The 229606-nt window shown below is 54.9% G+C and overlaps 15 protein-coding genes across 27 annotated transcripts in view; 10 read left to right on the top strand and 5 right to left on the bottom strand.

The window, feature by feature from the left end:
• RHBDD2 (rhomboid domain containing 2) overlaps positions 1-3780 on the top strand; it is a 6634-nt gene extending 2854 nt beyond the window's left edge. Inside the window, exon 4 of the mRNA XM_039720933.1 lies at positions 1468-3780. Within this exon, the coding sequence (XP_039576867.1) occupies positions 1468-1882 (415 nt within the window). The 3' untranslated portion in view covers positions 1883-3780. The remainder of the gene's footprint in view (positions 1-1467) is intronic.
• A 4153-nt stretch (positions 3781-7933) lies between these two features.
• LOC120507834 (NADPH--cytochrome P450 reductase) lies at positions 7934-36857 on the top strand. Of its 2 annotated transcripts, none has more exons than XM_039720953.1 (17): positions 7934-8068; positions 10605-10740; positions 20488-20680; positions 26717-26765; positions 27578-27706; positions 28111-28260; positions 29103-29227; positions 30086-30175; positions 30708-30806; positions 31511-31627; positions 32450-32568; positions 33640-33821; positions 33929-34078; positions 34535-34802; positions 35259-35404; positions 35581-35666; positions 35870-36857. In XM_039720953.1, exons 3-17 carry the CDS (start codon positions 20502-20504, stop codon positions 36012-36014), a joined length of 2034 nt encoding a protein of 677 aa, XP_039576887.1. In that variant the 5' UTR covers positions 7934-8068; positions 10605-10740; positions 20488-20501; the 3' UTR covers positions 36015-36857. The 2 variants fall into 2 exon arrangements, with proteins under 2 accessions (XP_039576887.1, XP_039576888.1); XM_039720954.1 differs by having other exon boundaries at positions 7953-8068; positions 10600-10740.
• Positions 36801-45308, bottom strand: TMEM120A (transmembrane protein 120A). Its single transcript, XM_039720955.1, has 12 exons — positions 45152-45308; positions 43352-43470; positions 42798-42914; positions 42309-42368; positions 41531-41626; positions 40609-40698; positions 40255-40320; positions 40083-40144; positions 39810-39902; positions 39164-39228; positions 38382-38450; positions 36801-38293 (listed from the first exon to the last, which is right to left on the bottom strand). The coding sequence occupies exons 1-12, from the start codon at positions 45224-45226 to the stop codon at positions 38180-38182; spliced, it is 1026 nt and encodes a 341-aa protein (XP_039576889.1). The 5' UTR covers positions 45227-45308; the 3' UTR covers positions 36801-38179.
• Positions 45309-45391: 83 nt separating this feature from the next.
• Positions 45392-56643, bottom strand: STYXL1 (serine/threonine/tyrosine interacting like 1). 3 transcript variants are annotated; one of them, XM_039720951.1, is made up of 9 exons: positions 56448-56643; positions 55009-55070; positions 54433-54574; positions 54005-54061; positions 52916-53061; positions 51520-51665; positions 50387-50481; positions 48668-48777; positions 46037-46634 (listed from the first exon to the last, which is right to left on the bottom strand). In XM_039720951.1, exons 1-9 carry the CDS (start codon positions 56548-56550, stop codon positions 46503-46505), a joined length of 993 nt encoding a protein of 330 aa, XP_039576885.1. In that variant the 5' UTR covers positions 56551-56643; the 3' UTR covers positions 46037-46502. The 3 variants fall into 3 exon arrangements, 2 of the variants coding, with proteins under 2 accessions (XP_039576886.1, XP_039576885.1); XR_005628856.1 differs by lacking the exon at positions 48668-48777 and adding an exon at positions 48475-48667 and having other exon boundaries at positions 46518-46634; XM_039720952.1 differs by lacking the exon at positions 48668-48777 and having other exon boundaries at positions 45392-46634.
• A 27-nt stretch (positions 56644-56670) lies between these two features.
• On the top strand, positions 56671-65740 carry MDH2 (malate dehydrogenase 2). Its single transcript, XM_039720950.1, has 9 exons — positions 56671-56829; positions 59393-59561; positions 60280-60363; positions 61269-61378; positions 61903-62028; positions 62655-62732; positions 63827-63926; positions 64333-64484; positions 65433-65740. Exons 1-9 carry the CDS (start codon positions 56770-56772, stop codon positions 65562-65564), a joined length of 1011 nt encoding a protein of 336 aa, XP_039576884.1. The 5' UTR covers positions 56671-56769; the 3' UTR covers positions 65565-65740.
• A 7350-nt stretch (positions 65741-73090) lies between these two features.
• SRRM3 (serine/arginine repetitive matrix 3) lies at positions 73091-101863 on the top strand. 2 transcript variants are annotated; one of them, XM_039720960.1, is made up of 15 exons: positions 73091-73146; positions 80876-81105; positions 84145-84246; positions 87773-87907; positions 88017-88097; positions 88472-88501; positions 88898-88966; positions 89256-89291; positions 89907-89957; positions 90057-90161; positions 90925-91096; positions 96553-96878; positions 97427-97654; positions 97900-98037; positions 99743-99959. In XM_039720960.1, the coding sequence occupies exons 2-15, from the start codon at positions 80882-80884 to the stop codon at positions 99957-99959; spliced, it is 1914 nt and encodes a 637-aa protein (XP_039576894.1). In that variant the 5' UTR covers positions 73091-73146; positions 80876-80881. The 2 variants fall into 2 exon arrangements, with proteins under 2 accessions (XP_039576894.1, XP_039576896.1); XM_039720962.1 differs by lacking the exon at positions 88898-88966 and having other exon boundaries at positions 99743-101863.
• A 1546-nt stretch (positions 101864-103409) lies between these two features.
• Positions 103410-105155, top strand: HSPB1 (heat shock protein family B (small) member 1). Its single transcript, XM_039720967.1, has 3 exons — positions 103410-103857; positions 104530-104593; positions 104813-105155. The coding sequence occupies exons 1-3, from the start codon at positions 103506-103508 to the stop codon at positions 104970-104972; spliced, it is 576 nt and encodes a 191-aa protein (XP_039576901.1). The 5' UTR covers positions 103410-103505; the 3' UTR covers positions 104973-105155.
• Positions 105156-106907: 1752 nt separating this feature from the next.
• YWHAG (tyrosine 3-monooxygenase/tryptophan 5-monooxygenase activation protein gamma) lies at positions 106908-127708 on the bottom strand. The gene is made up of 2 exons (XM_039720603.1): positions 127458-127708; positions 106908-110305 (listed from the first exon to the last, which is right to left on the bottom strand). Exons 1-2 carry the CDS (start codon positions 127542-127544, stop codon positions 109649-109651), a joined length of 744 nt encoding a protein of 247 aa, XP_039576537.1. The 5' UTR covers positions 127545-127708; the 3' UTR covers positions 106908-109648.
• Positions 127709-137615: 9907 nt separating this feature from the next.
• On the bottom strand, positions 137616-148824 carry SSC4D (scavenger receptor cysteine rich family member with 4 domains). Its single transcript, XM_039720870.1, has 11 exons — positions 148665-148824; positions 145275-145310; positions 144100-144405; positions 142935-143006; positions 142316-142630; positions 141516-141596; positions 141196-141273; positions 140047-140358; positions 139626-139703; positions 138868-139195; positions 137616-137804 (listed from the first exon to the last, which is right to left on the bottom strand). The coding sequence occupies exons 1-10, from the start codon at positions 148822-148824 to the stop codon at positions 138879-138881; spliced, it is 1755 nt and encodes a 584-aa protein (XP_039576804.1). The 3' UTR covers positions 137616-137804; positions 138868-138878.
• A 10167-nt stretch (positions 148825-158991) lies between these two features.
• On the top strand, positions 158992-193545 carry DTX2 (deltex E3 ubiquitin ligase 2). 3 transcript variants are annotated; one of them, XM_039720714.1, is made up of 11 exons: positions 159039-159065; positions 161634-161713; positions 163699-164082; positions 168750-169332; positions 177313-177371; positions 183950-184081; positions 191021-191091; positions 191670-191828; positions 191914-192075; positions 192692-192781; positions 192903-193545. In XM_039720714.1, exons 3-11 carry the CDS (start codon positions 163776-163778, stop codon positions 193125-193127), a joined length of 1788 nt encoding a protein of 595 aa, XP_039576648.1. In that variant the 5' UTR covers positions 159039-159065; positions 161634-161713; positions 163699-163775; the 3' UTR covers positions 193128-193545. The 3 variants fall into 3 exon arrangements, with proteins under 3 accessions (XP_039576647.1, XP_039576649.1, XP_039576648.1); XM_039720713.1 differs by lacking the exon at positions 161634-161713 and having other exon boundaries at positions 158992-159065; XM_039720715.1 differs by lacking the exons at positions 161634-161713; positions 183950-184081 and having other exon boundaries at positions 158992-159065.
• A 1898-nt stretch (positions 193546-195443) lies between these two features.
• UPK3B (uroplakin 3B) lies at positions 195444-197940 on the top strand. Its single transcript, XM_039720985.1, has 6 exons — positions 195444-196366; positions 196573-196722; positions 196809-197028; positions 197116-197192; positions 197333-197447; positions 197668-197940. Exons 1-6 carry the CDS (start codon positions 196309-196311, stop codon positions 197903-197905), a joined length of 858 nt encoding a protein of 285 aa, XP_039576919.1. The 5' UTR covers positions 195444-196308; the 3' UTR covers positions 197906-197940.
• Positions 197941-198049: 109 nt separating this feature from the next.
• Positions 198050-200370, top strand: LOC120507854 (uroplakin-3b-like protein 1). The gene is made up of 6 exons (XM_039720987.1): positions 198050-198392; positions 199032-199175; positions 199276-199501; positions 199582-199658; positions 199921-200050; positions 200134-200370. Exons 1-6 carry the CDS (start codon positions 198239-198241, stop codon positions 200237-200239), a joined length of 837 nt encoding a protein of 278 aa, XP_039576921.1. The 5' UTR covers positions 198050-198238; the 3' UTR covers positions 200240-200370.
• A 2243-nt stretch (positions 200371-202613) lies between these two features.
• On the top strand, positions 202614-212867 carry LOC120507689 (ras GTPase-activating protein 4-like). Of its 5 annotated transcripts, none has more exons than XR_005628824.1 (20): positions 202615-202767; positions 207122-207178; positions 207625-207738; positions 208032-208093; positions 208210-208339; positions 208612-208693; positions 208841-208972; positions 209050-209141; positions 209370-209493; positions 209600-209753; positions 210031-210095; positions 210289-210396; positions 210471-210657; positions 210845-210982; positions 211086-211409; positions 211485-211622; positions 211701-211836; positions 211902-212022; positions 212100-212149; positions 212237-212328. XR_005628824.1 is itself a non-coding variant. In XM_039720642.1 (20 exons), exons 1-20 carry the CDS (start codon positions 202616-202618, stop codon positions 212356-212358), a joined length of 2493 nt encoding a protein of 830 aa, XP_039576576.1. In that variant the 5' UTR covers position 202615; the 3' UTR covers positions 212359-212867. The 5 variants fall into 5 exon arrangements, 4 of the variants coding, with proteins under 4 accessions (XP_039576579.1, XP_039576578.1, XP_039576576.1 ...); XM_039720642.1 differs by having other exon boundaries at positions 210289-210401; positions 212237-212867; XM_039720645.1 differs by lacking the exons at positions 209370-209493; positions 209600-209753 and having other exon boundaries at positions 202614-202767; positions 208841-208927; positions 209003-209141; positions 210289-210401; positions 212237-212867.
• A 36-nt stretch (positions 212868-212903) lies between these two features.
• LOC120507692 (DNA-directed RNA polymerase II subunit RPB11-a) lies at positions 212904-214554 on the top strand. Its single transcript, XM_039720651.1, has 4 exons — positions 212904-213064; positions 213220-213309; positions 213398-213572; positions 214030-214554. The coding sequence occupies exons 1-4, from the start codon at positions 213012-213014 to the stop codon at positions 214063-214065; spliced, it is 354 nt and encodes a 117-aa protein (XP_039576585.1). The 5' UTR covers positions 212904-213011; the 3' UTR covers positions 214066-214554.
• The window catches only part of LRWD1 (leucine rich repeats and WD repeat domain containing 1), a 15536-nt gene continuing 371 nt past the window's right edge, over positions 214442-229606 (bottom strand). The window contains exons 1-16 of one of the 3 annotated variants that reach the window (XM_039720649.1): positions 229491-229604; positions 228051-228193; positions 225935-226169; positions 224611-224730; positions 223239-223391; positions 222398-222559; positions 221410-221751; positions 220667-220793; positions 220310-220419; positions 219628-219835; positions 218095-218167; positions 217861-218001; positions 217113-217207; positions 216384-216545; positions 215622-215746; positions 214442-214822 (exon numbers count right to left, since the gene is read on the bottom strand). In XM_039720649.1, the coding sequence (XP_039576583.1) occupies positions 214682-214822; positions 215622-215746; positions 216384-216545; positions 217113-217207; positions 217861-218001; positions 218095-218167; positions 219628-219835; positions 220310-220419; positions 220667-220793; positions 221410-221751; positions 222398-222559; positions 223239-223391; positions 224611-224730; positions 225935-226169; positions 228051-228130 (2274 nt within the window). In that variant the 5' untranslated portion in view covers positions 228131-228193; positions 229491-229604 and the 3' untranslated portion in view covers positions 214442-214681. Of the gene's footprint in view, positions 214823-215621; positions 215747-216383; positions 216546-217112; positions 217208-217860; positions 218002-218094; positions 218168-219627; positions 219836-220309; positions 220420-220666; positions 220794-221409; positions 221752-222397; positions 222560-223238; positions 223392-224610; positions 224731-225934; positions 226170-228050; positions 228194-228301; positions 229452-229490; positions 229605-229606 lie in introns of those variants that run through there. The other 2 variants (XM_039720648.1, XM_039720647.1) reach the window with 2 other exon arrangements.

Raw genomic sequence — 229606 nt, 5'->3', positions numbered from 1 at the left:
AAAAAATAGTTTTCTATTCAGGGTTACATTCTGTGTATTGTTTAAGCCATCAGCTTGCTGTAAAGTTTTATTTGAAGTGGAAGCATTCCCAGGTGTTTGCACTGCCCTCACCCATGGGAAGCCATAAAAGCAACTCTTGTCTCAGCAGGAGTGTCCATCAGGACACTCAAAACGTGTGAGTGCTTGCAGGGGAGGCCAGGCCGACCCAGAATTTGTGTTTTCCCTCCCTCCCTCCTGTGCAAGAGCAGCTTTTGGGAGCAGAGGGAGCCTGGCTCCGTGCTGAGCCTGTGTCAGCAGCAGTCCCATCCTGCTGTGCACAGCACCTCAGTGCCTCAGCCTGCCTCCTTGGGTGAGGTGACACACACGGTTGTGACACAAAGCTATTTACATGAACATTTGACTATCAAGCAGGGCGTGGGAAGGTGTTTCTAGGATGCTTCCACTGCTGCAGCTGAATTTGCATGTCTGTGTCTTAGATACAACTTCTGTAAGTGCTTCTGGAGTTTAATTTTTTATTATTTTGATGCTTATTTCCAAGCAAGAGCTCTTAATAGTTTGGGATTTGTTTTAATTTTAAATTTTCATAAGGTTCAGGCATTAAAAGGCTGCAAATCAGGAGATATTTCTTTGAAGTCCAGGCCTTGGCATCATGTTTATGTCCACAAATTTAAAAAAAAAATCCAAACTCAAACCCACACCTCAAATAATTAAGAAGAAATCTCCAAGCCTGAAAATCCCAGCATGAGCCAGTCTCTTCTCCTTGCTGGGAACTTGGCACTCATGGCTTCATGAATATTGCCTGGATTCTCAGCTCCCATCCTCGTGTGCGTGGGCTGAGCAGCACTCCTGAAGTGCCAGAGGCTGAGGCTTCCAGGCAGATTGCCTCTCTCCTGATAGGTTTTGGCAGGATGAGTCATGCCTTCTGCTGGCAAAACTTCCTAGCCCTTGCTTCTGAATGATTAATTTTATTTCTAACTCTCTCTTTTATTTCTAACTCTTTCCTCCTTCCTTTTTTTTCCCCTTTGCTCTGTACTCTGGGCTCTTCCTCGCACCAAAGGCTTTTGTGTTTTCTTGATAAATAACAAGGCAGTTGTAACATCTCCTGATTAATGACTGTGCAGATGTGTCACTCTCAGGGCAGGGAGGATGTGCACAGGGATCTCAAAGCATGTTGAAATTTGGCTTTGTGTACTCCTTGCACAAAGAGTCTGGGGCCAAAAGCCACGCTCGTTCAGTGGGTGTGGAGTGAGAGTGGGAACAGCTGTCCTGGGAGGCCACTAAAGCCATTTTTTACTCAAGTGCTACTTATAATAAGAGCTTCTGTGGTAGTGAATCCCTCTGATGGATTGCAGTGATGACCTCTCTGAGCCCTGGTCAGGAGGAAATCTGCCCCCAGGGCATTTCCAGCGCTAATTAGGCAATGTCAGTTGTGAGCACAGTGTAACCCTCTGTTTTCTCCCTGCCCAGGATTAAGGCTGTGCCTGGCACTTACCCCACCCAGAGCCACCACTGCCCTTCGCCTCCGGCTCTTCCTGCTGGCCCCAGGGCTCAGAGCCAGGGCTTTCATCACAGCCACGCTCTGGGACACCACCAGGGACACCTGGCACCTCAGCAGGGCCCTGCTGCAGGACACAGCCTCAGCTCTTCCCTCTGCCAGGCCAGAGGTGCCTTTGGAGAGTGCCCTGGGCAGGCCCAGGCTGGAGCCTCACCAGGACAGTGCTGCCAGCTGGGCAGATTGTCTGTGCCACAGCGTGTGTGCCCGCCTCAGGCACAGCCACCCACAGCCACGGGCCTTCTGGCTGCTGCTCAGCAAGCTCCAGGGTGTCCAGCAGCCCCAGTGACCCCTGCTGCAGCTGAATTTACCAGAGTCCAGGTGTACTGATCCTCCAGAGAGCAGCAGGGCTCAGCAGGGGCAGGGCTGCTGTGTGAGCTTGCAGTGCATTGCTGGATCTGTGCTGTGCCTGGGTGAGTGTTGGTACCTCCAGTGAAGGCCAGTCCCCTGCTTCCTGGCACAGTCTACTTGAATTATATTTCCTGGAGGATGGGAACTGTATCACCTCTGAACTTCTCATCCTTTTTCTTCTTTGCTGCATTTGGCAGCTGCCTTTTTCCACAAGTCCACTGGAGTTCCAGTGCAGCAGCCCCCCAGGCCAAGGCAGGAACCTTAGTGGCAAAACACTGAGCAGATCTGGGGTTTAGCTAAGCTGCAGCAATAAGCACTTCCCATTTACATTCCTGTCTTTTTTTACAGGTGTGATGTAGCTAGAGCCCAAAAGAGTGGGAATCATATGAGCCTTAGTTTGTAACCTAAAATTAAATGGAGGAGGACAATGTCTGTTTGTACTGGTGACTTGTCCACTTGAGAGAGTGCTTTGAAGGGGGCTTGTTACACCAGCCTGGGGCAAGAGGATAGAATACAGAGTGCCTTCTGCTCCAAAACACAGCTCTAGATGCTGAAGGTCCTATGCCTGCATCCATGGATTGCCTTAATTTTTTGAGAGCATTGCACCAGCTCAGCCTGTAGCACCAGCACCTGGCAACCTCAGATGCCTGTGAAGTAGTGAGGGACTTTTCAGTGAGGGATTTTGGCCCTTTGTGGAGCAAGTATTTATAAATCCAAGGAGCTGGGAGGGACCTTAACAATGGGTTAGAAGAATTAAGTGGAATGTAGCAGTGCTGCTGGGGGTGTTCACACTGCTCAGCTTTAGAAATCTCACCCACCAATATTAGCACAATCTCTCTTTTTTCAGAGTTGTGGGCAGGTGTGTGGGAGAGGGGAGTTTTCAGCCAGGGATTTACAATAGGATTCACTGTTTGGTGCCTGAGGCTGTAATGAAGGAGTTTGTCCAGTTGCTGGGATTTGAGCTTTATTCCCAGTTATGTAGCCCACTGTACAGTGCCCAGGAGGAATCTGCTGTCTCAGTGTCTGTAAATCAGCCAGGATCTCAACAATTGCCCTTGACTCTACTGGGAGTCTTGCTGTGCTCCATGAAAAAGTGCTCCATGAAGCACAAAGTGCCATTCCTGCTCCTGGAGGTGTCCTTGCAGTGCCTCACCCATCCCCAGAAGCTCAACAGCCTCGGGGCTCCTCCCTGCTCTCCGTGAGCCTGGCCAGAGGCAGCTCTGGCACATCCCAAACCACATCCCTGCCTCTTTCAATTTTCCATATCAGGGTGTGAACAAACCCTGTGTTGTCATCCAGCTGCTTTACTTCTCCAGCAGCCCCTCTGGAATGACTGCCACGGTCCCATGTGGGATGCAGGGGCTTCCTTCTGGAGGAGACCAAAGGCAGTGCTGAGGACTGCACCTCACAGTAAGACATGAGTAAGATGCTCTTCTTGTGAGGGTGAGCACCCCAGGCAGGGCTTTCAGCAGGAGGATGCAGCAGCTTGGGAACCAACTTGGATTTGGGGGACAGCTCTGTTTCATACCCGATCATTTCCTCTGTGGGATCACAAAAATATTTAATTTCATGATCCTGTTTTTCCTGCTGACAGCAATTGCATTTTTATACTTTTAGTGTGGATTAAGAGCAGGATAAGGAGCTTGTTTGGAATTCAAAAGCATGTTTTTAATACCAGGAAAGAAATGCTAGAGATAACATTGAAATGTTGACACTCCACTCCTGTTAGTGCCTTGATTTTCCCTCCTTATGAAATCCTTGCCTGTAAACTTGGGAATTTTACCACTGATTTTTTCCAGAAGGGTGATGAGGATCAACAGCAATCACAAATGTTGTGTGTCTCCAAACTGTAAACTTGAAATAGAATCTGAAAGACAGACTGGTTTTCTCTGGGTTTGTTTATGAGTGGGGAGCTGGAGCGTGCCCCTCCGGGGGATGGGTGGGGTGGGATCTGTGGGGTGGGATCAGTGGGATTGGTTCTGTGGATGGGATCAGTGGGATAGGATCGGTGGGGTGGGATTGGTGGGGTGGATTCTGTGGGGTGGGATCCCTGGGGTGGGATCAGTGGGATGGGATCAGTGGGATAGGATCGGTGGGGTGGATTCTGTGGGGTGGGATCAGTGGTATGGGATCAGTGGGGCAGGATTAGTGGGGTGGGATCAGTGGGATCAGTGGGGCAGGAGCAGTGGGATGGGATCAGTGGGATCCCTGGGGTGGGATCAGTGGGGCAGGATCCCTGGGGTGGGATCAGGGGGATCAGTGGGGCAGGAGCAGTGGGATGGGATCAGTGGGATGGGATCAGTGGGATCCCTGGGGCAGGATCAGTGGGATCAGTGGGATGGGATCAGTGGATCCCTGGGGCGGGATCAGTGGGATGGGATCAGTGGGATCAGTGGGGCAGGAGCAGTGGGATGGGATCAGTGGGATCCCTGGGGCAGGATCAGTGGGATCAGTGGGATGGGATCAGTGGATCCCTGGGGTGGGATCACTGGGGCGGGATCCGTGGGATCCCTGGGATGGGATCAGTGGGGTGGGATCAGTGGATCCCTGGGGCAGGATGGGCACAGCTGTGTCAGGCCGGTGGCTTTGGCCGCGCGCTGAGGACGAGCGCTGGGGACACGCGGTACTGCAGGCTGGGAAACGCTGGCATCCACTTCTTGTTCCTTGTCCATGGGTCGCTCTCCCGCAGAGCTGTCAGAGGGATGGGTGTTTCCAGGAGCACTTTCCTGGCTTTACTTCCAGGAAGGCACCGCGGGAACAGCCCCAGTCCCAGCTGGTGCAGACCTCCCTCCAGGAGGGGAGGAGCAGGTCCAGCCACGACCCTTTCTGTGCTGGGACAAGACAACTGCCACAGCCTTCCAGGTGAGCCCTGAGGACCAGACTGAGCACAAAAACCTGGGCTGGATTTTTTTTCTTTCTGCTGCCAGATCTTTTGGGAGCTTCTCGGTGGCCATGGCAGATCACTTGGTCTCTGATTCTACAGCTTCCACCGTGTCCCCAGCAGTGTTCCGAGTCCAGCTGCACCTCCTGGTCTTGTGCAATATGTCAGACCTCTCTTCAGTGTCCTTCAGATGCATGTTTGTGGAGATTTCTTTTCTGTTCCCTGCTTTTCTGAGGGCATCCATTCCGCAGTGAGAGGCTCTTGGAGAGTGGCGTCCAACAAGTGCCAGTTCCTCAGGGCTGGGGGGGAATTCAGAACTCATCACCCAGAGAAGTGAAGTTGCCGAGAGGGAGGAAACAGGTTGGGATGAGAATTTACAAACGTGTCTAAGGCTGAGAAGGGATTTACATTTGGAAGAGAGGGAGGTAAAAGTCATCAGCTCACTGGGCTTTGGCATCTGTCTAAGCTCAAGTAATGTTACTCATCACACATTGCAGTACCCACTCATTTCCTTGGTGGGGCAGTGGAGAATTGAAGTTCCTAAAGCAGGGGGAAAAAAAAAAAAGAAGAAAATAAAAAAAAAAAATCAATAACCTCCCAGTTCAGGCTGGGATGGCTGCCCCTGGGGTGACTGCCCTGGGAACGTGCTGTCCCTGGGGGTTTGTTATTCTGTGCCTCTGGCTCATTCCTAGTAAAACTGCCACTTCATTCCCTGCCAGGATTGTGTTTGTCCACAGGGTGTGCAGAGAGTCCAGAAAGCCCCTTGGGCTGCCCCCGTGTCCTCAGAGGGTCACTGCAGGGTGACAGTCTGGGGACAGTGCTGGGAGCAGAGCCAGCTGCTCCCTGTCCTTGGAGTAGCTGTCCTGCCATGGGAAGGATGCTCTGGAAGTCCAAGTCCATCCCCTCTGCATGGTGCAAGGGAAGAGGAGTCAGGGACACACGAGGAAAGCAGCACTGGCTTGGCCTCCATTGCTGCCCCATGCAGGAGTGAGAGGGGACCCGCCAAGTGGGGAGGCTGGCAGGGACACTGATGCTGGAAGAGAAGAGGTTTGTGTTTCTTTGCTTGCCTGGCATTAACTTTTGGCCAAGCACACCCTTGCAGACATCCTGACCGAGGGCCAGGCTCCCTGTGCCAGGGCCAGGACACTGCCAAACACCACCTCCATGGCTGCTCCGTGGTGTCCCCTGTTGTTTGCTGGCACTGTGAGGGCTCTGTGGCCAAAAGTTCAGCCTCCAACTGTGCTGGGGACAGAGGAGAGCTGGAGAGGTGGGAGAAATAAAGAGACAAAGCCCTGACCAAAGAGGTGTCTGTGGGCTGCAGGACTCTGCTGCCTGCCCCGGGGGGGTTTGGGCTGGGTGTGATGAGCCCCCAGCCCCTTCCCTGTGGGGACAGGATGGGACAGGCTGTGCCGTAATGCAGGTCCAGGCACCTGATGGGATGAGCCCAGCCGTGGACCTGCTCAGTCCTGCCATCCCCTCAGGGCCACTGGGATCTTTAAGGTGTCCATTCACCCCACGGGGCATGGTCACAGACCAGGGAGCTCCCACGGGCTCAGTCCCAAAGCTGATGTCAGTGGCACCAGTGCTCGGGTGACCTGCCAGCCCTCGACCCTCTGCTCAGCTGCTGTCAGGAAACAGGCTGTCCCTGCAGTTCCTGGGGTCCGTGCCCCCTCCTCACACCTCTTCAGTGCCTGCCAGGCCCAGCTCGAACTTTGCACCTTCCCCAGGTCTTTTATTGACTCTGGAGCGAGCGTCAACACAGCGCTGGCGTCAGGATGGTGACTTTGGATGTGCCAGTGCCAGCAGGCAAAGGGAGGGGACCCAGCCCGGGGTGACCCCCACAGCTGTGGGGCTGCTCATGGGGTCAGGGCAAGCTGTGCCTCTGGCTTTGGCCAGGCTGGAAACAGCAGGGCTGTAACCCAGCTTCCCTCCCCAAAAAAAGCCAGCAGGGAGGAGAGCAGCAGCCCCTGCAGGAGCCAAGGTCTGGGTTGTGAAATGTTCCACTGGGACTGCTGGGGATGTTCCAGAGCTGCTTGAGCAACTTCCTGGTGTGGCAGCGAGCAAAAGACCACCCCAAAACACCCGAATCAGCTGGGCTGTGGTTAAATCAGGAGCACGTGCTCGCCCCGGGTGAAGCAACCCCTGGCTGCCACGGAGGATGGCAGAGACTGGGTGCCAGCCTCCACTGCAGGGTCCCCTTGTCCCCCACGGGGCAATGACCGGGGGGAACTGGGGGTCCCACACCATGGGGGAACTGGGGGTCCCACACCATGGGCACCCAGGAGCGCCCACAGACAGGGTCCTGGCTCAGCCCAGAGTTAGTGTCCAACACTGACCTCAGCACGCTGGCCCCAGTTCATGGCCCCAGTTCATGGCCCCAGACACGACTCCACAGTGCCCCAAGCCCTGCTCCCACTGTCACCCCAACTCTGACCCTGCCGTGACCCCAACGCTCACCCCCGAACTACAATGTTCATCCCATTGAACATGGGTGAACATTGAGCCTCCTCTCTCGAGCCTGCACCCAGACCGAGCCCTGCCTGCACCCACTGTGGCTCTGGGCCCTGTTCTGCACCCTGACCCCACCCGTGACCCCACAACCCTGACCGACCCCTGAACCCACCCGTGACCACCCCATGCCCCAATCCTCACCGACCCCTGACACACCCGTGACCACCCCAATCCTCACCGACCCCTGACACACCCGTGGCCACCCCAATTCTGACCGACCCTGACCCCCCACCCCGTGACCATGCAACCCTGGCCGACCCTGAACCCACCTGGGACCATCCCATGACCCAACCCTGAACCCACTTGTGACCCCCCCAACCCTGCCCAAGCCTGAACCCACCCGTGACCACCCCATGCCCCAGCCCTGACCGACCCCTGACCCACCCATGACCACCCCATGACCCAACCCTGACCCCACCCGTGACCACCCCAACCCTGACCAACCCTGAACCCACCTGGGACCATCCCATGACCCAACCCTGAACCCACTTGTGACCACCCCAATCCTCACTGACCCTGACCCCACCCGTGACCACCCCAATTCTGACCGCCCCTCACGCCGCTCCTGTCCCTTTAAGACCCCCGTCCTGGGGCTGTACCATGCGCCGCCGCAGAGGGGTGATCTCCACAAACAGGCGCGCTCGCCGCCTATTGGCGGGCGGCGAGGGTGGAGCGTGTTCCCCCGCGCGTGTGCGCGGGTGGTGCGGTCCGCTGTACGTGCCGGCCGCGCCGGGGCCGCGGGCGCCGCCAGCGCCAGACGGGCCGGAGCGGCGGTGGGTGCGGGGAGCCGCGGGAGCGCGGGCTTGCGGCTGAGGGGGGCGCGGCACCGGGGGCTTCTGGGGCTGAGCGCCGCCGCCGAGGCCCTCTGTGCTGGGGAGGGGCGGTCCGGTATCCCCCGGTGGGGTTGGCGTGGGGGCTCTTTCTGTGTCGGGGGGGCTGGCTGCGTGCCTGGGGTGCCCTGCGCGGGGAGCGAGCGGCACCGCTGTGTGGCGGGAGATGGATGTGAATGGATCTCTTCTGGGGGACTGGGGTGAGCAGAGCCCCCTGTTCCCTGAGGTGTGGTGTGAGTGGGCATCCTGTTAGTGGGGTTACTGAGGCGTTTAAAGATCCTTCTTGCTGGGGGGTCGGGGAGGGCTGGGTGACCCCTCTAATCTGGGCAGTGTGCTGTGGCTGTCCCTCTCTTATTTTGGGGGACCGGGATGGCCAGAGCTCCTGTTACCTGGGGAGTCTGATTGACTGCTCCCCTGTTCCCTGCTGGAATTGAATGACCAGAGCCCCTCTTATTTGGGAATACCTGGTGATGCTGAGCTCCTGTTATTGAGGAGACTGGTGTGACTGGCGTGCCCTGTGTGGAGGGCTGGCATGTGCAAACCCCCTGTTCTTGGGGGGGACCGGGATGGGCAGAGCTCCTGTTACCTGGGGAGTCTGATGTGACTGGTTACCTGTTGGAATTGGGATGACCAGAGCCCCTCTTATTTGGGACCATCTGGTGGTGCTGAGCCCCTGTTACTGGGGAGACTGGTGTGACCCGTGTGCCCTGTTGGAGGGCTGGCATGTGCAAACCCCCTGTTTTTTGGGGGGGACCGGGATGGCCAGAGCTCCTGTTATCTGGGGAGTCTGACTGACTGGTCCTCTGTTACCTGTTGGAATTGGGATGACCTTATTTGGGACCATCTGGTGGTGCTGAGCCCCTGTTATTGAGGAGACTGGCGGGACTGGCGTGCCCTGTGTGGAGGGCTGGCATGTGCAGACCCCTGTTCCTGGGGGTGCCCCATCACGCCTGTCACCCCGGGACACCCCAGCCCCCCTGGCAAGTGCTGCCTTGCTTCCACAGCACTGCAGGGTTGCTCAGCCTCGCCCCATCCCAGGCTGTTGTTGGTTAAAAGCCTTTAACGAGCTTAATTTTCAGGCACTTCCCTGGAGAACGTTATTCCCAGCGTTTAATTGATACCTTTGCTGCAGGCTGGGCTGTTCCGCTGTTGCTCCATCTATTTCACTTTATAAACTGCTGGGGTGTGGGAAGCCTGTTTGATCCTGGCTTTTCCTGGTGCAGTTTGTTAGAAGAGTGAAATTACTCACCGTGGGAGTGTGTTTGTCAAAGGAAATAATGGGAATCCCCTGGTTTTGGGAATATTGAGGCTGGAGGGGGTGAAGGTACCTGGATGATGGTGTTGGGAGTTAGTCATCAGCGTGGAATTGGTTCTTGGGGAGTTGTCTTAGATGCAGGAGTAAGCAGTGCTGGTGCAGCTTGGAGTGTGCTTTGTTCCTTAGGGTTAGCTTTTGGAGTGTGAAAAGAAATGGGAATGCTTAGTGGAGTGTGTACAGAGAAGAGGGAGCACTGAGGCTCTCTCATGTCAGTCTGGAAAAGTGAAATGGGTTTTTAAAAAGTAGAAACATATATCTGGCTGAGAAGCTGGCATGCTTAGTGGAGTGTGTACAGAGAAGAGGGAGCACTGAGGCTCTCTGATGTCAGTCTGGAAAAGTGAAATGGGTTTGTGTTTTTACAGCTCTTTTTAAAAAGTGGAAACATATATCTGGCTGAGAAGCTGGAAAAGTGCAAGGAAGGAGTTGAGTCTGTGTTTCTGAGTTGTGGAAGTGAATCAGTGATAGCGTTGGTGGGGACATCCCCTCCACAACAGAGCTCTACACTTTGTGTGGGCTGTCAGGAGGAGCTCTGGAGTTTCATAATTTTTTTTTTTTTTTGCTTAGTGGGGTGCAGTGGTGTACACATCCCTTTTGCTAGATGGAAGGGAATGGGCTTTCTTCCAATATTTCTGTAATTCTCTGAGAAATCCCGAGGAGCTGTTGCACACACTGAGCATCTCGCTGATTAATCTGCTGCAAATGAGGAAATCAGTGTTTTGTCTGGGAGGGCTGCTGAGCCAGACCCTTCCTGGAAAACCCAGCATTGTCTCAGTACAAGTTTTTCTCGGGCTGGTTGACAGCACTGAGGCAGGGTGTGCATGGCATGGAGTGTGTTTTGGTTTTGCACATGGGTGTGATGGTGCACAAGGTATTTGCAGAACACTGAGCAGGGAGGATGCAGAGCTGCAGGAAGAAACACCAGTTAAGTGTTTTCTTTTAATCTTTGAGTGTGAAAGGCTTGAACAGTGGGCAGGAAGGAGGGTGTAGTGTCATAAATCTGGCTTAATCCCCTCTTAATTAGTCCTGCTCTAATTGTGACAGAGAAGAACCTCTCGCTTGTCATCACTTTGCAGTTGCCTCCTGTTCAGTCAGTGATTTCTGGGTTTGTGCCTCCTGGAAAGCCAAGTGCCTTCTGCAACTTTCCTTTTGTTTCTTGCAGAGCAGCTGGAGGAGCTCAGCAGGGCCATACAACCAAAACTCTTTGAACTGTCTCAAGGGAGGCTTTCCCTGGTGCTCACCGCCCTCCGTGCTGGAGCTCACAGGCCCCACCAGCTCTTGTTTGCAGACCCATAGGTGCAAGGTAACCCCTCTCTGTTGAGTGTCACAGGTTGTGGAGCCTCTCTGGGTGCAGTTGGTTTGGGGAGGGTGGCTGGCAGTGGGTGCTGGGAGTGGTGGTTTCTTTACCTGCAGCAAAAGCAAAGTGTGGAACTGACTGACTGAAATCCCGTTTGGTCTTTGCTCTCTCCTTTGCCTGTTGGGATACAGCAAAGTTTGTGTTTGCTCACTTCTGAAGGACTGGGGAAAAGGCTTCCCTGCTCAGGTTTGTGCTCCTGGTATAAAAGAAAAGCACCTGCAGTTACCTCTGTGGCCACTGAACTTTGTTCTGTTTCCTGACGTCCACTCTGCTGCCTCAAAAAACACAGTTCTTAGAACTTGCATAATAAATAATGATCACATTCTTTCCCAATGTGATCGTTTGATCCCAGTGATGAGATTACTTTGTGCACGCTGCTGTGGAGAGTGAATCACCAGGCCTGCAGTGACAGGTGCACCTCTGCCAAGATTGCTTTTTTATAGGCTTGAAAATTTCATAGGTCAGAACAAATAATAATTGCAGGCTGCTCATAATCTCTTGTTGTTTGTCCCCAAGTAAACATTTCAAGTTAATTGCATGTTGCTATCACCCATGGAATCCAGACAGAGAGATCAGAAGCCATGTCTGGTGGCTTCTGGAGGGCCACAAGTCCAAAGAGTGGCTGAGTTTGACCCAGGGTGGCAGATTATTGTAGTATTTCTGCTTAGTAATCAGCCACGTCCGTGCCTCCAGTCACTGCTTTGCAAGGAACAGAGGTATTGATTTATTTACCTTCCTTTCTTGCTGAGTGGAGCAGGACATGGTGAGGTTTGGAGTTTGAGATGGGGTTGGATTTTTCTCCTTGGTAAAACCTGGCTCTGGCAGTGCAAGGGAAGTCTGCTGGGAAGGTTTAACAACCAGCCTGGGGAGTTGGTAGTTTTGTGGTGCTGGATCTTGCTGTGTGCTTGTGAAACACATCAATTGACTCTCTTTCACGGGTCATTGCTGCATCTCCTCTCTAACTCCAAGCTTTGGAGGAGCAAGTTGATAAAATGCCTGCAAGGATTGTGCAAGTCCTGGTTGTGTAACAGGACTCAATGCATAACTGCTGGAGGTAAGAGGAGCAGCTCCTGTTACAGAGGAACAAAAACCCCCGTGTCAAGTATCTTCTCTTTGTGTTTATTCTGCTGGGGCTTTGGAGAGCTGTGGTTTTTGCAGCTTGGCACCAGTCTTTCAGCCTGTGACCCCCGAGTTCTCTGATGCCTTGTGGCCTGTGCCATGTTTTGGGTATGGAATTGATGTTCTGGGGTCTGCTGTGGCTGTGTGTGATAGCAAGGGGCTGGGCTGGGAAGTGGTCTGTGTTTCCCAAATCATTTCAGAAAGGTGAAGTCCAGGTCAGATTGCTGACCCGTGGCAGGCAGGGAGGTTCTGTAGGGTGGTAGCACCCTCTCCTGACAGGGCAGCCAGAGCAGGGCAGCTCTAGGGCTGAGTTTCCAAGAGGTGCAAGGATCATGCAGTAACACATCCAAACCCTATAGCAATGCAGGAGATGGGCTGTGGTGTCTGAAAGCTCTTCCATTCTCAAAGAAAACTGGGCTTATAAATACAAAATATCCTGACTCCTTAATGCTTGGTTTTCTTTAAATAAATAAATCCCCAAAACACACTGTTCTGATCAAAAGTCTTGATAATTGTGAAAACTTTGGAAGATCTGTTTAACCCTGTCCCTCTGGTGCTCTTTCAGATGTTGGTTTCAAAGGAAACCTCTCAAAAGAGACCAGCACTGGAGGGTTTTGCTGTTCAGACCTTTCCTGGTGGAGGAGGTCAAAGTCTCTGGCTACTGACCCCCTCCACAGGGCTCCTTTCCCAGTGGTGGCATAAGGCAAAGGCACAGCCTGTCACAGCAGCCCTCCACAAACTCAGGCAGAGGGTGAGCAAACAGCCTGTGGGGAGGGGAGGAACTTCCAGCTGTGGCTGTGGCAGCACAGGGTACAGCACTCACAGAAGAGCTGCTGAAAAAACGTCATTTTCCCTCTTGATCTTAGAAAAAACATCTTCAGCTGGGCCTGAACCATGCAAAGTCCATGCCTGGATGGGTTGCTGCTGAGGTTTAGCAGCCCTCTGAGCAGTTGTTGGCCTGTGGAGTTGGCAACAGGGTGGTTTTAAACTCCTGCAGGCTTGTCCCTGCTCCTGAATATTGGTGCTGGCAAGACCCCTGTTCTTCTTCCAAGCAATTCCTGAGGTGTGGTGCTCTGGATTTGTCCCTCCCTGGGAGGGGAGGCTGGGGAGCTGTTGGTTCACAGGGGGTCAGTTACCTGCCATTCTCAGGTTGTGTTTATCCTGTAACCCTGAACTCCTGCTTTTCTGTGCTGGCTCACATTAGTCTGGGAAGGAAGGTGTCCAAGTGCCTAAGCTGGGGAGATCCCCCATGTTTAAAGGTTCAGAGTCAGGCTTTTATCACATAAAAGGAAATGGGCAAGTTCAGTAATTCTAGCTAGCTTTAAGGCAGTTTGGCAAGTTTGATTTCATTTTTGTTTGGATAATGCCTTAAATCCTCTGGTTCAGTGCACTGGGCTCACTGCACAGCCCCACCTGAGCATACCCATAGCATGGATTTCCTTTCTGCCTCAGTAAAACAGTTCTTGTTCTCTTCCTTGCTTTTGCAGCTGCTCTGCTGTCCTTGAATAAGACCCAGGGGCCAGAAAACATGCAAGTGTGACACAGTGGAAGCTCAAATATGCAGTATTTCAGGCTCCAGACTGACTGATGCACACTCTGTATCTGTCCTGTGTCTAAAATAGTAGTTTTGCTGTGTCTGATCTGGTGTGTCAGGGTCTGGGTAGAAGACACCTTTCACAGTGAGAGTAACTTTTGTTTCACAAAAAAACCCAACAGTTTTTGTGTTCCCTTCCCTGCTTGAGCTGCTGCTGCAGCCAGCTCCTCAGATTGGATTGGGATTTCTGAGCTGGTGGAAGTGTGCAGAAGCACTTTTCTGGTTTTGTGTGAGGCTTTGCTACTTTCTACCCTTCTTTTTTGAGCTGGTTAATGGGAAGCTGTGGGGATTATGTGGGAAGAGAGTGATAGAGAAGCTGTAGGTGTAGAATCCTTCACACCAGGACGTGTGGTCCAACGGAGGCTGAAGGGGTAAGGAAAGCTGTGAGGTTTCTCACTGTGCCTGCCTTCCCCACGAGCCCAGGGACTCACTGTGTGATGATTCCCACCCCAAGCAAGGAGCCTGTGCAGACCAGGCCAAACAGATCTGGCCAGATCAGCATCTTCTTGTTGATGGGAAATGCAGGCTCTGTGTGGCAGAGCTGTGGAGAAAAGGCTGACCCAAGGCAGTTGTTGAATAACCTGGATCTGAGCACCTGCTTCCATGAACTGCTTTTGTTTTGAAAGGCCAACTTTTCCTGCCAGCTCTCCTTTTACTAAAAGAGAAAGTAAAAAGAACTCATTTGAGGCTGGCACAGGGTGATGTAAACAGAATTTCTTAGTCTAATTGATTGCATTTCTAAGAGGAATAAGAGAAGATCTGGTTTTGTCCTGAGGGTGTCCTGGCTCAATATCACAAGTCTTGGCTGCAGTGGGGCTCAGAGGAGACCAGGCACAGGAGCCTGGGCAGGAGTGCCACCTCCACCACAGCCCTGCTCCCTCTGCTGCTGCTGCCTCTCCTTCCTCCTGGATTGTGTCTGTGGGGCTCTTCTTCCTGACAGCCTGATGTCATTAGTGGGTGAAAGAAGAAAGCCCTTGGCTGGTCACAAGACTGCATTCCTGTTTGTGGGCAAGTCTCTTCCTTCTGCTGCTGGGAGCAGTGATGGGGTCTCAGTGCAGCTTCCTTTTGGTGCTGCAGTCTCTGTGAGCTCTCCACAAACTTTGCAAACCTGTGAGAGACCTGTCCAGTGGTTTTCTTTTTTCTTCCCAGATGTTTCAGTTGTTTAATCTCTATTTACAGCCTTCCTGTTTTGCCATTGTACCTAAATCTCAGTCTGCAGGTCGGTGCTGTACAAAGAATTGGAGTTTTCATGTGGTTTGGTTCTTACAGTTTATGTGTCTGTTCTGAGGTTGAATTTTGGGGCTGTGCCATGATGCTGGTGGAAAAAATTGGTCTCTGATTTAAAAGTGGGCTTTTTTAAGGCTTCTTCTCAAGGCTGAGTGTGCCCTTAATCTGTGTTGTGCCATGGTCAGCACAAGAGGAAGGGCAGTCCCTGGGGTGGGAAGGGAGGTCACACACACCTGCCTCTGCCCTGGGAATTCAGGATGGCCCTTCCTGGTCAGAAAGAGGGGTCTGGCAGATCTGGTGGCAATGGTGACATCCCCAGGCACGCAGAGCTCCCAGCTGGAAATCCTGACAGCTGCACTTCCTCTCTGCTCCCTAACGTGGTGCCTGTGCTGAGTCAGGGACAGGAGGGTCATTGTCCCGCGGCTGCAGGAGCAGAGTGCCCTCCCTCCCTCCAGCAGTGCCCCCTTGTCCCCTGCCCTGGGTGGCCGTGCAGGGCTCTCAGGGGGAGTCTGAACTGGAGAAGGTCAGTCTGGAGGAGCTTTCTGAGTGTGTGTTGCTGTTATATCTGCAGTTAGAGTTGCACAGACTCCTGTTTATGAGACTCTGCAAAGCAGTGCTTTGGTGAGTGTTGCTGCAGGGTTGGGTGGGCTGGTGGCAGGGGATGGGTGCTCCAGAGCTCCAGCTGGGACTGTGACGTGAGAAACCAGGGGATCTCATTGCTGCAGGGGTGGTTTGGCTCCAAACCCTGCTGCTGCTCAGCTGAGACAGCCTGGACCTTGCTGTGGGCTGGGCAGGCTCCTGTGCCTGCACCCTGCTGAGCTCCCTTTGGATGGAGCCTGGCGCCGGTGCCAGCCTCGGGCAGAGGGTGGCTGGTGGCATTGCACGCTTGTCACACAGTTCCTCTGACTCCATCACCACTGATTCTGCACATGTTGCAGAACTCTGGTTCCACCTGCAGCTCCTGTGCTTATCTGCAGGTGTCCAAAGGGTGCTGGTGCTTGGGAAAACCCTGGGTGTTTGGATAGCTCTGGGGGTGGGTGCAGCCCCTGTGCCAGCCGTGTCTGCAGGGCGTGTGGGCATTGTGGGGATCCCTCTGGAGTGCTGGGCTGCAATCAGGGGCTCCTTGGTGCTCCAGCTGCTGCTGGGGGTCGATTATCAGAGGTGGGGGCAGTGAGCAGCCCGGGCTGTGCTTGCTCAGCAGTTTTCCTTCTCCTTCCCCTCTCGGCGAGGCTGACGCTGCACATCAGGGTGTGCTGATGGTGGCACGGGGCACAGTCAAGCACAGAACTTGGTCACTCATTTTTTGGGGCAAGAGTCACAGGATGCAGTCCTGGTCTGGGACTGGGAACTCCAGCTGAGGTACTTGAAACTGATCACAGATACTATGTTAGGAAAAAGGCTACTTCAATCTCAAGAGATACAACTTCCTGCCCACACTGCAGTTCAGCTTCAGAGCCAAGGCTGTTGGTCACCAGGAGATACCACGGGGTGACTTCCCAAGGGGAAACCTCCCAGCCACGTTTTGTGTTTCTGGTTCTGTGTCCCAGGGTGCTTTTGGTCACCAGGAGATACCACAGGGTGACTTCCCAAGGGGAAACCTCCCAGCCACGTTTTGTGATTGTGGTGCTGTGTCCCAGGGAGCATCTGATGTACCATCTCCTGATGCAAGGAAGGAGAATAAATCTCTTCAGGTTGCTGACCACTTGGCTTTCATCACTCCTGTCTTGTCTGTTGTAATACTGTTTCTATATGTATTTAAGTATTTTTAACCCTGTGACCTTGTAGACCCTTTAATCTGCATGGAAATTATGGGGAATTTGAGGATGCCTGGCACTGAGAGTGCTTCCAGTCCTTTTTTTTCCCAAGGTGTGCATGAGAATGAGGAATACATTTAATTTAATGTGAAGATGAGGTACATCTGTTTGCTAGCACAGAGATGTGCAGAGGAGATCCCTGATGATTTGAATTATTGTGAGCTGCCATGTATCAAGAAAATTCTCACATTCAGGGTCTGAAAAGCTGTGCTAAAACACAGCATTGCTTGATAGCAATCTTTCAAAATGTTGTGACTTTTCTGTGTGATGTAAATGCTCACATCTTGCTGAGACTGATGGCTTTGCTGTGTGCACAAGCAGGGATCCAGGAACTGGAGCCACCACTAGAAAAAGCTCCAGGGGTATGGACATCTTGTCTTACTTTGATTGAAGATATAATAAACACTCTGGATAAAATGACCACCCTTGAAACTGCTGTCAGGGAAAGTTTTACTTCTGCATCATAAATTTCCTTTTCCTTTTAAAAACCTGTTTTGATTCTACCAAGGCCCTTCCAGAGACTGCAGGATTCCCAAGATAGCTAAATTTCAAGTAAGAGTCAGGTTTATTTTCACTGGAAGTTAGTAAAGGACATGTATTTAAAAATGACAAATTTGCTGTGAACTTCTGGAAAATAATTGTTACAGCCAGCTAGGTGAGACTGAGATAAACTGAGCAATAATCTTCCTGTGCTGGGTGAAGTGAGTTCAATAGTTCCTGAGTTAAGACAACCCTTTAAAAAAGAGAAATGAGACCTAATTTGACATTCTTTGCTTTTCCTGAAGGTAGGGGTGGTGAAGGGAAAGCAAGAAGAAGAATGTGTAGCTGGGATATAAGCCTTGAATAACCAAATGTCCAGGACCAGAGGGAGCCCAGCATCAAAATTCAAGCAGCTTTTGTCACTAGGCCATGACCATGTTTCCTCCCAGGGTTAGAGGTTGGTGTGGAAACTTTGTGGTGTGGAGATTGTGGATGAAGAGAGGAGAGCAAGGAGGCTCTGCTCCACGCACCAGAGCCATGAGCCTCCTGGAATGCTCCCTTCCCTGGCTGTGGGCACTGAGTGGGTGGCCTGGCTGCAGCTGCAGGGCTCCCCTTTGAAGCCCTGGAGAGCTGCAGTGTGGTCAAGGCAAGCAGATAGCCCAGCTTCCACCCCCACATCCCCCCAGGCTGCATTCCTGGGAGCTGCCTCCCCGAGGATGCCTCTCTCCAGGGCAGCACTGCCTGGGAGAGCAGACCACCTCTGGAGGCTTGGGAAAGCCAAACCCCTCTGGTCTGGGAGCTGCTTTGAGCACAGAGTTGAATTTTGGCTGGAGACAAAGCCCTCACCTGGCTTTGAGGAGAGCACAGGCTCGTTCTTGCCCTCATTCTTTGCCCACACAGGGCAGCTCATGAATATCCATGTCTGAGCTGTCTGGAGCTGGGAATTGCTGTGGGCCAGGTGCTGCTCACCACAAACATGTCTGGTTTGGTGACAAGGGAGGCTGCTGTGTCCTGAGCAAGGAGCCTTTGCCAGGCCTCAGCTGCTGCTGGGTTTGGTGCTCAGAAGGGGCAGAGCTGCAGCTGCTGCCCCAAACCAGCTCAGTGTGGTCTCCATCAGCCTTGTGTTTATTCATGGCTTCCTCTGAGCAAAGGTTTGTCATTGCCTTATGTGCCTTGGGATCTTCAGGGAGAGTGAGTGAAAGACAGGCTGTTCTGAGGGTATTTTACTGACATGGCCATCACTGCCCTGTGTGAGGGGAGTTGTCCACCCTTGTGTAATTTGGGCGATGAAACTGCTGCTGAAAAAACCAAGCTACCTTGCAGGGTTGGAGATATTTGCTCCTGCCTCTGTCTGGGCACTGATTCCTCCTTCTCTTTGCAGAGTTGGGCTGTGCTGTGCACAGGCAGCAGGTGAGGCTCCCTAGGAATCATGGACCACTCAGGGCTTCTTTGCCCTGAGATGTAATGAGAGTTCAAGTGAGGAGTGAGATGGCAAGAACCAAACCCCCAAAACTCTGTGAGTTGAAGACTGGCAGGTTTTGGCTGAAATTGGCTGAAATTCCTACAGGTTGGGTGGCAGAGGGGAAGAGGAGAAGAGCTTGTAATTACAATTTCTGAGCTTTCATCAGGAATAAAAGCAATAAATCAGCAGCATTTTTCCCCCACCAGCATATTCCCTTGGTGCTAGTTGCCAGACCAGCTCCTTGGTGATTTACTGGAACCAGATAAGGAGGAGGGGAGGGATCCTCCTGGGAGCTGTGCCTTTTTGGCAACTAAGCCCCAGTTGTGGAGGCTTTAACTAACAGTTTAGTCTACAGTTGTACAGAAGTAACATCCAGCTCTTGCTTGGCTCCAGGATCCAGCCATGGAAAGTCTTTTGCAGGGAGGGAGGACAGGGTGACCTGTCTGGTGGAGAGGAATGTGCAATTTGCTTGTCTGCAGTCACATCACTTATTTTTCCTCCAGCACCCTGCCTTGGTGTCTTCTGTGGGAACCTAACGGGGAGCTTTGCAGTGGTGTTTTACTGCTTTTTGTAACAGTTACTTGCCAAGTTCTCCACCAAATGAAGCTTCTTGTGGGGCTGAGCACTGATTGGGTTGCCAGAGTACCTGCCCAGGGTCACTGCCAGGTGGCTGTGGACTTCTCCCTGTGCTCCACAGGGTGCTTTTTATGGCTGCTGCCCTGTGGCACAGGGCTGTGTGTTGTCTGGAGCTGGACTGCCCTTGTGGGGGTAACAACAAGGGGTTGATCTCTGCTGAAGGTTGTACCCAGTCTCCCTCATTAGTGCTCCCTAAGCATCACCTTCCCTTCTCTTCCCAGCTCCTGAATTATTAGCATAACCTTCAACTTCAGTCACTTTTGTTTGTCAGCCATGGCTGAGAAATCCTCTCCCTCCTGTGACACACTACAGCTCTGAGTCACTTTTCTGAGTGCAAGTTCAAATGTCCATGGTCTCCTGGGCTGGCAGGGTGCCCAAGTACAAAGAGAGTCACTTTGCCCTTCCAAATCAAGTTTAGAGTTAATTATCTGTTTATTTGGACAGAGTGTGTCCTTGCATGTACGGAAGATAATCTTGCCATGTGGATTAGGGTCAGAGGAGTTCAGAGCTTTGGCACTGCAGTGGGAGGGAGGGAGGGATGGGTGGCTCCCAGGGGAAGGACAGGGGCCATGGGGCTGCCTGGCTATTTGAGGGCTGGGTGTTCATCCTCCTGCCACCACAGACCCTGGGTATGGCTGTGGGCAGGTCCCAAATTGCTTAAACTCTGCCTTGGTAAGTGTAAAGGAGCAGTTCAAGGAGATGGAAGTTAAACTGGGGGAGATCATGGAGGGGACTGGGAAGCCAAAGGGAAGCCAGGGAGAGATGGATAGTAAATCCAATCTGCAATGGAGTAAATCAGAAATACTCATCATTTGTGTTGTAACAACCTGTTGGGAGGATGCTCAGGGGGGTTGGTGCCACAGTCCTGCTCTGTGGTTTATCAGCACAGCAGTGGGGCCAGGGCATCCTGTCCCCTTGTGGGAAGGAGGGGGGAAGCCCCAGATCTGTGGGGTGACTGAAGAGTGGGGTCATCCCTCAGTAACACCCCAGGGGATGTGTGGTGAGTCAGGGCTTTAGTGAGGGCCATGAGTCCCTGGTGGGTGTTGCTGGGGTGTCAGCAGGAGCCTGGTTTGGCTCCTTGGCTGGAGTCAGGGGCTGCTCTGATGCTGCTGGCAGAGGGAAGGCACAAACAGCTTTCCCTCAGCTGGATCAGCATGGATACAACAGGAAGGAGAAGCTTGGTGGGATACCTTGGGGCACAGAAGAACCTTGAAGAGCTGTGATGCAAGGCCTCTATCCAAAGAGTTGTTGGGCAGCCTTGTGCTCCTAAGCCTAAGTGTAAAGCAAAACTCATTTTCTGTGTGTGCTTTGATGCTGTCCCATGTGGCTGCCTGGTGCTCACTGTTTTTCCTTGCTCACAGTGCCTCTGACTGCCATGGGGGAGCCCAGCATGGACCCAACCATGGCTGCTGCTGACAGCACTGCACAGCAGGACTCTCTCTTCAGCATGACAGACGTGTTCCTCATCTCCCTCGTCACTGGACTTTTTACCTACTGGTTCTTCTTCCGCAAGAAAAAGGAGGAAGTGCCTGAGCTCCCCAAAATGCAGTCAGTGTAAGTAACAGCTCTCAGGCTCTGTGGCTCTAGTGGAGCTTTTCTCTCTTGCTTGTGGTGGGTTCTGGGAGGCTCAGCTGGATTGTGGGAGGTCGGTGAGGGGGCGTTTCTGTGCCCTCGCTGCTGTGGGTTCTGCTCACAGCGCAGAAATCCCGGTGGAAGAGCCAGGCTGCAGTTCTGCCTTGCCCCACCGTGTGGCCCAAATTAGGAACTGGCCTTTCCTAAGCAAGGCAGGAAAGCCTCTGGTTGTACTTCAAAACTCTTGAAGGATTTTATTATCGGTGTTTTCTGATAAAAGTCACGTTTAGGTAAATCTGGAGAAAGGTTGCTTGCTCTTAAACAGGTTTCCTACTGGAGATTTTATCTGCCCTTGGCTATGAAGGAAAGGAATAGTCTTGGGGAGCTGGGAGATAGTTCCTGGGATGAGCTGCTTGGCAGCTCCTGTAAAACATGTTTGGCTTTTGATACCAGGTTACCCCTGGAGTGGGAGACTCGATTTGGAGAGAGAGCTTTGTTCCACCCTGTCTTCTGCAAAGGGCTTGGGGCCAGGAACGAGCCACACAGGTGGAGATCTGGGTGCATTTTGTTCCTTGCCCCAGTCACATTCCAAACTTAACTTCAGTTTTCTGCTGGATTTTTTAGCTCATTCTTTGTTTCTGCTGTTGCAGGAGGTTGGAAAGTACATTTTCTGGCTGGGAGGGTTTTAAAGGGCAGCAGTGTCCCTGGCTGTGCCTTGTGCAGATGGGTGCACACATGCCCAGCTGCCTGTGCCAGCCAGCCTTACCTTGGGAATGTGCTCTGTTGGATTGCTGGGGTGCTTTCCCTGCCGTGCCTGCCAGCCAGGGCTGTGTGTCAGTGCACGTGGTTGCCTCTGGGGATTGTAAGAATGGCTGTGCTGCAGTAGAGCTGAGCTGGCTGGGGAAAGGGCACTGTGCATCTGAAATTGGATCCTGCCATGGCACAGCCTGGGCTCCCGTGCTCCCCATCCTTGTGACTGATTCCACCTACAGCCCATCATGTGCAGCCCTTCCAGAGGCTGTGGTGACCTTGCAGGGAAGTTTTGACTTCTGGTTGTGTGTTACCACCTTGTTCTGCTGCAGGGCCTCAGCACATGGGCTTCCATCCCAGCCTGGCTGCAGGTCCTGGCTCTGAGCTGCCTCACGGGCACTTTCTTTCCCCTCTGGGGTCTGTGCTGCCTTCTCTGTCCCTGTGAGCAGAGAGGGAACAACTGTTCCTAGTGGGAGATGTGGAATAGCAGCATCTCCTGTTGCTGATAATTAGAGAGGTGAGGTTGTTCAGCAAGTTGTCTGACACAGCTGCACTTTGGAAAAGGGTCAGCCAGGCAGGTGCAGAGTGAGAGGAGGCTCTAGAGTGTTTTTTCCTTGTACCCTGCTGCAGCCTTGCTGTGGTCATCAAGCTGGTCTGAGGGCAGTGTGACCCTAAAGCCAAGGCTGTGGCTGGTGGCACATCCATCCTTCAGGACAGAGACAGTGACTTCCTGCAGCTTTTGCACTGGGATTTATGGGATGCCTGGAAGTGGGAGGAAAATGAGTGGGAAAACAAACTTGGTCAGCCTTGGGTTTCCTTCCCTCCTGTAATCCTTCAGTCTGGGGTGGAGTTTCCTTTCTGATGAACAAGCAAATCAGGGTCCCACTGTCAGCCTGTGCCTGTGGCTGGCTGGATGTGGGGGTGCAGGGAAGCTGTCCCAGACCCGTGAAGGCAGAGAGGCCTCAGTGGGGCTGTCTCTGGCTGGAGTGGAGAGCCTTGACCTTTAGAGGGGTTGCATTTCTTCAGCTCATTCTCTGCAGCTCTGCCAAAGTGCCCTGAACTGCTTTATCTGATGGCATTGGATGATGGTTTCAGTTGTGTCACTTTGGTCCCCCAGTGTCAGCCTCAGAACACTGGAGGATGAAGGTGCTAAATAACAATTCAGACACATCACAGTGGCTGCTGCTTTAGCAATGTGTTTGCAATGCTGAAGAGTGCAAGCAGAGTCTCTGACCTAAAGACAGCATCCAGCACCTCAGTGCCCTTCTGGGTGTTTGGGAGCAGCACACCTTCATCAAACCATGTCAGCTCAGCAGGGTCTGCAAAGGAAGTGCCACTGTTGTTACTGCCCTTGACTGTGGGAGAGCAGATGTGAGGTTGAGGTGCCCTGGTCTGGATGGCAGCTGAGCTGGGTTCTCTCTGCGTGGCCCGGGAATCATCATGATCGTGCCCCAGCAATGCATCTCCAGGTTCAGCCACAGCTCAGAGAGGGAGCAGGCTGCTGATCTTTACCCTTAAGCCAAGTGGAGCTGTTTTCCTCCCCTGAAGTTCCACAGAACCCAGCACATGCAGTGTTTCCTGCATGCGCCGTGTCCTGTACCTGTGACATGTGACACGTGTGTGTGGGCCAGGCTGGGATCCCACTGACTGAGCATTGCTTGTGTTTTGACCATTTTCAGACTTAATTAAAACCACCAGAGCAGCCCTCCCTGCAGCCTGCTCTGCAGATGTCGTTAGGGAGAGCAGCTCTGGATCAGCAGCAGCCACGGCACTTCCTCGCAGGGCCATTGCTGGGGAATGCAGGAATTTATTTTTGCTCTTTGGCTGCTCCTCCTCTGCAAGTTTCTCAATCACAGATTTCTTTCCCTTCTCCTGTCCCCACTCTGCAGACAGTGATCCTGGGGAGATGCAGGTGGGACAGGCATTGGTATGCTGAGTGTCACCCTCTCCCTTCTCTCCCCCTCGTTAACATTGTTTGGGACAGAAACTGGCTTATCTCTATTCTGCAGCTATGCAGAAATCCATTCCCTGGTACTTGTAGGGCTTCCTGTGGCAGGAATTGCTCCAAGTCCTCAGCCTGATTAGCTCTCTGCTGCCTGTGTGTGTGAGAGAGACCATCTCTAATTTAATTTAATAGGATCCTGAGGAAAACAAACTCCTTTGAGCTGCCTCCGTAATGGCACTGCCATAGTTACCCGAAGCATTGCTCACGCAGTGTCTGGAATCGTTTCATTCAGCTACAGCATCAAGCTTTTTTTTTTTTTTTTCTTTTTCATAAAAGAGTATATAAAAGCAGCTGTGATATAAACAGTTTCCAGGGGAACGAGGCTGGGGGAGGGTTTTGTGTCCCGTGCCCTGCTCCGTGCGGATGGGAGAGGGACGTGTGCTGCAGAGGATCCTGGGAGGTTTCATTCTCCACTCCTAATTCCTTTCTGCCACTGCTGCCAGATGTTGCAGTTTCTCAGGGCTGCGCAGATCCACTCAGTAACTTCCAAAGCCCCAGCACGAGGATCGGGGTGGACGGCACCACTCCTGCTATGACCCGTGCCGGGACCTTTTGTGCCGGCTCTCTTCTCCTCAACAAAAGGCTGATGCTTGGGAGGAGCAGAATGGAAAGGCCTGTGTGCCTGTGGCTCCAGAGCTAAGTTAGATCCGTCCCCCCAGAGCTCCCTTTGCAGACACAGCTGCCCTGGACTCTTTGTCTGCCTGCTCCCTGCCCTGCCATGGGCTGTGTGTACTCGGCCCCGCGGGAAGAGCCGGCCGTGGCCAGGTGAGTTGCTCTGCCTGATGGGCTGGTGGGGTCCTTCCAGCTCCCAGGCTGGGTGGAGTGGGTGCCTCCTCCCTCTGCAGCAGGAGGGGAAGGAAGGGGAGAGGCTCTGCTTGGAAGCAGGCTGCTCCAGCAGAGACGCTGCTGCCGGTGCTCAGTTTCTGTGCAGCATCCAGGCTGCTTCCTCACTTCTGGATGCATCTGTGCTTTGGGCAGGAAAGCCATGGGGGCAGGAGCTTTCTGAAGGAGAGGTGTTCAGCTGAGACAGACTTTTGTATTCTTGCTGAGCTGTTGGAAGCTTCCTCCCCTGTCCTTTCTTTCTCCTGAAACCAAAGTGACAGAGAGCCCTGGGAGTCATTTGTGCTGTGGGCTCTCACCAAGGTGGGAGAGCTGTACAAGTTACAGGCTCGCTCTGACAATGGGCTTAATTCCCTTCCCTGCACCCAGTGCTGCTTCTAGTGCTTGTAGCTGCTACCTTGAGCTGTAAGAGCAGTCCTTGCTGAGGACAAACTTTCTCTTCCAAGTTTCCCTGGCAGAGCAGTGAAAATGTGTGTAGTTTCTGCCTTTGGTGCCTGTGTGTTTTCATTGCTCAGATTTTCAGGCCACCCTGATGAAGCAATTTCAGGGAGTTGTGTAGCCTTTTTTCCAAAGCCAGGCTCATTATTTCTTCTGTATCTGAGCCACAGCCTGTTCTCCAGCACTCACTTCAGTGCAGGGTTGCCTCCTTTGAAAACGGACGAGCTCCATGTGCTGCTCCCTTTTCTCTCCCAAAGGGAGCTCGTTGAAAGGATCTAAAAACTTTTCTTGTTCTCCTCCTTTAAAAGCATTTTGTTTAGTAGTTAAACCAACAGTTGTTTTAATTTGATCTCATTTGCAGAGGGCAGGAATTAAAGAAGTTCACCAAGGAGACAAAAACTAAGTGAGAGCTGTGTCTTGAGAGCTCTCCTGAGCCCCTGTCCTGGCTGCAGACTGGGCAGGGCTGAGGCTGCTCCCTTAAGTTATTTGTGATATCCCAGTTCCCAACAGGGGACAAATGACAACCTGGGGAGGCTGTTAACTGCTGAGAGAGCCAAGCAGGGGTGTGAAGCAGCTCTCCTGGGAGCACGGCTGCCTTGGGGAGCTTTTTGGGGTCAGCTTTGCTTGTCCTTTGTGTGTGCTTTGTCTTTTGTATGAGCCTGTTGGTGCTCAGAGCTGTCAGGCCCAGTTGTGGAGCTCCTTGATCCCTTTGGGTAGCAAGGGGTGCTGGAAGGGATGTTTTGTGAACGTCCCCCACCCTGCTGCTCTGCGTGTGTGTGCTCTCCGCAAATGCCTCGGCACATCCTCAGGATCCCTCCCTCTGGGCTACAGAGCTGAGGAAACTGTTAGCAAACTCTTCATATTCTCTCATGGGCTGGAGCCAAAACCATTTGTTTTTTGCCTGGAGGCTTCTCTCTTCCCACAGGAGACCCGGCCTTGCATTTTTCCATTGTGGAACGGGAACGGGTCCCACGTTCATCCCTGCTGCTACCAAAGCTGGGGGGAGGACAGCAGGGGAGCTTCTGGCCTGGCCTGCTCTGAAAAGCTCCCAGCACCTAACCTGACTGTAGTTATGGTCACCTCTGCTTGTGAGGTTCCCAGGGTCCCCAGGGCTGGGCTGTTTTCACTCCATGACACTGAAAATCCAAAGATGTGCTAAGGACAGCAAAGCTCTTCTGGCTTTCTCCCTAACAGGGCAGCCACAGCTGTGTGAATCCCCACCTCCACGTTTCTGGCTCTGCTGGGGTTTCACCCCCTTCCAAGCTAGGGAAGGCCACATCTCTACAATAATGCAAGTGTTTTGTGCAGCAGATCCATCCTGGAACAGGAACCCAGCATGGCAGGAGCTCCACCAGACCTTGGCTGGCAGTGGGGCCATGCTGGGAGCTCTGTGGCTCTGATCAGCTGTGTGTGCCTGCTCCACAGGGCTCTGGGGCTCATGGCTGGCATGCTGTTTGGAGGTAGAAACAGCTGATTTTTAGCCCTGTTTGACTTCAGGTTTGGGGGATGTGCCCTGGGGAGCATGGCTCAGGACTGATCCTGCCTGCCCATGGTGGTGTGGGAAGGGAGGGAGTTTTCCATTCCCTTCTTTGAAACCATGGCTTGGCCTCTGAGACTTATCTGCAGACCTGCTCCTGTGAGCCTTTAGCCTGCTCAGTGTGAAACCTCTCAGAGCAGTTGATAAAGGTTTCCTGGTGGGCAGGGCTGTGTGCCTGGGCTTTTCCCATGGGAGGATTCACTGATGGGGGCCAGGGAGGAGCTCAGCTTTTCCCCTCTGCTCCAAGTCCCTGCTCCATGGCTGTGTGCAGAAGCCCTGTGGCTGAGCAATAGGCATCTGGGACAAGGTGAGTAACAGTGGTCAGTGGAGATTCACACCCTTTTGGGCAACTTCCCTGAGGTCGGGAGGCCACTTTTCTCCCACTTGCTTATTCCTGACCTCAAAAATGAATGTTCTCATCTGAAAAGAGGTTCCTCCTGTCTTTCAGAGCAGCTCCAGTGAGAGACAGCAGCTTCATTGAGAAGATGAAGAAGACGGTAAGCTGCTGGTTCTGCCTCCACGGCGTGCTGGGAAGGTGGGGGAGCTCATGTCCATCCCAGTTTCCTCTGGAAACTGTCAGCAGGAGGATTGGATACAGACACATGGCTGCTGCAGAGAGGAAGGCTGTGTGAGCAGCCAGGAATAGCTCTCTTGGTCTGTGCCTGAGAGTTGTTCTTAGAGAAGAAATTAAAGTGAAAATTCAGTGGTGGAAAAAAATCATGTAATATGAGATCAAAGTCAGAAGGGAAATGGCAGACACTTTGAAGTCATTGGCTGGCAGTTATTTATCTGTGTGGTTGATTCCCAAACTGGCTGTGCAATGGGAATTGTGCACAGAACTGTCAGCTTTTGACTCTCCTGTTGTGGACACAAGAGGAAGCAAGGGCTGGATGAGTTTCCATTCTACTTCAAAGTCAAAGTAGCTGGCTTGCAGCAGAGCAGGAGCTCTGGTGCTTAGGCACTTGCCCAGAGCCTTTGGCAAGTTCTGCATTCTCATCCAGGGTGTTCCCTGTTTCCAGGAGTCACGCTGCAGCCTCGAAGTTGAGAATAAATCTGGAAAGTTTATTCTTTGCTTTGGGTTTTAGTCTGACCTGAATCTCCCCTCTGAGAGTGGCAAGAGTCATGTTCTCATTAACAGCTCAGCCCTGAGTTTTCTGCCAAGCTCTTGGAGTCCTGCTCAAGTGCAGACTCCTGCTTGCCTTCAGGTTGCAATCCAGGATTCCTGATCTCAGGCATTTCCTTTGTGCTTCATCCATGCATTTGCCAAATGACTAATCACCATTTAAAAGGGATTTTTCTTTCTCTGCAGGGCCGAAATATAGTGGTTTTCTATGGCTCCCAGACGGGCACAGCAGAGGAGTTTGCCAATCGCCTCGCCAAAGATGCCCATCGCTACGGCCTGCGGGGCATGGCAGCAGATCCAGAGGAGTATGACCTGGTAATTTAGCCCTGAGCAGCCTTGGGATAGTCACAACCTTTCAGTGCCCCCTAAAAAACCCCAATGACCCTGGCCAAGGCACAGTTGTGTCACTTAGGGGGGAAAAGATCAGCCTGAGAGATTCAGGTGTGGGTTTGGTACTTGCCATTCTACATTCTCCTGGTCCTTTAAAGCCTTGCATGGAAAATCCCATTGCTTTTCTTTCTGATGGAGCAGAAATATTGACTTGCAGTCCAGTGAGGGTGGTTTCCTTTATTTTCCCAGCCATTTGGGGTGGGTTTGGCCTTTCCCAACCCCTTCTGTAAACACGTGGTGCTGTTTGCACACCTACGCTGTGGGAATAGGAGCTGCCCAGCAGCCACAGTGTGGGATCCTTGAAGATTCCTCCTTTCCTCTGCTTGCAGTCAGACCTGAGTCGCCTCTCTGAGATTGACAAGTCCTTGGCAGTGTTCTGCATGGCCACCTATGGAGAGGGGGATCCCACAGATAATGCCCAGGATTTCTACGACTGGCTGCAGGAGGCTGATGCCGACCTGTCGGGTCTCCGGTTTGCAGTAAGTGTCCCCATTCCAGTTCTTGGGTTGCATTTGGGCAGGAAGGCCAAGAGCCCTCCAGAGTGGCTTGGGGAAAGGCCCAGCACGATGTCTGTGCCTTGTACACCTTGTCTGGGATGAGGTCCCTGCTGTCCTCCTGCCCAGGCTTTGTGGACACCAGCAAATGTACTTCTGGAGGCCTTGAATGCAAATGTCAAAGTTTGCTCTCCACTCCCTAAATCATCAGGGTTTCCTGGTATAAACAGCCCCAAACAGCCCTGCAGGCACTGAGTACAGGTTTGTAAATGAGCTACAGGCTGCTGCTGTTCTTCAGAAGCTAATTGAGCAGCCTGGGGCCAGATCTTCTCCCACAAATTAAATCACTTGGATTTAGTGTAGCTCTCTTCCAGTGCTGAGCTGAATAACTGGCTGAGAAACAACCACCTCACCTAAACCCTGGCCAAATTCCTTAGGCAGCATAATATTGCAAATGAGAGTAAAATCCTCTGGTGGAGATGTGAGGCTACTTTGTGTGAAGTGGTGAGCAAGGATTTCTTTACTGTGTGGTTTGTGGGAGGCCAAGGCCAGCAATGGGCCTCCAGGCAGTCCAGGTTCTTACTGGTCCCACAAGGAGATGTGCAGGAGTTCTTGGAAGTGTATCCAGGCTCAGGGGAGGTGCTGATGCCTCCTGACCACACACTCTCCAGGGATAGATTCTTACTGGAGAGCTGATGGGGGAGCTGGGAGAGGTCTCACTGTCTTTGTTCTTCATCCTTTGTGGGGTGATACCTGGCCAGAGGGTGTCAAATGGATGGGGAAAGTCCACCTCCTGCTTCTCAGTGCTCATGAGTGTTCCCTTCCAGGTGTTTGGGCTGGGGAACAAAACCTATGAGCACTTCAATGCCATGGGGAAGTACGTGGACAAGAGGCTGGAGGAGCTCGGAGCGCAGCGCATCTTCGAGCTGGGGCTGGGAGATGACGATGGCAAGTGAGTGCCTTGGGCTGAGGGGCTGCTCAGAGCTGGCTGAAAGCATCTTGGAAGGGACCTTGGCAGGGAATTGGCTCCACTACCAAGGCAGAAATAAGCTCCACAGGGCTTGTTGTGGGGTTGACATGTTTGTGAGTGTGTATGTCTGCTGTGTCTCCCACAATCAGCTCCCTGTGCACAGGGAGTGTCCTGAGGGATCCTGTGTCTGGGAAATCCCACCTCAACTTTAAATGTCCATGGGTGCAACTGGAGCAGGCTTTGCAGCCTCCTCTGCCTTTGCCCTGCTGCAGCCTTTGTGGATAAATTCATCCATCCCAGTTAGGGAGGCAGGTTAATCTCCTTGGGAGGTGTTTTATGGTGGGAGGCAGCAATTTTCCATCTTGGACAATGATATTTTCTTTTTTTTTTACCTCTCTGTGTTCATCTGAGCACCTTGGAACATTCCATCAACCTGTGGCTCTACCTCTAAGGTCTGCAGGGCCTTGTGGGAGGGGTATGACCTGTGTGGAAGGCTCTGAGCCTGGAAAAATAAGCAGTGCCATGGTGGAATACTGACCTTTTAGGAAGGTCCCCTCATGCCAGGGATGTACAACGGGGAGCTGAGTTTAAGTCTGAGCCTAAATAACAAAGCCTTCCTTGGCAGAGCTGGGGGAGGGAGGGGTGTCTGGTGTAGCAGCAGTTCCCCCTCAGTGCTCTGCAGGTGCTTTCCTGGTCATCTGTGGGCATGTGAGGTACCAGAGGTGCCTGGCTCTAAGGCAAATACCTCTTCCTACAGTGATGGGAGGAGGGCACAGGGATCTCAGGTGGCTTCTCTGGGAATGGGGCTGTGTTATTGACTCTCTTTTCTGCCCTGGTTAGCCTGGAAGAAGACTTCATCACCTGGAGAGAGCAGTTCTGGCCAGCAGTGTGTGAGCACTTCGGGGTGGAGGCTACAGGAGAAGAGTCCAGGTGGGTTTGGGAGCAGCTCCTCCTAGGTGTTAGTCTGGCCACCTTGACTGGTGGCTGTGCCATCAGCCCTGGGCGTGGGTTTGGGAGCAGCTCCTCCTAGGTGTTAGAGTCTGGCCACCTTGACTGGAGGCTGTGCCATCAGCCCTGGGTTGCTGTTCCTTTCCTCTGCACTGCCTTCCCTTCCAGACTCAAGTATAGCAGTGAGTGAAGTATAGCAGTGGGTGGGGCTGTTTGGCCTGAGCCTGTCCTGGTGTGAGTCTGAGCCCCGCTCTGGATTCCTGTTCTGAGTGGGGAGATGATGGCTTTGGTTCCTTTGGGACTGGCTTTGCTGGATTTGGGGCTCCAGGGAGGCTGAGGGTTGTCCTTGCTTTGGGCTTTCTGCAGAGTCTGCCTGCTCCCTCATGTCTCCAGAGGGGCAAAGGGGTGGAATTTGCATTTGTTTTTGAGCTGCAGCAAATCCAGCAGAGGAGATGATGGTTCCAGCTGTACCCTGTGGGATCAGTTTAACTTTTTTCTCTTTTCTCTCCCCCAGCATCCGGCAGTACGAGCTGGTGGTGCACACAGATGTGAACATGAACAAAGTCTACACAGGGGAGATGGGCAGACTCAAGAGCTACGAGAACCAGAAGCCGTGAGTGCCAAGCCCCCTGGGCAGGCTGTACCTGGGGCAGCCCTTGGCTGGTGGCTCCTTGCTGTTTGTAACAGCACCTGCTGTGCAGGCAGTGCCACTCCTGCAGCACAGCAGGTCTCTGCCCGAGAGAAATGGGCTCAGAGCTGCACTGGGACTCTGAGATTCCCCAATTAATGAATCATTCGTGGTGAGGAGATGGCTGTGCTCACGTGTGCTGTTTGGCTGGTACATCCACAGCATCTCTCCTGAGCCTTTCCTTGCCTGCAGTGGCCAATGCATGATGCCTGCTGGCAGTGTTGCTGGGGGGAAATGAGCTTTAAACATTAATTCCAGCCTGAAATATTTCTTTGAAATGTGACAGTGCCTCCAATCCAGTTCTGTCATGTGTCCTTAATGGGACAGAAGCTGTTGACTGCTAGGCTGTGCAGAGAAGGAAAAGGATCTGTTTTCTGTGCCAGCGTGGGGAGCAGCAGGGTCATGATGTGTTTCTGTTCCAGTGTGGGGAGCAGCAGGATCATGATCTGTTTCTGTGCCAGTGTGGGGAACAGCAGATTGTAAATTGGTCTGTGCTGTGGTGCAGTGTGCTTTGGAACAGGAACCCAATCATGGGAGCTGCTCTGGAGTCAGAGGGAGCATGCCTGGGTACAGGGAGCTCCATGAGCCTGCAGGAGGGAATCCCTGGACACCTTTGTGTTTCCCTGCAGCCCGTTTGATGCCAAGAACCCCTTCCTGGCTCAGGTCACGGAGAACCGCAAGCTGAACGAGGGTGGGGAGAGACACTTGATGCACCTGGAGCTGGATATCTCCAATTCCAAAATCAGGTACTTCCCTGGGGGAGACTGCTCCTCTGTTTTGTCAGCAGCAAAGAACAAGGGTGTGGCACCAGCCTCATGCAGCACCTAGGAGGGGACCTTGCTCCTTAACACTGCCCCTTTGGACTTCTGTACCAGGTACCCCCTGTCAGGACTTGCTCCCAGCTCTTGCACTGCTTTGGGTCCATCCCATCCCACATCCCTGTCCTACCTGAGCATTCCCAGTTGCAGGAATTCTCTAGAAGTCACTCAGTAAATGAGAGGGCAGCTGAGCTGTGGGAGAAGTATTGCTCTTGCCTGTATTTGCTTGGTTTAGATGCAGGAATTCTCTAGAAGTCACTCAGTAAATGAGAGGGCAGCTGAGCTGTGAGAGAAGGGAGAGCTGAGGATTGCTCTTGCCTGTATTTGCCTGGTTTAGGTCTATGAGCATAGGGGGAATAAAGCCCTGTTCTTAGAACCCTCTCAGTGGCTTGAATTAATTAAATTGTTAGGAAGTCATGAATCCAGGTGGCTTAACATAGCCACTGCAGAGGTTTTGAGGAGCTTTGCTCTGTTCTATTGGGAAATTGACCTGTCCCTGCTGGAATTCTGGCAAAACTGCTGTTAACCTGGGAGATGCCTTGTAAAAACCCTGGGAAACCATTGTCCCACAATGTCACTGCTGCTGTCACTGCTGGCTCTGTGGATCCTGATGGTGCAGGTCCTGTGCATCAGACCTCAGTGCTGTCCTGCTGCCTCTTGCACCAGCCCCCTTGTCTTCTGGCTGAGCTGCTGGGGGTGGTTGAGGAGTGGTGCAGGTGTTCCATGTGCTCTCCTGCTGCTCTGTGCCAGGTATGAGTCTGGGGACCACGTGGCTGTGTACCCAGCCAACGACTCCTCCCTGGTGAACCAGATTGGTGAGATCCTGGCCACGGACCTGGACACTGTCATGTCCCTAAACAACTTGGATGGTGAGTAGGGATGACCCCTGAGGGTCTCCAGTTCTCCAGCTGTGGCCTCTGTCCTTCACCCTCAGATCCCATGGGGCACCTCCAGATGTGCCACACCCCTCTCAGTGTTGTGCTGTTTTAGCAGGGGCTCAGAGCCTGTGTGCTGAGATCAGCTGAAGTGGGTCACTTGTGAAATGTGCTTGGTGAGCCCATTCAACAACAAATTATGTAACAGCACACTCCTGATTACAGAGCATCAGCCCACCAGAGCATCCTTCAGCAGCCCTGGAGCCCCTCAGGGCCCTGAGTGTATGAGATGCTCTTATTCAGTCCTGGGAGGAGGCACAGGCTTGGGGACTGAACTGCCAGCAGGGAGCACTTGTGCTGATCCAAAGAGCTCCTCCTGGGTAGCATTCCCAGCAGAGCCAGCCTCTGGCAGGGGGAGATGGCAGCTGCTGCCCATCACAGTCCTGGAGCAGCACAGCCAGACCTGGGCAGCAGCTGTGCTGGCCCAGAAGCCTGAGAGAGCTCCTGGTTCCTAGAGACAAAGTGGATTTAAGGCACTGCTGGAGCCTGTGGCTTCCCGTGCAGTGTCCTGTGCTGTCATTCCTGTCCCTTATGGACCTCTCAAGGCTGAACGGAATGGCTCCAGCCTTGACTGCTGGCACAGCTGTACGTGGCTGACAGAGCCTAAGGACACTCTTGAGGCCAGATCTGATGGAGGTGTAAGTGCCTGAGGCCAAATTAGCTGTGGAGGGCAGCCCCCTGCTTAGCTTGGGGGTTTGCTGGACTGTGCGTGCACATTTCAGGGCAGGGAGCCCTTGGGGAGCACAGGGTGTTGTTTTTGCTGCTAAACTTTCAGGCAGCATCTATGAAACACAAAATGGGCTACTGGCAGATGGAGCTGCCTGGGGAGGGTGGTGATTCAGTGTAGAGCTGGGGCTCTCTCCACAGGCTGCTCTCTCCTCCCTGAAACCCACTGTGCTCTTGTCTCCAGCCCTCACCGTGTGTGTAGCAGCCGGCACAAAACCTCTGAACACAACAGCCTGAGGTGGATGATTTTAAATTTTCCTTTCTCTCCCTCTTCTCCAGAGGAATCCAACAAGAAGCATCCCTTCCCCTGCCCCACGTCGTACCGCACAGCCCTGACCTACTACCTGGACATCACCAACCCTCCCCGCACCAACGTCCTCTACGAGCTGGCCCAGTACGCCTCGGACGCCGGCGAGCAGGAGCGCCTCCGCAAAATGGCCTCGTCTGCTGCTGAGGGCAAGGTGGGAGCCTGCCCTTCCCCCTGGGCTGGGGGATGCCCAAAAAGCACCCAGAGAGCCGAGGGGGTGTTGGCCCGCCCTTGTGATGCCTGTGCTCTCCTTGCCCGCAGGCGCTGTACCTCAGCTGGGTGGTGGAGGCCCGCAGGAACATCCTGGCCATCCTGCAGGACATGCCCTCCCTGCGCCCCCCCATCGACCACCTCTGCGAGCTCCTGCCCCGCCTGCAGGCCCGCTACTACTCCATTGCCTCCTCCTCCAAGGTGGGTGTGCTTCCAGCAGGGAACGTGGCTGTGGAGGGACCTCTTCAGCTGCAGCTCCCCTCAGCTGGGAGCTGGGCATGGGGGGCTTCTCCTGGTGCCATTTGCTGTGAGAGGGGCAGATTTAGTGATCTCCATGCATGGAGTTAGCCCAGGTTCCCACAGGGTCTGTGGACAGTGCTGTGCTGATACCACCACACTCTCTGGAGCCCTGCTCCTCTTTGCCTGGCAAGGTGGCATTTTAGGGGCTGGTCAAAAGTCCCTCTTGGCAACCTCCAGGGAAGCTCAGCGGTCCCATGATGAGTTGAGGACAGAAGCCCCGTGAGGAGCACACAGGGAGGAATAGCTGTCCCAAGGTTAACATGAGGCTAAACTTCTCCCACATTCCTGAGCACAAGGAAGCAGCGTGGGGTTGCTGGGGCTCCTCCTCTGCCTGGTTCCAGCATCTCTTCCCTGCAGGTCCATCCCAACTCCATCCACATCTGTGCCGTGGCGGTGGAGTACGAGACCAAGACGGGCCGCCTGAACAAAGGGGTGGCCACCAACTGGCTGAGGGGCAAGGCGCCTGCCCGGGAGGGGAGCGGCTCCCTGGTGCCCATGTACGTGCGCAAGTCGCAGTTCCGGCTGCCCTTCAAGCCCAGCACGCCCGTGATCATGATCGGGCCGGGCACCGGCATCGCCCCCTTCATCGGCTTCATCCAGGAGCGCGCCTGGCTCAAGCAGCAGGGTGAGGGCCAGGGGCTGGGGCTGCTGCAGGGCTCTGTGGGGGCACTTGGTGCCTCCTTTGCTGCTCCTGTTGCTGGTGGGCCCAGCCAAAAGCAGAGTGCTGGGGCGGGGTGAACGGGGCTGAGCGGTTTTGTTCACACAAGGGTTCTTTGTCCTTTGTCCTTCTCTTGGCCACAGAGGGTGTTTGGGGGTGGACAGACCTGGGGCACTTCTCTGACCTCTGCCACCACCACACCTCCAAATAATCAGTCTGGCCACTCAGACTTGATTCTAAAGCTTGTGGGCACTACTGAGAATCAGTCCTGAGCTTCCCCTTGTAACCAGCAACCATCGTGCTGCTCTGCAAGCCCAGGGTGGGGGAGAGCACAGGCTGGGGGTGTCAGGACAAGGGGAGGTTGTGAAGGGGCAGGGCAGGGGCTGGCAGGGCCCAGCTGATGGGGGCTGTGTGACCCTGCAGGCAAGGAGGTGGGTGAGACAGTGCTTTACTACGGCTGCCGCCGCGAGCACGAGGACTACCTGTACCGGGAGGAGCTGGCCCGCTTCCAGAAGGAGGGAGCCCTCACCCAGCTCAACGTGGCCTTCTCCAGGGACCAGGCTGAGAAGGTACCACACTGTTCCTGCTGCCAGCTGCCCACCATCACTCTCGTGGCAGGCGGGAGCACCCAGCACTTGCCCTGTCTCCCAGAGCCATGAGCACAGCCTTGCTTTCCCTCCCTCTCCAAGTCTGTGGTGTGGGGGCTCTGCTCCTCTCTCCTCACTCCCACCTTGTTTCCTGCCAGGTTTATGTCCAGCACTTACTGAAGAAGAACAAGGAGAACGTCTGGAAGCTGGTTAATGAGGGGATGGCTCACATCTATGTGTGTGGGTAAGCTGGGGGCAGGATGGGGATTTGGGGGCAATTCTCAGGAAAAGGAGCGTGACTCAGTTTCCCCAGCTGTGCATTACAAGCCCTGGGAGGGTCATGCTGTCCTGGTTCAGAGGAGGGCAGGGGCTGGGCTGTGTGTGTCCAGTGGGAGGTGGCAGGGCTCTGAGGCTGTGCTCTGGTGTCTCACTCACCCCTGTTTGCAGCGACGCCCGGAACATGGCCCGGGACGTGCAGAACACCTTCTACGAGATCGTGTCCGAGTTTGGGAACATGAGCCAGCCCCAGGCCGTGGACTATGTAAAGAAACTGATGACAAAGGGCCGCTACTCCCTGGATGTGTGGAGCTAAGAGCGGGGCTGGCGGGGCCGGGGGGAGATCAGGTCCCCAGGCGTGGGCCAGGGGAGCTGGCAGGTGCCTGCTCGCCCACTGCTCTGGGTGACGGTGTCGTCCCCAGCCCACGGCTACCCCGGTGTCACTCCCAACCCTTCCTGGGCCTCTGCAGCCCCAGCGGGTGGAAAGGGTTGAGAGGGGCAGGGGGGTAGCTCAGGCTGCTGTCCAGGACCTGCGGTGTCACCGGCACCTCAGGGTGCACCCCGTGGCACCAGCATTTGCCTTGAGGCCAGGGACATCAGGGACACAGCCACTGTGGGGCACGAGGGACAGACACTGCCAGGGAGGCCTTCCCTGGACACCAGGTGTTGCCTTATCCCCGGGGTGGAGCCCACCCTGGCCTGCAGGGGCAGCAGAGGGGTGCAGGGGCTGTGCTGGGGCTGGGATTGCAGCTTTGCCTCCCTCCTGCCACCCCTGTTTGCCCAGCTCTGGGATGTGGGGCTGGCAGCTGGCTCTGGGCACAGAGCTGTGCCGTGGCCCCAGCAGCAGATCCTGCTCCATTCCTGCTGCCTGCCCTCGCTCCAGCACCAGCAGGAAGCTCCTCTCCCTGTGGATGAATCAGGATTGGGAGGTGGGGTCTCAGCCGTGGGGGCCCTGCTTGCTCCCCTGAGCCCAGCCCCTCCCTCACACCATGTATGGTCATTTTTTAAATACGGTTTTTATTTTGAACATTGTGATTTAAGCATGGAAAAAAAAAAACAAAACAAAAAAACCCCCAAAAAAACAACAACAGAAACCCGAGACTTCCAGGCTGTCCAATGATTGTAAATTATTTAAATACATTTGCCCTTGGAATAAAAATCCTGTGTCTGGAGTTTGCTTCCTCCATTCTCTCTGCTCAGCCAGAGGGAAGAAGGAGGCAGGAGGAGCAATGGATGATAACCAGGAGGAAATTTGGGGATGTGGTGGCAGCTCTGGGTAGCCCTTACCCTGAGTGCTGGGTTGTGGGGGGAGGGAGGATGGCAGTGGGGGGCTCTGGACTGGGGTGCAGCTGTGCCCAACCTGCTCTTTGGTTCTTCCAGAGCTCCCGGTGCTGGTACAGCTGGTGCAGGGTGTCTGTTCCCCACCTCCAGGGACACTGAGGTTCTGCTGGTGGCCACAGCCTGGGATGCCATGGGAGGGAGCACCCCCCGCAGCTCAGGCTGGTGGAAGGGCACAGGGAGATGACTTTTCCTAAAATCATGGGCTCATTTAGGCTGGGAAGCCCCTCCAAACCATCGAGTCCAACCCTTGACCCAGCAGTACCAAACCCACCACTCAACCATGTCCCCAGCTGCCACATCTACATGGCTTTTAAATCCCTGTAGGGCTGGTGACTCCACAGCTGCTCTGGGCAGCCTCTGTCAGGGCTAGACAACCCTTTTTTGTGAAGACATCTATCTAAAGCTCCCCTGGTGAAACCTGAGGCTGTTTCCTCTTGTCCTGTTGTAACAAATGTCCTACTGCCCCCCACCTCCACCCTCCTTTCAGGGAGGCTGTGTCAGGACCCCCCTTCCTGCTGACCCAAAGCCACAGAGCAGAGTGTGGGAGCAGATCCCAGAGTGTCCCGGTGCCCCAGGGCAGCTCCTTCCCTTTATTTTCACACCTGCAGCCTCAGGAGCTGCACAGCCCCAGCTCCTGCTCCCACCCTCCCGTGCCCCAGCCCCCCCTTCCCTGTGGATTGAAGGCGAGGGAGGAGCTGGGCTGGGATCAGGGCTGTGCACAGCCCCAGCTCCTCAACACCAGGGGCTGCAGGGCTGGGGGGAAGGGGGAGCCCCAGCACCCCAGGAGCTGTGGGAGGCAGTCCCTGGATGCTGCCCTGTCCCAGTGAGGAGCACCAGCAGCCAGGGAACATCCCAGTGAGAGGGAGGGGAGCGGCTGGCCCAAGCACCCTGCTGGCTGGGTGTGGAAGGCAGCCAGGACAGGAGGTGCAGGCTGCTCCTGCCTCCAGGTGGGTGACTCCAGCACGGACCCAGCCCTGTGCTGAGCACGTGGACTGTCCAGGAGCAGGCCCCAGGCTCTGTCCCACACCCAGGCCTCCAAGGAATGGCAAGAGACACCAGAGTCCGGACGGAATTGAGGAGATGGGGATTGGGGATGGAGCCAGAGGGCAGAAACAGTCCAGGCCCCCACAGTGCCCCACTTCAGTTCTCCTTCGTGTCCTGGTTCTTGTTCTGAATCTTCTGGTGCACGACACGGAGGGTGGTGAAGAAGTTGCCCAGGAAGAGGATGGAGAAGGGGAGGCCGCACATGAGGACCTGTGGGGGGAGAGGATGGAGTGAGGGAGAGGATGGAGTGAGAGGCCCTGCCTGGGCCCCCCGCCAGGGCCCCCCGGGAGCTCCTTACCTGCCACTCCTTGCACTCGGGGTGCTGCAGCATGCGGAACAGGGTGATGGCGTTGTAGAGCTGCCAGAACTGCAGGAGAGGAGACTGAGGGCAGCTGCTGCTGCTTCCAGAGGCTCAGCCCCAGGCTGGAGCCTGTCCCTCTGGGTATGAACCCCACACCGAGGGAACAGGGTGATGGCGTTGTAGAGCTGCCAGAACTGCAGGAGAGGAGACTGAGGGCAGCTGCTGCTGCTTCCAGAGGCTCAGCCCCAGGCTGGAGCCTGTCCAGCTGCTCCCTCTGGGTATGAACCCCACACCGACCCCGTGTGGGGCAGTGAAACCCATCCAGGCTCAGGGACAGAGGGCTCGTTCCCAGAGGAGCCCAGCTGGGACATCCCCCCTGTTTGAGGCCAGCTGGAGCCCAGGGGCCTCAGGGAGCCTCAGAGCAGCCTTTGTCCACCAGCCTCAATGACCCAACTGAGGAAGGCTCGATCCTTGCAGCAGCAGCTCAAAGCTGGAGCTCAGGAGGGCTTTGGAAAGGCTTTGGAAGGGTTCTCAGCACAGCACCCAGCAGAACCACCCCAGCCCCTCCCCACCTCCCTTCCCCAGTCGTGCTGGGTGCTTTGGAGGGAGAGGCTCAGCACTTGTTGGAAGCACTTCCCTGCCCCAAGCATCCACATCACATGGCTGTGGCAGCCTGTGGGCTCTGTGCCATCTCCAGGCCACCGAGCACAGCTGGGAATGTGGCACATCCCACTCCCACCCGAGGCTCTGGCATCTTGCAAGGAACAGGGCAGCCTCACCTGCCCAAAGAAGAGGAAGGGAAGCAGGAACGTGAGGCCTCTCCACATCCAGGACTGGAAGCCCTCTGCAAAGGATGAAGGTTTCTGTGAGAACCTGGAATGGGCTGGGGAGGGGATGGAGCCCAGGGGAGGCTCAGTGCCCACAGTGCCTGGCTGAGCAGCTCCTGCCATTCCAGCCTCACTGTGGGCACTGGCAGGGGACAGTGGCAGGGACCCCTGATCCAACACAGGGCTCTGGGCTCCAGTGCAGCTGGCCCTCAGCCCCTGCCCTCGGTGTCACAGGGGCTGGGGAGGTGACAGCCCACAGTGCCTGGGGTTTGGAGGGATGTGTCATGTCTGAAGGAGCTTCTGGGCAAACCTGGGATGCCCAGAGCCACATCCACTGCCACCTCATATCCTGAAGGAGCCAGCTGTGGGCTGGTGGTCCCAGCAGAGCAGGACAATCATCCTGTGGGTCCTGTGGGGTGGTGCTGCCCACAGGAGATGCTGCTCTGGGAGCTTTGGTTTCACTTAGAGCTTTCACTGTTGCTGCCACTGCTGAAAGTGACCTCAAATCAAAGTGTCACCATTTCCTTCAGTAGAACCCACAGCTCCCAGTGAGCTGAGCACCAGCCTGAGGTCACCAGCAGGGGGAAATCCCACTCACCCACAGTCAGGTCCATGTTGTGCCTCTCTCCCAGCGCTCGCAGCCGGTACAGGCACCCACTCTGGTAGTAATACTGCAGGAACTGCACAAAGCCTGCAGGGAGAGCAGGGCTGCTTCAGGAGCTGCCCAGGGATCACCTTCCAGCCTCAGCACCATCCTCCCAGGCCAAGGGAACTGCCAGGTGAGCTGAGAGCTGCAGCCAGGTCTCCATGTGCTGCAGAGCTCTGCAGGCACTCTCAGCACCCGGGGGTCAGTCCCTGTCCCAGCACTTACTCTGGTACATGGAGAAGGAGAGAAACTGGTTCCTGAACATCTGGTACATGAGCCCATCTGGCCTGTGGAGAGACAGTGCTGGCTGGGGCACGTGGGGCTGGGAGGGGACAGCCAGCCCTGCCTGTCCCACAGCCCAGGCAGCCCCACCATGGGACAGGGGACACAGACTCACCACGTCAGCATGACACCTGAGAGGAAGGTGGAGATGTAGTGATGGAAAACCCACCAGCCTTTGATCCTGGAGGGCAGACACAGAGAAGCACTGTCACATCAGCAGCCTGCAGAGTGGAGCAGCCCAGCCCCAGCCAGCCCAGAGCTCCCAGGGCTGTTGGGAAATGCCTCAGAGCAGGACGCAGGGCCTCGGGGCAGGGCAGCACCGGGGCCCTTCCAGCTCCACCTTCCCACCGCCCCCGCTCGGGAGGATCCTGCTGCACTCCCAGCAGGGTTTGCCACAGCCTGAGTGGGAGGGAGCTGCTGCCCCAGCCCTGCAGAGGAGCCAGCCCCTGCCCGGGCCCGGGGCACTCACTTGGAGCCGTTGTTGATGAGGATGCTCTCGCGGATGGTGAGGGTGCAGTAGTACCACACCAGGAGGAAGTTGAAGACGGCGTCTGTCACCCTGGGTCACACAGAGCAGGTGTCAAGGCACGGTGACAGCCCGAGGGACACCCCCAAGGGAAGGGAGCTGCTCCCTCTCGGGTTTCCTGCTGCCAGGATGACTGAGAGTCCCTTTTTCCAGCCCGACAGCCAAAGAAAGAGTTGGGATTCTTCGGCTCTGGTTCACAAGGTTGTTTAGTATCTATTATCTAAAATATGTTCTCTCAGACCCGCAGAGGTCTGATCTGCAGGTCTGTCAAGGGCACGCTGGCTGCCCCATGGCTGGTGTCTACATTTTATACTATGAGTTACATATACTTTATTTGTCATTATTTCCCAATACCTATCACTTATGTTAGACTGTCTCCTTCTACTTAAGGCCAATCTAAATGTGCCATCATCACCCAGAAGATGGAGGCTAGGAAGAAGAAGGAAGAAGCATGGGACAACGCCCATGTCCCTCCATCTTGCCTCCTACACCCCCTATAACATCCCCAAAACTCCATTTTTCACCCGGTGATTAATTCAGTATTACTCAAACTTCTGTGAGTTGTGATTCTTCATACAAGGTTGGTAATTTGCTCCATGGGTTAAGATCAAAATCCCAAGTGTCTTTGGTGTCCTGCCAGAACTCCCCGGCCCCCTGCCCAGGTCTGGAGCCATCCAGGGCAGCCAGAGGGATGTCCTGGGTTCCAACTGCTCCCCCTGCCCACCACGGCCATGCAGCCACAAAGGCCACCCCACCTCCAGGGGCTTCAGCAGGATCTCCTGTTCAGCTCTGGATATTCCAGGATGGGAGAGAAGGGCAGGGGGGCTCTGGGAGGAATCTCTGCCCTGCACCAAGCCAGACTCACCTGGAGTTGAGGAGGAACCGACAGGAGAAGGAGACAATGAGGAGGATGATGGTGAGGTAGAGCTTGAACTTCTCGTACTCATCTTTATATGCAAACCTGCAGGGAAGCACAAGGACAGGCTTGGAGCGAGGGGCTGCTGGAAATCTGTGTCCTCCCATCCCATCTGGCTGGGAAAAGTGATGTTCTGTTGGGAACCTCTGGAGACACTCAGGAAGAACCTTGCCTTGGGGGTATTTCTGAGAACAGGGCACACCAGTCTGCTTCCACACAGCTGGGACACATCTGGGCACCCCAAACCACCCCAGCCTGGGGGGTGACCCTGGTGGGGGAAATGGGCAGACTGGAATGTGCACACATCTCCAGGGGGAGGACTGGGGAACAGAGGGAGAGGGGAGTGGCCCCTGGCTGGGCATCTCTGGCAAGGCAAAGGCTCTGAGGGGCCAAAACCAACTTCTGGTGCTCCCCAAGGGAAGAGGAGGGGACCAGCCACTGTCTGTCTTTCCTGCAAGTTCCTAATACAGTGGAAACAGAGACATGGCTTCTGTAGAGGATCCCATTAACTTTTCAGAACTAATGGTCCAGCCCAGCCCAGCAGCAGGAATGTGAGGGGGAGCCAAGGATTTGATTCTTAGGAAATGATGCAGAAAACAGCTCAGGAAGGGAATCTACACCAGGTGAGCCAAGCCAGCCCCGTGTCTGCCTGGGAGCAGCTGTTGCTTCTGGTGCCAAGGGGATGCCAAGCCAGGAAAATGAGAGGAGCAGCGAGGAGGGGCCGTACTTGGCCTGTTTGCTGAGCAGTGTCACGTTCACATTGCCGAGCACCAGACTCAGGTACAACCTGGGGAGAGAGCAGAGCGTTAGGACAAGGGCCTGCCTGTGGAGCTGTCCCCTCCTGTGCCACCAGGGATGAGCCCCCAGGTGCTTCCACTCGGAGCTGGCAGGCACAGACCCTCTGGATCCCCTCCCACGGGCAGGGGGACGGGTGGGGGAGCACACCCCACCTCCCACAGGCACTGGGGTGTTCACCAGGGCTTCCCTCGGGCACAACCACTGTACAGGGGTGGGTGATGGCCATGAGCAGGCCATGAGTGAGGGGCAGCACTGCTGGCTCCTGCCCAGGTGTCCTTGGGGAGCCCAAGTGGAGCAGGACAGCTGTGACACCGCTGGGTGCAGGGTGACAGCTCTGGGGTGTGTGCTGCAGCCTTCCAGCCACAGGGATGTGGAGGCTGGCCCTGGTGACCCTCCCAGAGCCGAGGTGCCTTCTCACCCGTTCTTCTTTGGCAGATAGGCCTCCATCTCAAAGAACACGTTCTGCCTCTCTTTAATCAGGCTCTGGGTCTCTTGGATGGATGCTTCCTGCTCGGGAGTCGCCTGGCCTTTGCATCTGGGGAGCAAACACAGGCACTGGCACCAGGAGAGCCTCTGTGACATGACCAGCACGTGCTGGCACTCCACAAGTGACTGACTGGGGCAAGGACACCCCAAGGACAGGGAAGATGGATGGGAGGCAAGTCCACAACTCCATCTGCAGGGCGAGCTCCTCTGTCAGTGATGTTGCTCGAGAAGGGAGCAAGGTGAGGCCAGATGGGTCTCTCACCCTTAGGAGGGATGGGGAGAGCTGTGTGCAGGAGGGGAGCAGTTCATGGTACCCACAAAACCCCTGAACTGCAAACAAGGCACAGGAGAGGGGGGCTGGGGAAGAGCAGCCTCCCCACAGCCCCTGGCTGCAGAGAGGTTTGCATCTGAGGCGTGAGGGGGCCTCAGCAGCCCTGTCCGTGCTGCTCTCCCCCCCTGCTGTCACAGAGCACAAGTGTCACTCACTTTTTGAGGGAGAGTGACAGCTCCTTCAGCCGCTTCTTCTGCCTGGCGATGGAGCTGGAGATGCCATCCTGCAGCTTGGTCAGCTCCTCGAGTTTCTGCTTGTACAGCCTGTGGTTGTCCTGGGAAGGAGAGACCAGCATGTGTTAGAGCTGCCTGCCCAGACACCCCTGTCCTTGGGCCCTCTGTGATGCTTTTGTTAAAAAATGTCCTTAATTTCACCCGCGCTGCTGCTGGGTGAGAGATGGGGTGGCTGCAGAAGGCCACATGTGTTTGGGGACAGCCTGCAGCCAGCCCTGCTTCCACGGGGATGCCCAGCCCCAGTCCCAAGCAGGCTATCCACAGGATATTCCTGTGCTCAGGACACCCACGGCAGACAGGAAAGCCTTGGGAATGAACACGGGGTGGGCCAGGGTACAGCTGTGGTACCAGTGGACAGGATGAGCAGCTCTTTGTGCCCCCAGGTCTCCCAGCTCGGGGCTCTGGGGCTCCACCTGAGCATCCCTGGGGAGCTGCAAGGAGCCTGGCCGTGAGCTGGACAAAGGGGAAGGGCTCCCAGCAGGGCTGCAGCCAAGTGCCCGTAACCCAGCCACACCTGGACGAGCCTGGGTGCATTTCTCCACTATTTTTAGTAGGGAAAGGAGGGAGCTGCTGGATCAATGCTGCTGCTGCTTGTCCAGCAGGAGAACAGCCTGACCTCGGCCACAGCAGCCTGAGTGCCACCTCCACACGCTGTTTCACACAACCCTTGGACTAGACCTTGGCACAAACAAGTTCTAACCTCTGCAGCTCTTATCAACCACTTGATCGCCAGATCTTAAAAGTTGTTCCCAAAGGAGAAAGGTGAAACCAAGAGCACAGGAGAGAAACCTTCTCCCTCTGGTGACAAACAGTGGCAAGGAGGGAACAGATCCCAGATAGTCCCGGTTCCACAGCAGTGATTTATGCCCCTGATTTATCCCAGGACATTCCCTGCTTGACCATCCAGCTTTCCTGCTGCCACCTAGAGTCACCTCCTCCTGGCTCTGGAGTGAAGTGTGAGCTTTTGTGACAAGTCCTTAGCCGTGCCAGCACGGGAGAGCCTGGGCGAGGAGCGAGGGCGGGAGGAGTGTCCGGAGGGAAGCGCCGGCGCTGAGCGGCCGCACTCAGGGCTCCAAGTGGGCGACCCGGGACATGCACGCAACCCCTATGGAGCAAGAGGAGGTTTCTCAAAGCCTCCCTTGCCCCAGATCTGGGCACAGCAGCGACGTGCCCGCAGCGACATCCGCTTCACCCCGCTCGGGGGGGAAGGACGGGCAGAGGGAGCGGGCGCAGCGCTCCGAGTGACCCGAGCGGCGGCGGGGGGCGGCGGCCAGCCTTCCCCGGGGCGGCCCAGGGCGAGCTGCACCGTGCCCGCTCCTCCGGGGGGATTACGGAGCGCTGGGAGCAGCTCCGGCAGCGGTCACCTTCCCGGCGGTGGCGGGGCTGAGGCGCTCCGGAGCGCGGCTCTGCTGTCCCCGCGGGGCCGGCCGCGCTCGCAGGAGCGATCGGAGCCCGGCAGCATCCGCGCACCTCGGTGGCCGTGCCACGCCGGGCACCGCCGCTGCCTGCCACGGGAACCGGCACAGCCGAGTGTCCGCCACGGCCGCGGCGGGCCGGGCACCGCACCGGGCACCGCACCGGGCACCCCGCTCCGCCCGCTGCTCTGCCCCGAGCACCCGGCTCGGACCCCACGGGGGAAGCGCCCGGAGCGCGGAGCCCGCGCCCGCCGGGGATGCTGCCGGGGTGCCGGCGGCCGCGGCGCTGCCCCGGGCCCGGGGGTACCTGGATGCGCTGGTAGCCGTCCTGCAGCTCCTCCCACTCGCGCAGGCACTCGGCGAGCGAGGCGCCCCAGGCCATGGCGGCGATGGCGGCCCCGGCCCGGCCCGGCCCGCGGCGACGGGCGGCGCTGGCCACGCCCCCTTCCGGACACGCCCCGGGGCGGGGCCGGGGGCGGGGCCTCCTTCAGCCCGGGTGTTCCTGTGAAGGGAGCCGGGAAAAGGAGAAGAGCCATCCAGGTGAGAAATTCCCTGGAAATGAGGGATTCCCTGGAAAATGAGAGATTCCCTGGAAAATGAGAAATGCCCTGGAAATGAGAAACGCCCTACAAAATGAGAAATTCCCTGGAAAATGAGAGATTCCTTGGAAAATGAGAGATTCCCTGGAAAATGAGAAATTCCCTGGGAAATGAGAAATGCCCTACAAAATGAGAAATGCCCTGCAAAATGAGAAATTCCCTGGAAAATGAGAAATGCCCTGGAAATGAGAAACGCCCTAGAAAATGAGAAATTCCCTGGAAAATGAGAAATTCCCTGAAAATGAGAAATGCCCTGGAAATGAGAGATTCCCTGCGAAATGAGAAATGCCCTGTAAAACGGGAGACTCCCCGGGATCGCAGTGGTCGCTGCAGCAGGGCTGTGTGCGCGGCTCCCGGCCCTGCCCCCGTGTCACAGTGAGAAACGCAATCCCAACAACCCCAAACACAGAGTGCTGCAGAGCCGGGGGGGGTTTCTGCCGGGTTTTATTCTGTAATAAACTGGGAGTGCTGTAAGGGAGAGCCCGGTGCTGATCCAGGTGCTGGTCGAGGTTTCGTGTGCCAGCACTGAGGGTTTACAGTCACCACCTCTGCCCAGAGGTTGGGTTGTAGGATTGGAAGGCAGCAAAGCAGCAAATGGGAAGGGTGGAATTGTCAACAATCCAGCCAGCGAGTCTGTGAGAGACTGTGGTGGCTGGGAAGGCACTCACAGGGCACAGGGACTTCTGAAACAGGGAAATTCTGTCCTCACCTCTCCGGGCTGGAAGTGGGCACTGTCAGACTCTCAATTTACTATTCCAGCCCACGGGTAACAAACCTTTCCAGAGATAACCCTCCTGACTGCCCCACAGCTGTGGCTACAATCCCCTTTGCTCACCAAAGAGCCAGCTGTGTCTGATGGGCCAATCCTGCAGGACCTGCATTCCCAAACTTCCACCTCCTCCAGCACAGCTGAGCTCCCCGGGAAGCTCCAGAGCTGGACCCAAAATGACATGGAGCTAGAGGAAAGCTTTTCCACCACATTTGGGTCTTTTTTCACGCAGCGTTCAGGTTTCTTTCTCCCCGGATGGGGAAGTGGCTTTTCCCAGGGGATGTTCTCTCTCAGTAATTTGGCTCAGACACGTCTGTGACTGGGAACCCAGAGATCTGGGTCTCCCAGGCTGAGAGCTGTTCCACAAAGCCCCGGTGTGGTCTCATGTTCATTTTGCATTTCAGAAGGTATTTCCAAGCTCTCTGTAAACAGAAGGAAAGTGAAGAAGCGTTAGAATTGAACAGAAAGTGACTTTTGGGCATTGTCACAAAGCAGCTACACTTCAGTCAGCACAGCTTTGTATTTACTGGACAGCAAGAACCTGCAGAGAGGAGTTTGGCACCCAGGTGGGGACAGGCTGGATCCAGGTGTGACCCTGAGAGAAACCTGTCCCCTTCATGCTCTGCTCTCCTGGACAGCCTGTTTTCTCTGCTGAGTGTCATTCCACTCTGCTGGGCCGATGCAATCCTGGATTTTCCACCCTAAAATGCTGTTCCTTCCACAGATGATGAGCAAGCAGTGAAGTATCAGCCATAAAGGTCATAAAGCAATGAAGGTTATCACGTTTTTGATTGGTGTGACCTGATGTGGCAGAGCAGTTATCCCACTGTATTAATTACAGCCATCTTAATTGTTAGCTCCAAGTAATCACCTAGAAACTCTGACACACACAGGGCAGATCCACCAGCATTACTGCAGCTCCATCCCTGGGTTTTCCTGTCAGTGCTCATCTTCCTGCTCATAAAAGAGCCTGACCCCTGCACTGCAGGGTTGCTTAAGGGAAATGAGACCAAAGGTCAGCAGATAGTGCTCCATTGGTTTGTTTTTCTAATCTTGCTGATTCTGCAGGCTCTGAGGCTGATATTCCAATATTTACTCCTCTGGGGTCACTGTGGGTGTCTCTGGTTCCCCTGCACTCTATGATCTGCTCACATATTGCTCACTAAGAGAATCAGGGGCTGCACACCCCAACTCTGCCTTGCTTTTGCCTTTTTGAAAGCTTTCAAAGATCTTTGTCTGGATTGGCAGGAGGATCACACAGAAATCTGTTGCACTGCTTTTGTCTGCAAGAAACAAACTTGGCTGCCAGGGTAGTCCCTCAGGAAAGCTTTGCCCAGCCAACAGTGGGCAAGCACCATCCTGTCAATATTTTCTTTCTTTTTTTTCTTTTTTTTTTGGCATTTAGTAAAATGCTGAGAGCAACCTGTTGATGCCAACTGAGGGGAATGGCAAGGCTCAGGCTTTGACTTTTGCACTGCCATTGGAAGCACACTCTGTGATTATCAGCCTGCAGGAGCAATCACATCCCTGTCAGTGCAGGGACTGGACCCTGTCTGAGCCCTGCTGGCACCCTCAGCCTCTAATTACCCACTGGCACACAGCCATGGCAAGAGCTCTCCTCTTACATTGACATGTTTGCACAAAATCAATCACCTTATCAGATACAGACCCAGCTTTAGTGAGGTTTGGATCAATCCCTTCAAGCTCCTGAACTTTCTGAACAAGGGTGAGGTTTTTAAGGAGAGGCTGGTCAGTTGCCATGGGAACTCTCCTGGAGTGAATTCAGGAATTCCAGGAGATGCTGCCTGGGTGTTGCATGCAAAGGGAGAAAGGCCTGGCACCAGGGGAGAGGCCACCAGGCTCTGGCACAGCCAGGCCATCCCCAGCCACCCTTCATTAATTTATTTCATTATTCAGAGCTATGGAACAGCCTGTGCTGGCCATCTGACCTGTACATCCCCTCTGGGCAGGTGTCATCCCATTGCAGATTTCTGTACAGGAGTGTCTGTGGGAGGGGATTGCTTCTGGAGGAACAAAAAAGGATTTTGGAAGGAGTCAGTGCTGAAGTCAAAGGGAAATGGGAGCCCTGCAAACACAGGGTTCTGAACTTCTCTAACACCATGGAATTAAGAGATAGGATTAGCTGCACTAGCTTCCACTGTTTCCCTCAAATCCAGGAGATAAATACCATGTTCTGTATCCACAGCTTTGCTTTTCTAGCCCTTTAGCTAAGTAGGGAAAACAAAAAGAGTAAGGACTCACAGATCCAAAATCACACCTAATCCACCTCCCTAATGGTCTAAAGAAGATGCAATCTCAAATCACAGAATCAGTTCCATCACCAGGTGGATCTTGTGCATGAAATGACAGAGGATGTCTCACAGTGCTGCAGTGCAGTGTTTCAGCAGGAGAGCTGAGGAGCAGAGGCCCTGGGTGGCCTGTGACAGTGACATACCTGCAGGGAGAAGTGGCACGAGTGCATCAGGTAGGCCATGGTGGCTGTGCTGCTCCGGCTGATCCCCAGGCTGGAGAACACCAGCACTGCTCCCACCTCCAGCTGGGCATCTGAGCCAAGAAATGCCAGTCACAGTCAGCGAGCTGGGAAATGCAGGCAGGCACCAGTTTGGTGACAGCTGACAGGGGCTGCAGCCTGAGAGACAGGAGCCCTCAGGAGCCCTGACAGCAGCAGATGGGCACTGCCAGCTCCCATTTCTGTAAGCATCTGCCTTGCTTAGAAATCCACAGTGAAAACGTGGCCTTGAAGAGCAGCACCAATGGCAAGGACCAGTCAGTGCTTCATTGCACATCATGTCACCCCCACAGCAGGGATCTGAGCAGAAATGGTCTTTCATCCCCTACCTGCTGTGGTCAGCATCACAGACTCTCCCCAGACAGCTCTAAAGTATTGAAATTTTATTTTGCTTGGAAGGTTGCATATTTAATTGATAAATTTTAATTATTTCTCTCCCTCTCTAGACAGAATAATGTTTTTAAAATATTAGCAACTGAACTCCAGAATTCATAGAGCAAAACCTTTTCTTTTAGTGCTGTCAAGATCTTTTGTTTGTTTGTTTTTCCCCAAGCACTAAGCCCGCATTTTAAAACTCATTTCTGTTGTGAGATACTACTTCTATCCTAAGATCTGGGCAGAACTGGCCTCACTCCAACATACACCTGGCATGAGGACATTCACACTCCTCTTGGAGTATGTGGAGAGCTTTAGTCTCGTGTTCTGGTTTGAGTAATCTGCTCTCCACTGCCAAACAAACAGTTCCACTATCAGGTAAACAGTGGAACACTTCCACAAGTGCAGCTAATAGGCTCTTGTAGTCTGGTTTGGAAACAGCCACAAATCATGTGTAATGTCAGAAGGAAACTTCTGAAACACCACTGGCAAAAAGTATGAGGCACAAGGAAAGGCAAGTGAGTGAATATCAATATTCAGGTGCACTAAACAATGAAATTCAATTCAGGACTACAGATTTATATCCTCAAGTGTTGTTTCTTTGTGTGCAGTTGTCATGTCTGATATTGTACTTGGATGAAGCTCTGTGGGGACAGGGTGGTCTTTTGCTTCTGGCTCTGTCCAGCACAGCTCAGTGGTCTGTGGCAAGTGTAATTTGATAAGCACAATAAAAGATAACAACATTGTTGGACAGCATCAGGATGGAGCTGCAGGAGCCTCAGCTGCAGGCACTGAGCTGCAGAGTGTGTTTTCTCTTGTCCTAGCTGATGTAATCAGCTGAAGGCAGGTTCCTGCTGTCCAACCTGAAAGTCTTCCTGGGCCCTACAGTGGGTCTGCACTGCAAATCACAAAATGATCAATGCCTCGTGCTGAGCTCTCTAATGTGTGTCACACTGCTTCAAATCAAGCTCTGGTGGCTGAAGATTTGGGCTGCTGAGAGTCAAAGGAGTGAGAGGGAATCCTATGAAGCCCTGCAAAGATTTGGGTGGAAAGCTCCCTGTTATCAGGGTGAGGCATCCTTTGAAGTGAGCAGGGGCACCAGAGTCAGATGTAAAATCTCCTCTCTGTCCATCAGGCTGGTTAGTGAGGCAGCTCTGGTATCCATCAGGGTGTGGGCTTGCTTATCCTCCTGCCTGGGCTTCCTGTCACTCCCATCTAATATCCTACAGTGAGCAAGGGCTCAGGAATTCCAGATCAGGATCCACTCACCTATGAAATGAGAAATGGTGGGGAAGGAAGAAAAAAGATCTGCCTCGAGTGAATCAGGAACAGACACATGGAGGGATTTACCTTCTTCTGCAAACCTGGAAAAGAGCACACAGACCACGTGGAGCAGAGGAGCAGCCTTGGCAAGATGGGTTTGTGGGAGGCAAGGTGATCATTTTGTTTGCTGTTACATTTGTGAGTTTTTAATCATTGTCATCTTTAACATGACAAGGGATTTATTATGGTGAGGCACAGAGGTGTTTGTAACACAGAACCAGTTTAATCACTGATTTTCCATTTTGATGGTATCAGTATTGATGCCTTAACCTACAGATAGATAACCTACAGAGAGATAAATGAAAACAGATGGACTGAAAGCAGATGTGCTTTCACAGAGTGTGTGCTGGCTGCTTTGTGGGGCCCTCAGTTCCCTTCACGTGGTTTTCTGTGGCAGCATCTCCTCCTTCCACAGGCTCAGAGAACTCATGGGGCAAAAAATTGGTGAGGAATTTCCAAAATGTGGAAGCACATCATGCAGGGGACACAGGAGTACTCCCCACAGTGCAGAGACATTCCTCTGCAGAGAGCCAAAGGCATGAGAAATGTCTGCTGGTGCACATGTCCTGGGGTGGGTAACTGCATTAGTTACTTTGTGTGGGTCAGCACCTTGAGAAATGCCACTGGGTTTTTCACTGTGTGAAATTGCATTTGCAGCAAGGCCTGCAGTCTGGGCTGTCTGGTCATGGACAGAGCAGGTAAGGAAGGAAGACAAAAAATGGGACATATTGCTGACTTAGCTTATACACAGATGTGTTGGTAAGATTTTGCTCTGAAAGCTATTTAGAGATACAGGTTTTTCTTGAAGAGTGGTGGTATGTGATAGACTTGAAATAGCAAGGGCTTCCCAGGGCTCCTCTTACCCAATTCACCCGTGGCATGGTCAAGGGCTGCAGGGCTGTGTTGCTGTTGTGCTAACTCTAGAGCAGAAATTAGAAAACAGCATGAAATGGCACTGGAATCTGCAGAGGTTTCTTTGGAAGGCCACAGGCACTGACTCCTCTGCCAATAAACTCTGTCACCTCATTTTTTCACATCACAGACACTGGTGAGGGGAAGCCTTGAACTGTTTAACTTACAGAGTTACAGGCTGTTCAGAGACGTTGACCAGTGCTTTGATCCTCAGATCTTTCTGAATTTGTTTGTCACTGGCTTGCTTGAAATTGCCCATATATAGCTTTGCAGGCAGTATTTCTACAGGGTATGGCTGGAAGGTGTCTAGTTCCTGCCAGAAAGAAACCACAGGCTCAGGTTAGAGTTCCTCTGCTCCCATCAGCTCAATAAGTTCTTAAACAGAAGTCATGTGAAGAGTTGAACAGGCACTTAGTCAGCAGCCCATGACATATTTTAGTGTAATGATTCATTCAATCGCCTGGATTTGCTGTTTTGAAGTCTTTCTGCTAGTTTTACTGAGAATAATTAGCAGCCTCACAGTCGTTGTGGCATTACTTGAAGCAAATCCCAACTAAACAGGAGGTGGAATACATTCTTTGCATTGTCTGGAGGGACAGATTGGTTTGATGTTCTCCCTGGTTACTGTTTGCAAGGATAAATGAAAACATCTGCCACTGCAGAGCCGCAGGTGCCCTGGAGTGGCACAGCACAAATCCACAGCTGCAGCCCAGCTGGAGGCTCGGGAGGAAAACTCACCAGCAGCCAGGAGCACAAAGGAGGAGCCTAACAATTTAAAGCTTCAGCTGAGAGGCAAGGAGGTGCCTGTGTCCAGCTGAGTCTGAGCAGGAGGCTCAGCAGGGAATTGCCCTTCACAGGGCAGCACAAAGGGAATCGATTTTCTCTCCTGTGCTGTAGCATCCACAGGTTAGCACCGTGTCATGGGAACCAGAAGGGAACAATGGGAACAAAATACACCTTGGGATGAAATGCTCTGTTGTCCAGCACCTTCTTAAGCTGCCCTGCCTGTCCTAAATGTGCATTGAAGGGTAATTGTTTCTCATAAGGTAAATAGCTTGATGCTTATAGGTGAAGCCAAGCAATCAGGACACAGTGTTTGAGTGGATGGCTGTTTTCTTCCTGGGCCTATTGAAAGAAGGCACTTGTGACCCTTCCTGATGAAAAGACGTGGATCACAGTGCTTGGTAGGAATTGTACTTGTGTTTGGAAACATTTGCTGTGTACTATGCCAGATAACCACGTGTGAGAGAGCAGCCTGCTTGCTGTCATCACTTGCTACTGTTTGTTCAGTTATCTGTACTCTCCATAGGCCAGTTTTGGGGTTATCAGGGGAACATTCCCAGCCTGTTTCCACGAACTTCCTTTCATGCAATAGAAGAGGAAGAAGTGAGGCTGTAAAAGAATCAGTGGTGAGACTCAGAGCAAGCACAGTAACTCAAATTACATCCAATTCCTTTGTCTGAAATTTCTGTGATACCAGGTATGCAACACCACCTAACCTGAACTCACCAGCCATCATATTGAATATTAATGTCATCTGCTTGGAAATCAGTCTCATCTCACCTGAGGCATCCACAGTGTCTTGTGGCTCTTCAGGAAGTGGTAACAAGCTGAGAAACGCTTGTACCCTCCCTTCAGCAGGAGCACGGGGTGGCGGGTGAAGTGCTCCAGGTTTTTGGCATGGAGGAAGGCATCTCCTCCCTCTGCACCTAAAGACACCAAAGAGCTGTTTGCCTGGGCAGGTTCAGTGTGTCCCTCTCCTGGCATCCACAGCAAACCCCTTTGCATTCCATCTAATGCTCTGGAGAAAACTTTGTTAAAATCTCAATTTATTCTTTACTTGTTAAGAGCTGTTTGCCTGGGCAGGTTCAGTGTCTCCCTCTCCTGGCATCCACAGCTGCAGGACAGTTACAGGGGGTGTTGCTTTTCCCCTCTCATCCTGATCTTTTATTCCTCTCCTGGCTTCTTTTCTAGGACCAGATTTCTTTTCCTCTCCCCGTTTTTCTTTGGGAAATGCTTGTAATAAGTTTCCATAATAGGGAAGTTTTATTAATTTAAATTTAATAATCTTAGTTTTTTGGAGGCCCTTTTCTTCAGTCTGCTTTAGGCAAACAGGAAAAAAGGAAATGTGTTAATTAAATTCTTCACAAATGTTTTAAACACCCCCCTCAGTGAAGTGGATTATGTGAGGTGGCTGCTTCTCCTCCTCCTCCTCCCAAGGAATCCATCCTGCTTCCCTCTAGCTATGTCTGCTTTAGAAATAGATCAGCACAACAGAAACCCAGCTCTGATTCTCCACACCTTCCCTGCACTGCCTCAGCACTTAGGAACCTGCTTGTTTTATTCATTCCCCTTACACCTCCACTATGTTTTTTCTTTAAAAAGTGATGTAAATCTTTGCTAAAACTCTGTAGCCTTTGTGAAGCTCAAACAAACAGAAGTGGTTCTGCTCACAGCAGAATCTTGCCAAAGGATGTGTGAAAGCCAAACACTTCCATGGTTCAAGGAAAACTGAACAATGCCATGGAGAAGTTTCCAGCACTTCACATTTCTTGGTGAACCTCATCAAATCACCTCCCCCATTAAAGGTAAAGCTTTTTAAATATCATGAAGTGAAAGCCTTTTGTGACCCTCAAAGAAGGAAGTACTCACTCTGGGAACACGTGGAATCTGAGCTGCTGGTTTCAGTCTCTGAAGCAGTGCTGCTCCCTGAAAGGCAATGAGGCAATGGTTGGACAAGCCAAATCTCAGGGAAATGTGGCAAAAAAAAAAAAAGAACCCATTCCTCACATGCAACAAGGAGCTTCAGAGGATCACCCACAGAGGGGAAACCAGGGCTGCCAGGATGCTTTGAAATAAAAGCTGGGTTTTTGAAGCCTGAGAGCATACACAGCACAGTGCAAAGCACAGGCAGAGCACAGTTTTTCCCATACAGAACCACAGAATAATGAGGTTGGAAGAGACCTCTAAGATAAACTGGGAACATTTACATCTCTTCCAACAAGCTCATAAAATTAAATGAAGAATGGGAAGAATCTCTATCCAGCAGTGAGGACTGGACTGGCACGGGTCACACGTACCTGTTTCTTCCTCCTCCTCCTCCTCCTCCTCCTCCTGATAGTCCATGGAACCCAAAAAGCCAGTGTCGTGGTCATACACCACACAGAACCTGACATAGCCCAGCTCCTCGGGATTTGGGATCACATACTCCCCCGCGGGACTCTGCCAAAATCACAGAGCAATTCCGTCAGGAGCACGGCCCCTCTTCTCGGGTGCCATGCACACCCCTGGCATCGTGCACGCTCTCCGGCTGCCTGCTGGGTTTGTAGGGGTGGGACGGCACTGGCAGCCCGGTGGGGAGTCGGGAGCGATGGAATGATGCAAACCCCGCTGACTGCCCCAGCAGCAGCAGCAGCGGGAGCATGCCAGGCTGTCCTTGTGGGGCAGGGCTGCGCTCTGACAGCTCTTGTGCAATGTTTCCCTGGTTCAGTGCGGTGTGGCAACCCTCGGGCAGCAGGAGGATTGCTTTGTGACAGAATGCATCCCCCCAGTGGCACGGCCGAGGCAGGGCAGGGGCTGCCACAATCCCCGTGAAGGGTTTCAAATTCTGCTAGCTGTAAACCCAGGGGTGGCTCACACAAACAGCAATCCCTCACCTGCTCAATCTTCTGGGCTGTAATGATGTGGCTGTCATCGAATTCAAACTGAGAACGGGCATCTGAAAAAAAAACCATAAAACAAAAACCAAGCAAGACAGAGGAGTTGGTTTTTAAAGCTCAAACAAACAGAGGTGGGTCTGCTCTGGTGGAGGGTGGAATCCTCTTTGTATTTTGTCAGTGGGAATGCAGGCATCACCCAGAGAAAGAGGTTGGAAATGTGGCACTTGGGGATATGGTTTAGGGGTGGTTTTAGTGTTGCAGGGTCAGCTGTTGGACTGGATGAACTTGAAGGTCTTTCCCAACTTTGATGATTCTGTGATTTTTTATTTTTTTTTTTAGAAACTGAGGCCTTCTGGTGTGGGTGTAACAAACTGCAGGGCTGATGTGAGTCTGTGTGCAACACCAAGTGACACCAGCAGTGTTAGTGCTGGCCCAGGAGTGCTCCTGCAGCAATCCCAGCCTCAGTCCTGTGCCCTGTGCCTGCTCTGCCTCTGCTGCTCCAGAGCTGGGGCACTGCAGAGACCCAGCCCCCCTCCCAAAGTGCTAACTCCCTCACCAAAACATTCAATGACATTGCAACATCACTGTCACCCTTCTGGGGGCATTGGCACGATGCAGAATGGAATGGTTATCAGGAATCTTTGTGCAATGGTTGAGCAATCCAGTGCAGTGCCAAAACCTCTGGGAGCAGCAGGGAGAGTGTGTGTCCGTGGGAGTGATGAGAGCAGGCAGAGCTGAGCACGGGGAGAGCCCCAGCAGCACCAGCCCACAGCTCCTGCAGCGGGGTGGGAGCAAGGTCCCGAGTGCCAGGCCCAGACATGGTGAGGGTGATGTGTGTGCTTTTCCTCACACGCCCTGCTGGCTCGGGACATCTGCCTGGGCTGAGCACAGGGCCTGGCTGCTGGCAGGGACAGGGACAGGGACAGGCAGGGGCAGGGACAGGGACAGGCAGAGGCAGGGACAGGGACAGGGACGGACAGGGACAGGGACAGGCAGGGGCAGGGACAGGGACAGGCAGAGGCAGGCAGAGGGACAGGGACAGGAACAGGAACTGGGGCAGAAGAAGCAGGCGGGCAAGGAGCAGAGAGGGCAGAGACAGGTAGGGACAGGGAGAGGAATGCACAGGGAGGAGGGAGGGGGATAGGCAGAGGAAGGGGCAGCAGCAGCAGGGACAGGCAGGGGGAGAGGCAAGCAGGAGGAGGGACAAGGCAAGGCAGGGACAGGGACAGTGACAGAGGCAGGGACAGGGGCAGGGACAGGGACAGAGGCAAGCAGGGACAGGCAGGGAGAGGCAGGGACAGTATCAGAGGCAGGGAGAGGCAGGGGCAGTGACAGAGGCAGGGACACGCAGGGGCAGTGACAGAGGCAGGCAGGCACAGCCATGGACAGGGACAGGGACAGAGGCAGGCAGTGTCAGGCCTGTGCCGCGGCCTCACCCAGCAGGCACAGGTAGTTGGGCTCCGTCAGCCGCGATCTCCACCGGTACTGGTTGATGATGTTGTAGAGGTGCCGGGGCTCGCAGAACACCACCCCGGCCATGCCCCCGGCCCGGCTGTCGCCGACTGTCGCCACCCCGCCCTGCCCGGGCCCGGCCGCGCCGCCCGCCGGTCTCCATGGTTACCGCAGGCGCCATCTCGCGAGACTTCCCCCCCTCCCTTCCCTGCGCGGGCGGCAGTCTCGCGAGAGCGGCGGGCGGGGCCGCGCAGGCGCCGCGCGGGCCCTGGAGGTCGTTGGAGTCACGGCTCGCTCGCTCCCGCCATGCTGTCCCGCCTGAGCGCCGCCGCCGCCCTGCGCCGCGGCATCGCCACCTCCGCGCAGGTACGGCCCTGCTGCGGCTGCTGCCGGGCTCGGGGGAGGCCGGGGAGCAGCCCCGCTGCCGCTCGGCGAGGGGGCTGCGGAGCGCAGGCGCTGCCCGGCGCAGGGCGGGGATGCACGCCTGGTTGTTCTCCGCTCTGCGCCTGCAGGGACACAGCTCCTCCTGCGGGGCTGCGGGGCTCGGCTGGAACGCGGGCCCTCGGTGCGGGCTGCGGGGCAGGGAGGGCAGCCCCGGTGCTGCTCCGCTGTGGAGCCCTGAGGCTCCTCGGAGCGGGGCTCGGTGGAGCCCGGGCCCCTCCTTGGTGAGGGGCTCGAGTGGAGCCCAGAGCCCTCACCGGAGCGGGGCTGCGGGGGTCGAGGGAGCCCAGAGCCCTCATGGGAGTGAAGGGGCTCGGGTGGAGCCCGGACCCCTCCTCGGAGCGGGGATCAAGGGAGCCCAGAGCCCTCATCGGAGCGGGACTGCGGGGCTCAGGTGGAGCCCGGACCCCTCCTTGGTGAGGGGCTGTGGGGATCGAGAGAGCTCAGAGCCCTCACCGGAGTGAAGGGGCTCGGGTGGGGCCCAGAGCCCTCCTCGGAGCCGGGCTGCGGGAATCCAGGGAGCCCAGAGCCTTCATCGGAGCGGGGCTGCGGGTTTTAGGTGGAGCCCGGACCCCTCCTCAGTGAGGGGCTGCGGGGATCGAGGGAGCCCAGAGCCCTCATCGCAGCGGGGATCGAGGGAGCCCGGACCCTCATGGAAGCGGGGCTCAGGTGGATCCCGGACCCCTCCTCAGTGAGGGGCTGCGAGGCTCGGGTGAAACCCAGAGCCCTCCTCGGAGCGGGGCTCGGGAGGAGCCCGGACCCCTCCTCAGTGAGGGGTTGCGGGGATCCAGGGAGCCCGAGGAGGGCCCCATACCCTCGCTGAGATGCTGCGGGGCCGGGAAGGAACCCAGGGCCTCAGTGAGGGGACTGTGGAGCTGCGGGGCTCGGGTGCAGCCTGGAACTCCTGGAGAGGGGCTGGGAGCGTGTGCCGGTGCCGGCCGTGCCCGGTGCCCGGTGCCAGCACCGCGGGTCTCGGCCCGGCAGCTGCACCCTGCTCCAGGCAGGCTGCGGGTGTGACGGTGCTGTATGAGCTCCTCGCTCTGACGGTGTGCAGAGGGTGATGGGTGCGCTGCTTCCTCCCTTTAATGCAAAAATGCCCCTGCGTTCCGGAGGTGTTAAGAACTAAAGCTGGTGGTTGGTTTAGCAGTAATCCCTCGTGTGCCAAAATCCACTCTGCTGGCTCCAGACCACTCTGCTGTGGCTGCAGGGGTAGACACCGACCTCTGTGCAGTGTTAATAGGGCTGGTGGGGTGTAAAACACTAATTATTGCAGCTGTAAATAAGTGCTGTATAGGAGAGCCTTGTCTAAGTCTTTTCATGGAAACTGTATTTATTAGCAGTGAGATTTTGACCCCACGGTGTCAGCTCGGTCACAAATGGGGCTCAGCAGTGACTCATGCCAGATTTTGCTTCCTCTTAAAGAGTTTCTTGCAAAATTCTCTTTGCTACAGTAGCAAGAAAACCAGGCTTATCAGAAAACTCAGAAAACTGGGGTTCACCTGGTCCAGTTCTTGGGGAGATTATTTCCTGTCATAGCACAGTAATTAAGCTGTTCACGAAGGGACGTGGAGCTATTACTGCTTTTATCTGGAAAGATTGTGATAAAGAATGGCTTTCTCAGCAGTAATTGCTCATTACATCTCCACAGGAGTTTTCCATCACAGTGTTGCACTTTAAGGTTGTTGAGGTCTGGAAGGAGCTTTCCTCTTGTGGAACAACACTTTGCAAACAGGCATTTGTGAGAGAAATTACACCCTGCCAGTCAGTAGCTGAGTGAGGATAAAACTGGTCCATGAGGCAACCAAGCAGAGTTAATTTGACTTGATTCTCAGCTGATCAAAGCTGGAAATTGTAGTCACTTAATGTTCTCAGTCCTGAATGTGCAGGTGCTATTTTGGATTTATATCAGGTCTAAACATGTTCTTCATGTGTATGCAGTGGCTATTACATTTCTTGTAGTCCATTAAGTGTATTGATTTGCCAGATGGAAAGCATATTTTTTTTAATACGGGCAACATAAACTAGAAAAATGGAAAGCATATATTTTTTTTTTAATATACTGGCAACATAAACTAGAAAAATGGAAAGCATTTTTTTTTATACTGGTAACATAAACTAGAAGAATTACAAACCAGATTTGCCCTAAATCAGGCCTAGCCCCACAGGGTGGCAGGCATTAGTCTCAGACAGGCATTTCTCTTGGGAGAAGGGTGATCCCTTGGCTTCCTTTGCCCTAGCCTTGCTTCCCTTTTGAGTTTCAGATCACAGGTAACCATTTTTTCCAACTTACTGTCCAACCAATAAACCTGTGGGAGGCTGCAGTGAGGGTCATTTTCTGTAGGCTTAAACTCTCAAGTTTACACAGTGCTTGGTAAAAAAAAGAGAAACAGGACTAAAAGCAAAGAAAGAATGGTGAAAGGTCGCTGTTGGGAGCGGGGGGTGACTGCCAGAACAGCTCTCAGACGTGTTTGCTGTCTCTTTTGCCCAGAACAATGCCAAGGTGGCAGTGCTGGGCGCCTCGGGGGGCATCGGGCAGCCCCTGTCGCTGCTGCTCAAGAACAGCCCCCTGGTGAGCAAGCTCAGCCTCTACGACATCGCCCACACTCCCGGCGTGGCCGCCGACCTCAGCCACATCGAGACCAAAGCCAACGTCAAAGGTACCTTTGGATCCTCCCACGGGAGCCTCTGAGCCTCCCTGCACCTTGCTTGGGAGGGGAGCTCTTCACCCACTGATCCTGGAGCCCAGTATCAGTTTAAGTAGCTTTTTCCTCAAGCAGTGAATGATTAATTAAGGTTTAGCTGGTTAGATTGAGGTGTATGGAGATAAATATGGGCTGTGGTTGCAGTGTTGGAGGGAAGTTTGTGACATCTGGCAGGAAACATTCAGTGAAGTTATCTCAGAGTGTTGAATTTAGAAGTTTGACCTATTTTTATAGGTTTACCATTCCCTGGGTGAATTCCATGTGCTTCTTTTCTCTTAGATTCTGATGAAATCAAAACTTAATCTGCTAATCTTTCTGAAGATCGCCAAAAGGTGACATTTTACATGAATGTGCCAGTCTGCAGTTCTCTGGGGGCACTGACTCTAGTGCCAAGGCTTTTGGAGAGTAAATACACATAGCAGGGGGAACTGAGAGTTTGGAAACAGGTGAATGTGAGATTCTCACCACTCTCATTCTCTAAGTTTTAAAACAAGGATAAAACATCAAATGGGATCCATCCATAATTGCTTCTTTGCTTTTCAGCATCAAGTCTAAATTGAAGGTTAAATTTAAAGAAAAATACTCAGATGCCTCTGGGCATGATTTTATACTTCAAAGTGTGAACTGTTTAGTAACTGTCAGAAACATAATGCCTGAATGTCTTCCATTTCAGGCTTCATGGGACCTGAGCAGTTGCCAGAATGTCTGAAGGGCTGTGATGTTGTTGTTATTCCAGCAGGAGTCCCAAGAAAACCAGGTAGGTTCTCTTTGTTGGGAAGCCCCAGGGCTGCTTGGAAGTGGATCTCTGCAGTTGTGCTGCTCAGAGCTGTGTCCTTTGGGGTGTAAGGGCTCTGTTCATGCTCCTGCCCAGAGCTCCCTGGGGTATCAGGCAGCTCATTCAGCCTCTCCCTTCTGAAATGGGCTAAATAGATTTCTGGAGTTCTTGCCTGGCCTCAGCTGAAAGGCTTTTCATGCAAGTGATCCTAAATCTCCTTTAGTGTTTCTTGTCCCAGAGCAATGCTCAAGGAATAAAAACTGGTTCTTTGTTTAATTTCTCAAAAGAGAAATAATCCATTTTGTTTTGTGTCAATTGTCCAGCAACTTCTTGGGGCATCTCTGAATAAATGCTGTTAAACCTTCCTAGAATGTTTCTGACCTTCTCCATTTCTATTTTCCAGTATCCTATTAGCAACATAACAAAATTCTAGACTTTAATGCCTAGCTCTTCCTAAATCTTCATTTTTCATGGTTAAAGTGGTTGCTGCAATAGAAATGGGGGGTGGCACTCACCCAACCAGCAACATTTTGCACGCAGCAGTTGTCATTTAAACTGTAGTTGTGGAAGTGACTTCAGAGAGGGAGGAGGATTCATCCTGGGAGCAGTGTGCTGCTCTGAGCAGCACTGGTTGGGTTGTGTGGCCACAGTGTTCTCCAGGCAGCCTCACTGAGCTGGGTTCTGACACTGGTTGCTCCTGGAAAAGGCTGATCTTTATTAGTGAGAGGAGTCACCTGTGCTGCCAATTCCTTACTGCAACTGGAGAATTTGTTCTTGATCTGTGAAGCTGATGTGTGTCTGTCCAGAGCAGAATATTGGATTTTTGCATTTCCTGCCTGTGGTGGTAACTGTGGGTAACTTAGAATCCTGCCCTGGCTGTGTTTTAGGTATGACCCGTGACGACCTGTTCAACACCAATGCCAGCATTGTTGCCTCTTTGACAACTGCCTGTGCAAAGCACTGTCCAGAAGCCATGATCTGTATTATTTCTAACCCAGTAAGTGTTTTCTGGAGACCTTGGAATGTGGAGGAGAAACTTCACCAAATTCCAGATACTAGAGTATACCAAATAATAGAGTAATCCAAATTTCTACTAATTTTGAACAGTATCTTTAAAGTCTGCAGTGTATTTGCAGAAAAGCCTGGTTCTACTAACCCATTTTTCTTGGCTATTTTTAATTCAGAGAAAACTTAGATGTAAAAGTGCTTAATATCTCCAAGTCTGTGTGACTGGTTATAATGCAAGCTGGTGTATTAGCTGGGATAAAAGCCTTAGCTCACTAAGGGAGGAGCCTTTGTAATGGGAATGAACAAATTTATTGTCTTAATGGTTATTTAAAATTAATGATTTTTATTCCAGTCTGACTGTAAATTGCTCTTCAATTTAGGCATTAAAGTAATTGGCTGCAGTTGATTCCAAATTGGGAGTATAGTTCGGGTTGTTAATTGGCTTGTTAAGTTCATGCATTGGCTTCTTTATTAAACTGCTTTTAATCAGTGCTTGCCTCTTCTGGCTTGTAGGTAAATTCAACCATCCCAATAACTTCAGAAGTCTTCAAGAAGCACGGTGTGTATAATCCCAACAAAATCTTTGGTGTCACGACGCTGGACATCGTCAGAGCAAATACTTTTGTGGCTGAACTAAAGGCAGGTCATGGTTAACGTGCAGGGGGAGGGATCCTGCCTGCTTTGATCATCAGAGCTATAAAGAAGTGTTTCCAAAATCACTGCAGAGAGCCAAAGGAGCTCAGATTTCTGTGCAGCTAGAGGCAAAGGCAACGATTCCCTATCTCCCTAATTTAGAGGAGCCTGAAGATAAGGTTTCTTGCAAAATGTGGTTCAAGAGACTTTGACCTTTCCTTTTCATAGCTGTGCCCTGCAAGTGAGCTACGTGTTGGCCTTAATTCCCTTGGCGTTCCCACCCCTGCCATGCAACCAGAGGAGAGGGTTGAGTTGTGGTGTGTGTTTGCAAGTCAAACTCCGTGCTGTGTCACAGGATACTCTGCAAAGTATCAGGAGCTGTAACAGGTTACTGCTCCTAATAGCCCTGGTGGTGTTTATGTTGTGCTGCTCTTCATCCAACCCTGCAGTAATAATATCCTGTAACTGTATGAAGTGATCAGAGTAGCCCAGAGTTCTGCTCTGTAGATGTGGCTTTGTCCCATTTTCTGGAACTCCTGCATGTGTGTCCTGATATCCAGGGCAGAGAGTGAAGTCACTTGTTTTTCTTGCCCGTGTGCTTCAGCAGCTGGAAGGTTTTGTGTTTCCTTCAGGGCCTGGATCCAGCTCGAGTAACTGTTCCGGTTATTGGTGGCCATGCTGGGAAGACCATCATCCCTCTGATCTCTCAGGTGGGTCAGGGTGACAGCTGTGTGTGGCAGCACACTCAGCAGCATGGCAGGGTGGATATAAAGTGCCTCTGTGATGGCAGGAAATGTGCTGGGATAGAGCACAGAGAGTCTTCCCTGCTCTCATGGCTGCTTTCCTTCTGGGATGGGGTGGAAGGCAACAGCCTAAATCTGAACCCATCTGGGCAGTGTAAACAGTTCCAGCTTTCCTCCAAAGGAGTTTGGGATAAGAACTGAGGGGTAGTGTGGGTATTTAGGTTTCCTGGCACTGTTTGTGACAAGTATCTCATGACAGGAGAAAAATTGAGTTGATTTTGCTGTCATGGACTGGGAATCCCACTTGAAGCTGCAGCACTGAAAGGCACAGCTCAGGCTGTGCAGGGAGGCCTGTTCCAGCCATGGCTGGTAGCCTGGCCCTTCAGCCAGGCTGAAATGCAGTTCTGAAGCAGGTGCAGTCTCATGGGGAGATGCTGGGATGTGGCCAAGGAGCAATCTATAACAAAGGCAGAAAAGCTGTGCTCTAAGTGGGGAATAAAGTATCCTCTACAGAAGGATTTTCTTGGGAATAAGAGCAAGGGCTTTGGAGCAGCTGAATGCTGAGAGGTGCTTTAGTTAAACAGTCCTTTGGGACAGACACAACTGTACTTAAGCTGCTGGTGTAGCTGTAACTGAAGGTTCAGTGAATTCCTAAATACTGCTGGGAAACTGGATCTTCCATAAGGCTTGACTTCCATAATGCTGGGGTGACCCAAATATTTACAAGAAGACTTTCTGAAATTCCTAGTGCTTGGAGGGTGTGTGTGATGCACAGAACTACACAGTAGTGAGGAGCCATGGCAAGCCCTGGTTTGGCTGTGAAGCTGTGGTTTGTCCCTGAGGAAGCTGGGCATGGCTGGGTTCCTGTTCCAGGCCATGCAGTAACCCCAGCTCTGACTTGTACAGCTGGTCAGTGCCACACAAGCTGTGAGCTGGGAAAACCCATTTTGCCCAGTTGAGAACTATTGATAACAACTGCAGTGGTACAAAAGATACTGTGTGTTTTATGCTGAATCTGGAGGGGTTCTGCTATTGGTAGTGACTTCTTTTTTCCCACCCAGTGCACACCAAAAGTGGAGTTTCCTCAGGATCAGCTGGAGAAGCTTACAGCAAGAATTCAAGAAGCTGGGACTGAAGTGGTCCAAGCTAAAGCAGGAGCAGGTGGGTTCTTGAGTAAAGCTCCCAAGTAAGTCTTCTTGACTGTCTGTAGGGCTGCAGTCCTCTGCAGTGTGATCTTATTAACAGGTTATGAGCTGCTGGTTGTCAGTCTCACTGCTGTGCTCTGTCAGCTGCTGCCTGGGCTGTGCTGCTAGAAACAGCTCAGTATGTAAGACTAAATAGTAACTGATCCCACACCACCTGTGGCTTTAAAAGAATCTTCTCTGTCAAATTAAGCTGTTTCTTTTATAAATCTGATCAGTTAGATACATGTAGGTGGCCAAAAGCTGCTGGTCGTGAGCTTGAAGTCAGTGACGCTGCATTATTACTGTGGTATGGAAATCTTTGATGCTAAAGGAGGTATGAAGTTCCAGTGTGATCTATTCTGAAAGTGGTTTAACTCTTCCAGGATCTGCCACCTTGTCCATGGCCTATGCTGGTGCTCGGTTTGTGTTCTCCCTGCTGGATGCCATGAGTGGAAAGCAGGGGGTTGTTGAATGTGCCTTTGTTCGATCAGACGTGACAGAGGTCCCGTACTTCTCTACACCTCTGCAGCTGGGGGTATGTACTTACATCACAAGCCTTATAAACAGCAGCTATGGTTGTGTCTCGTGGGTTTTGCTCAGTGGTTTCAGTTCAGCTGAGTGCCTGCTGTTGCTGGAGTTAACAGCTGAGTGTGCCTTTAAGAGCCTGCAGTATTTGGGTGTGTACTTAGGCACAAAGCTCAGCTTGACAAGGATGCTGCTGCTTTTATCTGCTCTTAGACTGCAGGTCACTGAGTAGCCAGAGGTTCAGACTTGGCTTAAGAGGTCACACTAGCCTCAAGTCAGGCCTGTTTACTCTGGGCTTTCATATGATTAACCAGAGTCAGCAATCCTGTCTCCTCAGTTTGATCTGCTACAAGCAAGTCCTCAGAAACGGAGGCACGTGGGGAGCTACAGCATGGATTAGGATTAACAGCTTGCTTTCAGGGCCTCTGCTGAACTCTGAAAGCAGTGTTCCTTTTGTCACCCATACCCTGGGGGAGTGGAAAACAGTGATGCTGCAGGCCTGTCATGGCTGCTGGGATGCAAAGGGTGGTGTTTGCTGTCTTGGGGGCAGGCTGGTGATGGAGTGGAAGCAGAGGGGTATTAAGAGGAAATCTTGAAAACGTGGGAGTGCCACTCTGAGACAGTTTGGGATGGCAAGCAAAGGACATATACCAGAGGAGATCCTCTTGCCAGATGGTGGCTGTGGAGTTAGGAAGGGTCAGTTGGTGTCAGTCTCTTCTTGAAGGAGCTGCTGGGTTGGCTTCTGGTTTCACACATGTGAATGAAGTTTGTGAGGGCTCTAGAAGTTGCCACAGATAGTAAGAGACTTCTTTCCAGGAAGCATAGAGTTGGCAGACTAGAGATGACACAGGTGCCAGGCTGGGTCTCTGTCTCAGCTGGATAATACTTAGTCAGAACTGTTAAGCTACTCTTCAGGTCATTCAATGAATGGTTAATCCTTAAATCCTCTTTCCCTCAGAAAAAAGGAATTGAGAAGAACCTAGGCCTTGGCAAGCTCTCCCCCTTTGAAGAGAAGATGGTTGCTGCGGCCATGTCTGAGCTGAAGGGTTCTATTAAGAAAGGAGAGGAATTTGCAAAGAACTTCAAGTGAAGACTTGACAACGGAGAGGAATTAACTTCCTTAATTTATTAAGGCATCATGTCACTTTTCGACTTCTGATTCAAAGCTCATGCTTTGGTTGAAGTCTGTCTGTATTAGCTTGATGCTTGTTGCCAGTGCAGAGTCTAATCATCAATAAAACAGCCTCATTTTTTCAGTGTACCATGTGGAATTGTCCTGACGTGCTTGTCCTTTGCAAGGTGGAGGCTGTAGGTCTCTGAGAGGGGATTGGTTTCAGGAGGGATGAAATAGCCTTGGGAAGAGGGTGAACTGATTATCCCAAGTCTGCTGCTGCCTGGGTTTGGGCTCCTTGTTCAGCACTGCCACCAGGTGTGACCAGATCAGGATGGGTGTAGGGGCTGCACAAGGGATAACTGAGTGAAATTATGTAAAAGATGTTTTTTCAGGAGGTGGCATTGCCTCTATTACCTTGTGTTACCTTAATCTCTTATGTAATTTGATTTTAAAGGAGTTAGTGAAAGAGCACAGCATTTGAAACGTCAGTCCTGCACTAAGACAATAATTAAACTGCTGAGAGAGACTTCTTTCTAGTTAGGAACAAAAGCCTTGATTTAGCATCTCCATAAATTTCTCTTACATTCATCCTCTTGTGAATATAAAAATAAATGTCTGCAAGAAGATGGTGATGACGAGCTCTGTTGCTGACTTCTTTGAAGGTAAGCTTTAATGAAGGAAGCTATTAATTCACCCTTCCTCCGTGCTCTGCGCTGCTTACGCTGTTGCTTTGAATTGCTCTCATCCGTGTAGGTTGAATTCTAAGATGAGCAGACTTTTTGATGAGTGAAGGAAAAGCCAAAGCCCAGCACCTCTGGAGGAGCTGAGGTGAATGTTGGTTTGAGCCAGAGAACATGGGGTAGTTGCTTACAAGAAAGGTACCTGAAAGTCACAGATACTCTTTGGTCACTGCCTTTTATCTTCCTCCCACATGTGGTTTTTTTCTGAGCTCTCTTAACTGTTTTTTTTTTTATTTATTTTAATTAGTTCTTCATTCTGAACCAGATCACACAGTTGTGACTGTTGTAGATGCATGGAGAATAAACTATCTGGTTCTTTTCCTGCCCCGTGGAAGATGTGGGCAAGAGGACAGCAAGCACAGTCCTTGTCACTCCTCTGCAGAAATCCAGCGTATTAAAAGCTTGGTTTCTTTACAGGAATAGTAATGAAATAGAAGCGTTGGCAGTCGTTACTCAGCAGGCTGGGAACAAAGTAATTATTAGGTGGTATTAATAGAATTAAAGATCGTGTTGGAGGGGGCAGGGGAGGATGTCGGAACTGGAGGACACTGAGGAGGAGTGGCAGGCCACACCTGGTAAATGTGGCAAAGACTGTTCCAAACAATGTGGCAGACTGTTCTAACTGGATGTAGGGGTCTTGTCAGCAATTTCAAACCTGAAATAGGCAGCACAGAGTGTTACAAACAGTGTGTGTGCACCTGCAGAGGTGTGTGTCCAGTCTGGGTGCCCAGGTGGTCCAGGGGAAAGCCTTGCCTTGCATCCTGCAGGACAGGAGCGCACGTTTGTTCCAGTCCTGTTTTTAATACAGCAGATAGAGCAGATTTCTGAGCACTGGAGACTTTTCAGAACCCGAGGTTCATCGTGTGGCTTAGGTTATTCAATCTTTTCTTGTGTCAGCAGTCCAAACCCAGCAGAGTCTGGGGAATTGCATGGACAAGCAGAAAGCTTTGCTTGTACCAAGGGGGACTCAGGGGCAGCATGGCAAGTGGAGCTGAGGTGGAAGAGGATTATGTCTCAGCACCTGCTGACTTTTAGGTTCTCCAAGGTCTCCTTCAAATCTCCTGAATGTTAACAAAGTCCCTGCACTGATTGGATTTTGGGGTTGTTTCTTGTTCTCCCCAATCCCATGCTGCATTTTTGGAGTTGCAGCTATTCCCTGTGCTGGAAATGTGCACCCATTTGGGAAAGGAGAGGAGACACCTTTTGTGGCTTTCTGCAGTGAAGTCAGAGGCCAGAAGGACACTGGCTAAAGGTGAGAAATGGACTTGTGTCAGTCACTGTGCTCTCCCTGTGGCTGAGCAGTGCTGTGGTGAGTGACAATCCCTCTGGGGGCTGGAGATGGTTTGTAAAGGTGTGGGTCATCCCACCCCTTCTCTCTGAGCAGATTCCCTGGAGGAGGAAGGGATCTGGGGTGTATCCCTCCCTGGGAGGAGTAGGAATCAGCTGGGTGTACCCAGATAAGCCAACCCTCTGTCCTGGAGGTTGTTTCCTGGTGCTGTGGCTGTGACACAAGACCTTCATCCTCTCTCAGAGTTCTGTTGGGGCTGCCCTGCTGAGTCACAGCACTCACTCCAGTGCTGGCAGCTTTGTGTTAACCTCCTGTGGAGAGGGGTGACCAGGTCTGGAGGAGGTGAAAAACCTGCCCTGTGCAGATCTCTTGGGTTCCATCCTTTTTACTGAGCAGACTTTTGCCTTGCTGGTCTCTAAGCACCTCTTCCCCTGCAGCATCATTTCTGCACACAGAGCTGCCACCTCCCTGGGCAGCCCAGCCCTGCACCGGGGCACAGATGTCAAGATACAGAGGAGATGTGTGTGGAGAGTAATAAATAAAGATTCTCCAGATGGCCATATGTCAGGTCACTGGAGCCCACCTGCTGCTCCTGTGCTGCTGCAGCAGCATGTTAAATGCAGGAAAGGATAGAAGAAGGAGAAAAGCAAATGCTGAGTGGTGTAACTCAGGCTTCATCCTGTTCATTCTCCTGGGGGGCTTCAGGTGGGATGACCACAGCAGCAGGCTGCTATTCCTGGGAAATCTGTTTTCCCTTCCTGGCTCTGTGCAAGGGCTGGTGCTTTGGTGTGGGGGTACAGACCTCCCAGCCCGAGCCCCAGCTGCCCCTGGGGGCCTCTGGGTGCTGGGAGCTGCCAGCAGCCACGTTCTGGGGTAAGGCTGGTACAGCTGCAGCAGGCGTGGCTGGGCCTGAGGACCATCCATGGCATTTTGGTGATATTTAGGAGAAGCAGAAGAAAGAACAAGAGTTTAGTGCAGCCTCTGCCTTGCTAAAGCTGGCTGCCTTCCCAGGTCCAGCAAAGAGCAGGACTGGAGGGGCTGCAGGTACTTCAGCAAGGTGCTGGGTAGCTATTGCCCTCTCTCAGGAGCCCACATCCAAAATTCACAATCTCCAGTGATTTCTCCCCACAGAATCTGCCAGGACAGAGAGATGCTGCTGCCCTTTCCCTTCCCTGGGCAGCCCAGCTTGTGCACCACCAGCCTGGGGTACCCTGTGCTCAGCCTCACGTTACTGGGGCTGCCAGTTCAGAGCAGGCAGCGCATCCTCTGCCCAGGAATGGGGAAAGGAGAGGTGGAAACACACCCCGAGGCTGGCTGGGTGCAGCTGGGGGCACAGGCAGATCTCCCCCACAGCCAGCTCAGCTTCCCCCTTTCCTTACAGGCCAAGGGCAAAGGGTTTTAACATGAGCAGGAGCGCCACAAACCATCTGAGCTGCGGATTTGGCTTTGCACTGAGCTCTCCCCTCCCCTGGCTCTCCCGCCTGGCCACAGGCAGTGTGAAATCACCACCTTTGCATCCCCTGCTCTTGGTTTGCTGCAGTGCCCGAGAGCTGGCACCTCCCTCCTGGTGCCTCAGAGCCGAGCTGAGAGCGGCGCCGAGGCAGGAGGGTTTGTTTGCGTTTACAGGGAAACCTGTTAATAAAGGAGACCAAAGGGACTGCTCTTTTCCTGGCTGTGGGAACAGATGGCTGGATAACGCAGCGCAATTAATATGCAGGGAGCCCTGCCGGGGCAGGGATTTGATTGCCTGTTAGGAGAGGTTAGCACGCTCAGGCTGAGCCCTGCCACCACACCGCCCCTCCCTGGCACCTGCTGCCTGCAGGGACTCTGTGGGGACACTGGGACAGCCTGGATGGGGGCACAGATGAGAGCGTGGGCACCGGATGCAGCTGGGGACTCTGGGGCAGGTCTCTGCTCCTCCCGTGCTGGGTGATGCTCTGGGAGCCCTTGGGGTTTGTAAGAGCAAAGGATGGCTCTGCTGATGAATGACTGCTCAGAGGTGTTTCCAGGCTGGAAGGGCAACTCTGGATTGTGTTCTTTCTTCCTGGACTTGTTACCTCTGGGTGAGGAGGTGCCAAGGAGGGCAGCAGGCAGGAGCTCCTGGATGAGCTGAGGGAGGTGGGCACAGGAGGTGGGCATCTCCTTGCTGCAGCACAGCGCGGCTACAGAACATTTCCCAGGGCTTCAAAGAGTGACCCAATAAATCCACAGGGAAGAAAAAGCCTTGCCAAGGCCTAGGAGGGTTAGGGAACCCTGAGGAAGCAGGAAACCCACAAACCCACCCCAGCACTGAGCTGGGCCACGTGGGTCAAGCCCAAATCGATGGGAGCCTCCAGGCCAAGGTCACCCTGGGCACGTGCAGGGCTGTTCCCATGCCCCGTCCCCATCCCATCCTGGGCTCTCAGGGGATCACAGTGTCCCAGCCCCTTCCCCATCATACCTTTGCTTTCCCCCTCCATTTTCTGGTGTTTTCTTCCGCCCCTGCCTCGTGGAGGTTGTTGAGCACCGTGGAAGGCAGCGGGCTTTGATCAGGGCTGTGCCTGTGCCGTGCCAGCAGCCCGCTCTGTCCACCCTTTCTTCTGCATCAGGAGGAGCCTGCTGGAGATGTCGAAGCTCAGCGCAAATCCTCACAATTAGGCCTGTTCTGCTGCCTGCCTCGTTTGATCTCCTTTAATTATTTATCGCCTTTTCTGTCTCCTCTTTCCTAAATCCTCGGTTTCTTTCAAGTGATGATTTCCCTGCTCTCCCCCCAGCCGCGGCTGGCTCTGCCTGTTTGCCTGCAATTACCGACCCTTCTGCTCCTTCCATCTCTCCCCTTTTGTTCTCCACCAGATCACTCCTTCTCGCTGCTCTCGTGGCTTCACCCTGCCCGCCTGCCTGGCAGATTTTTCTCCCTGCTTTTTTTGAATTTTTCCCCACCTGGCTGGCCATTTCCTCTCTCCATCCTGTTCCAGGTGTGGTTCTGGCTGTGTTTGCTGCCCATGCCAGGGCTCCTGCACCCTGGGCTGGGCTGTGCTCCACCTCCCACTGCTGTTCTCCTGGGCCACTGGTCAAATCCTGCAGTGGCCCTGCTACAAAGCCCTGGCTCCTGGCCAAAACCAGGGATCCCCATGGGGCTCCTGTCCTTGCCATGCCAGCTCTCCCCGTGCTGCTTTTCCATCCCTCATTTCTTTGTTTCCCAGCCCCTGATGCATTATTCAGAGCTGGGGAGATAATGGTGCTGCAAAGGCCATGGGCTCACACTGGCCATGCTGGGTTTTCTGTCATGGGCTGATTTTCCCCTCCAGCATTAAGCCAGGAATAGTCCTGGCCACGCAGGAGGTTCCTCCTGGGAGGTGACATCTGCTGTCAGCCCTGGGGGGACATGGCAGGGACAAAGGTAGGAGCAGGGGGAGGCAGCAGTGTCCCTGGCAGTGCTCCAGGGGCTGCACCTCCCAAATTTTTTAATAGAGTTTGATAGAGACACAGGTCCAGCACATGGCCCCTCTTTCTGTAGCCCTGACATGGATAATGGATGCAGATGCAGGTTTTGCTCAGCAGATGTAGCAAAGCACCCCAAACTGTTGTTTAACCCTTGTGGAAGAGGGTGCTCGTGCCCTCCAACCCTGTTTGTGTCTGGGCACTGTGAAGCCCCAGCTGGACCTGTCCCCAAGGCTTGCTGCCACCTCAGCCAGGGATGAGGTGCACAGGGATGGGGAAGAAGGTGAGGGGTGGAGGGCTGGTGTTGCTGGCAGCATTTTGGCTCCTGGGTCTGTTCTCCCTCAGGAAACAGCATCACCCAGCTGCCACCTGGGAGCTGTGGAGACATCCCCACCAGGACAGGCCTCTCCAGCCTGGCTGCCCCCACGAAAGCTCCCTTTAGACCCCATCTCTGGCTTCCCATCCCTGTCCCTGCAGAAACCCCCTGCCCAAATCCTGCTCTGGGGCCAAATCCTCCATGGAGGGACGGCCAGGTGCTCTTGTTGGGCTCTGCTTGGGAGGCTGCAGCCACATTCAGGAGGGAGCTGTGGCCCCAGGGGATGCAGAGCCCAGGCAGTGCAGGGAAACTGAGCCAGGGGTGGGACCAGTGTCCCCAGCCAGGTGTGCTTGGTGTCCCTGCCAGAGCAGCCGGGGTGAAATCAGAGTGTTTTGGGAATATAAACCCTGGCCATGACCACACTGGGCAGTTTTGAGGTGGTTTAGGGGAGGTTTGGGAGCTTTTCCCCTTCTTTGGTTTCACCGTTTCCTGTCTGCTGAGGAGGGCGAGTGCTCGGCACCACTGAAGGACATGAAAATTAATTATGGGCTCATTAACACGGACTCATCACCTGAGCTGCAGCACCGGGGATCCCACTGGGGACCCAACACCCCCCAAATCACCACGGCCCCCAAAAGCCCCCGCACTGCCAGGGTGGGGGTGTTCCAGGTGCTCCCAGACAGTGCTGGAGAATCAGCTGGGACTGGGCAGGGCTGGGGACACTGGGCTGGAACTGGGGAACCCTGGGGGCATCGTGGTGGGGAGGTAAAGGGTGGGATGGAAGTCAGGGTGGAATATGGGGTGGGATTCAGAAGAGGATATGACATGGGATACAGGGTGGAATGAAATGCAGGGTGGGGTATAGGATGGGGTTTAGGATGGGAGATGGGATGGGATGGGATGGGATGGGATGGGATGGGATGGGATACTGCGGGGACCTCTGTGGAAGAACTGGGGGCTCTGTGCAAGAATGAGGGGGGTCTGTGTAATGATGGGGGGCTCTGTGTAAGTTTGAGGCTCTGTGTAAGGATGACAGGGTTCTGTGTAAGTTCGGGGATCTATATACGTACAGGATTCTTTGTAATTTCGGGGCTCTCTGTAAGTTCAGGGCTCTGTAAATTCGGGGTGTGTAATTTCGGGGCTCTGTGTAAGTACAATTCTCTCTGTGATTTCGGGGCTCTGTAAATTCAGGGTGTGTAAATTCAGGGCTCTCTGTAATTTCGGGGCTCTGTGTGAGTACAATGCTCTGTGTGATTTCAGGGCTCTGTGTAAATACAATGCTCTGTGTGATTTCGGGGCTCTGTAAATTCTGGGGTTGTGATTTTGGGACTCTGTGATTTTGGGGCACTGTGAATTCGGGGTGTGTGATTTTGGGCTCTGTGTGATTTCGGGGCTCAGTGTGATTTTGGGGCTCTCTGTAAGTACAATGCTCTGTGTTAGTACAATGCTCTGTGTGATTTCGGGGCTCTGTCAGTACAATTCTCTCTGTGATTTCGGGGCTCTGTGTGATTTCGGGGCTCTGTGTGAGTACAATTCTCTCTGTAATTTCGGGGCTCTCTGTGATTTCGGGGCTCTGTGTCAGTACAATTCTCTCTGTAATTTCGGGGCTCTCTGTGATTTCGGGGCTCTGTGTCAGTACAATGCTCTCTGTAAGTACAATGCTCTCTCTAATTTCGGGGCTCTCTGTGATTTTGGGGCTCTGTGTAAGTACAATGCTCTCTGTGTGACACCCCCGGCACCCCCCGGGCCGACAGCGACCCAGCGGGGCCGGGCCCAGCGGGACGGCGGGGCGAGGTGAGGCGCGGCCGGGCCCGGGGCTGTGGGGCCGGGCAGGGAGCGGAGCGGGCGGTGGGACCGTGCTGGGCCCTGAGGGGGACGCTGGGAGGGGCAGGGCGTGCGGGAGGACCGAGCCCCCCCCTCCCATCGGGTGGTGCTGGGGACAGGCGGGTGACGACCCCCGGTGTGGGGATTTGGGGGTGCGGGGCTCCTGGGGGGGCTGGGAATGGGGGTCTGCAAAGGGACGCGCATGGGAAAGGCGTGCGTGGTGTTGTGGGTGCCGGGACAGCTGGGGACCCCACCGGGAGGGGTGTGCCAGGGTGTCCCCCCCTGAGGTTGGATGCTCCTGGGGGTGTGGGATGGGGTGAGGAGTCTGGAGGTGAGGCGCTTTTTGGGGTACAGGGGGTCCCTCCAGGGATGCGGGTGTGCTGGGGAGTGGCTGGGGGGGCACCCACATCCCTCCAGACAGGCTGGGACTGGGACAGTGGGTGACCCCCAGCAGCAGGATTTTGGCTGGGAAGGACGGGACGGGGATGGTCCCTCAGCAGACGCTGGTGCCTTGTGCAGTGCAGGTGGGAGACGAAGCAGGGACAAGGTTCCCAAAGCCCCTTTTTGTGCTGCAGGGACCCCCAGGCTGTGCTGGGGAGGGTTTGGCTGAGGAGATTTCAAACCCTGCGGGTGTTGCACGAGGGAAGGAGAGGGGGCAAGGCTTGGCAGCAAGGAACCACAGCAGCAACTCAACCGCTCGTCTTTTGGGAGTGTTTTGTGCTTCTCCTTCCCAGATCAGGAGGTTTGTCCCCAGGGATGTCCGGGCTGTGCCGTGCAGGGGGCTGGTGGTGGGTCAGGCCGTGGCTCAGGGGGAGCAGGTGGCTTTCAGAGAACACAGGTTCATTCATTTCCTCCAGAGCAAGATTTCAGACTGGATGTGTCTCGGTTTGCCTGTGCTCCCACTGCTGTAGGGGGGTCACCTGGGAGCTGGCAGCATTTGGGGGTGTCTCAGGTTGGTGACAAATGTCAAGGACCTTTTCCGAGGGTGCAGATGCTCACTGGTTTCCTTGTCCTGGCATGTGGATTCTTCTCTGGCAGGAGCACAGGGACACCCCCGCTGGGGGGGATTGTGGGGACAGTGTTTGTGTCCCCACACACGTCGTCATCTCTGTCCCACTCTGCCAGCGTGGCCTCACGCAGTGCCACCCTCTGTGTCTCACCTGCTTTCCCCAGAATCCCCCTGGCATCCCACCTGCCTCCCCCTGCCCCAGGACCCATCCTGACAGTGTGTGCAGGGAATGTCGGGGGCTTCCAGAGCCACAGGCTGGGCAGGTTTGAAGGGAACCTTTGGTCCTTGGTCACTGCTGGCAATGCAAGCAAGGGTTTTTCCAGGCAGAGGGGTGCAGGGGTCTTGGTTGGCTTTGTCTCTGGCGCCAAGAAAATGATGCTTTTCCCCTGGACAAAGAGTCTCGTGCCCCAGATCCTGTTGTGAGTGGGTGTGTGGCAGCAGGTCCTGGGGGCTGCTGGCAGAGGGAGCACAGGGTGCTCACCCTGTTTCTCTGGGCAGGGGCTGCCTGCGGGGTGCAGGTCACCCTGTGGGGTTAGTGCTCATGCTGAGGGTCTGCCGGATGTGGGGGTCCCCCATCCCCAGAGCCCGTTCTCCTCCTCCTCCTCCTTCCTGTCTCCCAGCTCCCGTTTTCCCCGGCCAGGTGGCCCGTGGCTTATATAATGTGCTCAAACCCCGGAATAGCTCCTCCCGTTACACAACCACCCAGCCAGGCACGGGAGGGGGGTGCTGGGGGGGATTCCCGGCTGGATGCTCCCCCTGCACTGGCCGTGACCCCCCTCCACCTGCAGTGCTCAGCTCCGGGGGTTGTTCACCGGGATTGTGTCCCCATTGGGGAAGGTGACCTCATTGTGACAGTCATCCCCCTGCTGCTCCATGTGCTCAATAATTGCTTTTATTTGTAGTAGTGTAATTACTCCCCTTCCTCACAGGGGCCTCAGGCTGACTGTTCCTCCTCCTGACTCCTTGCCCAGCAAAGCAAATGGCCCCAAAGGTGCAAAAGCTGGGGTGGCTGTTCCCCTTCTCCATCCCCTTTCCTTGTTTAAGCACCTCCTGTTGGGGAAGGTCGGGCAGGGCATTCCCAAGGGGATGAGGGAAGAGTGGCCAAAGGGGTACAGAGCTGGGGATCCCACAGGAAAAGCCATCACCTGGATCTGCTGCCTCTCCACTCAGCATGGGGGAATTGCTGTTGCCACATGGATGTGCTACTCCTTTCCCTCATCCCTGATTCAGGAATGGGGTCACTGCCTGGGTCCTGGGGCTGCTCCCTATCATGGGGTGACCCCTTTCCCACCAGCTCTTCTCCAGCCAGAGCTGAGAATGGAGCTCCTCAATAGCCCAAGGGGTTCAGGCTGGGGGGCTTCAGCCGTGGCATTTTGGGGACAAGAGTAAATCCTGGCTCCCCACCGTGCATCTGCCCTTTTCCCTGGATCATCTCCAGGGGATCTCTGTGCCCACACCCCCGTGTGATGCTTGTCCGGTGTGGGACCAGTCCCCAACCCTGGCTCCCCCATCCCTACATCCCCAAGCCAGGAAGGAGCCCAGTTGCTTAGCAACTGTTTAGCTTCTCCACCAGCCTCCTCATCTATTTTAAAATATATATGTATTTTTATATATATATATATATATATCTGCACAGACGTAGGTATGCACACGCATCTGCAGCTCCTGACCCCCCAGCCACCATCCATATATTCTTTACTAATTGCTTTAAAGTCTGTGAGGTGTCAAATTCTCTTCAGGCAGCTATAGGAAAAGATGCCCTGGGCTTGGGGAAATAGGGATGGAAGCACTGGGAGGGCTGTCACCAATCCATTCCCACTGCCCCTTCCCGCGGGCATCCTCCCCATGCCTTGGGGCTGGAGGGCAGCGCTAACGAGCCCAGAATGGCTGCACTTTTAAAGCTACATTTGCCTTTTTTCCTCGCTCTTGAAGGTCTGACTCACAGTTTTTGGCACTGGAAGGCAGCTCCGGAGAAGGTCAGCCCAATTAATGGCAGCAGCCCCGGACTTTTCCTCCTTGTAACTCCAGCTGGGTGTTAGGGGAGGCTGGCTGCCTGGCCATGATGTTCTGGCATATTTTGTGTCCTGAAAAAAAAAAGATCTTCTCCCAGCTGTCGCCACAGCACAGACGGGGAGCAGCCTGGGATGGGGCTGTGCCTGCTGGGGGACAGGGTTCTGCTTTCAGTCAGTGGTGGGGTGTCCTGATGAGATCCCAACAGGCAGGAGAACCATGGGGACCACCCCGCTCAGCCTCTCTGGAGTGACTGGAGCATCCTCACCTCATCCGGGCTGTCTCTGGCGTGCTGGGGCCGAGCTCTGGCACGCTCAGTGCACGAGTGGTCCGGGGAGCCGCCGTCCTGGGCGCTGTGCCCACATCCCGTGCCCGCATCCCGGCACGCGGGTGCTCCCGGCTGGTGCAGCTGGATGTGGCGAGAATTAATGGAGCACCGGCCGGAGGCGGCTTTAATTAGCACCGAGGCACGGCGAGGGGGCAGGAGGACCGCTGCCGCCTTTCCCCGGCGAGGGAGAGACGCCGGGAGAGCATGCAGGCACCCGGGAGAGCATGCAGGCACCCGGGAGAGCATCCGGGCCCCGCTGCCGTCCCCGCTCCCCCGGGAGCCGCTCCAGCCGCAGTACGGCGGCCGGGCCCTGCGGCGGCTGCTCAGCGCCGGGGCTGCGGGCACGGCCCGGGGCTCAGCGCGGCCCAAGGGGCATCTCAGCAGAGCCGGGTGGGAAGGGGTTTGTTCTGGGATGGGAAATAAAAAAAGGCCAAAGCGGTTTGGTGAAATAATGCTCTTCCCCGCATCATTTTGCTTTTTTCTTTTCGGGCTGGAGTTCTGAGCCTGTGAGCTGGACAAAGCCAGGTGGGACAGCCCCAGGGCTGGGACATGGGGACGGTCACATCCTGGGGCCACCCCAGTCCACAGGGAGCGAGCTCCATTCAGAGCTTGGCTGGAAACCAGCAGCCCCAAAGCCTGGCAGGATTGTGAGGCTGGGCCTTGCACCCCGAGCTGGCAGGGCCTGTCCTGGCTGTGTGACAGGGGCACAGTGCAGTGTGTCCGTGCTTCTGTCTGTCCTGGCAGTCTCTGAGCTGGTACTGAGGGTGCCCAGCCCTCCACACTCTGGGTGTGATTCAGCATGGCTGGGGAGGGAGGGAGAGACCCAGGCATGGGATGGAGGGTGAGGAGCAAGAGAAAGGAGAAGAGGGATGAAGTTGGTATATGGGGATGAGGAGGAAAATGGACAATAGGGATGGGGATCGAGAATGGGGATGAGGATGAGGATGGTGGATGGGAAGGATGATGAGGAAGGGGATGAGGAGGAGGATGAGGTTGGAATTTGGGGATGAGATCGAAGATAGGGATGGAGGAGGGGGCATCTCTGAGCACTTCCAAAAGCTCTAATCCAGGTATCAGAAGGCACCTGCAAGCTGAAAAGCTGGATTGACCTCCCCAGGGCCCAAGGTGGCACGTAGGAGGAGGATCAGGATCCCAAAATACGTGGGCGAATGCCTGGTTAATATGGGAAAAGGAGGATTTGCTCAGGAGTCTCCCCAGCAGCTCCAGCCCATGGTGCCAGGGGGTTTGGGCCCTCCTGGGTGGCAGTAAGGGAATTTGGGAGCTGGGAATGGATGTCAGCAATTGTCCCCAGCTACATCCTGCAGCCTTTGGGAGTGTGTGGAGACACAGAGCTCACCCCAGGATCCCTCCTCTCCCTCTGGGCAAGGCAGCCAGGCAGTGGCTGCCAGTGATTGATGTTTTGTGGGTAATTACTGCAGATAATGAAATATTTAACCATCATCTTTATTATCGGGGTAGCGCCGAGCCGGGCGGGAAACCACTGCTGTTTGGCCAGGGCTGTGCTCATGGGTTTGGTGCTGATTTTGGTGCTGGCACAGCCAGGTGGTGGCCAGTGGATTTGGGTCGTGGTGGTGGCAGCCACTCTGTGTCCCTGAGCTCCCCTGTGAGTGCAGGCATTGCTGGGGCTCTCCTTGTGGGGCAAGGAGAGCACAGACCCAGCTGGGGGACATGGGCTCCCTCTGCCCTGATGCCTTGTCCCCATTGTCCCCAGCAGTGTAGGGCTGGCTCTGTTTGGCACCCAGGGATTTGCCTGGGCACCTTTGGAGAGCTGGGGGAGGCTTGTAGGTGGATTTTCCCCATTCCTTTGTTTCCCTGGCCATGCTGGGGCTGGTGGCAGCTCCCAGGCTGAGGGGACATTGGGGTCAGCACCATGTCTGTCCCCAGGCCAGCTCCACCTGCCTGGCCCCAGCTGCAGGGGGATTTCTCCAGCTCCATCCTTTTCATGGGAGCAGGGAACATTTCCTGGTGGATCTGCATGCCTCCCCCACCATGCAGCCTTCTCTCACAGGTGCCCATCCAGCTGCCAGCTTGCCTCCATCTACCTGCCCAGCTCTCTATCCCACACACTCTCAAGGTTTTTCAGCAATGAATTTATCCACTGCTGGGCTCAGGATAAAATGAATTCCCACTGGGGATAAGCGAGCAGAGGCTGCTGCAGAAAGAATCCTCTCTCCTTCCCTGAGCCCCTCTGTGGGGAAAGGTTTCCAAGCAGGGAGTTTCCCCCTTTCCCCAACTTCCTTCCAGGTTTTTGGCTTCATGTCCTGATGACAGAAAGAGGGAGAGGAGCCCTCAAGGCAGGTTTTTCTGCAGCATCTCTCTGTTCTCCAGCCTGGAGCCATGCTGGGATATGGAGGGGGCTGGGTTCAGGGTAGGAAGGGAGGGCTGAGCAGGGCTATGGGGTGTCATGGGGTTTGAAATGGGGGTGCTGCAGGCAAGGGGGGACCAGGGGACCCTCCAGGTGCAGGGATGAGCATCCAGGAGTGCAGACTCCTGGCTGGCTCCTGCTGCACTAGCAGGATCTCCCCTGTGCCGCTGTGGAAATAAAGGCTGCTGACTCCTCTCTGCATGGTAGTAATGGGGGGTGGCGGGGGGAGGAAGGAAAAAAAGAGCCTTGTAATTAAGCACTCAGCTGCTGTTCTCCCTGGGCAGGCTTGTCAGGAGATAAATGACTGTGTGGGGCAGCCAGTGGCAGCAGGAGGGTCAGGGATGTCCTGTGGAGATGCTGTGGGGTGGGAGACACCTTCTGGCCAGGCTGGGATCCCCACCACACCAGGGGGGGCTCCGGGGTATTTTCTCCTCTCAAACAGCAAAGAAACCTCATCAAAGCCTCTCGTGGGTGGTCTGCATTCCCACCCTGACTCTGTCCCAGCTGGCCTGGCCACAGAAAGCTCTGAACTGCTCTGAACTGGTGGGATGGCACACTGGGAATGACAAACCTTTCCTGGGCTTGAAACAGTGTGGATCAGTCCATGGTCCATCTGCTCTTCCTGCTTCTGCTGGGCTTAGGGATTGCCTCCTTCCCTGGGCCAGGTGAGGATGGAGCAAACGCCATCCATGAGTCCATGGTCCATCTGCTCTTCCTGCTTCTGCTGGGCTTAGGGATGCCTCCTTCCCTGGGCCAGTGTTTGCCCCATCCTCCATGGGCAGCATGTGCCAGCCATCCAAGGATTGGCTGTTTCCTGCTTAGGAGATGGCATGCAGGCATCACCCATCCTTGGAAAAGCTTCTCCAGCACGATCCCTGGGATAGAAACACCTCAGAGAAGTGTCTTTTTGTCAAAAGCTGCCTCTCCAAGCCCAAATCCAGCTTGGAGAGTGAGGCAGGATGCTCTGCCTTTGCTCCTGATCGTTTCCCTTTGTGCAGGGCCCCTGTAAAGGCAAGGTGGTGCCTCTGCAGCCTGGTGGAGCTGGTGGTTAAGGCAGCAGATCTCCAGGGGAGCATCCCATGCTCGGGAGAGGGCTGGAGTGCTGGGGCAGGGCAGGACAGTGAGGAATGGGTGCTCAGCCATGCGCCGATGGCCCGAGGGCGCTGACACAGGGCTGTGTCTGTCTGGCTGATCCAGGAGATTTGGGAGCATCTCCTCCCTCCGGCTCGGGGAGCATCAGCCAGAGCCTCAGCACGCCAGTGCTGCTTGGGAACAGTTGTCCTCTTCCAGGGGTTATTTCTGGAGCCAAGTGAGGACACATTGACTGTGTGGTGGAAAGAGGAGCAGAGACACGTGAAGGTGAAGGAGCAGGGAGAAGGCAGGGGGGCAGCAGCTGGTGGGGACCCTCATCTCCCCTTGCAGCCCACACTGGGCCGTGCCAGAGGATGCCAGGCCATAGTCAAAGAGTGCCAGGCCATGGCCCAGCAGCATCAGCAAGTGTTTGCTGCCTGAGCCAGACCACAGGATGTCCCACCACTGCAACCAATCCAGCCAGTGCAGCTGGGAAATGCAAGGGGATATCTGAGGTCTTTGGGTGCCTAGAGGGCTGTGAGGGTGGATCCCTGTCCCTGCTCCAAACCCACACTGACCCCCACAATGGGGTTCATGGGGTCCATGTCCTGCTGCTGTCTTGGGCCACACAAACCACCCCTGGCCAGGTTTTTCCAATACAAGGCTGGAGCAGAGCATCCTCCTCTCTTTCCCGGGAGCCAGCCCTCTTGTCTTGGTGACAGAAGTAGCCCCAGCCTTGCTTCTGAAGCAAGGTGCAGGGACATCTAGTCACTGTCCCCATCATCCTGCTTTCAAGACTGATTTTACCCTCAGGTCCTACAGGGCCCCCTCACTGTCACGGGGTGGGAGGGGAAGCAGGGCAGGGTCTGACCCTGACTCCTTCTCTCCCTCCCAGGCAATCATGGCTCTCTACAACAATGGGGCTGACGTGCCTTCGCCCCAGGAAGCCTCCAACGGCTTCCCCCAGCCCGGTGCCTCAGGAACGTGGCACAAGGGTGAGGAGGAGGTGAGGCTGGTGGAGCCCAGCGTGGTGAAGAAGGCTCACCGGGAAATCCTGGACCACGAGCGCAAGCGGCGCGTGGAGCTCAAGTGCATGGAGCTGCAGGAGATGATGGAGGAGCAGGGGTGAGTGGTGGGGACGTCGGGGATGGGATCCTTTTGACCTGTTTGCACCTTGTTCTCCCCCTTTAAGAAATATCTTGATGTGGCAAGTGTCACCATTTGGAAGTAAATCCACTTTTGGGTGAACCAAACAGCTTTGGTGGGTTGGTCTGTGGTGGGAAATGCCTAGGAGTTCATCCACTTGCCCTGCTTGGAAGTTTGGGCTCCCAGCTTGTCCTGCAGGGAAAGCTGAAGCAGGAAGGAGGAGTGAAGCTGTTCATGGATGTGCAACTCATCAGTGCCACCTACCCTGTGCCCCACATGCCTGGGATGTGAGATCCCAGAGGAAAGCTGGGGTTTGGTCACAGGAGAGGCTGGTTTGGGGCTTCAGTTTGCCCTGTTTTCCTTCCCCTCTCCAGTTTTGGGGTGATGGCACCCCCGGCCCCCATCCTGCCAGTGCCATGGCCAGGCACTGCAAGCTGCTCCCCAGCCTTTGCTCTCCCCTTGGGAAACAAAGGGATAGGGAAAAACACAAGGGGCTGAGGAACATCCCTTCCTGGGTGGGCAGAAGGGACTGGGGGGCCAGAAAGGAGACCCCCATCCCTGCTGGGCAGGGCTGTGCTGTCTCTGAGCAGCCAAACATCCTGATCCCTCTGACAGCTCTCTAAAACCTGATGGATGGAGCAAATTCTTCAGCACACTTGGGTAGATGGGAACTGGTATCAGCTGGGGAGAAGGAAAATGGATTGAGGGAAGGCTTCGCCAAGGCTTTCATTAAGAGTGCAAGCGTGACCTAGAATTAAATTGTCTCACACAGACTGGAATAATGATTGTGCCTAATTTGTCATTATGGAAATAAATAAGGCTGACCTGGCGCTTTGGGGAGCCCAGAGCCTCCTGTCGGGTTCCCGAGCCCTAGTAGGGATCTTACTACTGGTAGTAGCATTACTGCAATGGGTAATAGCAACACTGCAACCAGGATTGTTGTTATTGCTGTAATTGCTTTGCTGTTATTAAGGCTATTAATAACACTGATGATGGTGATACGCCAAAATGATAATATAATTACAGTAATAATCTTGGTCAACCTGCTTAATCCTCTGCCTGCTCTTCCCCTCCACACAGGGGCTTTCCAGGGGGGTTCCATGAGCAGGGATTTGCACCCCTGAGGTTTCTGCCTGCACCAGGGGCAGCCTCCTGGCCATGGCCTTGGGGAAGTTGCTGATGAGGGCAGAGCTCCAGGATGGATGTGAGTGTCAGCAGAGTGGGTTCTGCAGGGATTTAAGCTCTCCCTTGTTTCCTTAAAGGCACATGGCTCCTCCTGCCTGTGCTGGAGCTGGCTCCAGGCTGCCTGCACTGTTATTCCCTGCCTGCAGGCTGGATTCCTTGTCCAGAAAAGAAGTGTCAGCAAATTTTCTTTCTTTCCCAAATCGGTTCTGTATGTTAAATGCAAAAGCAGACCCCCTCCAAGAGGGTTATAAGCAGCACCAGGGGAATGCAGGAGGGAAAGGGCTGGTGATGCTCCTGCCTCCATCCCTGGAGGTGGTGGGGAGATCCTCGCCTTGGCCTCCCCCCACAGATTTGCTAATGGCCCAGCCACTGTGGCCCATCTGTCACCTCCTGTTCGGCCTCATGTCCCCTCTCCAAGAGCACCGGCCGTGTTCTTAATATGCTGCAGCAAATGCTGATCTCGGGCAGACATCTTCCTGCTGCTGTGGGCTGGCTGCTGTCCATGGGATGGCCGGGGCTCTCAGCTCTGTCCTTCTGGGGTGGCCACTCTGCCCAGCTGGGTGCACTGCCATCGAGGGAATGGAGCAGAGCAGCATTTGGGGGTGCTACCCTGGTTTTGGGGCTCCCCACACCCAGGTGCAAGGTGAGGGGAAGCAGGCTGCCTCCATACCTTGTTATGAACCTTCCTTCTGCGTGGAGTGTGGCTGCAGAGTTAATGAGAGCCTTTCAGTGCAAATGAGTTTGTTAATATTAATTCCCCTCTCCTTGCTGTTCCCCTTCATGGACACTGCAGGAGGGGTGGGTGGTGCTGTGTGCCCTTCTTCACCCAGGGCACCCAGAGCACTGCAAGGGGCATCACTGTCCCCAGCACGGGCTGTGTGACGTGCCAGCCTTGGGGACTGCAGGGCTAGGCCTGGCTCTGGCATCCAGTTTTCTGGGCTCATGGCAGTGATGCTGATGGGGTGTGATGGAAAGGGTGAGCCACGAGCAGCCCCTCTAGATGCTGTGTCTGAGGACAGGGACACACACAGAGCCTGACCCCTTGCCTCCCAGGGTGGCAGTGTGGTGGTGACATGAGGTCCCTCTCCCTTCACCCTGTCCCCTGGGATGATGCCAAGAGCATCGTGGCTCTCTCCAGTACATCCTTCTGTTGGAATGTTTTCAGTTGAGGAGGATGCTCAGGTGCCCTTGTGCAGCCACGGGATGTGGCACAGGACCACCCCTACCCAGGGCTGTCACCTGTCCCTTCCCAGGGACACCTCGGGGACGGCAGGAGTGCCGTGGTTTGCAGTGGCTGCTCTCAGATGCCAGGACACAGTGATTAGTGTCTCTCGTTAATGACCCTGCGGTGCCTGAGTCAGCTCAGCAGTAGCACAGAGCTGGCACAGCTCTCAGGGCCCCAGAGCATCAGGGGACGAGCTGGGGGAGCTCATGATGGGACAGAGATGCTGAGAGGGAACCCCAAAATCACTGGCTGCAGTGGTGGCACTGCCAAGAGGGTTTGGTGGGCACTTTTCCCAAAGCCTGGGGCGGTCACAGGGAATGGCAACCTCACAGTCATCCTTTTCTTCTCCCCCTTCTTGGTGTCCCTCCCTCTGCCAAGCACTGCAGGGAGAAGCAGGCAAGGGAGAGGAGGACACAGATAGTGGTGGCAGGGGACCGAGCAGAGGTCCTGCTGTCCTCCAGGCCCTGATGACTATCACCATGCCTCCTCCCCTTTTGATTGGCCCCTCGGGCCATGTGTCCCTTCCAAAGGTACAGAGTTCCTCAGAAGGTCCATGGGGAGCCCATGCTCCAACCACAGCAGCCCTGACCACGTCTTTGCCCATCCAGGTACTCCGAAGAGGAGATCCGACAGAAAGTGGGGACCTTTCGGCAAATGCTGATGGAAAAGGAGGGTGTGCTCACCAGGGAGGACCAGCACGGGCGCCACATGTAAGTCAGGCAGCTTCCAGCTGGTCCATCTGTGTGTCTCACCCCAGAGAGGCACGTCCTGGATTGCCTCTGAGCATCAGTGGGCAGGTGGGTGGGTGGATGAGGGTTTATCTAGGCATGGCTAGATAGATGGATGGACATGGAGAGGGTACAAAGGGATGGATGGATGGATGGATGGATGGATGGATGGATGGACGGATAGATGGGTGTTGGCTTTGAGTCAATGTTTGTTTTGATTTGATGGTTGGTTGGTTGGTTAGTTGGTTGGTTAGTTGGTTGGTTGGTTGGTTAATTTGGTGGTTTGATGTCTGATAGATGGGTGTTGGCTTTGAGTCAATGTTTGTTTTGATTTGATGGTTGGTTGGTTGGTTAGTTGGTTGGTTATTTGTTTGGTTAATTTGGTGGTTTGATGTCCGGTGGTTGATTGGTTGATTTGATAGTTTGTTGGTTGATTGGCTGGTTGGTTGGCTGTTCAGTCAGCTAGAGGCAGGAATTGCCCCTCTAAGGCAGTATCCTACCTTGGGAGAGGTTAAAGGTTATCCTGCACTGGTCATTTGGGTGCTGTGCAGAGGCCAGTGTTGCAATGCTCCAGTCCCAGAGGATGAAACCCAAGTGCAGAAGGTCTCAATGCTTGGCTCACCCCACCGGCCAGGGCCAGGGACCCCATGGAAGAAGCTCCTCCAAGGAGATCCTGTACTGTTCCTCTGCTTCCAATCACTCCTCACAGTGCCTGGTCCTGGGGGGCTGCATCTGCCCTGGAAGGGAGCTTAGGGCTCAAGTTTGGTGTCCAGAGCAGCCCAGCTCCTGCTGGGGACATGCCAGTTGCTGCTCCTGCCCTGCACAGGACTATTCCCTGCCTCACCAGGGTCTACCCAGCTCGATGATGATTTATCAGTGCAATGCTTAATGGCCCAGGCAGCATGGCTGGCCTGGCGTGCACCATCCATCAGCCTGGAAACCAGGTCACTTGGGACAGGAATAGATGCTTCAGGTTCACTGAATATTAATGCTTCATTAGGGTCAGGAAATCAGGGCGAGGGGGGAGGCAGGGAAGCCATGGCAGCAGGGAGAGCCTCCCTCACACCACTCTGCTGGCACGCCAGGCAGGATGGGACACAGGGACATGGCTGTGCCCTGCCTGGATGTGGCTCATGGGCTTGGGATGGCATGAAACATTCAGGATCCTCCTCTAGGCAGGAAAAAACAAAGCATGGGGGAAGCCAACCTGCCCAGGTCACTGAGCATCATGCCTGAGGTGTTAACAAGTGGCCTTTGCTGGTGGGGGCAGGAGTCATCTCCAGGGCATCTTCCTGGCAGGCTCGTTAGGGCCAGCGCTGTAACGAGCACGCGGGGAAGCCAAAGGTGCCTGAAAGTTACCCAGGCAGCCCGGGCTGTCACCTTTACAGGCTTGGTTTTGCAAAACGAAGGGTAATCATTAAAGATTAGCCCCAGGGCTATAAATAATAGTGCTGAGCTGGAAGGAGCAGTCTCACAGCAAAGGATTGCTCAGAGGAGAGCAAAGCCAGAGGCACCTGAGGAGGCTGGTGGAAGCTGGGTCCAAAGGAGGTGGCTCCTCATGCTGCAGGGAGCATATCCTATGTGCCAAAGGTCTCTGCTGCATGAAGAGGCTGGACAAGGGGCTTAAATAAGCTTTAAATAAAGAGCCTCAGCCCTTGTGGTGGCTGGGAGAGTGCTCAGCAGAACATCTCGTGGGCTGGTCCCGCTCCAGCACCGCTCCGGGCTTTTACTGCTTGGTCCTTGGCTGCTGGGACTGTGAGTCTGAACCAGCTGGTCCTGTTTCAGAGCCAGTGTGAGGGCTCAGCATCATCTGCATAACTCCCCAGGGAAAACTGAGGCACCGAGCAGAGCTGTGACCACCTGAGTCCCTGGCTTTGCTCTTTGTGCTCTCCCAGCTCCCGTCTCCGTGTGCACAGCTCGGTACAGCCCGGTCCCCAAGGAGAAGGGTTTGATGGACAGGCTGGTGGGATTGCAGACAAAGGCAAGCGTGTGCTGGGCAGGGAGGGATAATTGGAACAGCACAAGGCTGGTCTTGAGCTGCTGAGCACAGCTAATGGGTGAGATGCTGGCAGCAGGCTCCGGCGTGGAGCTCTGCCTGCTCACAGAGCAAAGACACACACAGAGAATTAACCCGGCTCCCTTCTCTCTTTGCCTCTTTTGTCCCCCTTCCCACGGTTGGGTGGGTGGTTGAAAGGCTGATTCTACCTCTGGGACATGGCCAAAGCAGGAGTCATGTGGAGAGGACCCAGCCAGCCATGGCTGTGGCACAGAAGGGAGCCCGAGTCCTGCTTGAGTGATCACCCATGGTTAGGGGGAGGGTGCCTCGTGCGTAGTTTCGGTCCAAGACATTTCTAATTAGGTTAAACAGTCCATGGCCTGCCTGTGGCCAAGGATGCCAACACGTGCCACTGTCAGATCTGCAGTCTGGGACTGGCAGCTTCCCTCTTCTCAGGCAATGGCCAGGCTGCCAAGGGACTGATGCTGTGGGGCTGCGCTTCTCCACCAGCATCACTGACTGCTCACCTCCAGGCTGGGAAGGGCAGAGGAGCCCACATGAGGTTTCTGAGGGCAAATCTCCCTTGGGAAGCAAACACCTGGGCTGCTGTGGTGTTGGGCACCCTCCACGCCTGTCCCCCTCTCTTAAGTTTCCTTCCAGAGCACCTGGATGTCCTCGTCCCTCTATGGGTGAGACGTCCTACATCCCTCAAGAGCAAATGAGAAGCTCCCTGTGGGTTTTGCTCCAGGGGATGATGGCAGAGCCAGCCCAGGGAGCTGGGGGCATCAGGGAGAGGTTGGGCAGGGACTCCTGAGACTGTCCTAGTCCAGCTGCCAGGCCTCTACCAAGCCCTGCCCACAGCCCCGGTAGTCAATGGCAACCTCATGCCGGTTTCCATGGCAGTGGGAAAAATTAATGCTGATGAAGTCACTCAGGGGAGAGAGAGAGACCCTGATGGCTCTAGGCATGATGTCCCCCCACCCCTTCTTCACCTGGTCCTAGGAGGGACATTGACCTGCCTGAAGCTGCAGTGCTGAGCTGGTGGCACTATGGGGTGCTGGCCTCAAAGCCCAGATCATCCTGGGCAGTTCCCACCTAAATTTCCACTGCTGGTCTTCTGCCAGCTCCTCTCACCTTATCCAGCCCCACAACCACCTGGGCTGATCCAGCCACCTGCTCAGCCCCAGCACTTGACCAAAGCCAAAAGGGGCTCAAACGAGCCTGAGACTGGGCCCTGTGGGGAGATGGTGGCCTGAGTCTCACAGTGTCCCTGTGCCAGCCTGGTGGGGATCTCTGCAGGGACTGGAGCCACAGGAATACCCTCAGCAGACCTTCACCCTGGGACTTTGCTGTGTGTGGACATCAAGGGACATGACCAAGATCCCCTGGGGATGCTGTGGCAGAGGCAATGTCCCCCAACCCCTGTAGCTGCTTTGGGGCTGCCCCAGCTGCTCCGCTGGGAAACAGGGAATGGGGATCCCCGAATTAATCCTGCTCTTCCTCCTTTGGCAGTGTGATAGAAAACCACCACGGGGCAGATGGGGAGGAGTACGAGGTGGAGTACCCTGGCTATGGAGAGGGCTGCCTGCTGCAGTGTGACTGCTCGGCCGAGTGCTACCGCGAGGACAGCGGCCACCGCGAGTACAGGTGTGTGTGGATTTTGGGACCTGCTCTGCACAGGGTCCCCATCCAGGCACACAGAGGCCAGGGGCCTGTCCCTTCTTCTTTTCCCAGCCTTGTCTGCTGTCTCCTACAGGTTGAAAAGACGCTCGAGCAGCTCCACCTCTCCTCCACCCAAGAAGAAAAAGAAGAAGAAATCAGGTCACCGCCGGAGCCGGTGAGTCCCCGGCTGTCCCTGCACTGTCCCTCTGGAGGGCAGCTCACCTCCCTGCTCAGCACTTTGCCAGGCTCTGGAGGGGCAAGTCACCCCACTCTGGGGGGCAGTATATCCCTGAATATGTACCCTTAAAAGGTGCAACATGTCTGCATGTATTGATACTGCAACACACGTGTGTACACACACCAACTGCATGCACTGGTGGGACCTTGTCTGGTCCATGTGGGGAAGAAGGTGGTGCCACAGGGCACAGCACCAGGCAGGATATGGCTCTGTGAAGGGTCCATCTGCTCAAAACCTCACCACTTAGCACTGGCTGCCTGGGCAGGATGCTGTCCCTAATGTGCCTTTCTTCTCTGCCTTTCCCATGGCAGCAAAAAGAGGAAACCCGGCTCAGAGCGCAGGTGAGTGAACACTGGGCTGGGTGGGCTGTGGGTCCCCTCTGGGCTTGCAAGGCCACTGGGCACAGGCTGGCCTCTGTCACCCACTGTCCCCCTCTGAAATCCCCCTGGGAATTGGCCACTTTGTCTCCTGCTGGAGGCTGTAGAGCCCACGAGGTGGCAATGAGACACAGCAGGATTTGGGCATTCCAGAATTGAAGGCAGCCAGAGCCCTTCTGCCAAAAGTCCCTTTCTGTCCCCCAGCCCAAATCCCCCAGGAAATAACTGTTCATGCATCCCATGGGGTGGTCCAGGGGAAGCAATGTGGCTGGGGGTGGTGGGACCAGGCTCCCCTGGGCCAGGGGGAAGAGGCAGGGGAGTCCCTTGCTCCCTGCTCAAGGGCACCCACTTCCCCTCTAGCTGTGACAGCTCTTCACCCATCCGCAAGGAAAAGAAAAAGAAGACTGGAAAGAAACACAGACGTGACAGGTAGGATGGACATGACAGCAGGCTGGGGACAGCAGGGGTGGTTGGGGACAGAGGGGCTGGTTGGGGCTGCTCAATCCCTTGGGCTAGGATTTAGAAGTGGGTAGGGATGGACACTGATGACTTTTCATGGGGCCATCATCTCCTCACAGCCACTGTCACCTGCCCCATCCAGCAGCCCACCTCGGGGCCATCCCCCTGTCCTTCTCCTGCCTGGAAACTGCCCAGCCTTTGCTCCCCCCTGGCCAGATCAGTGTATCTCCTTCATCTCTGCCTCCTCTTCATCCCTTAGGTCTGAGTCGGGGTCACGAAAAAAGAGAAGACACAGGTAAGAGTGACAGCTACCAGGAGCTACCCCACTGCCACCAGCTGCCAGCTTCCCCAGCACCTGTGTGCTGCCCTCCTGCTGTCCCCTCCCCTCTGCCCATCGTGATGGGCCTCCTCACCCCACAGCTGGACACTGCTCTGTGTCCTCTGCCCTTGATGTGGCACAAGGCCACTCTGGATGACTGTGGGGCCCCAAATGTCCCCCAGTGGAGGAGAGAGGATCCCAGGCAGCCATGGCCAGGGCAAACCTTGACTATTGCCCTCTGTCAACACTGCTATTTTAGAGTGAAAGGAGTGAAAAACACACAAAGGGTGCCAAAGAGAGCACAGGGCAAAACAAGTGGGGGCACGTCAATGGTCCCCCCTGAGGATGCTGAGCAGAGCCATTCCACCCTGTCTCTCCTGCCTGGTGTCACCAACCTGACCTGACCCCACAGTCCCCCCAAATCCATCTGGGATCCCCGCCACGCTTTGAACCTCAGTGGAGCCCGGCTCCAGAGCAGGCAGGTCCTTCCCCTCGCTCCTCCCGCAGCCTCGGTGTCTCTGGGGGGCTGGGAAAGCCACCCCCAGGTGCTGCCCCCGCTCCCACGTCTGCAGCTCTCGGCTCTTCCCGCAGGTCCCGAAGCCCCAAGAACAAACGGAAAGAGAAAAACAAAGAGCGCAAGAGGTGAGGGGCCGGGCTGGCGGGGGCAGCGGGCTCTCTGTGTCCCCGCGTGTCCCCCGCGGCCGCTCAGCCGTCCCTCGGCCCCGGCCGCCCTCTCCGCAGGTCCCGCAGCGAGTCCCCGGCCTGGCGCTCGCACCGCCGCAGCTCCTGCAGCTCCCACAGCGCCTCGCTCTCCTCCGACGACAGCGGCTCGAAATCCCCGGGCAGGTAGGGACAGTCCGGGACCCGCCTCCCCACCACCACACCCGGCCACAGCCTCCGCCATGGGACCCTGTGGGGTAGAGGGCAGGGACAGAGATGTCCTTGTGAGGGACACCCTTATGTGTGGGAGGGAGGAGGGAGGCAGAAGTGTCCCAGGGATGGGGACCCCGGGGGATGGAGGGCAGAGGCAGGGGGCAGAGGTGTCCCAGGGATGGGGACACTGGGGGATGGAGGGATTTGTCATCCTTCAGCGATTCTTACTTGGTTTTGGAAAGCAGAGAGGAGGAGGAGAGGGCCTAAGAAAGGAACAATCCTTCTGCACCCCCTGACAGGAGGGGACAGCTGGGTGGGGACTGGGCTCTGCTCCCAGGGAACAGGGACAGAACAAGGGGAAACGGCCTCAAGCTGTGCCAGGAGAGGCTTAGGTTGGACACCAGGAGCAATTTCCTCATGGCAAGGGTGCTCAGGGGGATTTGGAGTGCCCATCCCTGCAGGTGTCCAAGCAAGGCCTGGAGGTGGCACTGAGTGCTCTGGGCTGGTGACGAGGTGGGCATAGGGCACAGCTGGGACTCCATGGGCTGCTTTGGGAACATGGTCCCCAGACGGGGTTTCAATTTTTAGCTAAAGACAGCACAAAGCACCAATTCTCACCCCATTTCTGGCTTCGGCAAAGCCTGGGCTGCAGCCGGCGGCTCTGCTGGAGCGCGGGGCGGGCTCGGGGCCGGCTCGGGGCCGGGGTACCTTCAGCTGACGGTGCGGTTCTCCTCAGGCTGAGCCCCAAGCGCCGGCAGGATGGCCCCAAGGGCAGCAGCGCCCGCTCCAGCCGCAGCCCGTCCTCGCCCTCGCCGCAGCGCTCGGCCTCGCCGCACCAGAACGGGCACAAGGGCAGCGCCCAGAACGGCCGCCACAGCCACGGCGCCGCGCTCCCGGAGCCCTCGGATGTACGTAGGCTTTTCTTGGATCACTCTTCGCTTCCCTCCCCTCCTCCCTCCACAGGACTGCCCCCCTGCTCTCCTCTCCCCTCCTTCCCCACTCGCTCGGCTCCCCGCCCTGCCCAACCGGAGCACACGGGGGAGATGGGGGGTGCGGGTCGCACCCTCCCAGCACTCACCGACCCCGCGCTGGGTGCACGATCTTCCTGGGGGAGCCAGCCCACCACCCGGAGGCAGGGATCAGGGCAGCCAACAGGTCATCCCCCTCCCAAAGCCACACCTGCGGATGTCACCCCCGCCCCGGGATGACGGCTTGGCAGGCCAGCATCACCTGCCAGGGCCAGCACCGGGCTCGGCACCTCCCTGAGACTGATCCCAGGCAGCCAAGAAATGGCCAAAGCAGGAAAATTCTTGTTTGCCCACCAGCCCCAACTCTCCCTAGTGCCAAGGGGCCTACACCAGTGCTCAGGACTCCAACACCCAGTCTGGCCAAGTTAGGGTTTGGAGGGAATTTGATGCTGGATGCTCAGATTTTAGGACCTTGAGGTCCCCATGGCAGGTGACATCGGAGCTGAGCATCCCCAGCTCTGCCTCAGCATCCCGAGGTGAAAATCTTGGTGAAACCTTGAGGAGTGGGGCAAAGCCCAGGGGTCCAGCCCCAGTTTAACCAGTGCTGGGCTGGTGAGGAGCCTGCTTTGGCGGAGGGGGGCTGGAGGCAGGGCTGAGCCAAGGCAGGGCGCTGCAGGACTCCACCAATGGAGCCCACGCAGGTCCCCACCTGCCCCAGGGAACTTTATTCCCACAGCTGAGCTCCTGGGCTGGCAGCACCCACCGCTGACACCCCAACACCTGCAGGGCCAGGGGCACCCCGGGAAACGGGGCCGGGAGCCCCTGACCCCACATCCCCTTGGCCCTCCCCAGCCCAGCACCCCCAGCAGCACCCAGCACCCTGCCCGCCTCTCGGGGCACCTCTCTGCTTTCTTCTTTGCTGTGGTTCGGCGGGGGCGCGGGGGGGTTCGGGGGCCCCGGCCGGCCCCGCTCCCGCCCCGCCCAGCCCAGCATCGCCCAGGCCGCCGAGCTCCCCTGGCTCCCCGGCACCAGCGGGACTTTTCTCCAACAACTTTCTCTCTTTCTCTCTCTCTCTCTCTTTCTTTCTCTCTCTGGTTTCTATTTTTTATTTTTTTTTCTTTTTAATCCCATCTGTGTTTTTCTTTAGCCTCCCATTTGAAAAAAACCCAAACGGTAATATACACTTCCATTTCTTGCTCAGCAGAAGCAGGGACGAGGGGGAGGGAAGGGCAATGAAACGTGCTTTTTTCCCCGCCCCCTTGTTTTAGTTTCCTTTCTCATTATTTATTTTCTTTTCCCTTGTGATGTACAGAAATGCAAACGATATATATTTCTCTTATTTTTATTTTCCCCCCACCCCGTCGTCGTCGTGTTGTTCTAGAATTTTTTGCTTTTGTGTGTGTTAATGTGGAGAAGAAAAAAAAACAACAAAACAAAACCAAAAACCCGATGTGTTTTCTAAATATTTACGGCCGCTGAACATTGTATTTCCATTTTCTATATTTTGAACAAGGAATTTAAAAGGGAAGAGAACCCAGCAGCTCTACACTACAAAGGAGCGAATTGCCCTTTTCCTCCTCAAATTGGCATCTGCCCGGTGTCCTGGGCTGGATCCTGCTGCCGTGGCGAGCTTTTCCTCCCCGCTGCAGGATGAGGCCGCTGGGTGCGGGGCTGTCCCGCATTCTGCATCCCAGAGGATGAGCACCCAGCCCCTCCCCGCCTCCCGCAGACCCCCCAAAAGCTCCGGGCTCGGCCGGGTGAGCCGTGCCCACCCCGCACCCCCAGAGCCGCCGGACCACGGGGCACTGCGCGTTGCCTTCCCTTTTAAATACCCAGTCCTGTCTCCATCCATCCCTGCTGCCTTCCCCGCCTTCCTCCTGGGTCTCTCCTCCTCCTCCTCGCCCACACGCACCCTCCAGCCCCTCTCTTTCTCCGGTTTTCTTTGGGCCAGCACCACCCGCCGTCCCTCGCCGTGTCCCACCTCCATCCATCGCCTTCCCTGCATGTTGTCCGGGACTTTGCCATGTTACAGTGACTTTTGAAGAGTGAACCGCAGCCTGATCGGGTTACAGCCACCAGCCAGCCACCCCCCCGCGGCCCCCGCTCGGCGGCCGGCCGCAGCCTTCCAATTAAAACAATAAACAAACAAAACATTTTTAAAAAGAGAATAAAAATTAGAAGCTAAAGAGACCAATTTTAAAAATAATTTAAAATATTCTAAGCAAAGCAAACGGGATTAGCCGAGGGGTCTGGATCGCCATACTAAAGAGTCCTTGTCTTTTTCCCATTCTGCCCTCCAAATGTGGAGATTATTGTTTTCTTTTTTTATTATTGCATTCCTGTCACTGCCAATTCCGAAGGTAGGTATTTTGTCCACCTCTGCACGTTCACTTCTGCAGATGAGCCTGTTGAAAAGCACCGTAGCTTGATTTAATGTTATTTTCTCTTTCTTTCTGACTTTCTTTCTCTTTCTTTCTCACTCCCCTTCTCTGTCTCTCATTTTGTCTCTTTTTGGTGGCTATATATATATTTTTTTATTTGTATGGTTTTCCCCAGTTAGGTGCAAAGCCATGCTCTTCTCTTACGTTCTTTTTTTTTTTTAATATTTTTTTGCCCTGTCCACGTAATATTTTTTTCTTTCTTCCCCCCTTTTCTCTTCCCCGTCTCCTCGTGCTGTCGGTAGAATGCATTTCTGTGTCTTTCAGCCCTCTGAATTTGTGTTGGTTTCCATTCAGGGGCCGAGCACGGCTGTTCCCTTTCAGTCCCCCATTAGTGGCTGGGTAACGAAGGTGAATATATTTAGGGACAAACAGGGGCAGTGGCCAAGGGTAGAAGTGGGCACAGGGGGTTTTGGGGTGGCTGGACTGGGCAAGAAATGAAAAATCTGGGGAGATGTGTGGGTTCAGCCCCTCTTCAGGGGGACAAAAACACAGCTCAGGGAAAATACTGAGGGAGGCTTAAGGAAAGGAAAGGTTTAAATCTTCCTGCGTGGAGAGGGGCAGGTCCAGGACATCCCAGCCTGGAGGGGCAGGTGGCAGCTCCCTGCCCTGGCTGTCCCATCCCCACAAGTGCCCAGTGTGTGTTTTCCCTCTTAGGCTGAGTCTTTGGCAATTTGGGTTTGTTCGGGATGCTTTTACCTTTGCTGCCTTCCTGCATGCCAGGGCAGGAGACTCCAGGGTCTGGGTGGGAACCCTGCATCCCACAGCCCGAGCCCACGGCAGGGCCAGCCAGGGCCAAAATGCCACCCTGGCAGAGAGGAACCCCTCTCTTTATCTCTACATCATCCTCTTCTTCTTCTTCATCATCTTCTCTGCTTTGATGTTCCTCTCCTGGGATGCGGGGCTGGGCATGGACCCCCTGATCCCCCTTTCTGGGGCAGCTTGGCAGGGCTGATCATCACTGCCAGCCTCCCCCTCGCTGCAGCCATTGCAACAGCAACTGGTTTCTAATAAAACCCCCAAATCCCCCCATTTTGGCTGCAGCTTGCTGCTCTGTGGCTGGGGGGATTGGCTTTTCCATGGGGACGAGGAGGTGGTGGGGTGTGGAGCAGTCTGGGATGCTCAGGAGCATGGAAGCTTTGTGTCCCTTTTGCAGCATCTTTGTGGTGGTCCCCAGAATCCCAGCCCTTCACCCTGCCCCCTTCTTGTCTGGGGGGAGAAAAGTGGTGCTGAGAACACAGTGGGATGGGTGGAGAGAACCTCAGTCTCAAGGATCCACTGACCATTCCCTGGTGTATTTGGGGCAAGGGGATGGTGAGGAACTGGGGTCAGCAGCCCTGGGCGTGGTGGCACAATCCTGGCACCAGCCCAATATCCCTGAACCCCTCTGATCCCCTCGGCTGGACTCAGCGATGCCCCAGCAGGATTCCCCCTTCCAGGGACTCTCAGGGACCTGGCCCTGGGCTGTGCCTGGGGCAAGGAGACCCCAAAGCCCCCCGAGCTGGGCTTTGCCAGCTTGGGCAGGCCTGGTGTTGCAGGAGCTGTTTCCTCCCATCTTTTTGGTGTTTGTAAAGAGGGGGGGAACACGAGGCAGCGTTTGTGGCTCAGAGGAGCTGAGATATTTGGGAGCCTCAGGGCTGGGCAAAATCCTTTGAGGTCTCAGTGCTCAGAGCTTGGCCACGGTGGTGGCCCAAGGTTTCCCCTCCCCGTAGGAGAAGCGAGTTGGTTTGTTTTATTTCTCCTCTCTCTGGCTCTGTCTCTGTCTCTCCTCCTTCTCTCGCTCTTTCTTTCTCTCTTGCATTTTTGTGAATCTAATGATGCACTTATATTGCCCCGCTTTTCCCTTCTCTTCATACCTTACCTACTAAAGGAGGAAATGCCACTTTTTTGGTAAGTGGATGTTAACCAAGAGGGACTTAAAAAAAAAAAAAGCATATAATGGAAAAAATAAAAAAAAGGAAGCAGAAAGCAAAGTCTGTGTTGAGTGCTGATGAGGACTTAGCAGTTCCCTGCAGAGTCACAGCTAACAGCTCAATGCGTGTCCCAGGAAGAGCTCAGAGACATTCGTTTATCTCAGTAACGAGGACATTTGTGAAGTTTTGCTTTGTTTTTTATTTATTTATTTTTATTATTTTAAAAAAAAATTTGATTTGATTTGGATGGTTTTTCTTCTTTCTTTTTTGTTGGTTTCTTTTACGCCTTCTCGCCCCCCTCCCCCCCCGCCTTGCCCTCCATTGTCGCTCTGTGCCGTTTTTTCCTCGTTTCTGGATTTGTTTTAAGCCAAAAGCCGTACTATTGATAAAAACTACACGTATCAGAACATATATCTCTATATATGTGCATGCCTCTGTGTGAGCAGACCCCATCACCTCCAGCCCTCTTTGGTTCGACCCTTTCCCCTCGGCTCAGTCTGATTTAGTCTCCCCCACCGCCCCACCTTCCCTTATCTCATCTTTTCTTTATTATTATTATTATTTTCCCCCCATTTTCCTTCCTTCGTTTGGGTTTTATCCCCCTTTTCCCTTCCCCTTTCTTGGTCGGGGCGGGCGGGCACCAGGGTTTGCTTTATCCCCTCTCCAGGTGTTTTTTGGGGTGGGGGGGGAGGTGTGTTTGTTTCTTTCCCTTCAAGCTCTCCCTCCCCGACGACTTGGGGCTTTCTTGGATTTATTTCCTTTCCTCCCATCCCACCCCTTCCTTTGGGTTTTTATTACGATTTAAGTTGAGTTCTATTTTTTTGGCGTTTTGCATGCGGAGGTTTGCATGACCCACGTTGTTGAGGGCGAGAGGAAGGTGCAGAGTAGCGTCTGTGTAGCCTGCCTTATGCGATGTGCATTGACGTTGTGATCTGCGCCCCCGGCCCGGCGCCCCCCGCTAAAATCCCCTTTCTCCTTCTTTCTTGTCTTCTTCCTCCCCTTCCTCCTCTCCCTCCTTTTCTCTCTCTCTCTCCCCCCCTGCCAGAGGCCGGCCTCGGCGTCGCCCTCTCCGCGGGCTCACGGCAGGACGGAGCCGCCGTCCCCCCGCTGCCGGGGGGCTCGACACGGCGCCCGCAGCCCCCGCTCGCCCACGCCCGAGCGGGCCAAGCACGGCCACCGGCACCGCTCCCGCAGCGCCTCGCCGCCCTCCCGGCACCGCGGCCCCAGCAAGGGGCGGCCCGCGGCGCCCCGGGAGCCGCCGCCGCCGCTCAGCCCCGCCGGCTACAGCAGCGACTCGGAGGGCTCGGCCGGCTCCCAGCCCTACCACCCGCCCGCCGGCCCCGACAGGAACCACGGCGCGCACGGCAAGAAGTAAGGGAGTCCCGGGGATGGGGGTCTGGGGGAGCTGGGCTCGGCTCTTTGGGGTGCGGCTCCCTTAAATGCGTCCAGGCAAAGCCCTGGGGGCTGAGCTGGGCAGCGGGGCTGGGTTGGGATGCTCAAGGTGTGGGAGTGGGAATAGGGGTGGAAAGGGACGGGAATGGGAGTGGCAGTGAGGGCGAGGTGGAGATGGGAACGGGGATGGGGACAGACCCAGGGATGGTGATAGGGAAGGGATGGGCTTGGGGATAGGGAAGAGCCACAGTGGGTCAATGGTAGCACACCGTGGGAAGGGCCGTCCCTGAGAGGGATTATCCCACTGCGAACGGCAGGGCCGGGATGGCAGCAGGGATCACAGCCCCCCGCAGGATGCGGGATGCCAAGCAAATGAAAACCCCGTGCTTCACAGTCAGGGATGCAGCCCAGTCAAAAACTGGTGTCATGGAGGTGTTCCTTATGGGAACCTGGGGTCCCTGGCTGCTGTGGGGACACCCTGCCAGCCAGGACGGGGTGCGAGGCGGCGCTGGCATCTGCCTTCGCAGGGTGAAGGAGCGGCACCACCGGGGCCGGCCCAACAGCAGCTCGGAGTCGTCGGCCAAGCACTCCCGGCACGCCTCGGAGCGCAGGAAGAGCCCGTCGCCCAGCCCGGGCCAGCGCAGCAGCTCCTGGAGCTCCAGCGGCTCCCTCTCCAAGTCCCGCTCCCGCTCCCGGGAGAAGAGAACAGGACGCAGCCGCTCCCGCTCGCCCTCGCCGAAAAAGCCAGCCAGCAGGTCAGGCCCGAGGGGACAGGGACACGGGGACACCGCGGGTGGGCTCGGAGGAGAGGGCATCGCGGCTCAGGGTGGCCCCGGCCGCCCCGGGACTCGGGGAGGGGCCGCACGTCATTGCTGGTCACACTGGAAACCAGTGTGGGAGTGTCATCCGTGCAGGGAACTGCGGCCACTGGGTGTCCCTGCGTCCCACACGGGACCCCAGCCCGCTCCCTGACCGTCCTCCTCCTCCTCCCGGGCTGTAGAGAGAAGGACAACGAGCCCCGAACACGTCACGGTGATCCCGATCCCGCCCGCCCCCGGCGCCGCTCCAGGAGCTACTCCCCCATCAGGAAGAGGAGACGCGACTCCCCGAGCTTCATGGAGCCCAGGAGGATCACCAGGTGCGTCCTGGCAGGTGGCAAAGGCTCTGCCACGGCCACTGGCACGGCCCGGGGCTGGGCTCTGCCAGCTGACCACAAAGGGCACCTGGGTGATGGATGGATGGATGGACAGACGGATGGACAACAGCAGCTCTGTGGATGCACAGATACTGTGAGGATGACTGGGTGGATCAGCTGGCCCAGACAGATGGGTACCCAGCCTGCCTCCAATGCTGTGACCTTCTGATCTCTTCCTATTTCGAGGCATGAAAACAGGAATTAATTTTAATCCGCTGTGCATATCCCGGCAATGCGCACGTCCGCAATCACGTCTCTCCTGCCCTCCAAAAGCTGGTTTCTCCTCCTCGGGATCCTATTGCCTGAGGATCCTGAGCTGTAAGACAGGCAATATTTCGTGCCAGACAAAACACTGTGTGCATATGTAGCACCTCGTTAAGATGCAGCAGTGGCGGCGGGGCCGTGCCGAGCCGAGATTACCTCCTTCCTGACCTATTTGTCTCTCCCACTATCAGCTGGGTGATCGGGGGGGGGCTGGATTTTCAGAAATCTGCCTCCCTGGGGGAGGGATTTTGTTTTGCCTGGGCAGGACTGGAGCTGTCAGGAGGGAGGACAGGAGGGAGGACAGGAGGAACACTGCAGAACCCACGGGTTAGAGCCACAGTTCTCCTTGGATGCCCTGGAAAGAGAATGGGCTGGGAAAGCTGCTCCCAGCCCAGCCCAGGTGCCACTGTCTGGTTTGCCATCCCTCCTGCTCCATCCAGGTTTTCCCAGGATGTCCCCAGAGAGGTGGCAGGGCACGGCTGGAGAACACAGACCAAGGTCCCTGTGGGGACTGTTCACCTCAGCCCCATCACCATCCTTGGGGGGGATGGGGGTGGCAGACCCTGCTCTGCTCGGGGTTCAGGAGGAGCAGAGCCATTTCTGTGAGGTGTACAGGATGCTGTGGGGAGGGGGCAGCCAGGGAAACCCCCAGCCCTCCCTGCCTGCCCCACAGCCCAGCCAGAAGCCCCAGGGCTCTTCTCTGCCCGCCTGCCCTGTCCCCAGCTCCCATCACGCCCCTCCACCATGTGGTCCTACCTCAGTGATGCCAACTTCTCCTTTTCCATTTCATCCCAAGGTCCCTCCCGGAGAGCATCGCCGCCAGCCTGGCTCCCAGGGTAACCTTCCCCCTTCCTCCTCCTCCTCTTCCTCCTCCTCCTCTTCCTCCTGGACCCCTCTGTGCCTCCTCACACCTCAGGATGCCCTCAGCACCCAGCTGCTCTCTGGTCCCACTAACACCAGGCTGGGAGAAGGGACAAGGGGCCGACTCCCCGTGTCGCTGCCCCCTGTGTCCCCCACCCCTCTGTCCCTCCTCATCCTCAGGCGCCAGCGGGCTGCAGCTCGCCTCCCGCTAATCCCAAACGTCTCTTTTTCAGCAGCTTTCAATCTTTGGTGTCTGGGAAACACAAAAGCCACATTAACCCGCTCACTTTCTGCCCTCGACGCTGCCTAATCCAGGACTAACACCCCGGGGGAGGGGGCAGGGGAGGAGGAGAGGGATGGAAGGATGGAAGGATGGAAGGGGAGGTGATGCCGCACCCTGGCACCCCGCAGCGGGTCTGAGCCCTGAGGCCGCTGGGCCGCTCGGCTGCCCTGGCCGAACGCTTGGCCACGCTTCCCCAGCGGCCGCGGGGGGCCTGACTCAGTTTCCCTTTTCCATTTGCAGCGCCCGCAAGCGCCCCATCCCCTACTACCGGCCCAGCCCCTCGTCCTCCAGCTCGCTGAGCACCTACTCGTACAGCCGGAGCCGCAGCCGCAGCTACGCCAGCTCCAGCTCCAGCCGCTCCCGCAGCCGGACTCGCAGCCCCCCCAGCCGCTCCCGCAGCCCCAGCCGCAGCCCCAGCTACAACAGCCGCAGCAGCTCGGAGAGCGCCGGCTTCTGAGCGCCGAGAGCCCCGAGAGCCCAGCTCTGCCCCCTCCGTGCCACCTGCGCCCCTCGAGGGACGCGACCAGCGGTGGGAAGGAGCCGGGGGATGCTAAGGACGGAGCCGGCAGCGGGGGAAAGCACGGACGGGAACTCAAATGGGTCCTTGGAACGGCCGGGAGGGGGTGGTTCCCCCGCTCCGGGGTGTTTTGGGGTCGGGATGGGGAAGGGGAGGATCTCTTGTTTCTGCGAGTGCCGGGGTGGGGCGGGGCGGGGCGGGCGAGCACAGAGCGAGGGAACAAATGCTCTGCAGAGACCTTGGGCCGGTGGATGGGGGTGGCTGGGGACACCCCTGGGGTCCCCCTGTGCTTTTTTTTGGTTTTGTTTGACTGTTTTTTAGCACAAGAGCATCCCGGGGAGGTGGGCAGGGGGGCAGGCTCAGCTGGAGGGTGTGATGCCAGCCAGAGGTGAGCAAGGCCCTGTTTGCCCAGGGAAGTTGTCCCCAGGGTGTCATGGGGCACAGGGGCTCTGCAAAACATTTTGGGGTCCCCCCAGACCTGAGCACACGCCGAGCCATGGATGAACAAAGCCGGCAGCACCTGTAATTCTCTTCCCAAGTGAGGAGATCCAGGGAAAAACGCTGCTTGTGCCAGCTCAGGGCCCTGGCACCCTCCCACCCAGCCAGTCTGGGGGGCACCCCGGGAGGAGGGAGCTGCAGGGCCCGGGCTGGGCAGGGGGTGCACCCAGCCATCCCCTGGCCTGTCCCACCTCTGGGCTCGCAGCCCCCCGTCCCCTCCTGCTCTGGGGAAAAGTGGCTGCTTTTTAAACTGAATTATGGGAAGAGAGAGGCAGGAGGGTCCCGGGCTTGGCCCGCCGCCCGGCCTTTGCAGGGTTTTGCTGATTTCCCAAAAAAAAAAAGCCCCCCAGGCGCTGAGGACAGTGTGGCCCCCGGGGGGGTTGGTGGCCCCGCGGTTTCCGGGTGGCTGGAGCAGGACAATGGGATGAGCCTCCCTGGGTGGGAGAGCAGCTGCCCGGATTAACCCGCTGGCCCTGCATGGAGAGCCGGGCTTTGGCTCTGCTTTCCAGCCAGCCGGGATCGGGAGGCTCCTCCGGAGCTCAGCCTCCTTAGGCGTGGCCTGGTGAACCAAAGCACCCGGGAGGACAGAGAGGGGAGCGAAGGGGCACTCCAGGGTCAGCCTCCCAAAGCTGGCATGTCCCGGCTCAGCCAGAGGCTGAGGAGGCACCAGCCCGTGGAGCAAAATCCCAGGAGCTGGGCAGTGATGGGTGCCAGCCCCCGGGTGTCCCAGCACCCGCTGGACAGACACCTGAACAAGCAGAGGGGTTAGAAATGGGGTAAGGAGGGGACACACTCGTGGCACTCCATGGTGCAGCTTGTCCCCACGTGCCAGCCCCGGGCAGGGTGGCAGCTCTGGATGGAGGAGGAGGAGACAAAGGGTTCTGCTCTCCCGGAGCCTGGGGAGGTGGAGGACGCCAGTTCCCCCAGCATCCCACAAACCCTGAGCCACGCGCTCCAAAAACCATCCCAGCAATTCCAGCTGCTGCCCCACAGCCCCCGTCCCCCCCGGCCCCACGGGAAGCTCAGAGCGGCCGCTGGAGCCCCCACCCTGCTGGGACACGGGGGAACCCCCTGCCAGCACCCCAAGCCGAGCCAGCAGCGGGGGTTTCCCTGCAGCCCCAGCCCTGCAGCCCCCGCGGCTCCCAAAATCCCGAGCCCCGACTGCAGCGGCGCCGCGGACCAGCCAGCACATCAGGGAAAAATTCCAGTCTTCCTCTTTTACAGCCTCTGTCTCCTGCCGCGGAGGGAGCCAACTGGAACAAATACTCTGTAGAAATACTTCAGTATTTTCCTGTCGCGCGTGCGCTCTCTCTCTGGGTTGTGAGTACAGCTGTAGATGCCGTGAGCTGGTGCAATTATAATAAATATACAGTATATATTGTAAATTACTCTGCTGGGCACCGAGAGCTTTCTTCCTGCCAGGAGCACGGCAGGGTTATCCCGCTCCTTCCATCCGGCTCCCTGCGGCTCCATCCTGCTCTTCCCTCTGGCTCCATGTGGAGCAGCACCGGGAGTTTTGTGTCTGATCCCACCCAGGGTCCTGCTGTGTCTGTGGGAACCCTCTGCATCCTCCCTGGCTCCCTGCATCCTTCCCTGCGGCTCTCCCCTTTGCCTGCCAGCTCCCATCCGCCTGCCTGCACCCCTCCCTGCATCCCCGCATCCCCGCATCCCTCCCTGCATCCCTGCATCCCTCCCCTCTCCCCCCCATCCCGGCATCCCTCCCATCTGCCTGCAACTCTCCCAACCATTCCATACCTCCTCCATCCCTCTCCTGCTCCCTCCCATCCTTCCCTGCTCCTTCCTGCGTTCCTGCCTGTATCGCTCCCATTTCCCCGCAGCCCTTCCTGCATTCCCACCTGCCACCCTTCCATTCCTCCCCGCATCCCTCCCCTGACCCCTCCCTCCCTCCCAGCATCCCTTCCTGCATCCCCTCCATTTCCTGCATCCCTCCTTGCATCCCTGCCTGCATCTCTCCCGTCCCTCCCCCCCCTAGAGCCCCCCAGCCCCATTATCACCCCCACATTTCCTGCTGCAGCATCCCCCCACACTCCTGGAGGTCACTAATGCGTGCACTGAGTGTGTCAGGGCTCAGCTCCACCCGCCTCCCTCCTTCTCCAGGGCACATCTGGGGCTGAGGGGATGGGCTGAGAGCTGCTGGGCTGGCACAGCCCTTCCCCAGCGTGCGAGCTGGGCTCTGGCCCCGCATGGGAATCCCTTCCCGCGTGCCAGGGGTGTGGAGAGACTTGGATGGGAGGATCCCCTTCCAGCCCTGCAGTCCCTCTGCCCCACCGGAGCCCCCCCAACCCCACTATCACAGCCAGCCCCCACTGGCCCCCATCAGCTCCTGCAAGCCCCCACCAACCCCCACGAGTTCCATTGGCCCCCAGACCCTCACCAACCCCCAGGGCCTCAGGGACCCCACTCCTGGGGACAGGAACAGCCCAGCTGGGTGCTGGGGCTTCCTACCACGGTGCTGAGTGAGCCCTGGAGCCACTGCAGTGCCAGAGGGTGGGGGGCCATGGAAACTTCTGGCTGTTGGGTGAGCAGGACCCAGGGGCTCTGGAGCCTTCTGGCTGTTGGGTGAGCAGGAGCTGGGGAAACCCCGGGCCTCCTGCACTGACTCACGGGGCCGCTCCCGGGGCGCTGGCCCGGCCCCAGCCCCTTCTCAGCCGCGTCCCGGGGATTGTTTTCCGGGCAGGCGGGCGGGAGAGGCCGGGAGCCGCTCCAAGGGCCATCCATCACTCCCAAGCAGGCCGAGCCTCCCCCGATGAAAGGAGGACGGACAATTCCTTGGCAGGGGGGCCCGGAGCTGCACTCCCACCCCCCCACTGCGGCTGCGTGCGGCCGCCCCAAGCCCGGCCGAGCTTCTCGTCCCTTCCCCGGGGCTGCCGCAATTTCCATTAATAGCCAGCTGAGCAGCCCGGCTAAAAATAACCCCGGGCCCTCTTCAAAAGGCGGCGGCGGCCGCCCCCCGCAGCCCCGCACGCCATGGCCGAGCGCCGCGTCCCCTTCACCTTCCTGCGCAGCCCCAGCTGGGACCCCTTCCGCGACTGGTACCATGGCAGCCGCCTGTTCGACCAGTCCTTCGGGATGCCGCACATCCCCGAGGACTGGTACAAGTGGCCCAGCGGCAGCGCCTGGCCCGGCTATTTCCGCCTGCTGCCCCGGGAGAGCGCGCTGATGCCCGCGCCGCTCGGGCAGGCGCTGAGCCGGCAGCTGAGCAGCGGCGTCTCCGAGATCCGCCACACCGCCGACAGCTGGAAGGTCACCCTGGACGTCAACCACTTCGCCCCCGAGGAGCTGGTGGTGAAGACCAAGGATAACATCGTGGAGATAACCGGTGGGTGATGGGGTGGGGCTCTGCGGCGGGAAAAGGGTGGAATGAGGGGTGGGAATAAGGGGAAGGAAAAGCAGGAGATGGAGGAGAGGACAGGAAAAAGGGAAAGGGAAAATCGAGGCACAGAGGAAGGCCCAGCATTACAGCTCAGTCTCGGGGTGCACTCAGGTGCAGAGACCCTCCACCCCATACCTTGACCCCTTGCTGCTGTTCTGGAGGGACACAGGGAGCCACAGAGGGACCCCGGGGGTGACGTGGGGTGTCATGGGCCCTGCAGCCCCCACAGCAGCCTGGATGCTGTGACAAAACCCAGATCTGTGGCACGAGGCCAGGATGTGCTTCCTGCTGGGTGAGGGGGGGCCTGCAAGGAATGGGGGCAATTCCCAGATGAATTCAGGGAGAAGGGATTGCTCAATCTCCAGCCCTGCCAAGCTGTGGGGCCAGCTGGACACTGTGGGGCCCCTTTGGCACCCCCAGCTCCTGGCACTGCACTTTCCTCTGCTTAAATCTGGGGGATGCACCCGGAGTGGCCCTGCACAGAGTCCCTCCAGGCTGATATTGTGGCAGAAGCCCCAGGACGGGCAGAACCAGCCCCTCACCAGCGTTGGGGTGGGGCAGGAAGGTCCCACCCAGCCAGTCCCTTCCAACCATTGAGAGGTTTTTGTTTCCTTCCAGGCAAACACGAGGAGAAGCAGGATGAACACGGCTTCATCTCCAGGTGCTTCACCCGAAAATACACGTAAGTGCCAGGGAGGAGGGGACACACCTGATGCACCCCTCGATGTCTTTGGGGGGCGTTTTCCCACCCACCCACGCCCTGCAAAGTGCACTGGCCAAACCGGGAATGCTGCTCAGCCAAACTGGGAGTGGGGGAGGCAGCAATTTGGGGCTGGGCATTGCATCCCCTGGGGTGGTGCTGCAGCCCTCACCTCCCCTCCCCTTTCCTCTCCCCTCCCAGCCTTCCCCCTGGTGTGGAGGCCACGGCCGTGCGCTCCTCGCTGTCTCCCGATGGAATGCTGACGGTGGAGGCCCCCCTGCCCAAACCCGCCATCCAGTCTGCCGAAATCACCATCCCCGTCACCGTGGAGAGCCAGGCCAAGGAGCCGGCCAAGAAGTAGGCGGCACCGAGGAGGAGGAGGAGGAGACGGAGGAGGAGGAAGAGGAGAAGCCGCCGCTGCCCCCCGCCCCCAGCTGCCCCCTCACACCCACCCCCTTTTTACTGTTGATTTTGTACTCGCCCTGCCACTGAGTGCCTTGAATAAATGTGAAGAATCAGCCGGAATAAAAGCTGGTGAAAGAAACCTGTGCTTGTGGCGTGTCTGCCCCGGCGCCTCGGCTGTGCCGATCCTGCTGGGAGCACCGGGACGGGGCCAGAGGGGCCAGGGGGGCCAGCAGGGTCCCCGAGCCCTGCCCAGCACCGGGGTCTGTCACCCAGGGCTGCACATCCCGGGTGTTCTCACCCCAAGTCTCACAGCCTGGCTCAGCATCCTGGGCTCGATGTCCCAGACCTGGACCCCCTGGGTGTCCCCGCCTGGGATATCCCACACCTGGATATCCCACACCTGGATATCCCACACCTGGCTCTCCCACATCTCAGCTCTCCAAATCCACCTCCAGCAGTCTGGGGGCTTTACATCCCGGGTCTCCAACATCTCTGGTGTTCACATGCCACGTCTCCAGCATCCCTGTCTCAGCATCCCAGTTTTCCAGTCTGGGTCTCCTCCATCCCAGATGTCTCCAGTCCCAGATCTCAGCACAGTGAGTCTCCTCAGCCCTGCTCTCCCCCACTCAGGGTCTCCACATGCCCTATCAGAGAATATTTGGGATTTCCACACCCCGGTGTCACCATCCTGGGATGCTGCATCCCTGAAAAACAACTACACAAACACCCGCTTTGGGTCAGAGGGCAAATAGGGGCTTCATGGGTTTGCCCACCCCAGCAGAGCCCCAGCCCCGTGGTGCCCCCTTCCCTCCACCCCATGGTCTGAGGGACTGGCTTGGGGCTGAGCAGGGTCTGGGTCGTGGTCCCGGTGCCATTTGGCCCCGGCTGGCCCCGTGTCCCCTGTGCCCTCCCTGCCCCGGGGCTCTGGGCAGGACTGGCCCTACATGGCCGAGGTCGGGCCCACGGCTGCCATGTCCCCCGATGTTCCTGCTCCGCCAAATCCCACTAATCCCCCCTGAGTCATCCCGCTGGCAGACGGTGACCTGGGAGGAATCCCGCAGCTGCGAGGCCCCTCTGCGAGCCCGGGGGGCTCCTCGTGTCCCCGAGCCCCTGCCCCTGAGCCCCCGAGCCCTGTCCCCAACCCCTGCCAGCAGCCCGGGCTGTGATGAGCTGGGCAGCTCTCAGCAGGCACTGGGGATCATTCCCGATCCCGGCCATCCATCCCCGCTGCCGGGGGTCCCTCCTGTGCCTGGGGGGTTCCCGTGTGTGGGTGAGCCGGGCTGTGAGGCTCTTCCAGCCCCAGCGTCACTCGGGGCAGAAGCCCCCGAGGAGCATCCCCGGCCCCCTCCCCTCTCCCGTGGCCAGTCCAAGGTGACTTTTCCTTCCCCAAAAAAGCGTCCCCGAGCGGGGGTGGGGTCGGGGTGTCCCTCCCGGTGTGGGGGTGCCCGGTGAGCCCCAGTCCCTTGCCGGGGTGTCGGCGCTGCAGCCCCGGATCCCTCGCAGGGCGCGTGAGTCAAGGCGCATTTTCTGTTTATAGGTTCGCGGGGAATATTTTTACAGCGTGAGTCACCGCGCGTGTGGCTGCGAGCGGAAAGCCATCGGCAAGGGACGGAGGTGGGGAGGACGGAGGTGGGGAAGGACGGAGGTGGGGAAGCGCCCACCCAGCCCCTCCTGAACCCACGGGACCCTCCTGCGGCTCCCACCGCCCCGGGGAGGAGCCGCTGCAGCCGCAGGGATGCGGATCCTCCGCAGCAGCAGAGGGGAGGCGGCCCAGGGCAATGCCCAGGAGCAGAGCCCAGGAGCAGAGCCCAGGCCGTTCCCGAGCCCCCCGGTCCCACGGAGCCCCCCGGTCCCACGGAGCCCCCCAGAAAGTCGAGACAGGCGATAACAATTAAGCAGCGCTGACGTCAGATCTGTAAGTTTATTTGCTCAATGTACGACGGCTACATAATGACTCACATTCATGATATTCCATCACTGAGGAAAAACTGCTAAGAATGGTCCGTGTGTGAAATAATTCCTTACAGAAACACGGAGTTGGAAAAATAATCACTGATTAGACCTTAAAAATAGTTCACTGCATAACATGACAAAAAGCACAAACAAAGGCTCATTCAAAGAACACAGTCATTGTTCTCCTACACTGTAATAGTTATAATTTCACCATGACGAACACCAGACATTAAGATTAAGCTAACACTGGTGTTTTCTTTTGCTTTTTTTTTTTCCTTTTTAAAAACAAAATCATATATAATTGCATGTCACTATAGCAACATCCATAACAGATCAGTTTGTTACGATCACTATTTGGTAGAGCAAACTTTACCCCCGAAAAAAAAAAAGGAAAGAAAAATAAATTAAAAAACTTTAAAAAATTTTTGAAGACTATTTTGTCATAGGAATACATAACATCTACAGTATAAGTTAATAAATTTCAAGCTACTGTATAGAAATACGACACTAGCATGCACAATATTGTATCAATAGAGTAATGGAGCAGTAATCATTTCACTGGAGAGACAGTATCATAGGCAAGTGCATCTCTTAGAAAATGAAAGAAACCATTCAAGCTGCTTAAAAATCAAGTCCCTGACCCCCACTCCGTTTTTAGCCCTCTTGTGCCATCTCTCCTGCATAAGTTTCCTAAAGCAGCCAGAGCGAAAAAGCCAAAAAGAGTAGCAATTATTTGGAGGACAAAAAGAAAAGGGAAAAAAAAAAAAAAGATAGGTTTTGTAATTCCAGTAAATCACTTCCAATTATACAGCTGGGACAACACTGCTCACGGGACACGGGGGTCGACAGAGGGAGCTCAGAAGCCTAAAGCATCTCCCGGTGCCGGCACGCACCGGCAGCACAGCCCTCGCTGTGCCCGCATCCCCTGCGGGACGCTCGGAGCGGGGAACCCGGGCTGGGCAAAGCCGAGCGGGCCGGAGCCGTGTCCGTGCCCCGGGCCGGCAGCGGCGGTGCCGTGTGTGCCTCACCACAGCCGGGTCGGGCTGGCTCTCGCAAGGGCCAGGGACAGCCGGGCTCCAAAATCTGCGGCAGAATCTCGACAGGGAGCTAAAGCACGAGCGCGGGTTCTCCTCACTGCACAGCACTCCGCGAGCCAGAGAACAGCACTGAACCTCCAACGACCATGGGAAAAATCCAACTGAAAGCTAAAGTTACTCAAAATGGGGTAAGTAGTACCTGCTAAGCAATTCAGATGCCCCAACTCCCACCCCCGGCCGGATCAGACAGACTGAGAAAAGATTTTGCTAAGAAGAGAACTAAGTTCCTGGGCTCCTGATGGTGGACAGAAATGTCTATGATTGTAGCTCTTCCCTTGAGGAATTCCTCTACCAAATTAGTGTCTAAGCTCCTGAAGTTCACTCATTACACCACAAGCTTCCCCAGGAGAAAGGAAAACACACCCGGCTTCCCTGGTGACAAACAAGGGAGCCCTGGGTGCTGGAGATCTGCTGACAAACCTCATGGTACAGTGGGAGAAAGTCAGGCAGAGTGAAATGGCAGTGCAATCCCTGAGGAAGCAGCTGTGGCACCTTAAATCAGGATGGTCTTTTGAAATACCAAACACAGTACATGACATACAGACCTGAATGCTCTTTTTTTTAATATTTTTTTATTGTTTTTTATTTAAGTGGCATTTTTAAGTTTAAACACTTCCCCCTTTGTCTAATTAAGTTCTTAAACCTTTTGCTGTGGACTTAAAATAGTTGAAACAGCCGCTAGCCAAGCACCTGTTAAGCTGTTGACCAAAAAACTAGAGCAGCTTTGATGTTCCTCGGGCGGGCGGTCTTCTTGCCTTGGGCGACACAGAATAGCTAAAGCCAGTCCACAGGCGAGGACTGCTCAGGAAGGCAAGCCAAAAGAACTAGCAAAAGAAAGAAAAACAGACAATCAAAGGCTTGATGTCATATGGCTGTAATGTAGAAATACTGTAAACTGCAATTTAGTGTTAATACTGTAAGCTACCCTAATAAATATCTCAACCAAAAATTAAAAGAAAGGAAAAAAAAAAAAAGAAAAAAAAAGATTGGATGGCCTAAATCCCAGGGCTTTGAGAGCCCCAAATTCTTTAGTTTTGTTGGTTTTGTTTTTAATTCCTTCTCAATTTGGGGATTTGCAGCTGTGCCCTGGCAGGCAGAGCGCTGCAGAGAGAGGCCCCGCGGCGTGGTGCGGGCACACGGCACCCGGGCTGCGGAAACAAACGCTCGAAGCCTTACTGGAACCACAGAACTCCCTTTTTTTTTTTTTTCAAATGTTTTTGCGTTGCTTTCCTTAAAAATGAGGGCCATTCCATCCACGCAAATTCGTCTTAAAACCCTTTTTTTTTTTATTTCTAGCAATAAAGTTAAATTAAAGACAGCTCCACTTGTATTAATAATCTACAGAACAGTCCATATGCCAGTGAGGCTGCTATTCCATACCAGCACAGCCAGCCTGACTTCCACTAGTGGTGTTTTGGCAAAAATGTCAACGAGGCAATCAAAGACAGGTTGTGGGGGGCCTCCCTGGGAAGGTGTCCCCTCCCTTTCCCTCCCCCACCCCGGACCCCCCCCCACTCGTGGGAAAAAAATAAAGACTGCAGTAGTTAGCATCAGCGTGCGGCTGCCAGTCCATCGGGGGGGTCTAGTTGTTGCCTTCTCCGCCGTCGTCGTCTTGCTGATCGCTCGTCCAGAGCGTTAGGTTGTCGCGGAGGAGCTGCATGATGAGCGTTGAGTCCTTGTAGGAGTCCTCGTTGAGGGTGTCCAGCTCGGCGATGGCGTCGTCGAAGGCTGTCTTGGCCAGGTGGCAGGCCTGCTCCGGCGCGTTCTGGATCTCGTAGTAGAAAACCGAGTAGTTAAGCGCCAGCCCGAGCCGGATGGGGTGGGTGGGCTGCATGTGCTCCTTGCTGATCTCATGGGCTTCGCTATAGGCCTTCTCCGAAGACTCCACCACGGTCGCCCTCTTCTCCCCGGTGGCCACCTCGGCCAGGTAGCGGTAATAGTCCCCTTTCATCTTCAGGTAGAAGACTTTGCTCTCGTACTGCGTCTCGCTGCAGTTCTTGATCAGGTAGTTGTCCAGCAGGCTCAGCACATCCTGGCACACCGCTTCCAGCTCCTTCTCGATCTTCTCGCGGTAGGCACGGACCATCTCGATCTTCTTCTCGTTGCCATCCGCAGAGGTCTTCTGCTCGATGCTGCTGATGACTCGCCAGGACGAGCGCCGAGCCCCCACCACGTTCTTGTAGGCGACGGACAACAGGTTCCTCTCTTCATTGGACAGGGGCTCGTTCAGCTCCGTCACCTGTGCCGAGAGAGGGGGAGAGAAGAGAGACATTTGGGTTAAGCCCCAGCCTTGTGACGCTCCCATCACACCTCTGGGTGTGCCTGTGCCTCTCTAGAGAGAGGCAGGAGGAGGCAGGCAGCTCGCAAAGTCCCGCTCTGTCATCCAGCTCTGCCGCTGCTCCCATCCCAGCAGGAGCCAGCTGGGAAACCATGCTGTGGTTCAGACCCACAACAAAAGGAGCAGGCGTTGGGCTTTGTTTGAGAGATCAGCATCTTCCAGAGCGAGAAAAGTCTTCTAGGAAAGAGATGCCTTTCACCTGTAGGATGAGAGTTGGGCGTGGTGATGCAGGTGAGAGGGACAGTGAAAGCAAGAGGGAGGAGATGGTGCAGGGTCATGAGCTCCCTGCACGGATTAACACCAGCAGAGCTACAGGGTGTTCATCTCTTCCACTTCCCACAAGCATGGGGCACGCTTCCCAGACACCCAAAGAATCTCTGAGATGGCACAAATACAACTGCCTCAGGCTCCTGCACAGATGAGGACTTAAAAGCTCACATGGTGAAGGGGAAATCCCCCACTCTGAGTTTTCCTCACTGAGGTTAACAGTGTTACCTGCCTCATACACCACAAAAATCACAAAGGGATTACAGAGATGACGAGCACAGAGCTCCCTCAGTAACTGGGGAAGCAGCACCTGGTATCACAATAATCCCATTCCAGCTCCCACAAGCCCATCACTGGCTGGAGCCACCCGAGCAGCACCTCTGGCCAAGGCTGCAGCAGCTTCCCAGCCCCAGGAGCAGGAGGAGCCCTTGCAGCAGGCAGGACACCACACAGCAGCTGCACAGGGCCGCTCCCCTGAGCTGCTTACAGCTGCCAAGTGCCACTTTGAGCCTGGGCATGGCCACTGTCCCCTTTCCCCCAGAACACGCCCCCACCCCACATCCACACCCTGGGCACAGCCACCTGGGAATCAGGCCACCAGAGCAGGGACCCGTGAGCCACCTCACGGCAGTAAAGGATTAGGTAATGCTTTGGATGTGAAAGGCTTCTGCAAACACTGAGTCACTTTCACAAGGATCTGTAAGGACAAGGTTTGCTCTGGGCCCAGATAACCACATTTATGGTGGGGATCAGGAGGCCAAAGGCCCAGCCCAGGACCTCATTTGAATGGCCTTGAATGACTCACAGTTGCTCACACCATATTGACCTGCACATTCCAGAACATCCACTCCTCCTGCAGCTCTTCAGCCATGCTCTGCCTAATGCCTCCTCCCAAAACCAGCCACAGCCAAGCCTGTTTCCCCCACAGCAAGCAGAGTCTCTGATCAGACCCCCTCAAGGCAGAGGCACAAGCAGACCCTCCACTGCCATCCCCACTGCTGTGTGGATCTGTGCTGCTCCACAGGATGCTCTAGAGCCTGGCACAGGAACAGCAGACGCTCCTTTTCCATATGGAAGAGGGTCTTGCTGTGCAAACCAGCAGAACTGCTTCTGCTGCAGGGTAAGGACAGCGGGGAGCAGGGAAATGGGTGTCACTTTATGAGGGCAGGATCTGGGACTATCAGCAGCTGCCAGCAGCACAGGGCAAAGAGCACAGAGCAGGATGCCAGGGCAGCTGCCAGCGCTCCCGCCCAAGGTAAGCAGGGCAGCGATGCCCGGGCCATCCCTAGCTCCCAGTGCCAACCCTCACACCCCATCCTAGCCAGTGACTGTTTAACCACAGGGCCCTGGGATCCCTGTGATATCCTGCTTCCTGCAGCAGGGCCAACCACAATGTGCCCAAATCCCCGTGGTGAGGCACTCACACGCTGCCTGCTGTGCTGAGGTCTCACTATGCAGTTTTACAGAATGTCCCCCTTCGTTCTTCCCTCTCAGTGACACCTCCACAAACACACAGTAATGATTGTGTGGGTTAAAGACCTCTTTGGGAGCACAACCAAGGTGTCCCCCTGACCCAGAGCTTATGGGTTGTCTGTCCTCAGAGATACCAAAGACTCCATCAGGTTACCTGAAGGCTTATCCCACCCAAGCTGCCCTGTTTTGAGTGAGGGATTTGGAAATAGAAACATCCAGAAATCCCAACCTGAGTTATTCTCTTCCATCTCTAAATGGAGTGTCCAACACCAACAACCATACAAGAGACTCACTGATTCCAAGGGTTTTCTGTCCTGACAGGGGTTGTGGAGATTGATCACCAGAGGAAATTTTGCTTTTAGCAAGGTGCTCCCTGAGAAGAGACACCAGTTTTGAAGTGAAGAACAAGCAGGTGCCCCACAGCCACGTCTGCAGATAGTTATCACTGCAGGAAGAAGTAGATTTACCTCCTCTCACCAGAAGAGTCTTGCTGGAGGACAGATTTATTAAAACTACAGGGAGTTTCGTGGGATTAGCTTTGCCATAAACATTTTAAATTCGAAGCTATTAAGGATTACGGAGGAAAGTTGCCTGTCAAAATCCTTTCAACAAACTGGCTGACAGATGGAAGGTACACCTGTGGAGACAGCAGATTCCCCTAGGGAGCTCACAGGGAACTTGTAAAAGCAGGAAGGGAGCCTTGTTAACCATGTCACTGCTTTCCAGCAGCACCCAGACTCCCAGGAAGGAGCACTGCAGAGACATGGCCAAGATGTGCCATGGGTGGGGACAAGGACCACGGCCCTCAGCACCAGGAGAGGGAAGAGGCTGTAGTCCCACACATTTAACTTCACAGTTGGGCTGAGGGAGGAAAAACAGAAAACCATCTGGCTCTTGCATTCCCAGCAGGAAGAAAATGCAAGATGCCCAGGACACAAGGTATCAGACAGTAGGGTACATGGAGCTGCCTAACCAGAGTCAGAAAAAGGCAGAAAAGATGTATCCAGGGTCAGCTGTCTTTGAGGACATCTCTGCCCTCAGTCTGCCCAGAGCTGCCTGGTGCTCGCCTGCCTGTGCTGGCATTTCCTGCCACAGCCCCCTCCCTGTCACTCTGCCCTTCCACAGCACTGCACCAGTGCCCATCTCCAGCAGAAACCACTCCAACACCTCAGCACCAGCCTGTCACATGCACGCGGGGCTGTGCCTTCTCTGCAGCCTGTGCTGGCCAAACAAATGGTGGGGTTTTTTTCTTACACTGCAGGATACCAAAACGAAGTGAGTTCAGCCAAGCCACTGGCTAAACAGCAGGTTCTGATACACTGAGTCTGTAGCACTGCACTGAATGCCTCTGCTATAGCATCAAATAAGGCAATATCCTGCATCAGGCCTGGATCACACTGCAGCAGTCACATTATGGAAGGGCAGAACCATCCCCCTTCTTAATTCAGACCCTGAAGGGGTTTCACCTCCCCAAAGAAGGGCAGTACCCAGATCAGGTCCCCTGATGCCATTTCCAGCACTGTTACATGGAGTCAGAGACTTCAAATAGCCAAAGGAAAATCTTAGTTTGGCATTAGGAGGGCTTGGCAGGAGCACAAAGCCAGCAGCCCCTGGCTGCAGTCTACCTGCTCTTTGGGAAGCTCAGGCAGTTTAGTTTTACTTCCCTGGCTGCCAGCAGAGAACAGCAGAATTTTTTGCTCTGCAAATCTCAGATACTGTCCAGCCTCATCTCACTCCTGTGCTCGTGGAGACCAGGGAGAGGGGCAGGAGGTGCATGAGCCACTGTCAAGTCCTGGATGTGGCATAAACAGCCAAGGACAAGGAGCTCATCCACAGGGTGGAAACTTGATAAAGGAAAGTCTTCTAGCTATCCTGGAAAAAAAAAAAAAAAAGAAAAAAGGAGAAGACAGCTGCCAGGAGCAGACTGCACAAGGACAGCCAGGCAGGGAGTGCAGGGAGCCTGGCATGGAGCAGTCCATGCTGCCAGGCTCTGCCTGGGAGGCACGTCCATCACCAAGCTGCAGGACACTGCCAGTTCCAGTCTCACCAGTTCTCTGATGGCACAGTGTCTGATGGCACTGAGACTCAAGGGCCCTTAAGCCACAGGGAAACTCCGTGAGTTCCCGTTGGATAAAAATTACTGGAAGTTTAGGGTTTATACTGCTTGGGAGACCAGAGGCTTGTACAAATTCAAGCCCTCTGATCTGCAACAAAGCACTGCAGAGGCGGCACCATCTCTGAGAAGGTTTTCCTGATTTCCCCACTACAGCTGGAGCTCTGACTCAGCACTCTGCCCAAAACCTGGCATGCAATGCCCGAGGATCACATTGCAGCCAGGCAAGCTTCAGCCTCTTGATGAGAAGCCAGGGAACAAGCAAAAATTACCTGTCCCTAATGTCAAGGTATGTAAACTCCAAAAGCCCAAGGGCTGGTTCTACAGCACCTGCTTTCTGGAAGTATCCTGACTAACAGGCTTTGGTGAGACCCACGGGGAAGGTTTGCTCCCAGAGAACAGCAAGTCAGGTTGGTTAGGGGCTTATTCCAGAACTCCCATCCTCCACTTCTCACCCTGCATGAGTAGGTCTGAGTACACATCAGGAAATGACTGGTTTTGAGGTCCCTTCAGTGACTGCAGTGAGGATCCATCACAGGACTTAGCTCTACCTGTTTATTCTTGCACAGTTTTCACTTAGTTTGATAATTAAGTGCCCACCCATTTACAGCTCCTGCCTGGCTTTGATGTCTTATCTTAAAGCAGACAGCACTGGCAAGCTGACAGGACCCAGAGATCCTTCCCTGGGGAATACCATCACCATCTGACAGTTTAACCCATGTTATAAACCTCAACACTTGCTCTTCTTATTGCCTAAAGAGAATCTGAGTCCTTCAGGACATCAGACAGCTACAACAGACTGAAGCTTTCCTGGAGAGACAGAGACAGCCATGAGAACTTCAAACTGTTCACTGAGAAAAGCTTTTAAAGATCATCAGAGCTCCTCTCCCACCAGGATACACAACATCCATCTCCCCTTCAGCACTCATGCTTCCTGTTCTATCTACAGCTCCTGCACCATGTAATTAAATTTGTTATCTCTCCACACAAACCCTAGCAAGTGCCTTGTTTTCCTTTACATGCAGCGCGTTAGTCTGAGCTCTGGCCTGAAGGTCCCCTTCTCTGTTTCAGTTTTTGAAAAGCAAATGTGCTTTTGAAATTATGTTCTGATCAAGTCCAGCCACTGAGATTCCTTCTCTGTGGTTCTGTAGTCACTGGCAAGGGGAGCAACAAGCACACAACCTCTCCAGGCTCAAGCAGCTGAGAAAGGTCACAACACCTGCAGACGTCACCTCCCCCATCTCCAGTTGCTGTCTCACAGCTGGGACCCCACCACCCATGTGCAGGGACAAGAGGACACAGCCTCAGGCTGTGCCAGGGCAGGTTCAGGCTGGACATCAGGAAGAAATTCTTCACAGAAAGGGTTGCCAGGCATTGGAAGGGGCTGCCCAGGGAGCTGGTAGAGCCCCCATCCCTGAAATATTCAAGAAATGACTGGACATGGCACTAAGTGCCCTGGTCTGGTTGACAAGGTGGTGGCTGGGTAAAGGTTGGACTCTAACCTTGGAGGTCTTTTCCAGCCTTAATGCTTCTGTGACAAGACCACCTTCAGCAGCCCAAGTGCTGTCATTTGGGAAGGCATGACTGACAGACTGCCTGTTTTTCCTGTCCCCAGCTCGCCCTAGCCTGAAGAAATGGCTGCCCTCAAGCACATGAGTGTCACCATTAGCCAGCAGCCTGGTGAGAGTCACGACTCGATGTCACACAGCCTCACCCAGAGCAGCTTCTCCCCAAGCACCAGAGCGAGCTGTCCTACAACCCCATCACAGCAGTCAGAAGATGCTTTTCTTAAGCACTGTCCTACTTTGGTGAAGTAGGCGTGTGTTAAACCAGACCTAAATCTAAAATGTTTCCAGATTGGTTTGGATTCTTTTCCCTGTTGCCTTGCCTTCGCCCCCATGTCACACTTCCAAAGTGGAAGTCACACTGTAACTGCTTCTCTCCTTGCTGACCCCTTCTGCTGTCCTCTGCTCATGTTTTAACTCAGTGTGGCCAGGGGGGTTTTGGGCTGTAGGACAAACCCTTCCTCTCATCCCAGACAAGACCAAAAAAAAAGCACGTGCAGGCTGTGGGCAGACACAAGTTCCCCACTGCCTTCTCCTCTGCCTGTTTCACTATGAATAATCCCCTACGAGTTCCCGTTTTCTAAGCTGGCAGGACCAGTTCACATCACAGGCCAGCAGCTGAGGGCAAAGGGATGGCTCTGGCATTACATTCCAAATTGCTCCCAGTGCCTCAAGGACCAGTGTCTGCAGAGAACTGTTTATTGCTTGTAGCCCAGCTGTATCTCAGAGGCTACTCAGGCACTCCAGACACCAATTAGGATTTCTGCATGTTCCTACACTTAACAGCAGCTTTCATCTCACTCTGCAGCCTTTATTACTTAAGGCAACTTTGAACCACCCAAGACAAAGTCTTCAAACTGAGATGTGGAAACCAAGAGCTCATTTATTTTACTGGCCTTTGTAGCGTAATAACTACATGTGATTACACAGCGTTCAGGTTTGATCAGTCCTTGCAGCCTGCAGACCTCCTGCTCCAGTTTCAGTGCGGCCATCATGGATTTCAGTTGGAGGAAAAGCAAATTTCAGCTACTTGGGTCATTCTTGCACATGAAAGGTTGAAGGGAGCCAAGGTGAGAACACCAGAAGGAGCAGCAGAGCTCGGAGCTGCTCCATTCAGTGTCTGGCAGCAGCATTTTGTGTACCAGCCCTTATCTGCAGCACTGCAGTCCCAGCACTTGGTCTAACGACTCCGGGTTTCTTTCCACTACAGAACACCTGGGTGCCATTGATTTGTGCTCCTGACTTCTTCTGCAGCTTGAGATAAGGCAAACAGAGGGAGCATCTGCCTGCCGTGGCTATTGTGGACAGAGAGCAGCCCAGACACATCCCAGTAACCAACTGGAAGGAAAAACCCTGGCCTCCCAGTTTTGTGTACGTTCAAGTGTTCCACACACAAATGCTCAAGGAGCTACAAACCATTTCTGAGTTAGCTTTGCACAGCCCTGTTGCAGGGAGCTGCTCCTCTAGCCAGCATGTGCTTTTTGAGCCAGGAAGGAATTATGCTCAAATTTTGTTTTCCTTTTTAACACCATGATTCCCATTAGCCCTACTGACAGGCTATTAAACAAGATGAAAGCTGGCTCTAGGACAACTTGCTTCAGCATCTTGCTGCCACTACCTGCCTCGTACTTATTAAAAACTCTCGGGGAAGATGATTGACCTCTGTTGGCCTAGTGCCTTCCAGCCACCAGATGGAGAGAGCAGCAAGTCCAGCCACATCAGTCCCACATTTCAGGGGATTGTCACTCAGGGCTCATCACACCGTCCCTGGCAGATGGGATACCAGCACCTTTGCCTGCTAACTACAAAGCAACAGAAGGGATGCCAAGCAATTCCTTCTCCGGGATATGGCAGGCTGGCAGCATCATCTGCCCACTGCTGTGCTCTGTGAGTGCCTCAGCAGCAGCACAGCATCACCACCACCCTTCTCCATCACCAACAGCTTGGGGAGCTCTCCTGCCTTGGATTATCTGCTCTGTTCCCTGCTGTTCTCCAAGCTCTCTGCTAAGCACGTGGAAGACCAGTGCCACAGTGTGCCACTGCTGTGAGGGCTCAGATGTGCCCCTGGAGCTCACAGCAAGCTTCAGGAGCTCAGAGATGATCCGTTGATCCTTTTGGAAGGAGAATGATAATTCATGGCTGCTATAGGCTCTTCTGGGCTGCATTAAGCTTTTCCAGGTGAGAGCTGAAGAGCTCTTCAAGACTAACTGCAGCTCTTTCCTCAGAAGCATTTCTGTACAAGTTTAAAGACTTGAGGCTTTTACATTTCTCTTTAAGCATTGTTCCTCAGAACATTCCATCTACTCACAGGCTTTTGAGCTGAAGCAGCCATTCACAGGATGGCTACTGGACATTGGCTATTAAGACTTGGTCCACACAGAGGAAGATGTTTTTTTTCTTTCCAATTCATGGTAAAGCAAACCCAAGCTAGAGAGATTTCAGGGACTCTAGATAAATGCACCAAGTTTCATGTGGGGAGGGTGTTTAGTGCTGCTGGGAGCATTAGCTGCTTAAAGATTTACCTCACAGCTTCCAAGGGTACTAATCTGGCTCAGATCTTAGTGCTTTCCTGCTCACCTCCAGCCCCACTGCCAGGCTGTAAGAATCCTGCCACCAGATCATCAAATCCTCCCCAGAGCACCAAGTGCCAGGCCTTGTCCTTAATCAGGGGCTCACAAACTGCCTGTGCCCATGACCTCTACCTAGCTGAGCCAAGTGGAGAGAGAAGACATGATGTGCCATGGGCAGGCCACCCCAAGGCTGAGAGCAGGCTCTGGTTGCTGGGAGAGCCTGTTCCCTGCTGGAGCAGGGATGAACTGGGCAATTCCTGTCTGCTGGCATGGCTCCCTTTGGCACGGCAGAGCCACTGCTGCCATGGCAGCTGCAGGCTGCTGCTCCAAAGGGTGAAATGGGAGAAGCTGCAGCCATGCAGAACTCCCTGCAGCGAGCATGCACCTTTTGAGCTGCTCCATGTCACTCCCACAAACACTTTGGGAACACCTGGTTGTTGCACATCAAGGTAAGATTCTGGAAATATTAAAAACAAGCACCTCACAAGATTTTTGCTCTAGGTCTCTTGGTCTGCAGATCCAGCAGTTCCTTGGTGTCTCAAACATGTTTTACCAGATTAAGCAAGAGACTTCCCAGAACACCCAGGTGGATTTCTGCATGCCAGCTCCACGATGGGTTTAATTTCTACATCAGTGAGTAAGGTGATTATCCCTCCAGATGTACTTTACCCTCCCACTGCTTCGGGGATTTCAGGCTTGATCTTATACACCTTTAATAAAGACAATTTTATTTAATTTCTTAAATGAACTTACAGAAAAGAAGGAAGTTTTTGCTCTGGCAGCTTTCTGGAGCACTGTAATCGATTTTAAATTACAAGGACGGTCACTTTACTACCCTAGATCCAACAGTTTAACTCCTCTCACTTGGCTCCAGCCATCCCCTCCCAGCCTCTTCTGAAGCCCAAGGGACTCCCACCACAGATGTGACCTCAGTTCACCACAGGTGACAGAACCCCTCAGGTGCCAACATCATCTTGACACCACCAAACACAAGGAGCCAAGCTCCCAAATTCTAGGTAATGAAATATTCACCCCATGTAACAAAGCCCAACAGCATAAACAGGCAAAGCTCCACCGCCTGCCCCAGCTGGGTGTAAATCAAAGGCTGTTAATCTCCCCAAGTTCTCATTCACTGCTGCATTAGCCTTTTACAAGCAGAGATCTCCTACAGCAATTGTGGAGCGTGTCTGTTAGCACATGGCACAGCAACAGCTTCTCCACCTACTATTAATAAACTTGATGCTGCTGAGCACCACAACTGTCCAAACAACGTGTCCATCAGCAGCCTCGTTAGCACTGAGGCTGAGACTCCTCACTGGTGTTTTCCTGGAGCCTTGCTGAAACCATCTTAGAGAGGAGTCAGAAGCACACTGACACGCCAAGCAGCTTTGCTTGGTACGTAAACAAAGACACATCCCAAGCAAGCCAACCCATCTAGCGAGATCAGAGGGAATTTGCAAACAATTAAGGAATGGTTTGGACTTGGAATCCCTGCAGACTTGAGCTTGTCCAAGCACAGCTGCCTCAAACACCCATACACGGACTCAATTCCAGCATCTCCTTCACAGAAGAAAAACATTAAGTACTCTAATCCCTAATCTGGGGATCACTTTAAGGGAATCTCACGCCATCACTGGTGACATGTTCTCTAGTTACACTCCCACTGCAATTAACTAATGCACTGCCCCTGGTCACTAGATCACTAGCTAGAGGCCAAAAATCAGGTTTGTTTAATATCTAATTGAGCATGTACTGGGTCATGTCCGAGATGTCACTAAATCTGGGTTAGCACAGAAAAACCTCAAACTGGGGGAAGTTTGCCCTTAAACAGGCAGACAAAGGCTTTTGTTTCATCAGCTACACGAAGGCTTTGCTTTTGAGACAGTCTTGTCAGTGTTTCCTGAGCAGCCCCAGAATTGCTGCCTCATCACTTCAGCTCAATTTTCCAGAATTTACCATTTCTGAGCTTTTCCAGACTATACCAAGATAATCAGCATGAGACTCCAGGGTGAAGACCAACCCTTATGATTTACCAGCCCCAGCAGCTCCCAGGGCTCCAGCCCACAGAAGGGACCAGAAAGATGCAGCAGCTCAGCCTCGCTGTCATTGTGCACTCAGAAAAGATGGACAAAGCCATCCCACTGCTGAGCTCCTCCCCCAGAGCCATGGGTGGGAATCCTACATCTTGACATCTGGATTCTCAAGCACAGTCAGACCTCTTACTTAAGAAAATAAATAAGTTTAAACAGCAGAATAAAAGTCATTTTGTCCCCATTTTCCTTCATTTTAGGTTGGGAGGAAGGACTTTGCTCATTAGATCAAGCAGCCAGGGGGAAAAACATTCCCACAAAGCCATTTCATTTGCATGAAGAAAGAAGAGTTCCCCCACCAGACCAAAAACTGCACTGGCAGAAGCACAGGCACAGCCTGGCAGCCAACAGCCACGGCAGAATGTTTTATCTCAATGCCACCATCATAAAACCAGCCACCACCATTTCTCTGGACTGCTTCCTCAAGTCAAGCCAAAGGTTTCAGAGGCTGAAAGACCAAGCCACCCAAAATCCAGCACAGTGACCAATCCACTGCTACTTCCCCTTGTTTTAGCTGGTTTCCAGGCTATTGCTGCCCAGCAGTGACCATCACTAGTCAAATCAAGTCAATACTTATGCTTTCACTCCATTTTTGCTTCCCAGACAAGGTAGTTGCCATTTTTCAGAAAGGGCAGTTGCCATTTCTCTGCAGACATGTGAATCTAACACTGGGGAACAAGATTCAGCTAAGGACCAGTTAGGTTAGTTACCTTTCCAGTAAAGAGCAGAAGTTGTTGAAGGCTTTCAGGTTTCCAGAAGGAAAAGACAAAGACTTGACCAGTGAAGGAAAGAAGGTCTAAGCTAGCTCCAAGCCAGTCAGCACAAAAATACTCCTCCTTTGGAGAAATCTGTCATGAGCTGCAGAGCACTGAAGTGTAGAAGAATGCCTGGAAGCATCGAGGGGGCAGCAGCCACCCATGGCCAACCTCAGCCCTGCTCAGAGCTTTGCCACAGCGAGGTGGAAGATGATGCCTGGATCCTATCAAGGCTGTCAATGGAGAAACGCTTGGGAAGCCAGGCAAATCCTGTTCCACTGTGCTTTGTACTGCAGCCATTTTAATATGCACCCACATTTTTCTGGCGGCTCAGGAGGCTGAACAGGGCAGAAAAGCACAAGGCAGAGTCCTAAATGCCTCAGGCATTGACCCATCTGAGGAAAAGCTCCCTCAGGTAGACTGGAGGCATTTTCCAATGCCTCCTTCCCTGTACCTGCCTCTGAAGAGCCTGGTGTTGGCTGGGACACCGAGCAGCCAGCTCTGGTCTGAACTAGTCTGACAGTCCTCATGGCTCTTCCCTGCCAGACTGGAATTGAGCTCCCAACACACCACTCACCTCTGCCAAGGAAAAAGCAGCACCAACAAGTTCAGCAGTGCTCCACATCCAAGGACACGTCTGAGCTCAGACAAAGCCACCTCCCAAAAAGCAGCTGGTTACTCAAGCACTTGCAGTTGGGACACACAAAAGCTTGGATTCTTTTTTTCCTAATATGTACCCTTGCACACAACTGGTTGTGCATGGTTTACTGGGCATGAAGCTGCTGCAAATACAAGCTCAAGAGTTCAGTCACAGAGTTGGTGCATTAGCCCCTGCCAGATGTGTCACCATCCATGGAGTTTTCTCCAGATGTCAGTTCATGGCTACCACTCTTCTCCCCAGCCCGTGCTCCATCACCTGCACCCAGAGCCACGTTTCTCCTTCTTCCTCAAGAGCAACAGCTAGTAGATCCAAGTCTCAGCTACAAGCCTGCTGAGGTGGTAGAAATATCAGGCTTTGAAAAATCCTTGTCCTTAGGATTGTAACCTTGGGGTCACTCACCAGCCTGGGAACAAAACCCAGGCTTCCCCACAGGCTCATGGGGTCCATCAGGTCACTTTTACTCCACCTCCCTGATCCTAAGCTTAGCAAGGCTGAGGCTGCTTATTCCCACTTGGAAAGCCAAGCTGAGCATGCTCCTGAGCAGCACTGATGCTACTGGCCCAGGCACAAGAAAAGTGGCTCAGTAATACGTATGAAGAAGGAGAAAAAGTATGGTGGGGATCCTCAAATTAAGGAAAATCTTAATTCTACCAGCTGTGGAAGCTGAGGTAGAACCATGTTTTTCATCTCCCTGATCAGAAACCAAACCTCAGCTGCAGGAGGCAGAGGGATACACCAGTTATGTGGATAACCCTCTCAAAAGCACCATCCAGAACATCCATGAGAATCACTAAGAGGATGCCAAAGACATCATCCTGTTGCCAAGCACAGTGTACATGTCCCTAGGTGCTGCAGTTTTCAACCAGTAAACATTTCTGGAGCTGAAGTTCCATGGTTGTCCCTAAATTGCTGTTCCTGAGTATTCCAGCAAGCCCAAGCACACATCATCAGTGTCCAAGGAGCTTATTCCAGTGAGCAACTTTGGAATCAGCTGGTGAACACAGCTGGGGCAGAAAGGGTTTATCCACTGACATTATGGAACTTATTTGGTGTACTGAAACAATTGAATCTCCTGTGAACCAGCCATCTTTTTATATAAGAAGCAGCAAATAAAGCTGGTTGAAAAAAAATTAATAAATCAAGACAACTCCCACCACTCTTTTTGTACTTTCATGGTTAGACATCATCAACAGATCTGCTGGATAAGCCCAAATAATCCAGGGGTTCATGGGGAGCCCTTTCCCAAGTTTTACTGTTTCTATGCCCCCAGGTACAATTCAACTGCTATATTCTCCCTCATAGTCTCAATATCACTTTTGTTTAGTTCAAGAAGAGCTGTTTCAAGTCCAATCCACTCTGGCTGCTAACTAAGAAACCCAGCATGGTCTTGTAAGTCAGTGACTCTTCCTTAAGGGACTAAATAAGGAGCCATAGGAGCTCAAAGAGGAATTTTTAAGAGCCTGATGTGCTGAAGACTGGCCAGTTACTGAGCAGTGTCCACTGCAGTCACATACAGGGCACACTGCTGCCTATCTGTGGCTTGGGAGCAGATGTGACTCAGGCTACTGCTACAAGGTGCCAGGGCTGAGTCACACAGACACAGCCCCACACTGTGACCCTCGACAAGGTCAGGACAGGAGCTCCTGACAGCCACCATCCTGTCCTGACCCCACAGGCCTCCAGGATGAAGCCCTGCTTGTGAGCCAGGCTGTCTCCAATCCCCAGCACCACTGCAGTCCACCAGTGCTCTGCAGGCAGCACGAGGCTGGGCTGCATTCAATCTGCCTGCACAAGAGCATCAGTGCTGCCATTAGATGCCAACAGCTAATGACTGCACCATCCACCTCGGCACTGGGAATGCTTTCTCCAAAGCCTTCCCCAGCCCCCTGGGAAGTGCTACTACAGCAGCTCGCACTCCTTGGTCCCCTCCCACCATCACAGATGGCCTGCCCAGCACTCCTCCTGGAGAAGCCTTTCCACCTTCACCACCCTTTTGTCTGTGTACACTGCGAGCAGAAAGCAGCTAATCATCCCTGCTCTGCTTCCTGGGGACTCCCCAGATAGGCTGGATTTGTGTTACCACTTCTTTTTCCAAGGGTGAGCCTGCTGTCTGTGTGAAGCCTTGCTATCACACTGGATGTGGAGGATGGTAACCTGCCCAGCTGGTGACCATCACGGGAGAAGCCCACATACCTCGTGCCAGGGAAGGCCTGCAATTCCCCATCCTCACGCTCCTCCTCCACCCACAATGGCCATTTACTGCACCAAGCTGTGCTGTCTAAAGCTTGGAGCAACCATCTGCTTTCCAGCATCTCCAACAGTCCCCCCTTCACACCCACACTTGGTGGTCCTTGCATACAGCACAGCCAGGGCCTTGCTGCAGAGGTTGGGCCCCCCAAATTGAGCAGTCAGGTGTTCCCCTCACAGGGGACAGCCCCACACCTACACCACCCATAGGTGCAGTGCAATAATTCTCCCCACACACTTTTAAAAGCTTCCTTATTTCCTGGTGAAGTTGTTGCAATCACCTTGTTCATTCACCTGCACATCCCCCAGCGCTGTGGTCCGTGGGGAGGCACGTGCTCTGCCCCTGGGCAGTGCTGGCCAGGGCCTTGGCAGGGCTCCCACCTGGGGCAGCGCCGCTCTGCCAGCTAATGGATATCGATCCCCAGCCCTGGCGTGGGCCCGGACAGCAAAGCTCTTCCTGCAGCTGGACCAGACAAAAATACATCCTGCTCCAACCACCAGCACCGTGGGAAGTGAAACTCCAGCAAGCAAGCCCAAGGCCAGTGTCTGACCACACTGGGGACCAGCAGAGAGCTTTCCTGTCCCCCAGCACCTGACAGGGCTGATGGCACCCCCAGGCAGCACTGAGGTGACAAGGGACATGACCAAGGTCATGTAGACATACCCTGGATCGATGGGCCCAGCCCTGCACCCTTCCTGGGTGTGGCATCACACATGTGGTATCACACATTCTGCTCCCTCTGTTAGGTGAGGGGACCATCTGCTGTTTTCAGAGACCCCCCATTAAACCTGCCCTTTTTGGGGGCTGAAGGAGCAATCCTGCTCCTGCAGCAGCAACATCACTGCAGGCAGCAATCAGGGGCACTGGCAGCTAGCACTTGCAAGAAGGAAGGAGATAGAAGTTATTATATATAAATACTATTTTTGAGAAACTATTGCAATCCCAGACATAACTAGATGAATCAGCAGACAGCAAGAACCCCAGCACACCATTTCCATTTTAAACCATTAACACAGCCATTCAGCACAGGCTCCCAAGCACACAGGGCTGAGGCTGAACCCAGCTGCCCCATGTGAGGGAGCCACCAAAATGCAAGGGTGAGATGAAGCTGCTGGAAAACGAGCCTCTTGAATGCCCATCATTGCCAGGACAGGCTGGAAAGGAGAAGCATGCAGCATTTCCCAGCAGGGTGCTAGGCAGGGCCAGGTTTGGAGGGCAGGATGGCTCTGCATCACCTTCGCTAGGCGCAGCCCGCATGCTCTCTGCTACCGCCTGGGTGCATTGCAGCTTGGACCATGGCATATGACATCACTAGGCGTTGCTACGGAAATGAGTGCGAGGTCATCAGCCTCCCGCACAAGCGGGGCTGGGGGCTGGGCAGCGCCCGGGACGGGGATAACCGGCTGTGACACGGCTGTGACACGGCCGTGGCCGCCGCACCGGCCGTGCCCGGGCTGGGGCAGCGCGGTGCAGAAAGGAAGAACAAAGCTCTGCCTTTTGTTTGCTGCTGAAGGGAGGCGTCAGCGCTCCCGCTGGGCATCGTTTCCTTACGGCCAAACCACCCGGCAGCTGATAAGAGGCGTTAGCCCGGGTTACTGTTTCACCAGGGCCCGTAAGGAAAAATCACACATAGGAGCTCTTAAGAACACCTGGGCTCGAGCAGCCAGCCTGGGGAGGCAGGCTGAGAGAAATTCACAGTGCAGCACGGCTGCGAGTCCCAGGCACATCCCTGCTGGCTTTGTCACGGCGCCTGTATTATCCGTAGGAAATGAGCTGTAGGATCTGCTCACACAGCAGGCTTTGCGTTAAAATGAATAGATGCTGCTATCAGAAAATGGTATAAAAGCCATGGTGCAGCAGAGGGACAGCCCGGCTGGTTTAATGTGATAATATCTCGTTCCGATTATCCGTATTTCATTCCTTGATAAGACATCTCCTCCCTCCCCAGGCTCGGGCTGTGACAGTTTTGTCTGTTTGATAAATGCAAGGTTATTGACAAAATGGTGCAATATGGGCAAACAGAGCTGCACCCACGGCAGACTGCGACATTCCCACATCGGCATTCACTTTTCATCAGCCAGGGAGGACACCCCAGCTCCCAGCAAAGGTTCAGACCTGACTAAGAAGACAAACATAAAGAACAGTTTTCCCCTTTAAAGCACCCCCTCCCTCCCTCCACCCAGTCTAGCCTCTCTGCAATATGACAAATGCAGAATCTTCTGGAATGACTTGATCCTGCCTCCCACGATTGCTTTGTTTGCAAGATCAGATCAGAGATATGTTTTTTTTTCCCTTCTTATATTGTCAAAATGTCAGTATTGAAGGGGAGCGTTCAGTGTCACAAATCAGATCAGCCTGCTATATGCAGAGTCTTTATTTTAAGAGCGTGAAATGAATACAACATGACTCAATTCATAAATCTCCAACCAAGAGCAGTAAAACCAAGAGCTTTGACAGTGAAAGGGCTCCCAATCTTTGGGGTCAGGGGCACACACCAGCCCCGGCGACCACGCGTGGGAAGGGATGCACGGGGAGACGATTTGGGCAGCCGGGAGAGACGCGCACGGAACCCCCCCAGCCCGGGCCCCCCCAGCCCGGGTCCCCCCTTCCTCGCCCCCCGGGGCCCCGAGCCGGTGTGACCCCCCCGGGCAGCGCCGCAGCCCCGGGGCACGGCGGGCAGGGGGCACCGGGGGGGCCTGGGGCAGAAGAAACGCGGCTGGAAGGGGATGTGGGGGGCTGCAGGAATGCGGAGGGAAGGTGCTCCAGGGCAGGGCAGGGGATGTGGGGGTGCTCCAGGGGATGCGCGGGGCTGGGTGGGGGCAGCAGGGCAAAGAGCAGGGTTTAGAGCAGAGCATGAGGGGCGGCTCTAGGGCACAGAGTGGGGGTGTGTGCGGCTGGGTGGGGGCTCCGGAATAAGGGAGAAGATGCGGGGGGGGTTTGGGGCAGGAGAGAGCGATGTGTGGGGCTGGATGCGAGCCCCAGAGCAGGCGAAAGATGTGGCAAGGGGGCTCCAGGGAGAGGAGCAGGAGGCGTGGGGCTGGCTGGGGGCCCCACTGCAGGGCAGAGGATGCGTGGGGGGCTCTAGGGCAGGGATGCGGCTCGGGAGGAAGCAAAGTAACGCTGGATCGGGAAAAGCGGCGGGAACGGGACCCGGCTGGGGGTGTCGGGGGGCGAGGGACCGGGGCCCTCAGCGCCCCGCGGGCCCCCGGCCGAGCCCACCGCGGGGAACACGCGGGAAGGGCGAGGGGAGCGGGAGGAGGAGGGGGGGTGTGTGTGTGTGGGGAGCGCGACGGCCGCGGGACGGGACTCACGTTCTTCATGGCGGCCGCCATGTCGTCGTACCGCTCGGCTTGCTCGGCCAGCCGGGCCTTCTGCACCAGCTGCTCGCGGTCCACCATCTTCGCGGGGTCCGGGGGGGAGAGGGGCGAGGAGGCTGCGGGCTCCACGAGGAGGAGGAAGAGGAGGAGGAGGAAGGAGGAGGAGGAGGAGGAAGAGGAGGACAGGAGGGCGCGGCGGTGTCGGCGCTGCTGCGGCTGAGGCGGCGGCGGCGGCTGCGCCCGGTGCTGGGTTGGTGGGGCGGGGAGCGGGGGGCGCCGGGGACGGGCGGCCCTCGGCACGGAGCCGCGGGACGGCGCCGGGCACGGCCCCACGCGGGGCAGGGACGCGGCCGCAGGCCACAGGCACAGTCCCAGCCCGGTCCCGGAGCCGTTCGCAGCGTGGACGTGCTCAGGGCGGGGACGCTGCCGCGGCCCAGGCACACCCGCAGGCCGGGCGGACTCGGTCACGGCCCAGGCCCGCTCAGAGCCCGCGCACGGCCCGTCCTCACCGTGCCCACCCGGAGCCCAGCCCCACTGAGAGCCCACACGGCCCGTGCCCACCCAGAGCCCACCCAGAGCCCACACACGCCACACACGGCCCGTGCCCACCCAGAGCCCACCCAGAGCCCACACACGCCACACACGGCCCGTGCCCACCCAGAGCCCACACACCACACACGGCCCGTGCCCAGCCAGAGACCACCCAGAGCCCACACACGCCACACACGCCCCCTGCCCACCCAGAGCCCACACACGGCCCGTGCCCACCCAGAGCCCACCCAGAGCCCACACACGCCACACACGCCCCCTGCCCACCCAGAGCCCACACACGGCCCGTGCCCACCCAGAGCCCACGGGCCCTCAGCTCGGAGCCACCCGCAGGCTGCTCTCAGAGCCTGGACCCGCTCACAGCCCGGTCCCACTCATGGCCAGACCCACTCGTGGCCCTGTTCCACTCCCAGCCTGATCATACAGCCTGAACCCACTCAATCCAAAGCCACTCACAGCCAGATCCCCCTGAAGCCCTGCTCCGCTCCAAGCCCAGGCCTGCTCCCATGCTGGTCCCACTCACAGCCCGTCACCTTTCCCCCATGGAGACCCTGCCAGCGCTGCTGTGCCTGGGGTCTCTGACGCTGTGGCACTGCTGGGCCAGGTCATGGAACACATCTTGGGGTGAACGCCTGTCCCCTGCTTTCCCTGTCTCCTTTTTCCCACCACAGCCAGGGTCCTGGTCCACAGAGGAGAGCATTCCCACTGGAGATCAACGCTGGATCATGGACAACGCCATGGACATGCCCAGCCACCCTGGGCACACAGTGCACCCGCTCATGGGTAACCCGTGGGATGAAAACGTGTCTGCTCCAGCCATGTGGGGCTCTGCTACATGGGGAGAGCCACTGGGAGTCGTAAGACATCCCACTTTCCTAAAAAAAATCTGTGGATAAAGTGATGCTGAGAGGAGGCTGCAGCACTGGGAGGAATGAAAGGGTTTAATGGATCCTGTTTTCCTAAAAAACCTCTGGATAAAGCGGCGCTGAGAGGATGCTGTGGCACTGGGAGAAAGGAAGGGGCTCTAACAAACAGAGTGATCCCAATGGAAGAGCTTTATCCTGCTTGGAGAGAGCCAGGCAGTGCTAATAAACACTGTCCTTCACGTGCCACGTGTCCCTGGCCCTTCCCAAGGCACTGTCCCTGCACAGGTGCTTTGGGATGTGTGGGGATGAGCTCGGAGGACTCAGCCACCCCCTGTGCCCTGAGGGTTCCTTCTGAAACCTCACAGGAAGCCTGGGTGGCACTGGGACGTGCCAGTGTCCTCGGGGCAATGCTGTGGCTGTCCAGAACCCATGGCCACGGTCTCACCCTCGTGGGTGGGGACAAACTGCTTTGGGAATGCTGGTGGTGGTGAGCAGCACCCTTTTGGGGCAAGACCTCTGTCTTTATTATGGATTTAGCACTGCTCTGCAAAAAACAGAGAATGGCATCGCCTGGATTTGTGCAGCACAGAATCCTCCTTTGTTCACAGCTTCCGAGAGCAGAAGAGATCCCCCCCGTGACAAACAGGGGCAGAAACACGCCCGGATCCTCTCCATTTCCTCCACAAAACTCGGGCTCCTCGCTGGCACCCCGGCCTCACACCCCGCAGCACACGTGGCTCCCGAGTGAGAACAGCCTTTGTTCGTGCCCAGCCTTTGTTTACTGCCCGGCCATCCCGAGGAGACGGCCCACAGACAAGGGCAGTTTATTCCTCTCCCCTGATAAAGGCTCTTTCATCCTCCCAGGGGCTCGCTCTCGTCTCTGCAGAGCTCCCACAGCAGGGCTCTGGGTTGTTTTCAGCCTGGCGCCAGTTTTGGGAGAGGGTTTGAGTAAAAAAAGTGCAGAATGAAAGAATTTTACAGGAGTTTGGTTCACAAATTAATTTTTCAGTTGTTGCTGCTATTTCTTATCGATTATCTGGAGGTATCTGTGGGGCATCACCCGAGCCAAGCACGCTCAGGTCTGTGAATGAATGAGAGCAGATTCCCTGCTCATCCCCTTTTGGGTGATCCTGCTGCTGGATATATGCACCCTCTAACTTGGAAAATAAATAATATCATCCCTTGGGTACAATTCCTGCGTTCTCGTGGACAATATTGAACACAAGCCCAGACCTGAAGAAGTACTTTGCACCTGGAAGATGCTCTGATTTCTCCAAATATATCAACAGTCCCAATAAAAACTGTTGCCTCTCCATACAAACCTTTGGAATCTTATCTAGTATTTTCCATAAACCTGGCACATTGTCAGCCAGCCCGACTCTGCTGATTTACAGTGACCCTGTTTTTGCCCCAAAACGAGCAAATACTGATTTATTTCTGTCAGAGCACCAGAGCCATAAATACATTTCCCAACGCAGATGATTTCCTTCCCCATCACAGGTCAGAACAGGATATTCATGATGCTGTAAATTCTTCAGAGTAGCAATCTGGCTGTAATATTTATCTGCAGTGAATCCAGCCCCCTTTTTGAGCTCTGATGCATAAATCAACACCCCTCACAACACCTAACTCCCCTTCTGCACAGCCTGGGCAGCAGTGGGGTGAAGGTTTGGTGGTGGATGGTCCAAGTTAGAAGGTTCTGGTGGGCAGCTGGAGGTGTTACCTGGCTGGACATCACTAAATCCCCTTTTCCCAGCTCTGGTGCCTGCAGACACCCCTCAGTGAGAGGCTGGGGCAGCTTCTGTGCTGGGAAATCACAATGACCCAAAGGATGTGGGTCTGTTCTGCAGATGTCCCAGAAAAACCTAATAACCTCGATTCTGCCTGCGGGATTAAAAATACTTCTCTGCCTTCAAATGTGCCACTTTGTTAATTCCTGTGGCCTGGAAGAAGAGTCTTTCTCTTTGCATTTTCTTGCCTTCCCTGCTACGTCTTGTCAATGCCTTGTGACACCGTGAGGGAAGGCAGGAAATTCTCTGTGACTTGGAGGTTTGCTTGGGTGAGCTGCTGACTGCTCTGAAAATGGATCCAGAAATCCTCACCCCTCACTTCCAGCAGGAGAGCAACGTCATGTGCCCCTAGCCTTGTGCCTTTTCCCTCCATGTCTGCCTGCTTGGAGCCAGGGAAATGCCCAGGGAAGGGGATGCCCAGGGAAGGGGATGCTCGGGGAAGGGGATGCCTGGGGAAGGGGATGCCCAGGGAAGGGGATGCCCAGGGAAGGGGATGCTCAGGGAAGGGGATGCCCGGGGAAGGGGATGCCCGGGGAACGGGATGCTCAGGGAAGGGGATGCCCAGCAGGGGGGATGCGTGGTGCAGGTGTCCCAGCCTGTCCCCCACACCAGGGGTTGTCCCCACAGGTACACCTGCCACACCTCACACCAGCAGTGACCTGACTGCTTGGTGTCTTCAGCTGGTGGGTGGCAAAGCTGTGAAGGCCAAGGGACACGGTGGCATTTCCCAGGGCTGGTGTGTGGGCTGGGATGGGTCCCATCCCTGGGATGCTGCCCAGCCTCACCCCAAGTCCCACTGCCCAGGCAGCTGCTGCTTGGATTGCCCTGAGGAAGGGGATTGCCCTGCCCAGGGGAGCACTTTTGTGCCTCTTGCAGTTATGCTGGTGGAAAAACAAGCTGAGGACACCTCTAGCTTCAGGGTCCCCTTCCCTGAGGTTGCAGGACAGTGGTGCCCTCGTGGCCTCCCTTCCTGACCCAATACTGGGCCAGACTGCCTGTCCCCACCACCCCAGTGCTGTGACACCTTTCCCACCGTGCTGCCCCAGCCTGGCTGTGTGACACAGCGAGGGACACAACCCAGGAGCAGGACAAGGCTGTCCCCTCTTCCCCTGACCTCCCCAGCCCCCACGGTGCAGCCTTGGCCCCTCCACCCTGACACAAACCAGAGCTGGGGGGTCACACCCAACCAAGGACCCCACAACCAACAACGGGGTGAGCTCAGGGGTCACCAACCCTCCCCAAAATGTCCCAGAGCCAGAGGCTGCCTCACCTGGGGCAGGAGGCACTGGAGGGGCCGTGGCTGCTGGGCCGATGACAGACCCAGGGTGCTTTGCTGGGAGTTTCCTTCCCCCTGTCTGTGGAGCTGCAGTGCTTTGTACCCAGCCCTGGCCTTTCATCTCAGCCTTTCAAAGCACTTTGCAAGCTCAAATGAATTCTGCTGCAGCAGCTGCCCTCCCGTGCTGTTTAGCATAAGCTCTGTCTCCAAGCAGGGCTGCCCCTGCCCCTCGGGGCTTCCAGGAATGATTTTCCCTGGAACCACCTCAAGCTATGGGATGGCAGAGCATCACCCCGTGCCTCCCACTCTCCCCTTGTTCCCAACACCAAGAACTGCAGCAATGCCCATGCCATGGCCCCCTCCTCTTGGAAAATCCCCTCTCAGCTCCTTCCCTGCCCTCGGGAAGATGCTCCCACGTAAGACATGTCCCGTGGGAAGCCGGGGAGCTCTGGGATGTCCAGGCTGTCACAACCCGCCCTGGGTGGTGGTGGGGAGCCGGGGGGACCTGGGATGCAGGATCCCAGCGGGGAGGTGGGCCCGGAGCAGGCGGGAGTGCTGCTTCCCTGCGGGGCATTAATAATTAAGCAGGCTCGTCAGGCTCAGATGGCAGCTCTTATTTAAGGAGCCGATATAAATACCGCCCAGACGGCACTTACGGAGCACCTAAAAAAAGCCCTGCCTGTCTCGGTCCCTCCAGAAGCTGCTCTGAGCTCTGTGGGGCTGGGAGGCAGCACCAGGCAGGGTGGGCACCAGCGTCCTGTGGGGACAGGGCTGTCCCGGACTCTGAGCCTGAGGAGTGGCAGCATCTGGGGCCAATACTCGGGGCACAGCCCGTGCCTCAGTTTCCCTCTGCAGCAGGGACCTGCCTCAACCTTTCTCCTGTGCGGTAGCAGGCTGGATGTTCAGCTCTGTGTCCTGGGTTGGTGGTGTTGGGTAGGAGCTGGGGGCATCTCTGCCCACCCACCTCCCCACACCAGCCATGCCAGGGGAAATCTGCCCCGTGTTCCTGTGGCTGCTAAGTGTCCTTTTGTGTTTGTGCTGGCAGCGAGTGACCCCCCGGCCCTGCTGTCCCCCGTGTCACAGCTACCCAGGGACAGCCCTCCTGCCCTGGTCAGGGACACTCATCCCCCAAGGGCAGCTCAGTCCTCTCCCTGCCCAGCAACTCCAGGACCCCAATCCCGGAGCAGCCCCATCCCTATAGAAGGGCAGGGGGTTGGGGAGGGGCAAGCAGGGTTGGGAACTTCGACACGCCCATGACCAGGGGAGCAGCGGGACCCCCAGCCTGGACACCAAGCCCCATCAGCATCCCGGCCCCAGGAGGAGGCGAGAGCCGGAGGCGGAGGGACAGGGCTGTCACAGCGAGCCGCTTGCTGCAGTCCTGCTCGCAGGCTCTGCAGCGTGACTCAGCACAGCCTCCCCGCTCCCAGCCCCACCGCCGCGCCCCTTCCCCCAGCCCGGGGGGAGCACACGCTGCCCACCTCCCCCCTGCCCTCCCGCAGCCCCTGTCACCCCAGAGCCGCCCCCGGTCCCACTCATGGCTGTGTGTCCCCAGTCAGGAGCACCAGCGGCTCCTCCAGCCCCAGCTCAGGCAGGGACCCCTCCTCCGGGGGCCAGTCCGGGCTCCGAGCATGGAGAGCAGGGTGGGGTCGGTCTGCAGGCACCCATCACCTCTGCTGTGCCCAGGGAGCCGTCTGCATCCGGCCCTTCCCACCCAGGGGGGATCCCCACATGGGATCAGGGAGCTGAGCATCAGCTCCTGCTGTGGCACCTCTCCAGGCGCTGGGAGAAAGGATTTGGGTTTGTTTTTCCTGGGGGATGGGACTGAAAGAGATGTCAGGTCACATAGAACAGTCTGGAGATTTTTTTTAAAGGATTTTTTGAGCCTCACTTTTGGGGTGGTTGGAGCCTGCCAGGATCAGCTTGTCCCAGCCTTTCTGTACACATCCTCCCTGGCCATGACCTGGGGGTTACCGGGAGGTGAGGAGGGTGGGCAGAGAAACCAAACAGAGCTGGGCAGGAGGACTGGGACCCCCAGCTGTCCCCTGTGACTGTCCCCACATCCCCGCGCTCAAGGACACTGCGTGGCAGAACGCCACCTCTCTTTGTGCTGTGCCCCGGGGTCAGGTGTCCCTCCACTGTCACAGCAGCCCATCCACGCCCCATCTCTGCCGTGGGACCAGCAGGGTGGCACTTGCGGCTGGGGCACCGCGGTGGCCGCGCCCCGGAGGATGCAGAGCGGGTTAAACCAAGCGCCCAGCTGGCAGCAGAGCACTCGGGAATGGCCGGACCCGGGAATACCGGACCCGGGAACACCGGACCCGGGAATACCGGACCCCTCCCACCCGCGGGGCAGCCCCAGGGCCGCGGCATGGCCCTGGGAAGCGCGGCTGGCAGACAAATCCCTCTCCTGCCTGTCCCCAAACGCGAGCGGTGGCAGCGAGCTGGCTCAGCAGCCCACGTGGGGAGGCTCCTGCCAGGGGAGCGACACCAAATTAAATATTAAAAAAAAAAAAAAAAAGGAAAAAAAAAAAAAAAGGCAGAGAGAAGAAAATGATGGATGCGAGGATTTGCCGCCGTGGCCGTTTGTCCTGGCGGAGGAACCCTGCAGGCGCAGGGAAGCTGGCGGTGCCCGTGGGGCCGTGGCTGCGCAGCCCCCGGCACGGCACGGCACGGGACGGCACGGCACGGCACGGGGAGCAGCCGTCCCCGCGGTCCCCCCGCCGCCCCGCTGCCTTTGCCAGCCGACTAATTGCGCCAGTGACTTTGCAGTTCCCAAAATAGCTGCTGGCTCCGGCGGTGACGTTAGCGGGAGCCGCGGCGGCAGGCCCGGCGCAGCGGGGAAGGAGCCGGGGAAGGAGCCGGGGAAGGAGCCGGGAAGGAGCCGGGAAGGGGCCGGGAAGGGGCCGGGCTGTGCGGAGCGGTTCCGCACCCGCCGCGGTCCCGCTCGGTGACCTTGGCTCCCGGGGCCGCGCCCGCATGGAGCCAGGCTGGCGGTGCCGCAGGGATGCCGCAGGGAGGTCAGGCCCTCGTCCATCCCGTCCGAGGAGGAGGTGCTCCGGGGCTGTCCGTGCTCTGCATCCCTGCCGCCTGCGTGCCCACGCTCCCAGGAGCTCTGACTGTAGGGGCTGGGGCGGGCTGCCCCGGGGGGCAAATCCCGGGGTGAGGAATGCCCCTCCAGCCAGGGCAGCCGGGTCCCTGCAGCTCCCCGAGCGTGTCAATGGTGAGCCAGGGCCGCCCTCCCTGTGTCCCCCAGGGAAACTGAGGCAGCAAAGAGGGCACGGTGAGCTGGGGAGCAGAGCAGAGCCCAAGGTCACCCAGGTGGTGCAGGGAGCAGCAGAGCCAGGGATGCTCCCGGCCCAGGCACTGACTCACCCTGCGCCGGATCGCGCCCAGCTCCTCCGGTTACAGGCACACACGGATTGCCTTAATGGGGCACGGCGGTGGCAGGGCTGGCCCTGGGAAGGGCACCCCTGGCACCGGGCACTGACCCACGGGCCCGTCCCTGCAGTCTGCAGTTTGTGTTTGTGCTGTCCCTCCACCACATCCCAGCCAGAAGCTCTGCTTGTACTGGTCTCATACTGGTCCCAGAATGAATGGCCCATCCCTCACAGCACAGCTTGGGGGGGATTTAATCAGGGATTTAATCATGAGTGTCCCCTCACCTGCCCCAGTTCCCAGGGAGCAGAGCTCCTGAGCCCCACACCAGCACCCAGCCAGAGGCCAGCTTATTATTCCAGAACGTGGCAAAATAATTAAATCCTCCTCCATTTCCCCTTGCTCATTTGTGCTCCTTCAGCCTGGATTAATGGGTCTCTTCTCCCAGCACAGACTCATTCCTTATTCCTAATAGCCCATAAATCCCAGCCTCAAAATAACCTCAGCTTTTGCCTGGACCTGCTGAAATATTTATTCTCTCCTCCCTGCTACCCCCCACACCATCCCCTCTCCGGGGATGGGCAGAGGAACTAATCAATGACATCGACCGGAGTGGAGCTGCAGCTGCTCTGGGCGCCGGGAAACAGCTGACGTCGGCAAGAGGATGGGAGCTGGGCAGGAGCTCGGCTTATCCCGGCTCCCACGCAGCCGCTGCAGCCTGGCTGTGCTCCCGTGGTGGGATGCTCCCGCACCCGTGGCACCCCCTGTGCTGCTGCTGAGCTCCAGAGCATCCCCTGTGCTGCAACCCTGCTCCAGAGCATCCCCTGTGCTCCCACCCTGCTCCACAACATCCCCTGTGCTCCCACCCTGCTCCAGAGCATCCCCTGTGCTGCTGCCCTTCTCCAGAGCATCCCCTGTGCTGCTGCATCCCGCTGCAGAGCATCCCCTGTGCTGCTGCTGAGCTCCAGGACATCCCCTGTGCTGCTGCATCCCGCTGCAGAGCCAGGGCATTCTCCACCTCCCCGTTCCTTGCCCCAGGGCATCCCCTTGCTGGTACCCTGCTCCCACCCCGCCTGCCACCCCCTGCTCCCAGAGGAACAGGACGTGATGCCCAGCTTGGCTGTGAGTGTCTGAGGGGATCCCTGTGGATCTCAGCCCATCCCAAGCTGGCTGCAGGAGAAAAGGCTGGAAGACAGGGAGGCAGCTGCTGCCTTTCCTGGCTGGAAACCCTTTGCTTGCCGGATTGCAGGCTGTGAAAGGGAGAAACTCCGGGATAGCAGGACCTGCTCTTCCCAGATCAAAGCCAAGAAGAGCAGGGTGTGGGGTAACACAAAAAAAACAGCCCAGCTTTGCAGCTCAAGGCATAGTCCCCAAGAAAAACAGGGAAAACCCACCCAGCCTTTCTTGTCTTCCTCCCTGTGACACCCCAAGAGGCAGAAGCTCCCAAAGCAGCTCCTGGTCCCACTCCCATCTCCCACAGGCCCAGGGAGGGGACAGCAAAGCTGGAGGAGCCCACAGCACCCTCTGACCCATCCCCAGTGGGCTGTGGGGATGGGCTGGGAGCTGCTGGGGACAGCTCTGTCCCCCTGCTGCTCCCAGCAGGACCCAGGCATTGCCCAGCTGTCCTGGAGGCAGGAGGCGAGACGGGAAGTGAGGGGGCAGGACCTGGGAGCACAGGGAAAGGAGGATTTTGTTCCCACACCACCTCCCTGCCCTCTCCCAGGGCCCCAGCAAACCCTTGCCCAGCTGTGCTGCCACAGCCTGCCTGGGAGATGCTTCCATGCCTCAGTTTCCCCACTGATGGAGATCTGGACTGGGATCAAAGTGCTGGGAAAGCTCTGTCCAGGGGAAGTGGAAGAGAAGCAGCCAACAGGAGCTGAGCATGGGGCCAGGGCCACCCCACAGCTCATGTGACTGCCAAATCCCACTGGGGACAAACCCAAAGCTGGATCCAACCTCAACCCCTGAGCCTGATGGGCTTCAGGGCTGTACCCAGAGCTGGGGTGGGGAAAGGTCCAAGCTGAGCTCTCAGCTGCGTGGGAGTTAAAGGCAGCTTGAGCATTTTGAGGCAGGGATTTGGGACAATTTTTGGCACAGGAACTGAGCTCTCTCCTCCAGGTTTGGGACATCTCCTCTTCTCCAGGTGTTTGCTTTTACCCAGGGCTTTGAGGGGATGACAGGAAAACAAGTCAGCTCTCACAGCACTTTCAAAGGGCTTTTATGTATTCACAAAAACAAACCCACACACGTATAAGAAAAAAAAATTGGAAAATGAAAAAAACCCAACCCAGGAATATGCACAGTCTCTTATCAACAAAATAATTGCACAAACAGAGGAGTGAGCTTTGTGCCACTGCATGAGCCCTTCCCCACCCTTGAACCCCATCCATGAGAACACAGAAGTCATTTTCCCAATGTCCCAGTAGGAATCAAACACTTGGTGGTGAAGGTGACTGGTGCTGCAGGCTGGGTCTTTCCACCTGAGCTGGGAGGAAAACAGCCTTTATACCCCAAAGGCAGGGCACTGGGAAAGGAGCAGGCTCCTGGGTCCCTTTCTTTGCTCTGGGAAGGGATTTGGGGTCTTCCCTACGGTTTTCCATCTGCTTGTGTCCTGTCTGCCAGCTCCCTGCCTGCCCTGGGCACCTCGGAGCATGGAGCTTTGGGGACAGAGCAGCCAAAGCCAGCACGTCTGTGTGGCACAGCAGGGAGAAGGATGGGGGGCTGCAGGGTATCCCCATCCTGCCCCACTTCCCAGGAGATTTTTTTGGGCATGGATTGGCTGTGCTGAAGCCCCCCAGGAAGGGAAATCTCATCTGAGCTCTCCTGAACCCCCCAGTGTTTGCAGAAGGAACAGGTGAAACAGGCACAAGGATTGCAGATGGCGTGAGATCCAACGCCTGCATTTCTGCTGCATGGGAATGGGGGAGGAACTGGTATTTCTGATGCCAAAATTGGAAGAAAAACATGGTATTGGGATTGCTGGAGGGCTTGCAAAGCAAATTGCAGAACAACAGTAACTCACTGCCGAGCCACTGGAGCATCCTGGTGTGATTTCAGCCCCCTTTTTACATTTTCTGAGTATAATTTAACATCATTTTCACAGCAGAAAATCCATTTTTCTTTCCTCATCTCTTAAAAGAAATGGCTGAAACCAACCAGATTTCACACCAGAAGCAGTTTTGTTTTTCCAAGGGGCAGTCTGGGGGTGGGGTGGAGGGGGTGAAGCTTCAGCCACTATTTCAGGAGCTGAGGAGAACCCAGTCCTCACCCAACTCCTCCCATTCTCAGACCCCAAACATCCAATTCCTGGGCAGCAGAGTTCCTGAGCCCCACACCAGCACCCAGCCAAAGGTTAGTTTATTATTCCAGAACGTGGCAAAATAATTAAATCCTCCTCCATTTCCCCTTGCTCATTTGTGCTCCTTCAGCCTCCCATTCTCAGACCCCAAACATCCAGCGCAGGGAGTGTGTCCAGACCAGCACCAAGGGTTCACCACCTCTCTGTGGCATTGCCACCAGCTCCCTGCAGCATCCCTGTGCCCCCTTACCTGCGGGAGGGTCATAGGATGTCACAGACAGCACCGGCATCCTCGGAGTGGTCGCAGTTGTGGACGTCCCAGCGGATGTGGGAGCAGCGCAGCAGCGAGGGCTCGTGGCCCTTGCACTTGAGGTTGTCGAGGAAGATGTAGCCCGAGCCTTGGCCGTAGTGTGCCTCCCCCCAGGCTGCCAGGGCGTGCCCGCAGCCCAGCTGCCTGCACACCACCCTGGCGTCCCGCAGGTCCCAGGCGTCGTCGCACACCGTGCCCCACTGGGACAGGTAGAACAGCTCCACGCGGCCCTCGCAGCGGTGGCTGCCGTTCACCAGCCGCAGCGACCCTGTGCAGGGGAGGGGGTGAGGCAGCCCCTGCCCGTGCCCACCCCAGCGCTCTGCCCCACTCTCCCTGCCTGCCCTGGGGTCAGCCCAGGGCTCCCTCACTGCCTTTGCACAGCCAGGAGTGGGGGGTGACCCCCTGCCAGAGCTGGGGGTGACCCTCAGAGCATCACGGAACAATCACCACTATTGCCAGCTCTGCCCCTTTGGTCCATCACCTCCTCTCCCCACCCTGAGCTCCATCACTCCATGGTCCATCACCTCTGCCTGAACCAGCCTTTGGGGCACCAGGAGAGGCTTAACTGTGTCATCAGTCTTTCCCCCTCCTGTGGGCTGCTCCAGATCTCGTGCCTCTGCTTGAGCCATTTATTTTTCCACCCTGTGCCAGCCTGGAGCATCCCCAGGGATGTCCCCAGGTGACACCCCAGTACCTACCCTCCTTGGGACGAGTGGGGACCAATGTGGTGGTGGTAGCAGTGGCCTCTTGGAAATGGTCTTCAGTGTCATCAGCACCTGGTGCAGTGGAGGAGAGGTGGGAAAAGTGACTCGAGGGACAGGCTCAGGTCAGAGCCCCCCAGCAGAGGCGTGGGATGGCTGCAGGGATGTGGAGTGGGATCTGCAGCCACTGTGCACAAATGGGGACCACAGGGGGTGCCACACTCCAGCCATCACCCACACCATGGCACCGACTGCCACTGCCCATCCTTCACCCCCAACCCCATTTGAGGGACCCCATTTCCCGCAGCCAGCCTGAGCGTGGCCGAAATCCTCCCTACATCCATTCTCTCACTGACCTTCCCACTGAGCTGGGCTTCACCGCATACCCCCAGACGCCCCTCCCACAGCTCCCCCTCACCTCGGCAGATGACCCCGGCGTCCTCGTGGTGGCCGCAGTTGTGCTGTCCCCAGCCCAGGTGGAAGCAGTCCGCCAGGCGCGCCTCGCCGCCGCCGCAGCCCACGTTATCCAGCAGCACGGGCCCGCTGCCGTAGCCGAAGGAGCCGAGCACGGTGGCGGCGAGGGCGCTGCCGCAGCCCAGCTGCCGGCAAACCACCTGGGCGTCGGGGAAGTCCCAGTCGTCGTCGCAGACGGTGCCCCAGGTGCCGCGGTGCCGCACCTCCACCCGCCCGCGGCAGCTCCCGTTGCCGTTCGCCAGCCGCAAGCCGCCACCTGCGGGGGACCAGGGCTCCACAGGGGGCCGGTGTCCCCTGCTGGCCCTCCACGGGCGTGGGGTGAGCCCTCGGTTTCTGGGGTAACCCCTGGGGGCATGGGTGCAACCCCCTGGGGATGTGGGGCGAACCCCTGTGGGCATGGGGTGAGTCTCTGGGCTGTGGGGTAACATCTGGAGGGCACGGGGTGACCCTGTGGGGTATGGGGTAACATCTGGAGATCACAGAGTGACCCTCTGAGGTACGGGGTAACATCTGGAGGGCATGGGGTGGCCTTCTGGGGTATGGGGTAACATCTGGAGATCACAGAGTGACCCTCTGAGGTATGGGGCAACATCTGGAGAGCACGGGGTGACCCTGTGGGGTATGGGGTAACATCTGGAGATCACAGAGTGACCCTCTGAGGTATGGGGTAACATCTGGAGAGCACGGGGTGACCCTCTGGGGTATGGGGTAACATCTGGAGAGCACGGGGTGACCGTGGGGATGTGAGCTGAGTGCCTGGGGACACAGGGTGAGTCCTGGTGATGTAGGGTGACACTCGGTACATGGGCTGAATCCCAAGCTGTGAGTACTATGAGCATGATGCAATCCCTGGAGATGTGGGATGAACCCTTGAGTGTCATGGGGTGAACACCCTGTGGGCATGGAGGCATGGAGCTCATCTCCCTGGGGACGTGAGATAATTCCTGGGGCATGGATTGAGCACTTGGAACATGGGGTGACCTTTGGGGACATGGAAGGAGCCCTGGGGGCATGGGGTGAGCACTGGGGATGTGGAGTGACTCCTCCAGGGTCATGGAGCCCCGTGTAGGACTAGCAGCAGCTGCACACTTACTTTCCTGCTCGATGGTCAGGAGCGTGGTGGTGACCACCTCGGTGGCCTGGGAGGGCTGGTCCCTGCTGTCTGTCACTGCTGGGACAAGCGTGGGGACATGTGGGCATTGAGGGGCCCAGACCCAGCACCCTCCACCCCTGTTCCAGTCAGTGCCTGTGACCACCAGCACCATGGCTGCCCCTGGCAAGACCCTGCCATGGGCAGTGTCGCCCCTCGAGCATCACCCATGCATGGCAGGACCCCAGGGTGGCCAGGCTGGGTCACAAGAGGACACAGAGGGCACAGCTTCCCCCCTAGATGAGTGACTGCCCACCTCCTACCTGTGGCTGTGGCTGTGAGAGTCTCCTCAGAGTCCAGGGCCACTGAGGTGGTGAATGATGTGATGGTGGATGTGTCCAGCCCTGTGGTGACACAGAGGGATAGAGGTGACACCTGGGAGATTTATCATCAGGATTCATTACCATTTATGCTTCATTATCCCCTGCCCCTCTGAGCAAGGTGGGGGAGTGATGGTGCCATCGACTCTGTGCCCAGAGGAGGTGCCAGAGGGGATGGGGATGTTTAGGCAGGAAAGGACCAGCCTGAAAAAATTGTCCCTTTTGTCCTACATCATCCCCTTTGTCCATTAATAGGGAGAAAGGGAAAGCACTGGCACTCACTGCTCCCGTCATTAGCCATGATAATGAGGGAATTCAGGGGGATTATTAAGACTGTAAACAGTAATCAGTGGCGAATGGCAGGAATACATCATTCCAGGAGGGGAAGGGGAGGCAGGCTGGGCCTGGCGCGGTGCCCCCCCCTGGCAGCCATCCCTCCTTCCGGACACGGGCAGCTCGTTTTCCAGCCAGCAGAGCAGGGAAATGGCAGAGGGAAGTGGCAGGATGGCAGATGCATTTCCCCTGCAAATCACCACCCTGGCTGTGCTCTGGCTCTTGGCATAGGGCTGCTAATCCAGAGCACCAGGATGAGGGTGGATAAGGAACAAGGATGCTCCCACAGCGCAGAGCCCAGGCCCTGCCCAGCCTTGGGCATCTCAGCACCTCTCTGAGGCCATTTCTGCTGGGAGAACAGGACGTCCCTGGGTTTTTCCCCACCCTGAGGGCAGTGCCCTGCCTGGTACCTGCGCAGATGACCCCAGCATCCTCGTGGTGGCCGCAGTTATGGATGCCCCAGCCGAGGCTGTAGCAGGCGGACAGGAAGGGCTCGCTGCCGTCGCAGTTGACGTTGTCCAGGAGGATACGTCCCGTTCCATAGCCAAAATAGGCATTGCTCTTGTAATCCAGGGCTTGCCCACAGCCCAGCTGCTTGCAGACCACGCTGGCATCACTCAGGCCCCAGTCGTCGTCGCAGACGGTGCCCCAGTTGCCGCGGTAGAAGATCTCCACCCGGCCCTGGCAGGTGTCGGGGCCGCTCACCAGGCGGATGCTGCCGTCACCTGCAGGGTGGCAGCACGAGGTGAGAAGGGTGTGGTGTCCCTGCACGTGGCACAACGCTGCCACCGTGCCCAGACCCTGCCGTGCCCATCATGGCAAAGGAAATGAGTGAGAAAGAGCGGGGAAGGGATGAAGCTTTAGAGCAGTGGGGCTTGGGAACCTCTGGGATAGGGTGTGGCCATGGCCAGCACAGTTATGGGGTTTGGGGGTCTGCAACTCAGGACTGGAGGGTTGGCAGGCTTCAAGAGGGACAGCAGGCGACAGTAGGGGACACTGCCCTCAGGCAGTGACAGCTGAGCAGCTTACTTTCCCCATCCTGTACCAAGGCTGTGAGGGTCCTGGTGGTGGGTCCTTCGCTGACTTGCGTGGGTGAGAACTCTGCAAAGGGAAGAGGAGAGGTGGCACCTGCTGCTGCTCCACCTCAAAGCTGGAGAGATCCCTCCCACCCCACTGCTCCAGGAGGGCCTGCACCAAACCAGCCCCAGCTGAAAATAGAGGGGTTTGCAGCTGCACCAGAGCTCTCTGCCAATGCCTCCAGCCTCTCTTCTGCCCTCAGACCCAGCTCTCCACCTCCTTTCTCACTCCTTCCACCTCTCCTCTGCAAAAAATGCCTCCCTCCCACCCCACTGCTCCAGGAGGGCCTGCACCAAACCAGCCCCAGCTGAAAATAGAGGGGTTTGCAGCTGCACCAGAGCTCTCTGCCAATGCCTCCAGCCTCTCTTCTGCCCTCAGACCCAGCTCTCCACCTCCTTTCTCCTCTCCTCTGCAAAAAATGCAATGATTTAGTTTCCTGCTCAATCCACAACCTCTGTTCTCTTGTTGTTGGTACAACCTACCAGCCAGCCCAGCATCCCTGCCTTTCCATCCCTCCTTTTCCAAGCCCTGCTTCTGCAGGACGTGGGGATTCATGGAACAGCTGCTGCAGGTCTGCACAGCCTCACTGTCACAGCTCAGTGATGCCTGGCTGGTGAGCAAACCTTGCACAGCGAGGGAGGAACGTGTGTGGGGTACATAAGGGTCGTCACGGAGCCGTTCCACTTTTACTTGCCAAGCTCAAACACTTTCCACTGCTTTTCTCACCTTTAGGAACATCCACTGAAAAGCTCAGCAATTTAAAGAAACACAAGTCAAAAGGGGAAAGAGCAGTTGGGCAGCAACTGACTCAGAGGCAGGAGCGTGGGTGGGCATGTGCTCTTTCCCCAGGGATTGTGCTGGAGAGGGCGCAAAGTCCCTGATCTGGGAGTGACAAGGAACACAAAACAGGCTGGTCACCTTATGGAGCAAGGAGGTGACCTGGATTTTGAGGAGAAGGGTGAGAGGAGACGGCAGAGGATGTTTGGCTGACCCAGGTCAGAGAACCAGGCTCTGAGATGAGACTCTTGGGCTCTAGCAAGGGCCCTGCAGCCCCCAAGTCTTGCACTCCACAGGAACCCCGTGCTCTCCTTGCCCCCAAGGAACCCAACCTCGTTACCATTGCACACAACAGCCACGTCCTCGTAGTGGTAGCAGTTGTGGATGCCCCAGCCGTGGCTCCAGCACTCGCTCAGGGCTGCCTCCGAGCCCTTGCAGTCCACGTTGTCCAGGAAGATGGGCCCACTGCCCTGGCCGAAGGTCATGGCGGCTGGCAGGGTGATGGCATGGCCACAGCCCAGCTGGCGACACACCACGTTGGCGTCCACGATGTCCCAGTCGTCGTCGCAGACCGTCCCCCAGGAGCCGTTGTAGAGGATCTCCACTCGGCCCTGGCAGCGGCTGGGCCCGCTGGCGAGGCGGATCTCTGGGAGGATGGCAGCAGAGGGGGCCCTCAGCAGGCAGGGCCATGGGAGCACATCTACATCAAACTCCTGCTCCTCGGATAAAATCCTGCCCCTCCTCTGTAGCACAACGCGGTTGTTGGCGTGGTGCTGCCCACCTGCTGGTGGGACACGGGCTGCCCTTCATCTGCTGGCAGCAGTGGCTGTGGTGACACAGCACATCTCAGCCCAGGAATGAGATGCACCATGACCAAGGTCAGGCTGCATGGGGCTTTGGACAGCCTGGTCTAGTGGAAGCTGTTCCTGCCCATGGCAGGGGTAGAATGAGATGGTTTTTAGGGTGCCTTCCAACCCAAACCATTCTGTGGCTCCGTGGTGCTCCCATCATCTCGCCCGCTAACGGGCAAAAGCCCAAGGGTGAAGGGAAAAGCAGACACGTGGCACCACATGTTGGCTTACAATAGGTGACAAGTGACAAGATGCAATTAGCAAATTCTTATTAGCCTCAACCAATGCATCCAGAGCTGGTCCCACATGGGAGCTGGTGGGATGGAGATGATCTCTCAGGCTGCTGGTGATGGGGAGCAGGCATGGGAGTGCCCGGGGTCTGCCACATCAAGGGAATTATTTACTTGTGTGTGATGCATGGCACAGGGACAGGGACTCTGCAGGAGGTGGAAAAATTCTCCTCTCAGGATAATTAGCAGAATAGGGATAATAAAGAATCTTTATTTTCTTTCTGTAAAAGAAGTTTAGCTTCTTCATGCCACTTTTTGTTCCAAACCAATATATTTCCTTTTTTAAATTACCCAAATCCCTTCTTTTACCTAAAAATGCATTTTTCAGCTACAAAACTTCCTCGAGAAAAGTGACTTTCAAAGAAGAATCTCACCTGGGAATGGCAACATCTCGGGCTCAGAGGTGGTGCCTGCAAGGGAGAAGAGGAAGGATCAGCTCTTCCCAGAGAGGAGGAGGTGCAGCTTGGAGAGTGATGGCAGCAGGGATGGGCTGGGGGTGGTGGGGACTGGCAGCAGCCAGCAGCCCTTGGATCCTTCCCTTTCCTGCAAAGTCCTGGAGTTTGTAGGGGAAAAAATGAACACCCTTCCCCAGGGCATCACTTCACCTACTTCATAGGTGGGGAAACTGAGGCAGCATATGAGTGACTGTGACTCTGGTGGGACTGTGAAGCATCAGGTGACTTGTCTGACTCTAATGAGCCCAATGGCTTGCAGAAGCCACTCCAGGGTGGATCCTGTTTTGGGGACCTTTTTTCCATCTCCCTGGCACCATTGCTGCCTTGCTGTGGGCCCTGGGCAGCTCCTGCGTCCTCCTGCCCCATCACCCCCATAGAAAACTTGGGTGGTGAGATGGGAACAAGGAAAATCAATCCTGCCCCGTTTGAGAAACCCACTGGAGATCTCTTGATGGAAGATGCTGCACCTGTGTGCATTTTCATTGACTTTTTTCCTTTATTTCCCCAGCAAAATCAATTTTTTGGAAGCTCCATAATTATATGCAAGTACCAACACATCTCCTGATGGGGTGCAGCCACCCTAGGGAGTGAACAAACCCCATCCAGAGGGAGGATGAAGGATGCAGGATGTGTCCTCATCTCTGGACCCCCCTCCCACTGCCGGGTGCTATTTGGGCACAAAATCCCCACTGCTGAGTGATGTGGGATCCTCCCTGGAATGCTGCCAGCACAGGTCACTGAGGGCTCCAGCTTGTCCAGGAGGTCACAGCAACATGATCATGGTGCCCTGGGGGATGGTGGGTGGAGATGGGCAGCTGGACCTCGTAGACATCCCAGTCCAAGCACTTGTCTGGTGCTGGAGCCCAGCACAGACCTCCTTGGGCATCTGAGCTGTCCTGGGCTTGAGGCTCTGGCTGCACAACCCTCTCCCATGGGTGACACCTTCCAAAATCCTTCCAAACCTAGTGGATGGGGGGTGGTTTGGAACGAGGTAAGTTTTAAGGTCGCTCCCAACCCAAACCATTCTGTGACTCTATGATGCCTCCATGCTAATTACAGCACCCAAGGGCTGATCAACACCTGTGGCCTCTTTTCCTCCCACTGCCTCGGACCAGCCCGTGCTGCTTCACGCTCAGCCTACGAGCAGTGACGGGAAGGTCAATCCCAGCTGCTCTGGAGGCGGATGTCAGCGCCGTGAGGAGCACTGTGAGCCTGGGGGGACAGTGCAGCAGTGAGCCCACCTCCCTTTCCCTCGCTAGGACGTTGCCTGGGAGACCATTAAGCCAGCCAGAAATCAGGGCTGTCAAAGAAAGACCTAGAAGCCCCAGGAGAAAGGAGAATAAGGCAGCTGGATGTATCCATGACTTAGCAGGGATAGTGGGATGAACATCAGCAGCCAGGGAGCTCCAGCGCGCTCAGTGCTCCTGCCCTACCCAGCTGGACCAGGCATGGAAATCACAGGATTGAAAATCACATGGAAATCACAGGCATGGAAATCACATGGAATCACAGGATGCTGTGATTCCAGCAAGAATTGGGGATTAAACAGGTGAGAGCACGGGAGCAGAGAGGCTCTGCAGGAGAGGACAGGGAAGGATACAGCAGCCCCGTGGGCTGGACAACAGGGTAGAGGTAATTCAGCTCACCCCGGCACAAAAATGTGGAGATGTGTGGGTTTCTAGGAAGAGTGTTTGATCCAGGTTTGTATTGATTTTTTAACACCTAGTCCATTCCTGTGCCAAAAAAGAGCAGTGGATGAAAAGGACATTGATAAATATTCATCTCCCTTTGAGTCAAAATCAAAGCTCTGAAATATTCATTTAAGAGCATCCTCCAGCAAAGTCAGGAGAGATCTGAAAAGAATATGCCTGGTGTGTCTACAATAATAAGGAACTGTCTTTTTGAGGAGAGATAGAGCCCTCCATGTTTCTCTGATCCAGCTTCACAAAGCCAAAAGAAAAAGGGAAACTGCTCGAGTAAACACCGCTGCTAAACAAAACCACCACACTGGAGGACAAATGGCCCCTCGTTAGCGACTAATCTGTGCCCATTAAGGCGGAGAACCGGGAGAGCCAGGCGATGCAGCCACAGCGACAGAGCCACCAGCGTCCCCCAGGGTCCCCACACCCGGAGTGTGAGCGCGGATGCTGCCACAGCATCCCGAGGGGGAAGGGAAGCAGCTGAGGGGGTGGGAAGGTAAAACCCGATTTAACTCAATTAGGATGTCTGGCCACATCTGAATTCCCAGCGTTCCGGCTGGCTGTGCCTTGGCGCGGCTCTGTCGAGGCAGGAATGCGGTCCCCACCGCCCGACTGTGGTGACATGGATGGAGTCACACTGGGATAACCACGCTGCCACAGCGCTCGTGTGGAAAGCCTTCCCGAGCTGGAAAGGCTTTCCCAGGTCTGTTGAAATGCTTCCCATCCTGGCTGGACACCGCCTGCCAGGAGTGAGTAGAGACTGTTCTCAGGAGATGGGTGCTCGTTCCACCCCTTTCCTTGGCAGGACTGGTCCCACAGGTCCTGGGGAGCAACTCCAGGAGCATCCCTTGGCCATCAGCATCTCCCCATGGGTGCTGCCTGCTCCCATGGGAGCCCAGAACTGCTCTGTCGCCAGTGCTGGCAGCTGCCTGTCCCATTTCCCTGGCTGTCCTGCATGCTGGGCTCGCCATCACAGCCAGGTCACGGTGGGACATAAGAGCTGAACTTGCTCCCTCCATCCCTGTGCACACTCAGTGCTGTAGGGGACACCACAACAATCCTGTGCCTGGAGAAAATCTGCCCACAAATCTGAGAGCAGGAGAGGGACCATAGGTGCCTAAAACCCCTCCCACTGCCCCAGGCAGGAGCTCACCGGTGGGGCTGAAGAGGATGAGGAGGATAAGGAGTGTGACTGGCATCAAGGAAAGAGGCAGCTCCTCGGTGTCCGGCCTCCTTGTGCCGTGCCGGGTGTCAGGACAGGGACCGAGTGTCATTGCTGCTTGTCAGCCCTCCTGCAGGTGAATTTCCAGAGGACACTTCCCTGAAACATGCAGACAGCAGTGTTAGTGGTGGTGGCCTGGAGAGCCTGTGGCCACCAAGGACCTGTCCCCCGTCAGTATTCCCAGAAGCAATGACCAGAAGACACATGAAAATAATTCCAGCTGGATTCATTGAGAACAAGTGATTTATTTTTTTTTTTGAGTAGCAAGATGAAACTGAAGGGCTGTATCCCACCCACAAGAAAAAACTCAGCAACAGGGAATGTCAGCAGAAAATGAGGAAGAGATTCAATATCTTAAAGTTTCATTTCCCCTCATTTACTGCCCACTGCCGAAGGGGTGGGTTTCCAGCTCTGTCGCACTCGCAGGCTCTCTGGGAGGAGGATGGGTGTGGGTCCTGCTGGCCAGGGCTGCTCGGGAGCTCAGACCCACATCCCCGGGCCCCAGCAGCCGGTCTGGCGGCAGCGTGCGCTGGGGGAGCAGTGCCATCGTGAGGATGCTCCAGAGCCGGGCTGTCAGGCTCTGCTCAGCCGAGCCCTAAAATTAAACCCTCCAGCCCGGGGCACATCAGCTCCTGAAGGGATGCACAACGACTGCTGCCGCTTCTGCTGGTGGTCGGAAACTTGGGAAAGGTCACTGAAATCCACTGTATCAGTGACTAACCCCCCCGCTTCCCATGGAAACCCCTCATCCAGCCCTCTGCTGCTCCTGGTTTTCCCATGGGGAGGCATGGCATGAGAAGAGCTCCAAGGTGGGACCGTGTGATGATGTCCACCCAGCCAAGGCCCCTCCAGATCATGGGCTGGGGGAGCTCCAGAGCATCCAGACCAAGGCTTGGACCTTTTGCCTTCACTAGGGAGAGATGGTGGTGGACCAAAGGGTTTCCTGTGCACCAGCAAGAGGTGATGGAGGTGCAGGAAGGAGCCCACAGGGATGGGACACGGCCCCGTTCCATCTCCCTGATCTCTGCTCGACTCCTGCTGACCAAGCCTCTGGAGGAGACTCACAGCGGACAGGCAGCTCGGTGATGGGGGCTGAAAACCAATCTACTGGCTGAGGTGGTGGCTTTCAATACTCCATTCATCCCTCCTGCAGCACCGAATAATGTCGCCTTTTGTCCCGCGGGCCCTCCCCTCTCTGCAGCGGGGCAGGGCTGACAGATGGCCCCTCCGCCGCCCTGTCCCGGCCAAACCCCGGCATCGCGTCCTGCTCGCAGGGACGTTGTCATCGCCGGCCACTTTTGTGCCGGAGCCAGCGCGTTCCTGCTCCCTCGCAGGGTGGCAGCGGGCATTAACCTCTGCGGTGCTGTGCCACGGCTGACCCCGCGGAGGGAAAACCCAGCTTTCCTTCTCTGTCTGTGCTTTTCCAGCTGCTTCTCAGTCCTCACCCCAATGCTCGAGATTCAGCTGAAAACTGAACTCCCTTCCTTAAACCCAGGGGTGTTGGGGCTCTTTCAGAATTTCCACAGAAAAAAAAAATCTGCTTTTAAGCCACAATTAGTCGTTAAGACACTGTAGCAAAACCCAGCATCACTTTTAATATCAGTCAGAGAAGCTGTGGCTGCCCCATCCCTGGAAGTGTCCAAGGCCAGGTTGGAAGGGTTTGGAGAAAGCTGGGCTGGTGGAAGGTGTCCTGCCCATGGCAGGGGGGTGAAATGGGATGAGCTTTAAGGTCCCTTCCAACCCAAACATTCTATGACTTTGTGATGATTCTATGATTTAAAGAGTTGCTCAGCGTGGGTTTGTGGAAGTCTCTTCACACCAAGGTTTTCAAGCTGTCGGGTGTCCTGTGAAGCCACCCCTCACCACGGACCCGCTGGAAAAGCAGCAAATCCTCCATCAGCCCCATGCTGCACAAGCACTGACCACCAGGGATGCTACAAAACCCACAGGGGAGGATCAGGGCTTTAACGTGGGGCACAGAAAGTCTCTGCTTTCACCCCAAATAACGCACCACAGCAGACACACTGTGTCCAGCCAGCCCTTTGCCCTCAGTGAAAACTCCCTCCTCCCACCTGGACACAGGACCCCACAGGTCCTTTCATCCCTTTTGGTCCCCTTTGGACCCCTTGGCCACAGCTGGAGTGAACCCCAGGTCTCTGTTTATCACTTCTTCCACTTTTTCACTATTCAAACAACTTCAGGAGAAGTCACAGTTTTTCAGCTGCCACCACCCTGCCAGATCATTATTTGTCATTACCACCCTGACCTAAGAAAAAGCATCATAAATCCACATACCTGTTTGGTATTTTCTCTCCAGTATAAAGATGGGTGTATCAAAGCCCAGAAATATCCGTCCTCTTTTGAAATAAACAAAGGAGCTGGCTAGTTGGTTATAAAATATTCCAAAATAATTATTGAAATTAGTATTCCTGGTAAGATGGGATGGGGATAAGGCAGGATTTTTTTTTCTTTAGGTGAGATCTTGCTTAGTAAATTTAAAAAGAAAAATTAAAAGGGGGAAGAAAATGGATCTCATCCATCAACGGAGCAGCTCCAGCCTGTCATCCCTTCGCAGTTTTGGGGCTGCTGCTGCAGCTGGTTACAGCAGGATGGCAGCCCTGCAACCCATCCTGGGGCAGATCATCCCCAAAGCAAAGGAGAAAGAGAGGGGGCAGGAGAAGGGAGAAGAGGAGGAAGAAGAAGCAGAAAGAGAAGAGAGGGAAGACCGCTAAGGAGACATGGCGGGGAGGGAATGGCTCGGGTTTCAGGGAGGCAGGCAGGGACACATCCTTAAATTGGGTGCTGGCAGAGCCCGGGTTACGCCTCGAGGGGAAGGAAGAAGCTTTTTCAGGGGATTTGGGCTTTTCAGCTCCTTCCCACCTCCCTCCTCGGCTCTCTGAGTGCCCACCTGGAGAGGAAGTCAGCAATAACCACCTGGCTGGAAACGCTTCTGTGCCTGAGCCAGCGCTGGGATGCAGCAGGAGGGGATGGTTCTGACCTCCTTCCCTGCCTGGGGGCCTTGGAGACCTGTTTCTTGGGCAAACCATGATCTTCCCTTCCTGCTCCTAGGCAAGAAATTACCTTTAGAAGTCCCTTTTCACGGGATTTTTCCTGCCTGGCCATCCAAGGCATCTCTGCTGAGGACATTAGAGGGACCTGACCTATCCCTGTGCTCTCAGCCTGTGGTGAGGGATATTCTGTGGCTGGGAACCTTCCCCATCCTCCTCCCCACCTTCTACTCTACACATTCATGTTGTCTTCTTCTGCTCCTGACCAGGGCACCTCTTTATTTTAAAAAGAATTGTGTATATTTAATAATTTTTAACTACTACAGCCTTTAAACCATTTAAACCATCATTGTAAGTAAAAACCAGACAATGTGAAACTCTTGGGTCTTGAAGACCACAGAAAAGGAATCTCCAAACATACTGGGCTGGGTTTCCCAGCCTTATGAATTCTTAAGTTCCCCAGCAATTTTAGGAGCCTGGTGTGCTTTTGGCTTTGAACAAGTTGATTTTATGAGCCAGAGGATTCCTGCCCTCATTCTCACAGGAGGCAGAATGTGCCTTGTGGCTTTTGCTGCTGGATTTTTCTCTTGCTCCTATGCAAAGCCCAGACATCTAAATGCCCTAAAAAGTCTGGGTTTTGTATTTTAGCTCTGCACAAAGCCAGTTCTGGCTACAACTGTCGCCAACTGCTTCTGCTGTTCCTTTCTTGCAGGGATTCAGTAATTAGCAATTAGGCACTTTTATTTCCCAGTAGCAGCAAAGTTCTAATTAACCAGATCATGAGCACAAGTTTCAAAGGTGCCTTTTAAGTCTGTGTTGCCTAAACTTTGACAAACTCCCCACCATCCTGGCTGTCTGCCAGGGCCCATGGATGGGAATCATCAGCTCCAGCATCAATCCCCACCCAGGTTTTGCAGACCAGGAGCACAACGTGGACAGGCAGGGATGAGATGCTTCCCACCCTGTCCAGGATTTCTCGTGGCATTGGGGCAGCATCTCAGCCTTTTTCCATGTCTACATCGTTCCTGTGTGTGCTTTGAGTGGCTTGGCAGTATCAGGCTGGGGGATTACGCTGCTCTGAGGAAAAGAAAACACAGCCAGCCTTATTCAAGGAGCAGCCACAACATAAAAAAGGCTAATTATAAAATTCCACAGGACAGCAAGGCTGTTCTCTTGTGTGCCAGGAAAAAAAGAAGCTCTTTTTGTGCTTCCTGATGGTCCTGCTGCCTAGTCAGGCAGGGACACTCCGGGACACTCCAGGACACTCCAGAGATGCTCACGGGAGAGAAGCTTCTGGAGGACTCAGGGGCATCCCCACATGCCCTCAGCAGCTGCCACGTGCCACAGACAGCTTCCTGTGGCAGTGGGTGGCACCCCCAGCAGACCTCTTTTCTGGCAGCAGTTTGGCCATGGGTAGAAACTGGGGAAAACAAGTGGCTCGTGAAACTGCAGAAAATACAAGGCGTCCAGAAAAAAACCAAAAACCAAAACCAAAACTCCAAAGTGATTTCCCTTTTCAATTAGCTGGGAAAATACAGAGAGGAGAGATAAACTCGTTTGTCCAGGCTATACCATGGCCAAGAAATTAATTTGCGATGTAAAGAAGGGCCTGGTGCCATATGAAAAAACATAAGCTGAAACAAAAGGCATCTTCTTGCTGCCAGGAGGGAAACACAGGGCTAAGTGCACCAGTTGCTGTTTCAAGCTATTAGTTGGTTTATAAAGAATGCCAGGATTCCCCTGGTGATTGCTGAGCTAAATCACCGGGTATTTAGGGGGCTCCTGCTGCTGCTTTCACTTTTGGGAGCACCAGCACGAAAAATGCTGCATTTACAGCAGGATGGAGCTTCCCCTCCTTCCTCTGCTCCTCCTGCTGCTCCAGGGCACAGACAGGGATGGGATCCTGCAGTGTGGGGTCCTGGCATCTCTCAGCCCCAAAACCAGCAGCCTTTGAAGAGGGGAAAGTTCTAAATACAGTACAAGACCATTTTGGTTCCCTGTCCTGACATCAAGCCCCGCCTCGGTGCACCTGGGGCTGTGCTCCCTGTGCTATTTGGGAACCGCGAGCTAATTTTAAGGTGTTTTCTGGCAGTTTATAAGTACTGAAGGAAGAGCAGGGCTGAGGAAAGAGCAGTGGAAGCCCCCAGGGAGGCTCAGCATCGCCCTGGGCTGCAGGAGGCTGGAGCTCGGGGAGAGGTACCCATCCCCTCCCCAGACAAAATCACCTTTGTTCCTCCCTAATCTGCTTCCTGCCCGACGCGCTACAGAAACCACCTCGGGCAGGTGGGAAGGAGCAGCCCAAGGACGCGGCGCTGACAGGAGGCTCTGCTCTCTCCCGAGGGCAGCAGAGCCGTGCTGTGGGCTCCAGCCGCCATCCAGGGCTGGGCAGGAGCAGGAACGGATCACATCGGGATGGGAAACAGGGAGCTGGGTCCCCTCTGTCACCAAAGGCACTCGCTGTGGGCCGTGAGCTTAGGGTGTGTCTGTAACTCCATTTTCTGCCTGACATTACTTGTGAGGGTGAAACTTCACCTGCAGCAGGATCCTATAGGACAACAGCCCTATATCTGTTATATATGTATGCAGAGAATTATATAGGTGTCTTATTTTTATGACGTTGGAACCAGAATTTGGTGGCTTCTCTGCCAGCCCTGGGGAATTCCTGCATCCCATTCCTGCTGCAGCATCGCTGCTGTGAGATGGGACTGCTGCAGCCTCCGTGCTTTTAGATTTACTCCAGAGAAAGCAAACCATGCCGATGTGGGTGATTGGGAAGTGATGACCTGTGCGGGGACAGCCAGGATGACAAGACAGATGGGGCGGACATCGCTGCCTGCCAGTGCAGGATCCTGTGTGGGATGGAGAAATCGTGCCTGAGCGTGACTCTGCATGGAACAGCTCTGGCTGGAAAGGACCTGGACAGGCTCGTTTAGCCCCAGAAAGCTCCGGAGGATGGATGGCCGGGCCTGGCGGCTGCCGCGCGGCTCAGTGTGCGCTAGGGGGCACGCAGCTGCAGGGAGAAGCGCTTGCCACAGCGGGAGAGGCTGGGATTCGGGAACAGAGAGGAAAGCTCCACCGGGAGAAGCAGGCAGAAGGCATGAGGGATGAGTTCTGCCCCTAATTAGCATTAATAGCGGGATGAGCGTGGCCAGAGCAGATGAGACAGGAACTCAACCCAGAGGAGTCGGCTCCAGAGTTTCCCGGCTGCATTTAGCAAAGGCAGGGATGGAGAGAGCCTTTTGATCGGGGTCAGGATGACAGGAAAGGGGCTGGGGGTTCAACTGAGAATGGTAAATTTAGGATTGGCACAAGGAAAGAATGTTTTATGATGAACGTGGTGAGGGCCTGGCACAGGTTGCCCAGAGAATATATAGGGATGCTGGAAGTGTTCAAGGTCAGGTTGGGTGGGGCTTGGAGCAGCCTGGGATGGTGGAAGGTGTCCCTGCCCATGGCAGGGGGCTGGAACAACCTGGGCTGGTCCCTTCCAACATCAGCTATTCCAAATTCTGTGATTTCCCCAGAGAAGGCAGGCACTGGAACACAGAGCTCATGGGGCATCTCCCACGAGCAGCAGGGATGAGGAACGTGTCCCTCTCAGCAGGCAAATCCCAGGGGCTGGACAGCAAAGTCACCCAGCAGGACGAGGATGCCCACACCAGATCCAGCCCTGCTTTGTCTGACTGGTCCCTGGCAGGAGCCAGCAGCAGCTGCTGCAGAGGAAAATGAAACGAAATTTCACCTATTATCCTCTGCCTGCAGAGGAATTTCTTCCTAATTCCTGTCACTTTGGGTTTGCCTGCTCAGGGAAATCAATCTGAAATCGAGTGGGCTGTGAATTCCAAGTGCTGCAGCAATCCCAGCAGAGCTTGGACAGGCGGTTTCCTAAGTGGCCAGGCTATTCCCTGGAGCACCAGGCTAAGCCTGGCAATTTAACAGAGCCTCAAGCGTCAGGTTTTGTAGGCATTAGTGGAGGACCTCGAGCCAAAACCTTGTGAGAGGGAGCAGCCACGGAGAAATTAATTCAACAGCCTTCCAGCACCACTGCAAGGAAAGGAGCAGGGGGAAGGCAAATATTGGGCTGGTTACCCCAGTGTGTGGATGGATCAGACAGGAGGTGATGCCTCCTTGGAGGACTCAGTGCTTTGCATACTGATTTGGGGAGCATGCAGAGAAGGGTGTGGGAAAGAACAGCATGGGAAAAAGGGATCCAGCTGAAAAAAAAAAAAAACCAACAAAAAAACCCCAAACCATAAGGGACTATGTTAAAGTCTGGAGATCATTAAAGTAAAAATCATGTAAAATATAAAATATTTTTGCAGGCAGCAAGGATTGTGAGGTCTGCATCCCTGTGAAGACAGGCTCCTTAGGGACAGCAGGACACTGAGGTTCACCTTTTAGACTCAGGGATCATCGAGGATCCTTAGAGCCACCCTCACAACACAGAACAGCTGGAGGCAGTTGTGCAGTGGTGTCTGACAGGCTCAGCTGGTCACCAGACCCCTCATTCATGTTGCCCATGGCTCTGTTGGTCCCTTTCAGGGTGTTGGACCATGGTGGAATGCAGGACAAGCGATGGAGAGGTGTGAGAAAAGGGAGATGAGGACCAGCCATGAACTTGCACTGCTGAGGTGAGGCATCTCAGCCACTCCCTGTGCCTGACAAAACCCTCCAGGGCCCCTGGTGCAAAATCAGATCATGAATCCCTGCTCAAAAATTAAAAATTAAATAAATCCAATGCAATTTAAGACTCTTCCCACAGCCCAGCCACCACCTGGCTGTTTTATCTCCACCATACAGCCCTTCCCTCTACCCAGGAGCTGCACCCAATTCACCTCTGCTCTCCCCACCCTGCTGCCCTTATCAGCAGCACCTTCAGCTCCAGAGCATCACCCCAAGGCCTCGCCCATCCTCTCACTGGGATCATCCCTTTATCTGCCAGCCACGCCACAAAGGTCTGCAAGGCTCAACAGAAGCCCTTCTTCACCACCCTCAAATGTCCCTGGAACCTTTTCCTATTTAGGATCACAGGATATTTAATACCTGTCCACATGATCACACAGTCTGCTCCCAGCATGGCTTTATGAAGCATTCCTATCTATTTTCAGGAAAAAAAACGCCTCTGCATTGCTCTCCATCCCCTAATTACAGCCGCAGGAGACAGGAATCCCGAGCACCTGAGTTGTAAATGTGAAGCTTATTGCTTAAGCAGACACATTACAAGCAGGCTATCAATCACTTCTGGCAATTATTAGTACTTTGTGAGTGTTTTGAACTCAAGTATGTGACAGTCTCATCCATCCTGGAGCAGAGAAATCCATGGGCATTGGCATCCGAGGCTGAGCTGTGGGGGGATGCAGCTCCAGGGGGTTTTCTCTGGAGCTGTCGTGGTTATGTGCTTGGCACTGTACATTTTGGGATGAAAACCAACTTTATTCAGGCTCTGTAAAGATGAGTCTCACATGTTTAACCCTGGAAGAAGATTTTTGTAAAATCCCTCCATTCCTACAGTGTAAAGTGCTTCTATATGGGTTTTTTTGGGGTTTTTGTTTTGTTAGAAAACCAACTTTATTCAGGCTCTGTAAAGATGAGTCTCACATGTTTAACTCAGTAAGATTTTTATAATATCCCTCCCTTCCTATAGTGTAAAGTGCTTCTATATGTGGTTTGTTGTTTTTTTTTCTTGCTGTGACTACTGACTCCAAACATAATCTTCTTTATTTTATAAGACTTTTGGGGCAGGTGGATCATGGCGTGGGTGAATCAGTGCTGCTGGGTGTAAAGTCCAGGGAGGTTCAAGTCATTTGATAAGGACTGGTGAACACTTCCTGGTTCAGAAGGAATTATGGTGATCTTAAGGGTCTTTTTCAACCTAAATGATTCTCTAGTTCTGTGGTTCTTTAGCACTGCTGCTGAGGTCTTGGTGGGGGTCCCAGGAAAGGGGAAAACCCAGGCTGGGTCTGACCCACCTCTAAGAGAGCATGAAGAAGTGATGCAGCAGCCTCCAAGATGCTCCAGGATCAAAGGAATTCCCAAATAAACACACACATCTTGCAAGGGTGGCGATGAGGAGCAGCAGCTGGGAGGGAGCAGCGCTGTGTCCTTGGAGAGGACACACAGGGGTGTGCTCCACCATCCTCACCCCAGACAAGGAGCAGGCATCTCCAGGGCTTTGCTTCAGTTACTGGATGTGAAGGAAGCCTCCAGGTGGTGAGCAGCTGATTAATGCAGGCTGGGGTATTAATCCCAGCTCCAGGGGGCACAGCCATTACTGGATGTGAAGGAAGCCTCCAGGTGGTGAGCAGCTGATTAATGCAGGCTGGATCCGGCTCCAGGGGGCACAGCCACGCTCCCACAGGAGCTGCCAGGGGTGTTGAACTGCAGGGGAGGCTGCACTGGTGGTGTGCAACACACACAAACACACACACAGAGCCCATCTCACACACACACAGAGCCCATCACACACACACACAACACACTCGGGCACACTCACACTCAGAATCCCCTGCACACACATTCTCACACTCACACGGATGGTGTCACACTCCCATGGACAATGTCACACTCGTGCACAGTCACTCACACACCCCCACACCATCACACACTGCCACACTCACACCCCCCAATCCCACATACACACAGCACCAGTTCTGTCTCACAATCACTGTCATTTACACAATCACTTTTCCATATCTATCTGCACTAATTGTGACACGCAATCATTCACACACTCATTATCATACATTATCACTATACACTATCATACTCTGTACACTATCACACTCACAGGCACACTATCTCGCCACACTCACACCCCCCAATCCCACATACACACAGCACCAGTTCTGTCTCACAATCACTGTCATTTACACAATCACTTTTCCATATCTATCTGCACTAATTGTGACACGCAATCATTCACACACTCATTATCATACATTATCACTATACACTATCATATTCTATACACTGTCACTACCATACACTGTCTTACACTCACTAATATACAGCATCACACACACAGTCACTAACACACACTCACTGTCACACACTGTCACTCACACTATCACACACAACTCACTGTCACACACTCACTGTCACACACTGTCACTCACACTATCACACAGTATCCATACATGCTCATTATCACTATCACACACTCATTACCATATTCATTACCACACTCATTACCACCCTCAGTCCTGCACACTCACACTCATCACCACACTCGGTCCCTCACACTCTTTATCACATATTCATTATCACACTCGGTCACTCACACTCTTTATCACATTTTCATTATCACACTCGGTCCCTCACACTCACACCCCTTATCACATATTTATTATCACACTCATTATCACACTAAAAAAAACCAACACATTCACTAACACACACTCACTGCCTCACACTCTTTATCACATATTCATTATCACACTCGGTCACTCACACTCTTTATCACATTTTCATTATCACACTCGGTTCCGCACACTCGCACCCTTTATCACATTTTCATTATCACGCTCGGTCCCGCACACTCGCACTCTTTATCACGCTCATTACCATATTCATTACCATATTCATTATCACTCTCATTACCGCTCCCACACCGCCTCACGCTCACCGTTCCTCTCCCTCACGCCTCCGCCAATCACGTCCCTCCTTCCCCCATGGCCCCGCCCCCGGCCCCGCCCCCTCAGCTGGCCCCCGGCGGTCCGGCGTGCGCACGCGCGGAGGTTCCGTGGCCGCGGGCCGGGAGCGGCAGCGCCGGGCCCTGCTCGGGGTGAGGGGCCGGGGGAGCGGGGACGGGACCGGAGACAGCGGCAGAGCGGGACAACGGCGCCGGGACGGGGAACTGGGTTGGGCTGGGCTGGGCTGGGCTGGGCTGTGCTTCGCGGGGCGGGCACCCCCGGCACCCCGTTCGCTGTGCCGCGCGGCCCGGGCCGTTCGTGAGGGACCGCCCGGGCCGTTGCGGCCGCTCCGGGCCCGGCCTGCCTGGCTCCCGTCGGCCCGTGGGCACGGGCGCCGTTCCCCTCGCACCAGGCCCCCGCCCCGCCGCAGCTTCCGAAGCGGTCGGTGTCGGCAGCCGCGGGGCCCGGGGGTGTCCGTGGCACCGGGGCCGGTGGGAGCCAGCCGGCGGCTGCGGTGGGCGGCGGGTGCTGCCCGGGGCCGGGGCAGCTCCCTGAGGGGCGGGTGGGACCCGGCTTGGCCGTTCCGGAGCTCCAGGAGCTCCTGCCACGAGGGCTCTCACCTCACAGCTCGCGTCTCCCCGCACATAAATCACCCGCCTGGGTGCCCAGAGGGACCCAGGAGCGGTGGGGCTGGACGCGAGGTGCGGTGAGATCCCGTGTCCAGGTGGGATCCTGGGTCTGGGTGTACCTGCCCTCCTCTCGCTGCCTCGGTTTTAAAACTCACCCGTGCCCGAAACCAGCCCTCGGCTTAACTGACAGGCAAACGCTTTGTTCCGCCTCAGTTGCCTTCTCTGTTTTCCCCCTCCGAGGGGAACTCGCTTTAAGGCTTGTTTTGAATGGAAGCAGTCCAGGTTTGGAGCAGACGGGTTATTTCTTCTGTTGTTTTGGCTGTCAACCCAGCCACCTTGTGCCGTGAGGATGGCAGAGGGCAGGACTGGGATGGATCTGCGTGCTTGGGGTTGTTTCTGTGACCCTTCCCTGCTGCCGAGCGCTGTTCTTTTTCTTTGGTTGGTGCTAATCGGTGCTGGGTGCTTGTGTAAGGGGAGGTGTGTTTGGCTATGAATTACCCGGCAACAGCTTCTAACCCTGTCGCATCGGGTTTTGCTGTGCCCAGAAGTGCAGCTCAGCTGGTGTGGGGGTCGGAGGAGGGCACAGGGCACCTGTAATGCTGCTCCAGTCGTGCCCCCTGCTCAGGGTCACGTTTTACTGCAGCCCCGTGGGCTCCCTGTGCTTTATGTGCTCCCCTAATCCCTGTGTAATCTCTTCCCATGGGATCTTTGGTGCCCTCCCAGTGCTGTCTCTCAAAGTAGTGTCGTGATGCTTAACGATCCCTTCTGGGCACTCTCTTTTCTGAACAACCTGCTGAAAAGTCTCTATTTTACCAATCTGGTCGGTTTTATTTTTAATTCAGCCAGCTCAAGGGCTCCCAAGGCTCTTTTTCTTTTCCAGGTACGAGCTCGCATTTCGTGATAACTTTTATCAGCGCTGGCAATTCAAGTTCAGAAACTTAACAAAAGGAGTTGGCATTTTTAGAAATCATCTCAGACCCATGAATTTTAAGATCCTGCATTTAAAGCGAAAGAAAAATCTGCTTTCTGGAAGTAGAACAGAGAATTAAACACAGCTTTCAAAGGCTTTAATTCCCGTTCTCCAGTTTTCTCACCACCATTTGCTGGAGTTTGAGGAGCAGGGAGTGAAGCTGTTGGAAAACACATCTGAAATGCACTCAGTTTTTTTCCTGTCCAAGTCCCCAATTAAAGCCATGTGGACAAATGTTTCAGAGGTTGTGCTGGGTGCAAAGTTCCAACCAAACAAATCCATACTCAAGCTCTGAGCCAGTGTTACCAAATACCTTCAAAGTGAAGGGCGTCTGGCAGGAATATTTAAGTCTGCACTTGAATTAGCCAGGGATTTGTTTTCACTGGAGGAAAGGTGGCCCAGAGGATTTCTGTCTGGAGCCATGACTGTTTGGTGAATAAGAGCTTTTAGGGTTGATGTGAATTTCAGCTTTTCAAGGTGTTTTTAAAGCTTGAGATGAAGTGTTCTAGTCCATGGGATTTAAGTAAAGATGTGAGCTGGGTGTGTAACACATCCCAAACTACATCCCACTCTTCCCCAATCCCTTTCTGCTGTGATGTAGTGCTGAACACTGTACAAGCAGCTCCAGTATTGAATTTCTCAGCTTTCACTATTTGTGTGCTGCTGAATTCTCAAAGAGAAGCCAGGAGCTGAAGCTTTAGGCCTTTTCTTTCTCATTTGCCATAACTCCAGGACTTGTGTAATTCTGGCTTTCTGATGCTCTCCCGCATTCCTCACTTCCCAATCCGTGCAAACAGCTGCTGGCTCCAGCAGCTTCAGCAAGAACTGGCAGGAGGCTGAAATACACCCCTCGCTCCTCCTTTGGAGCAGCAGTCCCAGCACAGGAAATATTTTTCCACTCTGTTGGGGAAGTGGATGTTGGAGCACGCGACGCTCACGTGCAGCCAGCCCGGGTACCTCCACGTGTGCTCCAGGATTGGCAGCATCGCTGCCACCCCAGCGGCGTGAGGGACACGCTGTTGTCACCCAGCTGCTACCCCAGCGAGTGTGAGGTGGCACGGGAGGGAGGTGGCTTTTCTGCTGCGGTGTGTGCTTATTTGCATTTCCTGCTGCTGTTTCAGAAAGGAAGGAAAACGAACCGCTGACTCCCTCCTCACAGCCTCCCTCCTCTGCTCTGCGTGCGGCTGCTGATGAGTATTTGGTAACAACTTTGGGGGGAAAACAGTGTTGGTTCTGTGTTTGGGGTTCAGAGCACCTAATGCAGGTGGCTGGGACAGAAAATGCCACAGCCTGGCTTTTGCTCCGAGTCGAGCATGGACTATGCTGGTGGTCCTTGAGCTGGGAAAGTGTTGGTGTGAAACCTGCCATAAAAGAAGTGGCAGAGGCAGGTGTTGGATTTGATACCTTAAATTTTAATTTGCTGTTTTGAGCAATGAAATAACTCTCCTTGTTGTGTTAGAACGGATTAGAAGGAAAAAAATTAATAGCAGAGACCAGGGTAGGATCTTGGTGATCTGGAATGGTTTGTCACCAAGACCAGTTGAGCTGGGGGTGTTGTGTAAAAATCTCAGAGCAGCTCATAAACTAATTTACACTCAATTCCTGAGGAAACTGTTGCCTTCCTCTTATAAATGCAGACGTGTGGGTGTGTCTGTTCTGTGCTCACTCTCCTCTGTCTTTTTTAAGCTATCAAGCCACACGGGCATGATGGATGGGACGCTCCACGGAGCGTGGGATCTTCCCCCATCCGGCAGGGATGTCATTCTCTGTGCAGATGGCATCCTCCAGTGGAAGCCACCCACTGCTGCTCTGCCTCTTGGGAGACCTGAACTTTTCCATTGGATGGGAAGGAAGCTCAGGCTCCCTGCTGACTGCTGGGAGTTAAGCGAGCAATCAATGACGCGAGACCTCAGAAGGGAGAAGGCGAATTTATTTTAAAACAAAATGAGTTTCACTCATTCACAGCCAAACCCACCTACACATGAGCACCAACGTGGGGATCTCCAAGTGGTTGTCCAGCGTTTGGACAGATGTGTGTGCAGATAGTTTGGACAGGATTCCTTGGAATGACACAACAGACAAGGAATGTCAAATATCAGACCTCTGGTGTCTCTGGGTGATCATGTGATGCCTTTGGATCCGTTCTTTTTACATCCCTTGGGGGCTGAGAGTGGTGATCTCTTCTCGTTGGAATTTATTCACTGTCCTTTGTGTTTTTGTCTGGTCTTTGGGCTCCTACCCTTTCTCTATTCTCCAAATCATCTCTTAAGGGCTTGAGTCTCTAGTGCTGATTGTCCCTGGTTTCAGGATGTTCCTTGTTTTCCAGCCTGAGAGGCTGCAGATAGGTGTGCTTTGATCTTGAGGACCTACTAAATCAGTGCCCTCAGCACAGGCAGCTGATTATGCCCTGTGTTCCTCCTGGTTCTCTTGTACTCCTTCCCGTCTGTTTTTTGCTGGGATCACACTGAACTAAAGAAGGGGGTGTACTGTGATTTGCAAACTGTGCATTGAGAGTTGTCTTCTGGCTTTGTTTGTGTGTGTAATGCAGCGCTGGGGTCACAGGATTGATCCTGGGCCAAAAAGTGGTCAGAAGCCTGAATGGAGCTGATGGTGTAGCCCCGGAGCTCAGATCAGTGTGAAGAGTTTGGGAACCATTTGTGTAGCTCAGTCATTTCTGTGAATGAGTGTTTGGTCAGCATTTGGCAGCTCACATTGGGGTGGTCAGTGTGGTGCTGCCAGGAGCAGTGCTGAGCATGGGGAAGGGGCAGAATGGCAGCTTGCCTTGGCACACTGCTGGCTAGCGAGTGTCTGTCTGAGCTGGTGCCAAGGCTTACAGGTCTGCCTGACACAGATCAGCAGTGGCTCGGGGATGGTTTGGTACAGATCTCTGGGGACTCAGGTGGTGTTTGGTGCCACAAACCATCGGAAACAGTCTTCCTGAAGAGTGTTTGCCCTCAATTAGCAGAAGGTGCCAGCACTGGCAGGGAGTGAGTGGTGGTACCTCACTGACCCTCAGAGGGTTTTGAGGCCAGTCTGCTTCTCTGGAGTCTCTTAAATCCATAGTGAACATCCTCTGTGAAAGTCAGAACTTGTTTCCATCTGAGATGGCTTGTGTGATGTGGATGTGGGGTGGGGCAATTCGGGACATCATTCTCAGCTCCCTGTGCTCTCTGTTTCTCGCTGCAGGTCCTCAGGAGAAAATGGTGTAAGGCCAGCTGAGCTGCCACTTGCAGCCGCGGCGTGCCCGGAGCTCAGGGAGGAGCATGGCCGCAGCTCAGGGAGCAGGAAGCGGCTCAGCCGGGCCGGCCGGCCCGCCCGCCTCTGCCCCGGGGCACAGCAGCGGCTCCACGGCAGTGGCCGTGTGGGAATGGCAGGATGAATTTGGCAAGTGGAGGCCCTACCGAGGCAATGTCTGCAGCTACATCGAGCAAGTTATCCAGGCCTATCAGCAGAAGGGCCGGCGCTCGGGGTCGGGGCTGGTCAGCAGCATCCCCTTGGGACACGCGGATCCCGCCCTGGCTCCCTATGTCATCGACATTCCAAGCTTGACACAATTCCGGCAGGATACAGGTAAGGGAGCTTCCCCAGCCCTTCTGCTGGTGTGCTGGGCACAAGCAGGGCCTTGTTCTGTGTGTGAGAGCCCTGCAAAGCTCTGCTGTTTGCTACCATGCTGGGCTGTTGCATTGTGCTTTTTGTTTTATTAGTAGGTTTATGGTTTGATTTGTAATTTGGTAGTTTCCTTTTTGTCCCTGCCTTTTCCCAGAATTTATGTCATCTTTTTCGTTGTTAGTTTCTATTTCTCCAAACTAGCAGTTTACTGAGACTGTTTTTCTTCCCTTGGAATTTTATTGGTTCATACATTGTGATCCCCACCTGGTTTTTACTGCTAATTCTCCTGATTTGTTGAAGATTATACCTTCCCCTGAGACCTGCCCACACATATAATTTTTTTTTTCCCCCTTGATTGGGGTCCCGGGAGAGGAAAAGGGGAAGTTTACCATCAAATAAAGTTACCCTGGGACCCTTGTGCTTCCCTGTGTTTTACAATGTGCTCAAACAGCTGACACCTGGGATTCAAACGGAGCTCCAGGGGGAATCTGCTGCCCACCCCCTGCTCTTGTCATTAGCTAGCCAAAGGAAAGAGAAGGGAAGCAGCACTGGGCAGCTCTGTGAGCACATCTGCTGCTCTCCTGATGCTGTCTGCTGCCCAGTGTGGAAAAATCTGTGGAGCTGGGTGCAGGCAAACAGCCATGATCTCTTCAGGAGCATCATCATGGGACTCCTGGAGCTCCCAGCCTGTGAGCCAGAGCTCTGAGAGCTGGAAACTTCCCTCCCCCCTCAAATCCATTCAAGATCACTTGCGTAAAAGAGGCTTTTTTACGATTCCAACCCTCCTGCTTGAATCCCTTGCTCCCTCTGGAGTTGGAGTGCCAGCTGCTTTAGCTTGGCATGCAGCCCTGCTCAAGCTGCTTGCGAGTGCCTGCGGCCCCCGCGCGACACCAAAATGCTGCAGCAGAATATTCCCTCCACTTGTGCTGTGTGAGCTCGCCTCATTTCCTCCCAGGGAGAAAGGGCAGGATGGGCTCAGTAGCAGAATTGAGACTTAATTTTCATTCTCCTATCTCCTGGGGTCACTGGGAGAAGCAGCTCAGAATTTGCAGAGATGACTCCTGCCCTTTTTGCTCCAGATGTGCTGAGCAGCTGGAGCTTAGAAAAGTGGTGAGGATGGAATGCATGCACTTCATCCCTGGAAAATCCAGGGAGATCCCAAATTACACACCCCAAATGAATGGCTGCTTTGGAAAATTTTCCATCCATCAGTTTCCCCTTTGTCAGTGTCTCTCCCATCACTCCAGGGTGCAGCTGAGCATCATCCCAAGCTTTAAAGAGGGACATGTGCTGGTTTCTTGCCAGTTGAAACAGTAAATGAGCAATATTTTGAATCAACTGCATGATCAGCCAATTCCGGCAGGAAAGGGAAGTGGTTGGAGCAAATGTGAGTGGTCATCACAGCTGCATCCGTGTTTTTATTCTGACTTGGTGACCTTGGGCTGAGTTTATCTAGTGGTGTCCTGGATGAGGTGAGGAGCTTTCCAAGCTGGATACCCTGGCAGGTGTGCTTAGCTTGGCCTGTTCAAACATCTGGAAGGCTGGCTGAGGCTGTGGCTTGGAGTGGTACAATGTGGACCACCAGAACTGGCACCAGCAGCTGCTTCTCTCCTGGTTTTTTTCGTGCCAAACTTGTGAAGGAGCCTTCCAGCCTCTGGCCCTTTCAGCCAGTGCTCCAACCTGTGGACAGCAGTCCTAAGCTGTCTGGTGAAGGTGAGCATAGAGCCTGTGGGGTGGGTGAAACGTGTCCCAGTGAGAATGGGACATTTTTCTCCACAAGTACAGCTGTCTGTCCTTAGAGGGTTTGTATCTCTTTAGGTCCTTGTGAAAGATCTCAAAACACTCAGTGACTGTTGTCCATTGGAGGGTGGTTGGAGCTGTTCTTCTCTGGGGGACAGTCCAGTTCAATTCTGGAAATGATGTTGGCTAGTATGATCTCATCTTTCCTTGGTCTAGATCTGCGTTTGAGTTTTTAATACCAAAAAGGCTGATTCTGCTCCACAGCTCTCCTGCAGTGTTTCCCATTGATCCAAAGGGATGCTGATCAGTGGCCAGTGCTGTGAACCTCCCTCCACAAATACCTGTGTGCTCTGCAACGTGACTGTTGGAAAAGCTCTCATATCCCCTTGCCATGGCCCAGTTTTAAGCAAAGCTTTTTCTCTCTGCAAGGCTCTGCCTTAAACGTGAACCTTTCTGAGTGAGCCGCCAGCTGAACTTTGTCATGTGCTGGAGAAAAGAATCTCTACAGGAAACATCCCCATGAAAAATCTTTAAACAGTGCAAAAAATAGGCTGTTGTATTCTGCTCATTAGCTATTAGACAGATAAATAGGCTCTTCAAAGGAAGCCGGGGAGAATAACAGGAAGCCAGTGTTAACGGGACAGCGTCCCCAGCAGCAGGGAGTGACAGCTGTGCAGGGGGATCTTGTGGGCAGGATTAGCTGTGGGCTTCAGCTGCTGCTCAAGGCACATTAGCTGGGAGCGAGTGCAGGGGAGCAGCAGGAGTTGTCCTCTCACCACAGCTGTTTGCCCACCCTGGAGAGGAATGCCAGTTTCCCTGCCAGCCTGGGGGAAGGGAGATGTTTTCCAAGTGCATTGTCTTGGTCTTGTGGACTCCTAAAGAATCTTTCTAATGCTGTTTGAGGGTGTTAAAACAACAAGTTGCTCACAAGTCCTACAGTCCTTTGTGCTGCTTTCAGCTTCTGAGCTGCCATAGGAGCAGGGGAAGCCTTGCTAATCTCCTGAGATGTGTCCCATTGGACACCTTGCCTTACCTGTAGTAGTCCCCTTTCTCTGGGAGCAGCTTCCCTGCACTAATTTCTGAATGTAATGCTGCATGTCTCACCATCTCCAGTCCCATCCCTAGTCCTCCTCCTGCTCAGGGGTTCATTCCTGAAGTTATCCACCTATTTGAGGCTGCTTGTGTTTCTGAAACTTGGCAGGACTTGCTGGATAGAAGTCATTGCTAGAGTTTGCTTTTGGCTGTTTAGTCTGCTTTTCCACTAAGACATTGATTCCAGACTGGGAAGCTCATCTTGGTTCTGCTGGTTTCTGCCAGAGGAAGGTCTGGTCCCACAGGAATCCTGAGCTCCATGGTTGAGCTCTTGAGGAGGTTGCTGTGTTTGACTGGCTGCTAGTAGTGTTTTAAGTGTGCTGATGAGATGTTGTTTGTTGGCTGGTGTCACTGGAGAGTCCTGCTCTGCAATCAGCAGGATGCTTGGTGCTGCTCTGGAGCAGAAACACAAGTCCTGGCATTCCTTGGACTGGCCCATTCTGCCTTGGAGAGAGCCTTAGCCTTTGTGTCATCTCTGGAGCTCCAGCAGTGCTGAGATAAGGAAACACAGTTTTCACAACTATTGGGAACAATAACAGCAGCATGATCCTCGTGCCAGCATGCAGGCAGGCAGAGCCTGATTTTGGCAGTGTGGAGTTCCACGTGGGCTGTCCTCCCTCTTCTTTGGGATGTGCTTGTTGGGTGTGAAGCTTGCCTGGATTGCTTATGCCCCACAGAATCTCCAGTGATACCCTGGGGCAATTCTTCTCAGGCTTTAGGTGTGGGTACTTGTAAACGTGCCAGTTTTCATCTGGGGTCCTACAAAGTGCCATAACTCTCATGACCTCTTTAGAGACCTCTTTTGCTTTCCTCACAGCTTTTCCTGCTCCTCTTTCTCTCTGCAGAATGCTGCTGAGGGTTTTTCCTGCAGTAGCAGTTTTGACCCTGCTGCCAAGAACCCATTTTTCAAAGGTTACAGAGCTTCTGTCCTGTTGAGTGGCTTCCTTCCCTCTCATTAGGCTGCTGCTTTTTTGAAGTAAGGGATAAAGTACCCAGGAGTGAAGTCATCCTGGGAAGCCAGGCTTCCAGGGAGTCCGAGCTCCAGCTGTCGCGGTTGAGCGGCCTTGCAGGAGTAGTGTTTCTCCTTCCATTTCTCTCCCTTTGTCTGAACAGCTGCTCTCTCCAGTTTTCAAGTTACTTCATTGTCTTGCCCTCTCTAGTCTTGCTCTCTCTCCCAGCTGTCAGGAGCCTGCAGAAGTTTGCCCTTCTCCAAAGTCCTTGCCCTTGCCCCTTGTGGGGCTTCACCCACTCTCCCAAGACCAAAATTGCCCCGACCCTTGTGTTACAAAGTGGGTGTTCAGCCCTTTAAGTGCTCCTACAAAGTACTTCCCGATGGTGTCTTGTCTCTATAGTTACTCAGTTGTCAAGGCTGTGGGAGTTGTTTTTTTTTTTTAACCAGATCTGTGCCTCAGCCTGATTTTTTTTTTCTTTTTCCTTTTTTTTTCCTTTTAACGTCAGGGAGGCATATGTGATCACTGTGCCTTTGTGCTTGGGTGTGTCTGCGTCTGCATCCTCTCTCCTTCCCTCCTTTCCCACCCTTCCTCCTTGCAGCTTTTGAACCTGCTGCCAGCCCACAATCAGATTTGGCAGAGGGACAGGGATCTCAGGGATGTTGCATTTTTCTAAGCTTCATGAGCGAACCCAGCCCTGTTGGGAAGAGAAGGTCTTTTAGTGCCCCTCTTGAAGGAGAATGAGAAAGGCCACCCCAATGTAGGCAGCATGGATCTGTGCAGAAACAATCCCTGGGACCACATCACTAAACGGTTGTGTTTGTTCTCCCCTCCTCTCCCACACAGGGACCATGCGGGCCATCCGCAGGCACATCTTCCCAGGGGACTCTGCTGCTGGCCAGGGCATCGTCTGGGAGTGGCAGAACGACGAGGGCGGGTGGTCCCCGTACGAGATGAACGTCTGCGTGTTCCTGGAGCAGGCCCGTGCCACCAACCACCAGCGGGTGGATCTCACTCCCTTGGGCTACAACTACGAGGTTGACTTTGTGGCTCAAGTGCAGACCAACAAGACCACGCGGTTCCGCCGCAGCGTTCAGAGGCGTTTGGACGCCCCGTACCCCGTGACCACCTCCACCACACCCATGCACACAGGGATGGCATGTTCTTGCCAGCAGTGCTGGCCAAACAGCGGGACTGGCCCCATCACCACACGCTACCGTCACTCCATGACAAACTCTCCCAACTCTTCCACTACTCATCAGGTTCCCGGGAGGACAGCGTCAGTAACGTCCAACGTCGGCTTCGTGCCCTATAACAAACCCACTTTGACTGGAGCAAGGTCAATGCCAAGACTCAGTGCACAGAACACCTCGGTTTTGGCTCAGACTGGGAGCCTCAGTGCAGCATTGGCAGCATCTAACGGAGTCAGGTACAGATCCTAATTCATCTTTACATACCATATGTGTGTCCAGGAGATCTGCTGTGCTCAGGTCTGCATCCAGGAGCCTCTCTGTCACAGAGGACTTTACAAGGGTCTTGTCCCTAGGAGGGAGAGGTTTGTGCCTGTACATCCAGTACAGTGGATGAAGAGACTTCCCCTCTGCTTTCTACCTCTTTCCTTCCCATTTGAAATACAGTCCCTGTCTACCAGTCTCCCTGAACCACAGAGGAAATCACTCAGGTTGAGATTCTGAAGGCTTGAGAAAATTAATAGTGGGCAGTGGTATTTTGGGTTAGGTCAAAAACAACTTTGAGAGGAATTCAGTGAAGGAAAAGGGTACTTGTAAACACAATTAATTCAAATTAGGCAGTAGAGTGGAACACTGCTCTGCTCATTCTAAGCTCTTCCCCTTCAAGGAGGGACCATAGGACTCACTGCATGTGGCTAAGACCTCATGAACTCTCTGTCAAAATCAAGTTATTTTTCAGGCTACATGGTGATGAAGAGCAGAGGTGCCACTGGATCCATTTTCCCTATGGCTCTTCTCTGACAGGGCTGCAACCAGTGTGCATCTCTCAGCCCAGGATTTCAGCTCCTGTCAGCTAGAGCCAAAGGAGGGCTGTGTTTGCACCTCACTGGTGGGGGAGGCAGAGCCTCACTTCTCTTCAGGCCTTTTGGTTGCTGCCAGCTCAGTGAAAAGCAGAGCCTTGTGGTCCGACAGCCCGGCTCCTCTCCATGGCAGGGCTGCTGGGGCAAGCCACAGTTGGTTATTCCACTTTCAGGATCTTAACTCTTCCTGTGCTCAAGCCCTTGCTGGCAGAGGTGTGTATGGCCTGTCTGTGGCAGTGCTGGCACCAAGTGTGACCTAGCAAGAGCTGGCTGAAAGTGGCAGAGCCTTACACTCACTTCACTGGGAGTCATCCAGCTGTTGAACCCCTGAGAAACTGCAGGGGAACTTGCCAGGGCTGACTTACCTGTCCAAGTAAGTACAGAGATAAGAGATCTAGCAGAGTGTTGGAAGCACATTCTGCTAATTGCATGAGGCACAGGGGTTTGAGGTTTGTTTTGAATCTCATTTGTGTTTTAAACAAGACTGTGAATCTTGAGATGTTTTTCTTAGTGTCGTGTCAGGACTTTCCCTCTTCAGGGTCATTCGAGTGAAATGACTTCTGACATCTTGTTCTTCTTTCTCACGGTCTTTTTTTGGTGCTTTTTTTCCACCTCGTGATTTTTGTGTTACCTTAAACATCCACAGTGCTTCCAGTCACCTTCGAGTAGGGCTGAAAATCAGACCTCAGCACTGCCTGCAGGAGCCCCCAGTAAGGCTCTTGCTGTCTCCTGAAGAAGCTGCCAAATTCCCCCTTTCACAGGAGTTGCTGGTGGGTGTGTGGGGCCACTGGGCTGCCTGGAGCCCCATCCCTCCCCAAAGCATTTGCAGCGTGACTCAGGGTGGGGAGTTTGAAAAGGAAGAGCCAAGTGCTGCAGCAGTTGAGCAGTTGCCCCACAAGCCTGTCTGGAGCTGATCGGGGTCTGGGTAGGTTGTGTGCTGCTGCTGGGGGACAGGCTGTCCAGAAAGGAGGGAGGATGGGAGAGAGGTGCTTGGAGGGGGTTGCCATGGGCTCCTGACCATGAACTGAGCCCATGGCCCAGGCAGTGTGACTGGGAGGAGAGGGCTGGCCAGGAGGTGCCCATGGCTGGTTGGGGTTGGGCTGTTTGAACCTGTTTTGTAGCTCAGCTGTTTGTGTTGTGGAGGGGGTGAGGTGGCTGGTGTCCTGGCAATCATCTCTAGCCAAGCAGACCTTTCTGGGAGATGCAAAGGGATTGTACAGTTAAATCTGTGCTGGGGACAGCAGGACATGGCACACAGGGCAGGTGGCAGCTCTTTGGATACCTGGGAGTGTGTGAGTGCTGTCAGACTTGTGTAAAACCCACACCCCCAGTGAGCCCCACTCCCCTGGCCACCAGCTGTCTGTTCCTTGGGGTGTGATCTTCAACCCTTTGGGATTAGTTTTGCAACTCTCCTTTATCCCTGCCAGAACAACAAGTGCACACAGGGGGGCAATGTCTGTCTCCCAGCAGGGTGCTGTGAAAGGGTTTTTTTCATCCCCAGCTGACAGCTCGGGATGGCTTTTCCCCTTCAGCCCTGTGCTGGTCGGAAATGCCACGGAGTGGGTGTAATTGCTCCTGGCTGGAGTTCCAGGCTCATGAAACCCATGTCCCAGCAGAAAATCCTTTAATTTCTGTGAATTAGGGGAAACCTGAGTAGCATACTCTAACAATGTGTTTCATTTAATTCCTAAGCCCAGAGCATTCCTGGGTTATTTTGTCCATTAGGTTCCTTGTCTTCCCCTCTTGGACATAGTATGGTGGTTAGTTCCCCTTCCCTTGCAGTCAATGCCCCACATCACCCTACAGTCTAACCATTTTGGCTAATTACCCTGCATTAATTATCCTGCCACAGGTTTCTGGCTGTGTTCTCTTAGCTGTGATGTGCAATTCCTGTGCTGGCCCGTGCTCAGAGACCCAAGGGAGGGGAGCACTGGGCCACGGTGGATCCTCTGGTGTCTGCTAAAGGTTGTGTTGTGTTCACCCCACAGGCTTTGGCTCCAAAACAGCCCTGACAGATTACTTGCTTTTACAAAACTGCTGATCTCCACAAAACTCGCAGAGGTGGCTGAACTGCAGCTGGCAGAGGGCTCAAAAACACCTTGGGAGAGACTGAAAGGCAGTGCAGTTGTTTCCACCCAATTTCTTTAGGAAACAGCTAAAAATGGCAGCACCTCTCTCCTGCAGGGCTGAGAACGAGCTGCAGTTCATCCTGGAAAGCTGTCTGACTCCCTGTGTGGCTGTTAGAGTTATTTCTAGCAGGCAAGCAGGCAGGGGTAGCCCCCAGAACGGGCATGCCCGGGCTGCTGTGCCACCGAGGGTGATTAAATGTGTTTCCTGCTTGCTGGAGGGCGGATGCTGGTGTGGGAGCAGGCGGAGCTCCAGCCCTGCCAAATGCACTTTAATTTCCTGCTGCTCTCAAGAGGGTCAAAGCCACTGGAAAAGCCAGAGAGGAGTGCCAAGGCTTAACTAGATGCTAATATCCTTGGCTGTGCTGCTAGTAAATTCCATACATGTGGGCAAGTTATTTTGCTTCTTGGTGCATTAGTTTCCTCTTGTGGATTAAACACAGTTAATGAATCTGGCCTCTCATGGGCAGTGCTGGAATCTGCACATGGAGTGTGCCATGGCAAGGGCTGTGTCCTTAGCACTGTTAACCAGGATCCCAGCCCTCTCCTGGCAGATCCTTCCCATTCCACATGGGAAAGCATCAGTTCCCTAGGGCAAGAGCTCCCCTGTTCCCTATACTGTGCTGTCTAATTACAGAGTAAGGCACTCCTGAAGCACAGTAAGGAGTGCCCTGCTTGTAATATGAGCGAGTAAAGCTGCAGGAAGCAATCTTCTGGGGGATATTAATTAGTGTCCCAGCCAAGCAAATCCCTACAGCAGCTCTGCAGGCTTCTCTGAGCTTATGTGGCTTTGGCTGCTGGTCTGGGTTGTGCCTACAAATAAGACAGGCAGCTGATGGGGGCAGGATTTTGTATAAAATCAGGGGGAATGGGGGTCTTGGGAGCTGGAAAAGCATGCTGACAGAACTTGGGTGTTCTTAAGAGGTGCTGCACCCCAAATCTGCCGTGGGGAACAAGTCAGTGCTTTGTAGGATCAGGAAGGACCCTAACCAGGGCCTTTCCTTCTTTATCTCCACCTTTGTATCCTTCAGCTTTGTCCATAGGCATTCCCCTGAGCTCCTTGGGTGGTGAGGAGCTCTCCTGGTGCTGGTTCCACTGTGCCCACTGTGAGTTGCCTGCAGCCCTTTTAGCCAGCATGGGGCTACCACCAGGTGGGGCATTAATGTCACCTGACACAGCCCTGGGAAGGGATTTGGACCTTGAGGAGTTGTGGTAGCACTTAGTGTGAAGCAGGGCTGGATGCTGCCCTGCTCTGTGAGGAGAAGTCTTGGCTGCCCAGAGGGCTACAAAGATGCCATGGTACAGAGATCTGTGGCCTGCTGGTTGTGTCCAGGGGAGAGGAAGGAAGAAAGGGCCATACCAGCTAGAGAGGGTGAGTACCTACAGGCTTCCCAATTCTGCTCCATTGGGGTGTTGTGCTTGTGTGGCTCAGGTGATGGCTCCAACCTGGCCACCCAGTGTTTGAAGTGGCAGCAGCCCTGGATTCCAAGCTGTTGACACAGTTCCTTGCTGGGCTTGTGCTTTGCTGTCTCACTGGTGTTGCAGATTCTTGAAATTCTGGAGGAGCAAGTGGGTTTGTCATGCTGAAAGCTCAGTCTGCCCTGTCTGCCTTCTGTAGCAGACTGCCTGGGAGCCAGTGGTAAGAAATATTACCAGGATCTTGCTGAATCTCTGAGAACATTGTCGTATTTTGTATCCTTTTGTTCACAACCTGGTGATCCCTGTTACACTCAGGACCATCCAGCACACAGAGCTGTGGGAGGGCAGGAGCTGTGGCAAACAGCAGGACAAAATTGAACCAGGAAGGAGGAACTGATAGCAAGACACATTCAGAGGATTCAGGCTTTGACTTTCAGGTGTTGCAAGCACCTGCAAGAACACTTGGCCAGGAGTCAAAGGCACTGCCTGGTGAGGAATCTCCGTGGGCAGCAGGAGCAGGTGTCTCAGTGGCTCCCTCTCATCTCTCCACACTGCAGTGCTTGCTCTTGCAGTGATGCTACCCAGATCTCCCTTACCCAAAACATCATTTTTTCTCCTACCTGAGCTGTTTTCAGTAAAGGAGCAGGACCTTTCCCCAGAAGCCAGCACTGGTATGGCAATGCTGGAATATCTTGAGCTTGTGCTGTTCCATGATGGGATGCACAGTCCACGTTACACTACAACAGCAATATCCTTCCTTGTTACCTCATCCCCTTCCTCCCCCCAAAGCCCCACTTCAGACCCAGGGTCGGCTCTGAGGAGCATTTCCTCACCTTTTTTGGCATGGCAGCACTTCCTCCCACGCACTGTGGCTGCAGACTTGCCCAGACAGTGTTGTGGTACCTCAGAGCCCTGTGGATTTCCCTTGATTTCATCAGCCTTTGGGCTTTCTGCAGTTGTAACAGAGCTCAGGGAGCGTGGCAGCCCTGCTCCCACGGTGCAGAGTGGATGGGTCAGCATGTCCCACAGCTCTGTTAGCTGGGATACTGCTAATGACTGTGTGTATTTAGTGAAATGAGAAGTATTTGGTTTCTCCATCATCACATCAGTTGGCTCAAAGCCCCCAGCAGCCAAAGCTGACACACTTTGCCTTTCCACCAGGAGTGCAGCTGACCAGGGGCTGTTTCCTGGCTCATGGATGGTAATTTATCTGCAGTGCACTCACAGCTTCCCAAACTTGATTGCTTAAAAATGCATCAAGTGCTTCTCTGTTTCTCTCTGCAGATCTCAAGGGCTCTTCTCACTCCTGTTGTGGTTTAACCCAGCAGACATTTAATCACCACACAGCCCCTCTGCTCACTCCATCCTCCCCTAGGGGAATGGGGGAGACAAGTGGAAGAAATAAAGTAAAAATTGTGGGTTAAAATAAAGACAGTTTAACAGGATAGAGAAGGGAAGGAAAATAATAATGCTGATGATAATTGAAACTTACAGAACAAGTGATGCACTAAGCAATTGCTCACACCCACTGACCAATGCCCAGCCATTCCCAAGCAGCAGCCCCCACTCAGTTTTCCCCCTGGTTTTGCTACTGATCATGGCATCCTGTGGTCTGGAATATTCCTTGGGTCACTTGGGCTCAGGTGTGCCAGCTGTGTCCCCTCCCAGCTTCTTGTGCCCCCCCAGCCTCCCCACTGCTGGGGTGGGGTGAGGAGCAGAAAAGGCCTCACTTAGTGTAAACACTGCTCAGCAGCAACTAAAACATCCCTCTGTTATCAGCATTATTCTCATCCTAAATCAAAACCAGCTACTAGGAAGGAAATTAACTCCATCCCAGCTGAAACCAAGACAACTTCCTACAAGTTCTAACTAATGGATGACTTGGATTTGAGTCTCACAATTAGAAAAGAAGAGTGAGGGGTTTCTCTGCCATCTTTTCAAAGCATGGTTACACTGATCCCCTTCCCAGGGCAGCTCTGGGTTTGGTTTCTCCAGCCTCAGGTGTAATGACCCTGTGCTCCAGCTTGTTAGAAGGATTCCTGCTCCCACCTCTTTTCCTTGTACAGCTGAAGGTTCAGCTTTGTGCTTATTTTATTTTTACCTTCCATGGGGAAGTGAAAGTGCCCAAGGTGCTGCTTCATCTCAGGGCATGACAACAAAACACAAACTTCTGTATCAGTCACGGGCTCAGTGGTGTCCTCTTGGCTTCTCAGGAAGAAATGAGGGAAGGTCCAATGGCTCTGATTTTTTGGGAGCAGTTTTGTCAAGTTCCTGGTCCTCAAATACCCTTCATGTCTACAGCTGGAGAACAAGGAGTCCTGCTCCTTGCCATCTTCTGAAGAGGATCATAAAGGCAGAGATGAAGCAAATGGATGAAATAAAGAAATAGAGAAATACCTAAGAAAAAGCTGTGACAAAGAGGGTGAATCAGGAAAGAGAGTCATAAAGACATCTGATTTATAGCCCTTTGAAGTCACAGGGAAGATTTCCCCTGGGTTTGGTGGGTTTGAATTGTAGCCAGAACAATCCCTTGCATCATTTGAAGGCATTGCAAAATTTGGGGCAGCAGAAGGGAAAGCACAGCCTTTGAAAGAGGCAGGAGGGAAACCTCTGGTGTCCAGAGAGCCTTATAAGGGTCTGGGGGTGCTGATCTCACTTGGCCAGAGCTGCACCAAGCCCTGGGTCCTGCCCAGGGTTCTTCAGGGAGGCCAGCACGTGTGGGAACCTATTCCAAACTGGGACAGGTAGGAGAGGGGACAGCTGGGGTGGAAAACAGCCTTGTGTCACTCAGAAGTCTTTTCATCCCTGGTCATTGTTATGTGAACCTGAACAAAGATTTTAGCAAGACTGAAAGGAGGGATCTCTGTGGTGCTTTTTTGGGCAGGGCAGCTCTTGTATCCCAGCTGGACACAAGAAGGTTTCCCCTAAACAGTGGATGAAATTTGGGCTCTTGACCACCTTAGTCCCTGAATTCCTAAGCAGCTGGCCAGGTTTGTGTAATTTTGGAGAGTCCTTGGAGATTGTTGTCTGAATGCACCAGCTGCTGCTGAGGTGCATGAGCCTCACCCATCCCAGACACATGGGCCACCTGAGACAAACTCCATGGGTGCCTTCTCTGTGCCAGCATTTGGATTTCAAGTGTTCCTGCTCTGCTAATGTGGATGCAGCTTGGTTTCTTCTCTAGTGATGCCCATCAGTGTTGATGCTGCTGCTCCCCTTTGCTCCCTAATTCCTGCTAATGGCATAACCCTGGTTGCCCACCTATCCCAAAGCTGAGGTCCAGCTGCCAGCACTGCCAAAACAAGTAGGTGAGGAACCTGAAAGGCAAGCTTGGTGTCCATCTTCTCTTGATTTCCAAATGAAAACAGGCCAAGCTCTTCTAGGTCTCCTTCTGCCTTTCTTCCCTCATCCCCACATCCTCCTTGGATGTGTGGTGCAGGTTGGCTGCTCTGGGGGGCAGTGGCAAGAGCAGGAATGTATCACAGGATCAGAGCAGGGTCCAGCAGGAGGAATGGAGGAGTTAGGAGAAGATGGGGCTGGAAGCAGCTGCATACAGCATGGCCCTGGGGCCCCCCTTGCAGGTAAGGAACTCTGGGAGAGAGCTCTGCAAGGACACAGCTCCTTAAGCACAGCTGCTGGAGCAGTGGGGAAGGGTGCATGGCTGAGGGTCCCAGCTGGGGCTCATCTGAGCAATTAATCCCTGCTAATATAGCCAGGCCCTGGCCCTCAGCAGGGAGCAGTGCTTTGCTGAATTGTCTTTGTTTTGGCTGTCTCTGGTCCTTGCTGTTAAAGTCACCTCTTTTTTCCTCTCCAGTGCCCAGGCCCTGCCTGTCAAGATGTCCAAACCCAGCAGGGTGAGCCAGGCCCTGGCAGGTAAGAACTCCTTTGTACTTTATTTGCTCAGTCCTTAGGAGTAGGTGGAGGAGAGGTTTGCCTTTCTGTAGCACTTACTTTCTATTTTTGACTTATGGAAAGGGTCAGAAATGTTGCTGGTGTTTAAGGTTTTAGACCCAAAGATTTTTTCCAGAAAAGCAGAGGACAGACTTGGGGAAGAATGGGGTAGACAAACTTTATTAACTGTTTTTCTCATCCCGAGTCTTTCAAAATAAGTGGGATTATTTGAGGCATGGCTATTCATCTTCTTCTGTACATGTGGATGAGCAAGTAGCAAAGGAAAGGGCATGTGAATCAAGCTCAGTGCTAGCTGCTATTTTTTGCTTTTTTTAAAGTCAAAGGAGAGGAGTGGTATGAGATTTTGTGTGGTTTTAATATGGTTTTTTAGAATGTCATTTTATTTAAAAAGCTCAGGTGGTCTTTAGCTTAAAGAGGATTGTGATGCCTTGCCTTGAGAAAGGGGAGCAGAAGTTGAATCAGACATTGTCTGCTGGTGCAGCAGAATACAGGTTTGCTTGTTATCCAAACCTGTGAACACACTACTAAATATACTGAAGAGAATGTCTGTGAGGGATGAAAGTGCCAGTTTTCAATGCTCCTTTTCAGAGTAGATTTGCCTGTTAAAGTTGAAATGGCATTGCCTTGAAAATGACAGTTTGTGCTGTCAGTGTCCCATGGAAGTGTTGCTGTACCTTTGCTGTGCTTTGGCTCAGCCAGTGCCAAACCAGTGGCCCTGGTGTGGTGGTACTGGGGGATTTGGGTGCTCTGGTTCCAGCTGTGCTCTCCAGATTGTATCATCACCTGGTAGAGGAGTGCTAAATATCTGGTATCTGGTATTTTCTGGAGTTTGCTCTGTTTCAGACTCTACAGAATGTCTATTAACCCTCTCCTTCCTCTGTCTCTTACCCATGCATGGTCTCTTGAGGTAATTAGCTCCTGGGACACCAAACTTTGCTCCTGAGTGAGCAGAGACAGCTACATTCTTGTTTTTCAAAACAATAGTTCCTACCTTATTCCAGAAAAGTTGTTGGGTCTCTTCTTGAGTGCCAGGTTTTACCCTGGCTGAAAAGGGTGCCCAGGGTTGATGTTTCCCTGTCTGACATTGGCACCATCCTGAGGACTGCCCTGCACGTGTCTGTAGCCAAACTGGCCCTGCATGAAGGCTAACACAGGTGTCCTCTGGCATGCAGCCCTCTGTCTCCTCCTTAGCAAATCACTGGAAACGAGGTGTGAAGTCAAGCTCAGACCTCGTCTAGGTGGGTGACCTGAGCAGAACCCCTTTGCTTATAACAGCTCTGCCTGTGTAATTAGGTATTTAATCACATCAAGGTAAATAAAGCACAGAGCTGGTGAATCCAGGCTGTGTTAATGTTGGTACCTGTGATCTCATTCTGCATGTACAGGAGGTGCAGTTTGTTCATGCCTTGTGGTGCCACATTTAGCTAGAAAAGGCAGCAGGAAGTCCCAATAGAATAAATCATTTGCCATCATTTAATACAATAAAATTCTTAGAACTGTAATTGGTATCTCTGTTGTTGCAGTCTGGGGGTGTAAAAGGAGGGATAATTACTCATTTCAATATTCTTTACCTCTCCCTGAGGCAGCCAGCACGAGGCACTTGGAGATGTAGGGAAGTGCAGAAGCAGCTCCCTGGGGCCAGGGTCTCCTTCAGATCCAGGTCCTCACCCAGCACAGCTTTGGGTGCTGTGCTGCCTCCTGCCCAGTGTCCCACACCTCAGAGGTGCAAGGGAGGAGGGAAATCTGAATTTGAGTCCTCAAAGTCACACAGAAGCAGAGGAAAGATTAATACAAGTTAATTAGGGAGTGGAAGGAAGGTAAATCTCTGGGGATATTTCTGGTGAAAAGCAAGCAGTGGAGTTCTGGTAAAAAGGAAAGGTTTTACTGAAATATTAATTGGCTGGGCCTTTAGGGACACCTTCTTCCCCTCTATGCTCTGCTCTCTTGTTTTTAGAACCTCTTCTGGGAAGTGGTATTTTGTTCATAATTAAAATCTTGCTGGTGGTGTCCAGGTTACTCATTGCTCAGGTTATTCTCTAACACAGGCTGGGCTCCTTTTGTTTTTCCAGTGCCCACTGCATGACTGCTTCCTACAACATCCATGGAGAAGGCTGGGGGGACAGTGTTGTGGGAGGGAGAGAAGTCTCAGATGTAAATGAAGGAGGCTTTATTTTTATTTTTTGGGAAATGTGTCTTGGTCTCCATCCCCTGGCATCTCAGCAGTCTTGGCTCTGGTTTGAAGCTGGACAGATGCAACCCCTGAATCTCATGGGTGATGTTGAGAAATGCTGCAGGTGCAACTCTTGGATGCAGAGAGAACTTCTGGTGGCTGAACAGGAGATGAGGGATCCTGTGAGTCTGAATTAGAAGCTGGGTTTTGTTTGTGTGATGGGTGCTTGAGGATTTGTAACACTGTCAGCCCCACGTCTTCTGAAAGCACCTCCTGGGATCCCAGAAATCATGAGGCTGACTTTAAAACCATATTTGCTACCAAAAAGTATAATTTTTCCCTTGCTTTCTGCTATTTTAATACTTCAAAGTGCATGTGGAAACTTGTCTTTAAGCTTTTTCTTTTCCCTCAAGTATTTGATCAGTAGAGTGAAATGCCAAACAGGTCTAAGCAGACTGTTTAACCACAGTGTTGGTGTTTAAGGATCATCTGGACTGACATTTCCTGGGAATAATGGATTTTGGCTGCTGTGCCTTGGAGCTGAGGGGTGACAAGGTGCTCCTATAATGGCCCTTCTAACACTGTCTAAGATGAAGTCTGAAAAGGAGCTTTTTGTTAAATAAAACTGGGTGTTTCCTGTTTGCATGATTCCAGGAGCTGGTGCATTTGGGGATGTACTAACCATACTGATATTGCTGGTGGATATAATTGCACAAATTAACAATTCTTTTCTGAGATTTCACATTATCTGAAGGTAAGCTCTGCCCTGTACCAGTCTGAGGCCTGTGCAAATCCAGGTCAGTGGCCAGAGGGGCATGTTGGGCTGGGTGTGAGTGAATGTGTGGCCAACTCTCATTACATAATGTCAGGCTGTTTTTCCTGTGCTCAGCTTCTGCACAGGATATTACAAAAAGTCCCTTATTTACACAGGAGGCTGAAAAAAAGTTGGTGGATGTTGTCATAGCTCCAGTGAAAATAATTTTACCCCAAGGAGCCACTAATGTTGTATTTCTGGCCAAATAAGAGGCTTTGAGCAAGAGAAAAAAAGGCAGTTCTGCATGTGGTTATTGCACACATAGAATCAGATCAGGTCCCAAAGGGTTCCTTGCAAGGCTTTCAGTCTCCTCCCTCCTGCAGTCCTTGCAGAAAAGAAACCCAGAGCCCAATGGAAAGTAGGAACATATAAAATAATATTTTTCAAGCTCCTGGACTAGCTAGTGAGCAGCAGGAACTCTCACAGGAACATATCCAAAGCAATCTTGGTCTGGGCAAACTTGTCATGTTGCAACTTGTATTTAGGTGAGACTTTATCCAGGTCCAGGGCTACACTTGCTCCTGGCATAACTCCTCAGATGCCTGGAACAGGTTCTGGCTTGAAATTGTTGTGAGAATTGGAGACTCAAGCTGCAAATGTGATGTGTGTCTGTATTGTTGTGGCACCTTGTAGGAAAACACTCCCAGCTAAGGCCTGGGTCAGGGATGTCCCTTCCTGGGACTGCAGTCCCCAAACTTGTGTGAGGATTGGTAATGCTGAGATTTCCAGTATTTGAACTTTAAAGGCATCATTGCTACTGGGGGTGGACATGAGGCAGCAGAGCAATGTAACAGCAGAACCTTTCTGAATGCTCTCTTGACTTGAGTCTGCAGAACATGATTCATTGCATGTAGCTCCTAAGGCAGCAGAAGGTTTAAAATTGGCCAAAAAAGGTAATTTCTCACTTGCACCTTTTCTTGACCAATTTTAGGTAGGAGAACATAGGGTTGGGGTAATTCTCCTGATTCCCTGTTTGCCCTGGCTTGTCTGTGTGGAGTTGTAGATGGGTATGCAGCTCAGAAAAACAAAAGGAAGTTTGTGCAACAAATGGTGGATTTTTGATTGTGGGTTTGTGGGGCTTTTTTTTGTTTTGTTTTGTGATGATTCATGATGCTGGCAGGCAGTTTTGGACATGTTTTTTCCAGGTATGAGGGGGCTGTGTTGTAGAATAGCTGAACTCACCTGAGGTTCTGTGGCTTCTGCTTTTTGCTTGGTCTGAATTTTGTTGCCCTCTGCCATTGAGAAGCTGAAGCCAGTTGTTCAGCCTGTGCTTCTGTTTTCTCCTTTTTTCCCGGGCCCTGCCTGCCAATGTTAGCAAGACAGTATTGATCTCTTCAGAAGAACACATTAATTTTGCATTTGCCTATCAGACAGCTGTGCGTGGGTGGTGATAATCCCTGCTAGTCTTTGGACTCGCTTTTCAAATGGCAGTCTGTGCCATCAGTGCTACTGCACTGCTTAGAAACAGCTTTTTTAGGGACAACTTTCCTGCTCCTTTTCTGCACCAGTTCCAGGAACAGTGTGCAGCCTCGGTGGGGTCAGACTGAGATGATTTCCCCAGCTGTGGTGGGAGACCTCCCCTGTCTCTCAAGAATATTGTTCCTCCAGCCTCTGGAGTCAGAGCTGCTGCTGCTCTTCTTGGAATACCCTTGACTTTTCTCTGCTGGAAGGGAAAAGGACCTGAAAGGTGCAGGGGGCAGCTTTGGTGCTGCTGCTGGGCTTTGGGTCTCAGCTGCACTCATGAAAAAAAAAACAAGTAGTTTTTGTTTCTGGGGCCATTTAAGCTGTTCCTTAAGGCTCCCTGGGAGTAGTGGACTGATGGCTTTGATGGGTTGCAGTAGGCTTGTGGCCTTTAGTTAGGACTTAAAGGGAGTTACTTTGGGGGTGAAATTTCTGGATCTGGTGAGCTCTCCTTGGCTGTGCCTGGTGCTGCCAGTAGGGCAAGGGGTACTAACCCAGCCTTTGTGTGCTTTGGAGGTCCTCCTCTGGCTCTGCAGCTCCTGGGAGCTGGGAGAGCTCCAGATCTCAGAGCTGGATGCCCTTTGAAGGTGATGCATTGCTGCCTGGTTACCTGTTTCCATTGGGAAGTGCATTTCACCATCCATTGGGCAGCCTGGTCTTGTGGTTAGCCATTGGGTAACCCTGGGGAAACTCCTTCTGTGTCCCACTCCCTCTCTGGTGAAAGCCCTGCTGTCTTTTGGCCCTTAGATGGGAAAGTTTTAGTAAAAACATTCAACTGTGGCTGTCAAGAAAGGAGTTGAACAGCTTCTGAAATATTTGTGCTCAGACCTTAGGAAAAGGAGGTACAAATTGTGGTCAGCACTGTGTAGGAGTAATTCTGCTTATAGGGCACTGACACAGCCTTTGCACAGGGGATTTGTAGTCACAGGACACACGTTCTTGACTGGTTGCATATTTCAGGCAGAAAATAGTCTTACCACTTGCACACAAAGCTGATGTTTCCCATCATAACTCGATTTTTCAGTCGTGTGTGGGCAAGGTTCCTCATTTTTGTCCTGAACAAATGTGCTCTAGAATCTTCCTTTCCCCATATGACTGAATAGAGACTTGCAAAAATAAACTTTTGGCAATCTCAGCTTTGGCCATGCATTACTGAGCAGGAATGTCTGCAGCATTAGGATGTGGTCTGCCCTCAGAGGGGATTTCTGGGGAAATGCTGGCTGTTAGGTTTTCTGCTGTTGCTTTGCAACTATAAGCATTTTTCTTATTTCTGGTGCTGGCTGCTGCAGGTGGGAAGTTGCTCTTGGGAAAGCAAAAGCAGGTGTTGTCTTGGATGTAAGTGTGGTACCTTGGAAATGTTATGATTTGTAACCAGCCTGGATTTCACAGGCAGGCATCATCTTGGATCAGCATGATCAGTCCTGTAGCTTTCTGTGTGCCAATTTTACCTTCAGGGAATGGCTGTCCTTTTTAATGATTCATTAGTTTTATCAAATTGCATCCCAATGATGCAGCTGGCTGGGATGGGGGAGGATGAGGAGTTCATTGCTGCTGGGAGTGAGGGAAAACCAGAGCACCAGGGAGGAGAGGTTGTGGGGCAGCTGTGCCCTGGTGTGTGAAGGCAGCTCAGCTGCACTCTGGGCACTGGTTCAGTGTGACACTGTTGAAGTGTGTGGCTTTATGGGGAAGCAGCTGAGCAGGACCTTTAGGGCTCATGGGTGCTGCCCTTCATCCTTCAGGCTGCTTCCAGGGCTCCGGTCAGCAGGAGAACTCTGCACCACAGCAGACTCGGTGCCTGAGGAGCCCTAAAGCCCAAAGAGGAAGGTCCTCTTTACCCACCAGCACAAAGACATGCCCACATTTCCCTCCCTTAATTTGCTGCCTGGGCTCCTCCCTCTGAAAACCTCCAGATCCTCTCCTTGTGCTGACTCCAACCCTGTTACCTCTCGGATGTTTTATGCCCTCAGAACTAAAGCCTTGGGTTTTATTTTATTTGACTTTATTTTATTTTCTTTGAAAGGTTCAAGGTTTTTTTTTAATGAATGTGTTTCCCCATTGTTTCCTTCCTGCATGTTGACCTCGTACCCACTGTAGGCATGACAGCTATTCTGATGTCAGCCGCCGGACTGCCCGTGCACCTCACCCGTGTGCCGCCAGCTGCCAGCACCCATAAGGCCACTAAAAAACACAGCTCAGTTAAGGAGGGGAGGAAAGTGTCCAAGAAAGGTAGTTCCTGCTCAAACTGTGATATTTGCTTCCATCTCCTTCTCTTTATCTCTCTGCACCCCTCTTTTCCTCTTGTCTCTCCCCCCACCCTCTTGGTTTGAGTGATGACGTTCATCCCAGCCAGGGGAGAAGCAGGACACGTCTCCCCTGAACTGCAGCGTCTCTGACAGGCTCTAAAATAACATGGTGAAGTAGGTGTGGTCCTTGGTAGGTCAGCTTGTTTCCACACAAAATTAAAGCTGGAACAGATCTGTGCTCTGCATGTCAGACTGCAGCAGCCTCCCCTGTGATCCTGCTACACCCTGCTGGGGAGTGTCCACATACCAGGACCTTCTGAGTTGTTGGTGGGATGAGTCTGAGAGCTGAGGGACCATTAAGAACATCAAATCCATGTGTGCTCTGCAGAGAAGATTTGCTTGTGAGCCATGCTTGTCATGATTGAGTCATGGGATGACAAGAATCTCCCAGACAAGCAGGCTCCTGAGTCACGTAGGGCTTTTGAGGTCAAATTGCAGAGGATTTGTTCTCTCTACCTCAGTCTGGGGTGCAAGGGAGTGAAGTGGAGTGCTCTCAGTTGGATGTGCACTGGCAGGAAGGGCTGGATTACCTCAGCTCTCTTGCTGAGTGGAGCCCTCTCCAGGGCAGGGCTGTCATTCCTCCTCTTCATCTCTCACTGGCACCCCTCACCTTCACAGAGCCTGGATCCCATCCGTGTGCCTGGGGCTCTGCAGGGGTAGGTGTGAATCCAGCCTGGTGTAGCTGTAGAGGTTGTTTGCCAGCCTTGGCACAGGGGCATCAGCCACCACCTCACCTACAGCATGTCCTCCTTTGGATAAGGCAGGTGGGGACTGGAGGTGTAACACAGATCTGTACATTTAAGAAAGGAAAGGGCACAGAGGTGGAGAGGAAGAGGCATCTGCCTGTCTAGGAGTTTTTTTGTACCTTTTTCTCTCTTTGGAGTGCATGAGGCCCAAAGCTGTCTGAAGGAGGCAGGAAGGAAAATAGAAATGAAATGAGAAGGGAGGTATTTTATGGAAATGCATTACGGAGAGAGCTGTGAGAAGGAGTGAGAAAGCAAATGTGGAGTAGGATGTGTGATCAAGGGGGAGGAGAGAGCAGGGGCGGCAGGAGAAGCAGCGAAGAACAGGAGGAGCAAAGGAAAATGGGAGGTGAAGGAGAAGAGCTGAGCAGAGGTGGGTGCAGAGGGGCTGGATGAGGCTCCTGCTCCATGGAGCCAGCTGGCAGTGTGGTGGGGTTGTGTGGCTCCTGGTGCTTCACTCCTGGCATGGGCAGCATGCAGGGGCAGGAATGAGGGCTGGGTGGGGGGGATGCCCTGGAAACAGTGCCACAGGGGAGCTGTGGTGAGGCCAGGCCTGCACTGATGTTGGTGACTGCTGCTGCTTGGTGACATGGAACAGCTGTGTTTAGGAGACACAGCCTGGCTGGCTGCTGCCTTCTCTGTGGGGTCTGTTGCTCCAGGTGCTGTCTGCTCCCAGCATCCAGCTGTCCCTGGCACTGTGTGAGCAGCCAGCATGCTGAGGGTGGGATGTTAACAGGAGGATGTGTCTTGTGACTTCTGAGCTGCGTGGGGAGAGCAGCAGTGCAGGGCATGGGAAGGGGGTGAGAGCAGCACACACGGCATTGGGTGTCAGTGGCTCTATCTGTGCACCCCACCAGCATCACTCCTGCAGTTCCTCAGCCCCAGGGCAGGCTGTCACCTCTCTGCCAGCTCTGCAGTGCCACCTGCTGGGGCTGGGACATGTCTGGAGGAGCAGAGAGGCAGCACCAGCAGGAGAGATGGAATGGGAAAGGAGCATCAAGCATCTCCTTCTCCCATCCAGCACGGCAGGGTTTGTCCCAGCTGTCCTCATCCTGCCCAGGATGTGCTGCAGAGGAGACTTGCAGATCAGCCCTTTCCCACACTGACCCATGAGAAGGGGAGCCTTTCAGTGGTCCAGGTTGTTGAAATCCCCCCTCTTATTTTAAAATAAGCAGGATTCCTGTTGGTGGGGGCTGGGATGCCAGTCCTGTGGAGTGCCTCCCTTCTGAGATGCAGAATGTGTTCAGTCTGTTCCAGGAGCAAGCTGTGTTTGTAGAACACCCCTCAGGGCTTAGGTGCATTATTCTGCAGTGCAGGTACTGAGCCTGACTTTTGGCCAGACTGTTGTTCTCTTTCCTTCTCAGACCCTGGTGCTGCCAACAGACAGAGATGGGCTCGTTTTGTGCCCTGAATTTCTGCATTCTGTGTTCTTGGCCACTTCCCTCTAGGATTTTCCATCATGGAGAGCTCAAACAAGAGCTCTGCATCCAGGACTAGACCCAGCACTGCGCTGACCACAGGCAGCTGCTGGTGGGTGCAGTGTGCCCCTGCTGAGCCCCTTCTCCCTGCCTGCTGCTGCCAGCCCTGGTCCCACACGGGTGGAATTGCAGCTGGCTCTGTGGATAGCTGGGGTGTGTTTAACAGAGGCGCTAATTAGTCAGGACTCGTTAGTGTTGCTGCTGCTCTGGCAGGGATGTCTCTGGCACAGCTGGGTGCTGCAGGGCTTGGGGAAGCCGCAGTCTCTGGGCAGGCTCTCTCCATGCTGGCACAGGGCCTGGCAGCTCTGCCATCCCCGTGGGTCAGTGCTGCAGCCGCTCGCTGCCCGTGCCAGCACCGCTGGCTCCTGGCTGCTGTCCGGGAGGCAGGAGGGCAAGTGGCTTGTGCTGCTTGTGCATGCTGCTGGCCACACAGCTCCCCAGCCTTGCCAGGGAGCTCCAGGGGCTGCTTGGGTCTCCTGTGTCATTTGTTACCCATTTTTCCCCCTGGTGAGGAGGTTTCCCTGCACATCCGTCCTCTCTGGGATGGGCAATCACTGCAGTGAGGAAGGAGAGGAGCACACTCCTTCCTTGGCTTCCTTGGCATCCTTGACATCCAGCTGTGCAGACTGTGCCAGTGCCTGTGGGATGGGTGGGACTGGGGAGCCCCTCAGAGCTGGGAGATCTTCTTGTTCCTGTGGGGAAACATCTGCTGAAGGAGACAGGCTGCAGAAACAGAGCAGCTGGTCACTGCATTATCCTGCTGAAATGCTGAATGTGGAGAAATCTACAGACACAGCCTTTGCAAGTGCAGGGAGCAGAGGTGATGGGAGCTGTGTGACTGTCCATGACAATAACTAGGAACAACCAGTGTCTGGCCTGCAGAGGGTGTCAAAAAAAGTCTGCTGGAAACCATATGGCTCGTTTTGGGCTACAGAAGGAGACATTACTGGTGCAAGCATTTGGTTGCCGTGCAAGGATTCAAAACACATCTGTTAAATGTTGCCCATGGAAAGCCCTTGCTGCAGCAAGCAGCTTATTATCTACAGGGAGGAAGGGGAAGCATTAAAAACAATTTGATATTCCTCTCTTTGTAAATGAAAGAATGGTAAACATTCTTTGGCATCCTGGATAAATCCGTAGCACAGCTCTGGGCCAGCTGGAGATAAATGGCACAGGTCGATTCTTCCAGTCCATTTTCAATCCACTATTGAATCCAGAAAGCTCTGGGGACTGACCAGGCTTTGATGGTCCCAGGGGATGGCTAGAACAAAGGTTTGGAGGCAAACACTTGTATGGAGTAAACAGCCCTCTAAGGAAGTGATTCATGTGCTGGAGCATGCGTGGCTCGTGCCATGGTCCCAGCCCTCCTGGCTCCCCTGTGCTGCTGGGATGTGGCCAGCCAGACGTGCTGGGCTGCCCAAGGAAGGCCATGTGGGCTTTGCTACCCTTCCTGAAAAAGAGCTCTCAGCATCAAAAGTCTCTTCTTTGGGCCTGGACTTTGAAATCCTTGCAGCAGGGGATGGATTTTTCTGAAGTGCCAGGGCTGCCCAGCCCTTTCTCTCTCCAGGCAGCTGTGGTGGCTCTGAATGCATTAGAGCATTGTCACAGCCAAGTGACAGGGATAGATTGCAGATGCCACAGTGCAAATCCATCAGGCATGGATTTCCTCAGGGTAGCTGAGGGCTGCATCACCTTCTGCCTGTTTGGTTCCCCCAGCTCCATCCTAATGCCAGCTGGTGAAGTGGTGTAATTCCCAAAATCCCAAGGACTTCCCTGTCTTGCTGTTACCCCGCTCTGCACCAGAACTTTTGTTTCCTTTCATTGATTTCATTTGAATGAGCCTGGCCAGTTCTTGGGTGAGTTATCTCTTTGTTCCTTGGAGCTGCTCCAGAGAAGAAAAGTCACAAGGGATTCTGTGGAAGGAGCATCCCCCACCACTCTAAAGGAGCTGAACTGCTCTAAAGCTGCTCAGATCTGCTGTGCAGGTGGGAGCAGGTGAGCTGGGGCTTTCAGGCAAGTGCTGGGCAGGTGGTGCTGCTGCTGTAACACCCCCTCCCTGCTCCCTTCCCTCTCTGTCTTCACCTTGGCTGTGCATCTTTTTTGCTTTGCTTCCTCCAGCCTGAAGCCAGAGGAGACAAGAAGGTCACTTCAGAAGGAGCCACCTGGAAAATGCAGGTTGGGTGGAGAAGGTCTTGGTGGTCTGTCTGCCTGTCAGGCAGCACAGGATCCACAGGGATGAGAACACAGTGATCGTCATGGAAGTGGATGGCCCTAGGGGGACAGTAGCTAGTCCTGCTCACTGCATTCTTCCTAAAACCTGTGAAGCAGAAGAAACTGAGTCCCCTACATCTCCTGTAGGGCCATGAAGGTCTCCAGAGGCTGATTCCAAGTGCCACCCTGTGTGTGCCAGCCTGGAGTACAGACATCACTGAACACTCACCTGGGGGGTTTCAGGCAGCTGGCACTGCCCAGACTGATCCCATCCCCTTCAGACTCATTCCTCCTCTTGATCCTCTGCATGCAAGCAGGGTCCCAGCAGAGAATTCCTGGAGTTTCTTTTGGAAAAGACAAGGAGCCATGTTCCCTGTGAGGTCTGGTGATGAGGCCTTGAAGCAGCTCCTGGCTGCTGAACCCTTGGCTTCAAAGGTGGAAGCCTGAGGCTTGCCCAGGCTCCTCCCTGTTTCCTGCTCTTGGGACAGTTCTTGGAAATGCTTTTCCAGGGGATTTTGGCCTCTGAAGAGAAAAACATCTGCTTCTGTGTTGTTCTTTGGCTTAATGCTTAATCCTGCTGCCACCAGTCTGGCTTGGGATCTCCAGGGGTTGGTCCTCACAGCCCTGCTCTGCCTGAGATGTCAGGCCTGACATCCCTCCTGCCCAGCACTGGCACTTGGAGTGAATGTCCTGTCACCTCCTGAGCTGCTCTTCTTGCTCTTGTGTGTTCACCCATCCTCCTGCTACTGCTGCCAGAAATCACGGGTTTCAGGTTGGCCAGGAATCCCCTTCTAAAAATAACTCATCTTAATGACTGTGTTTTCATTTAAGAGAGTCCAGCCCACAGTTCCTCAGCCTTCTTAGCTAAAGGATGTTGGCTCTGCCTTGCTCTCTTCCATGGTGTTCTGGGGAATGAAGGACTTTTACCTGGTAGAGGATCTGTGCCATCTTTGCCTGTTCAGCACCACTTGTGCCATGGGAGCAGTCCTTTCTTTCTGCTTCATGTTTGTCTCTCCATGAAAAGTGGTTATCCAGAAAACAGCACCCCCTCCTTCCTGCTGGTGACAGACATGGCTCTTTGGACTGGAATAACAGCTCCAGAGGCTGCCCTTGATGTGCAGCTTTTTGAACCACAGAGCCAATGCTTGTGAACCCTCTGTGTTCCCTGAGAGCCCCAGAGGGACGGGGGGAGCTGAAGATGTTGTGCAGTACAGCTGCAGCTCTGATCCCTGGCTGCTCCACGTGGTGATGCTCTGTGTCCTGCTGGGAACGTGGAGCTGGGAGCAGCAGTGCTCTCCATGCTAAAGCACCCACCTGGACAGGATGGAGACTGGAGAAGGACGAGCTGCACCTTGGCCAGCCTGTCTGGCACAGCACTGCTTTCTCCTGGTGTCCCCAGAAGTGGATTCAGGAAGGAAGGATGAGGTTCCCCCAAGCCAAGTGTCTGATCTCCCTTTGCCTCCTGCCAGGTGGGGTTGTAACATCACTTGTGCAAATGTTTCCTTTCCAGGCTGGTGGAGAAGCCTGGCAGCTTCTGTGGCAGGCCTGGTGCCTGGTTGGGAGCTCCTCTCCTCCCACCCAGGGCGGGTGCCTTGCAGAGGCATGGGATGCTCCCTGGCTTAAGCCAAGCCTTGCTAGGCAGCTCCAGGGGGATGGGCTGGGAGTTGAGGTGACCCTGGATGCACTCAGTGGTCATTTGCTCTTGGTGTTGGGTGATGTTTGTTGCTTCATCCCACAGTGCCTCCAGGAACCAGGCTGCTGGGCTGCTCAGGTGTCTGTGCCTGGGTGGATGGGACAGGGATTATATTTGGGAAGATGCCAGGATACTGTGTCATGCTGCAAACAGGGTTCATGTTAAAAGCTGGTTTATTTTATACACCTGGTGACTTGCACTGTGTCTTGCCAGGTATGAGGGTGTGGCAGCTCAGGACCAAGGCCACTGTTTCATGTTAAGGCTGTGGAGCTCATTGTGCTCTGTTCAGAGCTGGGCCTGAAGCTCAGAGTGTTGCTGGGTTTCCTTGCTGGCACCAGCTGGGGTGGTGTGGGAATGCCTTTTTTCCTCCTTTGACAGCATAGACTGTGTGATCCTCTATCCCATCAAGGCTGCTGAGTTTGAGCCCAGCTGGCTTCTGGTGTGCACAGAGTCCAGCTGGGACGTGCCTGGTGTCACTTGGGGTGTGTGAGGAGAGCAGGAGCACACCAGCTGCAGACCTGTGCCACTCACAGCCCTAGTGGGAGCCATGGCTGAAAGCAAAGCCTTTGCTGGGCTTGTAGGGATGTGTTGGAGTGTTCTCTTCTCCCCCTCTAACCCTGACCTTCCTCCTTGGCATCCTGGCCAGTGACCTGCTTGTCTGCCTTCTCTTGCTCGCCCCACACGTGCCCATCACACACACAGTGTCTGACTTCTCTGTCTCATCTCTCCTTGTGCAGCCACATCAACAGAGCCAGAATCAGTGGTGAAGAAGTACCTGGAAGAGCTGAAGGGAGCTCCTGCTGATGAGGTAAGGGGACAGTGGAGCAACTCCAGTTGCTGAGTTCACTGGGGTGCCCAGGAAACCACAGCAGTGCCCAAGGACCATCCTCATCATGTGTCTGGTGTGGTGCCTGGTGCTGCTTGCAGTGGCACTGTTGATGTGTGGTGGAGGGTCCTCAGCACTGCCCAAAATTCACATGTGTCAGCAGGTGACTTGTCCTCACCAGAGGACTGTGATGAAGGCACAGTGTGGGTTGAGTAGCTCATCCTCACAGTGCCTCCCCATGTCCTTTGGAGGAAGGAGTTTGGTTTTGGTCTCAGTGGTGAGAGGTCAAAACTAGAGAACAACCCCTGCACTGAAGCTCCTTTGCAGAGAAGCAGGATGTAGCCATACTCTCCTCTGACTGATGACAGCTCTCCACCTCCTGGACAAAGCAGGAAGTGGAGTGGAGTGATACCAGCCAGAGAAGGAAACCTGTCTCTGTGCCCTTAAATCTCAATTAAAGCTGAAGGCAAACCTTCCTGAAGCATCTCCTTGATGGCTTCCTTGGTGTGTCAGTCCTCAGGAGCAGCCTGTGCTCACAGCACGTGGTGTTTCTCCCCTAGGACTGCATGATCTGCATGGAGAAGCTGTCCTGCCCCTCGGGCTACAGCGACTCGTGCCAGTCCCGCGCCATCGGGCCCGAGGCCGTCGGTCGCCTGAGGAACTGCCAGCACTCCTTCCACATGCTCTGCATGCTGGCCATGTACTCCAATGGCAACAAGGTACTGGGCTGGCCCCTCCTCACCAGGCCCCTGTGTGCACGTGGCTGGGCTGTGGAGCTCTGATGTGGCTTCTGTCCCCTGGCAGGATGGCAGTTTGCAGTGTCCCTCCTGTAAAACCATCTATGGAGAGAAAACTGGTACCCAGCCCAAAGGGAAGATGGAGATCTCCACTTTCCCCCAGTCCCTCCCAGGACACAAGGACTGTGGGACAATCAGGATTGTGTATCACATCAGCAGGGGCATCCAGGTGAGTGCCCAGCGTGCTGGCACACAGCGCAAGCTTCCCAAAAAAGTCCTGGGATCCAGTGCAGCACCTGCTGGCAGCCCATTGCTGAGCAGCCTGTGGTGCCTGGAGCCAGCAGCTGCTCTGGCTGTTCTTCAACATGTGAGGGTCTCCTCCATCAGAGATCTTTTCCTGAGCAGCCCCAGCTGCTCTGATGTCTGCCTGAAGCAGGGAGGAGACTACCCATGATCCCAAGGTGGGAAACATCTCGTGGGCTGGTTTCACAGCTCATGTTGGTTTCAGTGGTGGGAGTGAACTTCCAAAGGTTTGAGCTGAGTGACCTTTTTTAGGTTTTACAAGAACACATGGAAAAAGCAGTGTTTTGGGCCTGTCTCTCACCAGAATTTAGGTAGATTTTAGGTCTGGCTTTGTATCCCAGCATGAGACTGCTTTTGGAGGATCTGTAATACTCACGTGTCCTATAAGAACAAGTCACACATGGACTCACCAGCAATACCTTGCTGCCTCTACATGGAAGAGCTGGTTTGGGATGGGCCTGTGTCAGATCCTGCTGCTGATGGATTGCCCAATTCCTCTGAAGATGGCTATGTCCATGACAAATCTGTCTCATCTCCTGCAGGGCCCGGAGCACCCCAACCCTGGGATGCCTTACACAGCCAGAGGCTTTCCTCGCTATTGTTACCTGCCAGACAATGAGAAGGGCAGGAAGGTGAGCTATCACACCCTGGTCACATCACCCTTCTTAAGCTGTCAGGCTCCTGACAAGCTGCATTCATGACACACATCTCCTAGCTGCTGCTCCTAGCTTTGTTTTTCCTTTCCCCCTCCAGGTCCTGGAGCTCCTGAAGGTGGCCTGGAGGAGACGCCTGATTTTCACAGTGGGCACCTCCAGCACCACCGGCGAGAGCAACACGGTGGTGTGGAACGAGATCCACCACAAGACTGAGATGGACTCAAACCTCAGTGGCCATGGCTACCCTGACCCCAACTACCTGGACAATGTGCTGGCAGAGCTGGCTGCCCAGGGTGTCACCGAAGACTGCCTGGGCCAGTGAGCCTCAGGGGCCACCTAGTGCACTTATTCCTGATGCCTTAAGTTCCCGTGTCTGACCACCCGTCACCCTGAGCAATAACAGTTCCCTGGGAGCCCTGCCCGCTCTTCACATTTTTTTGGTGGGGGTTGTGGGGTTGGGAAGGATATTTTTGTAGAAGCTGTGCTTGTGTCTCTGGGTGGGATTGATGGCTGCAGCCAGGAGCAGCTGGGAGGGGACTGAGGTGACAGATGCCCTGTCAGATTCCCGGGGAAGGCAGGACCTTCCTTTGGCAATGCCTGGGGCCAGGATGGGAGGGGAGAGTGCCTTGCTTCCAGTAGCCCCCCTGGAAGTCACACCAGCTCCCTGTCTGAGGCACCTCTTGCCTCCCTCCTGCCGTGTATCTCTGCTCAGTCCCAATAAACTCTTCATTCTCACAGCACGACCCTGCTCTGCCTTCCTTTGGGGTGGCTCTCCCTGGGGAACCAGCCTGTTCCATGGAGCCATGGACCATTCATCCAGCCAGGAGGGGAAGCTCAGCTCTGCTGGAGGGACACACCTCAGTGCAGGCAGGACGCTGCTCCCAGGGGCTGTGGCTCCTGCCTGGCAGTGCTTTGGCCACTGGAGTTGGGTGATCTGTGGCCATGGTGCTAGCAGAGGTGACTTACCCTGTGGGAAGCTGCAGCCCTCTGCTCTTGGCTGTGAGCTGCCAGCCCCCCTCCTCTCATCCCAGCCATGAGAGGCAGAGCCTGTCCCTCTCTCTCCCTCTCTCAGGTGAAATGGCAGCACTACAGTGCAGGCAGGAGCTGCTGTGCTTTGTGCTGCTGCTGCAGGGATGCTGGTGCCACCAGCTGGTGACAGTCCCCTTCCTCCCAGCAGCAGTGGGGGCCAGCCCGGGTGCCAGCAGCGATGCTCTGGCTCAGAGCCTGTTCCTGCTCTGGCTGCTTGCACCTTGCAGTGGGATCTTGCCCCAGCCCCACGGCCTTGCTGTATTGTCCCCAGGCTGCGTGTCACGGGGAGCTGATGTCCCTTGAAGAGCTGTTTCTTGTCACCTGGGGACTGATATCTGTTGAAGAGCTGTTTCTGGCTCTTCCTCTCCCTGCAGCCACCAGACGCAGCTGCACATTAAATCCATCCAATCCATCCCTTTGGCACGGGTGCCATCTGCCACTTCACCTCCCTCCTGGGAACGCTGGGCTGGGGCTGGGCTTTGTGGCAGCTCTACCTTGGCCTCCTCCTGGGGCCAGCACGTGCTGGACCATAAAAAGCACACTTTGCTTCCTGTCAGGCCAATATAAAGATTAAAGGCTTTTTCTGAGCCAGTGAGGAGTGGGGCTTTCCCCAGTGTCCATCTTGTGCCTGCAGGCTTGGAGGAGGAGCCCCTCAAACACCCTGGGCCTGCTGCAGGAATGGCAGCTCCTTGGGAGCTGCAGTGACGTGTCTGTGCTGCTAAGCCCCACACAAACGGGCTCTGTCTGCTCCTCTCCCACCCTGCTTGCAAAAGGGAGAGGTCTTGAGTTCAAACCTCAGCTTTGTATCCCTGGATCATGTTATCCCAGCAATCAAAGCAGTGAATTGAAGCAAAAATTCAAGCAGGGTTCACTCAGCCCTGTACAAAGCAAGAATTTCCTGCTGGGCCTGGCCTAAGGCATCTCCAGCAGCTGCTGCTGGGTGTGAATCAGCTGGAGCCTCCCTGCATCTGGGCTGGTCCAGGGCAGGGGCACTGGGCTGTGCAGAGCCAGCCAAGCTCAGCAGCTCAGCCTGACTGCCCTGTTTTTGGACATGAGGCATCTCCTGAAATCCTTGCCCTCTCTGTGCTGGGCCCAAGGTGGCCTAGCCCCCGTGGCACGGGGATCCAAGGGCTGGGAGGGAGCACAGCCAGGTGCTCAGGCATGGTGGTACAGGGAGATGCTTTGAAAGGTGGGGAGAAAGCATAATCATGGTTCCTCTCAGTGCCAGGAGGGGACAAAACCCCAGATAAAAGCTTATGATGCTCCCAGTTTTCACCAAAAGCCTGTGTCCCCCATCCCCAGCTGGAGCCCCAGGGGGAGGAGAGGGGAGGTGTCCCTCCCAGCCCCGCGGGGATGGCTCATCTGCCACAGGGTGGATATTATTAGCCCAGCCTTGACCCCGCAGCTATGCTGGGTACCGGCAGCTGAAACTGTGACTCACTGTCCCCCTGCGTCACCCCTGCGTCACCCACCCTGCCCCTCACCTTGCTGCTGGCACCCTGCCCGCCGGGAGCACCAGGGAGGGTCGGGGGGCACCGGGGGGCCCCGGGGCAGGTGTTGCTGTCCCGGTGTGGGGGATAAGGAGGAGCAGGGACGGAGGCTGCAGCTGCGCCTGTTTTTCCCCTCTGCAGCTGCACGATGTAATAATCTTTGAATGCCCCATTTCCACTTAATCTGAAGGCGCGGCCCCTTGGCGAGGGGGGGAATCTCCTCCCACGCAGCAGTGGGCAGCCGCTCCCCTTGGCAAAGCCGGGGGAGGGAGCGCCCCAAGCCCTGCGCGGGGGGAGCGGCCTCAGGGGCTCCCGAGCCGCGGGCACTCCCGCTCCCTGCCCCCGTCCCGGGGCTCGGAAGGGGAGAGACGGGGAAATGCCAGCCTGAAAAGGCCGGGGCTGGGTGGGACCGTTCACCTGAGCGCTGGGATTTGGGCTGGTTCGGGTGTGATGCTCCGCAGCGCTGCCCTGCCCGCGGGGCAGGGCTGGCTGCACCCGAACCAGTCGGGCACGGGCTCACCCCTGGCTCTGGGGCCCTGCTGGGCACAGGGCATCCGCAGGGGGTTGGGTCTTGGTGGGGCGAGCGGGGGTCCAGGACGATCAGCCTGGCTGCCCCATAGCGCCAACAAAGAGTGTGAGTCCTGCCAGTCCATCCTGGAACATCGGCCCAGCGCCTCCTGTGCCTCAGTTTCCCCTTTCACATGACTGTCCTGTGCCCAGACTCCTCGCAGGTGCCTCGGGGGTCCTGCAGGACGGTCCCCAGCGGGTTTGGGACCAGCGGGTGACCCGGCACGCTCAGCTGTCCCCCGTGCCCGCGGGCTCCGGCCGGGCCGGCAGAGCCGGTGCAGGAATGCGGGGCTGGGAGGGTCCGGCCCCGGCACAGGCGGTCCCTGCTGCGGGGGCACCGGGGGCGGCTCGTCCCCTCGGCAGTGGGACGGGGCGAGCCGAGCAGCACAGCACATCCAGCGCCACCAGGACGAGCCCATGGAGCTGCCGTGGGTGCTGCTGGCGCTGGCTGGGACGGGCGCGGCCGCGGACCTGGGTGACTCCGGGGGACAGGGCAGAGGGGGACCGGGCCGGGAGGGGTGATGTGGCTGGGCATGGCTGGGGGGTCCCCACCAGTGCTGTCCCCCTGATGCTGGCACCTCGTGACAGCCCGGTGTGCCAGCCCTGCTGTGGACGCGGGGTCAGGCACCTGCCGGGCGGTGCAGAACGGGGGGGTCCCCTGCTCACTGCCCCCTCCCGCAGCCCGGCTGCCCTACGTGCCCCAGGTGCCCCCCATGGCACTGCTGGGCAAGGTCACTGCCACCACCTTCGCGCTGGAGAGGCCCTGCTGCGTCTTCGACGGCCTCGCCGCTGCCTCCGACGCCGTGTGGCTGGCGGTGGCCTTTGCCAACGGTGAGCGCTCGCCGCTCCAGCGGTCCCCCCGTGGCAGGGGACATGGGGACCCTCACCGCAGCCTCTCACCCTCACCGTGCCTGCAGCATCGGCCGCCTTCAGGAACCCGCAGTCGCGGGCAGAGGTGCCCCGGTACCAGCAGCTGCCCTCTGCCCGCTCCTACATGACGCTGGAGACGGCGGCGGCCGCGTTTTCCTGCTCGGGGCCGAGCCCGGCCGTGCTGCGGGTCGGGGCGGACACGGCGTGCGGGGAGCAGGGCAGGCAGGACCCCTGCAACGGGCCCCTGCCCTCCCCGGGACCCTACAGGTGAGGCCCGCACCCCAAACCCCCCGCCGGGGTGACTCGGCCCCCAGGGCCTGTTGGTCCCGCGGTGTCACCCCGTGTCCCCCGCAGGGTGAAGTTCCTGCTGATGGGCTGCGGCGGCCCCAAGGCGGAGACGCACTGGTCCGAGCCCATCCTGCTGCGCACAGGTCCCTGTGGCACCGCCACCCCCTCGGTCCCCTGCACCTCCCTGGCTGGGGCGGTGGCACGGCGTGAGCCCTGTGCCATCGCCCCAAAAGCTGCGGGAGAAGCGATCCCCGATCCCAGCCCGTACCCCTCATCCTTGCAGCCGTGAGCCCCAGCGCCATCGCCCCCGCCCGCCGGGGCAGTGCCCTGGTGGTCATCGCCTCCGTCCTGGCCAGCCTGGGGGCCGTGCTGGCCACCGCCGTGCTCGGAGCCCTGGGGTACGGGGGGTGCGGGGGGCAGCGTCTGCAGGGGCCTCAGGAGAGCGCCCCAACTTGGCAACCCCATCAGCAAGGAAATGGAGGTCTTTTTAACATTGAAAAAGCCTTTTTATTCCTAAATTGGGGGTTTGCCGGAGTTGGCAGGAGAAAAGGCTCCTTGGGGGAGGCTGGTGCAGAGCCCCACAGACCCCACTGATGCCTCTGCTTCTGTCTCCTGCAGTGCCAAGGTGTGGGGCTCCCGGTGCCCCCAGGGCTTGGGGACCGACGCCCTCACCCGCAGATCCTACCGGACCCACCACATCCCCCCGGCCCTGCCCCAGCCCTTGCCCCCCGGCTGCTCTGCCCCCCAGCCCCCTGCTCCGTGTCAGAGGATCGTGGAACAGTTTGGGTTGGACGGGACCATAAAGGGACCAGCTCGTTTCAACCCCCCTGCCACGGGCAGGGACACTCCCCACTAGACATGGAGCGTCCTGGCAAGTAAAATCTGATTTTCCATCTGCAGCCGTCTCCTCCTGGTCTTTGGCCGCGCAGGGTGGGACTGTGAAGGTGGGGGACCTCAAAAACCATATTTGGCCCTGGCTTGGTGGCACTTGGTGGCGGTGTGGGGGCACTGGCTGCCACTGGTGGGTGCGTGGGGCGCATCACCGCGGGCCACCCCCTGTGCCGGGTGACGCTGTCACCCGCCCAGGCCACGGGCGCAGCGCTCTCAGCACGCCTCGCCGGCGGGCGCTCAAACACAACAAAAGCTGCCGGGGAAACGAGCCCAACCTGTTTGCCACGGGGCTGCAGGAATGTGGGCGGCCGGTGACCACAGGCGGCTCCCAGGGCGCGCGGAGCCCCGGCAGCCGCACTCGCGCCCTCGGCACCCAGGAGCCCGCACCATGCTCCCGCTGCTCCCGCTGCTCCCGCTGCTCCCGCTGCTCCTGCCCGCGGCACACGGCATCGGTGAGTGCAGCCGCGCCATCGGCATGGGCCGGGACCCCCTCGGCACTGCCAGAGCTCCGGCCGCAAGTTTTTTATTTCCTTTGAGCTGTTTATTTAAAGCTGCCGTGGGGGTGTTGTGGCTGGGACGGGCACCGTGCGCAGGCACCGGGACCCGCTGGGCCTGGGGCGAAGGGCAGCTGGTGTCCCCTGTTCTGGGGCCTGTTGTGGTGCCACCTCCAGCCTCTGGTGTCGCCGATATTGGTTGACTGGCACAGTGTGGGCTTCTCCGAGGTCCCCACTGGAGTCCACCAGGGCTCCCCTGGGCCTGGAGGCTAAGGGCAGCTGATGCCCCCCATTCTGGGTGCCACCCCAAGTGTCCCTGGTGTCACCCACGCTGGTCCTCCGGGTGCTCCCCCGCAGCTGGGAGCATGGGGTGTTTTGGTGTTTTTCTTCCTCTTTTAATGCAGCACATGTCTGAGCCCGCACTGGGGGTGGCAGGGAGCAGAGGCCCCACTGCCAAAATCCCAGGGCTCAGCTCCCTCCTGTCCCTGTCCCTGTCCCCACCCCGAGCCCTGGCACGGCTGCTGCCGGTCAGAGCCTCGGTTGGGGGCTGCAGAGGGGGATCCACATCCCCACGGCACCCCCCGGCTTCTCCCGCAGTCCGGCTGGACTCCAGGCCAGTCCTGACCCGGGAGCCGCTGGAGGGGGTGACCACCGGCTCCACCTTCGTGCTGGAGCAGCCCCGCTGCATCTTCGGGGAGTTCAGCAACTCCGTCATCTGGCTGGTGGTGGCCCTGGACAAGGGTAGGTGCCAGCAGCCCAGGGCAGGGGCGGGCAGGGGTCCCTGTGCCCCCCACCAAGCCCCTCCTCACCTCCATCCTCATCCTCACCCCCCTCCCTGCAGACGCATTCAACAGCAGCGCGGGCCCGGGCACTCCCGAGACCGCGTTCCAGAGCTTCCCTGACCCCGTCCGTGCCTACATGACCCTGAACGCCACCCTGAGCAGCTACCCCTGCCCCAAACCCCCCGGGGACATCACGGTGCTGCGCGTGGGCAGCGAGACGAGCTGTGCCCAGGACCCGACGAGACCCACGTGCAATGGCCCCCTGCCCGGCCCCGGGCCCTACTGGTGAGCCTGCTCGAGGGACTGCCCCCTCCGGGGCTGCCCCCGGCTCACGGGGCCGTGGCCAACCTCCCTTCCCGTCTTAGGGTGAAGTTCCTCGCCCTGGAGGGCTCCGTGCCCGTGGCTGACACAGACTGGTCGGCGCCGATCATGCTGAGGGCAGGTACCGGTGCTCGTCCTGCCCCCCACCCAGCCCACAGGGGGATACAGGGTGCTCCCGGGCGTGTGGGGTGCTCCCAGGGGGGCTCAACGCTGAGCGGCAGAGGTTTGGGGTGAGGGCAGCTGGGGAAACTGAGGCAGGGCTCTGCCACGGGTGTCACTCGTGGCATGGTGTGATGGCACGTTGGGCTGGCACACCGTCACCCCTCCGGACCCCTGGGCCACTCCGGGCTGTGTGTCCCCCCATCCTGCTCCTCTGTCCCCAGCCAAACCAGCCAGCAGCATCCCCGCGACCAGCGGCGGGCACAGCGCCGGCTTGATCGCCATCGCCACCATCCTCTCCATCCTCTTCGCCATCCTCCTGGCCGGGCTGGTGGCCATGCTCGTCTTCTGGGGGTGAGTGCCACCACCTGGGCGGCGCCCGAGGGTGACACCGCCATCGCTGGGTCCCCCCCTGACCCCCCGCGTTCCCTCCCCAGCTCCGAGTCCTGCGGCGGCAGCGGCGCCTTCAGCAAGCCGGAGTCGGTGATGGTGCAGCGGTACAACACCCACCACGTCTACGACCAGCCCGCAGCCCGGCTCTGAGCCCCCGTGCGGGGTCAGTGACCCGCAGGGCCCCGTCCCCGCGGTGACACCAGCCCGCCGGCCGGGACACGGCCGAGCCGCCCCGCTCGGGGCGGTGCACAGGGACATTAAAGGCTTTTCCGCTTGCTTTGTGCCCGGCCTGTGCCGCCTGTTTGTGACCCCTCGCTGCCCCCCGCAGCCCCCCGGAAAGCCCCACGGCCCCTGCACCCCACTGAGCCCCAGCGCGGGGGGGAGGGAGGGAGCTGCTGGCAGAGCAGGGCGTCACGAGCAGCGGGAGAGGCTGTCACACCCAGCTGGGCATCGATCTGTGCCCACTTCGGACGCGGAAAAGCCCCCTGGGTGAGGGGCAGGAATGCCCCGTGCGGTGGGGGTGCGTGCGGGGGGTGCTGCTCCAGCCCCTTTATCCCCAGTGCTCTCTCCCTGACCAAGCCCAGGGCAGGGGCTCCCACACCCCGAAGTGACCCAATCGGGGTCCTCTGAGAGCCATGGGAGCCCAAAAGGGACCCGGCACCCCGGGGTGTCTGATCCTGCCCCGGGGGTGCCCCTGATCCCGATCTGGGGGATGTGGGCTGATCCTGCGCTGGTGAGGGTGGGCTGGGGCAGGGAGGGGAAGCTGATCCTGTTCCAGCGGCTGGAAGGGACCGGATCCATCACTGCTGATCCTACAGGGGATCTCTGTGGGTCTCTGGTGCTGCTCTCAGGGCTGTGGGGGCCCTGATCCCGCAGCCCGGGCAGGACGGGACCCCGCTGGTGCTGGAGACCATCCGGCTGCGGGCGGAGCCGGGGCAGGGGTGTGTGTGCCTGCACACATCACACACGACATTAAATCCCGTTTCCCCCGCCAAGGGCAGCATCACCCCGCGGCCCGGGCCGGTCACAGCGCCCTTTCGGGGTGTCCCTGTGCCTCCGGGGGGGAGCAGCTGCCCCCGCTGCCGGAGCCGCCCCGTGGAGCCGGGCCAAGGGAAATGAAGCAAATCCAGCGATTAACTCCTGAGATCAGCGCGGCAGCAGCAGAAGGAGGGCGGGTGGGCTCTCTGCCCTACACCCCGCAATAAAACAAATAAAATAAACCAAATAAAATAAAACAAGTGCTTCCCCCGCAGAGGGCTCTGCGGGTGTCACCTGCCACGCGTGCCTCGCTGGCGGTGGCACATGTGGCCCGAGCGCCCGTGGGGATGGAGCTGGCACACGCGAGGCTCGGGGGCGGTGGCGGGGGCTCCCCTTGTCCCCTCGCTGTCCCCGTGCGGGGGCGGCGGAGGGGCAGGAGCAGAGCGGGGTGTTCCCGGTGTGTTCCCGGCGTGTTCCCGGTGTGTTCCCGGTGTGTTCCCGGTGTGCCCCCGGTGTGTCCCCGCAGTGAAATGCCAAGGCCCATGTCGGGCGGCACGGCCCTGAGCCCCAGCTTTGGGCGGGTCTCGCCATGGGGGGTTCCCCGACCCCGCTGCTCTTTAGGGCACCGAGAATCCAGAAACGCCCCCTGCCCTCGGCTGCGCGGCGGCGGGAGCTTTAAAACAAACAAAAACCGGGTTAAAAATCAGTAAAGCGGCGGAGGTTCGGGGTGCAGAGCGGCCGATGCTGCCCCCCAGTTCGGGGGGCACGGAGGGGCTCGGGGGGGTTCGGTCCAACCCAGGGGAGAGCCGGGCTGGGGCTGAACTGCCCTGGAGCCGCGGGCGGCGCCGGGGACCGAGGGGACAGAGGGGACAGCGGCGACAGACTGGGGGGAGAGAGCGGGGACAGAGCAGGGAGACACAGCGGGGACAGAGCGGGGGGACAGAGCAGGGACAGACGGGTGACACAGCGGGACAGAGCGGGGACAGAGCGGGACAGAGGGGACCGAAGGGACAGACCCGGGGGACACAGCAGGCGGGGGGACAGAGCGGGGGGACAGAGCGGGGGGACAGAGCAGGGACAGACCGGTGACACAGCGGGACAGAGGGGACCGAAGGGACAGCGGGGACCGAAGGGACAGACCAGGGGGACACAGCAGGGACACAGAGGGGACAGAGCGGGACAGAGGGTACCGAAGGGACAGCGGGGACACACCGGGGGGACAGAGCGGGGGGACAGAGCGGTGACACAGCGGGGACACACCGGGGGGACAGAGTGGGACAGAGGGGACCGAAGGGACAGCGGGGACACACCGGGGGGACACACCGGGGACACACCGGGGGGACAGAGCGGTGACACAGCGGGGACACACCGGGGGGACCCCGCGGGACCCCGGCAGCGCGGGGAGCCCGGCCCCGCCCACCCGCGCAGGCCACACCCCCTGGCCGACAGCCGACAGGATCGCCCAATGGGCGCCGCGGATGTGCTCTGAGCCACGCCCCTTTCCCCGCCCCCGCGCGCTGATTGGCGGCCGCCGGCGCCGGCCCGCACATGGGCGCTGTGCGCGGGGCCGCGGGTTCGAGCCGCGCTCGGCGCGTTGGCCCCGCTCGGCCCCGCTCGGCCCCGCTCCCGCCCGCCATGGCCCGGCGCAGCGCCCTCTCCATCCGCATCGTGGAGGGCAAGAACCTGCCCGCCAAGGACATGTGAGTGCCCCCGCGGCGGCCGGGACAGCTTCGGGGCGGGGGCATCCCGAGGGACTCGCCGCTTTCCCAGGGGGGCTGCGGGGTGTCCCCCCAACAGGTCCCTGATGGGGACACCACCCTCGGGTGGCCTTAGAGCCTCCTCCCTGCTTTGGGGGCTTGCCCAGAATGGTCTGGGGGGCCCCCAGCAGTGCATGTGGCTTAGGGGCTCAGCCCCAGGTGGGTTCAGGATCCCCTTTTGGGGTGTCACCCCTCGGGCTGTTCCCTCCAGGGTGGCTTTGGAGTTGTCCTGCATTGAGGATTCCCCCCAGGGAGGCTTTAGGGTCCCCCCCAGCAGTGTGTTTACTTTGGGGGTTCCCTCCAGGGTGCATCTGCTTTGGAGGTTCCCCATAGGGTGGCTTCGGAATTCCCCTTGCTTTGGGGGTTCCTCCAGGGTGGCTTCATTGTTTCCTTGCTTTGGGGGTTCCTCCAGGGTGGCTTCGCTGTTTCCTTGCTTTGGGGGCTCCCCCCATCGCAGCTTTGGGACCCTCTCGCTCGGGGGGTTCCCTTCAGGACCCTTTGTGTGCCCCCAGCAGTTCTCAGCGCTTTGGGGGCTCCCTCAGCAGGGCTGTGATTTGGGAACCCCCCGGGATGGGGTTGAGGCTCCCCCCGCGCTGTGGGACGCCCCCAGCCGTGTTTTGGGTACCCCAAGGGGGGCTCCCCCGGTGCTGCCCCGGGGCAGGGCTGTCCCCACCACGGAGGGACCCTGGCAGGGACCCCAAAGGAGCAGAGGCTGTCCCAGCGCTGTGTCCCCATCCCGGCTCCATCCCAGGGGCAGCTCCTGGGTCGGGATTTCCCTCCCAGAAATTCCCGGGGCTCCTCTCCTGGCTCTGATCCTTATGGGGCCGATGTGGGGACAGCAGGGGGGGCCCAGCTGCCACCGAGGCAGCGGGAAGCTGCTGAGGAGCGCTCGGCAGCCGGAAAACCAACAAAAATCCCTGCAGCCGTCATGGAAAAAGAGGATAAACAAGGAAAGAAACATGACTTTTTTTTTTTTTTTCTTTTTTTCTTTTTTTAAATCCCGTGTGTCAGGGCCTGATTTTTAAATCCCTTGGCACAGCTCCCCGCCGGAGCTTGACCCAGCACGGGCAGGCTCTGGGTTTTTTTTTGGAGGCTCTGGGGTTTTTTTGGGAGGTTCTGGGTTTTGGGGGAGCTTTCCGGACCGGGGCTTTGGGACAGAGCGAGGGAAACCCGAGCGCGACCTTGGCCGGGCTGCCCCGGCCCCCGCCCGGGATCCGGTTCCCGGCCCTGGCAGCGCTCGGGGATCGCTGCTTTCCTCCGGGAGTTCCCCCTGCGGGGTGTCCCCGCTGCACGGGCGGCTCGGCCCCTGCTGGCCACGGCCAGGGGTGATGGAGCACCCCAAATCCCCGGGGGGAACCCCCAGATCCCACAGGATTGGGCTCAGGGAGTCACTGGAGCCCCCCCAGATGAGGCTGCCAAATGTTCGTCTTTATCCCAGGAAAGCAAGGGAAAGGGTCTGCCTGATTTTTTGGAATGGTTTTTAATTTTTTTTATTTACTTTATTGGTTTTTAAATATGACATGTAATTTATTTTATTTGAATTTCTGGGGGTTTTTTTATTATTTTAATTTTAGGTTAATAAATAACATCAATAATTTTTCATCTTTAATTTATCCTAATCTATTCTATTTTTATTTCAGTATTTTCACTTTTGAACTTTTTATTTCATTATTTTTTAAATTCTTTTTTGTTTCCTTTTTGCCCTTTTTCCTCTTATTTATTATTAATTTCTTCACTTATTATACCTTGTTTTATTTTATTATTTTGTTTTATTATTTTATTTTATTTTTTATTTTATTTTTTAATTTATTTTTCTTTTATTTTTCAATTATATTTTAAATTTTTATTCAATTTTTCTTTTGTTTTTCTTTTTATTTATATATTTTTTCTACTTTAATTTTCTTTAATTTTTTAATTCTATTTTTCTTTTCTTTTTTCAAATGCCACTTTCCTTCAATTTATCACTCTATTTTTTCTTCCCTTTTCCAGTTCCATTTTTAATTTCAATCTTTATTTACTCATTCTCACCACCCCCCAGGGCAGAGCAGCACCGCTGCCTCCACCAGTTAATTTTTAATTCCATCCCCGCGCGGCTCTGCTGCCGGAGGGGAGGCTGCGGGTTCCTTCCCCCTTCCCCCAGTCCTGCCTGGGCTCATTTCCTCTTTCCAAAGCCCTTCCCCTTTCCAGCTCCTTCCCCGCACGCAGCCGGGTGCCCAGGCCAGCCCCGCGGTGCCACCAAGCCCTGGCGACATCGCGGGACGGGGATGCTGCGCGGGCGGTGCCTCTGGAGCGGGGATCCCTCCTGGCCCGGGGGCTGCGCGGGCTCGGGCGGATTCTGCCCATCCCTCTTTGGATCCCGGCACACGCCGCTCTGGGGACACGGCTCTGCCGCTGTCCCCGCGCTGGGGACACGGCTCTGCCGCTGTCTCCGCGCTGGGGACACGGCTCTGCCGCTGTCTCGGGTCTGGGGACACGGCTCTGCCGCTGTCCCCGCGCTGGGGACACGGCTCTGCCGCTGTCCCCGCGCGTTGCCGGGCGCAGCCGGAGCGCGCAGCTGCTCCCTCTCCGCCTGCCCGCTCCCGGCAGCGCCCGTGCTTGGCACAGGGCAGGAAATGTCAGCAAGGGGCTCCGCTGAATGGCACTTCAACCGCGGCTCTCCCGAAAATCCGCTCCGCAGGGCTGGCACGAGCGGCCGGGAGCGGCTCCTGGCAGCCGGCTGCATCCCATCCCGCTGGGAGCAGGGCTGTGGTACCCGGGATGCACAGCCCGGAGAAATCCCGAGAAATCCCGGCTGCCCTGCTCAGCAGGGCAGGGAGCACCCCAAACCCTCTCAGTCCCCTCCAGCCACTTGTGAATCCCCCAAAACCCTTTTCAGATGCCCTCAAAACCTTTTCAATCCCCTCCAACTCCTTTTGATTCCCTCAAAAACCCTTTTCAGTCCCCCCTACAAATCCTTTCAAACCCCTGTAACCCCTTTTGATTCCCCTGAAACCCCTTTCAGTCCCCCTCAAAACCCTTTTCAGTCCCTTCTAACCCCTTCTGATTCCCCCCAAGAACCCTTTCAATCCCCCTCAAAACCCTTTCAGTCATCTCCAATCCCTTTTGAATCCCCCAAAACCCTTTCAGTCCCCTCAAATTCTTTTTGATTCCCCCCAAACCCCTTTCAGACCCCCTCAAAACCCTTTCAATCCCTTCCAACTCCTTTTGATTTCCTCCAAAACACTTTCACTTCCCTCTAACCCCTTTTCATTCCTCCAAAACCCCTTTCAGTCCCCCCCAAACCCTTTCAGTTCCCTCCAACCTCTTCTGATTCCCCCAAACCACCTTCTGATTCCCCTCAAGAACCCTTTCAATCCTCCTCAAAACCCTTTCAGTCCCCTCCAACTCCTTCAGTCCCACCAAAAACCCTTTGGACTCCCCCAAATTCTTTCACTTGTCCCCAAAATCCTTTCATCCCCCCCAGCAGCTGCCTCTCCACCTCTCTGGATTTGGGATGTGGAAATCACTCGATGCCTGGGGTCGCCCCACATGTGCACCCTCCCTGTCCCCAGGACACTCGTGGCTGCCTGGCAGTGCCTCTGGGGTTGGTGTTAATGAGTTCTCCGTGCTCCAAGCCGCTCTGTGCCACTGGGATGGGAGCCACAACCTTTCTGTGATCTTGGCCACCCCCGGTCCTGGCTCCTCTGTCCCTGCTGAGTCCTCACCCCTGACCCTGTTTCTGATGAAGCAGGGCAATAAGCTGTAAAACTGTGATTCTTTTTTGGCAAGGGTGACTTGGCTTGTCGCCAGGGAGGAAGCACAGACAAAGCATGGTGGTGGCTGCCCTTCACACCCTCTCATGCCTGGGGGTGTCCCTAGGGCTGTCCCCATCCCTGGGGGGTCTGGGGACACCCTGGGGCTGGAGGAGGCTGCTGAGGCCTCACTCCCTGTGGGTGAAATTGGGCTGCAGGTGCCTGAAGCTGCTTCGGGGAAAGGGTGGGGTTTGTTTGCTCCTTGCCTTCCTGCGTGGAAGAGGAAAAGCCACTTCTGGCAGCGGCCAGACACGGTCAGGGAGGAGTGGCCCCGGTCTGGAGGCCAAGCCAGGGTCACCCTGTGCTGGAACTGTGGCCGGGTCCCCGTGGGAGCCTTTGGCAGCCTCTGCTGGCCAGCCCCACCCTCGGGGCTCGGTCTCTGCCGGGTCTGTGGGGGCTCTCAGGGCTGAAGGCTTTGGTCACCCCTGGCCATGAGAGCCCTGTGGGCTGGGGGGTGGCCAGCCTGTGGCTGGTGGCACTGACAGAGCTGTCCCTTGTCCTTCCAGCACGGGGAGCAGTGACCCCTACTGCATCGTGAAGATCGACGATGAGGCCATCATCAGGTGGGTGGCCCAGGTCCCTGGCTGGTCCCAAAAACTGCTGGAGCCCCAAACCTTGCTCCTGGCAGGTGTCTCCATCTTTGATCCTGGCAGGTGTCTCCATCTGCTGCAGGCACATTATTGTTATGATTATTATTAAGATCATTATTTATTATTATTATTTATCATTCATTATTGTTCCCTGCTTTGGGCTGAGATGCTCCTGCAGACACAGCAGTGTCTAACAGCTCATGGCCCCCTCCCCTCTACCCCAGCCCTGTGTCTGCCAGCCCAGAGCCACAAGACAGGACAAGGACAGGGACAGAGACTCATCCCTGCCCCAGCCAGGTTCCAAACTCTGGGTGCTGCCCCCAGCCATGTGTCCCCAAAACCTGTGAAGGTCCCAGGGCTGGGGGGTACCCCTGAGAGGGGCCCTGTCCCCTGTGTCAGCAGTGCCACCTGCCCCACAGGACTGCCACGGTGTGGAAGACGCTGTCCCCGTTCTGGGGGGAGGAATACGAGGTGCAGCTGCAGCCTGGCTTCCACAGCATCTCCATCTACGTCATGGACGAGGATGCCCTCAGGTGTGGTGGGGGCTCGGCCTGGGGACTCCGTTGGTGGCTTTGGCTCCCTGCATGCTCAGCCTGGTGCTGACACCAGAGAATCCACACCTGGCCACGCTGCCCTGGCCTTTGGGACACAGATGGGTGAAGTTATCTCCCAAGGACATTGTCCAGCTGGCAGCAGAGGGTGGCTGATGTGCTCCATGGGGACAGACACACCATGGTGGGCCCAGTCCAGGATCCCTCAAATTGGGGGCTGTGCTACCTGGGCACCAATCCCATGCCATGTCCTGCTTCCCACTTTTGTTTTCCAGCCGTGATGACATCATTGGGAAGGTCTGCATCACCCGGGACATGCTGGCAGAGCACCCCAAGGGTAGGGCAAGAGTGGCTGGGGGGTCCCAGGAGGGACCCATCTCCCACCCCTTGGACAAGCTGGTCCTGACGGGTTCCCCAATGACCCCTTCGTGGGGACCCCCCCTTTTCCCACAGGATACAGTGGCTGGATGAGCCTCAGCGAGGTGGACCCCGATGAGGAGGTGCAGGGGGAGATCCACCTGCGGGTGGAGGTCCTGGGCAGCCAGGGCAGCCGGCGGCTGCGCTGCTCCGTGCTGGAGGCCAGGTGAGAGGGGACCCGAGGGTGACAGGGGCTGTGTGTGCAGCGGGGGCATGGGTGCTGAGTCCGAGCTGCTCCATGACTCAGTTTCCCTGGTGTATCCGGTCCTTTGGGTGCAGAGCACCCTCCTCATCACCCACGAGGTGCTGGGGCAAGGTCTACCTCATCTGCAGGTCTTTGAGACATAGATCTTGAGATTCCCTGAGAGGGGAGGGGGTGCCACGGGTGCCTGTAGGTATTTTGGGGGGTTGCTGGTAAATTTCCCTTCTTCTTGTCAGGGATCTGGCCAGGAAGGACCGGAATGGTGCCTCTGACCCCTTTGTCCGCCTGCGCTACAACGGGAAGACACAGGAGAGCACCGTGAGTGCGGCTTCAGCACCCCCAGCCTGCCGGGGTGCAGGGGGAATCAACCCACGGGGAAGCCCAGGGCCACCCCTGTCCCCCAGCTTGGTGTCCCTGAGGGATAGACCCACACAGCAAGAGAGGACAAAGCTGTGGCCTTTGCAGGTGGTCAAGAAATCCTGCTACCCTCGCTGGAACGAGACCTTCGAGTTCGAGCTGGCCAAGCCCGCCGGGGAGAAGCTCTGCGTGGAGGTGTGGGACTGGGACCTGGTGGGCAGGAACGACTTCCTGGGCAAGGTGAGCCCCAAACCCTTTCTGTGCTTCCAGGCTCCTGCCCAGCTGCACACCCAGCCCTCTCCTGCCCTCCCTCCCAGGTGGTGTTCAGCGTCCAGGGGCTGGAGACGGCCGGGCAGGAGGAGGGCTGGTTCAGGCTGTGCCCAGACAAGTCCAAGCCGACAGAGGACGAGTGAGCTTTGGCACAGGGTGTTGGGGTGTGCTGGGGGTGGTCCCAGTGCCTGCAGGGGCATTTAGGGAGGGGGGTTTTCCTGGGAAGCATCAACACTTTAGAGGGGCAGCCTGGGGTGTTGGGCCACCTCTTGGTGAAGTATCCATCCATCCATCCATCCATCCATCCATCCATCCATCCATCCCTCCATCCATCATCCATCCACCCACCCTCCCCGTGCTCCTGCAGGCGCCGTGGCAGCCTGGGCTCGCTGCAGCTGCAGGTGAAGCTTCGGGATGAGACAGTGCTTCCCTCCCACTGCTACCAGCCCCTGGTGCAGCTCCTGTGCCAGGAGGTGAAGTCGGGGCGCCAGGTGAGGGGTCTGTGCCCAGCCCTGCTGCAGCACCCACATCTCCCAGCTCTGTGCCGTGGTGCCTGCCTGCCTCGGGCTGTCACCTTGTGGTGCCTCTTCCCCCCAGGATGGCCAAGTGCACCTGGTCACCCTCCTGGACGAAACCACCACGGCCGAGTGCCGGCAGGAGGTCGCCATCAACTTGGTCAAACTCTTCCTGGGCCAGGGGCTGGTCAAGGAGTTCCTGGACCTGCTCTTTGAGCTGGAGCTGGCCAAGCCCTGTAAGGCTGGAATGGGGAGTGGACCTGGAGGCTGCCTAATCACCTCCTGAGGCTGCAAAACCTCCAGGGACTTTTGTGGGGATTTTTTGGGAGTGATGGTTGAGGCTCAGCCATCACACTGTGGGATCTGTTGGGCTCATCCCAGCAGTTCATGGGGTGAGGCTGGTGGAGGAGCAGGTGGTCTGAGGTTAGGAAATCCCCGTGTCCCCCATGGGGGCAGGGCACAGCCTCTGGGAATGACCCCCATGACCGCAGCTGCCCTGTGGCTCTTTTGCAGGTGAGCCCAACACTCTGTTCCGGAGCAACTCTCTGGCCTCAAAGTCGATGGAGTCCTTCCTCAAGGTGCCACACCACCCAAAACCTGCTCTTCCCAGCTCATCCTGGCCCTGGGCTGTTCCAGGGGAAGAACTGGGAGGCTGCTGTGCTTGTGCCTTCCCCTGGGGGTGGGAGGCTGGAGAAAATCCACTGGGTGACCCTGGGGGTGTCGGTGCCAAATCTGCGGCCCATCCCTGTCCCCTGTGGGGTCCCTCGGCAGGTGACAGGGATGCCATACCTGCACTTTGTCCTGGGCCCCACCATCGCCCGCGTGTTCGAGGAGAAGAAATACGTGGAGCTGGACCCCGGCAAGGTGGAGATCAAAGACGTCGGGTAAGGGGCTCGTGGGGCGGCGGGGCAGGGCTGGCACAGCGCTGGGGGTGACAGTGACGGTGCCCGCAGGTGCTCGGGGCTGCACCGGGTGCAGACGGAGGGCGAGGTGATCGAGCAGGGCCGGCAGCACCTCCAGTCCTACCTGGGCGAGCTCCTGGACGCCATCGTCAGGTCGGCCCCGGCGTGTCCCCCGCTGATCCGCGCCGCGTTCCGCCAGCTCTTCCAGCGCGTCGGGCAGCGCTTCCCGCAGCACCAGGTGGGGATGGCGCGGGGACAAACGGGGACATCCCCCGGGGACAGCGCTCTCTGGATGCGGTCCCCAGCTGTGGTCATTCCCTCCTGGGCGAGCAGCAGCCCCGGCCACCGGTGCATCGCTGCTCGTGGGGCTGTCCCACGCTGGGAGAGACCCTCACGTGTGTTCCCCACGCCCTCGGTGGTCGCAGCACGCCAAATTTGTGGCTGTCACCAGCTTCCTGTGTCTGCGCTTCTTCTCGCCGGCCGTGATGACGCCCAAGCTGTTCCAGCTGCGGGCCACCCACGCGGACGCGCGGACCAGCCGCACGCTGCTGCTGCTGGCCAAGGTGCGCCAGGGGCCCCCGGGCCGGCCTTTGGGGGGCCCGGCTGGCTCTCGCTGCGGCCAGCCGGCTCTCTTTGGGGTGACGCTGCCACTGCCGCGCTCCCCAGGCCATCCAGCTGGTCGGGAACATGGAGCCGGCGGCCGGGCGCGCCAAGGAGCCGTGGCTGTCGCCGCTGCTGCCCGCCCTGCAGGAGGGCACCGCCCGCATGCGGGACTTCATCACCCGCCTGGTGGGCACGGAGGAGGAGCGGGGCGAGCAGCAGGGCGAGGGGCGGCCGCTGGGGCCCTCCCCGGCCGCCGTGAAGGAGGGGCTGCTCCTCGTGCACAAAACGCGGGGCAAGGGGCCGCTGCTCGCTGCTGCCGCCGGCAAGAAGCTCCATTTCTGCCTCACCGGGGAGTCGCTGAGCTTCGCCAAGAGCCCCGGGGCGGAGGTACGGCCGTGCTGGGGGGCGGGGGGCGGCGGCGGGGTGGCGCTGAGCCCTGTGTGTGTGTGTCCCCTCCATCAGCGCATCGGTGCCATCGCCCTGGGCGACATCCTGGCTGCCGAGAAGGTGGAGGAGAAGAGCTTCGGCAGCTCCCACGTCATGCAGGTGGTTTACCTGGCCTCGGGCGGGCAGCAGGAGACGGCGTACCTGCAGTGCAAGGTGCGGCGGGGACAGCCCGCGCGGTGGCACGGCCCGGGGGGCGGCACAGCGTCCCTCTGACCGTCCCCAACCCCGCAGTGTGTCAACGAGCTGAACCAGTGGCTGTCAGCCCTGCGCAAGGTGTGCGGCAACAACCCGCGGGTGCTCCGCTCCTACCACCCCGGCGTCTTCCGCGGGGACAAGTGGAGCTGCTGCCACCAGCGCGACAGGACAGGTGCGGGCAGGTGGCCCCGGGGACGCTGGGGTGTCCCCAGGTGCGGTGACCCTGCTGTCCCGCAGGGCTGGGCTGCGACCGGACCCGGCACGGCGTCACCCTGCAGGACTGGAGTGACCCGCTGGAGCCCACGGTGGAGGCGCAGCGCCTCTTCCAGCACCTGCAGGGCCTGCGGGACACCCTGAGGTGAGCCCCGGCCGCGGGCCCCCGCCCTTCCCGCGGCCCTTCCCGTGCTGCCAGCTCCCGTCCTGCGCTCCCCGCAGGGACAAGTACTGGGAGCTGCTGGAGCCGGAGCGCGCCCGGAGCGGCCAAGGTGGGTTCGGTTCGGGGCGTCCCCGGGTCACAGGGCTGTGGCGGTGACCCGGGGGGCTGTGGGGGTCACCGTGGCTGTGTCCCGCAGGCGCTGCCGTGCCCGAGGCGCTGAGCCGGCTGCTGGCGGCGCTGGCGGAGCTGGAGCGCTGCCACCGGCGGGCGCAGCCCCCTCAGGCCGCGGGCCCGGCGCTGCTGCGGCTGCAGGCCTGAGGGACGCGCTCCTCGGCGCGGCTGGCAATAAAGGCGCTTTGTACCCACCCTGCGGCCTGTCCGTGTGTGTGCTGGGCACGGGGCGGGCTGGGGCTGCCCGGAGCCCTGCTGCCGGCACCGCTGGCACCGCTGGCACTGCCGGCACCGCTGGCACCGGGGACAGCGCCCGCGGCCTGCTGGGCCATCTCTGCTGGCAGCGCTGCTGGCCGGCTGAAAGCGCTGCTGCGGTTCTCTTGGTGGTGCTACCGATGGTGGCACCGCTGCCACTGCTTGGTGTCCCTGCTGGGCCATTTCTGGTGGCCCTGCTGCTGGCTCTGCTGGTGCCAGCACCGGTGGCTCTGCTGGCGGCCAGCTGTTGGCACTGGTGGCAGTGCCATGGCGCTGCTGGTGCCGGCTGGGCAGCGCGGCGGTGTCGCAGCGGGGGCTGATGGTGTCAGCGGTGTGTGCTCTCCCCCCGCCCCGGCGGTGCGGTGGCTCTGAGGCGGGAGCTGCCGTGTCTGTGCCGCTGTCCCCAGCCCCGCTGTCCCCGCCGGCGCCATTGCCTGCAGCGGGTCCTCCCGCCCGCCTGGGGGCGCTGTGAAGCCACGAGGACCATCGAGAGGGCGGAAGTGACGTAGAGGAAGCAAAGCGGCGGCCGCCATAGCAACGGCGGGATGAACGCGCCTCCGGCCTTCGAGTCCTTCCTGCTCTTCGAGGGCGAGAAAAAGTGAGGGGATAGCGGGGGGCGGCTAATTAAACACGGGGGGCGACTCACTAAACCCTAACCAGAGCGCGGGGGGCTGGGAGGGGCGGGGGGGGAAGCCCGGGCCTTTCCCCACAGGGCCCTGGATCGCTAACATCGCTGTATCCCTGAAACCGCAGGATCACCATCAACAAGGACACCAAGGTGCCCAACGCCTGCCTCTTCACCATCAACAAAGAGGACCACACGCTCGGGAACATCATCAAGTCGTAAGTGCAGGCGGGGAGGAAATTCCGGGGCAGCTTTGGGGTTTTCCTGCCCTTCCTTTCATTCCCTGGGGTCTCATTCCCGTTCCAGGCAGCTGCTCAAAGACCCGCAGGTGCTGTTTGCAGGGTACAAGGTGCCGCACCCTCTGGAACACAAAATCATCATCCGTGTGCAGACCACGCCCGACTACAGCCCCCAGGAGGCCTTCACCAATGCCATCACAGACCTGATCAGCGAGCTCTCCCTGCTGGAGGAGAGGTTCAGGGTGAGGCCACTGCTCCCCAGACTCCCTGGCCTTGCTGTGCTGTGCTGTGTGCCTCAGAGCTGCTGGGCTTTGGTTTAGCAGTTCATTGTGTTGGTCAGTGCTGCCAAAGCCTGGCTGCTCTCAAGTGCATTTTTATTTTCTCTGGATCTGTATTTTCCCTTCTCATCACTTCTGCTCCGTTTGTTTATGGATTTAGCCCCTGGATGCTCAGGGTTAATCTTCCTCAGACAAAAGCAGGGGGCTGTGACTGAGAAGTGACTCTGGTGTGCTGGGCAAAGGCAGCAGGGCACCAATTTGTAAATCAGTTTTGGTTTCACTTCCAGTGTTCTTTTTCTGGTTGCTGTAGAGATTTGCACTGTGGGTTGCTGTGATCCTCAGGAGAGTCAGGAATGATTGAACACCAACCCCCAGCTCAGTAACAGCTCTTAGCATGTGTGTTTTTGCTTTTGCTTTCCAGGTTGCCATTAAGGACAAGCAAGAAGGAATTGAGTAAAGTGGAGCAGACTGTTACTTCTGAGGCAGAATGCTGTGTCTGTTACTGGATGAAATATTTAAACCTCCATTCATGGCAAATATTTTCCCCCTTGTCCCACCTCTGTTTAATTTTTGACAGCAATATTTTGAATTTTGGTTTGTTTTTTTTTTCCATAGCAGACAGGCACTTTGCCAGGAGGATAAATGTCATGTTGGATTTGGTGGATAAGTCATTAAAGTGATTTTTAGTTTTCTAATCGGAGCCTTAAGGCAGATATTTGTGCTGGGCTGTTGGGGAGGTTGGTGTGGGTACAATTCCAGCAGGAGAAGCTGCTCAGTGACAGCTGCAGGTGAACTCTCTGCTTTTCCTGCCAAAAAGTCCAGGCACTGCCAGCTGAACTGGTACTTTGTTTTATTAGGTGTCATTTCTATAAAACAAATGCACAAATTGTGAAAACTTACAGTAAAAGAAAGCGGATGTTTACAATGAACTGATGAGTTGAACAAACTCTTACCTTGTTTTATTTTTTCTCCATCTGGCACATAAAGCTGCTCTAGAAAACGTTCATGGGCACATGGGGAACAGTCACTAATACTGCACTAGGTGGAAGCAGGGTGGAGCTGTGGCACGGGGACTAGGATTTCTTCCAGATGGCTGTTATGTTGACACTGGTCAGCACCACCAGGTAGGTGAAGGCAGGGTCTGCCACCACGTTGTTCACCAGGACCTCGGGGGGCTGCTCCCCGTTCACCCGCAGCTCCGGCCACTGGAGGATCTGTGGGAGAGCACGGGTGGGCACGTGCCTGGGGGACACGGGGCCCTGGGCCCCCTCAGGCACAGGCTCTGCCTTCTCCTGAGGGCTGCTGGAGCTCTGAGGGTTTAGGGCACAAGGGAAAACAGCTGCAGCCCCAAGGAACTGACTGGTGGCTTGGCAGTGCACTTCCAAAAACCCTGAGCAATCACAGAAAACATCTCCCTGTGACTGAGCAGCACCTTGTCACCCAGAGCAGAGCTCAGTGCCACCTCAGGGATGGGGACTCCCTTCCCATACCTGAATAACCCTTTCAGGGAAGAAATAATGGAACCCTGGCTCACTTCATACCTCAGTAATGTAGCTCCAGCCTTTGGAGTGTTTGTGATTGTCCTTTCAGAGGGACAGGCAAGGGCACAGTGACTGCCCAAAGAGGGGAATACTGGGCAGGAAATACTGGGCAGACAAAGGGTGAGTGAGCACAGGGAAGCACTGAGCCCTTTCCTGCCAGGGAATGTTCTCTCTGGCTTGCCTCCCCTCCCTGGGGATGTGGTGCCTGCACAGCTGTGCCTCTGTGCTCCTCAGTTTAACCAGCACTTTTTCAGGGCTGCTTTAGGAAGAGCTGCAGGGGGTGACAGATTTGCTTTGCAGCTCCTCGTTCCTGTCCCCAGTGAATGGCCTTGGCCACCTCTGGAGATTGCTTTTAATTGTTTGTGAGGGTCAGCTGTGGAAATACAAGGCATGTTCTGGGACAGGCCTGCTCAGGAGGCTGGGATCAGCTGCCCTGGGGTGGAAGGGAGACCAGAGAGCAGCTCAGCCCTACCTGTGTGGGAGAGATCCTCCGCTCCGAGCGCTTCCCCTTCGGAGAGCCCCAGGCCGTGGTGTAGTTGGAGAGGTTGTACATCCACACACTGCCCTTCTCATCCCCACAGAACACGTATTCTTTTGCTGTGGGAGCAGAAGAAAAAGCTGGGAAATGAGTGTGGAGCTGGGAATCTGCTCTGCTGTAAAGGACAGCTGCAGGATCCCAATGGAGGGTGCCCTATTGCAGCAAAATTCCCTTACTGGCACAAAAACATGTATCTACCTTACTCTGAAAGAATTCATTGAAGATAAACCAGCTCTCTTTAGTGTAGAAAAGCTAGTGCTAAATGCTTTGGGATTTCTCTTGACTTCTTTTAGACAGGTTTTGGGAAGTGCTGACTGGATCACGTTGGTTTGTTCCTTGTCAGTCCAAACCCAGCTGCCCAGGGTGTGACATCCCTGCCCACAGATGCACTCAGCATCCCAGTGGCTCCACAGGGCCAGCCCTGAGCTCTGTGCTGTGAAAACCTGTGCAAGAAAGACCCCCCAGCCTCGACTGTCCCCCCTTATCAGGCAGAAGGTGCAGCTGTAATTGTTTATTACTGGTGTTGTCTCCAGCCAGCTGGTGCTGGAGCTGCACTGCAGAGCTGCAGGGGGAGAGCAGAGCTCTGCTGAGCTCTGAAACCCAGGCCTCTGCCTCCAGCTCCACGCTGCTCCCATGGATCAAAGGAGAGCCATGGACAACTGGGCAAAGCATGAGGCAGGAAATGAGTGCTCCTACCTGGACAGGTGCTGAGTGTCAGGTAGGACATGTCTGTTGTGGACCACTCCAGCTCAGCCAGAACAACTGCAGACATTGTCCGCTGGCATCCTTTGCCCTTGGCATCAAAAGACTTGCTCCAGCTCCACAAGTATATGCATCCTGGTTTGGAGCTCTTGGAAACTGGGGAAGAAAGGAGGGGAGAGGCTGTGGCAGCTGCTGGGAAGCAAAGTGCATTGAGACAGAGGTGCTCCATCCAGAATATGGATTTCAAGCCATGGCATCTGATCCACCAGCAACTGTTTGCACCTGCTTTACCTTATTTCAGGATAATTAATTGGAGGTTGCAGAGATATTTTCAGTATTATGCTTATGTTCCTGAGCTGTAGAACAAGCATAAGCTGTTCAGAAAGAGCCAGCCCATGATGTGAAACCCACAATTCCCCTAAAAAAATACTGTTGCCACCAGCCCTTGAGCAGAAAGAGACTCCTCCCTTCCACATTGGCACTGTTTGGCCATGTGTGCTCTCAGCTGATTGCTGGTCCTGTCCAAGCATGGGTTTGCACTCCAGGCTACGTTTTTGGGAAAGACAAGTGACTGTGGGAGACAATTCCATCCTGTGCAGCCCCCCCAAAGCTAAAGAGGCTGTCACACCCCTTTCAGCCCCTCTGCTTGTCACGCTGGCTTCGCCCTGCACATGCTGAAGTGCCCCACTGTTTTTGGGATTGTGCTGTTATGTTTATACTCACCAACGACATCATCATTGAGAAAAGCCAAACCATCAACCCTGTGAGATGTTGTCATGCTTTCCTCACCAGGAAACTGGAATATGGCTTCAAAAGGCCTAGAGCAGGGGGGAAGGGTGAAATCAGCCAAGTGCTGAACAGCCAGCAGTGAAAGGGTACCTGGCTGCAGAGCCCAGAAGGAAACCTGTTTGTTAGTGAGTCTCTTGCCAAGCTCAGGTGAATTCCCAGTTGAATTTACACTTTTGGTCACATGGGTTTACTAGTTCAGCAGAAGCCTGTTTGCTCAAGAGATTGCTGCACTCCATCAGCATCAGGATATTTGTCAGCAGGGCATGACTTTACTTGCTTCTTCCTTGTAATTTTGTCCTGAGCTCTCACAGGGTCCCAGTTTCCTGGGTTACCTCACGTACCCGGAGCAGGGGAGGCCTCACTGTGAGACTGGAAATCAATCCAAAAGTTTACACTCCGTTGCACTACCTGGAGATGACACACCCTTAAGTTTTGGGGTATTGGATTACACTCCTGCCAGCCTTCCTGCAAAGCAACCTGCAATAACTGCAGCTTTAATACAAGCTCTGAACAGTCCTTGAGCATCATGCTCCTATTTTTTCTGGCCACTCTGGGAAGGGGAGGATGTTTTAAGTTTGGTAGGATGTGCAGCTTTTGCTCAGACCTCCTCAGTTAAAAATCAAGCCTTTGCTAGGACTATCGCTTCTTGTTCTGGAAAGCAAATGCAGCTTGTGGTTCTCACCTGCTTTTTTGTCCCTTATCCAGTTTTATGTTCCAGGCAAAACAGCCATTTTCACAGCCTGCCAGCAGGTACTGCTCTGGGCAGGTGGGGACCAGGGCAATCCGTAGGGGGATGGAGGCTGTTTCCAGCACCAGCAGCTGGCTAAAAAAAAGCAGAGAACAAGCAGTTAAGTGGTGCTGTGATGTGATAGTTACAGGCTCTTGGACTGGCCACATCTGGTTTTTGAACCTTTACCTTGCTTTGAAATTGTAGTCGCAGTCTGGAATCCCAATATCCCAGAGTGCAATTCGCTTGTCATAGGATGCAGCTGTGGGACACAGAAGAGAAGCAGGTAGTGACACCGCTGCTCATCTGGCTCTTCTCGTGCTAGCTGGCACTTCTGCCTGAGTCACAGTCACCCTCTAGGGCTCCAGAGAGCTCATTAAGGCACAGCAGCAGTCCCTGAGCTCCTGGCCCAGCACTTCCCAGCCATTGTCACACATGCACAGTCAGTACTTAGTGTTCTCATCCTGTGCTCTAAAGGGGCAGATAAAACAGTTTGTTTCCTGGTGTCCATTACTGACTTGTGGCTTCACAAGGTCTTTAGTTAGTGGCCCTCTGAGCTTGTTTCTGGTCAGGGCTTCAAGTGGAATCTAAAATATGAGTTCCAGCCTCTACTCTCAGGCAGACATCACTTTATTGCACATATCCATGGCTTACTGTGTTCACATCCACAGCAGCTTCCATTGGGAGAGTTAAGCACTGACAAAGGGTGAGAAACATGTCACCAAGCTGATAAAACTGTTTTGCTTCCAGTGTAACAGATTACTCTGAGTAACCTGGACCCTCATCAGATGGCAATCCTCAAACTCAGAATTTATTGGTGTCCCCTCCCCAAAAATGATGCAAAGAATCTCCCTTAATTACTCCAAATTTTTATGAGTCTTGCTGTCCACACCGTTATATGGCTGTGCTACCAACCTCCTTATTCCTTCCACCATCCTCCTTATCCTTTCCTCTGCTTCTGCCTTTGGCACTCCCGAGATTCTTCTTGAAAAGTATCCCCTATTCTAAAAACATTCCACTTTTAATGGTTCATGTAGCACTTTAACCACTCCAGGATGTGGGTAATTGTAGGCAAGAGAAACAATGTGCTGTGGGGTGCAGGTGTGGCCTGAATGGCTCTGTACCAGCTCACTGTACAGCCTGACAATGCAGCTGCAATTTGTAACATGATGGTTCATTACCAGTCCAAGAGGCACAGCGTCTGTGAGCCCTACTGTGTGTGGCAAAGCTCTCCTTGACATCCGGATCTGAATAGAAATCTCTGTCGAGGCATAGAACTCATATTAAAAAAATCAAAGTCAATTAAGCACATTGTTGGATAAAATGAAACCCAACAGCCCATAATAGGCTGCTGTGCTGGAGGAGAGCCCTGCCACTGCCTGGCTCCCAGCTGCCTGCTCTGCCATTCTTCTTACTCATCCCTGTGGAACAGATCCACTACTGGGCTTGTTTGTGGCTAATGTGTGTGTGACAGCCACCCTGAGAGCCACCAAGGGAGAAACAGGAGCTGCTGCACCTCAGCTAAAGAGGCAGGCTCTGGCTGAAACACGCTGTTCCTGCTGGAGATTGCTGCCAAAGGAGAGGAACAATGTTCTCTCCCTAATGCCTGTCTGTGCCTTTTGTTTGTGTGTCCCTGCTTGCCCTGGTGACAATTCCCCTTGTTAAGGAAGCCCTGACTTTTCCACATCACAACTAAAACCAGAGATTCTGAAGCAGACTTACTGAAGAGGTGGGTCTCCTGGGTTGGGCTGAAGCAGACAGTAGCAATGGGTTTTTTGTGAGCCTTTATCTCTCCGTAGCAGAAGTCGGCTGCCACGTGGATCAGTTTGACAATCCCTCTCCTCCCTGCAGCTGCCAGGATGTTGTGAGCTTTCTTGCGGCTGTCGCTGATCACCATTGTGAGGGTTGTCCATGCCACGCTGAAGAACTCCTGGAACACAGGGAAAACAAGGCTGGGGTGACAGAGAACAGAGAACAGCCAGCAGGGTGGTGGCTGTTAGCTCAGAGAAAAGACAACTGTCACAAGTGCTACTCAGGTGGAATGACACGACTGTTTAAGATGGAGCATCAAAACTCAAAACAGCTCTCAGAAGAACATAAACTAAAGAAAGAGGATGTTTATTACTCTGTGCTGTCAAGCAGAGTCAGCAGCCAGACACACCTGTGTGAGGACTGGCAGGCTAATCTCCTAAACTAATAAGAAAATAAACCCAAACTAGGCTAAAAGGATAAGCAAGCAATGTTTATTATCTATCTTCATCTTAACATCTGTCCATACTAACACTTTCAGACCTCTTTGTGATATGTATCACTACAGATTGTAATTATTACAGATTGTGGTATTGCAATTATTACAGATTCTGGTATTCCCATTCAATGCTTACCCTTCTCACTTGCAACCCACCTCTGTAGCCACTTTATACTTTTTCAGCACTGTCCCTGTCTCACAATCAATCAGACAGACAGATTCCCCTCCACAGGTTGCCACGGTTCTGGAGGAGCTCACAATGGGATCTGAAAGAGGAAAAGAACGCGTGAGAAGTTCCCAGGTTCAGGGATAGCACACGAAGACTGCAGCTTATCACTGCCTGGTGCTCTCCCAGTCTCCTGTTTTCAAAATCAAAAGAGAAATATGTAAGCAAGTCTCTTCCTGACAATGGAGACTACAGCTTGAAGGAGCAGGGATCTAAGGCATGGAGTTCCACTGGGATTCCAGAGCCAGGTGGTTCTGGGAATCCTGCAAACTTCTTTAAGAGCTCACCTTTCCTGGCTCCAGAGTCTAGCACTGGCTCGAAGACACAGGACCAGAGCTGCGTTTTAAAATCCTCGCGGCTGTTGCCTTTACTGTGACACTGAAGAAAATGCAATGGCTCTGCACTGACATCCTCCTACAATAAACCATCCACATTTAGAAAATTCATTCCCCTGACATGGTTTGCCTGTGATTGCCTTGACAGAACCCTCTGCTGAACACAGCAATCCGAGTTAAACTCAAATATTTTTCAGCCCATCTGTGCTATGGAGAACAGGAGAGACTGAGGTGCCACAATGCTCAAGACTCCTAAAGCAGCAGGGAACTGTTTAGCAAAGATGTACCCAGCAGACCCCAGCAGAGAACCCCATTTCCTAGAGCAGAGAAATGTGGAAAACCCTTTAGATCCCCACTGGCCCAAGCTGAGGGGGAAAACACCTTTCCCCATGCAGCCCCTGAGTTGAGAGCAAGGCTTGCCAGTCCCATTTCTAAGCACAGGCTGTTTCAGTGCACCACCTCGGAGCGCTGGTCCATCCATCCCCCAGAGGGGATCCACTGGGGTCTCCCGGGGGCTTCCTTCTCTCCCTTGATGCCTCTGAGAGATTTAAAACAATGACAAAAAAAAACCAAACCAAAACTCACAATGTATTTGGCCAACTATGAGCTCCAAGCTGTGCAGAGCTCTGAAGAAACCTGAAGGCAGCTCCTCCCCCTATAAACCAAGAGGCCCAAAGCCAGTCCCAAGGACGTACCTTGCGCTTGGAATTCTTCACGGGGGTCAAGATAACCACACTGTTGTCCTGCTCCTGGCTTTTCTGCTCCCCTGTCATCTGGCTGGATCTTCTGTTGCTTTGTCCCTTGGGAAGCTGCTCTCCATTCTTCTGTGTCCCTTCAGCTTCCTGCTCAGGGGTTGCCTCCTTGGCTGGTTGGTTTGATGTTCTTGGTTTATCAGGAGCTGGGTCATCCTCCACATGACTGGATTTTCTGGCATTATCTGCAGCCTTCTCCTCTGTGTTTGCCTGGGTCTTGGACCTCTTATTTCCAGGGCTTGATTTTGAATGATTTCTTTTCCTCTTGCTGGGTGTTACTGTGACCTATAAGGCAGGTTGTGGTGTTGTCAGGTTCTGCATAAGGTTTTCAGCTTCCCCGAGATGTGCAGATCATTTGTAAGTTAAAGGCATTAATTATTCAAATGCAAGTATCCTCCCACAGTTACAGACTGGGTTCCAGGAATCAGACAGCCCAGAGCTGCAGGGTTCCTAGAGGCAGAAGCTAATGAAAACTACACAGCCAGACTTCTTTTCAGCTCCCTTCCCCTGTCTCAGTTATTTGCAATTTATATACGATGTGGAAAAACAAATCTGGCTTATGTACCACAGGGGTTCAGTCTGCAGCCATTTCCAAGCAGGCAAACACCAGCAGAGCCTGGCCAGGCATCAGCCCAGCTCTCTAATTAAAATATTTCTTCCTAGTGGAGAGGTGGAGTGAGTAGGATTGCACTTATGAAATGTTTTTGGTCCCCTGTGAGAATGGAAGCTCTCTGAGGGAGCAACTTGACCTTCACATTTCTGGGAAAGCTTCAATCTGGCTGTAAAGAAGAACCCTGAGCTGCTGGATACAGGCTGGAGCCTGAGACTGCCCCTGTGGTTACCAAAGGGTCATAAATGTGAAGTGACAAGAGCTGCTGAATTCCCAGGAAACAGAAAGAACATTGCTAATGTAACTGGAAAAATCACCTACCTGAGCCACGTCTTCTGCAGCTTCCCTGGGGCTTTTTGCAGCTTCCCTGGGGCTTTCTGTGCTTTCTTCCTCATTCTCATCCATCTTTTCCTCTGGTTCACTATCAGAGTTTAACTCCAGACCTAGTGAGTTTGCCAGAAACTCTTCTGCAATCATTTTCACCTGAGAAGCAAATATGTGGATATGTTAAAAAAAAAAAAAGATGACTACAAAAAAGCCACAGCATGTCAAGCTCTGATGTGTCATGGCACAAAGAGCTGCTCTGCTGAGTTTTTAATATCTGCTCCCACTATTCTGTGTGAAGTTCACAAGTGGTGGAGGAGTCCCCAGCTGACATTACATGACCCAAGAGCTTCACTTTGTCATGGGCATAAAGAGTACACAGCTGTGGAAACAACAGCACAGCAATAAAGCAAGACAAAGGAGAGATGGAAGTCTCAATTGTATGTATGAACAAACAAATTAAACAAATGTTACAAAGTAAATGGTGTCTTTCCCCACTGGGAGCAGCTACACTTCTGTCATTATCTTCACTCTTTCATCAAGAATAAAAGTTACTATTAAACTAATTTGCAAATAAGTAAGTATTAAGGATACTGCAGTCTGATTAATGAGTACAAGTATCATTATTGCTTATGAATTAAAAAATAATATTTAATGACAGCTATTTCAACTTGGTGCACATTTAGTCCTGGTAACTGCTTAACAAAGCAGTGAAGAAAAAGTGATACTACTTGTGAACAAGAGCACCCAAACCCATGGAGTGTTTTAATGCAGTCCATGCAGAGCAGGAGCAGGGTCCTTGCCTGGAGAGCAGCAGGGTGGGGGGGTTGTGACCTACCCGCCAGCGGGTGAACTCGCTGAGTGAGCTGGGCCCATACACCACATTGGTCTGCACTGACTTCAGGAACTTTTTCTTGATGGACTTCACCTGCTCAGCTGTGTATTTCTCAGGGAGTTGGTCACGGAAGAATTTTTTCCAGTGAGCAGTAACCTAGGCAGAAAGACTGAATTATTTCAACAGAAAAGCACAAGAGAACTTGTGAAAGCATTTAAGAAGTGGCCAACCCTGAGTGCTGCACCCGACGTGATGGAACTGCTTTAATTTATTTCTTCATGTTCAAATGACCACTTCAGCGAAGGAGAAAGTCAGTTCCTCTGTACCAAGCTGGAGTGAGTGTGGCTAAGCAGACAAAAGGCTGCTGACCTACAGGATGCTCACCTGCCAGCACAGTTTCCCATGGGAGTTTCTGGTGAGCAGTAACACATCCATCACCATTTGGACCCAACAGACATTTTTACATTGAGGCACAGGACTAAGAACTGGGCAGGCAGAGACAAATAACATCAGGGAAAGGCATCAGGGCAGAGACACCACAAAAAGAACAGCACAGGGGAGTGTTTGGTGTCTCATTAAACAGCCAGCCATGATCAGTTGTCTGGGACAAGAGGCTGAGCAGCCCTCACAGAGACCCTTTGAGGTTCACAGGTTTTACACAGACAACACTCAGCAGAACTCATCCCTCAGTTTTCAGGATCTGAGTTTTCTCCCACTGTTACACAGAAGGGATTAAGAAGGTCAATTAAGTAGAATACAAACAGTAAGAGCAATAATACACAAGAACAGCCAGCCAATCAAACCTTTTTCATAACTGAACAATAATTTTGCCCAAGATCACAATGATGCCTTGTGGGGAGAATCTGTCACGAGCTAAATTGTGAGTGAAAATAGAGTTCTAAACATTCACAACCGAAGAAGAAAGAACAAATCCTTGTTCCTGGTGAATGCTGGAAAAAGCAGGATTATCCAGAGCCTGGTTTTGTGCTCCCCATTCCTGGGGCCTGGACAGTAACTTAAATTAGATGGGAAGGTGTTTGCAGCTGTTTTGGCAGCACCAGGCTCCTCCCATTCCTGAATGATGATCAGAGTGACCTGAAAAACGACAGGATCAGACACAGAGCTGGCTGGCCCTGCTCCTGACTTAAACCAAAGGCAAATTGCCTGCACAGAACAGGTAGAGCAGATGCCAGCAGTGACCAGTGAAAGCAGCTGTAAAACATCTCCTGGGTGGCCATTCTGCAGGTTGGGCTCAGATCATACCACAGGCATTGCAAACCACTTGAAACTTGTTTGCAGCTCTGTCACTACACTGAGCACAGGATTTAGTTATTTTTGAGGTGTTTAGAGGCTAAGGAAATAGCCCACATCTTACCTTGCTGGTGAGTTTATGGCTGTTGGCACGTCTCACATGGTTGGCCAGTTTGGTTATGTCCTTGCCATTGAGCAGACGAAGATTTTGCAAAAGAAACATTACTTTATAGTCATCATTGAGCTAGAAAGAGAAAACACTGGAGTTACAAAATTTGTACACATGGTGCATGCTTTACCTTTAGTCCTTGATTAAAATACAGCCTCTATGAGAATTATATATTTAGTAAGGAAAAGCCATTCAATAAAATCTCCTCAGGATTTTCAACTTGAATTTCACATTTTAGGTGTGGATTAATGTTCTCCATGAGTTGGGATCTTAAACTGCAGACAGAGCTGCCCAGCCCTCAGGCAGTGCTCACATCCAGCACAAAGTGGGGGCTGTGTAACTGCTCATCTGCTGGGGCTGAGTGCAAGGCTGGGAGCTGTGTTCATATCCCTGAACTCTAACACAGGGGAAGGCCTGTCCTGACAGTCAAGGAATTCCAGCAGGAATTCCTTGGGTCAGATAGGTCACCATGCAGCCACACACATGCTTATTTGCTGTTGCACACTGTTAGTATGTGGGGATGGTGAGTGGCTGATGCCAGTTTACAGCACAAGTAAAATCAGTTGTGGATGTTTGACTTGTACAGTCAGCAGATCCTCTTGGGAGAAGTCAAAACCTAAACCAGACTAATCATCAAGTTTAAACCCTCATCTGAGGACCCACTCTGCTTTTCCAGAGCAGAGAGGGCACTAAACCTAACACAGATATTAGGAAATAGAACTAGCATTAGATATTAGGAAAAAACCCTTTACTGTGGGGATGGTGATGCACTGGCACAGGTTTCCCAGAGAAGCTGTGGCTGCTCCATCCCTGGGAGTGTTCAAGACCAGACTGGATGGGGTTCTGAGCAACCTGGTCTAATGGAAGGTGTCCCTGCCCATGGCAGGGGGTGGGACACGATGAGCATTAAAGTCCCTTCCAATCAAACATTCTGTGATTCTATGTTTCTATAAGGACATCTCTACACAGCCATTACTATCTTTTACACTAGTAAAATTTTTAGTATGAGCATGAGGTACTGTACCTGATACTGCACCTAAGACAGGACTTTGGCCTAGAGAATCAGGAGCTCAAGACACAGATTTTAATATCTGAGTGGTTTTGGGCAAGTCACCTCTGCAGATTGAGAAATAGTGGCACAAAATGGTTAAATGTCACACAAAGGCTGGCTGCTTTCTCAAATGCCCTCGCACTTGCTGCCCAAGAACAATATATAAGAAGTTTGCACAAGTGCTGTTTGTTTGCCTCTCTGTTTAATGTAAGGAGGGGGGTAACTCACTGTCAAGTACACATTGTTCTCATAGGTCAGCTCCTCGAGCAGAGGGAACTGTTTCAGAGCAGTTACATCTTCCAGCTTGTTATTGTTGCAGTTCAGGACACGCAGATCAGGGAGGGTTAGGCTGTTGGGAAATTTGTCCAGTAAATTATCAGAGAGATCAAGTTTCTGCAGGTGCCTGAGGCGGGAAAACAAGCGCGGGTCTAAATCTCCAGTCTTCAGCTGCAGCTTGGACAGGCTGAAAACAAATTAAAAAAAAACCAAAAAACACCCATGAACTATCTGCAGCTCACTGGAGGAACAAATGCTGATTTCATAGCAGAGACAGTCCCACCTGGTGGCATCTCAGTCCAGCACAACTCACTGGGTACAACTGACCAATCCTGGTTTTTCTGCTGTGGTTTTTTTTAGGGTTAATTCAACTATCTCTTGAATTATCACTTCCTCACAACAGAAGCACCATTTTGTTAGCTTTTTTAGTTTTTACAAAGATAACCCAAAAGTGTTTTAAAAATTTTTATTCTATTATTAATCTCAATAAATAGTAAAACACAAGAGATATAAAACTAACTTATTTCTTAGTTACAATAATTTATAAATGTTTTTCAACTTTCTATCAAGTTTTAAGAATTCTTTTCAAATCCATTTCCTACACTGGTGGCAGCATTCTGGATTGTGAGCACAGTGTGGGACAGCTGATGTGTCTGAGCTAGCAGCCACCATCAGAGACTCAGATCCAAAGTACAATTAACCTGCAATTCAGATAATCTCCTAGGGGTTACTGAGCTGTCTGGGAGCAGTAAATCACCAGGAAAGGTCTTATTTTACAGAAAAAAAATTACCACACCTTTCAATGGTTTGGTATTTTATTCCTGTGCAATGTTGATCCAACAAGACAAGCTGTGGCAGTTCAAGACACTCCAGCCTCAGTCTACCCTGTCCATAGAATGCACTACAGTCATTATTTCACAGTTCATGCCCAGTGCAGAATGTGTCCCCAAATAATCTGGCTGGTTTCAAAGAACTAACTTGACAAAAAAAGGTGTTTTTTCCATTTCTTTTATAGTGAGTTTTGCTGCAAAAGCTTCCAATGGTAAATGTAGAAATTCACCTAACAAAATCCCAAGACTGCCCCCAAAACAGAACTTTGTCCTGAAAGAAGAAGTGGTACAATATTGGTGAGGGGAAAAGAAATATTCCTTCTCTGTAAGAAAGTGAAAACTGCATAATATAAGCAGGGTCACTTGGATTTGGTTAGATCATTTAGGTGAGCTAACCAAATCCAAAGGCAGCTTCCAGTCCTGGCAGCCAACATCTCTTGAGGGCACAAGCTTGGGTTCCTTTAACAAAAAGAATCTCTTTCTCTAATAACCAGTTAAAAAAATAGGCTTCTAGATATTAATGAAGTGTGAATAAATGAGACAAATAAATCCAGAAAGCAAGATCCTTTTCCCTTCACTTGCCATCTCAGAAGAGCAACCAGCCAGTCAGAGCTGGTAAGACAGGTTGAGGACAACCCAGCTGGCTGCAGAGCTGTGACTGTGGTGTCCTTTTGGGGAAAAACTCAATGGTGCTCCCCAAACAGACTTTCTGAAACACATCACAGTATGAAGCTGCATGGAGAAAGCCACACTCCAAAAATCCACAGCTTCAAACATCTCCCCACCACTCTGTTACCCAGATTACTGCAGCTGATACTCAGAGAAACATGTGAGTCTCTCACTAAAAATAATTACTTTAGCACAAGGCAAACTAAAAGAAATAACATTAAAGAGTACATGTGAAACCCAAACCCCTGACATCAGCAACAAAACAACAAAGGTGCCAGCCAGAAAGTGGCCAGCTGAGCCACTTGGATTGGCCAGCTCTGTGTTAAACACAGGAAGGACACATATTTACAATGACCTCTGTTAAGGACCTGCATGACAAAACTGTTTTTAGTGGTTTTTAAGTGATTCAGAGTTTATTCTCTCCCTCTGCAATGTTTGAGGTAGCTCTGTGCTTTGATACTCTTTTCTTTTAAGTAAAACAAATGTTTATGGGAAGAAAGAGGCACAGATAAAAAGGCACTGCCAGGCTGAATTCATCTGGAATTTTCCGTGGGCCTGTCTGCACTTACTTGAGCGTCTCGATCTTTCGGAGCCTCGTGGATCTTGGAACTGCTCTTTCCAAAAGAAGTTCTGTGGTAATTTTTGACATCTTTAACCTCCACCTCTCTGCTGGAACCACCAATCAGTCAGCTGTAGGATTTCTTCTGGTTACCTTGATTAAAAAAATAGGAATAAGAGGAAATATTTCAACAGCTCCAAGGGAGGGAAAAAAAATTTTTATGAGGTTATCTAGTGGTTTTGCTGCTGTGTTGGAAGTCACCTTTTCCACTTGGTTGACATGAACATGGCAGAGACTATTATTAGATTGGGCACAGGCTCCCAGCACGCTGATCCAATCCATCTCCAAAACAACAGGGATACATCCCGTGGCTGTTGGAGTGACAGACCTGCTGCAGGTGAAAGCTGCCCATGAGTGATGGCACTCGGGACCAGGACAGCATCACAGGTACCTGTTTGTGCCTCTGCCGGGCTCTGCTCCAGGAATTCCAACACTCTTTCAAACAAAGAGCAGCAGTAAGAGTCAATGCACCTGCTGTGAATGGTTTCCTCCCAAGAAAGTGACACTGAGCTCACTGGCCTGGCCAACTGGACTGACTCTTGCCTGATCACTTCTAAATTCCCAAAAATTTTGGAAAACTGAATTCACCAGCAGAAATTCAAGCACACACCAATCAAGGACATCATTTACTCAAGGACAAAAAAAAAAATCAACAGAGTTCTCTGGTGATTAACTGATGTTTCAGTAGACACACAGACAGAGGAATATGCTGATATTTGGAATAACAGTGCTGACAGGGCCAAAAGAGCTCTACAAAATGACTGGTCCAGGGCTTCCCACTCTTCCTGACAGAGATTCCAAGAGAGGGAAATAAAAGAGAGCAGAGCTCCAAGGCCAGGCTCGCTCCTGTCTTTCTGTGTTAGATCAGTGCTGCCCAAATGCCACTCCAGCACATCGTGAGGGGCACACGGGGCACTGAGCCATCCTTGGGCTTGGTTTCAGCAGCACCACACACCCACAGCACCTGCAACATTGTGTGAAGAGCAAGAGGCACAATAATGTATACACTGAAATGTTGTATACAAGCACAAAGAGCTGAACCGAAACCCAGTTCAAAGAGCAGCTGTTTGCGATTTGATCCTTCAAACGACAGAGCTCTCCCTGGGAGTCAGAGCACAGGGTCAGGCTTGTCCAGCCAGACCTCCCTCAGCTCCTGTGTCCACAATAAAAACGTGACACCGGCGACTGGACGTTCCCATGGCGCTGTCTTTGGCACACTGACCCAGCTGTACAGGGCAGGAGCCCGGGGAAGGCCAGGCACGGCACGTCCCAGCCCAGAGCAGCGGCGGTGCTGCACGGGGCACACTCGGTAACCGCGGGGCTGCCGAGCGCGGTCACTGCCCCGGCAACAGGCCCCTCCTGCCCCACCGCGGCCGGGCATCCCTCTGACCTGAGCCTGCTCGCCTGCAGCTGCCCCGCACCGCCCGGCGCGGCCCGGGACGCGACGCCGCGGCGGCGACAAGGCCACGGATGCCGGGCTGTCCCCACACGCCGGGCCGCGGGGTA

This window comes from Passer montanus, unplaced genomic scaffold, assembly GCF_014805655.1.
Source record: "Passer montanus isolate IOZ18808 unplaced genomic scaffold, ASM1480565v1 scaffold44, whole genome shotgun sequence".
NCBI classification, from domain to species: domain Eukaryota; kingdom Metazoa; phylum Chordata; class Aves; order Passeriformes; family Passeridae; genus Passer; species Passer montanus.
This window is presented reverse-complemented; position numbering and strand designations above follow the sequence as displayed.

Bases quoted from the DNA above. Each gene is read 5' to 3' on its own strand.
- HSPB1 (XM_039720967.1), top strand. From the start codon at position 103,506: ATGGCCGAGCGCCGCGTCCCCTTCACCTTCCTGCGCAGCCCCAGCTGG. The intron at 103,858-104,529 runs GTGGGTGATGGG...GTTTCCTTCCAG, and splicing joins TAACATCGTGGAGATAACCG to GCAAACACGAGGAGAAGCAG. The intron at 104,594-104,812 runs GTAAGTGCCAGG...CTCCCCTCCCAG, and splicing joins TGCTTCACCCGAAAATACAC to CCTTCCCCCTGGTGTGGAGG.
- SSC4D (XM_039720870.1), bottom strand. From the start codon at position 148,824: ATGGCACTGCTCCCCCAGCGCACGCTGCCGCCAGACCGGCTGCTGGGG. The intron at 141,274-141,515 runs GTAGGAGGTGGG...CGCTTGTCCCAG, and splicing joins TCTCACAGCCACAGCCACAG to CAGTGACAGACAGCAGGGAC. The intron at 139,704-140,046 runs GTGAGGGGGAGC...CCACTGCACCAG, and splicing joins CGCCGGGGTCATCTGCCGAG to GTGCTGATGACACTGAAGAC.
- YWHAG (XM_039720603.1), bottom strand. From the start codon at position 127,544: ATGGTGGACCGCGAGCAGCTGGTGCAGAAGGCCCGGCTGGCCGAGCAA. The intron at 110,306-127,457 runs GTGAGTCCCGTC...CTCTCGGCACAG, and splicing joins TGGCGGCCGCCATGAAGAAC to GTGACGGAGCTGAACGAGCC.
- LOC120507689 (XM_039720642.1), top strand. From the start codon at position 202,616: ATGGGCGCTGTGCGCGGGGCCGCGGGTTCGAGCCGCGCTCGGCGCGTT. The intron at 207,739-208,031 runs GTGTGGTGGGGG...TTTGTTTTCCAG, and splicing joins ATGGACGAGGATGCCCTCAG to CCGTGATGACATCATTGGGA. The intron at 212,023-212,099 runs GTGAGCCCCGGC...CGCTCCCCGCAG, and splicing joins GGCCTGCGGGACACCCTGAG to GGACAAGTACTGGGAGCTGC.
- MDH2 (XM_039720950.1), top strand. From the start codon at position 56,770: ATGCTGTCCCGCCTGAGCGCCGCCGCCGCCCTGCGCCGCGGCATCGCC. The intron at 60,364-61,268 runs GTAGGTTCTCTT...GCTGTGTTTTAG, and splicing joins AGGAGTCCCAAGAAAACCAG to GTATGACCCGTGACGACCTG. The intron at 62,733-63,826 runs GTGGGTCAGGGT...TTTCCCACCCAG, and splicing joins TCATCCCTCTGATCTCTCAG to TGCACACCAAAAGTGGAGTT.
- STYXL1 (XM_039720951.1), bottom strand. From the start codon at position 56,550: ATGGCCGGGGTGGTGTTCTGCGAGCCCCGGCACCTCTACAACATCATC. The intron at 55,071-56,447 runs GTGAGGCCGCGG...TTTTTTTTTCAG, and splicing joins CAACTACCTGTGCCTGCTGG to ATGCCCGTTCTCAGTTTGAA. The intron at 51,666-52,915 runs GTGAGATGAGAC...TCTTTCTGGCAG, and splicing joins AGACACTGTGGATGCCTCAG to GAACTAGACACCTTCCAGCC.
- UPK3B (XM_039720985.1), top strand. From the start codon at position 196,309: ATGGAGCTGCCGTGGGTGCTGCTGGCGCTGGCTGGGACGGGCGCGGCC. The intron at 196,367-196,572 runs GTGACTCCGGGG...CCCCTCCCGCAG, and splicing joins GGGCGCGGCCGCGGACCTGG to CCCGGCTGCCCTACGTGCCC. The intron at 197,448-197,667 runs GTACGGGGGGTG...TGTCTCCTGCAG, and splicing joins GCCGTGCTCGGAGCCCTGGG to TGCCAAGGTGTGGGGCTCCC.
- LOC120507692 (XM_039720651.1), top strand. From the start codon at position 213,012: ATGAACGCGCCTCCGGCCTTCGAGTCCTTCCTGCTCTTCGAGGGCGAG. The intron at 213,065-213,219 runs GTGAGGGGATAG...CTGAAACCGCAG, and splicing joins CTCTTCGAGGGCGAGAAAAA to GATCACCATCAACAAGGACA. The intron at 213,310-213,397 runs GTAAGTGCAGGC...TTCCCGTTCCAG, and splicing joins CTCGGGAACATCATCAAGTC to GCAGCTGCTCAAAGACCCGC.
- TMEM120A (XM_039720955.1), bottom strand. From the start codon at position 45,226: ATGGCCTGGGGCGCCTCGCTCGCCGAGTGCCTGCGCGAGTGGGAGGAG. The intron at 43,471-45,151 runs GTACCCCCGGGC...TCTCCTTCCCAG, and splicing joins ACGGCTACCAGCGCATCCAG to GACAACCACAGGCTGTACAA. The intron at 38,294-38,381 runs GTAAGGAGCTCC...CTCCCCCCACAG, and splicing joins CCGAGTGCAAGGAGTGGCAG to GTCCTCATGTGCGGCCTCCC.
- LOC120507834 (XM_039720953.1), top strand. From the start codon at position 20,502: ATGGGGGAGCCCAGCATGGACCCAACCATGGCTGCTGCTGACAGCACT. The intron at 30,807-31,510 runs GTGAGTGCCAAG...GTTTCCCTGCAG, and splicing joins AGCTACGAGAACCAGAAGCC to CCCGTTTGATGCCAAGAACC. The intron at 32,569-33,639 runs GTGAGTAGGGAT...CCTCTTCTCCAG, and splicing joins GTCCCTAAACAACTTGGATG to AGGAATCCAACAAGAAGCAT.
- LOC120507854 (XM_039720987.1), top strand. From the start codon at position 198,239: ATGTGGGCGGCCGGTGACCACAGGCGGCTCCCAGGGCGCGCGGAGCCC. The intron at 198,393-199,031 runs GTGAGTGCAGCC...CTTCTCCCGCAG, and splicing joins GCCCGCGGCACACGGCATCG to TCCGGCTGGACTCCAGGCCA. The intron at 199,659-199,920 runs GTACCGGTGCTC...CTCTGTCCCCAG, and splicing joins GCCGATCATGCTGAGGGCAG to CCAAACCAGCCAGCAGCATC.
- SRRM3 (XM_039720960.1), top strand. From the start codon at position 80,882: ATGGCTCTCTACAACAATGGGGCTGACGTGCCTTCGCCCCAGGAAGCC. The intron at 87,908-88,016 runs GTGTGTGTGGAT...TGTCTCCTACAG, and splicing joins AGCGGCCACCGCGAGTACAG to GTTGAAAAGACGCTCGAGCA. The intron at 88,502-88,897 runs GTGAGTGAACAC...CTTCCCCTCTAG, and splicing joins AAACCCGGCTCAGAGCGCAG to CTGTGACAGCTCTTCACCCA.
- DTX2 (XM_039720713.1), top strand. From the start codon at position 163,776: ATGGCCGCAGCTCAGGGAGCAGGAAGCGGCTCAGCCGGGCCGGCCGGC. The intron at 164,083-168,749 runs GTAAGGGAGCTT...TCTCCCACACAG, and splicing joins ACAATTCCGGCAGGATACAG to GGACCATGCGGGCCATCCGC. The intron at 169,333-177,312 runs GTACAGATCCTA...TTTCCTCTCCAG, and splicing joins GCAGCATCTAACGGAGTCAG to TGCCCAGGCCCTGCCTGTCA.